We start from the raw sequence: 274,421 nt of genomic DNA on the forward strand, positions 1-274,421 counted from the left end.
CCAAGATGTATAAGGGGAACCCAAAAAAAAAAATAATAATAATAAATCTAATATATATATTTTAGCCTCACAGGTAAAGCCCAAATGAGTAAATAAATAAATAAATAAACACATTTTTGAATCTAACTGTAGAAGCAGGTAACAGTAAAAACTGTGCTACATATATGTATCCCAATGAAAAGTCATATCCGCCTTACTACACTGAACATTTCCTGCAAAAATGTTTTATTGGAGAATGTTTTATTGCAAAATTAAGATATTGGAGGTTTTGTCATCACTGACAGTGGATTATATAATGAAAACCCTATTTGCCAAGTTTAGACCTCAAGTCTAGCCCCAGTGTAGGTTTATTACAAGTATAATTAATCTTTCCAACACTCAGTATACACTCACAGGGGCTCAATAAGTTTGAAGATTAATGGAACTCTCTTCTCTTTAAAAAGTAATGGAATGGATTGCACTCAAATTTATTAGGACAGGGTCAGGAGAGGATGCTAATAAACCAGTTTTATGTTCAAGCAAAAAACAATATAGGATTTTTGTAACTAGCTAGCTTGCCTTTAATACTGCAATAACAGGTACGTTTAAATGTAGACCAGCAGCATGTGTACTAGTGTTTCTTCATATAGTTCAGCTCAGAATGTATGTGAACTGATCTAGTGTTTGGGAGTTTAATGACTAAACACATGCGACATTAATAACTAACATCAGGCCAACCAATGTAATTTCAGGAGAGCATATTTATTTATTACACTGTGACCTTATGAAGATAGTGTGTCCTTAGCTGAAAAGACAATGCAATTACATGATTTTTGGATACAGCCCCACTGAGGGAACTTGATCAGCACTGAGTAATTTGAATGCTTGAAGAGAGTTTCTACTACAACTTTCACATTTCACACAGATAAAAAAGACTGGAAGTGTGAAGGTCAACAAAGTAAGACTTTGTTCTGACATTCAATGAAAACAGGCTATGTGTCATCTCAAGATTCACTCCTGGCTTCCTAGTGGTCTTTCTGGATGTATCTCCATATCCCTTTATACGACTTAGATTTGTGATACGAATTTTCAAAAAAGTTCAAACCCTTCACATTCTTCCAAAGTGTTGGCAGGTGAAGGGCTCTAGAAAAGAAAAATGAACAGTGTTTGCACATTTTGCCATCATCTAATACAGTGCCCTTCAACTTTAACTTGGCCTGACCTGTTACTCTCAAGATGCAGGGATGACCGGCATCAGCACTCTTCTTGGAAGCCCACATGGGGGAAATAGCTCACATTTATTCTACCCTGATACGTTTTCTTGCTCCAACACACCTACTTCAGTTCAAAAGAGGTAATTTGTGAGCTGAGCAGGAAGAACACCACAGTATGTAGGATAGGGTAATGTTATTTACATTCTAGTCTATTTGCACTACCAAGAAAGTCTCTTATTCTGCGTTCAATTTTTCCCTGAATTCCATTCATAACAGAAAAATGTGCAATTATTTGTCATTGTACAACATACAATGAAATGTGTCCTCTGCATTTAACCCGTCTGTGGCAGTGAACACACACATACACTAGTGCATTTTCCTTGCTCAAAGGTACTTCAGCTGTGGATGTTCCTGCCAGTCTTGGGGATCAACCTGGCAACCTTCTGTTACCAAGCCTGGTCTCTAACCATTAGGCCAAGCCTGACCCACAAGCTACAATTAAGTCTTATTTGGTCCATTTTCTAAAGAAGAGTTTAAATATTAACCACTGAAAATTTTAAGCTACACTTTTTTCGGCTGAAAGAAAAATATTTGCCCAGAAATTTGACAGATATAAATTAATATTATAGTCAATGCATTAATTAAATAGTCATAAAATAAAAAATAAATGTTGCAATTAATTGGCTTGGATGAATTAATTGGATGAATTCTTCATTCTTCTGTAAAACCCTCTGCATTTATGAGCTCTACATGTGCTGCATTTATGCATGAATATTTGCTATACAAATAAAGTTTATATATATATATATATATATATATATATATATATATATATATATATATATATATATATATATATATATATATAATCCTACATGCTACTTCTTTTTATTTAAGTTCTTTTTATTTTAACACTTTTCTCTTATATGTTGGTTGTTAATTCCGTTTCCCAGCCTCATCCATCACTTATCTTTTAAGCTGACTCTTTTTGTTACTTTGCCCTTGACATTTTTATATATGGGCATTATCTGTGTTCTATTCTCAGCCACAAACGCTCCACCCACAAGTTAATGGAGACTCGATCAAGAACTGGCCTCATTGTGGTGACATCATGGTTGTGTTATGGCACTTTTTTCCCTGGTCACTTTTCCACTAATCCAACTCACCAGGCTTTGAAAACCACAACAGCAATGGCTAAATGTTAGCCACTGTTTACTCATCATGTATTCACATGCTGTTTTTGTTTTTTCTTGGACTGAACACAGTTCCCTGACCCAGTTGTCACAGATCAGCAGAGTTGTTGCACAACTGACTCTCTGAGTTTTTCATTGGCCAAAACTCAAGGCATTTGAACCTTTTTAAAAAAAACAAGAGCAAGGAGAAAGTAGGCAATTCTAGTTCAACTGGACTGCCATTAGCCATATAGCCATTGAAAAACAGAGGTGTTTCTGGCATTTAAAAAACAGGAAAGCCCAAAATACATACCCTTGTCATTGGAAGGTTTAAAAAAAGTTGGTGATTCATATCAATGTCTTTGCTTACATGTGGTTTTTATTCTGTGATTGTGTTGTACAGAAAATATGGAGGGCAGGTAATAAATGCAGAAATGGAAAAGGAGCACAAAGTTTTGTTCATAATATATAACACCGGCATCAGTGTTTTTCTTGTTTATTTTATGTAAAAATAAATACTAGATTATCTACCCCCAAAGAACAAAGAAGACCAAGAACATTTTGTTGATTTTAAGAATTACAGTTACTTATTTATTCAATGCAACTGGTTAGAGTAAAGCATGTGAAGCTTAATGAGGCTGTGCGCAGCTATATGGAGTATTATAAATGCCACAAAATGCCTCCCCACCACTTCCCTATACAATGTTTCATGCAAATACACACACACATGAAATAAGACAAATTCAGCAGTCCTCCTCTCTCTGTGAGATATAATACGTGTGTAAATGCAGAGTTCTGAGCCACCCTGCCTAACCAAACAGAGCAAACAGAGTGTGTTCCTATCTTATTTCCTAGTATTCAGCCACGGTTCATGCTGAAGACTCTACTGTTCTTTGGTTCTAGCTGGGAACTAATTTTTCTGGTTCACAAACCAGATTATCTAGGTGAAAACCAAATTTAGTTCACAAACTGGAATGTGAAATATGGCTGAACTAACAACAGACGTGTAGAACTCTGCATTCTCTCTCATTCTCTCGCCACCTTAAGTTCTCTCTCTGAAGTAAAATTTCCTACTCGTGCATGTGCCTTTCAACATTAGGTGTAAGTCAGTCACTCAGTCAGTCAGTAAGCTAAAATGTCTCTCCTAGGCCAGCCTGGTAGGTGGTCCAGTAAAAACATGGTGTAAATTTACGAGCAGCCTTTGTCAGATATAAACAAATGTAATTTCTACAGAGATTACATGCTACCTTTAGTACCTACTTCGGCTAGCCAGCGGGGCTAAAAAAGTACCTGTTTCCTGGGATCAGTTACCAGATTTGCTTAATGGAAATACAAAATAGTGAGTCTAATCGAAAATGGTCCATGCAGTGGAAAAAAGCTATTAGTGTGTGTTGCACTGGTATGAGTGGATCAGACACAGTAGTGGTGATAGAGTTTTTAAAGCCGTCGGTCACTGCTGGACTGAATTCTCCACCAAAAAAAGAAAATACCCATTTGCCATTACTACCAACTCTGTGGTGGTCCTGTGGGGGTCCTGAACATTGAAGAACAGTTGGTGCAGCAACAGATGGACTACAGTCTGTGCACGTATATGGTTAGCAGAGAGTGAGTGTAGAAACAAGGAGACAGTAATTTTAGTGTTGATTGGTGTATAAATGCCTCAGTTCTTGTGTCATCACTAAAGCAGTGAATTAATAAAAGTCTGTGATTGTAACTTAACTAATATCTGATCATTTTGGATGGAGAAGTGAGCAGATTTGGAAGCAATGTTTTTGCAGTACACCAAAATGGGCAGTATGTTTTCTGTGATATGAGTCCTGCAAGTGGACAACATTGCCATTGCCAACATTGCCAAATGCAATAAATGTAAATGACTGTTTATACAGACCCTTTACTGACCGAGAGTATACAGGGAATGAGTCCTTCTCTTCAGGGCGGTCACAGTCGACTGCATCCTCAGTACTTGGCACCAACCAGACCTGAATCTTAACTGTAGGGTGTGCCTGAGCACTGCAAAGTGATACTTTCACCAGGTGCTTCCTCAGGAGGAGATGAAAACAGATCTGATTAGAGAATTACAGCCCGCTGCCTAAAAATAGCTTTAATCAAGCTTGAGTCCAAGTCACTCACTGCTTTTTGCATTCTCAACTGGATTTATCTTGCTGCTCTCGGAATGAATCATAATGAAGCCTTTTTCAGCCGCAGAAAAGAGGGTTAATCATAACTAACGCAGCACGTAGGACTGCTCAAATAATCAAATAATCAAATGTTCCGGGTGTAAAATAATTGCTTCATTAATTACAAGCAATCTACAAAGAACTATTCAAAAGCTTTGTTTGCCAGAGGGCATCTATGCAAAAGACAGGACTGGTCTTTGATATGACAATCAGCAAACAAATCATAATAAGAGTGCAGAGGGTCACAGATAAGTACAGCCTAGGAACTACAGCGGAGACTGATAATATCTGATGATAAATCAGGTAGTAACTGGCCAGCAGTAAGTGCATTGACCTATATACCACATATTGTAAAGCTATAAGGCAGAGGCAGCAATTATAGGCCATGAACATCAGGGTCCCTGGAGCCCCATAAGATTGAATTTCCAGCTCAATATGTCAGTCCATAAACTGTAACACATACACAAAATGTACCCCTCACCTCACAGAGGTGGTACTCTTAAGATCTTCAGTTTATCTTCAGTGCATTTAGCTCCAGAACATAAGTGTATCATATGTCTATTAAGATGCACTGACTCTAGTCCATTTACTTGAAGCTTTTTTTTAATGTTTTGAATAGTTACAAATTTGGAATAACAGTACAAATATGCCCTGGAAGAATCTTACTTAAGGTACACGAGTTACTTTTAAGACCATTCATTGTTGTACTTTTGAGGATGCATAGACATTGTGCCTTTATTGACAAATGTACCTGTACAGTATTTATTTTTCAGAGAGTCTCCCAGCTGCAGACTCAACTTACAACGCACAGTGTGGCCTGTATTTACCACAACACATGGCTTTCAATATGGCGGCCAGAATATGCCAATACTCGCTAAGCAATCACTGGTGAGTGCTGCAAAAATCATTAAGGAACAAGTTCTCCCTAATGGAGCCTCAGGAGGGGGCGTCAAACAGGCTGAAATGTTGCAGCAGCAGCATCGAGCGAGGCAGCTGGCCGAAACAGTTGGACGTAGGCTGAGGGGAATTCAGGCTGCCGCTGTGGAGACCAGAACTCATAAGTGAGGTCAAAAACACCTCCAGGACATCCACCAGGCTGGACTCCCTCCGGTTACATACATGTGAAAAAAATAGCTGGAGATGATCTCAGTAATCTACAGTGAGAGGCAAGAAAATCTGGATTTAGAAGGTGCACGGGGAGCAGGACCCTCCAAAGGCAGCCAACTGATCAGCTGGCCAGTTGGGGGCAAAGCCTGATGCTTAATTAGAACAGCCCCCTTACTGTGTGGCTAGAATGTATTAATAGGTGCTGACAGATGTAATTGGACCATTTGAATGCCACTCTCGAGACTTTGCCACGAGATTGGAAATAGCAGGCTGTTTTGCAGCCTGGAGTAATGGCTGGTTACACCCAATTAGGGGTTTGCCTTGGGGAGGAGGTGTAGGAGAATTGGACGATCAGGCACAAAGCCCATTCCAACCAGTAAATATGTACTTTTCCTTAACAAATGTCCGTGGGTGGTGTGAGAAAATTTCCCAGCTGATTAGAAGTGGTGCTAATGGCTCAAGTTAAAATATGCGTCCCTTAAATCTAGAAGAGAAAATAGAATGATAATGAGAAGCTTGTGTAAGTCCAGCATCTGCTTGGTACGTTTGCCCACATAGTGCCCTGTCTGATAGTGTGGACCTGTCAAAATCCTACTATCAACATAATCAAATGGAGTGTAAGAGGCCTTGCTCCCCTAGCAACACTGTCACTCTGGAAACTCCAGACGGCGCGCTGATTGGACCTCAGTGGCTGGCTTTCCCAAGGTAACTGTACAGTTGCAGATTTGCACATTCGGTCCTGCCCCCGTGGGACTCGTTTAAAAGCCTTCCCCTGGTACCCTCCTCATTATTGCAACAATGCAGCCAAACTCCCCAGTGTCAACTTTTGTGCATTTTCTCTCCTCCTTTTTCATTCTTTCCCTTTTTTCTTCTCATTTTTCTTTTGTTTTTTTTTTTCTCCCCTAGAGTGCTGCTTTGCAGCCTGGCCCAAAGGGCTTTCAGCTGCCAAGCTATTATTAAACATGTTTGTGCCATTCTTGTTTTTCCCCCCTTAATCCTTTCCCAGCAATGCTGACGTTCAATTCCCAGTAGTCTCAGCTTTCCGTGGACCAGAGTAATCAATGATGTATCTAAATGCAGATGGTGATTGCAGGCCGTGTAAGGCATTTTACTGTGTGTGTGTGTGTTTTGTGTATTTGTGCATGTGTGTGTGTGTGTAATAGAGGATCAGGCTGCCGTCCTCAGGCAGTAAAGGGATGCTCGTTGACTTTCATCCTCACTGTTTGTTATGCAGAAACAGGGTGATCATGGCTGCGAGAAACCTGGCGAGACAGAAGTGCTCGCAATCTGGCCCGCCGTTCACTTCAAGCACGCCACAGATACCTCTCCTTTGATGAGTCTGCTGTTGTTTGGGAAGCGAACACCTATTCAGGCCTCTGTAACGTGTTGTAAAATGACAAGACTGATTGCTTAAAATCTGTTGCTCTGCTTTTGGGCTCATGTTGAACTTCGTGGGTGGGCCAAAAGATAGAAAGGTGTACATCAGCATATATCGCAATCACTGTTACTTAGCCATTGGCTTTGCTCATTTGAATAACCTGACTTGATTTGAATATATTTGAATAATTCTTGCCATGTACGCATCTGATTTACAATTGTTAGAAGGATGTGGAAAAAAAATTAATGAACAAAGTTGGGGATAAAATTGCTTGTTTCAGGCTAATTATAGTCTGTCAGTCATACCACTGTGGTTTAGTTAGGCCCATAAAGCATTTTCTCTCTTCTAGCTGACAGTGTTATGAAAGGGAAGTCTGATACTTTGTGTAGGTTTATTAAAGAGAAGTGTTTATATATTATTCTTTAAATACAATGAAAAATCAAATTAAAAGTTTTTCTCTGAAGGTTTAGTAATCTTTAAAACAACACAATGTAATGAGACTTTTCGAAAGCTTTGTTCTTTCAGTACCCATAATTCTGAGTAAAGGATTTGTTGTGACGCAAATTAAATGTGGACACCACTGACTTCCTCGTCTCTCAATTTATTATCTGTCATACCAAGCTAATTTAGCTTAGCCTACAGAATCTATTGGCATGTTCTTATCTGTGGCTCACATGCAAAGAATATGCACACATAATTATTTACATACATACTGCTGTAGGACTCATGCTGACCAGGGTCCAACTGCTTTTGAGAATTACTGATTGCAAGGCAGGATCACACCCTGGACAGGGCGTAGCAGATTGGCCAACTTCAGTATCAAAAGATAACTTTGCAGTTATTTGTGTAAATTCAAAACTAAGAGGCAATTTTGTATGTAAATCTAATTTGTGTGTGAACAAGCAAGTCAACTTGTTTTAATGAGGCAGATGACAATTTGGCATTGAGAAAGCTGTGGTTGTGCTCTCTGTTTCATCTCAGCACAGCTGTCTTTGGAGTGGTGGGATTTGTTTTCACGGCAGGGAGATCTCACGCCTCCCTTTACCAATCATTGCTCACTAGCAGCTCCATGCAAAGGTATGAATTGAAAGTTTTATTCCAGATTATAAAAAGACCATAAAAATATTTAGAAATAAATTTTGATGGTCTTGTTTCCTAAGTGAATTTGTTTAATCATTACCAGTGAAAAACACTACTTTCCTGTGCGGCACCTTTAGTCTTACATCAGACCAAGCTGGTTCTCCTCCAAGCCTATAGCTCATCTGTTTTGTTCATTGATTTGTGCAGTAACGTTTGACCTATTTCAGCAATTCTAAATATTTTATATTCCTTCCATTGACTTCTTTTTTTTGGACACTGTTTGGTCTTTGAATAATCCTATTGGCTCTTGTTTGTTTCATTGAAGCAACATCCTGGTGTTTTGATTCACTGTGCTGTTTGATTTGTTATTTTCTGTTTAATTAGACTTGCAACTGACTCTTACCCACATTGTTGGAGTGATATTTATGACATTTAGAGTTAATTAGAAAACCATCAAATGTGTCAGGAATCAATCCCTGCTCACCTTTTATACCTTAAGTATCCATTACACTAGAAAACACAAAATACCATGTCTGACTATTGGATGCAGTCAAGAAACAGTAGAAAACTGTAATGATTTCTGTACTTTTTCAGCAAGGAATAATTAGAGTTTAGTTCAATTTATTTGTGTGGCAGTTTTAACATCAATTCTGTGGAGAAATCTTTGTCCAGACCCTAAATGAGTTTGTCAAAGATGAGGATGGTGGGAAATAACTGCTAAAAAAAACACAAAAAAAAAACATCCAAATATACAATCAGAGATTGATTTATAAGCAGAGGGTTGATTTGAATGTATCAAAAAATTATAGATGAAGGCAGGCTGGTAGATATGAAAACATAGTAGCTAATATATAAAGTGTGAGCCCACAGGAGGTTTAAGATTTGAAGGAGCAATTACATACAATTACAATTACATAGCACCTAGATTTGTTTACGACCCATTGCACAGCGATTACTGCTGTATCCTATTGGGTTGACGTAACAGTTAATTTGCAGGCGACTCAATGCAAATGATGCAGGACCATGAATAACTCAAGAAGTGGTAGCACCATCTGAGTCAGTGAGGATTCCTAAGGGACCTTACACCTCTTACAGGCTGTTAAATAAAAACCAAAGGCTCTTTATCAGTCTGCACTTAATTAGCCACCTTCACATTAAATCTGGTCTGACAGATTGTGACGGATAATAATGCTCACCGATTAACAAATACAGCCATGCCAGGAAGGAGACAACAGGGGAGTATATCTGTGCAAAACCATATTTTAATGAAGTGTTATATTATTATTATTATTATAATATAAATAAAACAATCTGTATCATAAACTCCCATGACCTCACAATCCATTGGCACCTATTAATGTAGTGTTACATTACACAGTACTTGTTGCTTTAGCAGTATTTTAACAGGATACTTATGTTAGGACTGAGCGTGGATGAACAAAGCAGATGAAGAACAACAAAAAAATCTAGAGCAGGATTGTTCTTTTGATGCGTATCTGGATGTGTGTGTTTCAGACCCAGTTGTTTGTTAAATGTCATTTCAAATTAGCCCAGGAGCTAAAACAGATCAGAGGAATTGTGCTTATCTTGGCTGTGATAAAATGTATATGCACAGCTCTACAATGTGATATTTTACACTGCTTCACACAAAGCCTTGGCCTTACATCCATTATTTAGTAGAACATTCAGCTGAGGGTTTAGTGCTCATATTGTAAAAGCAGCATGAGTGCTCAGAAGGCTACACTTTTCCCTTTGGTTGAGCACAATTAGTAGGAAAAGATAAAAGCCCTAGATAATAGGTCTCATTAAACAATTTGAGATGTTTACAGATCCCTGTGTCCTACCTGTATGCACATTTGTGAGAAAACACATTAGTTTATGTAACCTCCAGTTAAAATGGCCTTTAAATACAAAATATTCATTTTTATTCTTATACCTCACCATATAGCACAGTACTAACCAGGGAATAGGGAGCCATTTGAGTCACAGCCAATGAGTCCACAACCCACTCAGAATCATTGGGCACAGTAAATGTTGTCCAACTTTTTTGCTGGAGATAGTTATTCAAACAAGTCTGGATGTGTATGGCCAAGCCTATAATTCAAAGGTGGCAAATTCAGGTCCAGAAAGTAAAAATGCTTCTGAGAAATTGTTTCCATTACCCATTGAATTCTGTGCAAAATATGTATTGTCTAGTAATATAATAAAGTTTGAATATACTCATGATTAAGTATGTGAGAGTTTGGTAGGGTACTGTTTATATCTAAGAAAACCATGCATAGATTCCACATTTATATATATATATATATATATATATATATATGTGTGTGTGTGTGTGTGTGTGTGTGTGTGTGTGTGTGTGTGTGTGATGTGAACTGCTGCTTTTCTTCAGCCATTCCTGCTGACTGCCCAGGTCTGTCACATCACCTGGTATACGTCTCTGTTTCTTGGAACTAGGGCATGGAAGAGGGGAGGTAGGGAGCAATCTGCCCAGAGAACAAAGCTAAACGTGATCTCTTATGATTCCCAGTCTTGGATGGCTAAGACTTCACTGGGGATCAAACAGGCAATTGCCTGATGACAGGGTCAGTATTAAATGCATATCATTAAAAATGTAATACTCCACAAGAAGACCAGCCTTTATTAACTCCTAGCATATGTTACTGTTTAAAGATTTTATTCCAAGTCATTCTGGAGAATTTTCACAAAATTTAAAGGACACATATATTATGTTAAAAAGTATAAAAGTTTATAAAAATTTTATTAATGGAACAATATCCCCATTCTTTGTTTTTTTTTACTTGTCTGTTTATTATGAAAATTTAGAACTGTGTAAAAAGCAACAGGGGTTTTAGAATTCTAAATAAAAAACAACCCAAAAAAGAAACCAGACAAAAACTCTATGAATATTCAATTTATTTATTTTTAATTTATTTATTTTTATTTTTTTTTTCCAACAGTGACAATTTACTCTCAACTTGTAACTGTCTGCGAAAGACATTTACCCTTTGGTTTTTCGGAATATGACACCTTTAATACAAGCTGTTAACAAGCTCTTTAAGATTTGATAAGAAAGTGACAGTTGTCTCGTCAGGAATAATTGATATTTTGATGAAAAAAAAATGGTAATGTGCTGAATTAACTCAAGTCAAATTTGTCCATCATTTTCCCACATGAAAACAACACATTGCAACAGCTCCATCGTCGCCTAAACCAAGAAAAATGTTTGTGTAATTGTGTATTTTTACTTTCTGTGTAAAGATGTAGTCAAAAGGATTCCCAACTGAGCTTGTTTCTGCAACCACCGCAGCAAAAAATTGAAGGCCTAAGCAAACCATGCTGCCATGGATCACTCAGCCATCCTGAAAATTGTTGTTTTTTACACATATAGGCTTTTCTGAAGCAGACTTTGTCCGAAGCCCATCCAACTGCTGGAGATAAATAACAGAACATGTCTAGAGCAAAGTTTTAGGGTCACGCTGAAGTTTCTCTGTGGTTTTCACCTCTGGTCTCTATCGTGGGCTTGCTGGGGCAACACAAACGGAACTCATTAAACCAGGAGCAAAAGGTCATCTCGCAGCAGGCTGACGGGCAGCGCTCATCTGTTGTGTACAGTAATGTAAATGCGTACAGTAATCCAGGAGAGCGGAGAAAAGGTCAGCCTGCAATCGGGAGCCACTGACTCTCTTCTGTAAAGCCTGAAGCTCCAGACAGAGGGATTAGTCATCTCCTATGCGAGAGAGAGAGAGAGAGGGAGATAGAGAGAGTGAGAGAGAGAAAGAGAGAGAGTGAGATTGAGAGAGAGAGTGAGATTGAGAGAGAGAGTGAGAGGGAGTTAGAGAGTGAGAGGGAGTGAGAAAGTGAGAGAGGCGGCTCTAGGGGTGTAGGAGACGAGAATACAGAGGAAAAAAAAAGAGCCTCCAGCATGAAATTCACATCTCACACACTTGGCTGAGCATAGCCTGCTGTATTATGTGGGCCATTTGCTTTCCCTGATTGCTGTGGTGAGGGACAAAATACAGTAAGTGGTAAATATGGTGCCCTAAAGGTTCAGGCATGTGTGGTAACTATGTCACATCCAACAGAACTTGTTTAAGCAGTGCTGATATGCTGATATCTAATGAATGTGCTGTACAAGGGAGTCCAGGGCGTGAGTGGCGAGATTGGAAGCTCATTTATACAATCTTCAAAAAAAAATGAGATAACCAGCATTCAGGCACCCTCAAAAACGCCTACAATACCCACCGTTCTTTGGACATTCAAAAGTGAGCATACATGCAGGCTATGTTTATTGCTGTAAAAGAGCAATATGCGGAAGGTAGGGGTTGGCTAGGATCTCAGGCATTTTTTTCATGTTACATCATACCATCAGCAACAGTACACTTGCTTTCGCTGTTGAAAATGGGAACCACCTCCAGGTTAAGATCATGAACATTTTTATTAAAATCATTGCCATTTGCAAATCTATTTAATATATAAGTATTTTAATTATATTTAAGCATTTTAAGTATTTTATTATTGTTTAAGTATTTTATTTTATAAATTGGTGTAAATCATGAGTTAAAATGATAATGATATGGGGTAGATTATGTCATTCCCCTTTGTCCCCATCCATCACTTACTGATTGTCAGGGATCACGGAGCGGACTGACGGAAGCGGACGCACTTGCTAAAACACAGTAACTTTTATTTACAAGACAAGACAAGACAACCATACAAAGACAGACTAAGATAACTAGCAAGAAAACTTAAAGAAAGACTGAGACAGAGAAACTTGGAAACAATGACTTGGACAGAGAAAGGGAACTGGACATAGAAACCTAAGAAGAGAGAGCTAAACATACAAAGAGAGAAACAGACTAATCTTAGACAGAACTAAATAGACACTTGAACAGCTAGAACTAAACAGACACAGAAAGCTAAACAGACTAAACTTGAACATAGACATAAACCGAGTAAACACACAAACAGACAAAGAGACAAAAGAGATACAAAGACTGACTTGGAGGGTATAAGAAATAAGCAAGACAGACAGACCAGAGAGTACAAAACAAAGGTGAAATGTCCGACCAACAGGAGAGACACAAGGGAACTTAAATACAAGACACAGACAAGATACACCTGGACAGATAATGAGGGGGCAGGGTAACAAATGAAACAAACGAAGAGGCGGAACAAAGGCGGGACCAGAGCAACAACAAAACAGAGCCATGCGCTGAGAGAGCACATGGCCAAGAAAACAGACATGACAAGACGAGGGCGTGACACTGATAAGTAGATACTGAGGGTAAAGTATTCTCTTGTAGGATTATCTTCCATAAATGAGCAAACATACATTGTCTCTGTGACAGCAAAATTTGTGTATATCATTCAGCATTAACGGTGCCTTTAAATATTTGCAAGTCACCCATGCCATGTGCACTAGTGCACCCCAGTAAAACTATGGATGCAGGCTTTTGAACTGTGCACTTAAAAAAATAGATAATCCCTCTCTAGTCCATCAATGATTCCCAAGAAAAAATATTGATTTGACCATGTTAAATGAGCTTGGGCCAAAAGAAGGCATTGAAGTTTCTGAATCCAATTTAAATGTTTTACGTTGTATTTGTGTATGCAGCAATGTCCACAGATAATGGTTTTGTGAAGTGTTTCTGACATGGTGTGATTTCCACTACAGAATCTTGTCTGTTTTTACTTCAGCATTGCCTGAGGGCCCAAAGATCTCTGCCAAAACTTGCATATAGATTTCTCTGAATTCTCTGTAACTTTTAATGATATTATGAACTGTAGATGAAGAAACCCCAAGTTATTTGTAATTTTATATTGAGAAACTTGATTGTTCAATTGTTTGACTATTTTCCTGCTCAATCTTCACAGGGTGGTGAACCCCTCCACATCTTTCCTTCTGAAAAAACATTTAAAAAAATGTTTAAAACAAAACCTGATCATCTTACTGTGTTATTGACTTGTTGTTAAGTAACCTATTTCCTAGCATTACACAATTTTCATTTTTTACTCAACTCTCTTTTTCATATATAAAATATAAAGCTTAAATTATGTTCATGTGATAGCATACTGATTTTACTCGCAGTTTTCGGTGTCAGTGAATATGGGGTTTGTCAAACATATGAAAACTAAAAGGATTTACACAGAAATGTGCTAAAGCCAGAGATCCCACCCTATTGCCCATTATATTTGTCAAGGCCGAACTCAACCACACATTCTTATTTCAGGCCCCATCAAACCATTGTTTTTGGAACAACCATGTATCTGCATTTTTGTTTGTTTTGCAGTTATTTTGTTTACACAATTTGAAAGAGTGAGCTGGCATTCATATTGTGCCAAAGCATTATTATGTATGAACCAATAGAAATGGGCCAAAAGGACGCTGCATACAATATTGTCCCATTCTTTTTTGATTTTCTCATGGCATATAAAAAACAAATTCCTTTTCCAGAACAAAAACAAGTTTGGAGCTTATTCAGTAATATGTTTTTCTGCTTGCTTCCCTCCAACACATTACATTCACCTGACAAATTACACACATATAAAACTCAAGGTTCTTGAATGGTTATTGTCTGAGGTGTATGGTTCTAGGAGAGGTGATAAGGAAACTGTGTGTTAAACTATTACTTAAAGATTACTTAAATTTCAAAAAGGCAAAAATATTTATAAAAACAGAATATAAACAATAGTAAAACAAAACATGTTCTTTTATGGCATTGCCCCATAGATTCCCCTTTGACACCCATATTTCTAGGAGTGCACCTGTCACATAGCTTTAGAATTTGTATCAGTGTGGTTAAAGTGAGCAGTGATGAATAAACCCTTGGTTAGAATTTCAAAAGCATACATCTATAATTACAACACTTGACTATCCTTGGGTAAATGTCTGCAGCTGCATATGTAGGCATATTTCATGTAACTGTACAGAGTCAGTGGGAATTTCCAGGTGGCAGTACTCCTACGTTGCGCTCCAGCCTAAAGGTCAGTTTAATTCTCCTTGAGAAAACTCTGATTAATGTTTCCATCCCTGTATTAGTTTTCTCCTGACCTTTATATCTTCCAGAATGGGAAACACACAAAACGGAACAATCCTGTACTTGTGCTTTTATTAATACGCAGCAATATCTCCTCCCTGTGTCACTGAAGTTGTTTAGTAAATATATATTTGTTCTCAGTCTAAGTTTGTCATGCTGTGACAGAAGCATTTGCATTTGCAAGGGAAGCAGCTGGCTTTATACAGCACAAGCATGGCAGAAAATAAGATAAATGGCAGTTTAACTGCGCTGATATTTGTTTTCCCCTAGCTTTTTGGTTAAATCACATGTCAAGTAGTCACTATTTTGTTCAATGTCCTTAAAATTCTCTCAGGGTTTAGGGAGAGCCTGAAGCATGCGTTAATATCCAAGTCTGAAATTAACATTTACTCATTCGCTCAGTCTGAGGAGTGTGTTCTTTAATATCTGAAGCTGTGACAGCTTAAGGAATGTAACTTATAGAATTCATTGTGACCTCATCTTTTTCTCAGGTATAAACCAAATTTTACAGGAAAGAACATTGTGTATTAAGAGATATTCAGGCTTCAGATGCTTTGACATTTTTGTTCAGAAAACTCAAAGCTCACAAACACAAAAGGCCCTGATGGAAATATTTCATGTCTTGAATTTATGGCTTGTCACACCTTTTCAAAGTAATATTTTTACAGCACAGAGCTTGTGAATAAGGCATTCTTTTTTGTGTACATGTCTACTGTGGACCACATCTCAGAAAGAAAGAAGACATCTCTCCATGGCCATTGCTAGTTTCTCGTGTGGCATTACATCAAATTCCTCTAAAAACTACAAAAAAAGAGATGTTTTGACGTTTCATCTGGAGTGCAACACCAGGGCTCCATGCTCCAGGCCAAGGGGAATCGAGATCAAATACAGAGAAATATTTAAGCATGATGTTCTGAGTGGAAATCACACTTTTAGACTGTTGCTTTTAACTGTTTGAAAGATATATATCTATTTGCATGTGAAATGAATCTCTTAGAAGATGGGCTTTGAAAAGAGAATTAATCATGCTTTCAGTGATGTATCATCAGCCCGTGGACCCAAATCGAGCTAAATTACTGACCAATGAACTGGTCAGTTACACTCTGCAAATAGGACATTACACTAACTTGGTGTGCTCTATATTCATACACATCATTCAGAAGCACCATTTGTTTGCTCTGTATATTCAGCACTGTGAAAACGTCAAAAGCCACCCTATGTTTAATCTCATTTTCAGTCCAAAAAGTAATGAAATACTAGTTACTTGTTTTCATCATCGGGAAAAACAGCTGAACTCTCATCACTTAAAATTAATTAATGAATTAATTAATTCATTCTCCTGTTCAGTGTTGGACTCAACCAACCCCATTACTGAAAAAACCAAAGGTGGCGCTCAAACCAACAACGCCAGAACAGTGGCGTTGTGTAACAGTGACCCTCCATGCAGCTCCAACGTGCCTCCACAAAACTAAATATACCATCCATATTTTCAACATTTAGTGTGTCCAAGCATTTCCTTTATTACAGCTGACACTCCTTACAGGAGACTTGCTTTCAATTTTCAAAGAAATCTTCAGGATTATTTCTAAACACATCCACACTTTGTTCCCCAGCTCATAACCTCAATATATATGTGATAGTCAAGTTTCGCCTTTTAGGTCTGTTTTTCTTTCTCTGTAATGGTGTTTGACCTCAGCCCTTTATTTTGTATGTAGGCTTTACTGTAGAACTAGATACAATAATTTGTGCTTTATATAGTTATTAGAAGTCCTGATTCCTTTATACAGAGGAACCATTTTTTATAAAATGTAAAGGGCGGTGGGTGTTATAAGGGACCTGGTTGTCTCTGGGTCCAGCCATGATTGGAACAATGGCCATAAGCTTAAAAATGATCACATTTATTACATGATTAAACTGTCAGAACAAGGGTACAAAACAAGGAAACAAACACATTCACTAGAGTGGAACCCTTAAAGGTACATTTGCAGGATCTTTGTGAAAGAACAGAATTGTTCCTCCATTGTAATATATCTTTTAAATTGCACTGCCTCCAAGCATTTTATTTGATTTTTATTTGTTTGAAAAATTATATGATGAAAAAGTACAAATTTTCAAATTTTCTCTGGAGAAGTAAATGTAGTGCACCTTTAAAACTCATAAGGTACAAAACTGTACCTTAAATACACTGAGATATAAAAGAACATTGCTGTACCTTTGAGAGTATATTTACATTTTATTATTAATTTTTTAACTTTTAATTTAACCAGGCAAGTCATTAAGAACATATTCTCATTTACAACAGCAGCCTGGCAAGCAGCAAGGGCTGCTTGAGGAAAAAAGGTTTAAAAGAGGATATATATAAAGAGAAAGTAAAACAATTTATAAAACATTTGCTTAAATAATTAGATGCACAGGGGGTATTAAAAAATATACATATTCAAATAGTTCAAATAGCAGAAAAGCATGTACACGTATCAGTAATAAAATTTCTGATGTAATTTTTGAAAGCTGAGATTGACATAAAGATCTTTAAATTTAACATTTGCTGAAGTATATTCCAGTCTTTTGGGGCAGATGACTTAAACAATGAAAGGCTAAAGATGGAACTTGTCTTAGAGACTTTCAGTTGGATGTAACTGGAGGACCTGGTGTTATATGTAGCAGACAGTGGGTGTATCAAATTTTGTAGATAAGGTGGTGACTGACCAATGAGGGTTTTGTAAATAAGTGTGAACCAGTGTATACTGCGACAAGTGTGTAAGGAGGACCATGGAGTAAAGTGAGCAGGGATGAGTTCTAAAGGGGGCATTTGTAACAAATCTGAGAGCTGAATGGTACAGAGCATCAAGCTTCTGAAGAGTACTTTTGCATGCAGTTCTATAATTAGTGTCACCGTAATCAAACAGCGGGAATATTGTCATCTACACCAGAGTGAGTTTTGCAGCATGAGTGAAGGAGGAACAAGTTCTGTACGGGAATCCAAGTTTAGCCCTGACCTTTGACTTTTGAGTAACTTTGTAATATGATGAGAATATAATAATTAACTGTATAACCAAATGCCTAAGTATTTGTAAGTTGTAACCTGTTCCAAGGCTCCCTCACTGGTAGTGAATTTGAAAGTAGGTTCATTTATACTGCCCTTCTGTCCAAACCACATAATCTTTGTTTTAGAGATGTTTAGTGATAAGCTCAGAACAGCAAAGAAGTTTTGGACCTGAAGAAACCTATCTTGGAGTGTAGACAGTACATGGTCAGGGGAAGAGGCAGAGGTGTACAGAACTGTATCATCTGCATTAAAAATGAATAGAAAAATTACCAGCAGCCAGAGGAATATTGCTGATATATACAGAAAATAATGTAGGACCCAATATTGATCCTTGTTGGACACACTCAAGGTGTGTGAAAGAACATTTTCTAACTTCACACACTGTGACCTTGAGGAGAGATAATCTGTGAACCAAGCTATGGTGTGATCTGTGAACCCAATGCTGCCCAACCTCTTTATTAGAATGGCGTGGTCAACTGAATCAAAGGCTTTTGCTAAATCAATAAAAAGTGCCACACAGTGCTGCTTGGCATCTATTGCTAATGTAATATCATTTAGAACCTTTAAAACTGCAGTGACACAACCATATCCTGGCCTAAAGCCAGACTGTACAGATAATATATTATTGTCAGCAAAATAATCACACAGTTGCTTGTTTATAATCTTTTCCATAACTTTTGAAATGCAGGGCAAGATGGAAATTGGCCTGTAACAGTTTGGATCAGCTTGGTCACCATTTTTAAAAAGAGGTCGAACCATGGCTAATTTCCAATCAGTTGGTATTTCAGCTGTGTGTATTGTTAATTTAGACAAATCTTATAGGGGGTGCCGTAATGGGAGCAGCTACTTTGAAATAGAAAGGGTCTAGTTCAGCCAAACTAGGCGGATGTTTGGCATCTAGCTTGAGTAGTTCAAACAAAGCCTCAGTTTCAACAACAGACCTGAGAGAAAATCTATGAGAGACAGCATTGTTTACAGGAGAATCAGAAGGTGTACTGGATAATAACTTTGAGCTGGTGGGTGAGCTGCAAATGTTCCTAGGACAGACAACTGAGGAATTACAAGCCGAAGTCAAAGAAGTGTATCCAGATTCTATGAAGTGTTGATTAAAAATATCAGCCATATTTTTGTTTGTGCCTTGGGGATCAAAATATACCTGTACTTTTTTTTTCTGACAGTGTACAAGAGCATTGCAATCGATGAGAGTCTGGGTTCAGAATGTCTCCTGGCCTTGCTGTGTTAGGCCTGCAGTGCAGGTGTTGTCCTGTTCATCACAGCTTAGTTGTTCTGAGACAAAAGAAATATATTAAAATGAAAAAAGCTTGTAACACATGGTTGTAAAAAAGTATACACTTTGTATTGTCTAAACCCTCTAAAGATGTAATTTAAAGTGATCTATTTATTTCAGTTTATTATCTGTTTGATAGCCACTTCATTACATACACCTACACCACAGCATTAATTACTATGTTCATATGTTGCCATTCACCATACACTCAGCTGCAAATGTCTACAGGTTTAGAGTTTAGAGTGAGGAAGTAAGGTGACTGTGTCAGTCTTCTATTTAGTATGACCTGTTTTTACCAAATGACAGATGTTAACTGGTTGTTTTTTTTTTTTTATTTAAGGCTACGGCTTTGAAAAAAATAAAAAATAAAATATTCTGAGAATAAAGTCAGATTAGAATCAGAGAAAAAAGTCAGATTAATTCAGAGATTAAAATCAGATTAATTCTGAGAATAATTTCAAAATATTTTGTATAATGATACAGACATAGTCCCTTAAAGTGTAACTGAGGAATGCAGTGTATTCTTGAAGTCATACTATCATATAGATTTCAAGAAAAAATATTCAGTCTTCAGGCACATCAGGGTCCAATTGTTATTAGTAATTGAACACTGAATCGGTTGTGCAAAACCCCGTTTATTCAGAAGATGGCATGTAATTTCACAGGATACACTAAGAATGATCACGAAAATGAAGGATCCAGAGGGAGTAGAACTCCAGCGTGCCCATAGGGTTCCATCGTGTTAGGGCTTAAGGATTCGTACAATAAACTAAAGCCATATGCCTCACAATCAATGGCTACACTGATTGGTTGTCAGATCATGTGGATGGAAGCGTATAATAAACAATTCTGTTTATTTCTCTTGACTGCTTCTTTCACAACTCACTCTATGGCACACAGACTGGGAGTCTGTCTGTCTAAATGTAATAATAGATCAGAATCAGAATCAGAATCAGAATCTCTTTATTTCGCCAGGTATGTTAAACATACTAGGAATTTGTCTTGGTGACAGCAACACATGTATGACATGTAACACGTACACAGACTGTTAACAAACATAACTCTAAAAGAGGTACAATAAACAATAAATAGACTAAATAATACAGTTAAGTACTAGAAAAAAAGAGCGTTAAGACATAAATTAGACAACATAAAATATAAAATCTATACTGTACAGATATGAGTATGAATATAAATGTTTCCAAATATTCCTAAAGTAGGTTATATTATATATAATCCAAACAGTGTTTCTCTAACTATTCTGACATTTTTCTCTGAATTATTCAGAATATTCTCAGAATTGTTTTTCTTTTTTTTTATGCCATTGCCATTCTATGTCTAAAACTCTGTCGTAGGATCAGACACAGCAGTGCTACTGGAGTTCTTATACAATGCCCATTCAATGTCCGCTGTATTACATGAACATTCCTGGTTGGTTCATCTTGTAGATGTAAAGTCAGAGACCGTACCTCATCTGTTGCTGCACAATTTGTGTTGGTCGTCCTCTAGTCCTTTATCAGTGGACAAAAGTCGCTTTTGGGCTTTTGGTTGGTAGACTACTCTTAGTCCAGCTGTGACACTGAGGGATTTAAAAACTCTAGCAGCACTGCTGGTGTCTAAATGGAATATTTATGGGACAGCATGGGATACATGGCTCAAATGTACACAGTTTTAATAAAGTGACAATTAGTCAACAGTGATTAAACAATGCTGCCAACATAAGCACACCTGATTATGTATATCCATTTTATGCTTCAGTGACTTCTCTATATATTCAAAAAGTGTTCTGATCACCAATGTCTCACTGGTATACTCACAATCTGAATGTTGTACAAATCCTCCTGAAGTGATGGGCTGAATTGTTATATGTGACTAACTCTAGGATGAGGTTGGATGCCTGTGGAAGTTAATAGCTCTAGCATAGCATGTCAGATGAGAGTTAAATAGAGAAAGAACATTCATTTAAAGGTTTCATCCTGCTTTATTTAAGTGAAAATTATTCTTTGAGCATTAGTCTGTGAGGGTGTTCACCTTGAATGTCAATGTGAATTTGCAATCCATGCAGTTTGAAAGAGAGTTTATGTCATTTGTTGATGTCCAAAATTCACCTCATGCCCTCGATATAATTTTCCATTGTGTATTTGTATTTAAACATTGCACATTGATTCCAGGTTTATTTTTGTAATGTGTATTCTGAGTATGGGAAATTCAAAAAATGCTGGGCGGCACGGTAGAGCAGCAGGACGTGTCACAGTCACATAGCTCCAGGGACTTGGAGGTTGTCGGTTCAAGTCCCACTCCAGGTGACTGTCTGTGAGGAGTTTGGGGTGATCTCCCTGTGTCCATGCAGGTTTCTTCTGAGTGGTCTGGTTAATGCTTTAATGAAGCACTAGGATAAAATAAATTGTATGTGTATGGTCATATGTATGTATACCCCTATGAAACCTGAATTATGGCCATATACATTTTCTATGACAATTCTACCTTCTTGTTTTTCCATTCACTGTTTTTTCTCTCAGCTCTATTGACCATACAGGAGCATTCTGTAGATCAAATATTATACACATACTGTACACATGTATCAAAATTTGGTCACCTGCATAATAATATGGATCATAGTATTGATAGGTTGGTAATTTAAATATATATAATTTATAGTACATAGATTCCCTTCCATAATTATTGGCAACCCAGGTAAATCTGAGTAAAAAAGGGTTTCCACTTTTGGCGAATTAGCTTAAACTTACAGTGGATAGAAAAAGAACAATCCAGCAATTAATTTAAATTTATTCTGAGAAAAAAATTGCTCACCAAGAAGGCTCATTAAAAGAAAAAAAAAATACATGCCACAATTATTGGCACCTCTGATTTAATACCTCCCTTTGCAAATGAAACAGCACTTATTCTTCTTTTATAACACCTTATTAGTTTGGAGAATACAGAACAGAGAACTTGAGATCTATGTTCTTTACAGCATCTACATGTTCTAGGTCCTCTCTTGTGCACTCTGCTCTTTAGCTCACCCACAGGGTTTCCACAGGGTTTGATAAGTGGACTATGATGGCCATGTCACCACATCACAGACCCTCCACTTTATCCAACAGTGGGCATCAGAGTTTTAGTGTCATCATGCAAATTAACAAAATGTTGATTTCTTTTTTTACCATAAATCATGGTTCCATTGACTATCCCAGCAGTATTTAGCAAACTCCAGGTGCTTAGATTTGCAGTTAGACAAAAGGAAAGGCTTTTTTCCTGGTATACCATCTGAAAAATTTGTTGTGGATATAATGATTGAGTTGTTCTGTATAATACCTTGTGAGTTTTATTTTGCCTCTTTTACCATACTCTTCACTGTGTGTTGGAGCAAAAATAAACATGACATTAGCAAATAATTGTGGCAAATGATTTCTTGTTCATTTTGTTGTCATTTCACAGAGTAAATTTAATTCAAATAAAGGGGGATTTGTGTTATTCTTTCAGTTTTATGTTAAGCTAATTTAGTAAAAGGTGAAATCTTTCTGAAGGACTGGCACCCCCTCCAGGGTTGATTGATTGTTGAATGATTCCAGGTAGGCAGTTACAGATAATGAATGAATGAATTAATTATTTAAATCTTTATAAACCTATTTATATTCATCTTTACAAGTGTTACCAATATTTGTGTAGGCATGTGTCTAGGAGTAGCTTGGTGTCTTCTGAGAAATGCTAGGTCAGCTGGCAACATTGGCCACCAGTTTGATTTTATAAATACCGGTAGCATAATCATTTACAGTTAACCTTAATTGAATTTGGCGACTAGCAAAAAATACAATCTAGTTCTGTCATATAATGTATGAATATGATAAACCAATGTTTTACACATGTCTGATTGTGTGTTAATATATAACTTAACCATATATCCTTTATTTAAAAATGGGCAGTTTTATATAAGTTCACATATATAAAATATATCCTTATGTGACAAAACAGAAAATTCACCGGTTTTAAATGAACACTGTTATTGTTAAATCAACACTGTTAGTGTTAACTTAACACTAAGAGTGTTAAATTATTACACCAACAGTGTTAATTTAACACTAACAGTGTTCATTTAAGACCGGTGAATTTGCTGTGAATGCATTTAAGGGAAATCCATGTATTCAGCATTTAAGGGTAATCCATGTAATATATGTCATAGCCTTTTTGAAATCTCTATATATTTCCATATCAGTTTTCTCTATTTGTGCTAATAGTACTTTAAACTGATTTTTAACACACTTCAGTCTTGCTTTAAAAGCCCAAAGTATCCATTACAGATTCAGAGCTCTTGAAGAAATGATAAAACACATCCATGAGCAAAAACAGCAGCAGAGAATAATCTTTTCTAAAAATCAAACAGAGAACATTAAAGTTCAGTTTATGATTGTTTTTTTTGGACATGTTTTGCTTTGTGTTCATATATCAAACGAACCTCAACGGAATTCATATGAAAGCAGACACATCTTCTAAGCATGAACTCACCCATAATATCGACCTAATCAAACTTTCACACCGAGATAAATGTATATGACATACACTGAACAACCATCATATTTAAACAACCACTTGTTTCTATACTCTCTGTTCATTCTGTGAGCTCCACTGACCATACAGAAACACTTTCACCTTTCATTTCTGTTCTTTAATGGTCAAGACCCCCAAAGGACCTCCACAGAGCAGCAGTGACACTGATGTGTTGGTGGTTCTTTAGTGTGTGTTGCTCATAGAATACCAACCAAAAATATCTAGCCCACAGTGTCCAGTAACCATTGATTAATGCAGGACGACCAACACATTCTGTGCTAAGCTACCATCTCTAACTTTACATCTATAAGGTGGACCAACAAGATGAATGTGACTCATGAACTAGACAGTGAGTGGACACAGTGCTTTAAGACTCATTGATGTGCCTGATCCACTCATACCAGCACAACACATACTAACAGGTCTTGTGGGGGTCCTGAACACTGAAGGACAGGGCGAAAGAGGGGAAACAGTGTATGCAGAGCAACAGATGGACTACAATCTGTAATTGTAGAAATGCCAAGTGCTCCTTTACAGTCACTGGAGCTGAGAGAATTGACAGTGAGTGTATAACAAGGAGGTGGCATTAATGTAATGGCTGATTGGTGTCTGTTACAACTGTGTTAGGCTTTTAGCCTTGTATGTCAAAGTGAGATGGCCAGGGAGTATTACTCTAACAGGGTGAATAATGACATTTAAAGAGTACCGGAAATCAACTTAAAGAGTCGGTCTCTTTTCTAAGTGAAGGTCTGCCCACACCGTACGTACAATTTACTACAGCGTAACAATGTCTCTATTCTATGATCTGTTGTCACGCTTGCCACTGTAGCTGTTATCTCTGCTTTCATCTGAGTGATGAAGCAAGAGAAATCAATGTATTAAAGAATCACATGAAATGATGAAGTGAAGTATATTGTTGTTCTTTCATCTGTAATATCTTTAGACAGATCTGGGTCATTGATGGTGAAAGAGGGACAATGTATGCCCCTTTTACGCTCGAAGAGGCAGACACGATTTGATGTGGAGGAGCATCTCATTAATACCAGTTATCACTATTTGAGTCTAAAGTACTGACTTGCTTTTATCACAGCTTCAGATTGAACTACTGTCAAATCTCCCACAGCGTTGACCCACACTGTTGTCTATCCTGTCGAGTTTGGAGCTATTTTTAAAAAATCTTTTGGCTGAATACATTGTAATGGGCTGACTTTCCAAATAACAGGGGAAAAAATAACAGCAGAGCTACTTATAGATACAGAGTGGCTAGGGATATAATGCTTTTAACTGTGTGCTCTGAATAATTGGGTGGCCTTTAATATCCTGTGTGAATACACATTATTAATAAAACATTGCATGCTGGTGCTACTTGGTTGGATTTTAAGCAAGACTTTAGCAAGACCCCTTTGTCTTGCTTTGCATATTATGCTAACAAAGTGGAAATCATTTGCTGTTTTAAGCATTGTTCAGTAGTCTACACAGGGCTGGGTGGTAAAAGAAACTTTCCCAAAATGTTAAGGTTTCTTTCTAAGATCTAAAATGGTTTACATTATATTTTTGTTTTAAAAACAAACAAATAAAAAAACACGGCAAATATTTGTGATTTGTTCATTTATTTGAAGCTAAATTTAACTGTGAGGAAACAGTGCTGTCTCCTCCCTCAGTCCACAGCTAATGTGCTCTTAAGCAAGGCACATAAACCCCAACTGCTTCCTGGGCACTGGGGATAGGTTCTCGCCAAGGACCCATTTCATGCATTTAGTGACAATAAACTGGACATTTTCATCCTTTTTATATTCCAAAAACGCCAGTATATGCCTCAGCATCAGTGGTACCTTAAAGAAACACTACGTAATAATTTTACCTTAAAATTACAGCTTTAAAATCATTATGATGCTTCAGTGAACCGTAATAGGGAAAATAGAACAACTGTCATTGCTACTCTGGGCTCAGCACTGCAGAAACTGCACTATGTAACTTCTGGAGGAACCTCCCGCATCCCCATTGCTATCAGTACAGTGCTGTAAAAGTAATTTATACTACAGGGAGCTCCAGGTGCAAAAACCCCAAATCTTACCATGTTTTCCCTTAACACATATGCAAGTCACCCATTCAGGAGTCACGGATGCACCTCCATGACATCAGAAATGCTGACGTTCTGCTGAAAAAAGATCTTGATGGTCCTTTTCTCTCCTAGCAAAGACAATTTAAAAGTTTATTTTTACCAAAGTCAAGTGTGGAATCATCTGACCACCACACATGTTTCTATAGACTCTTGGACCATCTGAGATGAAAACTGGGCCCAGAGAACTCAGCAGACTTTATGCATATAATTGATGTATAGCTTTTCCTTGTATAATAAACTTTCAGGTTGTAATTCTTTATGCAGCCATAAACTGAAGTCAGCAACATTAGTTAATTCTGAAGTACTCCATAGCACATGTGGCTATTTATCACTGGCTATAACTGTCATACACCTTGTATACTCTTTACACCTTCCAGTTTATAGTGGAATGTTTATAATGGTGTAATATGAACGCTTCACTATTATTTGCCTGTCAAAACATTTTGAAGTGTGTCATAGGTTTCAGATTCTACGTTTGTTTATATTTACATTTAAGTTGGGGAGTAAAACGTATTGAAATATTAATTTGTGCTTTTGTGAGCAAAATAAATCTTCAAGAGAATTAACAACATAGGCACCTTTTTATTTTTAAAAAAGAAGTTGAGTTTTTACATACGATCTCCATTCTCTAATCAGATTACAGATTTTATACACTGATTATTCCTTCAAATTATATAAATATTTGTAGGATGTATATGCAAAAAAGCGGTAATATCTATCTTTTATGTGCATTTTTGTCTGAACCTTTTGTTCATGAGAAAATAACTGTCATGAACTGATGTCTGTAACAAGCTTTGAAAGAATTAATGGAAGGTGAGAAGGCCATTCACACTCTTGTCACGATAGGAAGTGATTAATTTCTCTGAGGGATATGTCTCCGTTCTGGACCACTCGCCTTTCTGTTTAAAAAATGTTGTCTGCTTTTTTTTTGTCAGTGAATAATTTGCACTTTATTAACAGTTAGTACATATCCAGCATGGTGCTGAGAAAAACAGCTTTCACTCTGTCTGGCATCATTGGGGAACAAACATGCCGGAATAATTTAGCAATTTCCAAAGAGTCTTTATTTACTAGTGCTTTCATTAACAAATCTGCATGTTCAATAACATGTAATAGCAACTGTACGTGTTTCCTTATGATAGCAATCCAGAGGCAGCTATTGCATGCTTCCCTAGAAGCTTTTGTACAGTGTTCCTGATCAAAGCTGCAGCTTTTGAGGTACTGCAGTATTCATGCTATCAAGACATTTATAAAGAGGACTTATTTTCACACGTCTTATTCTGGTGCACAGAGAGAACTGTAATATGACGCTGAAAATCTATAGCTAAAACATTATCATTTAGGTCATGTACTATAGTTTCAAAAACTTAGATCCATTATTATTCCACAATTAGTGAATTTCACATGGTGCATCTATTGTGGACACAAATATTGGGGGGGCTGGAGGGGCTTTGGAGCTGCATTCTCATTCAAAATCCCTTGTGATGTGTTGAATGACATTTGTGACCCAAACAAATCATTTAACATCTGTAACTTACTAATGTTTTTGTGGTTCAATGTAGTAACACTCAATATTCACTCAATAGCAATAAATAACAATTGATTTCAGAAAAATTTTTTTTTGGAAAAGCAGATATCCACAAACTTTTGGCCATACAGTGTACTGTTTAGCTCGCAGATAATTTGATTCCTTTTTAATTAACCATCCATCAGCCTGGTTTGCAGAGTCTGGCTTTTTTAAACACAAACAATGATGAGTCACTGGATTAGGAACACCTACTTTGTATCTACACTCTGCTGACCATACAGGAGCATTTTATAGTTCTGCAGTCACAGACTGTAGTCCACTTGTTTCTCTGCATACTTTTTTTTTATCCCCATTGCACCCTGCTCTTCAATGGTTAAGACTCACAGAGCAGGTATGATTTTTGTGCTGGGTTTCTCAGCACTGCAGTTACACTGACATGGTGGTGGTGTGTTAGTGTGTTGCACTGGTTATTGACCACTGTTTAGCAGAGTGAAAAGGGGATAAGAAACTACAGTGAGTGATTGTAGAATCATAATGAACAAATACACAACTGTAAATGTGTAATGTAAGTACCCCTGTATGGTCAGTGGAGCTGATAACATGGACAATGAGTGTAGATATAAGATAATCCAGTTATTGTTCTGTGTATAATTTATCTATTTACAGTACTGTTCAAAAGTCTGTCTGTGCAAAAGGCACCCTGTTTTTTTTAGTACAAATTCTGTTAAAGATATTTATTTTCTGAATTCTGCATTATTGAGTCAGTACAAAAACATTTTAGATTTACTTTACCAATAATAATAATCATGTTACAAAAAAACATAAAAATTGTATGTCTGTAAAGAAAGCAATTTATAAAAAGAGTTCAACAATAATAATAAAAAAAAAAACATTCATTATCTGTAACCGCTTATCCAGATCAGGGTCCAGGGCCTACCTGGAATCTTTGGGCGCAAGGCAGGAATACACCCTGGAGGGAGCGCCAGTCTTTCACAGGGCAACACACACACACACACACACACACATTCACTCATACCTACGGACACTTTTGAGTCGCCAATCCACCTACCAACATGTGTTTTTGGACTGTGGGAGGAAACCGGAGCACCCGGAGGAAACCCACGCGGACATGGGGAGAACACACCAACTCCTCACAGACACCCGGAGCGGGAATTGAACCCACAACCTCCAGGTCCCTGGAGCTGTGTGACTGTGACACTACCTGCTGCACCACCATGCCACCAAAAAAAAAAAAAAAAAAAAAAAAAAAAAAAAAAAAAAAAAACATAATAAATGCTCCTGACGTTTTGCATAAATAAAGAAGTGTGACAATCAAATTTCTTAAAAGAAATATGGCAGATTCTCCAAGATGCTCAGCAAAACTACTAATTTCTGTACCTAGGACTAATATTTAAGAATAAAAAAAAAAGAAAAAAAAAAGAAAATGGTCATCACATATAATACTGACTTTCTTTAGTTTATTACTGTTTATTGTTTAATGAATACATTTTTTTTAAGTCATCTTTACTTTCCAACATTTTTTGCATGTGCCTAATACATTTGCACAGTACTGCATTTCTTAACATTGTACAGTGATATAGTATGTGAGGCTTCTAAACTTGTAAATAAAAGAGGAATCAATCTAAACCAATCCTTATCTATTCCCTGCCAACAGATTTAAACATGTGATGTAAAACAGTGAAGGTGGAAAATCATCTTAATACATTCAGGGGACCGTTACTATTACAGTAATTGGGTGAAATTCAAAGACTTTTTGAGGAAATGTGTTTATGTGTTTGGCTAATTGGAATGCTTTAACGACGTGTCGGCTGCCTAACAAAGCAGACGTTAAAAGGCTGTCTTTCATCTTTGCCTTATGAAATCCCAAGGTGTAAAATGACAAATTATGAAAAATACTCTTCATTTTCTTCATTTTCATCATAGAAAGCATTTGGTCTATAGAGACTCATAGAAACTAACACATCAAAGCAATAAAATCAACTTCTCACAAATCAGGGAAAATTTCCAACCTTTCTGCATCTCTTCAGTGGTTATAGATTTTTTTTATTATTATTATTTAAGTGCCATAGTCAGGAATCATAGCTTTGAGCTGTGTTTATATTAGTAGTTAGTTAGCAAAAGTAGGTAGTTAGGTAGTTCATTACTTAAATAGAGTGTTTGTTTGCTTGCTGTTGTCATGTAAATTAATGCAGAAGACACAGAGAATGATTCAGATTGCACAACAAAAACAGATCAAAATAGAATTTACTTCAATAAACATTACTTTTACTATAAATTCCAATAAAATTAATAAACAACATATTGTGACTTTATATGCTATTTATTTGAAAGTACCTTTCCTGACTGCCTAAAATACTTATGTTGTATGATATAAAAATACATAATAAACTGCATGCTTAAAAAAAAACCCAAAAAAAACCAACCATATCACTCTATTGCTCACGTGAGTAAAATAATGAATGCACGGTGAGATTTCCCATTGAAGAAATAAAAGTACACTGCTGTTTAAACTAAGCCTCCATCAGATTACATATTTGACCTTCGGTGACAGCAAACTTCATTTACATTGCTTAGTAATAGACTTATTAAAAAGCTTCCAAAATCCAATTTGGAAAATAGTTTGCAGTTGCAGCATCATTAGTATTGAAATGCATAAAAAGACCCACCATCTGCTCAAAGTACCTACTGAACCTTTGTCTCATGCAAATTCAGGACACGCTTTGCTTTTCAAATTATCACAGATACAAACTGATAATATTTCTTTATTTTTTTTTGCACACTGCTCATCGAATGCTAATTGGAACAAGTCCTTCAAAATGAGTTCTTAAAAGTAGTCTAATTCATAAATTATTTAAACAACCTTGTTTTATTTATTTGTTAATTTATTTTGAATTTAAGCTACTTCTGGAAGAAGACGATTGGTAAACAATTATTCATTTCAGAGAATGAACAATATTGACTATTGAACAAATTTCTTACCTACATTCAAAAACATTACATGAGCAGCTAAAGGTATTAAACAGCTTTAAAGAGGAAGATGCATTACAATTTGTTTGGCAATGATTCTTTAATGATTACCCAGAACTGCCTAAGGCTTATGGCTTAACTGAGAGAAAATAAACTTACATCCAAATAATAATTACTGATTTCTTTCAGCTGATGTTAAAAAAAAAAAAATTATAGCAAATCATGTTTTGTCTACATCATGGACAAGGTCCTCCTGCACTCTTCAAAATAAAGGCCTATAAATGGCTCATGGTATGCATATAAATTCTTATAGCACAGGTTCAAAAGTGCTCTTAAGAGCAATGGCGTTGGACAAGAACTTCTACCTCCCCGAAGAATCTTTCTATGAATGGTTTCTTTGAGAATCATCTGTGTAAATGTGATGTGTAAGTTTGAGGACCCTCCAAATAATATAAAGTTTCTAGGGAAAGCTACACTCACATGTGTCTTCTTTTCAAGTTCGGTTCATTTGAATAACAAAAAAAATGTAGTCCTTTTGCGGTATTGCTTTAAGAACAATTTGTGGCACTTTTATTTCGGAATGCATATTATGTGAAGGTTGATGTAATGGTGGTGTAGTGCGATGGGTTTTGTCCCTGCCACAAATCTTAGGGGCCTAATGGGCATGTGTTGGTGCCTTGTCTCAGGTGTCTGCCTGTGTGGAATTCGGTTTGTTCTCCCACATCAAACCCAGTCACTAGGCTGGAGCTTCTGCACTCCTGGAGCCAGCCCAAGACCTGATGTGATGGGAGGGTTGATTTAGAAAGGCCTATGTGTGTGGATCATCGCAGGTGATCAACTTTGACAACATTATATGGACAATGTGAAGAACATGTAAAACACACACACACACACACATATATATATATATGAAATTAAGGACTGGTGCCCCCTCCAGGGTGTATTCCCCGCATTGCGCCCAGTGATTCCGGGTAGGCTCTGGACCCCCCGCGACCCTAAATTGGATAAGCGGTTACAGATAATGGATGGATGGATGTTAATTAATAATCTGGTTTCCATTTCCATTGAGTTATACATCAAATAATATCTTCCTCAGTTTCATGCCTCACAGTCTTCTTTTCAGCACAGAAAGTTTCTCACTTCAGTTTTGGTCCTGACTTGACAAGAGGGCTATGCCAGCAGCTACTGTCAGTTTTGCTTCTCCTTGGCAGTTAGCAGATTCACTCTATGCCTAACTGTTAATACAGTTATTATGAGCTACGTCCCAAAATTAGGAACAGACTTATTACCTACATGTGATGATTGTTTGCCATTTTCTGTTGAAAGGCAGACATTTTTGGCTGGAGTTGACATAGCAGGACAGGTGGATATTATTCTGGGGTGGGGTGTTTGTTATAGTGTTGATCAGTAGACAATGATTGACCTTATCCTACTCAATGTTAAACTGAGGTCAAAATTTTAAGAGGGATTTTGGTTCATTTGTTTACTTATCTGAATATTGAAAAAGGAATTAAATGCTTTCTCCTCCACTGCTCCAGAGAAAATCTGTTTTTTTTTTTACCTTTTTGTCTGTTTGTTTCCTATATGATATATGAATGATATAAGCTCTCAAAGCCAATGCTGCACATTACTGTTTTGAAATCTGCAGTGTTCTAAAGACTCAAATACAGAGAATCATATCAATGAAGTTTTTATGTCATAAATTCTTGGAACTAAGCACATCAACTTGTGAGGTGGGGCTTTCAAGCTACAAATATGTGGCTGGTATGTAGGTGAAGACAGAGGTGGAGATTAATTGCATATTTGTAGAACATAGATCAAAGTGAATGAGGGCATGGATGTGCAGAGTTACATCTAAGAAATGTTTTGCTGTTAAATCTATGACAGAGCAGCAGAGTGGCACAATAACACACGCAGGACAGGGCCTCTTCCCATCGCAGATGCCACATACTCGCACATATACTTATACACTCACATCTAGGGACCAGTTTGAGTAGCTAGTCCACCTACCAACGTGTTTTTGGACAATGGGAAGAAACCGGAGCACCCAGAGGAGACCCATGCAGACACAGAAAAAACACAAAAAAAACCCTCCTCACCTGAGGACCTCAAGCTTGAACCCACTACCCCAGGTTCTTGGAGGTACAATTAATAAAGTTAACAAAATACAAAACCCCAAAGCATTCTTCTCATTCCAAAGTCAAGGCACTCCAAACAGCACAAGAGGCAATTATTAAGACTTCATGTTTTGATTTAAATGGTTTTACAACAGGAAGATCTCCTGAAAATAACAAAAACATTCAAAAACTGCACTGTATGACTGATTGGGAAAAGCGGCAAAAAGCAATGATTGAAGTTAAAGCTTATCTAAAATTTCTTTCATGGGCTTTATGATGAATATTCATTACTATTAATTCTGCAGTAATCAATAGTTTTTCAGTAAACAGCACAATGATTAAATTTAGGCATGTTGCCGGCAAACACATACATCATGTCCAAAGCAAAAACAAAAATAAATTCAGCTAATATAGGATTCACCTATTATGGACACAAGCATCTACAATCTTCAGAGAAAGCATGAAATTAAATATTATGGATCTAATGAGTTTAACGTCACTATGTCTGATGGGTAGTGTTGGCTAAAAGTGTATAAAACCTGTGTTTCACTGGAGTGAGGGCGCTAGATTCAGTACATTTAAAATAAGTTAAAGTGGCTTGTCGGTATCAAGTCTAATTTTCCAATGTCATTACCTGACCTCACTATGATTCTCGAGGCTGATTGTCAACAAAGTCTCACAGAAATGTCCCCAAAATAAAAACTGTTACTGCAGCAGGTGGAACCTGCTCTCTATTAATGCATTTCATTTCAGAAGAAATTCTGGATGAGCAGGTGTCAACAATAGTTTATTAATTAACTTATGATGTTCAAACCAGCTTGTACTAAAGAGAGAGTTGAAAGAGAACACTTTCGACTTGCTCAGTAAAAAAACAACCAAGAGGTTTATCACAGCATGACCTGCTGTCAGAATGATTCTAAATGCTAACTGTTAATGAATTTACTTCATAGTTTTGCATCTTACCAAGTAGAGTTCCTCTGCAGAATGCTACTACACATTCTTAGTATGTCCATTATTACTGGAACTAAAGCTTTTTAGTGCCATTCTTCTCTTTTGGAAAGCTTTTTGACTAAAATATAATGAGGCTTGGAATCAAGAGGTGTAATCCACAGCAGAACAGGTGCTGTCACCAAAGGAATAGAATATAATTAGCCTAAAAACAAAAAGAGCCAGAAACTCACTTTGTAAATGGAGGTTAAGATTAGAATGGAATGGAACATTTTTTTAAAAAGTTGCCACTGTAGATCACAAATGTACTAGGGGCTATGTTGTCATGAATCTTGCACTTCATATTTTGGCATCTGCCACAGGCTGCAAATGCAGTGGAGAGCTTTGGGGCAGGGGCTATGCAGAGAAGCTTCCAGCATGCCCCATATGACCCCATTAAAATCCCCCTCCGGTTAATGATTAAACCCCTGAAAACTCTTTTCTGTTAATCAACATTACTTATTTGAGGATATTTCCAAGAAAAAAAATCCACTTATGCCTTAAAAGTAGTTTAGAAGTAATTCTATATTTTACACTTTAGTTACCTGAAGTCAGTTACCTGCCAGTTTAAGTTCCAAAGGAGAAATGTTCAGCGATAATATTGGCTTCTTATTTCGAGCAGGATACATCTTCATAAACAAACCCACACGAACATGATAACAATCATCATCATCTTCATCATTATTATCTTTTTTCCACTTTTCAGGGTCGCGGTGGCATGGTAACAAGTTAAATATTATTTTTCTCTGGAAGAAGACTGAAGTTTTAGGGCTGAAGTTTCAAGTTAAAAACAGGTGGTTTGTCAAACACTTTTTTTTTTGCTATTTTTCTTGAAATATTTTAAAGAAGTATCTCTATTCCCTATATCATACATTATATAAGCTGTGGAGTTATTGTTAAAAAAACACACACACATTGCATTTTCATTAAAGTACTACGGTGACTTTCTGCGTTTCATATGAAGTGTGTACACACACCTACCACTTTGTCAGCTAAGATTGGAGATTCGGCCTATGAGAATCTTACTGAATCGTCTCATGAAATGAATTCCGTGCTTTCAGTGCTTTCAGATTTCAGAATTCCGTGCTCTCTGATTCTGATTACTGAATCAGAATCAGAGTCGACTCTTCTCGGGTCGTTGTCCGTTGCTGTTGACGCGACTCCGTCGCCAAGGACGCGCTGGGCGCTTTCAGTACTGCGACAACTTCTTGTTGCTACCATTTATCTCTATATAAATATTTTGACAGTATTTATTTCCTTGTGACCTCGGTGTTAAACAACGTAGTTTCCCAGTGCACAGGTCAAACATGTTCTTGTTGTGGTGGGTAGATTCATTAGTGTGTTTTTTTTTTTTTTACCAGCGGTTAGTGAATGTTAGGCTTCTATTAGGTCCACAGTAATGTTAGCAGCCGTTAGCTCAGTATTATCTGAACGTTTGAGAAACACGAACAGGGAATCACTTACGTATAATACCGATGGATTTTTGTCATGTTAATAAGGCCTTTGTCTCATTTTAGAAAACTAGTCCAGGCCTTTGGAAACATGTTCAGGAACGAATATCAGGTATGAAGAAAATTCTTTTGAACTGATTTCATTTAATTTTATTGAAAACTGATGTTTCTTAATGCCAGGGTTTGTTGAACCGTACACAGTAATATGTGAAACTCTTGAGCAGCATGTTTAATATGTTTATTATAAAAAAATAATAACATAACATTAAAATAAATTCATAATCACAAATGTGCAGGTGTATTAAGAATTAATAACATTTTAATAATACGAATTAATAAGACCACAGGCTTGGTCCAGGATATATCTTTTATACACATTAAATAGCTTTTTTAAAAATGAATTTTCAGCCCTCACTATTTGACTTAATGAAGGACTGATTATACAAACCAGGTATGAATTTTACTGGATAATGACTGCAAAACAATGCAAAGCTGTCATAAGCAGAAGTTTGTAAAGGATTAACCAGAAACATTGACATGCATTAAATAATGTATTTATGCATAATACAGTTTATTAATTCTAATAATACTGATATGCTAACAAAATGAATAAAAACAGCTTGTCAAATATAATATTCCCTGGTGCTTAAAACATTTGCACAACACATTGTTTGTGAAGTTGCAAAATACCAACATTTGTGTATAAAAAGCCATTTTAACAATATCCTTGAAAAATAGAATATATATTAAAAATGGTCTTCTTGTTTATTTAAGGGTGGTCCTGTTGTTGAGATTTTCAGTGCGCAAGGAAAAGATCCCGTGGCAAAATGGAAACTTTGTGGCGGCCAGACATCAATAAGTAAGGTATGTTTTAATTACGCTGTTTGTTATTATATTTTATATTTTCAGGTCAGTGTGAGGCTGCATTATTTACTCCTATGTTCCTTTTACTCTTTGTGGGTCAAATCATGAAGCAGTCTAACTTTGTGATGAAGTGAATAAAAGAGAGACATGCTGTGTCTTTGTGATTTGTGTTGCTGCTACTGATATTTTTTCTTTCTAAAAACAGGTATTTGATAAAGAAGTGAAAGGTTTTGTATACACCCTTGAAGGCAGCAGTCAAACACATAAGATGCAATTACCTAAGGATGGCAGGATGCCTCGTAAGTGTACTTAGAAAGGAATGATTACAATTCTTTTTTCTCTCATATGTGAGCCACAAACTCAGGCCAAATTGCTGGCCTCAAATTAAAGCCACTCTGCTCTAATAAGTATTTTTATTGAGCAATCCTTTCTTCAGATTTATCTTTAATGATGTTGAAGGAGATGTGTTTAATGTTACAAAGGCTAGCTACAGTTGTACTTATCATTGCCATAGATCCTACAGTTAAGATGTGTCATTCGCCTGACCTAGTTTGTGATTGAGTATCTCATTTCTCTAGTTGTCCTGATTCAGAGGTTCCTGGTCCTACAAATCAACGTTCCTCTTGGTAAAGACTTCTCCACTGAGCTTGTGTAGGTGTCACCATAAAAGCATGGTATAGTGCACAACCATTTTATTTGTATAGATGAAATCTACACGTTTACATGAATGTAGTTTCATGTAACTTTGCCCCATTTTCAGTGGTTCATGTTTTCTCATGTTTTGTGATGTGTCCCTTTCTGTAAAATCTGTCTCATGGGCTCTGAGATAAATGAGATTCACTAAAGGTGCGGAAGGTGAATTAGCATGAATGCTGAATCTTTTCACAAGCTCACACATGCACACACTGAGAGAGGAAACGGATTTAACTTGCTTCACATTTGCTTCCCAAATCAGGTGCTATAGTTAACATTCTTGTGCTTCTCCTAGCATAACAGATAAAGGGCACCTGAAGCGGAGACTGTACTTGTCCACTGTACATAAGGAATTCTCAGCTACACCTCTGCATGCCCGAATACCTCTCAGCAGCCTCAGACGCAACGTTGTGAGTATTCCTGAACCGTGTTCACTGCAGGTCATTTCATATGGCTTTAATGAACTATTTTCATTATATTTATTACATTCGTCTTACTTTATTTAAACTGTTGTCACTTAAATTTGTATTTTTTGTGGTTTTGTTGGCTTTCCTCACATCTGCAATGTCTGTTTATATTTGATTTCTGTGTCCAAAAATGTCTGTTCACGTTTTTTAATTAGTGAATTCTGGATAGTGAATGGGGACATGGTGACCTAGCAGGAAGTTTCACTATCACTCAGCTCCAGGGTCCGGGGTTTGGGGTTCAAACCCTGCCCTGGGACAGTCTGTGAGAGGTTTGGTGTGTTCTTCAAGTGTCTGCTTGGGTTTCATCCTGGTGTTCAGGTTTCCTCCCAAACACTCTTGAAAACAAATGATAAATGAATTGGCTGTCCAAATGTGTCCAGAATGCTCAGTCATGGAATGACGCCCTGTCCAGGGTGCATTTCTGCCTTGGGCCCAATTATTCTTAGTAGGCTTCGGACCAACCTAAACCCTGAACAGGATGAAGCAGTTACAGAAAATGAGTGAATGAATGGTTATTGATGCTCTTGAGCAGCTACACAGTTGCTTGAAGTCACTTAATATGCCAGATTTTCAAGGAAATATTAAATAAGTGTGTATGTACTTATTTAGGACATGTGAAATAATTACAACAGATATAGCTCTACCTACATGTAGAATTTCTGAAAAAGTTGGTATTATTTGTTAAATGCAGTGAAAACAAGAATCTTTTAAGTACTAATTCTCTTGAACCCCACGGGGAGAACATACCAAACTTCTCACAGACCGTCACCCAGAGCGGGACTTGAACCCACAACCTTCAGGTCCCTAGAGCTGTGTGATTGTGACACTACCTGCTGCACCCACTGTGCCGCCCCACCTTTAAATATGCTACATTATAAAGAGATTGATATTTTTAAACCTTTTGAATGATTGTTCTCAGTGGTGTAACCTGTGTATCGACCTGGCTTCGTTCACTGCTGAGCTGTTCCGAGGGGCAGCATTCTTGTCCTTGGATGGCATCGTAATTTCAGCCTGCTGTAAGGTCAGACGCATCTTCACCATGAGAGCTGAACCTGCCGACCGTGTAGACAGAGGCTAGTATCACACACCAAAAACACTGAAATCTAGCATGTGGTGGCCCCTGTTGACAGCTACTTCATGTGTGTATATTTAAAGTATCAAAGGAGCTATTTTACATTTCTGAAATTTGATCTGTTCTTTGATAAATGTTGTTCTGAGCAGGTCTAAATTTGTTCTGCAGTTATCACCATCCTTTTGCAGTTGTTATGACACCTCAGTTAGAATAGCTGTCAGCTCTGTATGTTAATGAATAACTAAAAACTGTTTGCCTGTGATTTTCCCTCCAGATCTTTATGACATAAGGAATGGGCCAAAAGAAGATATCCCTAAAAGCTGCCAGTATCCCCCAGATGTTCACCATATTACACAGCTAGTGAATATGGAGACACTCAGACAGATTGAAGTGAGGAGTTCATCTATCAACTCAGAATCTGGTTAGTGTCCGCTGTGAAAGTAAATGCATGTACATATTAAAAATATGTTCTTATTTTAAAAAAATGTATCCTTATTCATTTATTTTCAAATAAGGATATAATTTTTTAATTAAAACACTCTTATTAAAAATGAACCAGAAAACCTGGGACCAAATAAACCTTGTCACCACATTAATAAGATTCCATAGTTGTTTACCCTTAAACAGTCTGGGGAAAGTCTGATCCTCTCAGTGAACCGTCCCGCTGTTTAAAGTCTGTCTACTTGTTGACGACACGCCTCCTCTCACTTGGGGGGCTCTAATCCTGTCTGTTTAGTCATGTACCTGTCTCCTCTATTGGACCAGAGAGAGTCTTTGCTTTACATGTCTCTTTACGCAGGCATCTGTTACCCTCATGTTGCAGCAGCACTTTCATCTTGCATTACTGAAAAGATTGGCTCTAGAAAATTGTTCTCAGAATGGCTAACTTCTGTTCTTTTTGTAAGGGGCTCCTGATTTTAAAAACAAACTTTAAACCATGCTATTACTCTCCGTGCTGTAGATAATGACTGGATGCACTTCAATTGTTCTTTTTTCTCTTTAATACCGAGTGCATTTGGACTACTGAAGTTTGGGAAATGAATAGCAGTTTCTTAGCAACTGTATCATAACATTTTGGACCATATTCATGTTGTCCTCACAGCTTGTAACCTTGGAAATAGATCTGCCTACAAAATTGCAGTCACACATGGCATTATTTTGAGTTCAGCTGCCAGGTTACCTTGACCTTATTCCTTTGCCTTATTTAGGCAGTATTGCAGTCTGAGCTAAAGGAAAATATTGTGCTGCTACATATCCAACAAATGGTCACTGATACAAAAAAATCACTGTTACAGTAAATGTTGTTCTGTTGTCTTAAAATATGTTGTTTTCCATGGATTTATACACTGTCATATTCAGTCTAAATCAGTGGTTTATTCAAAACGTTAAGCATTATAAAGCAATTTGGCATTTTACAAGGGACTGAAAGCTACTGCATTTGTGCTCTTAAGCAAACACTCAAAAACACTGAATTCACCTAAACTTATGTCCTGCTCGTTTGTCTTTTTTTGTTGGGAATGTTTCTCCAGATTTCAAGTAAAAATTGTATCCCGGTTGAATATGGGGAAAATATCATATTTGATGCACTACTTAAGCTAAGCTTCAGACCTTTTAAACTAAGATTTATTTTACATTTACGATACCTGCATAACAATTGTTTGTATGTCTGTTTGTCTAACTGCTAGAGCAAGAAGGCACCAGCAGAGCAACCACTGCTCGGGCTCCTAAAACTCAGGACAGCCCCTGTATTGGCTTATGGTCAAAGGCCGCAGGTCGGCCTCCACTCACCGCAAGAAAGAGCAGTTCATCAACTACGGGAGCAGAATCCAGAGCCAGGACTGACACAAGCATCTCTACACTGTCAGGTAAATGAAAAGTCACTGCACATTACAAAAATACACTTACCACCTAGAGCATTGATATCCCTTAATCTATCTTCTAGTCCTCCCAAATCCATTAAAGACTTACCTGGTAATTGAGCTCATTCATTCATTATCTGTAACCGCTTATCCAATTCAGGGTCGCGGTGGGTCCAGAGCCTACCTGGAATCATTGGGAATACAGTCCTTCACAGGGCAACACACACACACACACTTTTGAGTCGCCAATCCACCTACCAACGTGTTTTGTTTTTTTTTGGGACTGTGGGAGGAAACCGGAGCACCCGGAGGAAACCCACACGGACACGGGGAGAACACACCAACTCCTCACAGACAGTCACCCGGAGCGGGAATCAAACCCACAACCTCCAGGCCCCTGGAGCTGTGTGATTGCGACACTACCTGCTGCGCCACCGTGCCACCCTAATTGAGCTCATGAGCTTTGTAATTTTCAATGCAGGTCTGAGCTGCATCTGAAAAGAGGTGTGCGTTGTGTGTTGTAGAGGTGTGCAGGTGTGTGTTGTAATGTGCTGTATTTTTACATACTTAACAAACTGCTTTCATTAGGAGAAAAATATATTTTTTAAAGCACTACTGTAATTGTGCTAAACAGTGGATATAAAAAGTGTACACACCCCTGTTAAAATGCCAGACCAAGACAAATCATTTCAGACCTTTTTCCACCTTTAATGAGACCTATAACCTGTACATCTCAATTAAAAAAGAAACTGAAATATTTAGGGAGAAGAAGTAAAAAATAAAAAACTAAAATAATGTGGTTGCATAAGTGTGCACACCCTTAAACTAATACTTTGTTGAAGCACCATTTGATGTTATTACTGCTCTCAGTCTTTTTGGATAGGAGCCTATCAGCATGACACCTCTTGACTTAGCAATATTTGCCCACTCTTTTTTGCAAAAACGCTCCAAATCTGTCAGATTGCGGGGGCAACTCCTGTGTACAGCCCTCTTCAGATCACCCCACAGATTTTCAATTGGATTCAGATCTGGGTTCTAGCTGGGCCGTTCCAATACTTTAATCTTCTTCTGGTGAAGCCATTCTTTGGTTGATTTGGATGTATGCTTTGGGTCGTTGTCGTGTTGAAAGATGAAGGCCCCAGTACGAGCTGAAGAAAAACAGGCCCACAGCATGATGCTACCACCACCATGCTTCACTGTGGGAATGGGGTTCTTTTGGTGATGTGCAGTGTTTTTTTTTTTTGTTTTTTTTTTGCACCAAACATATCTTTTGGAATTATGGCTGAAAAGTTCAACCTTGGTTTCATCAGACCATAACACATTTTCCTACATATTTTTGCTAAATTTAGCCGGGCTTGGATGTTTTTCTTCGTATGAAGAGGCTTCCGTCTTGCCACCCTACCCCATAGCCCAGACATATGAAGAATACGAGATATTGTTTTCACATGTAGTACACAGCCAGTATATGCCAGAAATTCCTGCAACTCCTTTAATGTTGCTGTAGGCCTCTTGGTAGCTTCCCTGACCAATTTTCTTCTTGTCTTTTCATCAATTTTGGAGGAACGTCCTGTTTTTTGCAATGTCACTGTTGTCCTATATTTTCTCCACTTGATGATGACTGTCTTCACTGTGTTCCATGGTATATCTAATGCCTTGGAAATTCTTTTGTACCCTTCTCCAGACTGATGCCTTTTGACAACAAGATCCTTCTGATGCTTTGGGAGGTCTCTGCGGACCATGGCTTTTTCTGTAAGATGCAACTAAGAAAATGTTAGGAAAAGCCTACTAGAACACCCGAACTTATTTGGGGTTAATCAGAGGCTCTTTAAATGATGGCAGGTGTCTATTGATTCCTATTTAACATGAGTTTAAATGTGATTGGTTCATTCTGAACACAGCCACACCCCCAGGTATAAGAGGGTGTGCACACTTATGCAACCACAATATTTTATTTTTTTAATTTTTTTACTTCATCCACCTAAAGATTTCAGTTTTTTTTAATTGAAATGTACAGCTTATAGGTCTCATTAAAGGTGGAAAAAGAAATTCAGAAATTGGACTTTTTTTATATCACTAAACCTGGCATTTTAACAGGGGTTTGTACACTTTTAATATCCACTGTAGACAATAAAGGCAGTCTGAATGCAACACAGCTTTCATTAATTTATTCATAATTATGATCATAGGCAGAAGTGGGAATTTACAGCCAAGACCACCGACTGACAGGGCATCATCTGACAGAGCGAAGTCTAGAAGACAACAGCAGCTTCAAAGTGCCCGGAGAGAGATTTTAATGACAAGTAAGAATCTGACTTCTCAGTTTATATTAATGGGACATAATTGTGAAATTATTATTCCATTCTAAAACCACCTTCTTCAGCTGAGATTGCTATGAGGATATGGTCTAAATCACTTTTTCATTCCATATTTAATACATTTTGTCTTATCTCATTGGAATAATTAAGAAGAGCAGAGTTATCTTACTGAACACCTTGCTTAAAATAGACATGTTTTGTTTGTGATTGATTTTGAATATGTTCATTTAACTATATCTTAAAAAATGTCTTTGATTCTTCTGGCATTTTAAGGGAATAATAGAGACATAGCTCATGTGGGTCTAGAAGGAGAAGATGCTGCTGAAAGGATTTCCCTTGGTGGCTCCAACATGGAGCATGGCGATCCATTAGCAAATAACTGGGTGCCAGGTGAGTAGGCAAGATCCGTTCTGCATAGGCCATGTCTGCATGCATGAAATAGATGGAGATGGAGAATCTACATAATTCTAGCACTGGTTTAATTTGCACAACGTTAATGATTATTCATGGCCAGTACGATACACTAAAATTAGACAGAAACTAATCTAATAGATCATTAAATAAAAGTGAGTTCAATACATTCTAATTATAATATGTCTTTTCATGGATGACTAGGTCTTACAACTAAAGCTTGATTGAAAAAAGCTCCAATGAGTAAAAGATTAAATGTTTTTCTCTTAAGTGTTTTCCCTAAAACTTTTGCTCTGCCTTTCTCCCTTGAAGGGTCACAGTGTTATTTTAAATCAAGTGTTCTCTGGTTTAACACAATAAATGAAAGACCCCAGTAGACTTTCTTTGTTGGCTGCACCATCCCTGAGAGAGTGAATGTCAAAGTGTAGTAAGTTAACAATCCTCTCCAGCAGTGAGGGACTAGCTCTAGCTCCCCTCAGCCGGGAAGAGAAAGTTCATTAGCGATAATAGGACATTAAGTATACTGTGTGGGTCAGAGAGAAGTCTCAGGGGTTCAGGCCAGCATGCACTGTTGGCAATTAGAAAAGGTGATTACAATGTAAGTCTTTTCAAAAACGTGCCATGAATCTAAATCTGCAAACCCTTTTGAGGAGCTAGAGTTAATGCTACACTTGAGAAGCACTTTGCGATCCAGTGTGGTTTAATTAGGTGGCCGCTACTAAAAAAGGTGAGGATGGGTAGTGCCTAGATAGATCATTTTTAGTATTCTCATTATGACATGGGCCTTGATATTGCATGTGTGAAGCATTATGTCTTTACACAATGTGGTTTTATGAACAGCAACATCATAACGGCGAAACCATGACCTTCATTTGTCTGTCACTGTGTAAGTGTCTGATAATTATAGTTCCACTCTCTCAATGGCTGTCCTGTGAACAATGTTGGAATCCTGCAGCTTGTTCATAGACCGTATTATTATTGTGTTTTTTAAAAAATAATTTTAAATTGTATTTGGATACACATACCTCTGGGAGGACTGAATTTAATTCCTTAGCGAGTTCTTTTTGTTTATCAGCTGATTTATTTATTTTTGAGGTTCTGGTGAGATAAGGCCAGATGCCTGGAAAGATTATTTTTTATTTGGACTTCTGAACATATTCTACTTGAAAAATGGCAAAAACGTGTAATTTTTAGATACTGCAACAATAGAGCATCCTAACTCTTGGATTTGGAGAGATTGACAGTATATATGAACTGGACCCAGTAATCCTGCTGTTTTCAGTGTGGAAACCTGTGGTCAATCGTGTCAGTGCCTGATAGGCATCTTGTGCATTAAATACCGGGAAAGTGGGATTTGTGCAAGAGACCACATGATGGTGAACTCTTATCTTTATTTCTGAAAACCTCATATGGCATCAAAATTGACCCATATATTTTGAAAACCAAAAAGCAAGATCCATATACGATAAATTAATATTTAAAAGGAGAGGACTGTTATTAATATTGAACATTTTAAAAAAAACAGGTCTGTAAGCAGAATTTTTACACGTTTATTCGCTCATTTTGTGTTGTGCATTTATTTTTGTTCTTCTCAGTTTCGCTGTTCTGAGTCTCGCTTTTAGTTTCAAATGTAGTTGCTTTTGATTAGTTATGCCATAAAGATTTTCGCATCTAACCCTGTTTTCATGGATGGGTGTGATCTAGTAAGCCATTGGCTGGTGGATATAAGCCCAACCCACTGAGTATCTACAAACCCCGCTTTAGCTTAAAGCTAGAGCTTCAAAGTGATTGTGATGCTCCTCCGACCTGTAATAGGGAGAATAGAACCTCTCTCACTGCTCTATACTCACTTCTCTAAATACTAGACTCAGAACATTAAATTGTGTTTTTATTTACATTTTCTGTAGCATCTCAATGTTTTTAGAAATGTGGTTTGTAAATGTCTGTTTTATTTAATCACATGCCCATTCCTTATTTAAAATGTAGAAAAATATTTCCATAATTATAGATTATAGTTACTTTTAAATCTTTTCCCCCGAAAGTGACATTAAAAGTAGTGTTTTTTTCTTTCCTCTGTCACCTTTTGCCATACTGCTGTGTGGGTGTACAGTCCAGTGGTTTGATTGACAGCCTCTGTCAAACGTAATTGCTGAATAGTTGCAGTATGCTGCAACTTCTCAGTGGTTTCTGTTGAAGGCAATACTCTACTCTTGTGTTAGCCTGATCCTATGTTTCATCAGCCTACACCATTTAATGGATATAGATCTTATTTCAAACCAGGGATTATTGCCTTATTTGTGATATGACTCAGAGAAATGTTTATATTTCCTGAGAGAATGTATGTGGCATTAACACAGCTAAATGAGCCCACAGTTTGAAAGCTAAACCATCACCTAATATTAGTTTCTCAGGCTCAGGCTTCATCCCAAATCTCTTCCTACCCCCTACATAGTGCACTTGCTTAGTCTTAACATACTGGCTCCTGCACTTAGAAAATATATGATGTGTTGAACAAAGAGACATTCAGAAATCATTCATATGTACACAGCTGCACACTGGACAAATGGTGTTACATTTTAGGTGAATAAACCAAAACCTTATCAGAATCACTTTAATTGTCATTTCAACTATATAAAAGTACACAGTGAAACGAAATTCCATTCCCCCAGTAACAAGCAGCTGTATAAGAGTAGTTACAGCAGTAAAAGAACAGGAACAAATACATTATGGCTAAGCTTAAATATCCTGAGTTCTAGAAACTGAGAAGGCGATTGCAGTAGCATTTACTAAACAATGCACAGTTCAGACTCTTGGCCTCCAGGGTCTCTCTTTTATCAGCAAAGATTAGCAGGATGGCATGCCTGTCCTTCATGGCAAACAGGATGAGGGAAACACTCTGAATGTCCTGCAGTCCCAGTAGCCCGTACAGTGGCTCTTGTGCTGGGTGAAACCGTTCCACCAATGCCAAACACCAGTATCTGGCCCTCCCTCCTCTGAGGTGATAAAGTGCAGTTCCAGAAAACGAAAGAACAAATGTTGAGAAGGGCAGCCAGTGAACTCCTCATGCTCCGAATTCCCCCCACTCCTGCAGAACTGCACACATCCAGCTCTCAGAGCTGGGTATTAGCCATTCCTTGTCCACAGCAAGATCCGATCCATGTTCATGAGGAAATAGTAGGTAGCAGAGAAGAGTTCTCACATATTGGCCCTGGAGTGGCCATTGCATGTTAACGTGCTGTCATTCAGGATTCTTATAACACATGTATTGCACCAATTATGGAACAGGGGGTTAGATTTCAAGTTAACCTCTCCAGGGTCTCTAAATGGATCAAGAATAAGAATGACTAATGTCTGTTTCTCCACTGGGGATGAGAAAGATGCAACCTTAAAAATAGTGCTTTATGCACACGGTGTTCTGATACAAATGTTGGATGATTAGTTCTGAATCACAAATGCCAGCCCAGCTCATCACAAATGTATTAGATAGCATTACATCACCTTCATTCTAGAGAATGTAGACTCTCTACACTTGACATTGGGTATGCTGACCTGCACCAGAACATCCAATTTATAGACAATTTGAAGATTGTATAATCTGTTGTTAACAGCTGAACACCATTGTCAGCAATGTGGGCACCTTGACCTAACTGAAGTCATTAATTAGCAGGGGTATCTGGATAGTTTTGGACTTATAATGTATCTATAATAACATACATTTAGCTCTGTGAAAAGGACAGTACTATGTAGATCTAAGGACTCTGTAAGTCTCAAGACAATGTTGAAATTCCTTCAAGGTGAAATAAGCACAGTTCACTTTATATATATATATATATATATATAGGCATGGCACATTTGTTTGAAATAGATCAACCTGCTGCAACTCCTCACGCTTTCTGGGAACCAGCTGTATTCATCACCTTGGTCTCGGTGGTGTCTTTGTCTCCCTGCTCTCTGGGTGTCTTTTCTTTTTAATACGAGGGCACACAGACCCCACAGGCTGCCATATAGCTGGATTTGAATTATGATCTTGCTGCAGCATTGCTCCCCATCTACTAATGATGTTGTTGTGTGCCAGCGGGAAAGCCACAATGCCCCCCCCACACCCAAACGCACTAATAGCTAATGCTGTTTTTCCTTTTCCTCTTTCCACTGATTTCTCAGAGAATTTGGAGAAAAAATACACTAAATTAGTATTGTTTCAGTGCTTCACTTTCATTTAGGCATATTTTAAGGATTCATTAAAGCATAATGTTGCAATTACCAAATGTTGCACGGAAAGAGGCTCGTATGCGTTCATCTGCAGCTTTTGGCAAGCATCAACGCATCCATCGCAGTCTGCAGTATCGTGATTATGCACTTATTTGCATATGCTCATTAAAATGAACACAAGGAGAGAATATGAGCTTCGGTATGAAAAATGAACGATGAAACATTATGTGTGGTAATTAGATCTCCATTATTGATCTGCTTTGTGCCATTAAGTCAATGGGAGTTTCCTGAAGGAGAAAAAAGCAGTTAATGTTCTCAAGCTGAGCAATGATTTAGGTCAAATTTTTAATGGAAGAAGAAAGAAAGGTCTTTGACCTTATGCTTTAGGTAAATCAAGAGTGCACAAAAGTCAGTTGGTACTGTTCTTCGTGTGTCTGCATAACTCACAAAGAGTTTTTTCTTTAAACTAAGTTGGAGAATGTGAATATAAGCACATCTTTAAACACATAGTAAGAAACATGATGCTCTGTAGGACTTACGTACATCTGTAGGACTTACGTACGTCTTCTTTTCAGAGATAATTTATGCTACTGTGTTTTAGGTGAACAATGTGCATGCAGGGAAGATATGCATAACACACTAAAGATATGTATTTGCTATTATCATAAAAAGATGATGGTTTAAACTATTTTGGAAATCGTTTAATTTTTATTTGCAAGAATCAGTTTACATCTGTTTTTATTTTTGGCTAAAAGCATGTACATATTTTTTTCTTTTCTTTTTTATGATGCTTCTGATATACTGTGCAAAATAATCAGTGTATTGTAACTTCATCAGTTGCAAAGAAATATTTTATAATTCATTCATTCATTATCTGTAACCGCTTATCCAATTCAGGGTCGCGGTGGGTCCAGAGCCTACCTGGAATCATTGGGCGCAAGGCGGGATTACACCCTGGAGGGGGCAATATGTTTTATTAATATGAATTAAACTCACCCTTTTGCTTGTGCTACCCATAACAAACCTTTAAATAGGGATACATGTTGTATATGTTGGCAAATTGCCTACACTTAACAAGCTTTTTCAATTCATTACTAGGACATCTCAACTATAGTTTTAATCTTTATGTTTATCTATTTCACTGGCTTCTTTAATAATGTATATTTTAAAAATAAATGAACAAACTTAGTACCAAAATAAAACACATGCCTGTTCTGCAGGTCAGTCCAGTTTCTCCGAGATTCCGACACCCAGGCATCTTCAGTGCCGGCCTCTATCTGCTTCACCACCTGATCTGTGTGTGCTGGAGACTGATGACAACAGTGACACTGAACCTCAGCTTATTGTAGGTGAAGCCCAAGAAGAGGATGAAGAGCAGTTCTTCACTTTTTCTTCATGCCCTCATTCAGCTAAAAGGAATCAGACTTGCAGTGACCGTTCTGTAGCTTTGACCTCTGACCTTAAAGGTAGACTGCAGATTGAAGTAGAACGGAAGGAGGCACGACTGGAGGATGACTTCATTGGGAGCGAGGGTGAAGAGGTATACACAAATGCACACAAATACATTTTTCATGAGATAAATATTTAACATATTTAACAAAATGACACGTTTTCATCTGTAGTCCCTCAGAAAGTAAAACACAGTTTCAAACCCTATTTTAGTATTAAAAAGTGACTTTAGCAATTAGTTCCAACATTCCTTTAGCACCCAAAACAACTTTCACCAAATTAAACCGCCTTGTTTTTTGCTGGACTAACACAGGCTACAAAACATTTGTCACACAAGCATCACAGAAATTTAAGTAATGTGTAGACAGTTATTATTGTGGTCCTATAATATCATTGTTAAGAAGTCTCACTTATATTTGTTAAAGTGCCTTAACAGTAAATGCTGTATAATTATTAACTCATCTTGAAACATTCTACAGTTTATAATGCTAGTCCAGTGTTTAATACCCACCACCCACCAGAGTTTTTTTTCATGCAAGAATACTTCGCCACCAGTCATTGTCTTACTTGGGAGCTGTGATTAAAACTCACTATACACCCTCCATGAGCTACACCAGTGCAATTAAGAGTCACTGTGCCATACTCAGTACACAAACCTGTAACTCTTTAGTGGCTAGGTGGTCTGGCAAAAAATTGCTCCTGTTGCTCAGCCCTGCATGAACATCACATTGTACATACGGCACTTACAAACACTGAGGACCCAGTCCGGGGCTTTGACAGCAATTAACACATTTACTCCTGCTTCTTGGGTCTAATTATCCTATTTCAGAACTCACAATGTGTTGTTAAAGTAATTTGTGTGTTTGCTCTACTGGGATATCACTGTTAAAGTCTAAAAATCTCAGAACAAACCGTATTAATAAAGAGTGTTAATGAATTTGTAAAACTGAATAAAATCATTGTCCCACCCTACTTACAGATACCCTAAAAGTGTAGAATTTCATATGCTTAGGGAAAAGACGGAACTGAATCATGATGGAAATGAAATTTCCTTTAAGGGTATAGGAAGTTCAAAATTTGTTAAATGATATGCTTATTGAATATGAGTGTGCTTCAAGCATTATTCAGCATGTTCAAAGTTAATAATTGCATTACTGTCACGCCTTGGTCCTGTCATGTCTGTTATTCCCACCATGTGCTTACTTAGCACATGGTTCTGTTTATTTTGGTTCCTGTCTCTGCCCTAGTGCCACCTCCTTGTCTGTGTCTCATTTGTAATCCTGCCATCTTGTTATCTGTCCCAGGTGTTCCTTGTCTGGTGTGTTTATAAGTCCCTTTGTCTCTGTGTTTGTTTGTTGGACATTCCACGTTTGCTTGTAGTCTCAGCTGTTCCTCACTTGGTTTTTGCCCAAGTCGTTTTGTCTCGTCTGTTCCTTGCTCCATATTCGTTTGCTCCCTAGTCTTTTTGTCTCGTCTGTTCCTTGCCTCGTTATGCTCTGGCTGCTTCAGTTCGTGTTCCTAGATCAGCCTTAAGGACTTACTGGCCGATTCCTAAAGCTGTGCCCAGGCTGGCTTCTCGGACTTCACCACAGACTTTTGCCAGTCTTGGGCACTCCCCAGTTGTTGTTTTTTTGTCCCTCTGACTGTCCCTGTCTTGGTCCCTTCATCTGTCCATGTCCCTGTAATTGTCTCTGCTCTTGTCTCTGTCCCAATCACTGTCACCGTGTTTGTGTCAGTCCCTGTAAACATCCTAGTCCCAGTTCCCCTGTCAAGTCCTGTCCAGTCCTCATTTCAGTCCAGTGTCTTGTCTCCATTCCAGTCCCCTGTTTCTAACCATTTGCAGTCTCTGTTCCAGTCCAGTGTACAGTCACATGCTCCTGTTTTGTCTTATGCCCAGTCTCCTTTGTCTGGTTCTGTCCTGTCCCATGTCCAGTCACATGCTCTTGTCCAGTCTTCTGTTTCTGGTCCTGTTCTGTCCCTAGTCTTGTCTCAGTTTCCTACACCTGTTCTGTCTCAGGTCCCATCCAGTGTTCAAATCCAGTCTCCTGTCAAGTCTTGTGTCTCCACTCCCATCCTGTCTAGTCCTCTCCTGTCCCTGTTCCAGTCCTGAGTCCCGTCTCCTGTTTCCTTTCATCAGTCGCCTGTCCAGTCTCTTGTTCAGTCCTCTGTCTGGTCTCCAGTTTCGTCTCCCGTTGCTCACCTTTGTCAGTCTCTTGTCTCCAGTCTTGTCAAATCCCCAAGTCCATTTCTTGTGTCTGTTTCTGTCTTGTCGCGAGTCCTGTCACCTGTTGGTTTGGCGTTCTGTCAGTCTTGTCTTGTTCTGTTTTGTTTTCCTGGCTCCTCTCCTGCGCCAGCTCCTGGGGGGTATAGGTTTACGCTCCCTGGGAGTGGCGCGTTTAGGAGGGGGCATCTGTCACACCTTGGTCATGCCTGTTGTTCCCACCATGTGCTTACTTAGCACATGGTTCTGTTTATTTGGGTTCCTGTCTCCGCCCTAGTTCCACCTCCTTGTATGTGTCTCATTTGTAATCCTGCCCTCTTGTTATCTGTCCCAGGCGTTCCTTGTCTGTTGTATGTGTATATAAGTTCCTTTGTCTCTGGGATGTTTGGTCATTCCACGTTTGCTTGTAGTCTCATCTGTTCCTCGCTTCGTTTTTGCCCAAGTCGTTTTGTCTCGTCTGTTCCTCACTCCACATTCGTTTGCTCCCTAGTCTGTTTATCTCGTCTGTTCCTCACTCCACATTCGTTTGCTCCCTAGTCTGTTTGTCTCGTCTGTTCTTCGCTTCGTTATGCTCACAAGTCAGTCTGTCTCTGTTTTGTTTTTTATTGTTTAATAAAAGCTGTGTTTTAGTGTGTGTGTCTGCCTCGGTCCTGACAATTACTGAGATCACTCGAGTGAAGATAATTTAATTCTGAGTACAGTATTGAACACAATTCTTAGTACAGTAACTGATGAAATGAATGTTTTGTGACATTATCAAGAGATAAACAGACGTTTTTAATGATTTTTATCTAAGAACTTATAGAAATCTTTCAGCCTAAGTGACCAGACCTTTGAAAAGCACTTTTGACCATAGTCCAGTTTGAGCATTCAGCCAGATCATTTCTTTCCGAACATAGCCTTGCATGGACAGCAAAGTTGTATCCTTTATTTCCTTCCATTTCCTGACAAGGACACACAGTTAAGCTCCCCAGGGACTCGTGATTCAATTAAGTCCATGAAGAAAAACATCACTTCATTTCTTATGAGACTGTATTCAGCTCTATCACTATCTCCTCAATTCAGTACTCTTAGAGGAACACATCATTCACTTCTTTTTGCAGTCCATTTTTCCTCCCCTTGGGAAATCAGTCTCATCTCCAGCATACATATGTTCTGCTGCACATAATTAGTGCTTTTTGATTGATGCCACTGACAGTTTGATTGGTTCGTTTTATTCCCTTTCAGGCCTGCCTTCTCTTCTTCATGTTGCTTAACTCCCAGTTTGGCATATTTGTTATACTTCTTTGCAGACTTTAGTCACAAATGTGATTTTTTTCTTTGTTCATCACTACAGGGAGGTGGAAGAAAATTTAATGATCTCCTTGGGATCTTTTAGAAGTTGATGTTTATTTTTCATTTCTCAAAGATGACTCTTGCTAATAATCTTGGCTAAAGTTGTTTCTGCTGGCAGCAAGAATGATAATATTTGCTTAATAGGATGTCTGATAGTCTTGTCCACAAGAGAAAGAGTCGAAGTCAAGCATTGATGAGTACACTAGAATGTAAAATATATTAAAGTACGTTCCAGGCTTTTAACCAATGCAGGAGTCCAGCGAAAAGAAAATTCACTTTGTGCAGTGGATTAGTCTGCCTTAAAGGGCACATCAGAGACATAATATGCATGTTTGTAGCCATTTCAGAAACATAATATTATGCATTTTTGTTTACTGAATGTCACCAGCTGTGCTTTCAAATAGTTAAAATAGTAATTATGGGCAGTGTATGGAATGGGCAGGAGACGGACGCTTTGGCGCAGATTGCCAGGCTGAAATGGCCATGGCCTTTAAGTGCGGATGTCATCATTAGTGTGAAGCAACGTTTGCTGTTTAAGGCCATTAGTTTAGATCAAAGCCCCACTAGTTTAAAGCCCTTGTCTCTTCCAAAGCGGGAGTCAGACGGACAGCTTTCTGGGCATTGTGGCAGCACGATTAATTGCAGGTAACTGTGATTTAGCTCCACCCACGCCAGGCTGTGTCACATCATGGTTATTAGCGTGTTTCATCTGTCACAGCTTTGCCATTTTCCGCATCCAATCTCTTTCAAGGAGTTACATCATACCCTTTGTAATTCCATTAGAGGTTCTTTCTTTAAAGTCCATCACTTGTGTTTTTGAGGGCAAAGCTGTATTTGTGGAAAGGAATGAAAAGTTTCAGTATACTGTAATCTATGTTTTATAAGTTAAAGTTTTAAAGTATTTTCCAGTAGATGCACTGAAGCTAAATGCCTAGAGTAGTAATAGCCATCATTTAATATGTTCTAACAACAGTAAAGACAAGTGGCCATAGCTAGAGCTGTGCATCAATAACAGATATTTTTACATATATTCAGTAGCTTTTTGATTATGCTCAACAGAAATGCACACTGCTAAAATGTGGTTTAGAAGATTACTCAACTGAATGTTAATGTCTTTCAACACACACAGTGACTATTTGTTCTCTTCATTGACCTCTCATTGTATGTTGGAAAAATACATATATTTGATTGCAGTACAGTGGGATAAGGGAAATTGAAGTACATCAACTGAAGCTTTTTTGTGATTAAATTTGTATGCAGGCCATAAATGTGATGTTGATTGAAACAGTTCATTCGTCTAGAGTATAGTTAGCTGCAGTTTGGTCTAATTTTCCTTTTCTCATTTAGAGTCCCTTGGTGTGTTTATATCATATGTCACTGAAATTTGGATGCCCAAAATTTTAATAATAACAAATATATATATATATATATATATATATATATATATATATATATATATATATATATATATATATATATATATATATTGTGCATAGGAACATCAAAGGCTATTAAATGCAGTTCAGTTAAGAAAAAAGAGAATACAATGAAGAAATAACACACTTAGTACTCAATGAATTCTAAAACTTTTTTTTTCAGAAATAAATATGATTTAACCCAATGCCTTGGAAAAAAGTAACTTTTTCTTATAAATGAAGGCTGTTTATGAGGCTGTTTCTTGTTTAAATGTTTAAATCAGATTTTATTTTTGTCATTTTATTAATGTTGTCTTTTTAGTAATAATATAAGAAAGCATATCACATCACCGTTTCGATGCCTTGTACATTTTTTTTATTTTTTATTTTTTTTACTTTTATGCTTTTTGTTTGTTTTTTTTACATTTGATGCTTATTAATTTATGTTTTTATTTACTGTTCTTGGCAGCCCTATTTCTTGTTATCTCTTGGCCTTTGGTTACAGGTAATCCTGCATGCCTGTGCTATTCAGATATATAACTACTAAGTCTGTGTTATTAAGATAACTACTTAACTCTGAAATTGTATAAAGAGTCTAACTTAAGTTCAAATTCTAAATTCTGTTCTCATTGTTCATGATTTACTGTCATATCTCTTTGTCTCTCTCTCTCTCTCTCTCTTACTCTCTCTCTCAGGATGAAAGACACTCTCCACTGCAGAGATTTGCAGCACACTCCAGTCTTGTTGTACCCATTCCACCTTCTGTTCCTGTACCCAAATCCAGCTCTTCACCCAGACTCTGCACTGAGCCGGCACAAGACCGGGCCTCCACTGGCACACCTGCCTCTTCACACAGTGCCTCAGTTTGCTCCTGGAGGACTGAACCTGCATGCATGGCGCCAACCCGCTGTCTCTCACCCAGCACTGCCAGACAGAGGAGCAGACTGGAGTGCTCTGGAGAAGCAGAGAGAAGCAGGCCTGATGGAGAAATGGGGACATCCATTAGTAGAACATCTGTTCGAGAGATTCCCTCTGGGGACCTAAGGCTCCACAAGGTGAGCCCATATTCTAAAAGAAAGTATCTTTGTTCCAGATTTAGCCTCACAATGGTCTCAGTTCCAGTTGACTTGTATTTTGTAATGTTGGAAGAAATTTAGAACTGAATTCTAGTTTTCAGACTGAGTGGAATGGAGCTAGAACCAGTCATATAGAAAATTGCTGGTCAACAGCAATCATGTCTCCTTTTAGTAAGCCCGCATAAGCGGCTCTCAGATGCACCTTCTTATTAGCAGAGCTTCAGCTACACTGTTTGACCCTGAGTGAGAAAAAGACAGAAAGAGTGGTGCAAAGAAGTATTAGTCATTTCAGAGGTGTGTTATTTGTATTCAAGTGGAAGATGAAAGCAGCTTGACTTCAGCACTCTCCAGTACGAAGATAAGACTGTTGATACTGGCTCAATGGTAGAGTGGTGATGAATTCAGCTAGAAATTGAGGCTAGCATAATTCATCTGTAAACATGACTTTCCAGAATCATCATTCATGTCACATTTTATTTTGAGACTACTAAAGTACATTAAGCAGCTCTGAACCTCCAAGAACACTGTTCTGAAAAACATTTTGGAAAAATACTTGTTGAACATGATTGTATGTGTGGACAGGCCTTAACTAGAACACATTTTATTAGGGATTGGAGAGATTATTAGAAATAGATTAGCTGAAGCACGTACTTCACATGAATGGGCCTACTTGAGCGAAGTGGTTTGTTTATAAGTGCTTCTGTCATCATTGTAATTCCAGCTCTGCTCTGGCTCTCGTTCCTCCCTCAGAGACTGTGCTGGGTTTTTAATATGAATCCATTCAGGCCCAGAGTGCTGTGCTGAACCTGTTGACAGTTGTTTTTGTTGCATTTGAAAAAGGCTTCTTGCATTGACTGCTGCTTCAAGCTCCAATTTTTCTCAGCACAATGTTTTTTCGATCATTTTGCTCCATTCTCTTTCTGCACTCTGGGTGGTTTGCATCCTCGAACTCAGTTTTGTTACACCTAAAATGACAAGTAAAGCAGTGGTCCTGTTTGTCAAAAGCCTGAAGTGCTGAATAAACTAATATCAATACAGTCATCCTAGGTGTGTAATTTCTCTTTGACCAGTTTTTTTTTACCTAAGCGGATCTCTAGGCAGTGGGCAAACACTCCTGCTGCTGTCTTTGCTCTAATGAAGTGCCAATTAGCCTTCAGTGTCTGATGGATTGGTTTCTAATTAGCTATAGCCTGTAACACTGCCTGACTGCCTGCTCACTTTGTGGAGTGGCATTGGGAGAGTAATGAAGCTCCTTGGCCTCTACAGGTGAGAGAGGGCTTGAGGAGTAAGCCTGTGGGTTCCAGCAGATGTGATTTGCACAGGAGGCCAGAGCAAGGAGAGGAGGAGGAAGAGCTGCGAATGTTGGCCAGTCTGAGAAGAGAGCAGGAAGAAGAGGAGGGAAGTTTGAGTAGCCCTGGCCTTAGCGCCTCCCAGGTTGGAAAAAATATGCTTCATTGTGTAGGAATCTGAAAATGGTCTGTTGTGCTGCATCTAAAAAAAATGTTAATATCTTTAATATTTAAAAAGAATTTTACAATGTTAATTTTTGTTTATAATATAAATAAAGGGTCAACTCCCACATTATTACACATTACACATTTATTACACATTTATCACACATTAAGTGACATATTTCAAGCATGTTTGGTTTTACTTTTGAAAATCAGAAATCCAGCATCTTAAATTATTAGAATAATTAATTTTGAGTTTAAGTAAATTACTATTCAAACTGTATAAATACTATGTATCTATTGGTCTAGTCCGGTATATGTAAACACTGGGGAAGACTAACTTGACAGTTGTCCAGAAGATGATCATCGACACCCTCCATAAGGAGGGTAAGCCACAGAGTGTTACTGCTGAAAAGCCTGCTTCTTTGCAGAGCACAGCATCAAAGTGTATTAATGGAAATTTGAGTGGAAATGGAAAATGTGGTAGGAAAATATGATTGATTCAAGAACTTGGGAGAGCTTCACAAAGAGTGGACTGAAGCTGGTGTAGTGTATCAACAGCTACCACACATAAAATAGCTGCGTTCCTTATATTAAACCACTCCTGAACCAGAGGGCCATCAGAACCACAGGGGTGAGTTGGTTTTTGACCCACCCATTTCTATGCCCCACCAATTTTTGGTTACATTTAAGTGGGTCTTTAGGAAAAGAAATACTCCCTGGAATACTTGGACTGCCGCTGCTGACACTAATCTTGATAGTGGTTATTATATAAATGTGAAGCACTAACTAATGGTCATGATTAATGTTAGGACACATTATGTTTTCTAAATGTCTGCTCTCAAGCACTTTTTACTTCTGTTAAGAGACAGTTTAAAGGTTGAAATCTGAATGGCTTATATCATTTTAAGGGAAATGCTACTGATTTTTCAACATTTCTGCAAAATTATGTCACTGAGTACACAAAAATGTCATTCAGAGTTGTTTGGTGTAAAATTGTTCATTGTAGAGACTCAGAAGCTTTTACAGTGGTGGTGATAGGAACCAGGGGTTGTCATGTGTACAACATAAATACAGCCACCAGAGTCTTTTAAGTTTTTTTTCCTGTGTTTTGGGTATGGCGAAAACTAGAAATTAAATTTCGACATCAATTCATTTTTAAATGCATCTAAATAACGTGTTAAACCATTCATGCCACAGGGACATGATTCCAAATTTCAGTCACATAAATTTTGCCCCACCACTTGGAGGTGTGGTGACACCCCTGCTGTCCGTGTGGACCCACTGTGTTTTATCAAGTCCAAAGTCAATGCAGACATCTACCAGGAGATTTTAGAGCACTCCATACTTCCATCTGCTGACTTTATGGAGATTACCTTTCCCAGTAGGACTTAGCACCTGCCTACAGTGGCAAAACTACAACTGAATGGTTTGCTGATCATGATATTACTGTACTTGACAGCTTAGTCAACTCTGGATTACTGCTAAAAGGAAGAAACACCCGACCCAGCAATCAACAAGCTGACAGCCACTTTCAAAGCAACCTGGGCTTTAATAACATCTCCGCAGTGCCACAAGCTGATTCGTGATAAAGGATCCCAAGCCTAGTACTGAGAGTTTGAATTAACACCTGTATCGTGCATCCTTTTCTGTTTGATTTTATAAAATATTCTAATAATTTGAGATACTGGATTTTCATAAACTATAAGCCATACTGATAAAAGAGGGGGAGGGGGGAACTTGAAAAATGTCAAATTAATTTATGAATAAAAACCCTTTTCATCTAATTGCTGGAGATACTGATTGATGGGCTAAAACACAATGTATATTTATGTGGTGAACTGTAAATATCCGAAGAACAGAACATAGAGCATATTCAATGTGAATGTATAAATGGCTCAGCTTCTGTAAGCTGCTTTAATTCTCTGTGGAATCTCTCATCAGGTCGACCAGTGCAATGTCAGTCTCAGTATGAGCAGTGACGACACCTCTACATGGACCCAGTGTGTTCGTCTAGTGAGTGTCTTTTTCGTATACACACGTCCTCTAGAGGAAGGTATGTCTCAGTGGTCAGCCTCATTAGACCGAGCTGAATACAGGACTTGCACTTGTCTTTGAAGTCTGTGGTTGTTAGTCAGGGAGAGAACATTCTGAACTCCAGAGTGCTAGATAACACAGCTTGTTGGTATGTATGCCTTAAAGCAGGAAGACAAATAAAAGTGTGACTGTTGACTGTGAGTGTGAATTTCAAAAGGTTTTCCAAGTGCAGCCAATTCGGCACAATATTTTATGGTTTGTTACCTCAATATCCTGAATTGCGCTAGACTTTAACTCAAACTCTAACAGTGAAGTAGAATAACATGAGTACACTGAAACAATAACCCTCAGAGCCAGGTGTATAAGCCATCAGGAGACTTACCACATTTCAACTGTTTTAAAGGACTGTCAGTAGAATTGTTTTGTCATGGCACGGCAGAATAACAATACTGCCATCATCAGGCAACAAGCATGACATACCTAATCTAAACTATAGTTTTATGTCAGGTATTGCAGTGATGTTTCATTATTCAGTGAATTTTACATCTCTCTCTCTCTGTCTCTCTATCTCTCACTCTCTCTCTCACACACACACAAACACACACACACAAACACACACACACACGTTTGCCAGAATAACAGATAAAAAAGAATACTATCATTCTTTTATTGCAGATATAGGCTTCTTATCAAACTGGATGTGAAACACATCAGAGTTGGCCCTTTGGGCTTCAAACCAGACATTTACACCCAATTACATGATAAATGTCACTGTGGTTGACAGGCAGCTGAACAGGGCCAGTACTACCAGAACGAGATGAACCCTCTTCTCCACTCTAATCCAAGGTGAGAAGAAAGCCCTTTGTATTGACTTATTCAAGCAAGACATTTCAGACATCAGTGCTTCAACAACTATTCTGAGAAGCTCCATCCCCAGTGCTATAAGCCATTTATGACTTTGTGACTTTGTGGTACTTATTGATGTTTACAAATTTAATTATTAGAAACTGATAATAATGTTCATATTCTTTGACTAACGAGCATATCACCCCACACCTTTAATGTGATGTTTACATTACATTTTTTTAACTATGGGAGTCTGTTTCATTGTTGCTCTTACAAATAAGGGGTATGAATATAATAAATTAACATAATTACAAATTGGTCTAGGTCAGAAACAATTTTACTAATAGAAATTGTTGGTCCTTTTTCATGTAATTCTTTACTAAAATTCAACTTCAGAAAACAGAACTTTTGAATATTTGAATATTGACAGGCAGCAGTGTAGGAGACTTCAAAAGACCTATGACATAGTGTATGATGCGGCTTATTATATTGCCAGACTCCCAGCAGGACAAAATATTAGATTTTTTTTTTGACAGATGTGTGCTCAATATGGAAAAGCTCACTATAACTTAAAAGCCCTGACCGGAGAAAAAACAAAGACTTAAATATGTCGTCCTTTTATGGAACCCTTAGAGAATGTCATTAACGCTAAACAAACGTTGTGACATATCTGATGATCCAAACAAAGTTTATGTTGTGCAGTTACTGTAGCTTACAGCTATATTTCAGCACAAAACTTCATAGAATAAAAGGAAGGTGCTCCGCCTAGGTGATTAATTAGGCATGGTTGTCAGGGCCGATGATTATCCACTTGTTTCTGGTACCGCCACACATGCTCAAAGCCTTGCACATGTCACCTAGCTGTCACTACTTCAGGGTGCTCCCTGGGAGGTCATCCTTCTCTCTTTCCCTCTCGCCGGGGATCCTGTCAGTCAGCACCACATGGTGCCAGAAAAACTTCAGATGTAAATGAGAGAGAGAGAGAGAGAGAGAGAGAGAGAGAGAGAATCTTTCACATTATTGTGAAAGATTCAGTTTGTGTCCATATTTTACATATTGTTTATCTGAACTACTTTGATTTTACGCTTAAATGTCATTTAACTTTTCCCAGTGTTGTCAAAGTTATCATGCTAATGATGCATTAAAGCAACAAAGTTTTACCCACACTAATTTTTAAGGCCATTTACAATTTGTAGTAGTGTGGCCCTGTGAACCCTCCATTGTACCAGGCTATGGTCATGTTTCCTTTCTCTTTTTAAACAGAGACCCCTCCACAGGGATTATATTATGTTGATATAAGAGACTCTCTGCTTTTTCTAGCCATATTTCTCCGCATCGCAGGGCTCAGTGGCTGTTTATCTGTTGTTATATAAAGGAACTAAACAATCAGCTGAACACAAACCAAAACCAGATGAAGTGTGGTCAAGGCAGGAACACACCCTGGACAGGGCACAAGTTGAATGATGTTACTCAAATTGTCGCTGTCCAGTAAAAAAAAAAACATGTATCTCCATTTTTGTGGATTTTAAAAGAGCAGATGTCCTTCAAACTGTGTGAAAAAATCATGATGAATGTACCAATAGAAATGCCCCAGTATTAATTGGAAGGAAACCTATGTACATTGACTTCAATTGAATGTTAAGAAGTATTTTTTGTGGGAGATACATATTTTTCATTGGAACGCGTGAGTGTGTGACTCCCTATGAAGGACTGGCGCCCCCTCCAGGGTGTGTTCCCACCTTGCGCAGCAAGACCCTAAACTTGATAAGCGGTTACAGACAATGAATGAATTAATGATTTTCATTGGGCAGCGACAAAATGCTGAAAGTAATAAATCATTGCTCATGAAACTCATTTCGTTGACTCATACGTCTATATTAAAACTATTCTTTTAAACAGGAAAATCTATATTTTAGGGTTATATATTAGAAAAAAAAATTAAATCAGATGAGATAACTACACTACACTTAGCTACTCATTTAGAATTCCTAATATTTATACAACCATTTCCCAACACTAGTGTATAGAATTCAACTGGTGGTTCTTGTCACTGTGCCTTTAGAGTTTAATTAATCTGTATCAGGTTAAATAGCTTGAAGTACACAGCCCTGATAACTTAGCAACTATGAGTGCACACTAGACAGAGTCAGTAGCTGCCAATTGAAAACTGGCCTTAAAGCGCTAAAAGCTTACAACGTACTTTTATTATTAATAATTAATTTGAAAGTGTGGCTTGTGTTGGCAGCATATAATTTTTTTTTATTCATTCATTCATTATCTGTAACCGCTTATCCAGTTCAGGGGCGTGGTGGCATATAATTTTGGCGTAAATCATTTTGTTTTTTGTGAATAGGGGCCCTTCTAATTAGCGTGTTTAATTGGGATCGTGTATGCCTTTCGTTTTGATTTAAAGCCGTGTACAACATTGCCCACAGTATTATGAAATTACTTTTATAGAAATTGAACCCATTCCAGTACTGTTTCTAGAACTGCCATGTCTTTTCCCATAGGGAATGGATGGATGTCCTCAGCCCTCCAATAGTTCATCCCAGACAACAGCTGACACAGAGCAAAGGAAATTACAGCAAGATGCTCACCAAAGGTGCCACATAAATACTCGTACACAAACATCTATATTTTATATTTATAGGTTTCATGTATATCAGTTCTTGAAGGATTCCACCACATTTCTCTAGGATGGACAGGGACTACAGTTTGTCTAAGGCCAAACAAGATATTTGTTTTATAAATTCTTGTACAGGGCCTACATTTTCTGACCAGTGAAACCTGATCTCAGGTTTTTAAGGATTTTTGGGGATTTTATAAGTTTTCTATGGGGAGGACAAGATATTACAGTTTGTCTCAAGCCTAGTAAGACATAAGCTCAAGAAGGGTTTTACCTAGAAAAAGGGAGAAATCTGAAGGATACCAGTGAAGCAGGACTGAGTGAGGGTTAAGATCAAGTTTTATAAATAGCTTCTGAGATGTGCTTTGGCTTTTTGCATTTCACAGGGTCTGAGGTGCAGGAGAACAGCAGGGAGGATGAGTTTCTCAGCCTGCTCTATGATCCCTGCCTCAACTGCTACTTTGATCCTCAGACTGGGAAGTACTATGAGCTGATTTAAGATCAGTAAAATAAAGGGGGCTGCTTCACAGAGCCTGACACACACATAGAAAGTAACTTGTTTCAGGTGTACTGTGACAGTGGATATAAAATAAATCTTATTTCAAATTATTCTGTTTCAGTTTTCATCAAGCCTTCTGCTGTTACTGTTAAAATAAGATTACTAGATTTTGCTGGGAATGTGTAATATATGGATTTTCATCCTGAATATGTTTAATATATTTACATATAAAAATAATAAATGTGTAGTACATTCATTAATTATGTTTAAAAAAATCCCCATGTACATATGTACGTACACTTATGCATATATCTTACATATACATATGGTACTTATATTTCTTGTGATTATTTATCAGAAACTGACTGAAAATGACTAGAGCAGGATTTACCAAAGAGATGGGTTGTAAATTTAAAGCAGAAGCAGAAGCACACTACTTATATAATCAGATGATCTTGGATTTCAAACTGTTGATATATCATTACTACTTCAAAATCTGTGCCCATATCAGCCCATTGTGAGTAGGATTGGTGACCCTTATCTGAGAAGTTAGAGGCAACAGTATGTATAAAGACTCAGAAGTGGAACCCATCCTCCTCCGTTTAACACTGGACAAAAACAATAAAGGGCAGTATATAAACAAAGAGCTGTATTACTGAAGAATTATGGAGTAACAGTGAGAGATATATTAGTAAAGTTTATTGTGAGGAGGGTGAAAAATCTGCAGTTCTAAATAAAGCCGGGCAGAAGATGGAAGTTGAGCAGGAATCACCCATCCTTGAGGCTCGTTTTGGAGGTGGGTGAGCTGTGTAGGTGCTGGTCTTGGTCAAAGTTGGCTGGACATAAGGCAGGCAGAGACCCATTTTTTTGTTCCTTTTCTACAAGTACCAAAGACATGCATGACAGGATTTTTTTTTCTTATTTTTGTTTTGCAGATTTTAGTGTATAACATATATTTATTTGTCATTGCACCAATCATGGAGATCGAACTGGTGACTGTTCCGGCTGGGTCTCGATTCTCTAACCATTAGGTCGTGGCTACCCAAATGTAAAGCATGTATTCCTTTGCTGAGAAAAAAGTATGTAAATAAACAGACAATAAACAGTATCTGAGCCTTCAATTATGCCTAGATATATTAATTCAGCATTTATTGGGGGAAGCATGGCACTACAGGTAGTGTCACAGCCACAGAAATCCTGGTTCTGGGGTTGTGTGTTCAAACCCTACCTTGGGTCTCTGTCTTTGAGGAGTTCTGCCCATTCTGAGTGTGTTTCCTCCTACAGTTCAAGGGCATATGCTGGTAGGTGGATTGGCTGTGCAGAAAGTGTCCATTGGTGTGAGTGTGTTTGTGAATGTGAGTGTGTGCCCGGAGATGAACTTGCAAACAATGGACGAATGAGCATTTTGAAAATAAAGATTGATAATAGGGAGTGTGTACTTGGACAATGTCTTTTCTTCTAGCACATTTTTATATATGCTGAAATATCAAATATCAATTTGACTGCAATTAAATTAAGCTTTAGGAGGGATAAGAGTAAACAAGGGAGGAATCCCTTGTTATACTCTACATATTTGTAGTCCATCTGTTTCTCTGCATACTTTCTTACCCCCGCGGTCCAACACCGCGGTAAAGTTGGCTCAGCGTTCGATATTCGCCAGACATTCACCCACGAATATCCTGGTTATTTAAAAAAACAAAATGTACACGCCAAATGACTATTTTAGTGCAATTATTACATATTGTGAACTTATTCACACACACTGGCGTTCAATGTTTTTACTGCTGTAAGATGTGAAAATATCATTATGTGATTTACAGATAAGTTCTTTCTGACGGAGAAGCGCTTTAGCGACGCAACTTCTTTTCAAAATAAAAGTCTTGGGTATGAGGCATTTAAATATCAGCATTTAAATACGTAAACCCTGTAACACACTTTTGAAGGCTGATTGAACATCAGCTTCCCTATGTGTTGCATGTAAACCTTGTAACAAATTTGTGAAAACAGATTCTATGTCAGATTTTTTGTTTCTATGTATTTTCTGTTTCTGGACTAGGAAAAATGGGTTTCACAATTAAACGACATGACCCACAGACCCAATTTCGGGCCTATGATGTAGTACACCCAAGGACCCATTTCATGCTCATTTGGACATGTGAACCTTGTAACAAATTTGTGAAATCAAATTCTATGTCAGATTTCCTATATTTTCAATGGATTGATGTGTTCTTCCCTACACCCCTAGAGATAAATTAGCCGAGCCTGACTACAAGCAGATGTCGATATTCTTGGCATACATATAATAAATAAGTTTAATCTTGCCCACAGTGATGCCACATATAGATACTCTGTGCTGAGGCAGATGGAAGAACACAGTGGCGCTTCCAGAGAAGACGACTCTGACGAGGTGAGAAATGTATGCTTATACACAGTGGGTCAGTATTCCAGTTTGTTGTAATAGATCAACGTTTGTCAGTCTCTAAATAACAATCAATTACATGTTTCTTTTTCTCTCTTTTTTTCTTTTTTTTTAATTTTTACTCTGCAGATACAATGTAATGTGTGCAATTTCTGGTTCCACCACAAATGTCTGGCAATGACACCAGAAGAATGGGAGACATTCTTTCAAACTGGACAGGACCTGCACTGTCCACACTGCACTGATGTGTAATATGTCCCTGTGTGTGTTGATGTAAATAGTTAAGTAACAGTTCCTGTAGTTCAGCAGGATAGTGCATAATTTTATGTTCAAAAATATATATTTTAGAGCATCTACACCCAACCTAAAAAAAAATGTGCAGTTCTAAGACTTAATTATGATCCCCATCTTTCCTAGTCCAGAAACAGAAAATATAGGAAATCTGACAAAGAATCTATTTTCACAAATTTGTTACAAGGTTCACATGTCCAAACGAGCATGAAGGGTATTGGTCCTTGGGTGTACTACATCATAGGTCTGAAATTGGGTCTGTGGGTCATGTCGTTTAATTGTGAAACCCATTTTTCCTAGTCCAGAAACAGAAAATATAGAAAATCTGACATAGAAACTGTTTTCACAAATTTGTTACAAGGTTTATATGCAACACATAGGGAAGCTGATGTTCAATCAGCTTTCAAAAGTGTGTTACAGGGTTTACGTATTTAAATGCTGATATTTAAATGCCTCATACCCAAGACCTTTATTTTGAAAAGAAGTTGCGTCGCTAAAGCGCTTCTCCGTCAGAAAGAACTTATCTGTAAATCACATAATGATATTTTCACATCTTACAGCAGTAAAAACATTGAACGCCAGTGTGTGTGAATAAGTTCACAATATGTAATAATTGCACTGAAATAGTCATTTGGCGTGTACATTTTGTTTTTTTAAATAACCAGGATATTCGTGGGTGAATGTCGACTTTACCGCGGTCACACACCGCCCCACAGAACCAGGCATTTTTGTGTAATGGTGTGAAAGTGTGTCTTGCTCTGGTACAAGTGCATCAGTCACAGCTGTACAGTGAGCCTCTGTAACATGGAGGTAAACAGGGTAAGTACACTTACTTCGCCTGTTTTAGTTGGTGTTAGTTAACGTTAGCTTGACTTGCTAAACTCGGTGGCTCAGATTATACTCGGCTACGTAGTGATAGTTGCATTACGGAGGTTTATAGTGTTGGATGAATTCGAGTTCGACTTCAATCACATTTACAAGAATAACGGTACCTCTAAATTTGAGTTCAGCTTATTGCTGGGCTATTGTCATGAATAATGTTGGTTATTTAGCTATCGCTAGATACTGTCATAATTGTCGGTCATAACGGTGTTTTACCGCGGCGTTCACCTGTTGTCCACCAGTGACGTCATAGTGGCGTTCAAGAATTTCCGTAGCGAGCTCGGGTTTTTCCGTCAAGTTAATAAAATTATCAGTTTTAAAGCACATTAAGCATGCTATTTTCATTTTAATTCATACTTATATATGTCAGCAACTAAAATAATGTGAAATATTCATGGCGGTCCATTAAGTGGTGCTTAGCCTTTAAGAGATGTTCACTGTTCTGTGTATGTGCTCCAAAGAGGGAAATGTTTAGGATGATGGGAGACTATAAATCTTTTCTCTCTTTCTGTCCCTTGAATATGCAAATGTTAAACAAACTCCATATTCCTATATTTGGAAAGGTAAAGAATCATATATATTGGAGTGCTAGCCAAGAGCCGGGGAGAGAGAACAGCGCGCTGAATCGGACACCGCACTCACGGGATCCTTAAGAACCCGTAAAACACTGTTTCTGTAAATAAAGATGTATTTACACCTTTAACCGTGTCTGCGGAGATTCTTTTCCATCACCTGTCACAATACAGCAAATAAATAACAGGGGATAAGAAAGTATACAGAGAAACAAGTGGACTACAGTCTGTAATTTCAGAACTACAAAGTGCTCCACTGTGGTCAGTAGAGATGATATAATGGACCATGAATGTAGATACAAGGTAAGTGTTCCTAATCCAGTGATCGGTGAAGTGTATTTTAAGCCCTATCATGTCCTTCAAGTTCGCGGTTTAGAATCGACCAATCAGAAGAAAGACGGAGTTTGACGCAACTTTAGCAGGAAGTCAACAAAGATGGCCACATATAGGAATACGTTTTGCTCCAAAATTAAACTCTTGTGTGCGGCTGTTTCTGTCATGCTGGGACAGTCAATCGCCGCTTTGACTTCAGCTGAGTTTGGAGCTGGAGAAGGGAAAACTGTGAGGAGTCTTCGGAGTGTTTCAGAGTCCACAGCGGTCCCTCCACAGGTGAGAGAGGTGAGTTGTTTTGGAGAGGCAGTGTTCAGTGTCACTTTACTTTTAAATATCCTTCTAATCAATAGTAAACTGTGTCCTGTAGGTGAGACTTCACCCCGGGGTTGTGGCGTCTGTAGTTATCGTTACATTAGCTGCTCTAGTGGCTGCTGTCTTTATTATTCGCAAATACTGTTTTCCTCAGAGGTGAGTAGTGCTCCGGCTCCGCCTACAAGGCAACGCTTAGTGTAGAAAAAATGTATGTAGTTTTTCTTCCCTACACCCCTAGAGATAAATTAGCCGAGCCTGACTACAAGCAGATGTCGATATTCTTGGCATACATATAATAAATAAGTTTAATCTTGCCCACAGTGATGCCACATATAGATACTCTGTGTTGAGGCAGATGGAAGAACACAGTGGCGCTCCCAGAGAAGACGACTCTGACGAGGTGAGAAATGTATGCTTTTTGTGTTTCTTTTGTTCATGACCCGAAGTGTTAAAACTTAATTGTGAGTATCCATTGCACAGTCCTTGTTCTATAATGCGGGTGAAATGTGTGTTTTTTATTAATTTATTTACGTTGTTTCTCCCTCAGGACCTGTTGGAGTGAATCCAAGCGAAACAGGATTTTCATGGCTCGCGAGGTTACCCTTCATAACAGTTTATCCTTTTCAGCTCTAACTTCTGCACCTAGTTTTAATGTCATTTTAAGTTAGGGTGGATATCATAACTATTTATGGGCAGTTCCTCTAGCTTTTCTAAATGTCTGCGTAATGAAATCCTTAAGAAGTTAACCGTAGTTCAGAATGGTTTGAATGTAAAGAGCTACATTCTTGAAAGACATGCAGAGATTTTTATATTTGTATTCTTTTTGCACTGGTGGTGATAGGAAGATATGAATATAGAATAAACTTTCTATTGTCTGTTTAAATCATTTTTAAATGAAGTTTTAGCTTTAACTGTATATTTATTATCTGTGTGGAGACGAGATGCTGATGATCTTAACTTCAGATTAATCACTGTTTTGCCTTTTTCAGAATTATCACCACCACTGTTGGTGGGTTTCTCCACAATGCACTGTTTTACCCCAGAATAACTCCAAATTAGTTTGTTCACATCTCAACGATTGAATTATACAGAATGTTGGAAACATTTGTGAATATGATGATTTATTAGGAGCTGATGAGCAAAATGCCTTTCAAACTAGGCCTAACTTATTTTATCTCCTTTTTTTGTACACCGTAAGTTATTTGCAAAGCCTACAGTCTTCAAAACATAAACCAAAGATTTTTAAAAATATTCCTCTTTTTTATTGTGTGAAGTGTGGCTTTGACTGCTGCTGCTGTATCTCAGGGTTTTTCTTCCCTTTATTTGCTTTTCCTCTTGACACTAAGCCTTGTGGGGAGTGTAATCGGGTGACTTCCCCAAAAGTCAGGCCCACCAGATGCCTGCAGCTATACTGTTAGCATTTCTGTTAGCATTTTTAAACCTGAGCAGGTGTTACATACAGTACAGTGCAAAAGTCAGAAACTACCATTCATTTGTTTGTTCCCTGTAAAAATGGTCATGAATTCATTCAGGAATGGAAGCAGGAAGGATATGTCCAACATTCAACACTAAATATAACGTCTTCATCACAGTATCTAGTGTGGTCTTTCTTTGCCTTTATTACAGGAATGTATCTTTTCAGCAGACCTGCTCTCAGGTTTTCAAAGAAATAACCAGGAATATTTTTCCACTTCTTAGAAGTTGGGTTCACTTTTTCTGAGAACTGCTTTTGTAGTTTTATGTTTGTTTTCTTTTTTCTTAGTAATAGCTTGTTGATAGCTTTGGTGTTAATGTGGTTGTGACACTTTTGTGGACTACCAGTTCTTGCACATTTTTAGTTTTCCCAAGCTCTCTATAACAGTTTAATACATTTTCAAATGCTTTTAGAAAGTTCTGCTTTTTAAGAAGAGGAAAGAATAATTACTTTATTAGTCCACAATTTGTAGCCACACACTAGTGGCAGTGAACATATACACACACACACACACACACACACACACACACACAAAACTACAACGGGAGCTTTGGACTGCCAACCATTTTGAATTTATGTTCAAATTCAACCTGAAATATCATGTTATTAACTTGGACCTTGTGGTCATTTTTACTGGAATGAATGAATTTGTGGTTGTCTCTGACTTTGGTGTAGTACTGTATCTACTCACATATGAGTTTTTGTCATACCAGTATTCCTCTCCTCTTTTTTCTATGAAAGGCAGTTGCATAGTTGATATTAATAACATTAAATCCAGTCTGGATGTGGGTTTGAATATTTTAGTTTGATTTCTTACTGATCACTTGAAACTAACAGGTTTTGTATATATTTTGTTATGATGCTGGTAAATGTGAACAAACTATACACTCTGGAATCTTGATATTGTCGACGAATTTGTAATAGCGGTGTGATACTGTGTGGCTGCATTTGTCTTGCACATTGAAGAGAATATGGAATTTGAAATGGTGACCTCATAAAATGCACTGTATAAGATTAAAAACATTTGAAACAATGAATATGCTTTAAATCTCATTCTTTTTACATCTCCAGCTGTATTCACAAGTGTAGCCTCCACTGGTTAAATTACTTTTTGTTGATTTACAACAAGAAAATCAGTAGGATTCCTGTACGTTTCAGACATTCAGACAATACACATGTTAATGTGTATTCAAATACACTGAATTTACTGTAAAGTGTAAAATGTGATGTTTTATATTCCAGTATTTTATGTTGAATTGTTATATTTGCTGTTTTTAAAAAGTTTGAGTTTACGTTTGCGCCTTTTAGTGCATGGGTCACCAATCTCATCCACTCAGGTCTGGTGTGGCTGCAGGTTTTCATTCCAGTTAAGCAGAGCACACCTGATTCTACTTGTTTCATTAACTAGTCTCCTTCTCTAAACAGTTAAAAAGTGTCTGCTTCTGTTTGGTTGGAATGAAAACCTGCAGCCACACCAGCCCTTTGTGGATAAGATTAGTGACCGCTGCTTGTGTTTGAGCCATGTTATAAAATACCTGTAAGTATGACTGACTGTAAAGTTTTCTGTAAAAAAATAAAAATGACCATAAATCTAGTGTGAGACATCCACAGGACTCTTTTGTTCCAGTTTATTATTTGAAACGGTGAAAAACCCTGTTTAAGAGTCTTGAGGGGGATTTGTTTTAGTTGAAGGTGTGTGTGTAGATTCTGGGTGGGGCTTTGCTTCACAGCTTTACAGTACAGAACATTAGGACCGTTGAATTCAGAGACATTTAAAGATTTCACTCATCCAGTTTTAAAATATGACAATTTAAACATTGCCCTGTTTAGAAAATTACAGAATGAAACTGAAAGGTAAGGAATCTTATCTCTTCGTTAATCAAGCTTGATTAATGAATGATTTTCCTTTTATGTTTGGATTGTCGTTGACATCGTCAGAATAAATTTACTGTGCGCATACAAGATTAAATTACTCTCAAACAGAGCAATGGTCTTCAGTTAAAGCTGCTGTAGAATCATTTAAAAGTAAGTGTGAAACCATGTAATGCTTGTACTTTTTGGTTTCCAATATTTGAAAATAGAAAAGTAATATAAAAAGCCTAGCGTCAGAACAAGTGTATGGAGTCAAGTCTTTACTAATCTGAAGTTAATATAATAGCAGCACAGCATGGTACCTTTATATTCATAACTCTACAGACGTCCTCCTGAAAGTGCCAACTCTATATACCTTATTTTTTTATGTATAATTTTTACTTTAAAAGTCTTTGCGAGAATGCAGTTATGCCCATTTCCCTTCGTTTTGAACTCATTTAGGGTCTCTTAAAACTAAATCTAAATGTGACTAAAATGTGCCTGGATAATATCCTTTTTTTTCTGATTATATACTCATCCTGGGATAGCAGCGGATCATTTGAATTAATGTGCATTGTTTCCAAATAAAGGAAAACCAAATGTGCTTGTGTTTCTAGGGATTTTCTTTGCACTCATTGTTGCCTTCACTCTTCTGTTAATATGGGGCGTCTTTATCAACAAGGCATTTCTGCAGAAAGAAGGTTCGTACGTCACACCTAGTGTTCATTTACATTGGTGAACTTTGCTTAGATAAGCATTTTACTAAACCTTTTTTTTAATTCAGGTGAGATGCAAGGTACAGAATCTCCAATATCAGACTGCAATTCTCTAGGTGAGTTCGACCTTCTCCAGGAAACCATTAGACGGTTGTTTCTTGGAGAGAAATAAAGTCTAGTTGTGCAGAAAATTGCACTGTTCCTTGTGATTCTCTGTTTAGGTTTCATTAGTCTGAGTCAAGGGGGAAAGTGCATTCTGGGAAGCGGCCTCAGGTGTTTACTTTGTGTATGTGTCAGTTTGCTAAAGAACTGGTTCTCAGGTCTGGTCCAGGAGTGCACTTGTCTTGTTAAATGGGAGACAAGTAGGTTTGCTCTCAGAAGGGAAGTGACACCAAGGACACATTTGTATCCCTTAGCAGGACACATGCAGCAGTTCTCAAACAGGGGTCTGTGGCAAGGTTCCCCTTAAAAGCATTAGCTGCAGAGGATTTCATGTAGACGCAGCTGTAAATCTGATCTTCGTGCATTATGTTGAATTAGTCACAAACTTTGCTCCAAGAGGAACAACTTTATTATTTAACAATCAAAGTCTACATCCTGAGAAATTAAGCATTTATTTGAGTCCTAACTTCTTTTCATATAAAAAGCAATGTGAAATTATTTTGCAGTCCTGTTGCTTGCATGGAAAGCTTTAGGTGGAGGCTACCTCCACAGCCACAAAAAGTGTCAGTGGAGCATGAGTGCTTAGAGCATCTTTTAGTAAATTAATAGTAAAAAGTATAGTAAAAACATAACAGAAGGTTAATGTACAGAAAGTTGATTCCAAGTAAATGTGCATGTGCCTTAAAAGTGCTGCATATGTGTGCAATGTTCAGGACCGCATCTATGTTCAGAAGATGATGATGTGTTTTTTGTTTGTTTCTTTGTTTTTAAAAACAACAATATGATCCAGAGCTTTGATTACCACTGGATAATCCATACCATAATGTCATAACGTTAGACGTTTGACAAATGTTTGATGTAGTGCAGGTCTGTTTGAGTCTCACACAGGTTGCTATCATCCTAAAGATTGTCCTGAAGATCACTTCCCCTTCTTTATTCGCAGTGGCCTTGCCAATGTGATTGGGCCAAAGATCTGCTTTAACAACAAGATGTATGTACAACAGCAGAGTGCATTGTTTCTTTATAACACAACAACATGTTCTGTTCTTTGCTATTAATCTGTGGCCTTATCTGTACTTTTTTCCCAGTGTGATGGGGGGGATAATGGACAATGTTGGATGGGGTCTGAACATAGTAGTGGTGAAGGGTGAGTGTGTGTGTGTGTGTATATATATATACATTTATAAACAGTGTTTTATGCTTTAATTATGTTGTAATTATCTGTCTACTATAGACTGTTAATAAGGTTTTGAAGTGGAAGTTTTATGCCTGACTCTCAAACACAAGGCAGTAATGATGGTAATTTTATTTTAAATTCAATACCTGTGCAGTATGACTTTCTCTGTCATTGCGGAACTATCTGTATATTTGCTCAACATTCTGGGTTCCGTGAAAATTCCCCAGTCTCCAATGTAATTTTCTGAGCCTTTCTATTGGTTCTGTTGGGATTTGCACACGATGTAAAGGATAGCTTTTGTGTCCAAATGATGCAGTAAACTAAAAGTTCCACAAAAATGGAGATACATGGTTTTTTTTTGGACAGTGATGGTGTACAGTTGTAGAGTAATTGCAAAAATTTCACAGAATCAATTTCTACATGTGTCCTGTTGAGGGTCATGGTGGATCTTGTACCTACCTGGAATCAATGGGCGCAAGTTAAGGAACACACCCTGCACGGGATATCAGTCCGTCACAGGGCACCACACACTCACAGTCACTCACACCTGTGAACAATATCACACAGCCAATGCACTTTAACAGCTTTGGGAGGAAACCCCACACCAAACCTCAGAGCCTCATGGACAGTGATGGAACCCAGGACCCTGAGTCTCTGGAGCTGTGTGGCACTGAAGCTGCCTGTTGAGCCACCCCTGGTTTAACCCCTTTGTGTATAGCTATTACCATTAAATGTTCTGCAGGTTAACTGTAATGATTTCTGTCCACATTTTTTGTTCAGGTGAAACTGGTGAGATTTTGAAGAATGAATACTTTAATGTCTACTCTCGGGGTAAGTTTATTTTTCTGCCGGTGACGTTTAATTGACAAAACATTTTTACCTCTGAAGCAGTTAATGTGTAATGGTGCCACATGAACACAATGATGTCTGCATTTGAACTGTTTCTCTAACATTGCAGAGTTATCAGAGTTCCTAAAGTTGATAGAAAGGGGAAGCATAATTTTACTGGCCTCATTTGAAAACCCAGAAGTAGTGTGAGTAAACTGATGCATCTCATTCTCACATTTTATGTTTTAACAGCAGTATATTTGAATATATATATATATGTGTGTGTGTGTTCTGCAGGTTGACAGAGGAGATCAGAGAGCTTTTTGCTGGGTTAGGGAGCAAAATGAGCCACGCAATCAAGAAAAGGGACACGTGGGTTTTCGCTGGAGCAGCAGGAGTAGTTAAGGAGAGGGTGTTTGAAAAGGTTTGAACTTCTACTGATCAGCTATTTACCTTGAAAAGTATTACACTGGAACACCAAGTGATCAGTCAAGTCCAAGTGCTGGTGCTGGTGCTACAAGGCAGAAGACAACAAATTTAGGGCTAACAAAGTATGTACAACTACAAAGTGCATACGGTACGCTGAAATTATTAAATGCACAATGACAATAGAAACAAGGAGATGGCTATAATGTTATGGCTAATCAGTATCTAATGAACATGGCTTAATCTCTAACAGACATTTTAGAGCCTGAATGGGACTGACTGTCTCTTTTGTAATTGAAACAGACCTAAATTGAGTACCTGTACATGCTCTGTTTAAGAATATCTCTCTTATGTCCAGAGTTCACAGCAATTTTTTATATTTATATTTGTTTAAATTTTATTTAAGCAGGCAGTTCACTGGGCATGGGATTGTGTGAAGCCATTACGCTCTCCTGAGATAAACTCTGGATTACAATTTTTTACCACAGTAGGCCTTTGTTATGCCTTTGCTACTAATGAAAGATCCATCTAGACAGTATTAAACGACTATATTAAATGACTTATTTTATAAATATAATGTTTTAATCTCTTTAAATGTCTGTTTTGTAAAAAGACTAAACAGATTAAAAAAGTGACTATAACTTGTGTTTGCAATTTTCTGTGGCAAGTCTAAACTCTTTCTTTAAATGTGCAGCTTGTTGCTAATGATGAGAAGAGCAATGCATATGGAGACTGGCCAGCGATGGAGGAGGTGGGTGGCTGCTTTCCCAGAAAGATCTGACCAACACTAAATGAGTGTGTGCTGCAGCAGCCAACCGGGGATCGTTAAAAACACAGAGTATTTAAAACGTGGGACTTTAAAGCTTTGAAGTTTGGAAATCCAGCAAAGTGTTCATATACGGATGGACGCCTGTGTGTATTGACCCTGCACTGCCCACAATTTGTGTCCCTTTCTGAATTTGTCAGAGCAGAACTCTGGCCAGGTTTCACCAATAAATTGATTTTAAAAACACAAATGCTCTCATTTTGTTTTAATATTAGGTCCTTTCAGGACCCTTACCCATGGAAGCTTGGAGCCCCTCACTCTCTAGCTCACTCGCACTCATTCTAGCTCATTATCTCTCTCTCACCCTACTTTCTCCTCCCCTTTTCTCTCCCATTGGTTTGAAAACACAGTCTCTGATTCAGGCCACACTCCAGGCCTGTGTTTTTCAAGGGGTGCACTGAGTTTAGTGCCTTCTCTTCTCATCACTGTGCCAGAAGAAGAGGATCTCTAAACTAAACAGCCCACAACTGACCCAGAGGAGTGACTAGCAAGAGAAGAATGCCATGGGCAACATGGGAGTGACCCATGGAAAGAAGGTGAGGAATTTACTCCTTTGTTTTGATTTTTTTTTTCTTTAGACGTGTAACTGTTTTCTACCAAAATGTTGGCAAAGATCTATCAGTGACAATCGACTCACTGTTATAAATATACATAGTGTAGTGTTACTATAGCAACCAGGTCACTCTGTGCATGAGTTGAAACAAAGAATGAAAAATCACTGACATTGTTCAAGACTTGTAACATTTCTGCACTTAGCTTTGACAGGATTCAAACACAACATGTTTTACTCTTCCCCCACTGCATTCTGCAGCAGAAAAATCACTGCTATGGAATACAGCTGTGGAATTCAGCCATCAACTCTAGCTCATTTTACTTTCAGACAGCTTAAGTCTGAAGACTGTGACTCGCAACTGTTGTCATTTTAGAAAGCAAACAATTTTTCAAAGCAAAGTGGGTGAGATTGTTTGGCTGGGTCATTAATGAGGTGGCTGGACGCCAGCTGGTTCCACAAGCATTTTAGGCCAATATGATTAACCCAGCGTGGTGTACACACACACACACACCCACACACACAATAACTCTCTTGTGCCACTGCAGACCACTGGGCTGTTGTCCTCTTCATCAACAGCTTTGAAAATTATTTATGAAAGTCTGGAGGAGCTGAAGATGAAAATTCAAAATAAGCACTGCATTAATGAAAAGCACTTTAATGTACCGTAAGACATTTATTTAATGGGAAGAAAAAAATCTGGTAGAAATAACGCTGGCATAAAAATTCTTAGTGTTTATGTGTTTACAGTTATATCTCAGCATTTTTGTCAAGTTCAATGGAATAATTTACATGAGAGACAATCAATTAAGACCTACATTATTAATTAGATTACAGTGATTCCAAACAGTGTATTATTTTGTGTCTACAGGCAGACCTTAGTGATCAGCATCTGCATTCAGGATGTGCACAACCTCTTATTGGACCAGGTACTTCTTTGCATTTGCTAAGGTATCGATTATATCATTGTTCTGGATTAGCTGGGTTTGAGAATATAACCCTGAGAAATCCGTGACTAAGAGACTGGTCCCCTGCTTTACGGCTTTAGTGTTCACGGTAATGAGCGGTCTCACCAGAACCTCTTTCCGTGTTTTTCCCTTCAGACTCATGCAGTGATCTGGGCTCTGTGCTGGGCTCTGATCAGAGATGGGACAGGGACGAAGACCTGGACCAGAACCAGCTGCTGGTAGAGCACATAGATGAGGGCTATTATGAGGAACTCATTAGGCCCAAAAAATTACCCAATCCTGTGAAGGCCTCCAGAAGCCACAGAGAGCTCCACCGAGAACTGCTCATCACACACAAAAGGTGCACAACAAGAAGTCCTTTTTGGAGTATTTCTGTTGACCCATTAGGTTGGACCTTTTCAAATTAAAGGCTTAAAGCTGTGTTCATATCATGCGGACAAAACCAAATGAAGGTGATAGTAAGGTAAAGGTGTAGAAGGTGATATATCATTTTCTCTGAGCGGCTGTAATACACCAACCTGCCGTAAATAGGAATGTCCTCTAACATTTAATTAAACTGTGCCCACACACTGACCGCTCTGTTAGACACATCCACCTCCATGATCCACCTTGTAGATGTAAAACCACCTGGTGCAGGTGATCTGTTGCTGCACAGCTTGTGTTGATCGTCCTCTAGTCCTTCATCAGGACGCTGTGGGCTGGATATTTTAGGATGGTGGACTATTCTCAGTGCAGCAGTGACACTGAGATATTTAAAAAATCCAGCAGCACTGTTATGTCTGATCCTGATACTAGCACAAATCACACTACTACAAAAAAATAATAATATATATGTTCACCCTGGTACATGTTGGTCAACATGCTACATATTAATCAGTGTATATTTGACCTGACAGTAAGTTTTGCCGCAAAGTCTCTGCAACAAGCATTTGCTACTTTTTCTGTTTGAACTATTAATTTATTCATCTTTGGGGAGCTGCAGTGGGCTTATTGTCTAGAGTGTGACCCACAATGTGTTATGACCCAGTTACAGTCAAACATTTGTAAATCTTTCATCGCCACTGGTCTTCAGCTGGTCCTCAATAAGACACACAGACGCCCTTTAACCGACAGATGGCGCTATAGCACCGCACCTGTTTGAAAACGGAAATGCTCCCCTATATAATTACGAAGTTCTTCCACTAGAGGTCACCGTTGGAACTTTTGCAATTAGGCGCTAGTCAATCACTTTTAAGATATTTGGCAGATATTTCTGATAATCCATTTAAAGCAGCGGAACCCCAGACAAATTAGTACATAAACACGTTTTAAAAATCACATTTCAATAATCCTTAAGCACTGAAGCAAGGAATGAAACTGAAAACCGTGTTGTTGTTGTGGTCGTCAGAGGAGCAGTGGTGGAGGAGAAGCCGGAGCTGCAGAGGGTCCTGGAGCAGAGGAACAGAGCTCAGGCTCTGAGGCAGGAACGTGAAGAAGAAGAGGAGGAAAGAAAGAAGAAGAGGTCTCCTCTGGAGCAGGAGCTGCTGAGGAGACAGCAGAGACTAGAGAGGGTAATAGTGCTCTGTCTGGTCATTCTGAAAACCAGAAAGCAGATCCCACTCAGCATTTTTGATGATGAGATAAGCTTTTGGTCTGAAATATGTTTGGATAAATCTCTCTGTAGTTGAGAGGAACATGTAAAATATTTTCAGACAAAATTGTCCCCAAAGAAAACTCCACTGCTGCCTTAATCTCAATGCTGTTTTTTTTCTTCACCAGCTGGAGAGAGAGATGCAGGAGGAGAGGGAGAGGCTGAAGAGAGCGCCTGAGTTCATCAGAGTGAAGGAGAGTTTGAAGAGGACAGCAGTGGCCAGCGCTTTGGAGAAAGAGCTGTAGGCAGTTTCTTACTGGATCACTGTAAACATGTCACTGCTCAGAATGAATGATGATGAAGAAGCTGATGCCTTGGGTTTTCTGTATCTGCTGATATGTAGACCGCCTGGATTTGAATCCTATAAAATGAATGTGATTGGAGACGTATGGTGGTTAGACTTCCTCCTGTGTTGCACATTAAAATTAGACAGAAAAGGTTTTAAATGTGAACCAGCACAGAATAGAAAAATATATTGTTGCTGTCAGAACAAAACCTTGTATTTACATTTTGTTGTTTTAAATTTATTGGCCTTTGACCTGAAAACACCAGCTGGCCATGACTTGGCTGGTACAAATTCCCCAGAACTGCGTCAAGAAATGGCTATTTTTTTCTACTGATAAGTTGCCATTTTGGAGATATGAGGTTTATGTCTGACATCAATGATGTAGTAGCACTTTATCTGATTCATGAGCCTAGATTACTGAATGTACAGATGGAATTATCTGCTTAAGTTTTTGCACTTTTCTTCAATGTGTTTTTACAGTATTGACACTGATAGGCACTGGGACCTGTGGAATGAGAATGGACAAAAGTAATGTCGCTGTCCAAAGAAAATCATGTAACTCCAAAATAGAAACTTCACAGAAGGAAAGTTTCAGATGGTTTCAGATTGTGCTGTTTCAGATGGTCCATTCGTCACAAAACTTTCCCACATCTTGAAAGACCTGTGTCCAAGTGATTTAGGAAACTAAAAGTCCACAAAAATGGAGATATTTTTATTTGGACAGCGACAATAGGAACATTCTCAGTGAACTGGATGTTGTAATTGTGTAACCTACACTTCTAGTTCCACTGAGGCAACTTAAACAAGTTGTTCTGTAACGACACATATATGTTCAAGCAGGAAATGCATGGTACAGACTAACCATACATAACAATACTTAACTGTAAAATGCAATAATAATATATAACTCTGTATGTACGGTTTTGCATTTCTTATAAATAAAGGGTTTTTAACATCACTTACACAATTCATGTGTGTGTACACACTCTTTTAATACTTAATCTGAAATTACCAACCATAGCCTGGCTTTGCATAGCACTTTGATGTGAACTTTATTTGCACTGTACACATAAATCTTACTGAACACACAATGCATAGACAAGAGTGTTTATTTCAGAACCTGCTACAATATCCTCAAGGGTACAAATCATTGGCTCTTTTGCAACTCCATCAATAACCCATGATGCATTGCATCCATACATTTGTAGCTCAAAACAGCTTTTACAAAAAAAAAAAAAGATATACAATCTTCCTATACATCATGTTTTATGAATATAATGCACATAGTTGTGTTTTTTTCTGTTTGAAACTGAGAGGTGCATCTGTTCTCACTTAAAACAATGAAACTGAATCCACTCAAAAGGGTGGGGGGGTTAATCAGATTTACAGCATTGTAGCCATTTAAATATTCGGTAGCTTACATTTTCCTGGTCATAACACTGTGCTTGTCAAAGCTATTTGCTTGTTCAATATTAATAAAGAATGCCACTCATTTTTCCAATAATTATATTTGGAGCCATTTGTTGCTCATTAAATCATGTGGTAGCAGTTTAATAACAATGAATACTATTTTGAAGGACTGTCTAATGGCTTTGTTCTGTTTTTAGATGTTTAAATTGGCTTTGAAATAAAAAAGTAAAAAATAAAAAAAACAAGCTTAAACAGACAGCATCAAGTAAAATCTATTAACATCACAAAATTTCTCTTAATTGGATCAGCTGATAGAGGAAATCTTTTAAGAGCTTCAGACAATGTGTACAAATGATAGTCCATGTGCCTTGATGAAAAAAATGACACTGTTAACACTATCAAGTGCATTTCAAGCAGTATTCAAGTGTTCCCCCCCCAGAGAGTGTCAAAATAGCTTGTGTCTCCAACATCATATACAGGAAAAAGTTTCAGTCAGTCGTATCATATTAGCATAGTGGTAATAATTATATCTATATCTCTTGTTTATCATCGCTTATGTAAACATTTACGAGGTCATGCAAACATTAGACATCTTCTCAGAGGAGCACAATACAGATTACAGGCCAAGGCTCAAAGCTCAGATCCCTGCCCCAACAACTCACACACTGTTAACAGCTAACACTCATTTCTCAATCACATACACAGAGAGGGTCCTGAAGTGTTTAGTGTTTGTCACAATAGTTATTTATCCATGTTTGCAGCCTGGCCTACGCTCTTAAAAATTTAATTTCGGTTAGGTGCATAGTAATAGAAACAAGAAAATAGGACACTGAAATACTTAAAATGACTTAAGTGTATTAAGTTTATAATATTTATGGTCTAATATGGGACAGTGGGCCAATAACTGAAATAGATGTTTTGTTTGGACAGTGATATGCAGCCAATTCTGGTCATTTTTTTAAAGGAATTATCCATAAATACTGATATGACTCCAAAATCATCATACTCTTACTTTTATAGGATAAAAACCTTTCTGTAAGGAGCATAACCATTACAACATTTTTATTCATTCATAATCAATGTGCCCCTTAGGAAATGCTTAAGGACTACTGCTCTAAAGAACCATCCATTGAAAACATAGAAACCAACATGCATTTCTTCTATGGCACCATTCCAAATAACCTTTTTTGACTTCTTTGTTTTTAAAAAATATAAATAAAGAGAAACAGCAGCAGTGACCAATATTTAAGCTCTCTATGATCATATGCATATTTGCATAAGGTTAAAAACAGTAGTTTCACATTTCACACTTTGTCTCGTGGTCACATCCCTGACAGCCATTACTTTAAACATGCTTAAGCTGTCTGAAGGAATGGTGCAGGGATCTCAGTTTGAGCCTTTATCGAAACAGTTCTTCTCCATTTACTTCCACAGACCAGAAACACACAGTCTCAGTCACACATGAGGCTTCAGCTCAGAGCTGTGCATTGCCCACCGCTGTTCTGAACCAGTCTAACACAGAACACAGGCGAGGGACACACACACACACTGCATAGACATTACAGCAAGTAAATACACCATGCATTAAGGCAAGGGGATGTTAAAATTGTGATGACGAAATATAGGGCAGAATACTTGTATTTTTTAAATTTTGCTGAAAAAGAAAAAAAGAAGCTAGAAGAATGACAAATTGCTCATATTCAGTGCCTAAGCTTGCAAACACTGACCTGAATGAATCAAAAGCACCCAAATTCTCCTCAGAGATCATACGCTAAGTGTTCTACCAACTCCTAGAAGTGTCTCACAGTTGAACACAAATTTGGTTTTCTTTGGTTGGGAAACAAAGCATTAAAACAGACTAAACAGAAGGTGGGTGTAATATCAGAGTGAAGGGTAAATGTCAGGTCAGTATTCCACAATCTGCTCTCCATAGATCTGGATTTTTTGCGCTTGCTCTAGCTCCCTCTTTTGGACACTGATGGGACAGCTCTGTTTTCAGGGCCAGACTGGTGGTGGTACGAGTGTAGTATATGTGTGTGTTTGTGTGTGTGATGAGATCTGCTGGTTTTTTTCTGGATTCTCTCAGACTCTGCTGGTGGGTCTACAGCAGTACGCACAGCTTCTGAGACTGTCGCGATCAGCACTCCCACGCCTGCCCTCTCCACCTGGAGAACCTGGACACAGACAAGTTGAAGTGTGGTGAGTGTGTAGGCTACTGAAGTGTGAAACATGCATTTATTTGTTCTTATAAAACATACAACGAAATGGGTATTCCACATTGCTAAGGACAGTGAACACAACCACGCACACACACACACCCAGAGTGTCAGGCAGCCATCCCCAGCACCCAGGGAGCAGTTGAGGGTGCCTTGCTCAAGTGCACCTCAGCCATGGACTGAGTGAGAAGGACAGCGTTATAACACAGTTCTGTTTGACTGATGCAAAATTCACATAGTTTTATAAAAAAGGTGTTGAGGTGATATTTTCTTTTCATTTCAGATTCTCAATTCATAATCCTCTCCAGATTTAGCCCCTGTCCAGGGAACATCTACAATAGTTGGGAACGACAGTTCTCTCTGGATTATTTAATAATCAGAAACAGAAAAAAGTCAATATTACCTTACAATGAACCAGGAATAAAGCAATGTCCTCATCTATTTTTGTGATTTTCAATGTTTGGAGAGGTCTTTGCCGTTTTTCTGCTGTGAGCAGAGAGAGAGGAAGCCTAGCACATTTGACAGAGACACTTTGTTATTTACTTGTTTACTGAAACCGGGGCTTTGTAAACACATTAGACCAGTTTCCGGTGCACAGACTGGAGAGCTAGCAAATCGTGAGGAAACATCTCCTGAATTTTATAAAAAGTGGTTTTTGATTAAATCGTGAACTTCACCTTTAAAACTGTTTTGAAAGTTGTTTTCAATCCAACCCTACATTCAAAGATCTGCAGCGGAGCTATGAAGATTTGGTCACAAGTATCATGCCCAGTCAAAAAACACACGTTGGTAGGTGGATTGGCAACTCAAAAATCTCTATAGGTGTGAGTGAATGTGTGAGTGTGTGTCATCCTGTGAAGGACTGGTGCCCCCTCCAGGGTGTGTTCCCGCCTTGCGCTCAGTGATTCCAGGTGGACTCCAGACCCACCGCGACCCTGAACTGGATAAGGGGTTACAGGCAACGAATGAATGAACATGCTTGTGCCTTAGTTAGCTCCAGCCACAGACATTCTGCCTGTTGGCCTCAGTGTCAGGATTTTGCCAGTTGCGTTCTGATTGGCTCTCCTTCCACATGTCATGCCAACAATAGCACCCTTGTGATTGGTCTTCTTGCATGTTAGTCAAATTTCTTTTCCTGATGTAGTAGGCAGTTCTTGGCCACATTAAGTGGTGACATGCAAGATTATGCCTTAATTTATTGCAATAGAATCTATTGAGGCAAGCGGGTCAAATCTTTAAGACGGTGTCTTACCGTTCTCCTCTTCTTGCTCCTCGTCCTCTTCTTGCTGCTGCTCCTTAGCAGGGAGTAGCAGGTGTCTGTGGCAGGGGCTGGTTGAGCTGATCTGGCTGCAGCCCTCCAGACTGGTGCCTAGCTGCAGTCTCCTCATGTGTCTGACCACTGCTGTGGCATTGAAGGCTTGCTGAATGCAGACAGATATAAGAAGATGAGCATCAAATATACATTGATCTACACATGCAGAACAAGACACTGTCCTAGGATCTAATCAAAGTCATGTCTAGACCAAATAACAGGGTTGAGGCCCGTTAATCCAGGACTGAACTTACGACTGGCAAATGACCTTTAACTCTTAAGGGAGTTATTACTGTCAGGTGTATTATTCAAATGTAATTATGTGCATATGATCAACTACATTACAGTATATTGTTTTATGTGGCAACATGTTTGCATCTGCACGACAATATAAAATATGGCCTTTTTCGATGCACAGACCCTAATAAAAGGTCTGCAATTCTAGAATTACAAAAACAAATTGGTATGACATGAACATTCAGATTTCAAAGCTTGCACCTGTACTTCTCCAAATATTTCAGTGAGTTATGATGGAATTGTCATCAGCAATAACTAGATATGCCATTCTTTTAAGACACATTTCATAAAACAATGATGTCTGTAGTTACTGCCAGCTTTGCCATGCAGAGGTGATTATCAAGGACCAAAGAATTAAATCTAACAACTTTATTTTATGTAATCCTCTAAGGGCTGAGACACTCATGTAACACATACATCCCAAAACTCACCTTCCATTTACTTTTGGCAAAGTTCTTCTTAATCTGAGCACTGACAGACTCATGGATGTTCTTGTCAAGAGCAGTATCTCCAGAAATCCTTCAGAACCACAGCAGACAGAAACAGCGGGAGAGAGTGGTACAGAGGGGTCACTTCAAAGAGCTGAGAACAGACAGAATCAATGTGAAACAGAAACAAAGAGAGAAATGCGATCTCTTACCAGGGGTGCTGTAAGGCCTGTTCACATGTGTATCTCAGTGTAGGATCTTTCTCCATAAGGTGACATATGAAGTCTTTAGCTAGGAGTAAAGATAATATGTGATTAACAGTATTTTACCTGAAACAGACTCCATTAGACTACCATTCAATTCAAATATATTCCACTCCCACAACTGGGCTTCAGTCAAACACTACTCATGGCTTGAAGGTTTGAACTAGAAAAGTGCATTAACAAATGTATTCTCTCTATCTTTCTCTCTGTTCCACAGTCATTTTCACTTGTGAAAAAAAAATGAGGACAGCATCAAAGAGCTCAGGGCACCCTGAACACTTCTGAAGCTGTAACAGCTGACAGCATTTTTAAATGAATGATTTATGGTGTTAAGGCTTCATCTTTGACAGTGCTGTTTTATGTTAACAGATTGGCTTTTTATCTGTTAACAAAAACAGTATGAAAGATGCTGTAGCACAGTGGTAAACATGCTTTGGTCCCAACACTTTTGGAATGTGTTGCAGGTATTGTATTTTGAGCGTAAATTTATAAAAAAAAATAAGGAAAGTTGAAGAAAACGTCAACTATCTTGTTTCTGTAACAACTGCAACTGATTTTGGGTTTATTCTTCATACCATGGCGTACATGCTACAGGATTCATATGAGTTTGCGTATTGTTTGAATTGAGTGAAGAATTGAGTGAAATATTCCTTTGAAAGTTACCTGAGTCTGAAATGTCGTCCCAGTACGGAGAGTCAAACTCATACTCCGCTTTCAGAATTTGTTCAAAGAGCTTGGCATCATTTTCATCATAAAATGGAGGATAGCCACAGAGTCTGGTGAAGATACAGCATGGTGAGAGAATTTTTCTGTCTTACGCAGTCCCTAGATAGCAGCTCTATTTTGAGGAACCCTTTTTCTAAGCCTCTCTTTGCTTGAGTGCCCATTCCCATGAATACGTAATGGTAGAATGTAAGTTAGTACAGTAGACTTGCATGAATCATCACTGGGGATACGACACTGAAAATACTGAATGTTAATAATTACTTAACTTCTAAATGGAGCTAATAAATGTATATTTAGTGTGCCTGATCATACATATTTCAACATTGTACACATCCTCATTCAGAGTTTATTCTTAAGTAAAGGTTATTGACAGGTAGTTTGGCCCTGTTTGCAGTAGTAATGGCTTTGATTTTTCAGGGAAGAGTTTAAAATAGATGCTGGAAGCTTGCTTTGAAGATCAGATTGCATATAGCTTCAGGAGCATTAAGAGGGTCAGGCTTGGGATTAGTTATGGACTCCCATTCATCTCAAAGATACTGGATAGCAATTTATCACTCCAAATAATCTAGATTCACTGTTCCACAGCCCAATGTTAGAGATCATTATATCCCTGCAGCCAATGCTGAGTAATTAAGCCATCCTGCCCACAAAGACAGCAAGGCATCACCAGGAATCAAACTAGTTTTCTAGACTACAGGATGACTACTAATACTATGCTGCATTAGTTACAGTGAGTGGGTTCAGTGTTTAAAAACTCCAGCACTACAGCACTGCTGTATCTGATCCAATCGTACCAAGCACAACACACTGACAAGCCACCACCATGTCATTATCACTACTGTACTGATTGTCATTGGGCATGGTGATTTTAATCACATGAACAATTGCTCTAGAATTACTTTCTATGCTTTTTTATGGAAATTATACAAGCCACATTTGCAAATTTGAACATATGTCTCAACAAAGGGTAGGTGAAATAGGAGTCTGGATATATTTGAGCATAAAAGCAAGATGCTACTTACAAAATGTAAGAAATGACTCCTATGGACCAGCAGTCCACTGCTTTGCTATAGGGTTTCTGTGCAAGGACTTCTGGGGCTGAAAGAAGGAGAGAGAGAGAGAGAAAGAGAGCAAGAGAGAGAGAGAGAGAATTGAGTGCTCAGATGCTCTTTTGCTGTCTCCCTTCCCCAGTCATTTTCACTTGTGAAGAGAACGAGAACAGCATCAAAGAGCTCAGGGCACAGAGAGCACTTCTGAAGCTCTAACAGCTGACACTACCAAGCACTTGATTAAATGGATGAGTTTATAAAATCTTGGATAGAAAGAGAGAGAGAGAGGCAGAAGTATACAGAAACAGAGAGATTATATTCATACCCACATATCCAGGAGTTCCACAGGCTGTTGACATCACGGTTCCTGAGTCCTCGATTTTGGACAGTCCAAAATCACTGATCATGATGTTAGAGTCCTCGTCCATGCTGTAGTACAGCAGGTTCTCTGGCTAAAAACAAACAGAATCTGATTTAAATCCTTTCGAAATGGTTTCAGTGCCATTTCAATGCTTAAATAATGTTACTGCAGTGACAGCTAGAGGAGGACATCTGTACAGATATACCACAGGACTCAAGAGACGCTCTGGAATCCCACAGGAGCAGGAGAAGAAAAATCAAAATAGTCCTGTGGGACAGTACAGAATGGCACAGTGTGCAAATGGAAATGAGCAGGAAAGTGACTAGTTTAATTCTGAGAAGGTAGCAATTAGCAAGATTATAGTTCATTTTAAGTCATGACTGTATTTAAATTTGTAAATGGCCAGGAGCTATTGTCTGGTCTGCTTCTCTTTCTACTTCTAAAGTTTGTGGACACCTGCTCATTCAGCGTTTTGTCTTAAATCAAGTGCATTAATGCTAGGGTGGACCCATGTTTGCTTTTGTATGTGTGTAAGCATGTAAATGAGTGAGCTACAAGTAAGTTCCATGAGAGTCTCTACATCTACAAAGACTGAATACCACAAGACAGCATAAGAAAGGACAAGACAGTCCAAATAACAGACAATAAAAAGAGTACAGTCATAGGCAAATTTTAGTTTATTTTGAAAATAATCACATATTCTTTATAGAGAATTCACACTGCATATTTTTTTAAAAATCAGCTAGTGCTCTTTAGATTTGAACTTATCCTATAAAACAGTGGTTCTCAAAGTGTGGTACTAGTACAGGTGACATCGCAACATTTACTACATTCACTGATTAAGAAATAACTGCAAAAATCATTCATTCATTATCTGTAAGCGCTAATCCAGTTCAGGGTCGCGGTGGGTCCAGAGCCTACCCAGAATCATTGGGCGCAAGGCGCAAATACACCCTGGAGGGGGCACCAATCCTTCACAGGGCAACACACACACTCACATCTACGGACACTCTTGAGTCACCAATAAACCTACCAACGTGTGTTTTTGGACTGTGGGGGGAAACCAGAGCACCCGGAGGAAACCCATGCGGACACGGGAAGAACACACCAAACTCCTCACAGACAGTCACCCGGAGCGAGACTCAAACCCACAACCTCCAGGTCCCTGGAGCTGTGTGACTGCAACACTACCTGCTGCGCCACCGTGCTATCCTAATTACAAAAATGAAAAATCGAAAAATTTCCAGTTACACAATCTGTTTCAGAGTTTTCATAAATATATTTAAATAAAAATAATTTGTGTTTGGGTCGGCAAGGTGGCGCAGCAGGTAGTGTCGCACTCTAGCTCCAGAGATCCGGGGTTGGGTGTTCGAATCCCGAGTCTGTGAGGAGTTTGGTGGGTTCTCCCGGTGTCTGGTGCTCCAGTTTCCTCCCACAGTCCAAATACACATGTTGGTAGGAGGATTCTGAGCATATCTGCCTTGTGCCATGTGATTCCGGGTAGGCTCTGGACACACCACAACCCTGAACTGAATAAGTCAGGGTCAATGAATGAATAATTTGTTTTTTTGCATTTTTTTAAAAATGCCATGAGGGCAAATATCAGCTTAAAGATCTGAAGCAGGGCACATCCACTATAAAGAATATTGCCAACCCGTTATCCAAATCCTAAGAAAATATCTAGCCATGTTAACTTGTGGATTGCAAATGCAGGTCAGCCATACAAAAATGGTGAAGGACTTTATTTACCACTTTCCAAAAAGATGACAAAAGCTCACTGATCTAGTCCCTTCTACTGCATGGCTAAACTCAGCCCTTTTACTAAAATGGTAAGCAGTAAATGCATTTGTGTGCCTACTCTGTACAAGTTTTATTTGTGTTTCTGTGTTTCTGTGATGAGATATAGCTGGTACTTGGAGCTTCTGGTCTGACAACGCGTGGTACTTGGTCTAAATGAGAACCACACCTTTAAATTAAACAATTCTTAATATCAATATTTAACTAAAATATTCATTAAAAAAAGTTTGTTTTTTCACTTTTTTCACTTACACTGTAAAAAAGGAGATAAGTTTTCATTTTAAATTTTGAGTTAATTGTGTTCTGCTCTATAAGCTGAATATAATTTTCATTAAATTAATATTTAAGGCAGCATTGTAACTTCATACATCAAAGTATTTAAGCTAAAACATCACCTTCTTCATTGTAGAAAACCACCAGGAATTATTTGACTAGAACTGCTCAAACATTGGCATATTACTGTACAGTACAGGAGTTAATTTATATCTTCATGTGATACTCAAGAGGATGCCTTACCTTCAGATCTCTGTGAACGATGCCCATGTCATGCAGATACTTTACTGCATCTAAAATCTGACGAATGAGTTTACTGGCATCTCTTTCTGTGTAGAAACCCTTCTCCACTATTCTGTCAAACAGCTCCCCACCGGATACTCTACACACACACACACACACACACACACACACACAGAGACAATTTGTCATGATTGATAATAAATACAGAGCTATTTTATATGCAGAAAAAAATATTGTGACTCACAGCTGCATGACCAGGTACAGATGTGACTCACTCTCGAAAATGTCCTCCAGTGAGACAATATTCTCATGCTTTATTCTGTAAGAGATAACCGCAACAGAGATAGGATTACACTTCAAAATTCAGAGTTGTTACTGAGGTTTTGCTGTCCTTTTAAATGTGTTTCTCCCCAGTTTGTGCCAAATTTTCTTCCCAATTTTTTGTTGTCTCCAATTTCATTATGACAGCGAATCTCTCCCCAACAGCAAACTTTGACACCAGTCTCGGGAGTGTGGAGGTGAACATGTACTACCTCAGAGACACGAGGAAAGCCAACTGCTTTTTCTCAAACTTCCACTTAGTGTGTGAGAGGAGAACGCAAACTGCCCAGATCTGTCACATCAGCTGAAAGACACCCATGCTAACTAACACCTTGTGTAGTAATGAGGAAGAGGTGGGCCAACTGGGCTTGGTAGGTCTCCTGGCCTTTGATGGCTGAGGCATCACCTGGATTCAAATCTATGCTCTGCTTAGATCACTGTGACATCAGGGATCCCATTTGCATTGAATATATTTACTGCTTTTGTAACTTTACAGGCATTATTCTATATTTCTGATGCCAATCCATTTACATTTAGCCCCAATTTCAACATGTCACTTATTAGAATTTGCAGATTTGTATGTAGACATTGTATATCAATATCAGACTATATACCCAAACACAAGGCTCTTACATTTAGTATTATCTCACAAGAAAATGAGATCTCATACACAAATGTCAGGAAAAAACCCCTCATATTCTATTTTTCACTTTTTGACATAATTTGGAAACACCAGCTGCTCTGTCCAGGGTGTGTTCCTGCTTTGCACCATGTGCTTTCAGGTAGGCTTGGGACCCACTGCAAGCCCGTACTAGAATAAGAAAATACAGAAAATGAATAAATGATTAAACAGATGAAAAGACCTGCTGCCTTTTACATTGTTACATTATAAAATTTCATCATTAAGGGACCAATAGAAATGACTTGAAATAAAACCTTTTAACATTAATTTTCACTGGGAGTTAAGAATGTACTTTTATTTAATGTAGGTTTTTGCTTGACAGTGACACAGTTAAATGCATTAGAAATGGTGAATGTGAAGAGAAGGCACTGTAGTAGGTGTCTCACACTCTTCTAGGCTCTGCTGATGTGTGTGCAGTAAGCTCTTTATTTCCTTTTGTTCCTCATTGTCCCTGTCTCTTCCTCTCCTCCTCTAAATACCGCAGTCTCTTTCAGTCCTCTTTATTGGCATGTGGCACAGCCCCTTAATCTGTCACTTTCCTTTTCCACTTCCTTCCCCAATCTCTCTCTCCCATTTCTGTCTCCCTCTTTCCTTAATTACAGTATTTCTCACAGTAACAGTGGAATACACTCTAGCAATTATACTCTACTTCATTATTTCCCTTGAGTCTCTCTCTCTCTCTCTCTCTCTCTCTCTCTCTCTCTCTCTCTCTCTCTCTCTCTCTCTCTCTCTCTCTCTCTCTCTCTCTCTCTCTCTCTCTCTCTCTCTCTCTCTCTCTCTCTCTCTCTCTCTCTCTCTCTCTCTCTCTCTCTCTCTCTCTCTCTCTCTTTACTGTACTGCTGAGGGGGGAACCTCAATACCATCTCAAGCCCAGTGTGTGCTGTGTTACCATAGCAACAGAGATACTAAAAATAGGCCTATCTCCAATACTCCTGACATTTCCGGTGCACGCTTCCACCATTTCTACAAGACGATACCACTTTGTTTACCTCCGAGAGCTTTTACAGCCGCTCCTTTCCTCAAAATGCAAGTGTAATTTGAATTGCAAAAGGTTGAACCTTCTGTGGCCTCACTTGAAACCAGCAGTGAGAAAGGGTGCATGAAATGTAACAAAATACTTTTTACTCTTCCACACAAAAATAAAAAATAAAAAAACATCATCTGCAGCCTCTGAATAAGCCACACACTCTGTGCACGATTCCTATCTATGGCTGGTCAACAAAACCAAGACAGCTGGCTTTTATAGAGCAAATCAATGGAATTCCTGTGAAATTAATGCAATCAGTCATTTTTACCACTAAAAATATCAAACACTATTCATGATTGGGATTACTTCTTAGGTTTAATTATTCTTATAAAGTGCAACTGGCATAAGATGAAGTGAATTGTTTTTTTCAGTCCCTAAATAAACCAGCTTTTTCTCCTCAGTCAGTACCAGTCAGGTGGGTGAGATTTTTTGAGATTTTAAACTTTAAACACTCAACAGATAAATAAAATACTGCGGAGTGCCTGTCCTGATGGTGGTTAGCAATTCATTTTTTCAGATTTTTTTCCCATTTAAATATAAAAATGTGCACAGCCCTGTCTGGTTATCTAGTGTTTCACCCAGCACACCATCGAAGACAATATAATATACTGCAAATGACCCCGTCTTGCTCCACTGAGCAATAACACTGTATCTGAGACTTTGTGTTCTTTCTGGAGCTTTTTAAGCTCAACTCACTCATAGGCATCAACATGGTTAACGCTGAAAGACCTGCTATTCTTTAGTTCCAGCTGGGAATTAATTTTTCTTGTTCTGGAACCAATTTATGTTGGTGGAAATGCTCAGAAAGGTCCCAAATTAGGTCTGCGAATGGGAAGCAAACGGAATCTTTGAAAAAATGTGTTTCACGTGTAGAGGAATATTGCTGATTATTTTTATCGCTCTAAAATTTATGTTTATTTTAATGTCACGTGATTTTGGACTGAACCCTAGTCCAATGTGTGTATGATAATAGAATTACCCAGCGTGCTACAAAACCAATGCAACCACAACAAAACTGACACCACAGATTTCTTAAAAACCTTCTTTGTCTCTTCCTTTTCATTCCTTTTTCCACTTACATAATTAAGATGTGGACTCACTGACACGCCATTTCACAGAACTGTCGACCATCACTGGACTTTCACAAACAGTACATCACACCTCAGTTCTGTCCCATAGCGGACATTTCAGCACAGTACTATTTATACTGATGTGCCACAGAGTGATACATTATTAAAAACACACACTGGCAGACTGTTCTGGAGGAGTCAAAATGAATTCTGTCTGCCAATGAAACACAGACCATCCACCCCATCTCTATTTGCTTTCGCATGTATTGATTGAATGGAGTTATTGCTGACCTGTGTAACACAGCAATTTCATTTTCAATGCTGTTCTCCTTTCCCTCCAGGGCCTTTTTAGGGATGCATTTGACAGCCACCAGCCGCTGGGTGCTCTTCTCCTCAGCCAGCACCACCTCTGAGAATGCCCCCCTGCAAAACAGGTGAAAAGGATGAGAGGGAAAGAGTTGGTTGAGGATTCTCTGGAAGGTATCATATATTAGAGAAACCTCAAATGGTTGGTCGAAGAAATACATGGCAGGGGGGCCTCTTTATATTCATAGATCATTTCAACCTCTGTAGCCATGCAATCTCCATAGACAAGCACTAGCTGTAATATGGTCATAGTAAAAAGTTCAATCACTATCAACAGATTGGTAGATGGAATAATGGGAAAAAAAACTCCTTTATTAGTATCTTATCAGCACTGGTTTACAGTTCCAGCATTAAGCAGATATTTCAAAACAATATCTGACAACAAAAAGGTACTGCACAAAAAAATGCAAGCCCTAAAATATCTGTATATTATTACTTTTACTATATTTGCACCCATCTACAAATATACATAACAGTTGTCTCTAGATCTAATACAGTTAAATGTCTCAATATCTCAGTATCTGCACCAAATTTCCTATATGACTACATCTCAGGAGTCAAATGCAGAATCGGGCATTTTTAAAACTGCTCATCCACTGTTCTGTTGTTGAACTCCATCATGATCAGAAATTCAGAGCTGCTCCTGGAGCTGCATTAAAGGGCACACCAGACAGGCCACGCAAACAGAGACAGGCCACACTGGTTGATGTCGATGTTCCTTGGTGCCAGCCCTGCAGTATCAGTTCCGCTGACTGGAGAAGAAACTGACACTGTCAATTCACAGCTTGATGCCATTAAGTTCCAACTGAAAATCCTTTTGTCATATTAGCCTCAGTTGCACTAATGTGACATTACAAAGCAAAACAACACCTCCATCCAGTACAGTCAGTGTGAAATTCACACCCAGAGTGCTAAACTGCTCTCAGATATACACTGCATGTTATCACGGTCTCGCTTCAAAGCCGTAGAAGATGACGTCATTCTAGTGATTTAACAGTGTCTGTAATGAGTATCAACGGCAAGTAGGATTTTTTGGATCATATTTTTAACATGGTATAGAAGAGACTTTTAGTCTTTATCTGCAGAGAACCCAACAAGTACAAATAGTTTTGACATTCATTGTTTCAGAACCGAGGACTGGCAAGAAACAATGGGAAACACAGGTTTGTAGGTGTAATTACTCCTAGTGTGTCCAAATTCAGCGGTACATTATATTCAATATATGTGCTGTTTAAAAAACATTACATGTATAATATTAATATCGCCAAAATTTGTTAGACACCTGCTCACCAAAAATTTCTTCTGAATTGAAGTGCATCAGTAGGAAGATTATTAGTCATCTGCACCAGTAACAACTTCTGCTCTTCTAAAGCTTCATAAATATATACTGTAATATTTATGTGAGGATTTGATGGCATTGAGTCTGGTTCTTATGCTTAATGATTAATTCTAGATAACAAAGACCGCTCTAATTCATCCCTAAAGTTACTAGATTGTGCTCAATTACTCGAGAGAATACAGCTGCTCCACAACCCAATGCTGCAGGCTTCGTACCACTCTAGCTGATATTCAGCATTGAGCACGATGACCTTAAGATCATGAGCCGCTACAGAGAACCCCTTTTCATTTTCTGCTTTTCTTTAGAGATTTGACATGCTGTGCATGCACAACTGAATGTCTGTGTGGATAATAGGAGAAAATGAAAAAAGATGAATTAACAATAACATCTGCACAAACATGTAAGCCACTGTGTTTAAACAAGTTTGAAATACAGAGCTGTAATGGATTTGTCAGGTGCTGCAGAAGAAAAGACCAAAGCTCACCAGAGGGACATACACAGGTGCACATGATATCAGGAAATATCTGCAACAATATGACAGATGGAGAAACACAACCTTTACCCGATTCCTCTGAGTGTGTGTGTGTGTGTGTGTGTGTGTGTGTGTACTATTTTGAGCATTCTTTCAGCTTTTTACTATCAAAGTCTGACAAAACAGTCAAGAAATAATATCCCATTAAGTGAACATTGAGTGTGACCTAGTTGCTTTTCATGTCTCTACACCAAAAGTATCTCCACTATTAAAGTGGTGGCCTTAAACTAGATATTTATATTTAAAGAATATAGCATTTAAAGGAAGTTTGAACGTTTATATTAAGAATACAACTGCAGTGTAGATAGTATGGTGTGTGCTTCATAACGGAGACCCTGATCTGTGAATCTGGCTTTAACAGGAAAATACTACTAAGTGAAATGCATAGTGCCAACAATAAATATATCGGTGGAGGAGGGATGATGGTCTGGTGCTGTTTTAATGGTTTGGCTGGGTCTCTACAGCTCCTGTGACAGGTAATGTTTACAACATGCAATATGGACATGTATGCTTCTGATTTTTGGCAAAAGTTTGGAGAAAGTCCAGCTTGAATGTGCCCTTTTGCACAAATCACAATAAATAAAGACACGGTTTGACAAGTTTGTTTTGCTAACATAGGCTTTTGGGGTGTACTGTGTGTACTCACAATAATTATGATCATCATCATCATCATTAAAATGTAGCTTTCAGGCCTTACAGGCCTGCAATGAAAGTAAACAAATAAAAAGTTTTATAAGACAAACCTTTTTATAACAAAAACAAGGAATATATTATGCCACTAATGGAATGGAAAATAAAATATTACAAAATTGTTAGCCTTCCACTTACACCATAATGATAAGGTAATGTCATCTTTAATGCATTATTTTTCAGTCCACAAATAATTTTCTGTTGTGTTTATTTTTCATATTCAAAAAGCAGCAGGTGGTAAATGGTGAAATGGATCTTGAGTTGTTTCACTGCAGTGCAGTTCATTAAATCTCCAGCTCCTCCAAAAGAGACAATAGTCTCTGATAATGAGAAGTCTATAAAAGAAAGAGTAAAATAATACTATAGACCAAATAGAATAAAATGAGCTTAAACTCTAAAATAATAAAATACCAAGTAATGTAATCCCAAAATAGGAACCATTCATTCATTCATTCATTGTCTGTAAACGCTTATCCAGTTCAGGGTCACGGTGGGTCCGGAGTCTACCTGGAATCATTGGGCGCAAGGTGGGATCACACCCTGGAGGAGGCGCCAGTCCTTCACAGACACACACACACATTCACTCACACACTCTCACCTATGGACAGTTTTGAGACGCCAATCCACCGACCAGCACCCAGAGGAAACTAAATAATAAAATAAAATAAAATATGAATTTGGTGGGAAGTTTTTTGGACCACATCATAACTTCATATGTTGTAAGGTGACACTCACAAGCTTAAACAATAAGATCTGGCTGAATGTTTTTACACAATCCTGCTTTTAATGCTCTAATGTTATACAATAATGTACTAATTGCATACAATTTTGTGATGGATATGATTATAATAAAAGAATTTTAGTTAACTTACTATTTTTTAGGGTTGTCCCAATTCAATCTAAAAGATGGGCATTAGGGCCGATCACGGCATTATTTTACTGATCTGTATCAGCTTTACTGTGCTCGATCTTAAGTCCTTCCTCTAGGTGGCAAGCTCACACTTTGTGATGTGTATGTACAGCTTGCAGATTAATGCAGCTTTGCATTATGAAATGCAGTGTTTACAGATAAGATGACCATCGGGGTACACACCAAGTGCCTTATTTAATGAAATCAGCATAAACTTTCTGGTGACAACATTCACTGAAATATTGCCCTGTCTGCCTTGTTGCATTATTGTTGTTGTAAACTTTGACAGAAGGTAAATTAAATTTATGTTATATGACATTTATAATCAAATGTTCAAGTCTGGGGTCTGGGCAAATGTCATTTCTGAGCTCTCAGCTCTGACCATACCATGGATGTTTAGCATAAGGCCAAAATCACATGATTTTCAGCTAAATTTGCACTGTATTGAAGAGAGTAAACAGAGAGAGAGAGAGAGAGAGAGAGAGAGAGAGAGAGAGAGAGAGAGAGAGAGAGAGAGAGCTGTTGCTGCTGCTATTGCTCTGAGACAAAGTTTAATTAAGTCTGGCTGTGGCTTTGCTTCAATAAAACTTAAAAGGCAGGAAAAAGAGAAACACTTTGCAGACTACAGAACAGAGAATTTATTCTAAAAGTGAAAAAAGTATGAACTAAATGCAATGTTTTATTCAAAAATATGTCCGCAACCACATAATCAAAACTATGTCCCATGGTGGATGTGGCTTCTAGATGTGCCTTTAGATGAAAGCAGTAAGCACTGTTTATATGTGGGGACAGGTCTATGCACAACCAGGTCTTGCATGCTTGGTTAAGAGTTCAAATTTCACTAAATTGTTCAATCATTTTTCAAACTCCAGATCAGGAAAGTACTGATCCTACTACAGCAATATGTTTTGAAAAGAAATTCAAAACGATATTTCTACAAATTAAATCAATGTAAATGGTATAGCTCATTTTAAACAGCACCAGAAACCATATAAACAAATCTGTTCTATAATGATTTAAAATGATTTAACTTCAGAGCAAATTTTATATTTGAGACACCAAATGTGTTGTGGCTGATTGACTATATTTGTGATCAGGGGAAAATTTTTGTAGATTTATTTCTGTGCCAGTCCACATCAGAATTGTTCACAGAGGTGGTGATATGAACCAGATGGTCAATGGCTTCAAAATCTCAAATTCACTAACAATTGTAAAGTTTGGGTTGCATTTAACAGATCAGTAGTATGTTATATAATAACACTGTGGTAACAGGTTGTACCTATTCATAAATGACAAGGTAAGCTAGTTGTTATTGTATAATAATTTGGTAATTGCACCTGTCAAAAGTTTTGTAATATTGAGCTCATACCTCAAAAGAAAAAAAAAAAAAAGAGTGCAATAGTTTCAGTGCAGCTTGTTTCTGCTTAGATTCAGACCTGTTATATCTGTTAAAGATCAGGTATAGCATGATATACAGACATTTACAGAATTAAATTATAGTGAAACTATGTGGTATTGCAGCTATAAAATACAAATGCTTCTTCTCAATCTATTTCACAATAACTGAATTTCACATGAGGTAATAACATCAATCCTCAATATAAAGTTTCAGTCTTCTACAAGACTGGTGTTCAAATCAAAGAACTAATGAGCGTTTTGTTCCCTGCTCAGGTACAGCCCAGATCAGTAAAAACTGATATTATCAGTTGATGTGAGACGTAGTAAAAATGTCCATACATCATAGTGTACCTGACCTTTAGCAACATTTCAGGTCAACAAGAAGTGAAAGGGTATTTTACACTAATGGTAATGGTACACTAAAGGATAGTGGTAATATCCTTAATATTACACAAGTAGTTACAAATGCAATTATTAAATAATGATTTAGTAACAACTAGAAATATTCACATTTCATAAATGGGTACATACAACTTGTTACCATAATGTTATGGTTCTATTTCAAACTTTCTTACCGGGATGAGTGCTACCAATGAAAATGCTAAATACACTCTCTGATACTTGAGTAACTGCTTTAGAGATATAGATTTTGCCTATAACTTATATGGTAAAATTCACTGTGATGTACATTGTAGTGGATGTTGGTCATACACCCCGATACATATATATATAATTTTATAATTTGTTTTATAGCCTTGACCTTATTCAAACTCCTCCAACCTCTGATATTTGACTTAATGATATTAATTAAGATTTATAATTGGTTTAAGCAATTAGAACATTAATAATTAGTTTGAGAATGAATAATAATCATGCTAAATGAGTTCTTCAGGATTTTCAGAAATTCTAATGAATAAATTGCAAACACTGTGACTTCAAATAATGAGAGTTTTATTAATAAAAAGAAGATATTTAGTTAACATAGCACAACCTTGTAATCTCACGGTGTCCGGCAGGGGGAACTGATTTTGACCTTAAGGTGAGCTAGGCACTTCTAACTTGTGACTAAGGTTACTAACTCAGGTTTAATTAAATGGTAAATTATAAAGAGGGTTTGTTTAGACATCAGCTACTGAAAAGGTGTTAAATACGCTAGCTTACTCGTTCGCCGTTTCACCGAGCCGTCGCGTCCTGTTGTTTAATCTCCGTGTCCCGGGGTGTTCTCGTCGTTCCCACGTGGTGAGAAGCAGGCCCGCTTATGGAGGATCTCTTTACAGTCGATTTGAAGACCCTCGATTCCGAGCTGAGCTGCGTCGATCGAGATTTCCCTTCTTCGGTTTTTCACAGGCGTAGCTGGTTTTCCACCGTAGTGGAAAGGCTTTTTCAGAGTATTAGCTAGTCTCGTTGTTCAGTTTTCCAGGATTGATGTCTTCAGGAATCAGCTTATAACGTTAATATATCTGTTATCGATTACTCAAACGGTTGATACCTTACTTTGGCCACAAATAAGTTTCACCCGCCTTGATCATTCGTGAGATCACACTTCGATAGGTAATAAACATAAACAAGATTAAAGGAAAAGAAAGATATTCAAATTATTCGACTTATTAGTTAAACTTCATACTCTTAGCTAATTTCGAGACGTCTCTCGTAAGCTTTTCTGAAGTCTCTGAGAGGGTTCCTTTGTTTGTTGTCGGCGTCCTCTCTTTTCCAGTTCCTTTCGTGGTCCGTTACTTCTGCAGAGTCCTCGCGACTCTTCAAACTTCGAACTCCTTGTCTGTCTTGCTGTTTGGCCTTTTCAAGGCTGGCGCGGTCACGCCCTAATGGGAGGCGTCCTCTTTCTGATTGGACGCGAGTCCAGACTCACGTGACTCTCGTGAGGGAGAGAGAGAGAGAGAGTAGGAGGAGGGGGTTTGAATCTGTGATTCATACATAAGGAATATGAGTTTCTCGTATCAAAATTCTTATACCTGTTATCAACCTATAACAATGAGTACATTGGACTATTAATATCAGACATTTACATAAGGTCCCATCTTGAGTACATTGTTCACGTCCAATTCGTGATGATACGCTGAAAAATAAAACATTAATCCATTTTCTCTCATTCAGAGATAAAACTGATCTTTGTAATAGAAACAATCGGCATTATACATCATTTCATTAGAAGGTAGGCATTCATCTGAGGGTACAGAAAGTGACATTCATACGTTCGTTTATACACAAATAACTCAGAGATCGACTATTTTCGCTATTGTCTTGCGGCGACTCCGAGCGAGGTGTAGTTCCGCCAGTGTCCATTTGGTGTCGTTGTTAATCCGTGTTTCAGCTGTTGGTTCACGGGAGTTCACTCGAGGTCACTTTGGTTTGAACATCTGTTGATCTCCGTGAAAGATAAGGATTAGACATTTAGGTGCCATTGTCATAAAAACGGGCCGTAAAAGCTCTCTTCTTTGTTTGAGGTTCCTGTCTCTTTAAGTTAGTTATCTCGACAGTTCCTGTTAGTTAAAAGAGAGAAGGGGGGTGTTGGGGCCATGTGTTACTTAAAAGGGTTCTTTTGATGTCTTTAGATTGGTTGTGTGTGTGTGGGGGCTGCTATGTTGCAGACGAAAAGTCTTCTGCAGACTGGAAAAGTTTTAATTCAAAACTTTTCATTTCTTGATTGTCCGATATTCATATTTGGCTCATACTCCACTACATTCCCCCCTTTCTTTTCAGTTTTATGGTTCGTCAGGGATCATGGAGCTGAAAAGAACTTTTGCTGTGGAGGAAGGTGAGGTCAGCAAGCATATTCAAACACATTTCCAGAGCTGATGTATTCCTATTAGTGTATGGGTGTATATGGAATGTGTATGTTTGCATGCTGAAGGGATCCTAATTATTTAGGGGCAGGTCTTGTTCAAACGCAACCTCGAGAGCTGATTCTTCGACATGGCCTTCGGCTTCATATCTAAAACTTGGGGGTTCACCTCTCTGGGCTCTCTTATGTCTAACGAATTTGACCATTTTATTAGACCAAGTTTCTAACCTGCTCTGGAGGGCTCGAGTGCGTTTGAAATAGAACCAAGCTATACCAGAGGTCAAAAGACATCCTAATCCTACCAGGGTAACTAGTAAGGTGTCCGGGGTGGACCATGCATAGGTGACAGGCTGAACTGGCCATAGGGGTTGAGACGATAGTTCTCTAAGAGTGTTATCTATGGGGGTTAGGTCAATGACTTGGGTTCCCTCATATTCTAGGCGAGTTAGTGTTTTAGTATCTAGCTCGATGGTGTGTTTGGAGAAGAACTCTGAGATTTCTACGTCGCTCTCATATCGGTCAGGGTTTAGGTGATACAGGGCCAGGTCTCCTACATGTAAGATTGCGTTTACGGGGACGTCTACCCAGAAGGTTTGGCTAGGAAGGAGTACCCTTTCTGAGGTGTCATGTTGATCATAGGTTAGTAGGGCCTCTCTAAAGGGGGTGTTAACCAACCAACGATTTCCAACAATTTCAGCTTGAGTACTGGTTACCAAACGTCGGGGCGTGACGACTACCGGGCATTGAGTATTACTCATCATAGGCTTAAGGCCACAGATCCCATTTGCGCTGTCACGAATGAAAGGTTTGCTAGGGCACAAGTAGTGAATGTCTTTAGTGAGTGTGCACATAAGCAAATTGGGTACCAGATATAGGTCAGGGTTATCGTCTTGGTATGCTACAAGAGATGTTGTTTTCACACGAACGTAGGCAGAATCTTGCCAGAAACCAACGTTGACAACATCTTTCAAACGGTATATGTTCTCAGGCGCCATTATGGGAAGGTTAATAATGAATGCTAATTCTCGGTCTTGAGGATTAACATAAATTGGGATGGCGCTACCTAAGGTATAGGCTAGGTGGGCCTGGAGATCAGTAACTACTTCTCGAGTTGCTGTGGATAAAATCTCCTGTACTAAGGATAGGGGCACCAAGTAGGGAGGGATTCTCCCCATGGCTAGGCTATCTACAGAGGAGCTGATTTCTTGTAGCATATCAGACAATAACATATTCACAAGCTGGATGTGGGCAAGGTCAAGTTGTACTACTGAAAGCATGGAGTTAACCGTCTGGAGCGTTTTGTTCAAAGCGACACTGTGAGCGTTGAGCACTACGACGGTGCCACGTAGGGTTTGCCCAATGGTTTGCAGGTGCTGCTGCTGTTTGTCTAATTGGGTTTTAATGTTCGGAATTTCCGCTTGCAATTCCCCTACTTGACGTTTAACAGTGGCTACATTGACGGCATTGACGGCGGACGTTCCGAGACTCAGTAGTGATCCCACAGTTGCAGCTGCCATTAACAATCCGCCTATGAAGCGTTTAGGTCGTTTATTAAAACCATTTAGTTCTGATTGCGTTACGGTAAACTTTTGTAACTGGCGGAGCATGTGAGTTACGTCGGCTTCAGCATGGCTGATAGCTTCCTCAGTCCATCTAACTCCATTCCGGCCAGTCTGCAGCGTGGTTATCGGTAGGTTTTTGCTACACGCTTCGGCGGGATTCAACCGTACAAATACTCTCTGGGTATGGAGGCGGCAATTAGTGATTAGCAGTCCCGGCTGGTCTTTCAGTATTATTCCTGAGTCAGGACCTGGTTCAATCACTTCAGGGAGCACAGCGGTTCCTAGGGAGCCGACGATCAGGAGAATGAGCAGCGGGGCCATCCTACCGGAAGAGATGCTCATGGTTAGATTTAGGGTATTTACGGCGAGTCGTTTAGATAAATTATAAGAAATTTTCACGATACCCCCCTTTTTGATAAAAATTTCCTAGGGTAAGCACTCTACAATAATTGACGATGAGGGACTAGGGTCTTGCACCCTGAGTGTCCTCAGTCTGGTTAGAAGCTCGTTGCCTGCTAAAGAGTGAGAGAAAAAGGGAGACGGGATAGGAGAACTAAGGTGTGAGTAGAAGGTTATAGTTGTTTGTTAACTAACACTCTCCCTGCCTTTGGTTCTGCCGTTTATGATCTAACACAAGCGTTAGTATCCCCTACAAGTCCCATGGGGGTTGTGTGTGGTCGGATTTGGTTGCGGTGGACCCATTTGAATTCAGTACTGCCCCGAGCTTTGTTTATTTTGATCCTGTAAACAACGGGGGACAGTTTGTCTGTTATCTTGTAGGGACCGGACCATCGGGGTAGGAATTTGCGGGCCAAATTCCCCCCTGTTTTTCGCGACCTTCCAACAGGTTGGACAAAGATGTAGTACCATACCTTGTCCCCTATTTGGAGTTCATCGTGGGATGCTTTGTGATCGTAGTACGCTTTGCGACCTTCTGCACTTCTTTCCAGTTTCTGCTGGGCAAAGGCGAAAGTAGCTTTGAGGTGTTTCTGCAGGTCCTCCATATACTGATGAGTGGTGTAGGCTACGGCTATGCTAGCTTCACCTGGCTGATATAACAGATGTAGAGGCAGAGTCATTTGTCTCCCTGTCATCAACTCAAAGGGTGAGACCCCGACCGCGTCGTGTGGGGTCGCCCGTATGGCCATCAGTACGAGGGGGAGTTTGACATCCCAGTCTCGTTGGTTTGCTGCTACGTACTTTTTCAGTATGCTAACAACAGTTCGGTTGGCTCGCTCTACCTGACCTGAGCTTTGAGGATGGTAGCTAATGTGAAGGCTGGCTTTTACTCCTAAGAGTTGCCAGAGCTGCTGCATGACCTCAGCTGTGAAATGTGTCCCTCTGTCAGAGTCGACACGGCTGGGTAGGCCAAACCGTGAGAAGACATGGTTCATCAGTAAGTATGCAGTGGTTAGTGCTGTGTCATTCGGTGCGGGGAGGCATTCTACCCATTTAGTGAATGCACACGTGACTGTGAGGAAGTACTTGTTACCTCTTACTGTTCGAGTGAGTGGTCCAACCCAGTCTATCTGGAGGTTTGACCAAGGGAAGGATACTCCTTTCTTTTGCAAGGGGGCTCTATGAAGAGGATTCGAGGGTTGAAATTGGCAACATACCAGACAGCCTTTAATGTAGTCAGCCACATCTTTTACCATGTGGGGCCAATATGCCACCTGCTTGAGCGCATGGTGTGTTGCTTTGACCCCTTTGTGTCCCGCAGATGGGGAGTCATGGGCGTGCATCAGCATCACCCCCCTGTGGCACTGAGGAACCACGAACGTAGGTGAAGTGTGCGAGTCAGTGGCATGAACTAGCAAGCCTTTGACGACTTGGAGGGACGCTTTGGCGCCGTATAGGTCTTTAAGGCCTGGTATGGTGTCAAGGTCTTGTGCTGCGATGGGATTAGTAGATGGGTCAGAGACATGGCTAAGCATTTTAGAAATGGATGGGTCTCGAGCTTGGAGAGTAACTAAGTCAGCGTCCGAAAAAGCAGGGTTAATAGAGACAATGGTAGTTTTGGCATTGTCGGGCGACGCCTTTGTTACAGTTCGAGACCGTGTGACAGCTAGGACTTCGATGTCGGGTGGGTTTGGAAAAAGGGAGGGATCGAATGTCCACGATGTGCCTTCGCGGGCCCCTTGCTTGGCTAAGCTATCTGCTTGATCATTGAATTCTTTGTCATCTCCCGGGACTCGGGAGTGACCCTTCACTTTCTTCCAGTAGATCTGCAGGTCATGTGTGTCTACCAAGTGTTCGCATGCCGCGAAAAGCTCTTTGTGTTTAACTGGCTTTTTGTTTGACGTGGTGTAGTTGTTGGTTTTCCACAGTCTCAAGTGGCATGTGAAGCTTAGGCGCGCGTAGTTGGAGTCTGTGCAGATCACCAACCTTTTTATGCTTTTCTGGACTGCAGACTGGATTGTGATAAGGATTCCTGCTATTTCAGCATATTGGGAGGACTGAGCACCCAATTTGAAACTTAGGGGTTCGTGAGGCCCTCCGTTTATTCCGATAATACCCACCCCTGCCATCAGGGTGTGTTCTCGGCGGAACGAACAACCATCTACATACGCAGTGACAAGGTCTTTGCATGTGTTAGGATCGAAATAGTGGTGGTTAGCCACGGTGGGTAAGAGGGTTTCTGGAGTTTGTGGCACTTGGGAAGGAATGTTTCCTTCGCATCGCCTGCAGGAAGCAAGGCCTGTGCCTAGGGGGCTCTTGTAGTTTTGCGCGTAACGCACCTCTAAGTCAAAGCTTTGGAGAGCCATTAGCCATGACGCTACTCGAGCGTTAGTTACTACACCCTCTCGAATTCGTTGGCTGTTTAGGAAAGTGACTGGTTGATGATGAGTTTCAACAATCACCTTCTGACCACCTAGGTAGTTGGAGAAATGTTTGACTGCCCACACTGTTGCTAGTAGTGCTTTTTCGCAGTCACTGTATTTGTTTTCGGCAGCCAGCATAGTTTTACTAGCATAGGCTATGACACGTTTGTCTCTATCGTGTAATTGATACAGACCGGAGCTGAGACAGTGGTTCGAGAACCCTACTTCTAGGTAGAATTCTTTGCTACTGTCAGGATAGGCAAGGCATGGGGCCGTGCACAGTTTCGATTTTAGTGCCTGCATGGCGTGTTCCTGGGCTTCGCCCCAGGTGAAAAGAGTGTCCTTTTTCAGGAGGTCATAAAGTGGACGAGCTAGGTCCGCATAGTTCTCTATGAATTGTCGTGAGTAGTTGCATACTCCTAAGAAACTGCGGAGTTCCTTAAGGTTGGTGGGTGCTGCGAGGTTTGTTACCCCTTGCACTCGACTCACTTGTGGTTCAACACCATCAGTGCTTACGAGCAGACCGACGTAATTCACTTTTGTTCTGCACCACTGACATTTGGAGAGTGATATTTTCGCACCTGCTGTTGTAAGCTGGTCAAGAACATGATCAATCTCGTCAATGTGTGCCTGTAGGGAGTGGTTACGCATGAGTATGTCGTCCACATATATGAGGGTGCCTCGCTCGCGGGCATCAGGGCATGCTTTGTTTAAGAAAATATTAAACTCCGCGGGTGAGTTGGCATATCCAAAAGGGCACCTAGTGAATGTGTACTGTCGGTTTGCGAAAGTGAAAGCGAGCTTGTGTTGGTCTTCTGCTTGCACCGGGATGGTCCAGAAGCCAGAGGCTACATCGATGGTGGAAAAGTATTTAGCGTTTCGGACCGAGGGAAGCTCTTGCTCCAATTGTGTCATCGGCCATCGAGACAAGGGAACCTGTTGATTTAGTTTCCGATAGTCGATGGTTAAGCGCCATTTACCATTTGGTTTTATGACGGGCCATAATGGTGCCGAATACGTGCTGTTACAGGGTCGAATTATGCCCTTTTCCAGCAAGTCATCAATGATTTCTTGTACCGGTTCATAGGATGCCAACGGAATTTTGTATTGGCGGACAAACGTGGGTGGTGCTCCTGGACGAGTGGGAATGCGTACTGAATGAATGTCAGTGAGACCACAGTCCGTTGAATCTTTGGAAAAAGATTTTTGATATTTAAGGAGCACTTCGCAGAGTTTCTCACGTTCTTCTTTGCTTTGGAGGGCGTCGGCCTCCTTTAGAACTTGTTCGACTTGGATACGAAATTCGGAGTCAGATAGTTCTTTCGAAGTACGCGGATTTGAAGTGTTTTCTCCCGCTTCGGGAAGAAGAGATGGTTCCCGGGAGGATTCCGGGGATGAATCTATGGAAAGGACCGTGATCGTCATTTGACTGTCGTCAGCGAGATCTATCCTGCAAATGGCGTCGTTACTCATGTCCAGAGCTGAGAAGAGGGCAACAGCTCGTGTCGGATGAGTGTAGAACACCTTTGATTCTGCCTGGTCAAGAAGCAGGGATTCAGGCATTGGCCCTATGATCGGAATTCGCAACTCGAAGTCATGGAATTTCGTACTGACTAACCAACCCAGAGGGGATGAGTGAGGGATCGTCAAGGGTTGAGTGGTTTCGTTCCGTACGAATAGATAGGTGGATCTTGCTCGCGTCTCCACCAAAGGTGTGGCTTCGAGGGTGAGGCCTAGTTCGAAGAACTGAGGTGACGGTTGGAAAAGTGCATGCGCGTGGCTTAAGTGTTGGCCAGGTCGCATGACTAAGCGGATGGGTACATTTGCTGCGTTCGCAGGTACCACAAGTGAACCTTGGTTAGCGACCTGACATACCTCGGGAATAGTTTGTCCTGAGCCTAGGTTGCTGAGATCGGAGGACCAGGTTTCCGTTGAAACATCAGTCAAAGACCACAGTACACTATTGAGGGTGTCTATGTGGACGTCGAGGCGCACCAAGAAGTCACTACCAATGTAAACGTCGTGCGGCAAGTTAGGGACGACTAAGAAATAATGGGTGATTACCCTTTTGTTCCACTGGACGGTTAAAGCGCAAATTCCATCAGTGGGTGACATTGCTTTTGATGCCAGGTTAAGAGGAAAGCGACAAGGACTGCTCACCAAAGGAATATTTGGTTGAGTGAGGCGCAGAGTGTTAAAGAGGGTTTGGCTTATGGCGGACTGGTCGGCCCATAGAGCCAGAACTGCATTGTCTACACGATAGTCCTGCATTGTGAGACCATTCACGATGGGAAGGCCTGGAGCGTCTGTTGTGGACGGCTGTGTGAAAGTGCACAGGAATGTGTTCCGTTGTTCTAACATGGCACTAGGGGGCCAGGGAGAGACTGCTGTCTCTGGTGTGGCTGCCATGGGCTCAGTTTCCTCTTCCTCGAAGTGAGGGATCTGACTTGGTGGATCTCCTATTGATTCAGGCCGGATTTCGAGACGGCAACACTGAGCTTCCCGGTGGTGTGGGGTGCAGATGGGTAAAGGCTCACGCACTTGTGCCCAGATCTTTGACCTTTTGAAGTCAATCAGTGGTTCGAAGCGATTAAGGAGATCTTTGCCGATGAGGAAGGGAATTGTTTCGAGAGGAGACACATGGACTGGATGCACTAAGGTCATTGGTCCAATGGCTAAGTGTATTAGTGCCATAGACTGGATAGTGAGGCCTGCATGTGAATACGGCTGAATTTTAAGAGAACAGTTTTGGAGCTGTATCTCGCGATTTTCACGCCGCGCAATGGCTCGAACCTGGTGGAATAAGGCGGAAGACATGAGCGTGACATCTGATGCAGTGTCCAATAGGGCCTCATGTACTAGCCTTCTTTCCACAATGGTGGACAAGTAGAGTTTGCGTGCAACCCCTTTCTCAGTTAAGTGTCCCATGAATTGTCGGACGGGTGTGTCGCCTTCAATGACTGAAGGGTCATTTGGCGTTAAACCTTCTTTACCGTCTAACTGAACAACTAAAACAGCACTGGAGGGTGGTTGCGAGTCACCCCCCTGTATCATCGGGTTTTCAGTGTTTGTTTGGGTCACGAGGAGATTGCACGGTGCGCTAGAAGACGGAGCTTCGCTTGTCACTTCTCCTACATAACTTTCTAACATTTCTGGGGTGTTAGAGGATGGCTTTGGGTTAGACCGCGAAGAGGTGATAGAAAGAACGTCAGGTTTTTTCTTTTTCTCTTTGCAAATCATTACAAGCATTCGGCGGATGTCCTCTAACTCCTTAGAGCTGAGTTCCTTGTCTTTAAGCTTGTCTTTAGTGTGATTTTCTTTATTTTGATACCAGTATTTCTCTTTCTTTTCTCTATAGGAATCAGAAAGCTGGTTCGGAGCTGTTCGCTCATATCCCTTATGGGGATGTGATGGTTTTCCACGGCCCGCACCGCGGTTTTCTACAGGGTAATAGTCACGACCATACCCAGCCCTGTCCCGAGGGTTCCAGAAATCTTTGTCGTGATTTCTGTCTGGCCTGCGAGGAGGGTAGCGCTTGTATTGGTGTGAGGGCGGATGAGGTTTCGGGCCCTCACTGGTCCACGGAGTGGAGGAAGGGTCCAGGGCGGATCTTTGTGGATCGGCCTGGGTGGCACCTTCTAACTCTAAATGTGGGGAGCTGGAGTCGACATTGAAGACTTGGGGTGTTTCGGACCGCCTGTTGGGAATTTGTTGGGTTTTGAGGAAACCTCTGAGTGCTAAATCACGCAGCTGCCTGCTAGACAGGGTGCGAGGGCAAGCTGAGACTCCCAACTGATGACTGGTGTGGGGATGGAGGTTTTGGATAAATAGTGATTTGAAATTTAACTCTTCCTCCATTCCGGAGTCATTTCTAGGTCCGAAGTACGCCTGTCTGAGTCGATTATAATATTGCTGAGGGGATTCCTGGCGTTGCTGTTTTATGTTCAAAGCAGCGGCCAGTCCGGTCTGTGACAGGTGATTGGAGAATTCTTCCTCCAATGCTTGGCACAGCACATCATATCGCGCTTTTACATAGTCGGGCTGACGTTCAATGAAGTTACTGACGTCTCGGTTGGAGGTCAGTTTAATCACATATAGTCTGTCATCTATGGTGATCCCGGGGAACCTTTGGAGGTAGAAGTCAATATCTTTTAGGTAGGAAAAGATATCATTAGAACCGTCAGGTTTGGGATCAAAGCGGGTTATATTACGCGCGATTTTATCTAGGTCCTTGTATGAGGGACCATGAGAGGGTAAAGGTTGAGGGGACCAGACACTGGGTTGCAGTGCTCTGGGTCTAGCAGGGCGTTGTAAGGGACGACTGACAGGAGACACAAGGGAAGGGGAAATACCCGTTGATACCAGAGGAGGTGCTGCAGCAGCTCTAAAGGTTACGGTCCCTGAGTCTGGTTCCTGATCCTCACTATCTTCCTGCTGGCCTTGTCTTTCTGTAGCGGCACTAGGTGGCACATTGGGTGTGACCTGGGGCAGCGTGTTCCCTTCAGCTATTTCGCTTTGAAGTCGACTTAGCTCTGCCTCTACCTTTGCCTGCTGTCGCCGTGACACGTCAAGCTCACGTTCGCTGGCTCTGAGCTGTACTACAGCGAGGAGGGCTATTTGACCTAAGGCCTCAGTTAGGGGCTTGCCCTTGAGGATGTCGGTTAAGTGGTTCTCTACCCACTTAGCCACCATGTGGTCACGATGGGCCTGTGAGGTTTTCTGCACAGTTTCTGCGAGTCCAGGCATCACATCACTGGTGATGCTGGTCAGAACAGAGAATGCCTCATCCCACAAACCTTCTACATATACTTCCGAAGAAAAAGTCCCTTCTGCCATGTTAGCTGTGTTTTTAACTGCGAGGTGTAACTTACTTCTATTTAGTTAGGATTAATTCCGTTAATCCCTTTTCTAACTAAATCTGAACTAAATTCACCTGTACCGAGTGCTCTAAGAGTAACTGCTAGTATGTATGGTGTTAGAGTTCACTTGTGAATCTCTAAGGGAAGTCTGTTAGTAGGAGAGGGTGGAGTGAAAGTTGCTATGTGCGAGTGAATAAAAGAAGAGAGAAAGAGAAAAAAAAAATTTTTCTTTTCAATAATTAAAATTATTAAAAATTTTGAATTAAAGAATTGTCGAAAAATTTGGATGAAGGAATTTTAATATTAAGTGAGTTTTATTATTAGATATAATTTCCAATTAAGGAATTATGAAAGTAAAAGAATTTTCCGAATTACAGAATTATTAAGAATAGCGAGATTAAAAGACTCTCTCTTTTAACTGCGTTTGTGATCTGGTATCAAGTTAAAGTGTCAATCTCTAATTGCTGCACACTGTCTGCTGTAGTTGTATCAACTTATTATGCTTCCAAGCCTTTACTTGTAATTATTCAGATGTGCAGAGTTTAGAGACAGCCACTAGAGCTGTGATACCAGGTCTTATCAGTGTGAACTGGTCGACAATTTCAATTGCGATAGCAAGTTTTCTCCACCAGAGGGTACTGAAGGTAAGTCTGAATGGCAACAGCGAGCTTCAGTATTTAAGTTGGACTTAAATTGTAATACCAGACTAGGACACCAGAGGGCGACAAGCAAGTTACAATGCAATAGCAGCAATGGACACCAGTCGGCGCTGGTGAGAGTCCCAATAGACACGGTACCAGCAGATACACTAACACAAATGGGAATTTCCACTGTAGCGGGAAGTTTCAACACTAGAGGGTGTTATCAGATTAAAATCTAAAATGGAATAAAGATTTTAAACGCTCAGATACTCTATCAAAAAAATAAAAATTAAAATTTTAAAAGGGGAACAGAGATTTTACACTAAGGTATTTTAAAAGAATTTCATCTGTAATGACAACTTTTAAACACCAGAGGGCTGCTAAACACTTATGTTGTCTCGGCGGACAACCTCCCAACCACTAGAGGGTGTACGGGAATCAACCGTCAAGGGTAGCACCACTTGACCACAAGGAGGAGCAAGGGAGGACACGCTTCAATAGACGCTAGTTATGAAGTATTTTTCCCTGCAATTACGCACTTATACCACAAGAGGGAATTTGTCTTCCTCTGTTTTGGGGGCGTTTTGAATTTCCCTCCTTAGTTTCAGCTCCGCCCCTTCAAAGGGGTTCGTTCCTTTCTGAGTATGATTTCAGTTTAACAGGAACAGCTGACTAGAGCAGACTGCTCTTCATACAAGCCGTATTTTCGGCTGTTTAATAACCTCCCAATCGCCTAGCGCGCGATCTCGTTATTAACGCTGGTAGCGACCCAGTTTAAAACGAACGGGGGTATTCGGTTCGGTGGTCTCTCTTCGCCGGGATTTCGCGGCGGGAGGTCGAATCCGACGGCAAAGTCTCACAGCGGAATTTCGCGCAGTTCAGACGTGCCCAGGCCTCAATTTAATGCATGCAAAATGGCGCAGAGCCGCGCTCTTTTAAAAACAACCAAGCTTATTTTCTAACCGGTATATATCACAGAACAGTTTTTCAGCAGTAACAAACACAACACGAAATTACCCACATCAAGCTTTGAATCTCAATCGTTATTCAGCAACACAAACAGCGGAAAGTATTTCATAAACCCAAGCTGATATTCAGTGTTTTGCAGTTTGCTCATTAAAAAGCCTTTTTCCTGGCCTCGCGTGGGCGCCAATAAAATATATATATTTTATATGTAGTGGATGTTGGTCATACACCCCGATACATATATATATAATTTTATAATTTGTTTTATAGCCTTGACCTTATTCAAACTCCTCCAACCTCTGATATTTGACTTAATGATATTAATTAAGATTTATAATTGGTTTAAGCAATTAGAACATTAATAATTAGTTTGAGAATGAATAATAATCATGCTAAATGAGTTCTTCAGGATTTTCAGAAATTCTAATGAATAAATTGCAAACACTGTGACTTCAAATAATGAGAGTTTTATTAATAAAAAGAAGATATTTAGTTAACATAGCACAACCTTGTAATCTCACGGTGTCCGGCAGGGGGAACTGATTTTGACCTTAAGGTGAGCTAGGCACTTCTAACTTGTGACTAAGGTTACTAACTCAGGTTTAATTAAATGGTAAATTATAAAGAGGGTTTGTTTAGACATCAGCTACTGAAAAGGTGTTAAATACGCTAGCTTACTCGTTCGCCGTTTCACCGAGCCGTCGCGTCCTGTTGTTTAATCTCCGTGTCCCGGGGTGTTCTCGTCGTTCCCACGTGGTGAGAAGCAGGCCCGCTTATGGAGGATCTCTTTACAGTCGATTTGAAGACCCTCGATTCCGAGCTGAGCTGCGTCGATCGAGATTTCCCTTCTTCGGTTTTTCACAGGCGTAGCTGGTTTTCCACCGTAGTGGAAAGGCTTTTTCAGAGTATTAGCTAGTCTCGTTGTTCAGTTTTCCAGGATTGATGTCTTCAGGAATCAGCTTATAACGTTAATATATCTGTTATCGATTACTCAAACGGTTGATACCTTACTTTGGCCACAAATAAGTTTCACCCGCCTTGATCATTCGTGAGATCACACTTCGATAGGTAATAAACATAAACAAGATTAAAGGAAAAGAAAGATATTCAAATTATTCGACTTATTAGTTAAACTTCATACTCTTAGCTAATTTCGAGACGTCTCTCGTAAGCTTTTCTGAAGTCTCTGAGAGGGTTCCTTTGTTTGTTGTCGGCGTCCTCTCTTTTCCAGTTCCTTTCGTGGTCCGTTACTTCTGCAGAGTCCTCGCGACTCTTCAAACTTCGAACTCCTTGTCTGTCTTGCTGTTTGTCCTTTTCAAGGCTGGCGCGGTCACGCCCTAATGGGAGGCGTCCTCTTTCTGATTGGACGCGAGTCCAGACTCACGTGACTCTCGTGAGGGAGAGAGAGAGAGAGTGTAGGAGGAGGGGGTTTGAATCTGTGATTCATACATAAGGAATATGAGTTTCTCGTATCAAAATTCTTATACCTGTTATCAACCTATAACAATGAGTACATTGGACTATTAATATCAGACATTTACATAAGGTCCCATCTTGAGTACATTGTTCACGTCCAATTCGTGATGATACGCTGAAAAATAAAACATTAATCCATTTTCTCTCATTCAGAGATAAAACTGATCTTTGTAATAGAAACAATCGGCATTATACATCATTTCATTAGAAGGTAGGCATTCATCTGAGGGTACAGAAAGTGACATTCATACGTTCGTTTATACACAAATAACTCAGAGATCGACTATTTTCGCTATTGTCTTGCGGCGACTCCGAGCGAGGTGTAGTTCCGCCAGTGTCCATTTGGTGTCGTTGTTAATCCGTGTTTCAGCTGTTGGTTCACGGGAGTTCACTCGAGGTCACTTTGGTTTGAACATCTGTTGATCTCCGTGAAAGATAAGGATTAGACATTTAGGTGCCATTGTCATAAAAACGGGCCGTAAAAGCTCTCTTCTTTGTTTGAGGTTCCTGTCTCTTTAAGTTAGTTATCTCGACAGTTCCTGTTAGTTAAAAGAGAGAAGGGGGGTGTTGGGGCCATGTGTTACTTAAAAGGGTTCTTTTGATGTCTTTAGATTGGTTGTGTGTGTGTGGGGGCTGCTATGTTGCAGACGAAAAGTCTTCTGCAGACTGGAAAAGTTTTAATTCAAAACTTTTCATTTCTTGATTGTCCGATATTCATATTTGGCTCATACTCCACTACAACATGTAGGGTGTTAGACAGAAAATCAAAGAAACCAAATTATTTTTGTCAAACCTTATTTTACCAGTATTAATATTGGATTAAAAAATGTTCAATAGAAATGTGTTAATTTACTGGATGCTCAGAAGAATACAAACCGGATTCCAAAAAAGTTGGGACACTAAACAAATTGTGAATAAAAACTGAATGCAATGATGTGGAGATGGCAAATGTCAATATTTTATTCGTAATAGAACATAGATGACAGATCAAAAGTTTAATCTGAGTAAATGTAACATTTTAAAGGAAAAATATGTTGATTCAAAATTTCACATTGTCAGCAAATCCCAAAAAAAGTTGGGACAAGTAGCAATACGTGGCTGGAAAAAGGAAATTGAACATATAACGAACAGCTGGAAGACCAATTAACACTAATTAGGTCAATTGACAACATGATTGGGTATAAAAAGAGCTTCTCAGCGTGTCAGTGTCTCTCTGAAGCCAAGATGGTAAGAGGATCATGAATTCCACCATTGTTGCGCAGAAAGATAGTGCAGCAATACCAGAATGGTGTTACCCAGCGTAAAATAGCAAAGACTTTTAAGTTATCATCATCAACCGTGCATAACATCATCAAAAGATTCAGAGAATCTGGAACAATTGCTGTGTGTAAGGGTCAATGCAGTAAAACTCTACTGGATGCTTGTGATCTCCGGGCCCTTAAACATCACTGCACCTCAAACAGGAATGCCACTGTCAAGGAAATAACAGAATGGGCTCAGGAATACTTCCAGAAAGCATTGTCAGTGAACACAATCCACTGTGCCATCCGCCGTAGCCAGCTGAAACTCTACAGTGCAAAGAGGAAGCCATTTCTAAGCAAGCGCCACATGCTCAGACGTTTGCACTGAGCCAGGGGTCTTTTAAAATGGAGTGTGGCAAAATGGAAGACTGTTCTGTGGTCAGATGAGTCACGATTTGAAGTTCTTTATGGAACACTGGGATGCCATGTCATTCGGACCAGAGAGGACAAGGATAACCCAAGTTGTTATCAACGCTCCGTTCAGAAGCCTGCATCACTGATGGTATGGGGTTGCATGAGTGCTTGTGGCATGGGCAGCTTGCATGTCTGGAAAGGCACCATTAATGCAGAGAACTATGTTCAGGTTCTAGAACAACATATGCTCCCATCTAGACGTCATCTCTTTCAGGGAAGACCCTGCATTTTTCAACAAGACCACATTCTGCAGCAATCACAACATCATGGATACGTAGGAGAAGGATCCGGGTACTGAAATGGCCAGCCTGCAGTCCAGATCTTTCACCTATAGAGAACATTTGGCGCTTCATAAAGAGGAAGGTGCGACAAAGAAGGCCCAAGACGATTGAACAGTTAGAGGCCTGTATTACACATTAATGGGAGAGCATTCCTATTTCTAAACTTGAGAAACTGGTCTCCTCTGTCCCCAGATGTCTGTTCAGTATTGTAAGAAGAAGGGGGGATGCCACACAGTGGTAAAAAATGGCCTTGTCCCAACTTTTTTGGGATTTGTTGACGCCATGAAATTTTGAAACAACATATTTTTCCCTTAAAATGATACATTCTCTCAGTTTAAACTTTTGATCTGTGATTTGTGTTCTATTCTGAATAAAATATTAGATGTTGGCACCTCCACATCATTGCATTCAGTTTTTATTCACAATTTGTTTAGTGTCCCAACTTTTTTGGAATCCGGTTTGTAAATGAAATTGCTATTTCTCTTTAATGACACCACAGCCTCTGGTTCCTATCACCAAATCCAAGCTGGTCAGTTTTTTGGTCACACAATATCACATCAAACACATCACATCTTTGTGTGTGTCATTCCACTGTGATGGCATTTAATGGTTAAATTATATTGCACATTTTTAAAAAAATGGTGTAACCACAGACCACTACAGAGTACAACTCCATCCCAGCCCCCTCTTAGACACATACAGTCAGTCAAACCCCCTGGTTTGCTTTTTAAATGTCACTAGGCCAATATTTTGCCAATGGCAAACTTCCAAACCATCCTATGCCGATATTGGAAATATGCCACATGACTTGATTTGCAGATTTGTTTGTGTATTTTACTGTGCACATGTGAATACAATTTTGTTTTTGAATTTTGAAGTGTGAATTTTAAAGTCACACTTATTCCTTCTCATTCCCAAATACATTTCCTTCCTCCAACAGCAGCAGCAGGACATTTGCAGATCGACCTTTCTGCTTGTGATGGATTTTGCTGAGGCAGCAGAAATGACTCATAAAGGGCCATTTCATTTAAGTCTGTGGCCAGCTGGGATCAATCTGTTTGTAAATTCATCAGTGTACCGCTGTTTAACATTAGGCAGGACTGGTGCTATCTATCGTGGTATGGATTTCCTGTGACTCAAGCAGTGCTGTTACTCCTACACTCCTCCATCCATGCTTTTATATTATTCATGTTTTTATCCTGCAGACATATTATGAACTATTCTCACAAATTCACTTTCCTAATGACATGATTGCAAGACCCTTATTATGCAGATGGACCCTGTGGAGGCCAGGTCACAGTGTTGTTTTGGCCAAAATGAGGACAGAGATAAAAAAAAAAAAACAGCTACAAAAAAGGCCAGACAGTATTCAAACTGCAAAGAGTGAACCTCCCCCAACCCAAATATCACCTCCCCAAAACAACAAAAACTGAACAAAAAGTCATATTCATTTTCAAAAAACTGCATACACATATGCATATGCGTGTACATAAATTCATAATAATTTATGTGCCTAGCTCTCAAAACTATAAAAGCACCTGGTAGAGTGATGGGGGAACTGAATTCAACAAAGGGGCCTTGCGGACCATATTAGCAAATACACCACATTCATCACCACCATGTCCCTAAAAAACAAACTTAGGTCTCTACAGCTACCATTCCAGCCCTATGAGAAATCTCTCATTCTGTCTCCAGGGCAACCAATCCTCTATGACCTAATAATGATCCTTCCATAAACAAAGCCTGAACCATGATTGGTTCGGCAGAAAAACAAAACAATGATGTCAGAGACGGGTCCGAAATCTGAGAGCTTCTGAAGATCCCCTAGATAAACAGTCCACCCATTTGGTTTCCTAAAATGTCCTGAGCAGTCATTGTGCTGTTAACCAAACGCTTTACAGAGAAGCCATTTTTGTGATAGTTTCAGACATATTAATGGAGCAATAAACAAATAATATTTATAGTAATTATTATTTTAACATATGAGAAAAAGAGATAACAAAGTAAACAGGTCTGAAATCCCTGCAGAAAGCAGTTAATGATCTACAGAGTGAGTCCACCCACAGGGGATGGCCATTTTAAAATATGTTTAGTAAAAGAACTTGGATACATCCCGGCCACTAGGTGTCAGTATTACAACAGTTTCAATACATGAAGAAAAATCATTGGAAAAGCTGCCAAACACTCCAAAGCATGTGTAGATTGTGATCCCAATTTTTCTTCTGCTTTTGAAAAAAGTAAACTCTTAACATAAAATCAATGCAGCTTCATTTAACATTAAGGTCTCCTTGTCGGGAGATGCAGAAACACTGCTAGGACAAAGACCTGACCCAAAGCAATGACACTTTCCACAGTATCTGCTGTCCTTTGTTATAATCTACACAAAAACAAACACTGGGATTAGCCAGAGGAGAATACATTTCAGGCAGTGGAGAATCTTTCTAGAATAAATCAATTGACTCCACTTGCAGAATTCCTGCCTAAACCAATTCGGTAATCTTCTTTAGAAAAGTAAGAGGCTTTCTGTCAACACATACATTTGGGCAAAATCCTCTGAATAGGGCCGAGGAGGGATTCAGGGTAAAGCCTCGACAGGGGTGCAATATTGCAGCATGATCCTCAGAGGGAGAGGACACGGAAAGGTGCTGTTTCAGAGATTATGCACAGAAATGCTTCATTTCTTGCCTAGAGCTGCACTAATGTGAGACTAAATGTGCAGAACAAAAAGACCTTTCAGAATGATCAAAAAGACATGAACAAATCGCTGATCTGCGGCAAAAGTAAACAACCGCTTAGCTGCTGGATAATATTTGAATTGATATTTGATCATATACATGGGCATATCTAAATAGAGGTATCAAGATCCATATATTAACCTGGACAACAATAAATATATTTTTCATAAATTAGGAATTATCCGTTTTTACATGTGCATAACGAGGTGTCAGAGTATATTCAGAGTAAAAAAACAGGGTCTAATGGACACACCCACTTATGTACTCTTGTGACACGGCATCTTTTTATTAGCCCTGTCCACTGTTAATATTAAATATTAAAATTAATAATTGATTAGTATGACAAATTATTGACATCTAAAAATCAAATTTTTTAAAACTGTAAACACATTTCCCTAATTAAACTTAACACTAATTTCAGCCATAGTACTGCAGAGTATAAGCCCAACTACTCACATGACCACTCATGCTGACTGTAGCACTCACATTCAAATACAGCTTTAAACTCTCTTTCAAAGCAGTATTTTTTATCGCTTTTGGCAGACTAAAACAACAAGCATGAAATATATAAAAGCAACAATGTTACCAAATAACTGGGTTCACCTTATAAGCTTTCACTGGTATCAGTAGGTTAGGGAGGCTTGGCACTTGTAGTGTTAAACAGTGTTTCAGGACTCTATTAATATTAGAATGGCAATGTTTTTTTCCTTCAGCTGAACATTTTCATGTACAGAATTCTCACTTTTTTCTCTCTTTTTTGCCTCTGGATTTTGTCCTTCTCAGTTCAAGTGTATTTCTCTGTGTATTCTCGTGCTTTGTTTCAGATTTTTTTCTTGTTTCCATTTTGCCCTTGTTGTAATAATATGCAGATTACTCACATTTGTCCATAGCCTTTGCTTATGTCCAGAAAGTAAGCAGCAGAAACTGTTGAAGTTCTTTACATGGATTTTACAAAATACTGGGGGATCACATTCTCCCCCTGGAAAAAAGAGGGTTAACACCTTCCCTTACGGATGTAATAAATTATGGTGTATGCGGAGCATATGTTGTATTGTTTTAACACAAACAAATTTTATTAAAGCATAACTGTCAGAACTGTGAAACAGTCTTTCATTTACACGTGAATGTTTTAGATATTCGGTTATTAATTCATTCCTTAATTATTAAGTAAGACATCAATTATTGTTTAATTAAATTCATAAGGATTAATCAGTCCTATTTTTAAAACTTTTTTCATTCATTCACATTATTTCAATTGATGTACTGTTAAAAATTAACAAATTAACAGCATTTAACCTTTATCTTAATAAATAGCCATTAATTGCTCTTAATTGTAGCAATCTCTCTCTCTCTCTCTCTCTCTCTCTCTCTCTCTCTGTATGCTTATAGAAAATATTGACTCAGCCTCAGCTGCAGTATCTATGGAGCAACAAAACTCACACTTTGCATCAATTTGTTCAGGTCTCTGTAGGATTCATTGTTGGCCAATAACAGAAATGAAGAATTACACACTGACCTGCTGAGCACTATGGTAGCATTACAGGGTAAAGTCAGAATACAGGAGCAATGAATGGTCGCAGTGGACAGCCGCATGTTTATGTGAGCAGATCTCAGGCCAAGACGTATGCCAAAGTGAAGCAGAGTTCCAAACAGAGGGAGTTTGCAGAAGGCTAGCCATGTGAACTCAGGCTGAAGTAAACATGCCTAAATGATGAAGCTTTGCAATCTGAAAGAGCAGTCTTCCCAGACCCTGAAGGTGAAAGCTAGCCATCATGCCATCCTAATAAATGCTGCAAAAAGTGTGTGTGTGTGTGTGTGTTTGTGTTTGTGTGTTTGTGTGTTAGGACATATGAAAATATATAACATTATATCATATCATGAACAAGGTACGATTTTTTAGCATATTATCACTTTAGAGACAAAACCTTGTATCTCCAATGTTGACTGCATTTTTTAATTTTGAAAACATTATATTTGCCTTGCATCAAATTATTCATGGTTGGCTCCAGACCCACTAAGACTGATCAAGCTGCTAATGAAGATGAATGAATGAATGAGAAATTCAGCAAATATCAGCCATATCATTTTTTTTTAGATGTTACGTATTTAAAATATCAGCATTGTTTCATACAGCTATACTGTAAACCCTAATGTTTATAGTAATTAACTGGGTTGAGTGATTCTAAATTAAAATATATTGAAAACTTGCACTCAATTTAACAAGTCAAGTATCTTCAATAATTTCTTCTTTTCGCATTTGTGAAACTGTACATTTTTTTGATTTAGCTGAGTCCTGTTTGTGCTTTTAAGTCAAAATACCTGTTTAAGATTGATTCATAATGTTATGATTTTATGTGGCTGATGTCATAGACGTAGAACCGGTGTGCATTAATTTTCAGCCAAGATGGCAGATGGTCTCGGGTTCACTGATTTTAGTGAATTTTATGTGGACAGGTTGATGTGTTTATTTCAGTGGGAGGGTCAGTGGTGCAACAGGGGCATTGATGTAACACAGGTCCAGAGTCCTGGGGTTGTGGGTTCGAGCCCCACATTTGGTTGGTTGCTCTCCCACAGTCCAAAACCACACACGTGTAGATGGACTGGCCATGCAAATTTGTCCATAGGTGTGAATGTGTGGTGCCCTTAGATGGACAGGTGCCCTGCCCCACTGTGACTCTGAACTGGATAAGTTATTACAGACAATGAATCAATTAATGAATTTATGGTTAATTTAGAAAAATTCTGCTAAGGTATAGATATGTTTTCCCCACTCCTATTATTACTGTTTGGGTTGAGAGCCATTTTCAGAAATGTACACTATGCCTTCTGCTCTCAGTAATGTCCATCAGATTGAGAGCTGAAAAACTTGCTCACACACACAAACACACACACACACATATTTGACACCTCTCCTTGTCTCATATGTCCGTTTCCACACACACAGACAAACACATACACATCACCTCTCCCTGTCTTAAATGTCCTCTTGAAAACACAAACACACTCACTCACGCTGTGCAGATGCAGAGCCTAAGTGACAGAAAATGAGTACACGCCCACGCACTCTGCAGTATAAATATAGCTGCAGCAATTGAGGGCCAGTACAGCACTCAGCAGCATGCACACGAGCCACAGAGAGCTGTCTTTAGCTCACAGCAAGCTTTGGCTTCATTGATCAAAAGCAGCAAACAGGCAACTTTCCTCACTCTGCAGTATCAGACAAGAAAATCCTCCAGCATCCCAATATATCAACACTAAACTGCTCTTACCACACTAAAAAACAAACCATAAATTTACCATGGTTATGAAATAGCAACCATGAACACATTTACAATTAACAGCCCATTGGACACAGACAATCTCTGCTTTTCAACAAAGTCAAGACAACCAAAGTTTATCCATTTTTAAGGATTTCAGTCTGAACCTAAGACTTTGTTCTGTACATTTCTTCCTGGACTACACATAAAAGCAGCCGACCAGAAGAGAGGCGCTGCGACTAAAACTGCCCGTTTACTTATGTTACTAGGTAGTGAAAGATCTGAGAATAGTCAAATAAAAATAAATGCTGACACAGAACCACAAGTTAAGGAAGAATGTCAAATATAAAGAATCAAAATGAGAACTAGCCCTTTAAGTGTGATCCACAGTGATGATAGTGCACTGCTGCGTTACCCTGTTCTGTGTGCCCTGCCTCGGAGCATGGTTCACTGGGTAGGTTTAGAGGCAATAACAAAGTTCTGTTTCATCACGTCACTTTCACAGCCCTAACATGCCACAGTGTGAATCTGTCTCCTTCTCTCTCTCTCTCAAACACACACACACACACACACTCTTACACACACACACACACACACAGTCACTCACTCAGGCATACTGGAGGACTGGACAGGACACACAAGCTCTAGGACGTGCTCAGTTCACAATGCTGAAGGCACTGGAGAGGAACAATATCACTTCAGTTCACTTGCTAAAGGCAAGGTAAAGGAAGGACATGAAGGAGGTACAAGTGAGTGATGACTGGACACTATGGTCACTGGCCTCTGACAGACACACAGAATGACTAATTTCATTAAACACTTACGTCCCCAAGATCTCCTTGAAATCATACTTCTCTTTGATATCAGTTGTCTTCTTTTTCCATCCATTTCCATCCTCTAAGGGCATTGTAGACTTGGGCTGATGCACCACTGGGGAGCTGTTTAGAGAAGAAGGAGACCCCAGAGGGTTTTACAAACAGAGAGAGAGAGAGAGAGAGAGAGAGAAGCACAGAGCTGAAAAATGAAGATTACAAATATTACATTCACATGCAGCCATAAACGTTTAAGATATTACTTTAAATACACTCTATGCCCAAACATTTGTAGACATGCAACTTAACATTCAACTAATTTAAATAATTAATTCAACTAAGTAATTAATCTGGAACAGCTGCATATGAGTCTAAGGTCACTTTGCTCAATGCCTAGCATCAGCATGGGAAGGTGTAAAGCCCCAAGTGTTATGCTGTGTAACAGTGCAAAACTATTCTCTAGAGTAATGGAGCACCATTCAGTACCTCTTGGATGAACTGGGGCTGTTACAGGTCTAGACATTAAAACCTCAGCACTTGACCTCAGAGATGATCTTATGATCATCATGTATGATATAAATTCCACATGTGTATAATGTTTAGGTATATATTCCTATGGCCCAATATACACAGCAAATTCACCAGTGTTAAATCAACACTATTAGTGTTAAATTAACACTGTTAGTGTAATAATTTAACACTCTCAGTTTGCTGTGTACAAACAGGAGTCATAACTGAATTCTTCTATTGGTGTGCCAGGACACTAGTAGTAAATTCTGCACTATACTGCTTGGGTGTCTAAAGTCTAGACATGATTTCTTTGTGTAAGTGCTGGAACTGCTAACGACATCTAGATAATCAATTTCAAGCAAGTTTAACACAGTATTAATATTCTACTCCTGCCATAAACTCCCACATTTAAACATGTTTTTATATAAGTCAGAAATAATTTTTCCCCTGAATTTAATTTGTTTTTTAGTTCCTTGTGTTTTTGACACAGGAATCTTTCTACACTGACTTCCATATAGTGCAGAAGGTTTTAGTCCTACTTCTGTTAAGTTACTATTTTCGAGAAACACGTTCCAAAATTCACCATATTAATGTTTGCCAATATTAAGGCCTATATGAAATGCTGATCCATGGAACCACAGCACAGAGAAGGGAAGGCAAATTGCTGGCGTGGCAATTTCTGTGACTGAATCATGTTTCAGTGTGATATGTGATGATTGTGCTGTTAGGGTTAGAGTGTGACTGACCAATTCCATGGTATGGAATGGATGCCTATTTCAGCCACTTGAAGAAAAAAAGCCATACAGTATCTCATAATTATGACTTAGCGTCTCTTATTCATGACTCAATATCTGAACATTCATGGTTGCATACTATTAATTAACATTGTAATTTCATTATAAATAAATAAATAAATAAATAAATAAATAAATAAAACCTCTACATACCATGTTCACAATCACTAACAAAAAAATCACAATCTTTAAATCATCTAAACCAAAACTGACATGTAGATTTACACACAATATTATCCACAAACACAGAACTAATGAATGCACATGCATTTGCAGCTTTTTCCTTGATGAGACCCATAACTAATGCAGTGATGAATAAATACTTCACATTTTATTTTCAAACTACTTTATGTTTGTTTTTATTGCTATAATCAATATATATACAGATACATTTTTAATGCTAATCAACAGTTATCATAAAATGACAAAAGAAAATGCTTGAATTGTGAATTATAATTATGTTGCTACCCAAAAAACCTATAAAACTTATTTGCACACATATTGTTCTTTCAGATTCATATTCAAATTTTTGCAGAACCATTTAACAAAAAGTCTCAGGAGGATATTTAGGTACAAAGTCAATGTCTCCAAGCATTATTTCATTCATTCAAGTAGTTTTAAAGAAATCATGAAATCCACAGTATTACTAATGTGTTTAAGGGGCCCTCAAGTTGCTCAGCTGTCATCACTCACCACACAGTTTTCCAATGTGAACTGATGTAATGTCACTGGACAGCTCGGTGCACTTAGAGGAGAACACTGATTGCCGCGTTCTGTCATTTTAGCTGCAGTTTAAAAGAAGCAAGGACTGAATAGGTGGAAGTGTGTGCCAGCTTTTGTCATCTCTGCTTGTTAGAATTGCGTGATTGGCAAGAACTGGAAAGGGCTAAACATTATTCCAAATAATTATAGCATGATTAAAAGTGAACTTCAGAAACCACCACCAGCCACAGTAGAGCACAGGTTAGTTATCTTTAGCTGGCTCAGTTGTATTTGTTGTGGAATATTAATTGCCATGGTTTCCAGTTACCACTTCCACAATTAAACAGCTCACTGATTCAGAGCTGTCTGTTCCAGAGGTTAAAACTTGTGCTCATGGCTCCATTCAGATTAGTGGGATTCAGTCCCTGGATTCTGCCACTAAGCCAAATATTCTTCATTTACACTCATACAGCAGCCACCTATTACGGCATGGAACAAAGCAATGCCGCAAGCCAGTGATGCTCATAAAGGGTCAGTGATTTGACCACAGCTCTAAATCCTGCTTGACATCCCATCTCTTATTTCGTGTCATAAATACAACGGCACAATGCGTCAAACCGCGGCTCCCGCAGAAGCGTGCTGAACTGTAACGATGCAGATCATTACCGTTGGTGTTACTAGAGGTGCCCGCTTCGCGTTAAGCAGAACAATAACCGCAGCTCTTCCTTTAGAAAACCCACCCACATTAACCCTGCGTTCTCTCTGAGTGTTCAGATCATTCATGTCTTACCTGTTCTCCTGCTGCTCTTTGAGCTGAACGGTCGCAGTGCAGTGTTCCCCTCCGCCGCTGATCCGCTGTAGTCTCTCTCTCTCTCTGTAGGACCTTCCCGTGACGTCAGAGAACCTCCGCGTCCTACAGCAGAGAGAGAGAGAGAGAGAGAGAGAGAGAGAGAGAGAGAGAGATTGCTACAAAGGGGAAGAAATTTATTATCCGTGAGTCTATGCCGGAATTTCCCAATTATACACTTGAAATTAACTTGGTTTTACCGCGAAAACTTCTCCTTACAAATAAGTTCCGGGACGTTTTCATATAAAGTCTGCATATATGCTACCCAACCAATTTATATGTCAATAAATATAACATTAAATTCTCTTTTTGCAGCCATCTTGAATAATATATTGCCCTCTTGTTTTGGGATTGTAGATACTCTTGAATATTCTGGGTTTATTTATTTACGTAAAAAAAAAAATAATTGATAAAGACTTCTTGAAAAGTTGAACATGTCCTCTGTGGAGCATCCAGGAATGCTTAACAAAACGTATATTGTTGACCTACTTTGATTATTATCAAAATTCCATATACTCACCTTTGCCCTGTGAAGGACTGGCGTCCCCTCCAGGGTGTATTCCCGCCTTGCGCCTAATGATTCCAGGTAGGCTCTGGACCCCCCGCAACCCTAAATTGGATAAGCGGTTACAGATAATGGATGGATGGATGGATATACTCACCTGTAAATTTACCAACCAGAAACCAAACTTTACAATTTTCATGTAATTTTTGTTTTTTCTTTCTTTTTGTTTTCTTTTTTATTTGGAATATTTGTAACTTCAAATAGCCCTGTGAAGGACTGGCGTCCCCTCCAGGGTGTATTCCCGCCTTGCGCCTGATGATTCCAGGTGGGCTCTGGACCCCCCGCGACCCTAAATTGGATAAGCGGTTACAGATAATGGATGGATGGATGGATGTAACTTCAAATAATGTGTTCATGTCTATTAACTACATTGGGAGAGAGAGAGAGAGAGAGAGAGAGAGAGAGAGAGAGAGAGAGAGACTGCACATTTATTTCTCTTATAAATTTATTCAGTCCATTTGCTAGAAAATATTAAAAGTTTAACATATTTTTTTTATTTAGTAAGGCCACATCACCATAGAGAAGGCAAATGATGACTAGATTTATTCACGATCAAGGAAGAGGAGGCACAGTACGCAACAGCAGCATCACAGGCAAACCGAGGCCGACGGCTTCACTGGGAGAATCTAGATAAGCGGAAGATAACTTGGCAAGAATTGTGGGTGATGGAGGCAAGTCGTATTCAGTTTTTGTTTGGAGCAACTTCCAACTCCACAAAACTTTGGACAGTGGGTAGGTGAAGACCTTAGTTGTAGAATATGTACAGGGGCTGGCATTCTGAAGCATATTCTATCAGCTTGTAAGGTAAGTTTGATGCAGGGGAGGAATACATTGACTATTGGGAACGTATTTGAGAGCGTGCACAGGCTTCAAATATTGGTAGATGGGGTGAAGCTTCAGACTGGAAATTGCTGGTGGACGTAGGTAAAAAAACTGCAGGTCCCAGAATGCATTGTGTTAACTACACTGAGGCCAGATATGTTGCTGTACTTGGAAAGTAGTGAAATTTATTTGTATTTATTTATGCATATGAAACTGATAATTTATTTCATAGAGTTAACCGTTCCATTTGAGGATGCAGTAGGTGAAGCATTTGAAAGGTAAAAGTTGAAGTATGTGGACTTGGCAGCTGAGATGAGGGAACAGGGGCTGGAAACTAAGAGCAGCTGTGAAGGAGTTATCAAAAACAACTGAAAGGTCTAGTCAGTGGTTGTGGATAAGGAGAACACAGACTATTTGGGGAAATGCACTGTAGAGGTGCTGTTGTGGTGGTTGGTGATGTAGCAGGTAAAGATCACATGGAACTGGTGCCACTGAGAATCAACGGTAGCAGTGGGGCTAGGTACAGCCTTAGTCACCAGGGAGGCCAGTGTGGATTTACAGTTGTTGATGCTTAAGGATAAGGTAGGATTGGAAAGCTAGCTTGGAGGGGGGTGGGTCTGGGACACCAGACTTCACTGTTAAGCCTTCTGGAGGTCTTGTGGGCTTAAGTCAGTGAAACAAGGGGATGTGCCTACATGATCACCCTTGTGAAGAGCTAGTGATGCAGTGGGTGGTTTGGGTACTCATGTGATGGGCTCAATGAGTAACCGTAGATGTTAAGGGTAACTGGTTCCTGATCAGATCATAAACGGCCACAGCAACCTTAGGGTGTAGCTGTAAGTTTGGAACAATAGAAATTATGTGGCCGCTAGTAGGAAGAGAGTGGGGTGGGCCTTATGTGAAGCTCTAATGGATTGGTATAGGATATATTACATCTTATCTTGTGTCTGTTTATAATATATTTATTAAGCAAGTTTTATTATTTATTTATTTAAAGGTGAAACAGAAACAAGATGGACTTGGCTTTCTGTATTTCCTTTTTTTAAATTAGAATATTTGTTATTTTCTAACTTGTTATTTTTGGTCCTCACAAAGCTTATGAACAAAAGAATATTTTCAAAATCCACTATAAACATTTATATTACATGTTTAAAATGTTTAACATTTTATCAATTTTGCGTAGGCCTTGTTTCCTCTGTCAGCTATACATCAAATGAATATTTTTCAGTCTATCATCTGTATTTAGGTGTTCATATATCCACTTGCTCCTTCTACAAAGCTGTAATATTTTCATAAATACAGGTCGGATCATATAGATTGTAAGTGTCCTGTAAGTTCATTCATTCATTCATTATCTGTAACCGCTTATCCAGTTCAGGGTTGCGGTGGGTCCAGAACCTACCTGGAATCATGGAATCACTGGGGGGGATGCCAGTCCTTCACAGGGCAACACTGACACACACACAAACAAACACATTAATTCACACACTCACATGTACTTTTGAGTCGCCAATCCAACTACCAACATGTGTTTTTGGACCGTGAGAGGAAACCGGAGCACCCGGAGGAAACCCACACAGACACGGGGAGAACACACCAACTCCTCACAGACAGGTCCCTGGAGCTGTGTGACTGCGACACTACCTGCTGCGCTACCGTGCCGCCCGTCCTGTAAGTTATTAGTGTTAAATAAGAAGAGCAGACACCTGTTTATATAATGCGAGGGACAATAGCACCCCCTTGAGTGAGTATATGGGAATCACAGAAATAGGGCTACTTGTGGTGCAATTCCTAACCCAGAGTGGAAGTTACAAGCCAGTTTCATATAAATAATAATAATAATAATAATAATAATAATAATAATAATAATAATAATAATAATAATAATAAAAGACAGCCTGGCCGGCTGGAACATCCATGGCTGAAGTGCCCTTGAGCAAGGCACTGAACCCCCAAAACGCTCCACGGGCGCTGGGGATGGTTTCCCACCCCTCTGGGTGTGTGTTCACAGCCCCTAGTGCACTAGTATGTGTGTGTGTGTGTGTGATTATCCCAGATGGGTTAAATGTGGAAAACACACGTTTTACGCAATGACAAATAAGTGCACATTATAGCTCTTCTATGTGGGGACACACATAGAAGTTTGTAAAGATGAATTTTAAGAAAGTGGAATGTAAATTGTGACGCTTTAAACAAATGTGTATGAGACATCATAATAATGTAATAATGAACTGTATGCAGCCATAATGTTTTTTTTTTTTTTTTTGGATCTTGTATTTAATTTCAGTTCAGTTCAGACTTCTGGCCCTGATCTGGCATGGAATGTGAGACATCAGCTGAGAGGGATGTGGCATAATGACTGACAGCATAACACAGAACGTGGAGCCACTCTACCAGGGTTGACTTATCACTGAACACTCACTCTATACAGAATATTCAGTGTAAAACATTGAACAAGTTCTGTATAGTGAGGCCTTTTAGACAATATCTGGCACCAATCACAACATAAAGGTGATCAACTTAGATTGTGTAGTTCCACAACCACACTTTAATTTCCCAGAACTTTGCTGAGTAGAAGGGTATCACAGTTTAAACATCTTTTGTGTGAAAGACCAACTTGGCTGATCACAGACTGAAACTCTTACCATTTAAAAACTGAAACAAATTCAGCAGGAATGTGCTTTGCAAAAACAAACATGCCATGTAATGCCAAGTTATCACCAGTGACCTGAATAACATATTTTTTAAAGTTGCAGCTGAAAAGGCACCTAAAATTCCTAAATCATCATCAAGCATCAAACCTATATTCCTTAAGCTCTTCTGAAAGAAAGAGGGTAGCAAACTTCATCTGAACAGAATTGAGCATACGTGGCCAATTTCTCAATCTAAATATAATTGCAGTTTAGGAATCAGTAGCCTATAATCAAGATCAAGTATATTTGCTAATAGACCAGATATTGTATCAATACATGAGGAGCATAGAACAGTGTTTGTGGTAGAACTCATTGGAGGAATCATATTTTACTTAGACCTTTAGGTATCAACCCCATGTGCAGTCAATTAATAATCTTTGCTATAGGTGCACTCTGATTTTTGGAAGCCTTGGTTTTGTACATAGACTGGTTACTAGATTGCTCAACACAGAATTAAGTGTAAGTGGCAAATATCTTAAAATTGAAATATGTGTAAGTTTGTGTATCCCTTTCTCTGGCACAAAGGACTGGCTCCGAAGACCATTTTCTTGCTGTTAAAATAAAGTGGTTAAAATGCTCTATAATTATTTTTGAAGACACTTCTTGTAGTTTCACTTACTGGAAAAATGTAAGTCACAGCCCTCACTGTCTATATACTATTTATTAAATAAATATATAAATAAAATGTTACCATAAATAATTACTCAGAAGAAACTACGTGTGCTCCCTTACACACATGCACGCTAAAGGAAGCGCAGGGCATGGTCGAACATTTGTGGAAATATTTCGCAAGGATGCTGTTGATGATGTGTGTGGTAGCAAAACTTGAAGGTCAACCACATCAAAGAATTCGATACTATAGGGCTATAAGAGGTCGAGGAGCATAGCAATTTTAGCTTTGAGTATGAAATGTGCAGTTTGATGTAGTATATAAAACTACCTTCCAGCTTTGGCCCCGTCCACTTTCCTACTCCCTACGTAGTGCACTTGGTCCCAGTAGTGATATGGTTTTACAATTAAATAGCACAGGAAATATCCAATATAGTAGCTTATTGCCGCATTATATATATATATATATATATATATATATATATATATATATATATATATATATATATATATATATATATATATATATATATATATATATATATATATATATATATATATATATATATATATAAAAACGACTGACTATTTGGATGCTGAAACCATAATATTATGAAAAACGAAGTCCACTAGCTATATAGTGAGCAGAGGGCTATTCAACTGTCGCTAAAAGACTTTTACACTGGAGCTGTTCCGGCGGCCGTTACTAAAGGGGCGGGACTTAAAACCAACGCTCAGCGGTAGCTCACTGGCTAATATTTGTAGCTCTGTCTAAGTTGGATACTTCTTAAACATTTAAAGAAAGCCGCACGTTTTATACGGGTAAGTGGCAGCAATTATGGACATTTTCCTGCAGTATTATCTCTAGGGTTGAGCAACGGAATGGACTGTTACCAGTGGCCGGTTAGCGGGAAGCTAACGATACTGGAGTTACATCACCGAGCGCTCTTTTGTTTCAGCCGCGGCTGTTACAAATTCAAATCGACTGCTTATTCTGCATCTATCCGCTTCACCTTAAACGTAATGCCAGTTACCTTTTGGGGCTTAAGATGCAACGGAAACTCGACAATGTATCTGAAGCTGTCGAATTAATGTAAAAAAATATATATATTGTTGTCTCAGCATACGAGGACAGAGTCTGAGAAAGTTGATGTACAGACCTGAATAGCAAAACTCACTTTGTTTGTCTTATTCGGTATCTAACATTCTCATGTTCCTGTCTATTTTAAAAGTGTGACTCAAAGAGTTTTTCAGACAATTATCTATGTTGTAAACAGTCGTTCAGAGAGGAATTTTTCATAGTGGATGTTATTCATAGTGTCGAAATTTCACAGCGATGGTGGTAATAGGAATCAGAGGTCTGAAGAGTTTAATGGTCCCTGGATCTCATTAAAGATGTTTCGTTAATTATTATGCTTTAGTATTATTTCCACTGCCTGACATCATTACCATATTACCGTAGTTTTGACATCTGCTTCTGTTTGCATACTAATTGAAGGCAAAGATGTAGAGCTATTTTGACATATCTTCTAAATGTGTAATTTTGAGAAACATGATGAGGATGAGTTTTTAGGAAGTTAAATGCTGACCAGCACTGGGCTTTAATGGTTTCCCATCAAAACATATAGGCCTAATGACTTTATCTTGTCCTGGATTATGTAGGTATTTAGATAAGACAGAGATATACCTATTGAGTTTGATAGCCTTATATATTATACCTTATACATTAAATAACTTGTCACATAATATTCAGATGTACTTAACTGTATTATGAAACATGCCATGTGATGGTATCTGGCTAATGTTATTGCTTTGTGTTGTACAGGTATAACCACACTGTCGATTTAAAAGCAACATTCAGGATTTTAAACAAATAAACACTTTTTTATAAAATTCTGCAGCTGTTTCCTCAACATTTGCTAGCTCTATAGTCTGTTTACAAAGCCCCACTGTCTGAAAATGGTTAAAAAACAAAGTGCCTCTGTCCTGTATGCTAGGTTTTCTTTCTCTTCTCATGGCAGAAAAGTGGAGCTTTGAAGATATTTAGAAAATTAAGAGATTGGCAAATTTTGAAAACATGAACTAAGTTGAGGATAATACTCTATTCCTCACCCATAGGTGGGTAATACTAAATTGTTTTTGCTGTAGATGGAACAGACTCTAAATTTGGGAGAGCGCTAACTGCCTGAATGTAATTACAGACCTAAGGTACTACAGGACTCGAGTTACAAATGCGTTTCTGTGGTAAATCAAACAGTGAATAGAATCTTACTGACAAGTTCAGCTTCAGCCACATACAAACATTTTTTTGTTTTTTTTCCCCCTCAAACCTAGTTCCACTTTAAAAGACGTTGAGCTTCTGAACATAAACAAACCAGAGAACAGCATTTCCCTACAGTTGTGTACATCCCATTTAAGCCAGCTATGTTACACCAGCATCTGTGAAGTTTTTTTATTGCTGTTTGCCCTTGATAAATGTACTCTACACAAAATAATGTTATATATTTAATGTTGCTTATCTCTGATTCTGAACATTATTCATTAAATTGCCATGTAACGGACTACCAAAAATACCTGCCCCTTTTTTAAGTAAACTAATCAGATATTGTGAGAAAATGTTTGATGTCAGAATGTACTCCGTATGTGCAAACTAAATTGTCAAAATATGTTTTGTAGATTTAATTCATAAATATTCAAATATTTTCAGGTAACTGTTCTTCTTATGGGCTCCAAGAGACGACGCACCACTTCTCCCTCCAGCAGCGCGAGTGGAGATTTCGATGAAGCTACTTCATCTACTCCAGCTAGTGGCTGGAAAAGGAGGAAGAGGACTTCTAATGCCCCTGCCATAGATCAAGTAAGTTTGCTTAATTGATATTCCTGGATGCTTCATTAAATTAATTAATTGGTTCCTTTAATTCATGTTTATTCTTTGTGTATTTAATATGAAGCAATGAAAATGATTTTTGTTTACTATTTTGTTTAGATCACTGTTTGTCATGAACTGTACAACACTGTCAGGGACTACAAGGATGGGCAGGGGAGGCAGATTTGTGAGCTGTTTGTTCGCGCTCCAAAAAGAAGGTATGAGGCAGTTTTGTCAATGGATATTCACTGCATCTCTATAGACAAGTTAACTAATGTATTTCCATTTCTACAAATGAGTAAATTTACCAGTCTGATTGTGCTGGTTTTGGAATTGTCGTTTGCATCTCCTGTATCTTCCTATAATTCCTTTCAATGCAATTTAGGAACCTTCCAGATTACTATGAGTTGGTGAGTCAGCCCATCGACATGCTGAAGATTCAGCAGAAGCTTAAGGCAGAAGAGTATCAAGATGTGGAGCAATTCTCTGCCGACTTTCAGCTACTTATTAGCAATGCCAAAACGTACTATGCGGTAACCACAACTTTAAGGCATCATATCTTTTTTTAAATTAGTTTTGATTCCCAATAGTAGTTATTTGTTATGACTTTAACAATGATACATGTTTTATTTTAGTTTTGCCTTATATCTATACATACTGAAACATTCTTCTTGTTGGTTGTAGACATAGTAATGACAAGGTTTCCTGTTGGTTGTAGACATAGAAATATAGAAATGACAAGGCTTCACTGACGTATTGTCTATGTGTGACAATTTCTCCTAGGCTGACAGCCAAGAGCACAGAGCTGCCTGTAAGCTGTGGGATGTGTTTTTAGTCACAAAGAGAAATCTCCTGCATGGAAGAGACAGAGAGGAGGCAGATGAAGAGGAGGAAGAGGAAGGAGAAGACCCTGATAACCCTGGAGTCTCCACAGAGGAGGAGGTAAAATTTCTGCTTATTTTGTGTCAAAAAGGAGGTGATGTCAGGCAACATTCAACAATAGACAAAGGGTGTCTCATTATTAAATTATGTACTCCATACATCAACTTTATTATGTTGATTCTACTCTCAACCGTGAAATCACAAATATTTGCTTTGCTGTTTTGCTTTATATATATTCATGTTAAAATACACTTATGATTTCACTCTTAATATTTAAGACACTCAAAGTAAATAAATTAATAAATAAAGTTACATTTTCGCTAGATCTAGTGCACATACACAAGATTTATAAATTTGGACTTCGGTTTGCATTCACTCTTGAATGCTTATGCTATCAGTAAATTCCTTAATTAAAATGTGTGTGTATGTGTGTGTTCGGGTACCCTTATGATTCACACATTGGTACTACATATATATATATATATATATATGAGTTTATAAATGGTTTACAGTCTGTTTATTAATGGTATTTATTGAGCTGTAAACGCATTAAAATAATTTATAATAAAATATAACACACAGACAAAAGAAAACGGTTAACTGTTGTTTGCCAAATAGTGAACACACATCATTCTACAGTAAAACCTCAGATCTTGCCAAATACTAAACTTGCTACTTGTAGTTTGTATTAATTATGTTTTAATTAATGTACTGCACTTTTTTTTGAGAAAATAAAAAAATAATAATTTTGAGCATATATTCTGAAGTTAGACTCTGTGCATGTGAGTGTGCATGGGATGTATGGCTGTGACATTTATCACAGTATGTCCTCTGAATTTCAGACATCACCCAAATACCTGAAGGGAATTTTAGAACAACTTTTAGAGGCACTTGTTTCTTACACTGACTCAGGGAGGCTGATCAGTGAACTCTTCCAGAAGCTACCATCTAAACTGGTAAGATGATTGCGTTGTATAATTTTATTATGCAAGGCATGCCTAAATTGGATAATTCAGGGGTTCCCAAAGTGGGAGTGCACCTCCCAAGGAGACCATGTTGCAAGGTAAATAAATGTATACATAATGCATGTCACTTTTAATAATTACACTGTAGTGGTAATTTTGTTTTTTGTTTTCATCTAAAAAAGAAGCCACTGCAGAAGATATTTGGGGATCACTTGGTAGTTAATTAAAAATGAACCTGTATATGTTTGTCTTTCATATGCAGCAATACCCAGACTACTATGCAGTGATTAAAGATCCAATAGATTTACGAACCATAGCTCAGAGGATACAGGTATTTATATCCCTTTCTTAACTGTATCTACCAATGGCTCCCCCCCCCCCAACAATAATGCATGTTATTGCTTTGCATTTCAGTTAGGGCACTACAAATCCATCAGTGCCATGGCCAAGGACATTGATCTTCTTACTAAAAATGCTAAAACCTACAATGAACCTGGATCACAGGTTTTTAAGGTAATTTATATTTTTATTTTATTTTAATACAAATACTATAGCTGGTCTTAATGGGTGAATTCCATTTCAGCCCTTGCCCTACCCCTCTGTTTTACCTAGACATAGGGTGTCTCAGTTTTTGTTGTTAAATAAGGGTAGGGTAGGTAGAAGGGTTAAGGCATGGCCCTTCAAACTGGGCCAACATTTTTCAGACATACTTTAAATGGAGTGTTACGAATGCCTTGTGAATTACCAGCAAGATGGCTCCACTAGCGATGTAAAAATTCACAAATGTGTTTTCCCCTTTAAAAGCTATAATAACTATGGTAATGTTTTAGTTTAATATATTTTGAATTCATTATTACGTTTTACTTCATAACAAGCAGAAAACATTGCTAGTATTATGCTGATGTTTGAGTAGTCAGCTAGTAAATTTCCAGTTCAAACTTAATTGGTAAAGCAGTTATATTCTAAAGCCTGACGCTTTATAAAAATCTGTCGAAATAAGACATTGAATTCAGCTTTATATCACAGAAGAGGAATGTGTGATTAATATATGTTTGTCAAACGCTTCTAAGAAATATGATAAAGGCCAGAAGTGAAGTGGCAGCACAAACCTCTCATATCACTGTAGGCTACATGAGGTGCTGTTGATGTGTCAGGGTTTTAAAGGGTTGTCCTATTTCTTAGGGGAACATTTGAAGCACTAAGATTTGTAACTCTGTTCCAAAGGGGCATCATGACACTTTAAAATTAGGTGTAGGGGTGAAACATAAGAAAGGGGACAGGGCCTAAATTCATCATTTTAATTCTTAATTTACTTTTCCTGTTTAAAGGATGCAAACACAATCAAAAAAGTCTTCAATCAGAGGAGAACTGAAATCGAGCAAGCAGAACCCACAAAATCTAGCCTCCGCATCAGGTAGAACAACTGAAATTATTTACAATTTTTATTAGTTTTGCTACATTGGAGATGTAGTTTAGGTTGTCTCTGAATTTTCTTGCTTTGGTAGGAACCGGAGGTCTGCTCAGGGTGATCGTTTGTCTGCTATTACCTCAGTCCTACAAACTGGCTCAGAGAGTGATGAAGATTCAATTCTCTCAGGTACATTTGGATCTTAAGTATATAAGCAACTTTCATTTGTTTGTAAGGAGATGGACTCTTTCTCTATTAATGGCTTTGATTATAACCAACCTCTTGCTTTAGGTTCAGTGAGGTGCGATGCTGGAGATGAGTCTGAAAGTAGTCAGTCCCGGCTGGGTGCTTCTGATCCTCTCAATCAGTTGTATCAGGCCATCCGTGGGAGTCGTAATGCTCAGGGGCAACTCCTTACTGAGCCTTTCCTTCAGCTCCCCTCACGCAGAGAGTACCCTGATTATTATCAGCAGATCAAACAGCCTATCTCTCTCCAGCAGATCAGGTATCTCTGTAATAAATCCAGGCACATGTATGTGACAATTGGGGTGTCAGAGATCGACCTGCATGTGTGGGTTTTTTCTTGTTTGTTTGCTTAGTTGTTTTTTTTTTTATGTGCAAATATTTTTGGAATGTTGTTTTCATATTAAATATCAGATTTTTATTGCCCAAATATATCTGCAAATAAATTGTTAAATTGTGCACCTTGGCATACTTGTTCCTTCTCTGTAAATGTAGTTTTAGTAAATTGTCTATTATAAAATAAACAAACATGTAGTCAGACTATAAATATTTATGCTATTGCATGCAACAGAATGTGAATTTGTCTTGTTAAGCTGTGCTTTTTATTAAGGTTATACTTTAACTCTTCAATGTGGTGTTTAATGGGCTTTTCTTCACTCTTTACAGAGAGAAAATAAGGAGTAATGAGTATGAGGGGGTAGACCAGCTGGAAGCAGATCTCACAACAATGTTTGAGAATGCAAAGCGCTACAATGTTCCTAATTCTGCCATATACAAACGTGCCCAAAAATTACAGCAAATAATGCAGGTAAATCTTTTTTTTTTTGTCAGCAAAATTATTGTATGCTACTAAATACTAGACCTATTTTTCTAAACTACATCAGTGTTATTGACGAAGAACAGATAAAATTTGTGATTGAAAAATTTTTCATTAAATCTTTATTTTATATTTCTAAGGTAAATTTTTATGCTATGTCTTCCTGTGATAATATTTTCCAGTTAAAACGGAAAGAAATCAAAGATGATAATGAAGGAGACAGTTTGCTCTCCCCAACGACTGCTGATGCAGGAGCCACTAAGAGGAGAAGGTAGATTTGTTTCTGAATCCTGTGAATTATTTTATTTTACTGTAAATAGTTTTGTCTATGACAATAACGTTGCTCATTTCAGCTTTCTCATAATTTATTTCTCTGTTTCAGCTATAAGAAAAACACCAAGAAGAATAGAATGAAAGCATTGTATGCAGCAGTTTCAGAGGCACGAGAGGCTGGCACAGATCGCTGCCTTTGTGACCTCTTTCAGGTTAAACCCTCAAAAAAGGACTACCCTGATTACTACCAGGTCATCCTAGAGCCCATGGACCTGCGCACCGTTGAGCAGAACATCCGTGCGGAACGTTACAGTAATGAGGAAGCTTTCATAAATGATATGAAACTCATCTTCCGCAACGCTCGGCACTACAATGAGGAGAATTCTCAGGTATGCGCAAATGCACAATTATTTTTCGTCTGTAGCTATCTATTAGATTGCATCTTAATTAAATCACAATGCCTATTTTGATATTCTGGTGGTAAAATCTGAATTTTGTACACTTTCCTCGTGTTTGCTCAGTTGATTGTGAGTGCCACTGACACTACAGTCAACACAGATGAGTAGATATGGCAGTGAAACATTGACTAAAGATTAAACATAAATAAAGAAATAAACTTTACATTTTCATTGAAAACTAACTAAATTATGTATTTCTGCTTATGTTCAGGTATACAATGATGCTGTTGTCCTTGAAAAAATTTTGAAAGATAAGTTAAAGGAACTTGGACCTCCTGAAGATGATGATGTGGGTTCACCCAAACCCAAATTACGTACGTTATATAGTTTACTGTATCACATAAATGGAGAGTAGAAATTCTTTTGTGGCTCAGTTCATTACTTTCTAACATGCACTTCTACTTGCCTAGGGAGGAGTGGGGGTGCTGCTTCTCCTAAGAAATCTCGTCCACAGACTACTCCCTTGCAGCAGAAGCTTACTGAACTCTATGAAGCTGTTCGCAATTTCACAGACAACCGTGGACGCCGCATTAGTACTGTTTTTCTTCGTCTCCCTTCCCGCTCTGAGCTGCCGGACTATTACGCTGCCATCAAACGACCAATTGACTTGGAGCGAGTGCGCAGCCACATGGTCCAGGGCCGATATCAGGATGTAGACTCTATGGCTGAAGACATCATACTCATGTTCAACAACGCTTGCACCTACAATGAGCCAGAGTCCCTTATTTATCGCGATGCTCTGCTGTTGCACAAAGCTTTTCTGGACACCCGCCGGCGGCTGGAAGAGGAGGAGGAGGAGGGAGAAGATGGTGCATCAGCCAGAGTGTCTGTTGCTCCACTCATCCGGGAGCTCATTCGAAGTCTTTTTGTGTCTGTGATGGGTCATCAGGATGATGAGGGGCGTTGCTATAGCGACTCGCTTGCCGAGGTGCCTTCTGTTGATCCTGCAAACCCAGAAGACCCACCACTGAATTTGGAGGTGATCCGTAATAATGTGGAGCGGGGGCACTATCGAAGGCTGGACGTGTTCCAGGAGCACTTCTTTGAGGTGCTGGAGAAAGCGAGACGCCTCAGCAGGTTAGATGTGTTCTTTCACAATATTTATTTACATGAATGGAAACTTCACACATTTCAGTGAACCTGCCATTTTGAGTGAATTATGAAAATTTGATCATTTGAGGCTGGAGATACTGTATTGTATTCCCAGAATTCACTGAATAATGATAATGGTCATAATGCAGTGAAAACACGATAAATAATTGGAAGAGTGACTAATGGCTACTCTGTCACTTAGAACTGACTCGGAGATCTTCGAGGACTCAGTGGAGCTGCAGCAGTTCTTTATAAAAATCCGAGATGAGTTGTGTAAAAATGGTGAGATCCTGCTGTCCCCGGCACTGAGCTATACCCCCAAACATCTGCACGCAGATGTGGAGCGAGAGAAGCGGGAGAAACTGCCTCAAGAAATCGAGGAAGATCGACTAAAAGGAGAGGAAGAGGCGAAAGGCAAGTGCACCTTTAACTTTCCTTGCATTTATTTATTTTTTAAGCTTTCTTGATATTTGGAAAAGATCTTTCTAAAGAAGACGTTTAATACCTATAAATAAAATCACTTAAATTCATTGTTTTGTTTTTTTTGCACTTGTAAATATGTTATTTCAGAAGAGGAGAAGGCAGGTGTGACAGGGGAGCAGTGGTCATCAGATCCTCAGAGTTCGTACAGTGACAACTGCAGCTTTGAAAATAGTACCTACACTATAGGGGACTGTGTGTATGTGCAGCCAGCTGAAGCCAACCTGCAGGCACATATTGTCTGCATTGAGAAATTGTGGAAGGATGAGGATGGTGAGCTTATGTTTAAAGAAACAGTATTTTACTGAATGTGTGATCAAATATATAAAACAGCAGACACCATAATGCAAAAATATGCATTAAATAACTAGTTAGTTGACAAATTTAAAAAAAGGTTCATTATACTGTACTGGATATTATACATTTTCTATCATAAGAAGTTTTAGAAATTCAAATAGCCTAAATGCTCTTTCAACAGGTGAGCAGTGGATGTATGGGTGTTGGTTTTACAGACCAGGTGAGACCTTCCACCTGGCTACACGCAAGTTCCTGGAGAAGGAAGTATTCAAGAGTGACTACTATGGCAAAGTTCCACTCAGGAAAATACTAGGGAAATGTGTGGTCCTGTTTGTGAAGGTAATCAATGTAAATCATTCCTGTACTATAAAACGTTCAGTAAAAAAATAATTACATAGTTATCAATCTGGTTGTGCTATAAATATTGTTTTTAGGTATAATCTTCCCATACAAACCATATTATACAGAATAAAAAGCCTGAATGTATGTAGGTTATGCAGGTAACACTTATGAATAAGTAAAATTTTTTTTAAGGACTTTTTCAAGCTTCAGCCTGAAGGTTACAAGCCTGAGGATGTCTTTGTTTGTGAGTCTCGTTATAACACACGGAGTAAGACCTTCAAGAAGATCAAGATGTGGGCCATGCCATCAAGTTCGATAAAGTTGGTGCCTCGTGATGTGCCGCTGCCAGTGGTCCGAGTTGCTTCCATGTTTGTCAGTGCTGCAAACCGAGACCAGGGAAAGATGGCAGATATTGCTGACGGCGTTGGTGGTTTCATTGAGAAAGTATGTATGGTTTAATATGAGCTTAGAACATCATTGCGTATTGCCAAAGGAACAGTGTATTTCTTTGCATTCCTGATACTTATTATTTCCACACTTGCTACACACAGGAGAGAGAGGATGTTTCTGTAGAAATGGCGAATGGTGAGCCTGGGTGTCAGTACTATGAACAGTTATCTTATAATAACATGTGGCTGAAAGTGGGTGACTGTGTATACATTCGATCACATGGGCTGGTACGACCACGTATTGGCAGGTTTGTTAATCATTCAGACTTTGATTGTAATTTTGATTATTTTTCACTGTTATTTGTTATTGTTATTATAAAATTTAAGCTTGCTACCGAATAGTTTTCTTGGATATATAGGAGTAACCTATCTCATGGTTTGTTGTGGCAAGGATTGAAAAGATGTGGATGCGTGATGGAGCTGCATTTTTCTTTGGGCCCATTTTTATCCATCCTGAAGAGACAGAACATGAACCCACCAAAATGTTCTACAAGCGTGAAGTGTTCCTAAGCAATCTGGAAGAAACCTGTCCCATGAACTGCATCATAGGTAGAGTCCTGGTGCGATTGAACATCCAGTGTCAAAGCAAGACCAACTTGCATTTTAGGATCAACTTTATGCTCAAATGTTTTTTTTTAAATTAACATTTTTTTTATTTTTTATTTTTAAATGTCTTCTAAAATTAATCTACAAATTTTAAGTAATAACTTGAAGTTTGACTACAATATTTTTTTCCTTTTTCTTTTAACAGTTTTAATTCGTTATCTTTTTCTCCTCTCTCTGTAGGGAAGTGTGTAGTCTCCTGCTTTAAGGACTTTATTTCCTGCAGGCCTACAGAGTTTTCAGAGGAGGATATCCACCTCTTCGAGAGCCGCTACTTTGAGAATGAGAAACAGATGAAGAAATGTAAAGGCCTTAAACGATTTTCCCTCTCAGCCAAAGTGGTGGATGATGAGATCTACTATTTCAGGTGTTTTCATGTTACCTTTTGCTAGATTTTCATGCCACTACATGAGGTTGTTTACTGTTGGATGTGATTGAATCTGTTGGTAATTAGAAGAAAATGATAATACATTTCTTCTTTTCATGACATGACTTTGGTTCTGTTTAACTGGATCGACCAAACTTTGATAAGCTTGTTCTGTTTATAGAAAACCTATTGTACCCCAGAAGGAGCCATCTCCCTTGCTGGAAAAGAAGATTGAAGAGCTGGAGGCCAAATTTGCAGACATGGAGGATCTGGATGAGGATTTAGATGAGCTGGAGGAAGAGGATGATGAAGCCCCAGCGACACCCTCTATGTCTCAGAATCAGACTTCACTAATTAGTGAGATGGACATGCCTTACACCCCTCCACAGGTCTTAAAAATACTCATTCTTCAAAATAGGCATTAACATAGATATGACTTCTTCTGAATAATATGAGTTAACACCAGATAAAACCAGATAACACATTTCAAAATTGACTTACAGTATATTGTTGTTGTTGTTGTTTTTTTTTGTTTTGTTTTTTTGGACACAGTCCACACCTAAGTCAATAAAAGGTCTGTCCAAGAAGGAAGGAGCCAAGCGCAAGATCAACATGAGTGGCTATATCCTGTTTAGCAGCGAGATGCGAGCTGTAATCAAGGCTAGACACCCCGATTACTCCTTTGGAGAGCTCAGCCGTCTCGTGGGTACGGAGTGGAGGAACCTGGAATCAACTAAGAAGGCAGAGTATGAGGGTAGGTTCAGTCTCTGTAGAACAGACAGACAACTACAAACATTGATGTGTTTTGCCCTAACAAGTGTAGGAAACAAATTTAGTCATTAAATGACCTCTAGCAGGGTCTCTACTCAAACATTTTTTTATGCACAAATCTTTAATATCATTTGTGTATGTGTATTCAGAACGTGCAGCTAAACTCGTAGAACAACAGGAGCGAGAAAGAGCTCTCCAACAGCAGCAGCAGCAACAACAGCAGGCTTCCCCAAGAGCAGGTACCCCAGTTGGGTCTGTGATGGGGGTGGTGCCTCCCCCAACTGCTATGGGGATGCTTAACCAAGCCATGCCACCTATGCCAGGTAACACCAAATCCCCTTTACCCCTTTTGTCCAAGACAACTGAGATGCAGCATCTGGGCACCCTCCAAAAACTCCCATCACCTACTGATCTCATCCACACCCTAACTCATGTTCATCATTCATCAGTTACAGACGTCTTTTGTTCACACTGAATGCACCTCCCTATGATTTGGTTCCTGATGATTTTTAGTTTAATGGTTTTGTGTATATTTAATGTGTGTATACTGCTTGGCATTGCATTACTGGTAATGCTGCTTTTTATTTGCATGATTTCCATCTTTATTAACCTCACATGTATGAAAACTTGTTTTCTGCCACCTTTTTATGTCTATGTTGACACCCACGCCTATATTTTGATTTCACATTCACTCTTTAGTGATAGCTTTTATTTTGTAGTGCATGACCCCAGACACATTTGCATGTCATCAATGCATGGATTCTTTTGTGTTGTCTCTCCTTTCTCACCCAAGGCATGATGGGAAATTATGGCCCACCCTTCATGCCTATGCAGGGCCCTCCTGAAGGCATGATGGGTATGGGTGGCACACCTCCTCACCACATGGGGGTGCCCCCGATGCCCCCTCAACACTACCTTCCACCGGGCATGGCTGGGTACCCTGGTATGCCCCCTCCTGGTAAGGAGCAATTCCACAAGCAATCAACTCCACCAGTCATCTAAAGCCAAAGCACTGCCAAAAAATCACTTCAGAATCAGCTTCAGTTTAAAATGACTGTAATTTCATGCTGTTGTTGCAGTGGTGACATTTAAGGTACATTTTTCTATTTTGGGGGTTTCTAAACTATTGGATTTTTTTATTCCTACATAGTCAGACAAGTACAGGATACTGGAATACACGACTCCTTATTATTTCACATTTCATCTGTAATTGGTCAGAAACAATTAAATCCTGTCTGTGAATATAAGAAAATTATGCACACTTGCATGGGTGGCTGGTATTCTGTATGGAAGCAAGCTAACACAGTTCACCAAAAAAACTGTAAATTGGGTCTGATCCCTTATCTTTTGCCCTTGTTTGTATAATTTGAGTAATGAAAAGTTATGGTTAGTTCCATTAGATATGGTTAATTGTTGCAGTGCTAAATTATGATTTAGTTAGGGTTTTGTATTGTGGAAAATACAGGGTGAGTCAAAAGTCGCAGGACACCCTTTTATTTCAGAAACGAAAGGGGAAATGACGCATCTAAATGCCCTAGCAAGTAATGGCTGAGGGAGCCCATCTTATAGGCTATGCCCAGAACATGGGCGCCATCTTGAAAGCAGTGATATCGGATAATGGGTGAATTTTTCCAATGAGAAGGTGGTCATGTAGCATGTCAGAGAAGACCAGAATTGTCTCAGACACTGATTGTCATAATCACTTTTGCAGTATCTCTTGCAGTTCAATAGTTACCAATCCAGAAATTTCAGAACTTTTGTTTTTCTTTACAGGCTCATTACAGATTTGACCAGACCATGAATGCTCAGCACTAACTGACAGTGCTACAGGAAACAGTGCTCCCATCCATTCTGACTGAAGATGGCACTGAGTATTTAGTTTCTGGTCGAGCCTGTAACAAGCAGCAAAAGTTTTAAAATTTCTGTGTTGATAACTTATGCATTGCGAGATATTGCAAATCTAATTACAGCAATCGATTTCTGAGACAATTCTGGTCTTCTTTGATATGCTACATGACCACCTTGCCATTGGGAATACTAAAATGTAGGTCCGCTCACTCATTACTTACGGGGGTATTCAGATATGTAATTTTTCCTTTCATTTCTGAAATAAAAGGTTGTCCTTTGTACTCACCTTTTATATTTAAAAATGTATATGTAAAACTTAAATGTATGAAATATCTTTCCATTTCTCAGTTCACAAATCATTTTCACAGTTCACAGCATTTTTCTGTACATATAAGCACTTTGTACTAACAAAAATTAATTCTCTGCACTAACACTGGATTCGTCACACTTCCTGGTTCATCCCTTTTGAATAATTGATCATTTAGATTTACAATCTTAATTTAACAGACAATTTTAATTTAACTGAACTATTCCACTGGTGAGCCAGGTATCTCTTTTTTTTATGTCTTTCTACAGGTATGATGGGACCCGGTATGAATGGTATGGCAGGAAGTCCTAGTCAAGGGAACCATTATGGGTTTCAGGTGAAGATATCTCATTTTCTTTTTTCTTTTACTTCTAGTCCATGTTACGTTGTTGGCGAACTTCACTAATAATCTTTTTCTTTTTAGATGGGTGCATATGGCCCAGCTCAGCCTGCTCCACCACCATATCCAGGCCAGGGTCAGTTGGTTCAGTCTGCCTTTCAGCAGCCAGCTACGCCCCTGTTTGTTGCTCCACCTCCTAAGCCACAGCGCCTCCTGCATTCAGAAGCTTATCTGAAGTACATTGAAGGGCTTAGTGCAGATAGCCCCACTATCAGCAAATGGGACCAGAGCCTTAATGGTAAGAGGGGGGTAAAACCCTTTGGAGCAAACTGTTGTTCTTATATGTATTGACATTTCATTTTGTTCTTTTTAGCTCAAAGGAATGACTCTCGTCTCACCAGGGAACAGGAGAGTCGTCTTCCCTCTCACTGGTTAAAGAGCAAAGGTGCTCACACCACAATGGCTGATGCATTGTGGAGACTCAGAGATATGATGATGAGAGACACTCTCAACATCCGACAGACTTACAACCTCTAACCCTTAAAATTTGTTCCTTGATTCTCAGGACCCTTATTTATGCAAGACTATGTCAAACCAAATCTAATATCATATCTGAAGTAGCTGATTATATAGCAATAACAACATCAGTTGGTTCAAGAGAAGCAAAGGTTTTTAGTCATTTTCATGGGTACATTATTGATGCACTGAAATTGTTTCACAAACGCATTAGCTAATTTATAACTACTGATGTGGAGTTGTTGCTGGTGAATGTTTGAAGTTTTAGAAGTATTTAGATGAATTATGGTTACAGAACTGAACTGTGTTAATCCACATACATTTTATGGGCTACACGTTTCAAAATGGAATAAATGTATAGAGATATTTAATGACCTTGGACACTGATGTCTAATGATACAATTCTCTGGCTTTAACCACTTCCATGTCTTATTTATGATGCTGTAACACATCAGTTGGATAAACAATAAACACAGTAGTATTTTACCAATATTTTTTATAAATGTGCAGAATAAGCTCAGTTAATCGTTATTTTATTGATGTGATATTTTTTTGATATTTTGTATGTTCAAAAATATTACAGATGTGTAAGTTTGTACTTCAGACCTCACCTGAATATTACTATATAAATTTTTGACAATGGGAAAATGTTGTGCGTTCATTCCTTTATCCAGGCAAACCTATCTTCCCAAAGATGAATAAAAGAAAATTGAAATTACTGTTATAATGGGGAATGGAAAAATATAAATTTTAACTGTAGTGCATTTTAGAATACTTTGGAGGGAAAAGAGAAACAAATGGATTGTAGACCAAATCAGGCCTCACCTGTCTCTTAAAGCCCAGACAACCAGATCAAGCTTGACTAGACCTTTCAGTTGTTTCTGATAATTCCTTCACAACTGCTCTTAGTTTCTGGCCCCTGATGCCAAACTGCACAAGCAGGGATATGACCGATTTGGCTACAAATCTTCTAACACCTATCTCCACCAGTCTTACATGTGCCTGCCACCCGCGTTCCTTCACCTCAGCTGCCAAGTCTGCATACTTCAGCTTCTTCCTTTCGAATGCTTCATCTCCTGCATCCTTGAATGGAACCGTTAAGTTTATGAAATAAACTGCATTCCAAGTAGAGCACCATGTCTGGCCTCAGTGTTGTTAACACAATGCACTCTGGGACCTGCAGCTTTTTTCCTCTGTCCACCAGCTATTTCCAATCTCGTGCTTCACCCCATCTACCAATATTTGTAGCCTGCGCACGTTCTCAAAAACATTCCCCCCCTCACGCACAAAGCTATTTTATTGCTACAACTCGTAACTCGTAAATGCATTAACCTCTAGCCATTTGCTATCCAACAAACAAAAACCCTTAGCACCTGAATAAAACAAGTCATCATTTGCTTTCTCACTGGTGATGTGGCCTTACTAAAAGCTTTCCATGAATCATTTGACCCAAGGCCTGCTCTTCCGAATTGTACTTGGTCAATCACATCCCTTAGTTCTAAAGAGCTCCTGGCTACCTGCACGGCCACTTTCAGATTCCACTTCCTTCCTGTTTTAGTGATTGTCACTGCTGCTTTTACCACTGCATCTTTCGATCCTGTCAAAATCATCTCACGACTCAATCAATCAATCACACAGTCACACAGCTCCAGGGACCTGGAGGTTGTGGTCCGCTTCCTGCTCCAGGTGACTGTCTGTGAGGAGTTTGGTGTGTTCTCCCCTTGTCCGCGTGGGTTTCCTCCCACTGTCCAAAAACACTGTGGGAGGTGGATTGGCGACTCCAGTGTGTGTGTGTTGCCCTGTGAAGGATTGGCGCCCCCTCCAGGGCGTGTTCCTTGTGGCCAATGATTCCAGGTAGGCTTTGGACCCATCATGACCCTGAGCTGGATAAGTGGTTACAGAGAATGAATGAATGTGTATACGAGCCCCCTGAGCGTTAACAGTAATGTGAGCTTGCTATTTGGCAAGCAACAGGTCACATTTAACTTGTGTGTTTTCATGTCCTGCTGGTGTTTGAGACAACAGAATTCATAAATCCAATATATACTAATTTTGTATTAATATAAAGCATTTCTTAAGCCACTTAGTAGTGTGTGTTTGATAAACTGTGTAATGTCATCCTTGTTTGTGTGTGTGTGTGTGTGTGTGTGCGTGCGTGCGTGCGCGCGTGCGCGGGGTGGGGGGGCTGGGGCCTGATGTCACATCCTGGAAGTGGGCGGAAAATTAGGCAATTCTCTTTAGTGTTTGCCCTGTCCACCTTCTCCGCTCTACCTCACCTTTATTTAACTCAAAAACCCGCACTAAAATAAGCCCTGCCCTATAGCTGGACCACTATCAAGCAGATACTAAGCTCTAACGCCGTTATTCATGGAGTAATGTACAGCCGGATCTAAATAACCCGAGGTGAGGAGCGTTAAAGCGAAGGAGGTTCAGAGCTGCAGCCCGTTAGCGCGGTTAGCTCTGGGCTCTGTTTATTTCTGCTCCCAACAACGACTTAACATCACACTATCCACACTTATCGCAACGCGGTAAAGTTTGTTGTTAATGGCAGATTTGACCACATACATAAACGCGGTTGACAATGGATTCTATTCACCTTTTTGTTCGCTAATGTTAACTTCGGTAGCTCTAACAATAGCTAACGTTCAGCAATATTACCCTCATTAACGTTGCCTCGGTTTGCACTCTAACGATGCACTCCACATTTCCTTTTATTTATTTGTTACCTGACATCTTTTACGTTATCTGACCGGCATTTTAAAACATAATTTTCGATTGTTATAGAGATATAGCTTGTACAATGGGTGGCAAACGTCGTTAGCTTACAATTTTCTCTGCCAGGCAGTTCATGTCTGTCTTCTCCAGTCTGTATTTACTGTAACAAACACTGCAGAGAACATAGACATATCTCTAACGTTGCTTATGACCACAGCTTAATGGATTTACTACCAGGGTCTTACTTTCTCTACTGTTCAAACAACACGCCCTCCATCTATTTTATTAGAGCTAGTCATTACTAAAGATTTGTACGCAAAAAAGTGAATGCATAAGAAATGCATATACATATTGTATGGTGTTAAATAAATCGAACCACTCTCGATGAACGCCATATAAAAATAACTGATCTACGTTATTTTTATCTGAATATAGATAGGGTTATTAAAAGACTGAATGGACCGCATTCTTGTTCCAAAATATATGTTAATATTCATTGACCAAGAGAGATTTTTTTAAATTACAAATCAATGTCAGGCTAATAATAACTAACACTCACCAATGTGTTTTATGTGCTAAATCATGTTCTATGATTTAAAATGACCATATAATTAAATATAGTTCAAACAAAATATGTAATTGCCCCCACGAACTAGATTGCATGTCAGTTTGACCCATAAACTGTAAATTCATTGTTAGGTTTCAAACAGAACAAGAGTTAAGTAATTATTCAGAGTGTGCTATTGGTATTCCTATGATTTAGTCCTTCTTTATACTTATTTTGATTCTTGTTAGTATTTTATGTTGACTATTGCAACAGGGCACCTATTAAAATTTTCCTATTCTTACTCTTTGCAGGTAGAGCTTTGCAGTCTACTCCCATTTTAACCCCCACCCCCCCTCCTATCACTTGTGCACGTTCTTGCCCTCCCGTGCTGTGAGATTGCTGTGAGAATCCGTGCTGGACCACAAAGCATTCTGTGACACCCAATCAACAGCAATCAAAGCAGAATGTCCCAGGTTCAGTTCCAGACCCCTGTCAACTCCCTGTCCAGTTCTGCCCCTTTACAGATGCCTCCACCTCAGCCTGGGTTTAGCATTCCTTGTGCTACAGGCTCTTTACCTTCAGAGAGTGCTAGTCACCCGCTGCGAAGCTCTGCCCTGCCCTCAGCCTCTGCCACACCTTTCTGTAACCCCTCAGGTGAGTGGAACCTCTACAGTCTTTACAGTCCTTATTTGCACATTGAAAAAACAGGGCACCCAAACATTTATGTGATTTTAATTTTGGATAAAGAAGTGAGGCTGTAGCAGTTTAGCTCAGAGCACATTTGCTTAGAAGGACATAGAAACGCCACCAATATTTAACACTTTAAACATATTTTAAAAATGTACTCTTAAATCTCCTTATCAGTAACTAACATGGCAAACCCTAAAGAGAAGACCCCCATGTGTTTGGTGAATGAGTTAGCCCGTTACAACAAAATCCAACCTGAGTACAAGCTTCTCAGTGAGCAAGGACCAGCCCACTCCAAGGTAACTCACAAACACACATTCAGTTTTTAATACATTGATTTTATTTCTGCCTTTCACTCCACCTTTTCAGACTTTTGGATTTCAGTTTGCATCTCCCTTTCTCTCTTTACCGTTCTGTAGATATTCTCAGTGCGGTTAACTCTGGGGGATCAGCACTGGGATGCAGAGGGGACCAGCATAAAAAAAGCTCAACACTCTGCAGCAGCTTGTGCTCTTGCCCAGACGACGCTGCCTAAACCCAGCAACAGAGGGCCTCGCCACCAGACCAGGAACCCAGGTGGGTTCAACAAGGGCGAGTGTACGTTCAATAACTCACATTCATATCCTTTAGTCTTGTGGAATTGTAACCATCTTAATATTACTTGACTTGAATTTTGACATATTCACGCTGAAATGGTCCTGACTTTTTTCATAAATTTGAGATTGAACTTGTAATTGTGTTGAAGGTGATTCTGTTTTCATTTATGTTACATGCTGCTTTTGTTACAGGAAAGCCAGATAATGTCTTCACATCTTTGAATTCTTTTTCATCTCAGCAGACAGCATGACACACACTGTGGAGCTGAACGCACTTTGTATGAAGCTGGGAAAGAAACCTATCTACAAACCTATAGACCCATACCAAGGGATGAGACCTGCATTTAACTACAATATCAGAACACCGGGGCCCTATGCTCGTTCCATGCAACAGTATGTACTCTCCAAGTTAACAAGATGCTACTGCTTTTTAAGCACACACATTAAGAATTATTAAAGTTAAATTCATACAAAGTAAGAAATAATTTTGTTTGGGAATCTGTTGCTAAAGCCTTCATTATACCGTGATTCCTGAGGTGCTAAATGCCAAAAAGGAATCAATTATGACTACCAAAATTCATAATAAAAATCATAATCTTTTACATGTTCAGGTATTACTACCCGTTTCCTCCAGTGGGCCCGATGCTATATCATATGGAACTGTCCATTGGAGGACAGCAGTTCCATGGGAAGGGCCGTACACGCCAGGCTGCCAAACATGATGCTGCTGCTAAAGCTGTCAAAACTTTGCAGAAGGAGCCAATCCTTCAGCAGTTTGAAGAAGTAGGCATTTTTACACTTTTACCAGTTGTGCAGCTCAATGAATTAGAATATCAAAAAGTAAATTATATATTATATACAAAATGGATTTTAAAAAAGTTGGGACACTAAACAAATTATGAATAAAAACTGAATGCAATGATGTGGAGGTGCCAACATCTAATATTTTATTCAGAATAGAACACAAATCACAGATCATCTTCTTACAACACTCAGACGTCTGGGGACAGAGGAGACCAGTTTCTCAAGTTTAGAAATAGGAATGCTCTCCCATTCATGTCTAATACAGGCCTCTAACTGTTCAATCGTCTTGGGCCTTCTTTGTCGCACCTTCCTCTTTATGAAGCGCCAAATGTTCTCTTTAGGTGAAAGATCTGGACTGCAGGCTGCCATTTCAATACCCGGATCCTTCTCCTACGTAGCCATGATGTTGTGATTGCTGCAGAATGTGGTCTGGCATTATCTTGTTGAAAAATGCAGGGTCTTCCCTGAAAGAGATGACGTCTAGATGGGAGCATATGTTGTTCTAGAACCTGAACATAGTTCTCTGCATTAATGGTGCCTTTCCAGACATGCAAGCTGCCCATGCCACAAACACTCATGCAACCCCATACTATCAGTGATGTAGGCTTCTGTACGGAGCGTTGATAACAACCTTGGGTTATCCTTGTCCTCTCTGGTCCGAATGACATGGCATCCCAGTGTTCCATGAAGAACTTCAAATCGTGACTCATCTGACCACAGAACAGTCTTCCATTTTGCCACACTCCATTTTAAAAGACCCCTGGCCCAGTGCAAACGCCCGAGCTTGTGGAGCTTGCTTAGAAATGGCTTCCTCTTTGCACTGTAGAGTTTCAGCTGGCAACGGCGGATGGCACGGTGGATTGTGTTCACTGACAATGCTTTCTGGAAGTATTCCTGAGCCCATTCTGTTATTTCCTTGACAGTGGCATTCCTGTTTGAGGTGCAGTGACGTTTAAGGGCCCGGAGATCATGAGCATCCAGTAGAGTTTTACGGCCTTGACCCTTACGCAGAGCGTGTTCCAGATTCTCTGAATCTTTTGATGATGTTATGCACGGTTGATGATGATAACTTAAAAGTCTTTGCTATTTTACGCTGGGTAACACCATTCTGGTATCTTTCTACGCAACAATGGTGGAATTGGTGATCCTCTTACCATCTTGGCTTCAGAGAGACACTGACACTCTGAGAAGCTCTTTTTATACCCAATCATGTTGTCAATGGACCTAATCAGTGTTAATTGGTCTTCCAGCTCTTCGTTATATGCTCAATTTCCTTTTTCCAGACACTTATTGCTCCTTGTCCCAACTTTTTTTGGGATTTGTTGACACTGTGAAATTTTGAATCAACATATTTTTCCTTTAAAATGTTACATTTACTCAGATTAAACTTTTGATCTGTCATCTATGTTCTATTACGAATAAAATATTGACATTTGCCATCTCCACATCATTGCATTCAGTTTTTATTCACAATTTGTTTAGTGTCCCAACTTTTTTGGAATCCGGTTTGTAAATGGATTACAAACAGAATAATTTATGTTAAGCGTTTGTTTTTAATGTTGATGATTATGGCTTACAGCCAATGAAAACGCAAAAGTCATTATCTCAGAAAATTAAAATATTATAAGACCAATTTAAAAAAATATTTTAAATACACAAATGTTGGCCTACTGAAAAGTATGTACAGTATATGCACTCAATACATGGTTGGGGCTCCTTTTGTATGAATTACTGCATTAATGCAGTGTGGCATGGGGGAGATCAGTCTGTGGCACTGCTGAGGTGTTATGGAAGCCCAGGTTGCTTTGATAGCAGCCTTCAGCTCATCTGCATTGTTGGGTCTGGTGTCTCTCATCTTCTTGACAATACCCCATAGATTCTCTATGGGTTTTAGGTCAGGTGAGTTTGCTAGCTAATCAAGCACAGTGATAATGTGGTTATTAAACCAAGTATTGGTACTTTTGGCAGTGTGGACAGGTGCCAAGTCCTGTTGGAATGAAATGAAATCTGCATCTTCATCAGTATGTCAGCAGAGGCAAGTTTCCTGGTAAAATTTCCTGTTAGATGGCTGCACTGACTTTGGACTTGATATAATACAGTGGACCAACACCAGCAGATGACATGGCTCCACAAACCATCACTGATTGTGGAAACTTCTCACTAAACCCCAAGCAGCTTGAATTGTGTGCCTCTCCACTCTTCCTCCAGACTCTGGGACCTTGATTTCCAAATGAAATTCAAATTTTACTTTCATCTGAAAACAAGAATTTAGACACTGAGCAAGAGTCCAGTCCTCCCCCTCCTTGGCCCAGGTAAGACTCTTCTGGCGTTGTCTATGGATCATGAGTGGCCTGACACAAGGAATGTGACAGTTGTGGCCCATGTCCTGGACACATCTGTGTGTGGTGGCTCTTGAAGCACTGACTCCAGCAGCAGTCCACTCCTTGTGAATCTCCCTCAAATTTTTGAATGGCCCTTTCTCGACAATCCTTTTGAGGCTGTGGTTATCCCTGATGCTTGTGCACATTTTTCTACCACACTTTTTACTTCATGTCATCTTTCTATTAATATGCTCGGATACAGCAGGAGGGTGTCAATGACTGCCTTCTGGGCATCTGTCATGTCAGCAGTCTTCCCCATGATTGTGTAGCCTACTGAACCAGACTAAGGGACCATTTTAAAGACTTAGGAAACCTTTGCAGGTGTTTTGTGTTGATTATTCAAATTTTCTGAGATAATGACTTTTAGATTATCATTGGCTATAAGCCATAATCATCAACATTTAAAATAAATAAATGCTTGAAATTGATCATCCTGTTTGTAACACATCTATATAATGAGTTTCAATTTTTTAAATTGAATTACTGAAATAACTTTTAATGATATTCTAATTTATTGAGATGCACCTGTAAAATCTGTCTGAAAAAAATGTATTCATTAACTGGTGAATTGTTCAGATAACAGTATGTTTACCTCAAATGCTCATCATTAATTTGCAGTGATTGCACAAAAAGTTATTTTCGTATTTTGTGTGCTCTTTTTCTATAGATGAAAGAAGAATCACCAGAAGAAAACCTCAACAAGTCAGAGATTAGCCAAGTGTTTGAGATTGCACTGAAACGGAATATGCCTGTGAACTTTGAGGTACACATGATCAACCAATTTGCTCCGAAATGATACAGCGATCGAAATGAATGAAACACAAAAATGTAGCAAATTGCAAAAATCCAATTTGTGCTGTAGTATTGAGTGTCTATATCTTATTTATATTCTCATAAATTTCTGTTCAGGTGCTAAAAGAGGCAGGACCCCCTCATATGAAGAGCTTTGTGGTGAAAGTGAAAGTAGGAGAGTTCACAGGAGAAGGGGAAGGCAAAAGCAAGAAGATCGCCAAGAAGCTGGCTGCCATTGCTGTTCTGGAGGAGCTGCGGAGCCTGCCACAGCTGCCTGTCACAGATAAGATGCCCCAGCGCATTAAAAAGAAAACCAAATCCATTATAAAGGTGAGCCCTTGTATACATGGTTTTGCAGAAAAATAATTAGAAATTTAAAATGTAAAAATATTTCTTTCATGTATTAAATGCATGATGTGTTAGAAAGCTTTTGTCTGTTTTATGCTGTTAAACATAGTAAAATAAATTGGTTTCAGCTGCAGACCAGTCCGGAATATGGGCAAGGCATAAACCCAATCAGCAGACTGGCTCAGATCCAGCAGGCAAAGAAAGAGAAGGAGCCAGAGTATAGCTTGGTAACTGAAAGAGGACTGCCCAGACGTAGGGAGTTTGTTATGCAGGTAACAGCGGAATGCTCTCCTGTATCACCACTTTGGAGAATGCATTGTCAAATTCAAAAATGTTTTTGAAAAACAAGTTGAAGCAACAAGAGTTTATTTGTTTCCTCTGTATCTCCCAGGTGTCAGTCTCTGGTCAGACTGCAGAAGGCATGGGTCCCAGTAAAAAGGTGGCCAAGAGGAATGCTGCAGAGAAGATGCTGGAACTCCTGGGCTTCAAAGTGCCTCAACCTCAGCCTCCCAAACCGGCACTGAAAACTGACGAGAAGGTTCAGTGATGTTTATCTGTTTGATATTCATTTTGAGGGTTTTTTGTGGGTTTGGGACTGAAATGGATCACTATTCACTCTTACATATTGTCCCTTATAAAAAGTGTAGAAACGGTGTAGTTTACTAAGTAATGGTGAAACACAGATGTGTTCTGAGACTATTATAAGCCTATATCAATGTTTATCTAGATCATGGTCGTTCACAAAATTCACAAAAGTGATTTGAAAAATGGAGTAATTAAAATGTACTGCATTTCATTCATTCATTGTTTTGAAGGGTGTAAATTTACTTGTAAATTGCTGTTTGTACAGAGTTTGAGATCAAGAGAAACTTAGTAAGTTATAAAAGTGGAGATAAAAAGGCAACCACCATTAAAAATGTCTCCTTGCTTAGTAAAAATAGTATCTGATTTCAATCACATCCTACGTTTCTCACAGGTTCAGTGTTGGATCTTGTAGAGAGCAGCATGTTATACAGATAATACAACTTGTTTTCAGTTAATTTAATGCTGTTAATTTGGATTTGTGTAGCCACCTCTGAAGAAACCAGGAGATGGACGTAAAGTGACCTTTTTTGAGCCAGGCTCTGGGGAGGAAGGGGGTTTTGGTAGGTATTAAACATTTGAAAATGAAGAATTTACTGCACAATAATCTCATATTTACACTTAACTATAGCTTATGAACTTATGAAGTATCTTCATGCATATAATCTCTTGGATGCTTTTGTGCAGTCCCAAAGGAGGAGGACTTCCGTCTGCCCTTCCTCAACCACCAGCAGCTCCCTGCTGGCATTCTACCCATGGTGCCTGAGGTAGCACAAGCAGTCGGTGCCAGCCAGGGACCCCATGCCAAGGACTATGGCCGCCCTAACCAGGCCAAGACCTCCCTGACGGCCATGATTGCCAACGAGCTGCTGTACGCTGGCACATCCCCCACTGCTGAAGGCATACTGAAGGGAAGCAAAAATGTGGCTCCACGATCCCACGGTCCCCTCAATAGACCATCTGAACAGCTTGGCTTCCTGGCCACTGTACAAGGTCTACAGGTACTCAGTAAACTCATACACATTTTCACTCCATTGTGAAACAAGAATTTATTACACATATTCACCCTTATATTATTTACTCTTCACAGGTAGAGTATAAAGATTTTCCCAAAAACAACAAGAACGAGTTTGTGTCGCTGATCAACTGCTCCTCCCAGCCACCTCTTATTAGCCATGGCATTGGAAAGGACGTGGAGTCCTGTCATGACATGGTGAGTACTGCAAAAAACAACCCTGTATTTCTGTAAGACATCACATATAATGGGTCTTGTGCAGGTGATTACATGCTTCACTTTGTCCCTCTCTGCAGGAACTGCACATTACACTATCTCTTTCTGTTCACAGGCTGCATTCAACATACTGAAGCTACTCTCAGAGCTGGACCAGCAGTCCAACGATCGGCCAGCAAATGGACCAATCGCTGGGTTAGTGTAGTGCCAGCTTTTAATAATAAAGGCAAGCCTAGATACTTTTAGCTTATGAAAACTTTGTTTAGTAATGATAACTTTGTGGTTCTTTGCAATTGTAGGTGCGGCAAACAAGACTTGGAGGGCGAGTCACTGCTTAAACCGGCTAACTCAAGCACCATGGGAAAAAGTCTGGACGGCACAGTCTAGGATATCATTGGTCGTGCCATTTAGGAAACACTAGAGAAAAGACAGCCACAGAGTTCTGAAAGGCTGCTGTTAAAGCCTTGTTCACACGGAATATTTACCTTTCTAAAGTGTTACAGTTTCAGTTAAACAAGATTAATTGAGAGACTTCTCCATCTCCTTGATGTTGTTTAATTGTACACATAGTTGTTTTGCTTCATCATATCCAGTGGTGGTTTTGTTTGTTCTATTTTTTTTTTATTTTTATTGAATAGTAACATGATAAATGTGAACTATAACTTGAATAGACTGCTTGTTTTCTCTGTTTAAAATGAAGGCATTCAAATTTTATGCTTTACTTTTTTAAATGTTGTCATTATGAGCACGCACAGAGGATGCGACTGGACTCTTATGATAGAGCTGTTGAGATATGTGCAGTGTAAAACCGCTTTGGAGGATATGATGAAGCTAAGGCAAGAAGTCTCTGTTATAATGGTTTTTCTCCAGTGCTTTTGAGGCGACGACCATAAAGAGAGTTAACTGCATTTCCATGTAGGACTGGGAGAGTTTGTTGATCTCAGTGTGACGTGTGGTGGTGTTCTGTGATGTCCTTTTAGTCTGCGAATGTGTGTGTGTGTGTGTTTGAGAATGAGAATGGGACTGAACTGTTTTGAGTGTATGTCTGAATATAAGGTACAAGCACGATTCATTGCCCTCAATTACAGTCAAACTCTTGCATCCCCTCCTCCAGTGTGAACCCATCCCATTTTCTACGAGTTGGTTCTACTTTTCCTCATGGAATGTAAGTAAATATGTGCCACTGTGCTCTAAAACCGGCCACTGAAGTCTCTTCTTAGTGTGTGAATGTGGACAGAAACAGATGAGAGATGGGAATGAGTGAGTAAAGAGAATTGCTGTTTTTAAGTGTGAATGAGTGACACTTAAAAATACAGTTGATCTCAGTACAATTCTTTGTGTTTTTTTTCTCCCAATCAGATTTCATCTAGTTTGGGTTTGAACCCTGCAACAACAAATGAAACAGCTTAAATAATAGCTTTAATTAAATTAGGAAACCAGAACATTTTAATAAACCAGCCCACAGTGATAACAGACAACATGACCAACTCATTAATTCCCTTCATTTAAGCCAGCAGTCACCAGTCCTCTTGATTATCTACTTCTCTCTTAGAACACAGTTCCAGCCTACACACACACACACACACGTAACATTGAGGGTTTTTTTAAATGTTTAACAGTTGGAACAGGTGTAAAAGATACAAACTAGACTCAATTAGGACTAGTGTTAAGTGCATGTAATGCTTTAATGACACCAGTGTGTCCATTTAATTTTTTGTTGCTCTCAACCTGCCAATAGCGCACTCTTGAACTATCCTGAAGATCAATCATTATGTACGAAAATATTTTTAGATATAAAAAAAACTATAACATTTACGCTACAATGTTAGTCTATTAGAACTCAGTTGCCTTAACTTCACTTTAAAAATACTAGCACATACTGAAAATTTAATCTTCAATTATTATTATTATTATTTTTTAAATAATTTGCTTCTTGTGACTTTTTAGAATGAATTCCCCAGCACTAGCAGTTCAGACTTCTTACTGTAGGGGGTAATGTAGGACAATGTTCGCCTTATATTTTCCACTTTATTCAGAGCACTAGCATCGATGCTCTTTTTTAAACCCAGAATAGTGCATGACCACTGACCTTCAGCGTCCTCTCCCCTGATCCATGGGTTGTCTGCGACCCATGCCGTTTTGGTTTTCCTTTTTGAAGAATTAATCAGACCACAGGTCTTTAAATGTTAAGAATTTTCCTTTCTTTAGTGCTAAAGAGCTGTTGTACGTTTTTACAAGTTTAGGTACAATGTTAAAGCTGCTTCATTGCACACTGGGCATCATAAGAGATAGGTCATAAGAGATAGGTGGTAGGTCATTTATGCCCTTTATCCAGGATTCAGTGAAAATTAATTATAGATATTGAATGTTTCTCAGCACAGGGTTGGACTATTAATAGATACCACCCACACATCTATAAATATACTTCACACTGTGATGCCGTGACTAAAATGAATGATTGGGATTGAATTTGTTTGGTGGGTTAAATCTGCATAATTGATTAATCAATTAGCACAATTCCATTTGCATAATTAACTTTGTGCCCTTATTCTTGCAAGTGCAAATATATAATCTACTGGGAACGGACAACTTCTTTAAAATTGATATCAGCCTGTAATAAAGTGATTGGCTCTTAATCCATGAAATTCCAGTTTATTACAGGATATATAGTGTGAACTACAATCTTTTTTCAGGTTGTTTGCTGTAGACATGGGCAGCACGTTGACGAAACAAGTGGTGTTGCAGTCATACAGCTCCAGGGTTGTGGGTTTGAGTCCTGCTCCGGGTGACTGTCTATGAGGAGTGTGATGAGTCACCCCATCTGTGTGGGTTTCCTCCTGGTCCTCCAGTTTCCTCCCACAGTCCAAAAAACACATTGGGTAGGTGGATTGGCTACTCAAAAGTGTGTTTGTGTGTATCACTCTACGATGGAGTAGCACCCTCTCCAGGGTGTGTTCCCACCTTACGCCCAGTGATTCCGGGTAGGCTCTGGACCCACCATGACCCTGAACTGGATAAGCGGTTACAGATAATGAATGTTGTAGACATGATTTTTAAGGTTCCATCGGTCTTTTCAGCTGCGTTTAAGTGATATCTTAATTTATCCAACAATCTTTTTGTTTTATCTTGTGTGGATTAAATTAATTCTGATGTAACTCCAAGGTTTCCTAGACTGACATGTCCCATTTTGTGTTTTTATTTGAATCACTTACTCCACTTTTACTTTTTGATTTTTACTTTACACTTTTAGACCTCAAGAGTCTGTATATGGATTAACATCCATTTCCCATAACATAGAATTGCACTGTAATATCAGTATATCACTATTCATAGTAATTATAGAATAACAGGTCTAAATTTAGAACACGTTACGTTTGTTCACTCTTTTTCCCCCCTTTTGCTTTCTCCTTTACATGTGCGTCTTTGTTTCTTTTTCTTTTTTGTGTGTGTTGTGTGGAAAACATATTTACAAAAAAAAAATCATAGTAATGTGTTGTCCATTTAAACAGTGACACATTTACCATTTCTGCGCTACCTGAGAATATTTGCTCAAAAAAGAGTGCGAGTGGAAGATAATTTCATTAGTTCACAGGAGAACACCCAACCAAATATTCATGATATAATCAAAATGGGGCAAAAGGTGTATGTATACATTTTCTGTAACTGCTTTATCCTATCCAGGGTTGCAGTGATACACTCCCTGGTTTGGCACTGTCACTTGACCAGAGCAAAATGAGAATTCTGTGTTTTAAATGATAAGCTGTTGTAGGCGAAGCTGTTTAGAGGAAGAACATGAACCAGATTTTAACAAAGAGTACAGAACTTGTGAACAGCACAGTGAACATGGAAAGGATTAACTTGCTCTGAGTACTGTATGTGCATCATGTTCATGTATATCCTCCCTCTCTCTCTCTCTCTCTGTCTGAGAATGTGTACATAAATGAGGCCCAACCTCACTGCAGCACCTACAGTATTGTTTTTTCTGCATGACTGCACCCTGCTCATGGAGGTTCAATTAATCCATCCCTTTCAGATATTTCAGCATCAGTGCACAGTACATGTCAGCAAAGAAAACACTGCAGAAACTGGGCCCTCGAGAACACAGGCTCATTCTCCTGAAACCAGAGGGTTTGAGTCACATGTGGCCTCTCCTGTTTTCAGACTTGCTGGAAAATTGGTCTTGTGCCAGATCTTTCTTTGTGGACTGTTGACTGCTGTGTTATCACTGTTTTCATCATTAGTTGGGCCAACAGCTGAGATGAAATTTGTTCTGTGCTCATTTTACAAATGAGTCAAGAAGACCTGAGGGAAGCAGCAAGATCTTTCAGGAGTGTGCTCTATTTTTATTTATTTATTTCAGGTTTTGTTTATGCTTGTTTAAACATCCTTACACTACCTTATATATGCCTATTATACACTATTGCTCCATTTGTCTAGTTTAGGTGGTTTTTCGACTTCTTTTGAAGCCTGTGTGTAGTTTGTGTCCTTCTGAGGCTTGTGCTCATTGAGAACGGGAGTGAATGAGAGTGAAATGGAAGTAAAGAACAAGGTTATTGCTCTGGGGTAGATTTCTCTCAGTGACGCTTGGTTGTCAGTGAGTGATGATGTCAGCACGTGAGAGGGATCGTGTGGGGCCGATGCTAAAGCTAATATTATCACTGGGGCTAGCTCTGTTACCTGCTACAGGGGCAGGTCCGGAGGCGGAGGGCTGCGGGTCTGCTGGGATCTGCTGCCCGCGGAGAGACAGCACCTGTGTCCGTCACGGTTGGAGAACGGACCGCTCCCATGGACAGTGTTACTGCGACCAGGCCTGCACCAGCATTCGGGACTGCTGCCATGATTACCACCTCATATGTCCAGGTACATGAATGTACTCATCTAAAACCACCAGAAGATAAAAAATGTAGCCATATGTTACTTTAAAAGAAATTAAGGCCTGTGAAGGACTTAATAATGCATGGAAATCTGAATCTGCCAAATCTGTCTAGGCATTTTATATATATATATATATATATGTGTGTGTGTGTGTGTGTACAGTAAGTATAATAAATGTCATTGTTTAATATATATGTGTGTTAATATTTAGTTAGCCATGTTGTTAAATGCACACATGTAGTGAAAATTTTCACCCCTTAGACTTGTTTTGTATTTCTTGATCTTAAAATACACTTGCTCTAAATGTTATGAATACTGTATTTAATCTAGTGTTATGATTATATGTGATTTCTTCTGGACGTCTTGCTTATATATGTCCTATAGTATTTGCCGTGCCAGAACAAAGCAGTGCGTTATTGCTCAGTCACTCATGTAATAATGGATTGTTCCATGAATCAAATGTGCAGAGTGTGCATTTACCAAGCAGTTCTTCACAGACCATTCCTGGTGCTCTGTCTGTATTCCTGACTGAGTAACCATTTTGCTTCCATCCTGTTTTTAACATGTGACTTGTGCTAGGTTTTTTTTTTCTTTGGTGGAATCCCCTGTGCAGTATTAAGGCCAGATACAGTTAACTGACTATATAAGTTTAAGTCTGTTGTATGATGGGCAGCACAATGGCTTTGCAGGTATAGTGTTGCTGCCACACAGTTCCAGATTGCTGGGCTCATCCCCACCCCTGGTCACTGTGTGAGGAGTTTAGTGTGTTCTCCCTGTTTCTGCATGGGTTTTCTCTGGGTGTTCTGATCTCCTCCCATAGTCCTAAAACACATCTGGTAGGTGTATTGGCTGTGCAAAGTTGCTCACAGGTGTGAGGGTATGAGCGGCTGCGTGATGCCTTGTGATGGACTGGGTCCCCGTCCATGGTGCGTCCCTGCCTTGTGCCCAGTGGTCTTAGGTAAGCTCTGGACCCTGAACAGGATGATGAATGAATGAGTGCTAGATGATCTAGTCTTAAAATGTTGAAAACTAAAGGCTCAAGACATGACTGTGACTGGCACCTTAGAGATGCAAAACATCGGTTTAGTTTCTAAATGATATGGTAAAATTTAAAATGGCATGGTGATTATATTTTAAAACAGAGGCCTGATCACTCACTGTATTCACCTGTCACCTGTTTTGTATGTGTGCATCAGCTGTGGATTGTGTAGTGAGCGAGTGGAGCACTTGGTCAGGATGTTCAGAGCCATGTAAGGCCACAGTGCGAGTGAGGCAGAGGTGGGTTCTGCAAGAGCCACAAAACGGAGGTGAGCCCTGTCCCCCTCTGCAGCAGACTGCTGGCTGTGCAGAGTACCACGATCACCATGGACACTGCCTCCAGTCTCTAGGTGAGCCACAGCTGCATATTTTCAGTGAACAGTGAATTTATTTCTGACAGAAGCCATGACCTCTGTTTCTGTCTTCCTGCACGGTGGTAGTTCCTGCGCTCATCACCACCGGTGGCTATGGCAATGCTCGCAAGAAGAGGGAGGTCTCAGACAGCAACGATGTCATAGGGTATGTTTCGAGGAGTCGGTTTCTTAGGCTTTGCTTCTGACGCACAGAATTCTCCAGAAGGGGGCGCTATGAACATTGTGTAGTAAAAATATTTTGTTTATTATTTGTTTATGTTTTTATTTGGTGGATGGAATTGGCGATAGAGACAGCAGTTTACTAATAATTCCTATATTATTTCACAGTATTTTACAAACTTATCGTCCACAAACGTGTCTCAATGTTATGTGACTTTTAGTTTACTTTTCACGGTGAATGGACCAATAGAAATGCTCCAAAGTTACTGAGAATAAAATCTTTTTGCATTGACTTCCATTAAAATGTATTTCTATTATTGCTCTTAGAACAGCAACGATATCTGATGTAAGAACATAAATATATATTCATTTTCTCCTGGTAATTCAAGAATGTGTTATGTGCAGCTACTGTGTGGAGTTTGAGCTCACCTCACTGACCACAGCTTGTCAGCAGACCAGCAGTCCTCATACTCAGTGGATGAAATATCTGCGGGAGGGACACCAGGTGTGTGTGGAGTGCCAGCCACCAGCCCTCGCAGCTGGACAGAAACACTGCTCTGGAGATGGAGAAGACGTGGACCTGGACAGGTCAGAACACTCTTCTGAATCGTTTACACTAAAACTACCACAAAAAAACAACAGTCAAACAGTATCAAATAATTATCACAATGTGGAACAACAGGGAGTGTCACTGCCACACAGCTCCAGGGTCCTGAGGTCGTGGGTTTGACCACTGACTCATCTGACAATCTCTGAGGAGTTTGTGTGTGGGTTTCCTCTGGGTGCTACAGTTTCCTCCCGCACTTCAGAAACATTTGCTGGTAGGTGGATTGGCTGTGCAGAAGTGTCCATGAATGTGAGTGTGTGAGTCAATGTGTCAGGCCCTGTTATGAACTGGGGCCCCATCATGTTATTGCCTTGCTTCCAGTGATTCTGGGTAGGCTAATATAGGTGGGTAGACCAACAGTGATCCTTAACTGGATGAAGTGGTTTAAGAAATTGAATTAATGAATGAACTACAGACTAACTAGAAAATGCCATTATAAATAAGCTATTGGCCAAAAAGAAAAAAAAAAGCCTTCAGGTTCCTAATGCTATGTTCAAACACAATCATTTGTTATCATTCATTCAGTCATTGTCTGTAACCGCATATCCAGTTCAGGGTCGTGGTGGGTCCGGAGCCAACCCGGAATCACTGAGCGCAAGGTAGGAATACACTAGAGGGGGCACCGGAGGAAACCCAACGCAGAGACGGGGAGAACACACCAAACTCCTGACAGACTGTCACCTGGAGTGGGACTTGAACCCACAACCTCCAGGTCCCTGAAGCTGTGTGACTGCGACACGACCTGCTACACCACTGTGCTGCCCATTTGTTGCATAATTATTTTAAATGTTCATATCTTCATATCAAGATTTTAATTCATTTATTTATTCATCTTCTGTAACTACTTCATCCTGTTCAGGGTCATGGTGTATCTGCAGCCTGCCCAGAATTATTGATACCAAAGCAAGAACACACATTATACGGGTGCCAGTTCATTACAGAGTTTAAATATTTTACTAGATTCAAATGATTATAGAATCAAATCCACTTCTAATAATTGTTATGGATGAATAGTTTTCCCTTTATGAAAGCTATACAGTTAGAATCAAATCACATGCACTTCCATGGAAATTCATTTTATATTATGAAAACCAAAATGTAATCATAGTATGATGACCCAAATTAGCATTGTGACAGCAGTTCATACCACAGCTCATCTATCACAAAGCCTGTGTTGAATGTTCCACTAGAGGGCAGAGAGAGATCATGCTCTCAGACTGCAGGCACTTATTATTATACTATGCAAATTATGCTTACGATCCTCACTTGTATTTCAGAAGATCAGTAAGAATTTAAAGGAATCCAATTTTCTGGCAGCCGAACTGTACTGCTGCTACTTGTTTTGCCTTTGGGCTTACTGAAGAGTTGTGCAGTAATTTAGAACACTCTAGTGCTTCGCGGGACTCATTAATGAAAAAGGGAGATTGCCCGTTTAATCAAAACCATATTAAAATTCCAGTGAAGCATTAAAGATTGGACTCGCTTATTTCTTCCCAGCACAAGGATATTTTCCATCTGTTGACGAAGCTAACGATAGTCATAGGGAGTGATGGAAAAACCCTTCTGTGTGTACTGAAGAGGGTGATTTTTTTTGTTTTGTTTTGCTTTGCTTTTTTTTTATTTAATGAACATGTTTTTGCCCCCAGGGCACTTGTAATGGTTCTTTGAACATTGAACATTCTGAACCAAAAGAAAAATCAAGAAAAATGGCTCCTCTGGATAATGAAGGGAAGAACTTTTGCAGAAGTGCTTTAAGAATATAGCTTTTACATTTTCTTACATGTGCCCATGAGAAAAGGGAAGCCATGGGATAAGCTCTGCGTTTTTCTTGCAGGAAAGTGTCTCTGCAGTGGCAGGCCGTGGGGAACCCCCGATGTAGAGGAGTATGGAGACGTGTTCGCAGACGAGAGTCCTGCTCTTGTCCCACTGTACACAGCTTTCTCTTTATCTGACACTCACATGCACACATCAGACACTCCCTACCACTGTAAGATGGCGTTTTTGATCACCAAGGTACTGTTTATGAATATTGTGCCCCAGGAATTAGAAGTGTGTTTTGTTTTGTTTTTTCTTTTTGTTTTGTTTTGTTTTTAGAATAGCCAAGTGTAGTAATTCATTAATTCATTATCTGTAACTGCTTATCCAGTTCTGGGTCATGGTGGCTCCGGAGCCTACACAGAATCACTGGTCGCAAGGCAGGAACACACCCTGGATGGTGCGCCAGGCCTTCACAGGGCGACACATTCACACACATTCACTCACACCTATGGACACCAACACACCAACGTGTGTTTTTGGACCGTGGGAAAAAACCCGAGCACCCGGAGGAAACCCACGCAGACACAGGGAGAACTGTCTCACAGACAGTAACCAGGAGCGGGACTTGAACCCACAACCTGTGTGACTGCAACACTACCTGCTGCGCCACCATGCCGCCCATAAGTGTAGTAATTCTAAAGGCATTTCTATTACATAACTCTAAAGCCCTTAAAGTAAACTTTGATTATTATTTTAGTCTGCATTATGGTTCTGCAGATCTGACATATACCTCCAAAACAGCACAAAATATTTCTATACATTATCATAGACTTTATATAGAACATTATATAAATCTTATAGTTTCCAATTGTATTAATTCATCTATTTATAATGGTAGGAATAAACAGTCAACAAGGCATTAGTTCATGTGTATCATTTATTTGATGTCCAGCCAGCCAAAGGGGGATTTTTTTTTACCGAAAAGTAATAGAAAGATCAGAGGACATTTTAACACATTTTTAGTTTCCTTTTTTTCCTTTACAAGACAACGTATTGTCACATACAGAACAAGATACTGCTCCAGAGGTACGACATGCTTCGAACAATGTAACGCACATACAGAAACGACGTCATAGAAAGTCAACAGGTAGAAAGTTTACAAAACACACAGCCTTTAGACCTACAAACAACATCGTAGAAGAGTTTCAGAGGAGGAGAGGGGGTGTAAACAATTCTCTCTTTTTGTATTTGTTCAGATCCCTGGAAAATAAACAGATGCACATTTTTTATTTCTCTTTCACAATTATCAAATGCTTGTTCAAATCTTAAACTACTTTTATAAGAAAGACGGAGTGGTAACTTGATTGTGCTTTCTGGTTGAAACGTAATACATACAAATGCACTGACTCCACCTTCATGAGCCATCTTATCAAAATGATAGAATTTAAAAACTCTTGAATTCTAAAGCTTTCCATTTTCTCATTGTGGTTGCAAAAACATTCTTAGAATAAAACCAGACATTCTGCATGTTTGACAGTTTGTGAAACTTTGAGTTGATCACAGTTTGACACATTTTCTCTTGAGGGGATGTATTTGTGAACATAGTTTAAGAGCTAGGCCTCTGAATGTTTCATTATAAATGTTAAGGTTACCTGCACGGTGTGTGTTTACGTCAGAAACAAACGCCTCATCATTTTCCAATAACACTGAGACATTAGTCATATTCAAATGATTGATTGTCATCACTGTTTTGTTGACTGTTCTCTCAAATGTTTTGTCATTGTAAAATGTCCTATGAAAAATATCAGCTGAAAAATTAGAGTTGAAATCAACCTTCCTCTGATAAGAGCACACTATATGTCCAAATGTATCCAGACACCATTCTAATTAAGAAATACAGCTCCTTCAAATTGTTCACATTCTCCCATATTTAGTTTTTTCCACTGACATTCAATTAAAACCATTATATTTGTTTATGAAGTAAATACCATTGTAATTCAATCCAATTACCATTTTCCAGACTCTCTTTTTTCCTTTATAATCACAGAACATTTTTCTGGAGACTGAATGTATCTGATTATATAATTGGGTGGCTCTAAACTGCAGTAGGATTAAAAGGCAAGTGTAAACTGATTTTGTATCATCATAAAAACAAATTCAAAACATGTTATTTCTGCAGGTCCTTTACTGAATTGTACGTTTGTACAAGATATTTGCCCTTTCCTTACCCATTTCTGTAAGGCATTGCCAATGGAATGGGAATAGTTTCAAATGCTCAGTACTCATTGTCAGAGTATAAAGCCCTCCAGCACTAGGCTGGAGCAGTAGTACTTCATTCTCTACCTTTGGGATGGTTTAGAGTGCGGTTAGTGACCTAGAGCTAATCATCCAACTTTATTATGAGACTTCAGTAATGTCAATGTTGTTCAATGCCATTGTATCCTCACAGAAATGTTTAAAGATCTAGTGTAAAGCCAAATGCTGTATTGATATGATTAATGTCAGAGTAAATGGAAGGTGTCTTAAAATGATTGGACATACAGTGTATACCAGATGTCTGATTGAGAATTATGGCATAATATTAGCAATTAGTATGAGCTGATTTGAGGCTGAACACTATTATAACTTTTATTTTGAATAGCTTAAATGAATTTACTTATTTTGAATGGACATGAGTGTGATTTGTAATTGAAATTCAGTATAACGCCCCCCTCCCCTGCCATAAAACTAAACAAAGTCTAGAGAGCATGTCTTTACCTACCAGTCAGCTGTCGTTTCACATTTCTATGATAAATTGGGTGCATGTATATGAATAGTTTGATTCACTAAGCACTGTAGAATCCCCCCCCCCCCATGTATATCTCTCCATCTTTTTTTTTTCATCCACACTCCCCACATCTGGCCAACACTGCTATTCAATTCACACTGTGGAGGCCAAGATGGGAGCATGCATACAAACAACTTCCCAGAGAGAGAAATCTACTGTCTCTCTTCATCCTCCTCCTCCACTAAAGTTTGAATTTTATATCTTAGTTCTAGGTTATCAGACACCCTTATATTTAAAGTTTGGATATGCGCACTGACAAGGGTTTGTGCTCACCATGGAAACGGTTTAGAGCCATCGCCATAACATCTTTTACATACCTGAGAATCCATGCTGCATGGGTATGTGCACTTGCAGGTGCGATGGAAATGAGGGCACGGGCTCGGGATTTTTAAAAAATGGTCTACCTCATTTTATATGGTTATGCTTTATGTGCATCAGGAAGTCACTGTATCTGTCATAATTAAAGGGAATTTATTTTAAGATTGTGTTCCAGATACGTTGAGGTAAGTATTTGTATCTACTACACACTGTTTTATACACCTCTGTCATAATTTCTGACAAACTCATTCAGATAACAGATGAAAAAGACTCTCTCTCTCTCTCTCTCTCTCTCTCTCTCTCTCTCTCTCTCTCTCATATACTTCATACACCAATCATGTAAAATATTAAAGCAACATCCTTGTTTCTACACTCATTGTCCATTAGATCACTTCTACTATTTATGTCCACGGTTCTACAAATACAGACTGTAGTAGTCCATGAGAATGGACAGTTATATATATATATATATATACAGCTCTGTAAAAAAATGAGACCACTCCAGTTTTTTCACATGTACAGCAGCCTTTCCATTCAAGTGTCTGTTAAATACCTTCACAGACACACTCCAATGTACTTGAGATGCTGATTAGGTGATCACCTGAAAAAACCCTATTTATCCTAATGAGCAACAGCATAAAAACCACTGCTGCTGTCATCACTATTCATGTGTTATAGAACTAGCCTGATGGGAAAAGCAGTGCTAGGACTACCCAAAAATGAAGTGTAGTCAAAATACTACAGACAATGCCAAAAGCATTGAAAAGAAAGGTTCAGTTGTAGCTTTACTTGCAGAGGGATACAGTGAGCATCAGGTTCCTTCCATCTTGAACATTTCAAAAATTAAAATTTATAAGAATGAGGTCAAGCAGCAAACACATGAGACAACAAAGCTACAGACAGGGGATCTGTCTGGAGGTCGAAAACGACTCTCCACTGACCCTGATGACGGCCACCTCATTCAAATGTCACTTAACAATCATAAGATGACGTCAAGTGACACACAAAATGAATGGCAAACAGCAGCTGGGGTGAACTTCGCAGAGAGGACGGTTTGAAACAGGCTTCTGGAAGCAGGGCTGAAGTTGTGTAAAGCTAGAAAAAAGCCCTTTATCAATGAGAAGCAAAGAAGAGCCAGACTGAAGTTTGCGAAAGACTATAAGGATTGGACTGTAGAGGACTGGAGTAAGGTCATCTTCTCTGATGAGTGCAATTTTCAGCTTTGTCCAACACCTGGTCATGTAATGGTTAGACAGAGACCACTGTGAAATTTGGTGCAGGAGCGGTGATGATCTGGGGGTGTTTCAGCAAGGCTGGAATCAGGCAGATTTGTCTTTGTGATGGACACATGAATCAAGCCACTTACAAAACTGTGCTGGAAGAAAACTTGCTTCCTTCTGCTAAGACAACATCCCCCAATTCTGATGATTGGCTTTTTCAACAGGACAGTGCTCTATGTCACACAGCCAGGTCTGTCAAAGTGTGGATGAGGGACCACCAGATCAAGACCCTATCATGGCCAGCCCAATCTCCAGACCTGATTATATAATATTAATACTGTGTTGTTTATAAAGGAATATGAGGTTGTTAGGTTGTTTTCTTTGCATTATTTGTGGTCTGAAATTTCTGTATCTGTTTTGTAATTTGGAGCATTAGTAATTTTCTAAAAAAACAGATCCCCTAAAATACAATAATTTTATGTGGAATTTGGAGTAAATGTTGCTAGTAGTTCATAGAATAAAACAAAACTGCTCAGCCTGGTCAAACACATACCCATCAATTGTTAAACAAGAGAAACTGATAATTTTGTAGTGATCTCTTATTTTTTTTTCCAGAGCTCTATATATAATGAGAGTGAGAGAGAGTTGTAAGTGCAAGTTTCTAGTCACAGATAAATGCATTATATTATAAACAAGAATTACACAGAAGTCTCCAAAACTAGTATCAAATTTGGCAGTATGATATTTAACTCTTTTCACTGTATTATCAGTTTAAAACTTACAAACTTAACGCCAACCAGTTACAACTGTGTCCTACTTACAAAAGCTGTTCCTAAACGTGTCAGTGACATATTGTTTAGCTGTCACTGAAATGTGAAATGCAGCAGAACACCAGAACTGGTGTCCAAGCTGTGGAATATGGTATGGACTTATAGATCTGAATTTGTCATTTTAATTACTCAGATTGTAGGAACTTTTTTAGTCATTCATTCATTGTCTGGAACTGCTTATGCAGTTCAGGGTCGCGGTGGGTCCGGAGCCTACCTGGAATCACTGGCGCAAGGCAGGAACACACCCTGGAGGGGGCGCCAGTCCTTCGCAGGTTGAAGACAATGCAACTTCTGAGACTGAACTGATAGGTGTGTATGGAAACATTTTCTCAAGATGTTTTTTTTTTTAAGCTGAAAAAATTTTTATAAAGTCTCTTAATACTTCCTGTGTGTATTGTTATGTAAAACCTTTGTTTTCTGTTTTATTTTCTATGACACTAAAAAATAACGGATTTTTTAATGGATGTTTTTTTCCAAATTAAATAGTTCATGTATATACAGAGAGAGAGAGAGAGAGAGAGAGCGATGTATGTGTGTCTCAAAGTCATACATATTCCTTTCTGGGACATAACAGAAGCACATTGTAGTGTATATTTTCACAGAAATACATCATTTCGTAAGGGAAAATAAATGAAACTTAATTTAATGTGCAAGTTTTGGCCAGAAATCTTTCAGGATTCCCTCTGTGTGATTTAATATGGCATTGCTATCGCATACAAAGAAATACTGTGTTATGAACTATATTTACTACAATTTGCAGTAACACTGATTGGGATTGTATACGATTGTTTTGGCTATTAATCACTGCCCTCAGCTGGTCTTGGTTCGTGGTAAACAAAATGATATAAGACATGAAGTAAACTATGAAAAATATTATTTAAATCTGTTTGCATCTCTGTGTCTTGATATTAATACACCTAAGTGATAACAACACAATAGAGTGGTGCAACAGAATCATAGAGCTTATGCTCATGTCTATATAAAAATAAATTAGTCACTCATACTGTATGTGTACATATTTAAGTATGTGTTGTGTGCAGGAATGTCATATGATCATATACACACATTTTGTTGAAGCCACCTCTCTTAATAGTAAACATACTTTCATACTCACATTCATACTTTTTAGACATCCATACTTAATTAAGTAAGGCCAGTTTCTTAAGGGAGAGGGGGAGGGGTGCACTAGTAAACAGGCTATAACATTTACTTGGTCTCTAAAGCCTAATATTGAAAGTGGGCTCTGGACAATGGCTAGCTGAGATGGGCAGTGAACAACTGTCCCTTTTGTTTAGTTTACAGACCTCTTTCTGTGTGGAGTTTTCAGTTCCAACCTGATTAATCATTGGATACCTCTGGCTCTGTCAGATTACGGCAAGAGTCAGGTCCACATTACCTGTGACATACCACTGTTGGACAGCTAACGCCAACACAGACTTGCTTGCAAATGAGGAGAGACAGGAAGAGAGATGAACAGTGATACAGCTTCGGAGACTTGTGTCCTCAGCATTGTAACATGACCACTGTTTTCCAGAGAGGAAGAGACCCTACAGGATTTTGCAGGATGTCTCCTGAGTTGGCTGCCTGGGCTGAGTCAAAGGTCTCTAAAGTGACACTGCTCTGGGCCTTCAACTATGCCATCTCCTGCGCCTTTGTCTCTCTCGTTCCGCTGACGCCCACTGTAGTGACCGAACAGTCTCCAAAACTTCAGAGGCTTTTGTCAAAAGTATTAGAACGAACTTTGTCCCTTTTAGACCTACGTGAGGCATCGAGAACTACGTGGTTCACATGGCTTCCACTTGGAGTGGTCCCCAGTGGGAATAGGCAGTTCTGACCCAGTAGCCTCTGTGCAGCCTCCAGGTGATTGGTGCCTCCTTGGTGCCCACTGTTGAGCCGAGGTTTGCTACCAAGGCCTCCCAGTAAGTGGTCTGTTGGACAGCTTTCACGCAGATGTTCTTCATCATCTGTGTCAGCATCAATGTACCTGCTTATAGAGGCATCGTGGAACGTGAAGACTGTTGGTGTGAGTGCTATTCCTTCGGGTGTCTTGGGTGGAGTCCTGCTGCTGGCTGTAGTATAGATAGATACCTCAGGACTGAGAAGCGAGCGATCTGATGGAGCAGAGCTGTCTGATAGAGCTCCACCAGCAGGACTGATTTCTCCACAACCACGATGATTCACCTTAAGGGAATGTGTTTTCAGAGGGTTCACACCATGTTGGTGGGATCCCACTGTGTCACAAGGCTTTGCAGCAGAGCATGGTGGGGTAAGCATGGCCTCATGCTCCATGGTGGTCTGAAGGCTTGGGTTGGCACTGACCCGTCCTGAGAAACCAGAGCCAGGACTGTGGGAGAAACGAGAGCTGTCCAGAAGGGACAATCCTCCTGCTGAACTGTAGGGGAAACGTGGGTTTTCTTGAAAGTCTGTGGCACAGCTGATGTAACTGTCAATGCTAGACAGACTCTTCATGTCAACCACTCCTTCACGAACCCCTAGTGGGTCGACTCCTTGACTTGACAATGTGCCCAACTCAATCTCGTCCCTTCTGCACCCTGCTCGTGATGCACTCCTCTCTTTGGTGTTGAGATTAGGCTGAGACTGGGTCTTGGTCATCTGGTTGTACATTTCCTCCAGTTTCTGTGCATTGAGCCTCTGAGGGCTGGAGGCTCTGGCCTTGCTTGGGGAGCCCTGTTCTGGGTTGAATGAACGATTGGAGCTGGTATCAGAAGCAGCTCTCTTGGATGACCATTTCCAGCGGCTAGGTGAGAGATGGTTGTCTTGAGACTTCTCGCCCTTCTCCATCACCACCACATCAAGAAGCTCTGCACCACGGGAGAATGCATCCCTCACATTCATAGAAACTATGCTGCCATTGCGCTTGGCTCGTTCCAGAGCCTCACGTCTCTTGATGGCTTTTTCTTGTCTCTTCTGCTCTTTGTAGAACTCAGAGAAGTTGTTTACAATGATAGGAATGGGTAGGGCAATTACCAGCACTCCTGCAATGCAGCAGAGACCACCAACAATCTTGCCTAACAATGTCTTTGGGTAAATATCTCCATATCCCACAGTGGTCATAGTAATAGTAGCCCACCAAAAGGAGGCAGGGATGCTCTTGAACTTGGTGTCATCTTCATCCTTCTCTGCGAAAAAGACCAAACTAGAGAAGATCATGATACCCATGGCTAAAAAGAGGATTAGCAGGCCAAGTTCATTATAACTGCGCCGCAGTGTAAAGCCCAGTGACTGTAGCCCTGTTGAATGGCGAGCTAATTTAAGGATACGCAAAATTCGCATAATCCGAAAGATCTGCACCACTCGCCGCACATTCTGAAACTGTAGCACACTTTTGTTGGACTCAGTTAGGAAAATTGTGACATAGTATGGAAGGATGGCCAACAGATCGATGACGTTGAGTGGACCTTTGAAGAATTTCCATTTATTGGGTGCAGATAGGAAGCGAAGGAGGTACTCCATGGTGAACCAGGCAATACATACTGCTTCAACATGGGCCAGTTGAGGGTTGTCTGTGCTCTGGCCAAACTCATCAATTTCTTGCAGTTCTGGGAGGGTGTTGAGAGACAAGGCGATAGTAGACAGCACAATGAACAATATAGAGATGATGGCCAATATCTGTAGATTAAAGACATCAGAAAAAATAGAATTAGTTGACAATAAATTACATGTTAATGCCTTATTTGCAAAAAAAAAAAAAAGCAATAAAAACAAGAATCTGTGAGTCATTACTTCTCTTGAAGCTTTATTTAACAGACAAAAACACAAAGAAAAATTTATGTTTCAACTGTATAACTTAATTGTAGTTTGTAAATGTAAAAACATTTAGAAATTGATGCTTGCCACACTGCAACACACTGTTACATCACCCTTCCTTTCAGTTTTACTGTTTAGTGTTGACATGTTTTTAAAGCACATACAGAATGAGGCTTGGCACTGTCTTGCTGAAATAACCATAGACTTTCCGGTAAAAGTAAGTTGTCTTAAAGGCAGCATATGTGTTTCTAAAACCATATCAATTTTACTTTACGACTTTAGCATAGCTAGCATAATGTCTGATTCAATCGATTGGCTAGGACAGACACCCATGATGTACGTTTCTGTCTACGTGGCCATCAATTAAACAGCAAATACTTACCTCAGAGTCAAAAGAATGATAACATATATTACTAAAAATAGTTCCCCAGATAAACACATTTGTATTCTTTAAATTTATATTAAAAATTATAGTTATTTTATATTCACTAAGTGTACTTATGTCCACACTGGGTGCTAGCAACAGGTGTTAGCAACAGCTTTAAACAAGCACAAAATATGCTATTCTAACTTTGTATTATGATTTTTTATTTAGCATTAGGTTTGGTTTAGGGATAGCACTGAGCCCAGGTCACACTAGATTTTTGCATTTTGCTTCACCTGGGTGTGACTGAGAGTGGTGCCAAAAATGTATGCTATAAACAGTCCTCACTCAGAGAATAGTTTAGTTACTGTTATTCTCACTTGTGTTGTTGAATCCGCAGGGACAGTATGGAGTGCGTCAGGGCTTACACTGCCAGAGCAGGGACATTATTGTTTTGGGACCTGAATATGTGTGTCAAAGTTTACCAAGTTTAGTTTAACTTAATGTGAAATTTATTTACTCAGAAGTCATGTGTTGGAAATTTGCCATACACTGCAAATCTCATTGAAATGAATGGAATTTTGAAAAATGTGTGGACACAAACGCAGTGTGACTGCAGCTTTCAACAAGCCCCAAGCACTGCTTAGCTTTATGAGTTAGGGGACTGATTTCAGACAGATTTTTCCTGCTGGGTTGCCAGAAATTCAGGTGAACTCCCTCAAGCATATTTAGTACCCATTTTACAAGTGCCAGTTATATGTAGTACACAGTGTATGGATCCTGGGAATGGTGTTTCAGTAATATATTATCCTTATATCCTTATACAATATATTTGTAATTGTATAATTGTATATATTATCCTTATATCCTTATACAAGCCTACAGTGTCCCATGGGGTATATGCTGCCTGAAGAAACCCTGGCCTGGTCAGGTCAGTGCAAGGTTGGAGGAAAACCTATCTCTATTTTTAAATGCAGCTTGTACACCAATCACTCATAGTGTAGAGCCTGTCTTTATTAGCCTGACTAATCCAACCTGACAACTACCAGGAGGGGAAAGAGACTGTGTGGGGTGGGTACAGGATGGACATGTTTGTGTGTAAGTGAGGATAAATAGTAGTGACTGAAAGAGTAAATACATCTGTGTTTTATCATTTATCTGAATGGCTGGGTGAACTGCAAGGAAAGAATACAATTATATAAGTGAAGAGTTATTTTTAGCAATTCCAATGAAGAACAGTTTTAGTTCCCTAAACAACTTTTCAGTGGATAACTTAAAAGAAAATATTAAATACAAAAGTGTGAAGAATGTTTTTAACTTTCTTCTGTAAGAAGCCCTAGTAGTTATTCCACTGGCAAAATAGAAACGGACATGGATCTCAATACAATATTCAATATATTCATATTTCTGTCATAAAATTAATTATAAATTATAAAGCTCAAGTTTCTTAGAAAAAGAAAAATAAACTTGGCTGTCTGCATGTGGAATGTTGTATCTCTGTGTTGAGCTGCTAATGAGCAATGAAGGGTGATCTGGGAGGGACAAGAACCTCTTGCTGTGAAAACATTTCACACTTCTTCACAAAGATGGCTTTGCAGAGACAAAACTGAATGAAATAATTATTACAGTATCTTGATTAAAACACCTGAAAAAGAGTTGACGTTCTTGCAAAAATACAGTTAAATAAATTTGTGTTTGGTTTTGTTAACAGCATATTCACTGAGATATATTCCACCCAGATGTAATAGAAAAATACTACGTTGTTCAAAAAAGGGACTTCCACAATATTGGTATTTGTTTTTTGGTACAATTGTGAAATGGGTTATAAGAACCTTCACACAATGTCAAGGTTTGGAACACCTTCAAGTTTTTTTCATGAAATGTACATCCAAGCCATTAAGAACACACGGCTGAAGGACGGCGTATAAAATGAGAAAAGGAGACTTGCTCATTCCTTTGAGGGATACTGTGCAAATGAATAGCAGTAGAGAGTGGCTTAAAGAGGCCATGTGTAATTAGAGCAACAGAACCCTCAAGTTACAGCACCTAAGGTCATTACCAGGCAAGTAGACTAGTAGCACACCACTTCCTGTAGTATCCATCCACACACACACACACATGGGTTGTGTGACCAGGGCCAAATGTTCTCCATAACACTCTGAAAAGGGGAGGACTCAGCCTAGATGCCATTCACCCGTCAGCCTTTAGCCACATCCAATCAGAGAAAGAGTGCACTGTTGCCATGACACCTTGGCAGATGTGAATTACAACCCTATCTGCTTATCTCTTTTCTTTTACTCCCTGTTTCCCTCTTTGTTTCAGTTCTTCCTGCTCAGGCTTTTTTTAGTGTCACTTCTCTTCTCATGTTTCATGTAAATCTTCTTTGACTCTTTTTCCTTGCCTACTAAAAACAATCAGTACAAATTGTCCTTGCAATGCATCTTTAAGCCTTGACAAAGCATCAACTAGTAGGTAGCTGGCTGAGTATTACTGTGTTATTACATGAGTTATTTGGATGAATTTTGCAGACATTGCAAACATTTTCCAGAAAATATTTATTTATGTTTTATATAAGATAATATAAGATAAGATAATCCTTTATTAGTCCCACAGTAGAGACAGTGTTACAGAAGAAAAGGGACAGTAAATTACTCAGTAATAATAAAAAAAGAGGTAACAAAGAACATCTTAGTAATTAATATAAACATAAAAATAGAATTATCAAAGCTCTGAAGAATAGTTACAAATAATGAACATAAATATTGTACATGGAAATATTGCACAAGATATTTTAGAATATCACAGTATTTTATTAAGTATTAAGTATTGCACATTGTATATATCATCCAAATAATTGTACATTCTTATGCTAACCATAAACTAGAAGACTTTGAAAAGGCTTTTAAAAAACTAAGGTGTGACACCCTCTCACATCTAAAGATAATGTCACAGAGTTTTTAGTCACAGATTTTGCAAGGACTGAAAATCTTGCAGTGTCATTGTCCGTTACAAGACTGCAACGTCAGTCTCAGAAAAATGCAGCTACCTATAAAAGAAAATTTACACTGTGTGTATCTTCATTCATTCATTATCTGTAACCGCTTATTCATTTCAGGGTTGTGGTGGGTCCAGAGCCTACCTGGAACCATTGGGCGAAAGGCAGGAATACACCCTGGAGGGGGTGCCAATCCTTCACAGGGCAACACACACACTCACAGACACTTTTGAGTCACCAATCCACCTACCAACGTGTGTTTTTGGACTGTGGGAGGAAACCGGAGCACCTGGAGGAAACCCACATGGAGAACACACCACACTTCTCACAGACAGTCACCCGGAGTGGGAATCGAACCCACAACCTCCAGGTCCCTGGAGCTGTGTGACTGCAACACTACCTGCTGCGCCACGGTGCCACCCCTGTCTGTAACTTTAGTGACAATAATTTACCTCCCCAGTACCTTGTTTTTCTAACACGGGGCCACTAAATAATATTTTGAGGCCACAATATAACATACCGAGGCCACAAAATAATATATTGAGGCCACAAAATAATAGAATAATAATAAAAATATACTTTGTGGCCTCAGTATATTATTTCATGGCCTCAAAATACTACTTTGTAGCTTCAATATATTATTTTGTGTCCTCAAATTACAAAACATTATATACAAAGCACATATTAATATTAGTGCGGTAACGTGCGGTTCAATTTTGACATTACATAGCTTTCTCTCTGAAATAACAGCAGAGTAGGAAAATTTAAAGGAAAATTCAAACTTGAATGGACACGAGTACTAGATCTCTATATATTACACTAAATAACTGCACTCTAATGAGTGCTAAATAATACAGTACTAAACAGTGAATTAAATGGGGCTTTTGGCTTGCTAAATTATTAACCACCATTGGCTTGATTAAGCTTCATTATAATGGATATCTACCACGTTGTACAAAAATTATGATGCATAATTAACCCAGCCATTTTAAACACTGTACAGAAAATTATGTTTAATAAATACATACGTTTAATGACATTTGTACTTCACTATATAGGGAGTGAGGAAGTATTTGAATTTCAGCCAGAGACAGCCACACTGTCTGACATCAGTGTTCCCAAAAATATCTGTTTATTTTCATCCACACAAAGGTCAAAATGCTGATTTAAAAAGTTTTTAAAAATTTATGGATTCATGTGGACGAGGCCTTAGAACCAACTACTGGTTTGTTAAGTCTTAATAATATCCCCTGCAATAATCATAGGACTTGTTGTAGGCTGTGTGGTAGAGACAATCATCTCTCATCTATGTCTTTCTAGCAAAGTTAGAGATGAGATTAAGAGCAAAGCATCTTATGATGCTTTAATATATTCACTTACAGCAGAGTAAGTTGAACCACAGACTCTTAAACTCAGTTATGAACCCTTTCAGCCACCAAAGGTATAATGCGACTGTGGATAACAGTGTTATAATAAATTCTGTTGGGGAGAGAATACTGTCACTAATCCCAGACATTGCTTAACATCAATGAGATGTTCTGGTCACTATGAGATTAATAAAGAAAGGCAAGACCAGAGGGAAAGAGGACCCCTGCGTCTGTGGACAGCAAGATAAGTCTGTCCAAATATAGCACAGCTTGAACTGAGATGTCATATTGTATCCAGTGAAGTGTCCTAAATAAAGCCTAAGAAAAGTATCCACATTTTAGTGGTTACATGTTAAATCCAGGGCGGCACGGTAGTGTCGCAGTCACGCAGCTCCAGGGACCTGGAGGTTGTGGGTTCGATTCCCGCTCTGGGTGACTGTCTGTGAGGAGTCACGCAGCTCCAGGGACCTGGAGGTTGTGGGTTCGATTCCTGCTCTGGGTGACTGTCTGTGAGGAGTTAGTGTGTTCTCTCCGTGTCCGCGTGGGTTTCCTCCGGGTGCTCCGGTTTCCTCCCACAGTCCAAAAACACACGTTGGTAGGTGGATTGACGACTCAAAAATGTCAGTGTGAATGTGTGTGTGTGTGTGTTGCCCTGTGAAGCACTGGAGCCCCCTCTCCAGGGTGTATTCCCGCCTTGCGCCCAATGGTTCCAGGTAGGCTCTGGACCCACCGTGACCCTGAACTGGATAAGCGGTTACAGATAATGAATGAATGAATGTTAAATCCATAATCAGAGTTGATACATAGACACTGATCAGCCGAAAAATTAAAACTGCCTCCTTGTTTCTGTTTATCAGCTCCACGTGCGATATTTGTGAAGAATGTATCTCTAAAATTACAGACTGTGGGCCATCTGTTGCTCTGCATAGTGTGTGCTGGTGTGACTGGATCAGACACAACATTTCAATTTACATTTCCAACATTTAGTAGATACTCTTATCCAAAGCAACTTACAAAAGTGTTTTGAATGTCACAACCATGCTACTTTTTTATAAAACCTTAGTGTTACTGCTGGACTAAGAAATGTCCACGATCAAGCCCACAGTGTCCTGTGACACCTGATTTAAGGCTAGAGGATGACTAAAACAAACTGTGCAGTGCAGACAGCTGGAGATTTTGTGTCAGACATGTTCTGAACATGCTCTGCTTACTTTAAGTATTGGCTGGTGCCTGTGAAACACATACAGAATGCACAGCTTTAATTCATTGTGAATTCTCTAGAACAATACCTACTCTATACAAACATGGGGTCATTCTGACATTACCTAGACTAGTCATGTAAAATTCAGGGTACATACACAACACTGATTTTCAAAATATTTCTAAATAATATTAAATGCAAGACTAGTGAATATACAGTCACTTTCAGGTGGTTCCATTCAAACATTTGGAGATCGGTTAAGCTAACCTTGTGAAGCACTAAATGCCCATTAACCTAGGTATGACCATATCAGTCAAAGTTGATCATTAATATTGGTATGGGTACAATTATCGACTTATTCAATTTTAAATTTCTTAATACATTAGAAAATTTATTAATTATCTACTTTGACTGACATGCTCACACCTATAGGTGTAATTTATGTATTAAACATATATTCCAATGTATTATATATACACAAATATATATATATATATATATATATATATATATATATATATATATATATATATATATATATATATATATATATATATATATATATATATATCTCACACACACACAAACACACAGAGAAAAGGCTGCTGCCCTTTGGCCACTCTCCGGTGGGATCTCTTCCCCTGACTTTGACCACTAACATTCAACCAAACCAGACTTGTTTCCATGGCAACTGTTTCTATGCTCAACTTGAAGTGGCCACACAGAGATGCATGTTTGGAGAGAAACTGGAAGTTTCTTCCCTCTTTCATTCCTTTTTACTGTTCTCTTTTCTTTATCTGTTTCTCCTCTTTTCTGTAGAGGAAATATCTGTAGGGCTGGCAAATGCACTATACATTGGTCAATATGCATAGGCAAAGTACAAAATGAAAGTAAGTCATATTCTGCCAACGGATTCGTTCTTCTGTTGCAACCCCTACTCATCAAAAAATTCTAAGTTTTGCAAATAACTTTTGTTTCTTGATTTTCCCACAGTTTTCTCTAATTTAGTACAGACCTATTTTACACAGTCACAGGGGACTGCCCATATCTCACACAATGTCTCCTACCCGGGAGAGTAGACTACAGCACTGTGCCACTGGACTGCTCAAGTTTGACCAGAACGCTAACTGGAACAGTGTTCTAGAGTAATTGGGACATTGGGATGAGGTGTGGTGGCTTGTAACTATAGCAAACAGGGACAAATTAACTGCTTTTATTTCAAAAGAAATATTGTATAATAGGCACACATATTTATTCATATTGTCTGTAAGAGATTGTACTGAATATATCTCATTATAAATAAAACTGAGTTTGAGGTCAGTCGGGACATTGTGGAGCTGGTGTACAAGTCCCTGGTTGAGTGCATGACAACCTGGAAATATATGAGAATAGTGAAAATGTGCTGTATATTAATGAGACAAACAGGGAGGGTATGTTGAAAATAGCAGGCATACAAAAATTATTCATTCATCCATATATACACCCATCCATCCAACCACACAACCACAAACATAGGTTTGTCGAGCACTGAGTAATCTGTGGTGTCAAATTCTTTCTGTTTATAACTTTATAGTTTAGATTATCTGTAACACAGCCCAAATATGGTTGGGAGGTGCATAAAATAAACGACAGCTGCCTGTCCCTACAATCTTCTCCACATTCTTAGCTTCCATTCACAACTCCCAGACCACCAGGGGATGGAGCTCAGCCATATGACTTTACACTTGGATCACATTTGGGAGCAGTCAGATGCTAACAACCCTATTTACACCTCTCTATTTACAGATTTAGCGCTGAAGCTATTATGAAGCAATGGTGCTTCATAGTCCAGTTCAAAATGGTGGCAAAGTTGAAAGTATTTCTAATTAATACTGCTAACAGGCTGAGCCTATGTATTAATTTGCATACTGTCATTTATTGACATACACAGAATCTCAAGGTATCTTGAATTCAAGCATATTGTATTGAATCAGAACTAGACCACCTTGCCCCAATTAGTACTCAGTGAGGCTGAGCAGCAGGTAGTGTCTCTGTCACACAGCTCCAGAGACCTGGAGGTTGTGGGTTCAAGTCTCGTTCCAGGTGACTGTGAGGAGTTTGGTGTGTTCTCCCCGTTCCCACGTGGGTTTCCTCCGGGTCCAAAAACACGTTTGTAGGTGGATTGGTGTGTGAGTGAATGTGTGTATATGTGTATTGCCCTGTGAAGGATGGGTGCTCCCTCCAGGGTGTGTTCCTGCCTCGCGCCCCATTATTCCAGGTGAGCTCCAGACCCACCACAACCCTGAACTGGATAAGTGGTTACAGACAATAAATGAATAATATTATGAGCATTTCAGTTTAAGTAAATTATCAAAACAAGTTTGACACAGTGATACAGATTGGCTGTGTGAATCTACAGCTTGGCCTTGATATAAATAAGCACCATATTTGTCAGATTGTATTTTCCTTACAACCTTCTAGTCATTTGTTAGCAGCAAGGTAACACGGCTTTGTGTCAGAAATGGAACCGTTTATTTTTTTAATGCCTTTTTTTGTTGTTGAAAGAGGAGGAGAGGGAGGGCTAAGGCCCACTAGCCCATTTATAACAGCCGCCCCCACTTTAGACAGTTAGTGCATGTTTGTGCTATGATTCTCAAAGTGTCTTTCTGAACCTGCCTCCAAGCTCTCCTTCTGAAAGTGACACTGTCTCCATGGTTACCAGCAAAGACCATGTTTTTCCACATTTCCCACAGAATGACAGCATGACAAAGCGCACACGTACACAAATGCACATGCACAAACATGAAGTCTCATGAATATCAATATGATTGGGCCTTCAAAACCTTTCTGTGGGTGTTTCTATTAACATGGAATTGGGTTATTGTCCTGCCTTTGTCTCTTTGTTTTTCAGTCTCCTTCAGCAGAGGAGCTCTGACCTCTTCTGGAAGCAGTGGTTCAGCTGGGTCTTGACAGCCCCTGAGAAAAGAACCAAAAATACAGCTGCGCCTGCGTACACACACTGGAGTGGCCTGACCTACACTGCTGGTCCCTGGCATCGGCACATTTTCTCATGCATAATTCATGTGTCTGAGTGTAGGGGGAGAATCCTGCCTCTGTGTCTATATATAAACCTGCCCAGACAGTGACAGCACTATTTATAGCATCACCAAGGGGACTAGAGTAGCCTAGAGGAGTGCCTTTCCACCATCCACAAAGAAAATCAACAATATCCGTATGTAGGTTACTTCTTTATAGTTCAGGTCATTATCAAATATTGCCAGTTATGCCGTAGGTTATATAAAACATACTAATATATCATTTTACCTATCTCTGTGTATATGTATATAGAAGTTGCAGTGCAGAGAAAGACCTTTCATTTAATCTAAGAAACTCTAAGCAGACACACTGAGACATGTTCCCAGAGCAGTGAAATCAATACAGTGAGTCAATACAATCATTGTGTTATTCCTATGAAAACACTTAAATGTGTTTCCTATACCAGGGGTGGATCTTAATAAAAGGACAACCTATATTTATACCAGCAAGTAAACTGTTAAATAAAAATCAAACAAATCAGTGACCATTTAATGTCCATTCAAAACAAGATTCGATTAATTTTTCAGTGTCAAAAAAATGATCAAAAAGTAATTGGTCAGAAGACAGAAATATACACTGATCAGCTTCAACATTATAACCACCATCCAGCAACTTGAATAACATCAGTGATCTAGTTACAATGGGACCCATCAATTATATCCTAGGAAGCAAGCGAACAATCAGTTCTTGTTGAAACCAGGAAAAATGTGAAACATCTGAACCACTTTATCAAGGTTAAAAAGCGTGATGGCTAATAAACTGGGTCAGAACATCTCTAAAACGGCAAGTCTTGGCATGTTCCCAGTATACAGTTGGTAGTATCTACCAAAAGTGGTCCAAGGAAGGACAACCAGTGAACAAGCATCAAAAACATGAGCACCCAGGGCCTTTTGATCCCACAGAAGAAGAAACTGAAAAAGCGGTGTCAGTGCATCGCAGTGTGATGCACATGGGGCTGTGTATCCACAGAATGGTCAAAATGACTATACTGACCCAGTTCACTTTCAAAAGCACCTACACCGGGCACCCGAGCATCAAACCCGGACCACGGAGCAGTGACAGAAGGTGGCATGGTCTGACGAATCACATTTTCTTTTACATTATATGGATGGCTGGGTGCATGTTCATTACTGCATCAGGATGCACTCTGAGAAGCAGGCAAGTTTTGCTGTAAATCCTAGAGTCCTAGCATTCATATGGATGCTAATTTGACATGTACCAGCAATCTAAACATGGTTGCAGAAGTAACCTTCCTCATGGAAACACTATTCCCTAATAGTACGGGCTGCTTTCAGCAGATTAAGTGCCCAGCTAAACTCATTCAGGAATGGTTTGAGGAACATGACAAGAGTTGAGTGTGATGAGTGGTCCTCCAGTTTCCCCACAACTCAGTCAAGCATATGTGGGATGGGGTAGAAAATACTGTAAGTCTAATCCATATAGGCCCCACCTCACAACTTACAAGATCTAAAGTATGTGCTACATCCGAGTTCAGATAAACAATAATTAAATCTTTGAGAGAAACTCAAACTCCACTCATTCTTCATAAAAATCCACAAGAGTTTTGCCCCACCCTTTTATGATGAGAAAACAACTCAGTATTAAGCAGATGTTGCTGAGGACCATAAATAGTCAAAAACACACTACAACATCAAAACTGCACTGATAAATATCAATCTGTAATTAAAGGGAAACTCTAAGGCTGAACTTTGTAGGTGTGGAAAAGTTTGTGCTTCATAATGAAATAATTTTCTGGCAGGAACTTAATACTAATACTGGTCTGAGACATTTGCACAGTACATCCAGTATAATCTGCATATAATATGTATAATACTATATGATAACAAATATAATATATAAAAGTTTGTTGCTGTGATATGAAAGGTTATATTTGGTAACTTTAGTGGAAAAGGGGGCAAAAACTGTACTGAGCTTTACATTTTCATATTAGAAGACTTTAACACAGAGAACAATGGACCATTTCTATTGATTTCCTCATGAAATGTTCATGTGATGTAAAGTAGAGATAAAATAAAGGACTGTTTTTTTTAAAAAAAGAGAAAACGTGGATGGCATTTTGGTATGTATTTGTTAAGAAACAGACATGTTAACTACACACATACACACACTAATCCTGGCAAAGACAGCTGTGCGTCCAAGCATCGCACAAGACACAGTTGCTATGGTGACACTGACGACAGGCTTTTTAGCATTGCTGAGATGGTAGAGCGAAGAATGTGTATGTATGTGTGTGTGTGTGTGTGTGAGAGAGAGAGAGAGAGAGAGAGAGAGAGAGAGAGAGACTGAGTGAGAGTGTGATGAGGAGGGCATTGATGAAGGCATTCACAAGAACAAAACCACAACAAACAAAAGGTGCAAAAAAACACTGCAAACAAGTGTGGGTATATAGGCTGCTCAAAGCTAGCTACATTAAACTCTGCTGTAACAGCCCATAGTAACATGTTGCTCTTATGCGTGTTGCTCTTATGCAAGCTACAAATGGACACTACTGAGGCCTCAATTGAGGAGTCAACACTTCATATAGAAATTGTTACTTGTGCTGCTGTTTTTGTGAGATTTTTGAGGTACTGAACAAGTCAGTAGGTTCATTTGGGATTTGACCTCCTTGTAAAGGAAGTGTAAAGGTCAGACACAGGGCTAGGCTATCTTTGGCCAGAGGGGGAGATGCAACACTTTTCCCAGGAGCTATCAATACCAACGTTCTTCACCTGAGTGTGGGACTACATAAGGTCGAGAATTAGACACACGTGCTGTGACATTCAGAGGTTTGGTAAGCTTGTCACCCAATGATTTTGGGTAGAGGCACTAAAGTTTACTGTCAGGCCTCCTTCTGTACCTAAGAGCAGAAAGGAAATCATATTAAAAGCCTAATAAATAATGTGTCTGCTGACGTTGCACACTCTATCTAATAAGAAAATATTTTAGTCTGAAGATACTGTTATCGTCTTCCTTTAGATTGGTTTTCTGCCCTTTTATAAATCATCTGCTTCCTTCTCCTCTTTTTGAGTGATGCCCCTGTTGCATTACTGCAGCAGCATCACATTCACCAGGAATTTCAAGCTAGTGGGTTTGTTCTCCACTTCAGGCATGTCTTTGTTTTTCATTAACTTGAGTGACAATTGGATCCAACTAAATGTAATGTAGACATTATTCTACTTAAACCTAGAAAATTAAGACCAAGTTAATAATTTCAGATTTATTTCCACCTTTTAAAATCACATTCTGTGCAATTCATCTGAAAAATACAAACCAATTTGAATGAAAATATAAAAGTATATGGTTGTACAACTGTACAGGCCCTCTTATAATTGTGAATCAATCACATTCAAACACATGTTAAACGAGTCAGTACACATCATCAGTTAAACTGACTGTTTTAAACTCATTTAGTTCAGCTGTTCTAGTAGGATTTTCCTGACATTTCGTTAATTGAGTCTCATTGCAGGGCATAGCGTTTGCAAAGTGCTTACAAAGCATCAAAGAGCTCTTGTTGAAAGGTATCAGTCAGGAGAAGGGTATGAAATTTCAGAAGCATTAGATATACCATAAAACAAAGTGAATATGGTCATCAAGTGTATAAAATGTGACTTTATCCAGAACTGAACACTGATGAAATCACAAGAGGAAAACTAGTTCGGGAGGCTGCTAAGAGGCCTATAGCAATATTAAACAGTTGCAGGAATTTCTGGCAAGTACTGGTTGTGTACTACATTTGACACAATCTCCTGTGTTCTTCAAAAACCCAAGGTTAAGACCAAGGTTGAACTTTTTGACTGTAATTTCAAAAGGTATGATGTTTGGGGCACAAACAACAATCCACATCAACAGAAGAATGCCATAACCACAGTGAAACATGGTGGTGGGGCCAGCTTTGTTTTGGCATGTTTTTTAACTGGGACTAGGGCTAAAAAGATGAAGACTGAGAGGAGTTTCATCATTCAACATGACAATAACCCAAAGCATACCTCCCCTAATCAACCAAAAGATCAATGTTTTGTAATGGCCCAGTTTGAGCCCAGACCTGAATCTAACTAGAAACACTGTGGGGTGACCTGAAGAGTGCTATGCACAGGAGAATTCCTCACAATCTGACAAATCTGGAGCACTTTTTCAAGGAATGAAGTGGATAAATACTGCCACACCAAGATGGGCCATACAGATAGACTCCTATCCAAAATGACTGAATGCTGTCATAAAATCAAAATGCCTCAGGTTTATTAGTTTAAGGCTGTGTATATATATATATATATATATATATATATATATATATATATATATATATATATATGCAAACACTGGCATTTTAAAAGGTGTGTGGGTGTTTTTAATACATAGTGTATCCTTGTTGGTAGCTGAGTGAGCACCCTCAAACCAAGGGACAGGATTCAAACCCACATCAGGGTGTGTCTGTGTTACAGTAACAGCACTGGAAGCAGTTTCCAGATACGTGTTAGAATTACACAGCTACAGGACATTTGTAAAATATTTGTTTTTCCCTGTTTGTGAACGACAGTAAACAGTATTTCTAACATTTATTCAGTGAAATATGAGAAGTACCTTTATCTTTTTACTGTAGTTGGTATGCCAAGGTCTGATGTTTGTTGCTCTAATTTTTACACTAGAATTACAAGGCTAATATACACTGTGTGGGTGTGAACCACTTCATGCAACTTATTTTATTTCTGTAATCAAGAGCCTTAATACTGGGAAATTAGATGTTTTAAATTAAATGTAAAAAACATTTCTGTGAGGATTTGATGGGAATGATTGTGATCAGGTACTGACTTCATCACTAGATTTCAGCCCAGACTACAGTGCAGCCAATCAGAGAACTTTTGTTACTCTTAAAGTCACAGTAACTAATTTTCACCCTTAAATTTCATAGATGGGGTGGGGGTGAAGTAATATAATTTTGGTATATAAAACCATAAGAACCTGAAGATTACTCTTCATTATCTTAGGCAGACTAAGTAAAGCAGATCAGTGGGGCATAAGCTTCAATAACTGGTTAGCTGCTTTAGCCTTGCGGCTCAAGTTCAGAAGCCCAGAGACCAGTTTACTGGCTAAAGTCCATAACCTGATCCAATCAAGAGTTTCCATTTTTAGTCAAGGTCTAATTCAAATTGATGTGACTTTGAGGGTCACACACTCTCTATTTGATTATTTTGAGTCCACTTTCCATTTGATACACCTTACCCGCCTTCATTGTGTGATATTTATTTTGGTCCCCTGGCCTTCGCTTTTCTGTCACTGACACTGGAGAACTGATCCAATACCCCCTCACCACACACCCAGCTAATGATGGCCTCCATGCTTCAGCAGGCCTTGTGTACAGTAGTTTATAGACATTTGCAGTGATTGAGGAGACTGTGGTGATTGCATGCCAAGAGCTAGCTGTCACTATAAAACTGACAGGCCAGGTTGAAGTAACAGAATGAGAGAACGATTGGGGAAATATATTCTTCCAGGCTGCCATTTGAGCCCTTCTCTTTCACTGCCATTCCTCTGCTTTATTGCTTATAGACACTGTGGATTATGTTGAAAGGATCTATGAAAACATAAGTGTGGGTGGGGGGGACTTCATTATCTGAAATACAGTAGAGGGCACTTTATATTCATGGGTTGCAGTGACATGAATATTTAATTATTTTATTTTATTTTATATTATTTTATTTTATTTTATTTTATTGTGTGGGAGCCACATTGGGGACAAATTGTTTGGTTTCAGATATAAACTAATATAAACAAATGGTTAATGGTTAATAAATGTATCTCATCCACTACCTGCACTGGAGAGAGGCCATACAGTACTCAGAAGCACAGAAGCCCACCACCTATTTGCGTTTTTGAGTCGTGCAAAGGTCCCCAACAGGGCAGCTATTTTACACTGTGATGTCAGCTGCAAACTAATGGACAGGCAATCACAGTAAGATATTCAACTATCTTGATTTGCCAACAGACATCTGAAGCAATGTTTTCTGCTCATACCAGTAACTTGGAATCTGAAGCTATATTTCCTTTGGGAAACAGGTGGTGTTCTCCAAGATAACATTTGCTACCCTCTGATAAATGCCCAAAGCCAAACACATTTTGTCCTACTGTCTTTATTTAAAGATAACCTTGCCAAAGCAACACAAACTAGCTACTTGCTATTTGCTTTTGCAATAGTAGTATACAGTCATAGAACTTTGCATTCTTTTAGAAAAGGGTCGAATAACAGCATTAGATGTACAGTTATTTTATGTAATGTAATGTCTCTATGATACCTGTAATTTTTCTGATTATTTTAAAACAAGGAAAAAAAGGATTCAATTCAGTCTGGAGGATTTACTCAGGAAGCAACCAATCCCTGAAGGAATATGCCTGTTTTAAGGCCCACACCTAATGTTTTGTGTTTTAGCTAATAGTGACACTTTAAATGGCTGCTTCTGAGGTCTGCCATTTGATGATGCCCATTTTATGGCACTGATAACAATGAGTAATATTCAGAGGTATAAGGAAACAAACCCTCCTTTAAGGAACTTAAACCCACATTTGAATTGTAAAGCGTAACCCATATCCCTTCTGTTATATACAGTGTGTAGCTTTAATTAAAATGTGTTATTTGGGGTTTTGTTTGTTGGTTTTGCCTCCTGAAAATGTATAAACATACGCATGCATTCACAGATCCCAAAATATTCACAGTGTGTTGTTTTATCATTTTTTGGACAGAAACGCAAGGCTTTCTGAAGTGTTAATGGGCACAGGAGAGACTTCAATCACACAAACAACTTCATGTTGTTCTGAGATATGCTGACTGAACCTCACTTTGATCATTACTCTTTAGTTTAGCCTCCCCTGGAACATTCTCGTGGTTCCATAATTGAGCTCATACAAGCCGGGTATGCTAACTTGGCCACACTCCTTACAGACTGGGTCCAATTTTGCCTCCAGGCATCAAAGAGCTGATACAAACCAAGTCATTCCTTGAATTTCTTTAAATCTGTATGCTGAATATGTTTATAACCTATCCAGAGAGTATCTAGTCAATCTGAGCACAGGATGAATGTAGCTGGTATATTCTGTGATTTATCACTTGTGATTCAAATCTCTTTACAGGAGAAGGGGAAACGTTCTTTAATATAAGTTTGTGTTGTCTTGTATTTTCTCTGATATTCTCATCTGTTTATACAAAATATATGTATTTCAGTATTGTATTACAGTTGAAAACTTTACTGAAATTTTTCTGTGTGCCTCCAATGACAATTGGAGATTGTATAACACCTAACATCATATTACAGGAAACAATGTGGGCTATTGGGAGAGTCAAGAGACTTTCTCGTGGGCTGGAAATATATTACTGGGCTGTTTACTGACCAAATACCATCAGCAAACCAGGGTACTACTTGCTTAGTCTATATAATGGTTACATCAGCACTACTTCAAGTATTACTCTGGTTTGCTGATTGTATTTGGTCAGTAAATAAGTCTCGTAGATGGGGTAGTGTTTATTCAGTAAGGGCATGATATTATGAATCTTGGGCTTGTTTCACAACAGAGTGCATTACTTTTTGCTTTGCTTAATAATGTAATGATTTCAAGGCAGAAAATAAGGTGGCAGTTATTTGGCATGCACTTTTATAAACGCATTTTATGACAGTGAAATTCATTCAAATCTGGGATATATAAAAAACAGCACTATATTCAGTAGTGAGAAACACTGAAAGGGTGGTAATTTTCTGGCATTATCCCTTAGAGCATATAGCATATAGACTATATATGATAATAAAGTTATTAATAAAAGCTAACTTAAATTTTAACTTAAAGTACCTGGCCAGCTAGTGCTAATCTTTTTGTAGCACTTTTGTAGCACTAGCCTTTCACTGCTAACCAATTTGTCACTCTACAAGCCACAGCATTTGATAGATAAAACATATCCTAAAATGACAGTGTAAATGCAACTCTAAGGAAAATAACCAAACGAAAAGAAATGGACACAATTTATTTCTTCTCTTCACTAGAAACTGAAAGAAGAGTAATGGGCAGAAAGAGTGGAGTACTTAATGTTATGCAACACATTGACAGCACTAGGGAAAAGCCTATTATATGAAAAATGCTTTTCAGTGTAAATAAACCCTGGCCACTGCAGTCCTTCTGGATTGAAGTACAGCTCACTAACAATCTGTCAGTTAACAAACTCCTTCTGTATTGGATCCTTTATTGTGTAAAGATGATTCACTGAACAGAACACTTGGATGCTTTTGCAGGGTTGTTTTTATCCAGCAGTCTCTCTATTTATCTGTAGCCGTTTTGCCCAAAACAATATTTATATTTTATTTTTAAATGATACATATCTTAAACTTTTTAATTTACTTTTTAATTATTATTATTTTTTTTTTATGTGGAAAATTTTATTTAATTTGTTTTCCATTAGGCGTATTTGGTACCTAGGGCAGCACGGTGGCGGAGCACGCAGTGTCGTAGTTACACAGCGCCAGGAACCTGGCGGTTGTGGGATCAAGTCCCGCTCTGGGTGACTGTCTGTGAGGAGTTTGTTGTGTTCTCCCTGTGTCCGCGTGGGTTTCTTCCTGGTGCTTTGGTTTCCTCCCAGAGTTCGAAAACACACTTTGGTAGATGGATTGGCGACTCAAAAAAGTGTTCATAGGTGTGAGTGTGTGAGTGAATGTGTCACCCTGCCTTGCACCCAGTGTTTATGGGTAGGCTCCAAACCCAACGCAACCCTGAACTGGATAAGCAGTTACAGACAGTGAATGAATGAATTTTTGGTACCTGGAACTGGCCACTGCTCACTCGTGGTGCCAAATTTGCCATTTGTAAAATTTCCGGCAGCAGCCACCTTTGTGTTTTGTGTGTGTATATATTAATAACAAAAAACCGAAAGAATAATTGTATATACAATCATCTGAAAAAGTTAGGAAACCCCATGAAAACCTTTGTCTTTCTGAACATTTATGGACTTATGAGCTTATGTTTATAAATAATTTCTTCAATTTTATTTGTTTAGTTTTATAAGCTCCATCTCTCAGTAGTGTTCAAATGAAGCTCAAATGTTTATATATATGTTTATATATTTGGGTTTTTCATTATTAATATAATGAGTGTTTAAAGCAATGGACAATGCAATGCTCTGAAAAAATGTCTTGAGTACAGCGTCTGAAATGGATACACTTTGGTCATTCATGCTAAGTCCCATTCACATCTCTATGGCATCACTGGCTGGTGAGTTTGATTATGTACTCAGTGCACGGTGCACAGTTTTACTTCAGCAGCAAAACACAAGCCATCACCCTGGAAACCAATGTAGTTCACCATGGCAACAGAGGCTTGGCTGCCGACGGCAGAGGTGAATGGGTATGCTGTGATTAAGGGTGCGAGCATTCACAGGTTACTGCACTCACACACCTATACACTCTCACTATGACAGCATCAACATCAGTCCATTACTGTTACTCGAACAGCATCAAAAGGGCCGTAAAATATATATGGGAGCTGTAATTCTCTACGCCAGAGACAGACCGCTGAGCTCTACATGCCTACAGTAGCTTTTTATTGCAAGTGATGGAGCAGTGCCAAAAGCCCACATGCAGATGGCGCAGCTCAGGAACAGACGTGTACATAATTTAAGTCCATTTCCAGTTGCCTGTTCACATTAGACACCGTATCACTGATTACCACTGACACACTGCTCCAGAAGAGTCACTTCTGCTGCTGTCATCAGCTTCATAGGGTTCTTCCTGATGGTGAATGCTTGCAGATCACATAGCAAGCAACAAGCAAAGTGGGACAGAAAGACAGACAGATGGAGATGAGTTAATTTTCAAGGGTGACTAATGTTCACTACACTAAACTGATCCCACTTTATGTACATACAGAATATGGACAAAAGTGGGCTTACACCTGCTCAGCAAACATTTCTTTGACAATTTGTGCTTTAACAAACTGCTACCAAATTTAGCTTCTACTTTTCTGTAAAATCTTCAGAAAAGATGTTGGAATTACACATATTTAATAATAAATAAAGCACCATGAATTATACTTCATTTATACATTTATAGTAAACAAGGAAGCTTAAATTCCAGTTGTATTATGAAACTGTGTGTATGATGTATGCTTGCATACTTGTTATTTTCATTCATTCATTCATTCGTTGTCTAAAACCACTTATCCAGTTCAGGGTCACGGTGGGTCTGGAGCCTACCTGGAATCACTGGGCGTAAGGTGGGAACACACCCTGAAGGGGGCGCCAGTCCTATGCAGGGTAACACACACTCACACATTCACTCACACCTATGGACACTTTTTTGAGCAGCCAATCCGTCTACTAGTGTGTTTTTTTTTTTTTTTTTTTTTTTTTTTTTTTTTGGACAGTGGGAGCACCCAGAGTAAATCCACGCAGACACAGGGAGAACACACCAAACTCCTCACAGACAGTCACCCGGAGTGGGACTTGAACCCACAACCTCCAGGTCCCTGGAGCCGTGTGACTGAGACGCTACCTGCTGCACCTCCATGCTGCTCCTTGTTATTTTCATTTTACTGAAAAGAAGTGTTTCACCCCAGATTGCATTCAATTTCAAGGAACAGTTCCTTTTGAATTGTGTAGGTCATTTTTATTACATGGAGTGTGTTTTTTTAAACAGCTGTTTACACTAATTCTTCACTTTACAAACACGTTCTTTTAAAAAAGTTTCCAACTTAAAATATTTCTAGGTAAGCAAAAATGTTACTCATCTACATCAGTGCATTTGCATTTTTGCCTATTTAGTGCTGTCAGTTTTAAGAAATATATTAAAGAAAATCTACATGTAGATTTCTCTTGAGATTTCCAGTCACATCTTATTACTGCAAGCTACACAGAGGCACCTGATAAATAATTGGCTCCTTCTCTATTCATCAGTGTTCATGACTGGGCTTCCGTAGCCTACAAATCCATAACAATCATATCATAATGAGTTTTGATTAAGCTCTGGGTAATTACGCTCACAGATATATTGGTAGTGAAAAGTAAAAGATGGAAACACAACCGCCGCGGTGCCATTAAGTAAAACACAAGACATCTGCACTTTATTCAGCAATCTTTTCAGTCACTGCTCCAGTGCACTTAAGATGCATTAATTTGTCACCTTCTTAAATATAGCAAGCTTTTTTCCCAGATTGCAGAAACAGCAAGTTCATGCTCCATCAATTATATTTAGAAGCCAAAATCTAAAAGAGGATGGGGCCTATTCAATAAAGTCCCACTGAAAAGCAAATGAAAGACACTTTACTGACCCACTGACACAAATGAGGCGCTGCAGAGGGATGATTAGACCTGATTGCACAATAACAAGCCTCATGGCTTCCGGAAGCTTCTGGGATTCGAGCTGACTCAGAGTGTTAGATGATTCATGAAACACTATTTAATATCTCATCATGGGGCCAAGCTTTGGATCGCAGAGGTCACCAAAACAATAGCACTCACAAAGCTCAGAGGTTATGTTCAGGGACATGCTCCATGGTGCTTTTAAATGCAACAGTCATGAGGTACTATTTAAAATGCTTACAGAAATGTAACAGAGTATGTAATAATTATATCACAAGCTGTCTGACTTTTCCACTTTCCCAGTTCAGTGTAGCTGATAAAAGTTTTAAAGGATCCACAGTAAAATGAATTCTCCTAAATTATAAAATTATAAAATATGACTTATTACATGCCCAATAACTGTCATTCCTTCCCAGGCAATTTATGAAAACTACACTGACAATTTTTTTTTAAATTTTTATATTTTCTGTGATATAAGCGAAAATGTACATCCCATAACGTCTTGTGGAGTCTTTCTCAAACTCAGCCAAACGTGCATTACTTCAGAGAACATGGTTCCACTGCTACATAGCCCAGTGCCTACAAATCTTAGACCCCTTTAGCTGATGCTTGCCATTGGGCTCATATGCATCTGCTTCAGTACATCCTATTTAATTTTATAATCTTCTATGGAGATTATACAAACTGTGTGAATAATTGAACAGCTGTGTCCACAATCAATGCAACTCAAATGAGCTGAACTCTGATTCATGAGGGGAGGTTACAAACCTTTAGACAAATAGTGTATTTACATATTCAGCCCAGGTATTGTGTATTGTAAAAGGAATTATGAAAATTAAACTATATAAAGGTCTTAAGTGGATCTGAGTGGAAAAGGAAACATATGAAATATGGCCCATTTTTCTAATAACAGCAATTTATATAACAACAAAGAATTTCAGTCATAATTCAGTCCAAACTGCCTGAATATTCAGGTGCCATTTACAGTGAAACAGGACCATTCTAAAATTCTACTGAGTACAATCTTACATTAAGACGTGCTGAAATAATGGTGTATTTTCCTTTCTTCTTGAAACTTACTGTTATCTGAGATGAACTTGGTTGATATGCAGATGAGTATGAGAAGAGGAGACTAGAGTTTTGGGAGAGTCAGGTTTTAAGATCTTAAAGAAGGTAATAATTTAATCTAATTAGACTACCAAGCCCTTTTATTGTGTATTATAGAAAGCATCACCTCAAAATCTAATCATATCGGAGATTTCTCAGAACTGTTCTGTTCAAACTTCAAATAATATAATTTTCACCTTCATGGGTGTGACATTAGCTAGAGATCACACATTCCTGACATTCATGTGATCTCTGCCACTATCTCTGAGCAAAAAAGACATCTGGGAGCAGTTAGAGTGTAAATAACCTCAAATATAATTATTTCTCTCTTCCTCTTTAGTAAGAAATTCAAGCTGTTCATAACATCCCTTAGAGCAGTGGTTCTCAAAGTGTGGTACGTGTACACTGTGGGGTGGGGGTTGGGTACCCTCCAGGGAGGGTACAATTTTTTGGGGAAATCAGTGTAAAGAAAGCCCAGTTTCAGTTGCTTACTGAATGTAAGCAAAAGCTAGAGACAGACGTGAGCAATTTGGATTTTATTATAAAAAGGGCAAAACAAAAACGAGAAAAACTAGCCGAGACCAAGTCCAAGAAATACTCCAAAGCCCAGAAGGACTGCATCCAGAGGCAAATATAGAAAAAAACTAAGCGAGAATTCTGTGCATGTGAAGACGAAATAGAAGAAAACACTCAGCTGAAGGAAAACTTGGCCTTTCTTTGAATCATTACAGCCCTAAAACAAGCCCCTCCTTCACCTACTGCTATAGAACTGCTGTGAGCACCTGCCCCAAGCACCTGCAATCTATTAAAGCACATAACTGATATTAAATTGACCTCTTCTCATTTTTATTTAATTCAAAACACTTATTGCCCATAAATGTTATATGTTTTCAAAGCATTGATGAGATTCCATTGTGTGGGCTTTGTTTGGGATGACTTAAAATGGTGGTTCTACAGAAAATCAAACTTACATAATTATTCTTTGAGCAGTTTTTATTTGTTTGGTGTGTTTTGGTTAGTTTGTTTATTTAGTTTTGCACTGGAGCTAATAGGCGACTAATAATAGTAGCAATAATAATGAAAGTAGAAGCAACTGTAGCCTTGTCATAAAACAGCAACTGCGAGTGCCATAATATGAAATTTGTGAAAAACTTTAAAATCTAGACATATAGTTTGGGTACTAAATATCAAAACTTGGTTATGAAATAGGAAAAAAACTCTTAATTACCTTACATTAAGGATAAATTATAATCCTATTTGGATTGGATTATACTTATGAGGTTACATAATGAGTTTTCAGTAGTTTTAGGCCTGTCCAAATGCAGCAAATCAGCTATTTTTATGGGCGGCACAGTCACACAGCTCCAGGGACCTGGAGGTTGTGGGTTCCAGTTCCGCTCCAGGTGACTATATGTGTGTTCTCCACGTGTCTGCGTGGGTTTCCTCCGGGTGCTCCGATTTCCTCCCACAGTCCAAAAACACGTTGGTAGGTGGACTGGCAACTCAAAAGTGGCCATAGGTGCAAGTGTGTGAGTGTGTGCCAAGCAGCAAACAACTGGCTCCTCCACCAGGGTGTGTTCCTGCCTTGCACCCAATGATTCCAGGTAGGTTCTGGACCAGCCAAGACCCTGAATTGGATAAGTGGTTACAGACAATGAATGAATGAATGAATGAATGGATATCCCTCTTGTGAGCGCAAATGTGAAATCTGTAATCACAGAGACAGGAACTGCATGTGCACTGATCATAATGCTGTCCTCAAACTGTCTTTTTGTTTTACCCTACCTTATTTTACCCTCTTGATTTTAAAGTTTCCCTTGTGAGTGAAGCTCTTTTCCCACTGGCTCTGTCTGCAATTGAGAGGATATTCCATGCTTGCGTTTTAAAATGGCTGGGTTTTGGACAGTTTGGGGGTAGGGTCAGGGCCGTTTTTACTCAGTGAATTCTATTGGCTGATGTCCCCTGGTTCTGTGACTGCCGACCTCATGCACCATACGGTTCACAGAGCTGCTATTTTGAACAAGACAGCATCAGAACCACAGATAAACATTTTTACAGAGGGTTCAGATTATAGTAATATGTGGTATACATGTGGTAATGATGTTTGCGGCAAAAAGGCGTTAGGAAACCAAGTCAAATCTGAGCTTTGACTCTGAATCATTTGCCAAATGTTGATCCCTACTTTCAGATGCTCAAAGAATTCGTTCACAAGTTGACTCCTGTTCACTAGCACCGCTTACGTTGAGACTGCACCCTCCACATTTAGAGATTTTGTCTTTTCACATAAATCATCAAGCTTTTCGCAAAGAGCACAAGAGCCTAAATTCTGTACTGACAGGTTTCAGTGTGCATTGCATTTCCATTTATTTCACAAGCAGTGACAAATGTTGCAAAGGTTTTCTGCATATAATTTTTAATTAAACTTTTCTTAACGTATTTTAAATTATCTCCACTTAATACCAAGGTTCGATTTAATGAGATACAAGTCAGGAATAATTCATATCAAACTAATTCATGCTGTAAATATCACCATTTCTAAGAAAACACCTGATTTGCAGCACTGGTAAGAGTAGGGTGTGAATTACGCTGGAATACACAGCTTGTTGTGAATGACTGAAAGGACAGCTGCACTGGATCATGACTCACTGCTGAATGACACAATCCTTAGGTGGGCTGGGCAAAACATAACAGCAGTGAAGAAGTGTGTGTGTGTGTGTGTGTGTGTGTGTAACAGAGAGAGAAGAGAGAGAGAGAGAGAGAGAGAGAGAGAGAGAGAGAGAGAGAGAGAGGGAGAGAGAAATGAAGAAGAACCACACATCTGCACTTTAATTCCTCTCTGAAAAATCAAATACTGCAGTCAGTTTTATTAATAAGCTAACACACCATAATTTATCATCTGTCTCTGCCAATTTGTTTCCTTGTCCAGGTCCCCGAAGGCAAGCAAATCAGAGATAGTAAATAAAGACTGTTTTAATTTGTCTGGCTGTAACAGGGGTGGGGGAGTGTAATTGGTATTTGTCACAGCAGCTGTAGCCAGCAGCAGGTGACAACATGGAGAAATACCATCCCTAATACTTACATTCTACACAATTATAAAAGGACCAGCACTCCTTTCAGTACGACTTTAGTGTAGGTTTTATTTGTAGGTGTAAGGCTACATGACACCTATATAAATCTTTAAAAACAGACAACAACAGCAAAGGTTGGACATAATTCATCAATCACAGCATTCACATGTAATCTTTCACTTTATTGTAATGGCATTTTGGAACTGGTGTTAAAGGAACAGTCTTCTGTCTCAATCATCTGTAGCACATTTTCTGTGCACTGTATTCACAGAAGGACACTAACCTTAAACACAAAGCTTATAACAGAAGCCAATGGGCACCTGCTTCATGAAATCAATGCAATCAGCCATTTAATACAGATGTAGCAGATTTGACTGCGAACCCCTGGAGTATACCTCTTTAGAATGTGCACAAACAGACATGACATCTCTATAGACATTTTTTACCGGCACTCAAAAACCCAGTAAAGATACTTAATCCCAAAGACCCAGAAGAAAACTGTAAAGGATTATAAATATGTTCTTCAGAACAATCACCAGAGCCAACCTCTTTGAGCCAGACCTTAGTTTGCCAAACATTAGTTTCTAACCCCGCTAATGATCCTGTCTCTGAATGGAAGCAAATCTGGAAAAAGCAGAGCAGGGTTTTACTGGCTAACAGATCCAAGCTGCTTCTAATGGCTAAACGGCATTAATTTTGTCTCGTGCCAAAAAAAAGCTCCACCATAGACTTCCATTCATGATGACCTTGTCTGACAAAACAACTGCTCTGAAAAAAATTGCATAAGTCAGGAACGGATTTTTGTTGTGCTAATTTATTTGGGGCAATCAAAACATAAGCTGTTTACTTTTTTCATTGTTTCCTGAAGATGAAGACAATTCATCAGCAATGGTAATGTGAATCTCTGTATTTCTAGCAATTTTCCTATGACTGATACCACTGGCTCACATGGTGCCATAAAACCCACACAAACCGAGAGGACAGGTGTCAAGAGACATACTTCCATGTGCACAATTGAGCAAAATCACACTCCAGTGGGCCTTTGCATACTCTATACTACCTATACTTCCAACATCTAGTGGAAACAGAGATTAGAGCACAGATTGCCATTTAATTCTCACCTCATGAGTGATCTGAATTTGTACAACTGCTCTGAAATCATAATGAATACAGTAAAGTCAAACCTGTGCATACAGCTTAGTGCACACAGCTTCAATTTCACATGATGATTCATTGTCCTATGGCCACCAAATACATGTGTTGTATGGAATTTTATAGTTGATGACAAATTTTTTTGAACTGTAGGCTTCATATTCTGTGTTTCTGAAGAATTGTTTCACACTCTGGATAATGTAAATGTTTCTGGATAATGTAAATCTGAACAAAAGTATTGAACTGCACTGCTGACACAAAATGTCTATTGTGCTTGCCTTTGTGTGATGCATGAGTAAGAGTCAAATGGACTCAGATTTAATCTACTGTATTTTCCCGAATAAAAGCCACAAAACAAGCTGCCTTTTTGTACCACAGAAGCACCTTTGACCAGTGTCCAGTAACCGCTGAGGGCCCTCTGTGCAGGTAAATGTAAAGAAAGGCAGACAGAGTTGGTGGTGGAACATGAACAGACACTAATTTGCAGCGATATGCCAGTGGTCAGCCGTAATCTCATTGTGTGGTAGAGCCATGCAGTGAAATGTGATTTGAGACAGATGTAGACAGAGCAGGGTCTGAGAACAAGCGAGAGGAAGGTGGGGGGTGGGGGGGGGGGGACAGAGCGGGACGTGGAGACTCATGGAGGATAATTAATGTGACATTTCCCTGACATTTAGCTGGAGGTGCAGCAAAGGAGCCTGGAAGGAGGGAGAAAAGAAAGAGGAAGACAAGGAGCAAGAAGGAAACACGGAGAAGCCAAACCAGCCAGAACCAAAAAAAAAAAGAGGAAAATTAACAGAGGCTTAGTCAGTCTCAGCCAGTGCACAGCAGTGACGTGATCATATCACCAGTTTAGTGTGTGTACATGTACCAGGTCCAAAAGATCCTTTTTATACTGAAATCACAATTTTATAGAGTGTAATTTCCACAGTGAAAGAAGTGCAATTTTTAATATAGCCTGTAACTTAAAAGTGTTATAGCCCTGATAACTGTAAACTAATGGTAAATAGGTTTGATCAGTTAAAAGCAACTGATTACACACAATTTAAATGAATTAACCACAAATGCTTTACCATCTGGTGTACTGAAGTTAAATTTCAATCCTTAAGCCGGAATAATGTGGGTAGCTGTGCTAGTCTTTAGGACCAGTAAAATCAGGTCAGCAAGTTATTTAAAAAATAAACAGTGACTTTCGGTACAAACCTTAGCTACTTTTTATAGAAGGGAATCACTGGTAGCACAACTCATTAGAACACCAGGACTGAGCGTGAGCAAGAGAGACAGCTCTCACTCTGCAGCAGCTTCTCTGCTTCCGGAGACAGACATGGAGAAGCACAGATCAGAATGAGCTGTAAATGTGCAAAAAGTGCTGCCAAAGACACATTTGCTTCCTTTTATGTTGAATGTATTCCCATTTCTGAACTCCTGAACTGAGATCACATAATTGATTGAGGCATTCTGCTTTATTCAAACAGTGAACAAGTCTTGGCGCGATTGGACCCAGAAATGGCAAAGCATCACGTGAGGCGTCACACTTAACAAACAGATACCAGCGATTCTGCAGACTGCCCTCAGTAGTAGAGAAATTTAATTACTTTTCCTGATGTTTTAGGTTTTTGCAATGGTATAGTTTTAGTATCGGTATCAAGATATTTAGGCAGGTATCGTATCGAAAGTCATAATTTTGGTATCGTGACAACACTAACACAGTATCACAAACTCAGATTAGTAGCTTTTATGCCATACTATTAAAATAATTAAAACCTCAAACAAATAAACTAAGAATTCCTTCAAAATTGGAGAGAGGGTTAGGAAAGTTTGTGGAGCTTAGCAGGCTAAAATCACCAAACCTAGTGTAGACTTTTTAGCTCAAATTACATGTTTAGAAAAGTTTATATCTGTCTTTTTTGTGTTAAAATGAGGTTAATGCTACAGCTGCTGTAATGTGTTCCTTTAATTAAAAACCTGTCTGCAGTAGTTAGTTTGACAAGATGAGTTTCACAGTTTCACCCAAGTAAAACTGGGCCTTTTGAGGGCAGGTTGTTTATAGAGCTGTTATTTCTCTCTCACACACATATACAAGTTCTCTCTCTCTTTCTCTCTCTCTCTCCCTCTCATCACTGCTTGTCTGAGCTAGCAGACAATATATTAAGTACTTTTTTAGTAGTGTAACTTAAAAGAACACTATGTAACATTTGGGTTTTTTGTTCATGGGGCTCCCCCTAGTATAAATAATGTTTACATCACTGTACTAACATTAATGTTGAGATATAAGGAGGGGTTTGGTTTCCTACCCTCTTCCCAATGTTACATAGTTCAGTTTCGGCAGTGCTGAGCCCAGAGTAGTAACAACAGAGGCTTTGCTCTCCCTATTAGAGGTCAGCAAAACATGACAGTGCTGTTGAAGCTGTAATTTTAATGTAAAGATATTACGTAGCATTTCGTTAACTAGCAAATACTCCTTTTGCTTGAATGACTTGTTGACTTTCATAGTCACCAAGACACTCTATACTCTAGCAAATGCTAACAGTGTTTGGATAAATGGTGTATTTGTCTAATTGTGTATTAACTTTTTGGTATTGAGTGGGATTTTTAGAAGTATTCTGTAAAAATGTATGTAACTTGCTGAAGATAAAAAAACTGTAGGCGGAGCATGGATTGTTCCATTATGCCATTGTGGCAGAAATCTACTGTTGGTTTTAAATGTGCTAAAATATAATACAGTGCAATGAAGAAGTGTCATTGCCAGGTCACTCTTTTGCTTCAGGATTGTCAGCTCTGATCCCATGAGGCCTGTGTGCTCGAGTGCACAGGTGTGAAGCTCAAATGTGTGAATGAATACTCCCAGCCAGAGGAGTCTGTTCACTTAAATCACTTCAAACTCTTTACACTTCAATGGGATACTTTCTGCAGAATGCTAATTCATAAATGACCTTCAATGACCCATTTAGTACACAACACACCAGCAAATCCAGACTAACATCGCTCATTCCTACGACTTCAGAATAACTGGCCACTTTACATTGTTTTCTAGGTAATTATTGAATAATAAGCCTTGGGATGTAATAAGCCTAGGGGTTAAAATGTCCAACAGAAGCACTGTGTGAAATTAAATGCAAAAGAGCTCAACCCTGCTGTGATTTACCCTGCAGCAGCAATAATGCAGATGGATGCTGCTATTGCAATTTTTCCATTGCCCTTTTAAGTTAATTGCTAGCTGATATATATACGCCAACAGTTGTGTAGACGTTGCCGTTTTGCTCTTCTTGGCAGAGAGGTTGTTAGATGAGGAATTGGACCTAACAGAACTGAGAAATGGAATTATTGGTGGTAAGTGACTGGGAAAATTATAATCTTATACTTCATTGCCATAAAGTCTTAAACAACAACAATCAGGCACTGCTGTTTTGCAGTTAGAGTGCAGCCATCCTGAACTAGTCATGCAGGATTAGATAAAACAGCCCTTGAAAAAGTTTTGAAAGTTTGTGCTTCCTGGTGTGTGTGTGTGTGTATGCAATTGATGTTTTTTTTTATACATTTTTGACAAACAGTCTTAATATCGTTGATAAAAGAGCAGAAAAACAAGGCTGATCTGCAATGTCAGGAGCAAAACTGACATATCATTTTTTTCAATAACTTGTGAAAATTCAAATGTGTCACTAATTTTAAAGTTAGACTAAGCATGGCCTTACAAGGCCAGCACTTGACCAGCATGAACCAGATGAAGCCTGGAAAAAAAATCAGCGTTGAATTTCACACAATTCAAGTATTTTTCTTTTCAGCAAGACAGCTAAACTACATGTTAAGGAAGCCTGTTTCCGCCACATAAAATAATAAAAAAGGCACCATCTCATACTATCTCATTATTTTGAGATACTAAGTCAATATATTGAGATACTATCTAATTATTTTGAGACAGTATCTCAGATAATAAGTCAATATATTGAGATAGTATACAATCTCAATATATTGATTTGGTAATAATGAAATGAATATAATGAAAAATAACAACTGGTGCCTTTTTTGTATTTTTTTATGTTGCGAAACAGGCTTCCATAACATGCCCATATGTACCAATTGTACCAATTTCTTCACTCCAGCCATTAAAAACAACTCTTTAATATATGTTTGCATCATGTTTCTGCTGTTCGCAGCTACCAACTCTATCCCAAGGACAATCTGATGTTGGTATTTTGCCAGACAGCCCCCAGACTAGCAACACTGGATGAGCAAGTATCTACAGTCTCTTTTGGACATACAGTATAGATCCTCCTGTTCCTCCTGTGCATGATTTGAACGTCTGTCAACAGTGGGACCTGCTTAAAATAGCTGTTACAGTTGACCGATAGATCTTAGAATGTCAAAAAAAAACACTTAATATCCACAGCCCTTTTTGAAGCAGGCTACAGTAGTAAGTATAGACTGATAAGCCATAACATTAAAACTTAACCTTACTGTCCATTCTTTCAGCTCCACTGACCATACAGGAACACTTTGTAGAATTATGATTAAAAACTGTAGTCCAGATGTTGCTCTACATATTTTGTCTGTCCCCTTTCACCCTGTTCTTGATCAGTCCACCCACAGGAACACCACAGAGCAGGTATTATTTGGGTGGTGGATCATTCTCAGCACCTCAGTAATAATCATTTTCAGCACATTATTCTGACATGGTGATGTTAGTGTGTGTTACGCTGGTATGTGTGGATCAGACACAGCAGTGCTGTTGGAGTTTTTAAACACTGTGTCCAATCACTATCCTCTCTTACACATCTACTTTGCTGGCCCATCTTAGTCGTCCTTTCGTCCTTTATCTGTGTTCAAAGGAAACCGAATGTTCTCAGTCCAGCGGAGACACTGAGGTGTTTAAAAACTCCAGGAGAACTGCTGAGTCTGATCCATTCATACCAGTTCTATACCAGTGCAACATGCACACTAACACACCACACACACACACACATATATATGTTATATATATCAGTGGTAGTGCTGCAGTGTCTTGACCATTGAAGAAAATGATGAAAGGGAGCTAGCAATGTAGGCAGTGTAACAGAAGGGCTACAGCATGTAGTTGTGCTCCGGTATTATTAGTAGGGTTAGGGTTAAGAGAACGGATAATACGTTTAGAAATCAGGAAGTGGTTATAATGTTATGGCTGACTGTACTCAATAATAAAAAACGAACCTTGGCTGCTACAGATGAGCCGGGTTTCTCCAGCAGGTCCCACAGCTTCTTTCGCTTCTCCGAGCAGCACGTGTTTTCGAACTCCTCGCCCTCGCGGTCCTTGAGCGTATCGGCCTCGCGCTTCAGCTCCTCGTTCATCTGCTCCTTCTTCTGGTGGTAGCGCGCCTGGCAGCAGGATTCCAGGTAGATCTCGTCCACGCCCCAATAGTCCAGCTCCTGGCTGAAGGAGAGCGCGCACATCTCCTCCATCATGTGCAGCTTGCCCGTGCGGTAGAAGTTCAGGATGGACGTGAAGGCCCCCGGGTGGCGGTCGAAAAAGTACTCGTTGTCATCCAGATTGTAGTCGTCGCACACGTCCATGAGCGCCTCGTGCGTCCTGCAGTCGCGCAGCTTGCCCAGGCGCGTGCGCGGCAGGCGGTCCAGCGTCCTCCATAGCACCTCGTGCGGCAGGCCGCCGACGTTAAGGCGCACGCGCCGGTAGCACGACATGCTCCGGGCGATATCCGCGGGCTCCGGCGGCAGCGAGGCCGTGGAGCGCGAGGCCGCCTTGCTCATCCCGGCCGACGGCTTGTCCATTGTCCGCGGCGCGCGTTAGTCCACACGGCGATGGGTTACCGCGCGCTCTGCGACCTTCTTTCATCCATCTCTGCTGCTGAGCCAAAGAAGAAGATATTAGAGCCACACCCAGGAATGAACTCTATCTTTAATGAGTAGATTTGAAAACATCAAGCATCACTTTAAAGCAACACTGCTGCAAAACTACAGCTTAAAAATCATTGTGATGCTTCACTGGCCTTTAATAGAGCCTCTGTCATTCTGTCACTCTGTGCTCATCGCTGCAGAAACGACACTATGAAACTTTTGGAGGCTGGTTGGAACTCTCCGCGTTAAGGCCAATGCTGTAAAAGCGAATTACACTCTGCAACTGCAGGGGGAGCCCAGGAGCACAAATACCAAATCTTACCTAGTGTTATATGATATAGGCTAAAAGTCTCTAAATAAGACAGTATATTGCTAGCTAAAATCATCTATCAACCATCTATCAACTATCAACCAGCCACAACATTAAAGTGACTATCTTGTTACTCCTTGTCTGCTCCACTTTCCATAAAGGAGTACTGTGTAGCTCTACAGTTACAGAATGTAGTCCATCTGCTAAGCTGCAATTATTTAGGACTTCAGAATCACAGGTATTGCTTACGTGGGGTGGATCAGACACAGCAGTGCTGCTGGAGTTTCTTAAATACCTTATTGTCATGGCTGGACTGAAAATAAGTCACCAACCAAAAATACAGCCAACAACGTCTTGTGGGCAGTGTCCTTTGTCCACCGAAGGACTAGGGAATGACCAACACAAACTGTTCAGTACAGATGAGCTACGGACTCTGACTATACATCTACAAGGTGGAGAAATGAGGTAGCTGTGTCTAATGTGACCAGTGAATGGGTAGTGTTTAAAATTCCAGCAGCACTGCTGTGTCTGATCCTCTTGTACCAACACACATTCACACACCACCACCACCACCATATCAGTGTTTTTGCAGCAGTCAGAATCATCCACCACCCAGATAATATCTGCTCTGAGATCCTGTGGTGGTCCTGGCCACCAGCCAAACAGAGTGAAAATGGGCAATCCAAGTATGCAGAGCAACGGATGACCAACAATCTTTAATATTAGAACTATCAGGTAAGAGCAGCTGATAAAATAGTGAGTTTAGAAGGGATTATTTAATGTAGTGGCTGATCTGAGTAGATGAATATAGAACATTGTCAGAGCACAGAGAACCAAGGCAGTGAATGGCAGTCTACTAGAAAACACAGGTAAGAAGTGCACATTTACACCAGAGTACAGATTTGATGTACAAAAATAAATAAATAAAAATAAAATCCAGTTAACTGTTGTACTCAGTCAAACAAGGAATGGTGTCCATTTTTGGCTTATTTAGCTCTGGGACTAGTCTTTAGAGTAGAGATTGTGACAGTAGCAAAGAAGGACAAACTGCCTATTAATATGCTTCATTTCAAAAGACATGTGGGATGAATGGTGTCCACATAATATATTTGGCCATATAGAAGATGTTTATACATTTGTGCCTTTATTTCCTGCACCACGTAGAACATTAAGTGAGCAGAAGTAAGCCATTAGGATTCAGCCATATCGGTCATCTGCATAAAGCAAATAAACACCGCTTTCGGCGCCACTTTTCCCGCCTTTGTGCGGTCAGAGCGTGGCCTGCCGGGAAGTGAATGTGAATGAAAACTCAGCGCCTGAATGACCGTTAGGCGCTGTCCACTGTTCTGAAACTGGACACGCAAGTGTAAATATGAATGAGTCTCTTTAAACATGACAGCCCAATAACCATATAATGACAGCAGTCCGTGCGGAAAACGCGATAAACTGACGCTGTGTTGTCTTCAAGACATGAGGGACATTACAGGTCCACGGCAAACATATTTTCAATGATATATCTGTGTCTAAATTAGATCATAAATATGGCCAGTTATGCTTTTTCTGTATTTACCGAGTTTGAAGTAAACCCCAACACGAGTTAATGAGCCAAAAAGACTATCGCTGAATAGTTTAAGCTCACTGCAGCAAAGCACAGCAGGGGAAACTGAGAGGAAAACAAGGATGGACACAAGGCATATGGGTTCACAGGCCAGCTGTTGTGCTTGTGACGGAGTTTAATCCACAGCTCCGAGCTTTCATTGAGAGAAATCTCGAAGAATGCACCAAAACACGACGACCACCTTCACGCCCAAACCAGGGCTTTTAACCGCAACGATGACATCCCCTCAGTCTCTCCAGAACATATTGAGCTGTCAGTGGTGCAGTAAACTCAGCCTGCAGGAGGGGCATGAGGATGTGAATGCAACATTTCAGCCAATGAAGTCACAGAAAACACGTTGTGTGAGAGATATATGATCATACAACACTATACCGTTTGAATCTTCTTAGTGACTGACCGTATAGCAACCGTCACTAATGTCATACAAACTCACTAAAATAAAGCATTAGGTTTTAGTTGTCTGTATGACTGGGTTGTGTTAGTAATTTGTCATATGAAGTAACCAATACTCCACGGCGTTAATAAATAAATAGAAAATACAGGAGAAAAAATATAATTACCAAAATAAGGGAATTTTAAATGGCTATATTTTCTATATATATGTTTTCTGGAGTAACAAAACGAAGGAAGAGTATCTAAAACCATTAGCTTAGTGATCTGTAATAAGGAACAAACATTACAACACAGTGAAAGACAATATGAAAGGCCAGCCAATGAGACCATTAGTTTGACTGGGGTCTGTCATATGGGGTAACCGTTAGTACACAGTGAAAGAGACAATATACAATATCACTATATATGACCATAAGGTTTTAGTTGACCACACACCTGTTTGGTTTTATTGTAAATTGTTATATGGGGTACCTGTTACTATATAAAGTGAAAAAGGCAATATAACCTATACACAATAAAACAAGACTGATATATATATATATATACAATATGTACATATACAAGATACATAACACCGTCAGTCTGTATTAGTGATTTGTCATTTTGGGTAACAATCATCTAGACAACAACACCACCAACAACAACAACAACAGTAATGATAATGATAAAGATAATAATTATTATATTCATCCCCAACATTATCACTATCCTTAACTGGTAGAAGTTGCCATACCTCGGTTCTTGGAACCTCTTTATACGAAAGCGATGTAAAGGCATAAGAACGAGAAGAAGGTGGTTAAATGAGAAGGAACGTCACTGCTGTAGCCCACCGGTGTGTGTGAAACAGAGCCTGAAGGGAGGACCTCTCCCCTCCGCCCAGATCATATTTAATCGCGGATCCTAGCGGCTCTTATATCCCTTCTTCTCGAATGCAAAGAGTGAAAGAATGGAAAGGATTAAAAAAAAAAAGATCAACAAGTCTTGGTGTGGACGCGCTGGGCTGTGCTGCTCGGTGTGTGTATCTACGTGTGTATGTGTGTGTGTAGGATGCTGAGAGGAGGCAAAAGCAGAGGCGACAGCTGCGTGGCTTCAGGAGCTCGAGGACGAGGAGGAGGATGGAGGAGGAGGGAGAGAAAGGAGTCTTTAACCCTTTGCCTGCCACAGGCAGCGCTCCTTCTGCGTCTGTAATGGCGACTGAACAGAAGGCAATACACTCACTCACTTCAGCTCTGTCTGCTGCAGGGTGTGCTTCCAGCACTCAGAGCGTCTTGTCAGTAGTGGGCAAAACTTCGTGCAGAACCTGGTCACATGACATATGTAGATTTTTCCAAGCGTTCACACTTCTGTATTTGTTCATTCTGAATATCACTGCTTATTTAAAAAAAATTGGCACGAAACTTGTGACCTTGCAAAAGTCCCCTTTCACCTTCTTCAATGCACAGAGCAAGTATTTTGGTGGTGTATCATTCTCAGAACTGTGGAGATACTGACGTGGTGGTGTGGTGCCCTGGTACAAGTGGATCAGAGACAGCAGTGTGGAGGTTTTTTTTAGACAGCACACTCATTGTTTGCTGTGTTAGACACTTATTGTTTTAGCTCAACTTGTAATTATAATCAGACACAAGATGTAATATATATCCTATGCTAATCCATTAGAGCCCACCCCACTCTCTTCCTACCCGCAGCCACACAATTTCTATTGCTCCAGTCCTACAGCTACACCCTAAAGTTACTGTGGCCGTTTATGATCTGATCAGCAAACAGCTACCCTTAATCTCTTAGATTTATTCATTATGAAGCCAATTAAAAATTGCCCACTCTATTTGTTTTTCCCCCTTTTTAGTTTGGTATTTCAAGTTTTATTTTTTGTACTGTAACTGATTGTTTTATTTTATAGAGGAATGTAATTTTAAGCACTGGCACGCACACACACACACACACACACACACATAAATATATATATATATATATATATATATATATATATATATATATATATATATATATATATATATATATAAAATTTCAGAGGTTAATAATATATTTTAAAAAGGGAAAAAGGGAATTAAATGTGATTTTGGAAATATAACAAAAGTAAAACTTCGGCAGCATTATGAAACAAGTTATATTTTATTACTCCAATAAATAAATTATATAAATTGATATAAAAAGAGTGAAAAAAGAAAGAACATCATATGAAAGCATTTCTTTAAATAAACAGGGATATTTTAAAAAAATTAATCTTTACAGCACATGATTGGATTTGAGATTCTGAATCATTTCTTGGGTTTGTAGCAGATTTCTAAATCTCCATCTGGCTGAAGCATCCCAAACCCGTAGCGGCTAGGGTCCACTGGCGGCACTTGAGCATTTAAGTCACACAGCTCCAGGTCAAACTGTGTTAATATGATGAAGACAAATCTAGAGTGGTGACATAAGTTCAGAAATGAATGGTAGTCAGTATAAATGTAGAACACATTCTCTGCAGGAGGATTAATACTCACTGTTTTAGAGCACTAACAGCAAAAAGCCGCCCTGGACACAAGTTGCTCCCTACTCCCCAGGGCATGGTACCATACTTCATCCTCATCCCATCCTTAAAGAAATCATTCTTCTCTGTCCTATCAGCGTTAAGGAAGCGGTCAAACTTGAATTTCTGATGGAATCAATAGAACATATATGGTCAAAAAAACAGGTCGTATGAGAGCTTGTAAAATTAAGCTTACAGAGTGTTTAAGAGAAATGTTTGCATACCATGACAGTGTTTATAAAAAAACATTCATTTGGCAAAGGCACATCTTTAATAAATCTTAAGGTATGGCTCTGATTCAGTACTGGTTATTGTTATTTGGTGGATATCAGCAGAAAAATGCTGATGCAGAAAATATGCACATTTTCAGTTCATTAATAAAATACAGTACTGTGTTCTCTCTAGTCATTTTAATATGATACCACCACATGTTAAGTGTGGAGATGATAACATTTGAAATTAACCAAATATATTACACTACAACCTCGCCTCTAGTTCACTTACTCAGGAGAATAAATATGTTAATTAAATATATTTTAATAATGGGGAGCCACTGAACACAAGTTATTTTTTTTCTCAGTGCATTCCTCTTCTTGATATATTAGCATTTGCTCACTTTACAACAATGCAGTAATTTACAAGCACTTATCAATCAGTCCATATTAAAGAAGGCCCAACCGTGCATGCAGCATGTGCAGTCAGCAGCTGTAGCAACCTCTGGACATGATGTGACCTCTGTCTTGGCACTGGCCCTTAGGATTAGCTCCAATTCTCCTGCTAGTCAATGACATTACTAACTCACTAATCCCAGAAACCACATCTTGATACGTCCTTTGGCCTTTCCAGGGTGTAATCCAGTCCCTATGATAATGGCCCACAATACTGTTTACAATAGGATTAAATTCCAGTGTTTTTTCAATATGGAAACTCAGTGAATGTTATGAGTTGTATTTGTCTGAACTGTGTTTTCACTGAATATTTTCCCCAATCATAGTAAGTGTGACTGTAATAAGTGTTAAATTTATCTAAAAGCTATCATACATAAACATAAACAGTTGCAAATAATAATGATGATAATTTAACTCACAGCATTTATTTTTTTAAACTACCTGCATAAAAAAACTCACTGATGCACTAATGCCTTGCAGTAAGCAGAAGCACGTCAGGGGCCAACCCTACTTCACTTTGGACCAGAAGGTCCATTTGGGTTTATATATTTTCAACAACTTGCATGTTCATTGGGAGTAATACACTTATTTGGCTACATGTGTACATGTGACAAGTTAGTGAGTATAGGCTACCTCTGGTTCATGGTGGATCAGAGGATCCATCTGTGGGCTGAGGAAGGGGAAGATACACAGACGATCTCCACGCCGCAGAGCGTATTGCCTCCCACTGCTCAAGCGAACTGTTTTATCTTGCATCACATCTCTGATCATGAGGGCAGCTGCAGTGAGGCGGAGAGTTTCCTTCAGGGCACTGTCTGCAAACAGCACAGAAATCAGCCTATTACTGTTGCATATGATTTGTTGCATTTCGCTAATTATACCGTATCCATATAACAAGGCTGAATTACTCAGTTTTCCTAATGTATATAAATGCATTAACATCATTTCAGAACGTTCGGTTTCATTGAAGTACATTAAGACATAGCACAACCTGGAGGTGGTTTTTTGCTTAAATAAATCACCACTGAGACTCACTAAAGACTGGAGTGTTCACACTCTCGTCCAGGGGGAGGCGCTGTAGGCCCTGCAGTTCCTCTCTCACTGCTCTCATAGCCTCCGGGTGAGTGAGCAAGTAGCCCAGAAGCCAGAATGCGGCAGGACCTGCATTACCCTATAAACACGCACAGATACACAGACAGGAGCTTCAGTTAAACAGTACTCATTTCACATTAGAACCTTTGAGTATTTTATACCACAAAAAGTCATTTTGAAAACGTGATGCTGTTGGCTTCTACTGTGTATGAGAACCACGTGATTGGGTTATAATAGAAATGCCAAATGGAACAGGCAATCTTACTAATATCACAATAATTTAACTAAGTGCTGATATTGCAAATAAAAAATCTTTTTCCCTAATATTTTACAACCAATGGATATGTGAGGCCCACTCTCTGGTGAAATGGATATCCTTGTAAAAACGAAAGGGTCTACACCCTGATAAGTGTGCAAGAAAACAATAATGTTGGTGAAGATGTCTGGTGTTCAGTAAGCATAAGAAAATTATCATTAGCAAAAAAAAAAAAAAAAAACCACACAACAACTTCCTCTTCAATAACTGTCAAAACACTGCAGGCTACTTATGACAACCTTCTGTATGAATACATTCACCAGAATCTCTGAGGAAAGTGAATCACCATCGGACACAGACAAACAAATAATGAAAAAGAATAACGTTCAGGTGCAGATCTACGGTATTTCAACAGAACTACATTCCTTGTCAGACAGTCATAAATCATTTGAATAAGTACAGTATGAATGTTCAGACCCAACTGTCAGTCCTTACTGCACACTTGAACCTGTTCTGCGGTGATTATGGCAGGGCTCAGAGGTGCTTCTTAGCTGACAGACAAGAGTCAGTGAAGGACAAAGCCCTTCTGATAGTGGCTACAGAGAGTGTACTGTTCCCTCCACCTCTTCCAATAATATGGCTGTGACTCAGCGTCTGTGTTGATATTTTATTTGTGGAATTCCCACGCACTGATTCATGCTTTGGCAGCTGTCACACAGCTCCAGGATTCTGGGGTTGTGGGGGGTTTAAACTCCACCTCGGTTCAATGTCTGTGATGAGTTTGGTGTGTGCCCCCCCCAGCAAAAGGTACCACCACGGAGATATATTTTCTGACAGTGGGTGTGTGTGAGGGACTGTATATGTGATGCTTTGCAATGGTCTGACGCCCTATAAATGGTGTGTTCCTGCCTAGTGCCCAATAACTCCAGGTTGGTTCCGGACCCACCCTAACCCCGGGCAGTATGAAATGGCTACAAAAAAATGAATGAATGAATGTTTTGGTTTGTTCTTTTGATGACAGTCATCCAGATCAATTTTTAAAGAGCCATGTCAGTGACACAGAGTTTCACATTTCGAAAGAGTATAAGTCACAGAGCAGAAAGCATTTACAACTGTGAAAGTTGACACCATATTCTGCTTTACACTGCTTTAACTTATGTTGCCCTCATGTGGTGGAGATGTGCATTTACATGTTAGTCTAAAGGAAATGTTGCAGTTGGTCTTGTTCCAAATGCTGTAACTTTGTTCGCTAAGATTTCGGTTCAGTTGTATTCATGCACTGGAATGTTAGTGAATAACCCTAGGTACATAATTAAAATATAATTACCCATATGAAATTACTACTAAAGGACATTTATCTTTTATTTAATATGAGTTGTTTTTCAGATGATTAGTAAATTAATTAGTAAAATTGTTACAACCATAAAACATTTCCTTCCAGACAATATGCTACTGATTTAAAATTAAGTATTGTACATACAGAATTTCTCTGATGTTTTAATAATATACACTCAAACTTAAAAAGCTCTTAGAATAGACCTTAAAAGGAATGCTGTCGCTGTCCAAAAAGAAAAACTTAATGATGGTCCAACAGAAATGCTCCAAAATAACAAGAAATAAATAGGAACAAATTATTTTTACATTGACGTCCATTGAAAGTCCTTCCCTTCTCCTGTAAAGTTACTATTTTGGAGATACATGATTTTTTGGGACAGTGACTATATAAACCACAACAAATAGAAGGCAAGTATTCACAGGGGACACATACCTGAGGTAATAAATACTTCTTTCACCGTTGTTTTACTTTCAATGAATGAAGTCACCAGGAGGGACACACACATACACACACTCCCGCACTCTTTCCAGGTTAGGTCAATAAAAAACACTGACATCAGAGGCCAGGAATTTCCACACCGTTTGCATAGAGTTTATTCTGAATATGTTCAAGATAACAGCTAGAGACTGGCAGGAGAAATTCCTGTAGAAATATGACTTGGTGGTATGTTGCAGAGTGTGTGTGTGTGTGTATAAACTCACCTGTGTAACCCATAGCTGGAGCAGCATGGCTCGCTTCTGTGTGTGTGAGTCCAGGCCCTGATCCTCTAGGTGTTGTAAGTAGGTTTGCAACCATGACTGGGGCTCTGCCCCCTGAGCAGTCCAGCCTGGATGAAGCAGCTTCCATAATCGCTTTCGCGCTGAACTTGCAACAGTCTTCTCATCTAACACACAGAGGACATGGAGTCATGTATGTGTCCCATATGTATCCCTTATGTTCCATATGAATTTATGTAAACCTGCGATATGTAAAAGTTAAAGACCACTTATATGTAATCTCTAATAAAATTGCCTTTATGTTATTTAGATATTTCTGAGGAAATTTAGATCCAAGAAAAGTCCAAGGATAATGTCTATAGGCATTTCTGATATTCCATTGGTACCTTTTACAATGCTGTCCTAAAAGTAATGCAACGACTGTTCAGATAACAATTTGTTCTAATAATAAAATTTAATTCAGTGTGCTCTATGTATCATGTAATCCTCAAAAGCAAAACAGAAAAACTCTGCCCTTTTACATTAAAAAACTTTATTTTGTGAAAAATAAAGAAAAGCTTGATTTTCTTTGTGTTTCTATGGTTCTATATTTTTGTCTTGAAAATGTGCAAAAACATACATAAACACAGAGCTTAGATATGTGCAATTTGATGACACATTAAGTTAGGTACAGCATGTTCCGGAGGACAACCCCACCTTTCTAGATGCAGTGTTGATTAAGAAAGTGTGAAATTACCTCTTTTCGCAGTACACCGTGCCAGTTTAGAGAGAAGCTTGTCAAACTGCCGAAATTCCTCATAAACCTCAATTAACTCTGCATGATTGTTGTTCTTTGTGCCAAATAGGGTAAGATAGCCAGCCCTACAGAGAGGGGGAGGGGGAGAAAGAAAGAGAGAGAGAGAGAGAGAGAGAGAGAGAATGCAGGGAAAAAGGAGAAGTTATAATAAACAAATAATATCCAACGATGCATAACAGATATTCTGAAGTACTTTGGTAGATTTGGACATGTTTCTGAAAGGAGACTTTGTATGCATTATCTTCATGCACATTGTCTGCCAATTATTGCAGATTCATGATGAAGGAAAATTATTATTAAATTAGTTTACTGAACAGAGAAAACTGTCTGCACTCTTGAATGCAACCTCCCTTGACTTTAAAATTAATAATCACACCATCTATAATTTTAACACCATTTCTTACCAATATAGAAACCACCACAATATTCAAAGTGTTCAGTAAGTTTAACCCAAGCTGGTTTAAAAGAAACAGTCATAAGTGCACAAACAGAACTGCAGTGAACTTTAATAACACCATGTGTAAGGCACAGAGCCACACCCTGCAGAAACATGAGTGAACACTCAGGGTTTCATCATTATGTAACTCCGTATGAGTATGATTGGCCCAATTTTTTCTACCTGTGGGTGGGAAGATTCTTTGCCTTAGTGACAGCAGATGTGTCTATGTGCAAGTAAAAACTGGATACTGTATTTGCTTTAATACATACATATATCACAATTTAAGGAGAGTAAGAGTTGTAATACTTGAATAGCAAGCTGTAGCAGAAGCTGAAGAGTCTGTCCTTTCTCCACTTGGCTGGGTTTCTACAGGTTTTTGACTCCAGAAGGAAGTGTAGGTTGCTCTGCATTGAGCTACAAAGTTGGGTTAGACTGGGTCCTTTAATAAAATGTCTGTAAGCACACACACACACACACACACTGAGAACATCATATTGAAATAATGTCTCAACCATCACCATCACCTTTCACTGAAATCTTGCAAACCTGTGACGTCTAACATTCAGGTGTACTAACTGATACTCATGTATTGCATTACCACCAGGGGTCGTATATGCAAATCTATTCACTGTCATCATTTTGATTAAAACATCTGAGTTACACCTACTGCTCCAACATCTTCTTTTCAAATACTGGGTCGGGGTGAGGCAAACGAAGGCTGAATATCCTTTCCATCAGAACCTGAACATAGCGAGTCAGATCCAGAGAGTGGGTGTCCTTGAGGACATCATCATAGCAATTGGAGTCCATCAGTACTGTAATGTATTGACCAGCCACACGAATCTACAGATGACATCAGAACAGCACACTGTAAAAAGTGTCCATTTAAATGTATCAAAAAAAAACAAATGTGTAAAAACCTTACATTTAATATAATTAAAATATATTATAATTATAATAACATATTATATATAACATTATAATATTATAATAACATTTAATTACATTAACCTGCTTGTCCTAAAATTCATTTGAGCTACAGATAATAAACGAACAGAATACAGCGCACAAAATATGTTCTGTTAAATAAGTTTTAGATTAAAGAAGTCAAGATTTAAAGTCAACCAGGTTATTTACTTTTTAAAGTTAAAACATTATATTATAGGGGCTCCTGAGTTGCAGCATTGTCTTGCAATTTCTAACCCTGGTGATGCAACCCAACTGGTCTTGCTCTCTTCAGGTGGCTAAGACAGCTCTCTCCCCGTTCACTCAGCTCATGCCTGCTTGTGTGGGAATCGGGACAGTGACTATTATCCTCGAAGCATGTTGAGCTCACTAGTAACCTGGAATTCATTCATTCATTCTCTGTAACCGCTTCATCCGGTTTAGAACATCCGGTTTGGTACAGAACCCCCCCACCCCAGATACACTAGGAACAGTCCGTCACAGCCAAGTCACTCATAACTATGAACACTTTTAAATAGCCAATCTACCTACAAACATGCATTTGGACTGTGGGAGGAAACTCTGGAGGGTTTGGGAGGTTTGTGAACCCTGGAACTGTATGACAGCAAAACTACCTGCCATGTTATACTATGTGTGGAACTGTGTGGAACTGGTAATGATTTGTTTAAAAATGAGGAAAATGTGGGTAGGAATAATGGATAAATAATACATATTTTCAAACATTGTGATCAACTGGGTTTTGTTTCACCTTGTCTTGCTGAATCACTTCTAATAAACATGCTTTGCATTTTCAGCATGCTTTCTGTATTAGATTCTACATATCATGCCCATGACAGTGTTCATGACGTAATGAGAACCGACTTACAGGAATGGTCTGTGGGGTTAAGTAATCATGACACACAAGGTGGGAGGTATGATTTTTGTAACTGACAAAATCACGCAATATTAAAATTGATAAAAATATACAGCAAACCTGCTACGTGAGTTCAGTATGAGGGAGGACAGTATGTAATAAGATCAAGGCAGACGTCATTTTACAAGAGTTAACTTTCTTGGGCAGACAATTCAATATCTAAGTATCTGTGGAACCATAACGGTGGGGAGGTTTGATAATGAAACTGATTATGAACATAATGTGTAACGCCAGAGATTGTTTGCAAAAAAAAGGGCCTGTATTTATGCAGACCTTGCATGCCCTGATTTGACTGCAATTATTTAATGAAGGAAACTTGCTTCAAAAAGATTATTATACCCAAGTATTCATTTCTCTCTCTTACCCTTTTCTATAAATTAATAAATTATAAATAAATAAAAAATAAATAAATAAATATAAATAAATAAATAAAAGGATACATGTGTGGATTTAGTGGTGGTTTTAGATAAATACAATAAAATCTATCCAAATTAAGTAAATTAAATACATATACTCAGATGCAGACATTTTTAAGGAACATAGTCTGTACTGATTCTAGACTAGTTCCTCTACTACTAAAAATAGCATTAAAAACTCCCTGAATGTCACTGTTTACAACTACAGCTGGGTAGAAAAAGCTGGTTGCCCTTTAACAGTACAGGTGCTCAGGAGACAATACAAGACGTGTAGGAAACCAAAAATCTCAACCAAAAAGTAAGAAATTCCAGGGGCTACGAAAAAAACTGCTCACCGTAAATATGTCCCCATGCTTTTCTTTCATCTTCGTTAGAAACTGAGCAGCATCTTTTCCAAACTCCAGGGCATGGCCAAGCCAAGGGACTCGCCCTTTATCCAGAGGAGGATCGTTTCTGCGCCTTAACGAAAGAGAAAAACAAACCCGTTTTCCACAAAGACGTTTTGAAAAGTTAACTGCAACTGAATGGCATAAAGGCGAGCTCCAGTCCAAGCAGCTCTCTGGTGCTCTCCAGAGTTATTTACCTGGTGCGTCTGAAAAAGAGCGCGAAAAGCAGAAGAGCCGGGAGCAGCAGGATTAAAATATTCACGAGCATTTTGAACACGACTCAAACTCTACAGTTAAACTGGTTCACTAGTCAAACACTGCAACCACATTTAACAGAGAAGGAAGAGAAGGAAGAAATACTCGACCTACGCCACACCACAAGTTTACGAAAGTTCGTTCTCTCTCTCTCTCTCTCTCTCTCTCTCTCTGTGTGTGTGTGTGTGTGTGTGTGGGAGGGTGCTAGTGACCACTCCGCTTTAGCTTCTAGATGACTCAACTATGATAATCATGTCCTCAAGGTAACTGCATTTTAAAACACAAGCAATGAATGAAACAATCGATACCAGAAACTAAACAAAAAACCGCTCCTTTGTTATGACGACAATACCTGAGTCATATGAAAATACTGTACATTTAGAACACATTTTAGTCCACAAGGTGCTCACTCGTTGATATACCCTCAAACATCACATGACCCTTAACTTCTAATTTAAATGAATAATAAAACTACAAAACATTTACCTCGCTTGAGTGAAAACAATATTGGTTGATATAGCGGTTACACAGTGGGTAACTACTGTTTTCCATATGGCAGAAAATTCAGTTCCCACTTCAGAACAGTTGGCAACTGAGTCCTTGAGCTAGATTACTAACACTATATTAGCGTACAAATAAACAGAGTTAAACATTTTTGTCAGTTGAAAGAAACATCTGCCTAATGTAAATGTTATGTAAAAGGAAATGTAACACTTAACACTTACAAATGTTCCCTAACTGAAGGTGATGAGGACAGTTTAGTACTTCAATTTCTCAATTGTTTTCTTCTCTAGTGATAAATTTCCTTTGGAATCTATCTAACATTTGCATGCATTTGGAGTTGAGTGACTTCCCTTTCTTAATCCATAGGGTTTAATGATGTCGGCCCAACCTTTGTAGCGATAACAGCTTCGACTCTTCTGTAAAGGATTTCCACAAGGTTTAGAAGTGTGTTTATGGGAATTTTTGACCATTTTTCCAGAATTGCATTTGTGAGGTCAGACAATGTTGGACAAGAAGACCTGGCTCACAGTCTCTGCTCTAAATCATCCCATAGGTGTTGTATCGGGTTAAGGTCAGGCGTCTGTGCAGGAAAGTTGAGTTCTTCCTCACCAAACTCACTCATCCATGTCTTTATGGGCCTTGCCAGTCTCACCAGACTCAACCATTCAATTACCAGACGGAGAAGCATAATTAATCAGGGAATATGTCTCCACTGCTCTAGAGTCCAGTGGTTGTGTGCTTTACACTTGATATTGTAAGGCTTGGATGCAGCTACTCATTCCATGAAACTCTCTATGCACTGTTCTTGAGCTAATCTGAAAGCAACATGAAGTGTGGAGGTCTGTAGCGACTGCAGAAAGTTGGCAAACTCTGCACACGATGCACCTCATTAGCCACAGTCCCTGCTCTGTCATTTTACGTGGCCTACAACTTCATGGCTGAGCTGCTGTCGTTCCCAATTGCTTTAACTTTGTAATGTATGCCTACATGCTTGGTTTTATACACCTGTGGTCATGGAAGTTATCAGAACACCTGAATTTAATGATGGTGAGTTAATACTTTTGGCAATATAGTCTGTCTATCTATCTATCTATCTATCTATCTATCTATCTATCTATCTATCTATCTATCTATCTATCTATCTATCTATCTATCTATCTATCTAATTTCCAAACAATTTGCTTGATGAATATGGATTCACTTATCCTTTTATGAAGTATTTGAAGTAGTAAAACAGACATTAACATTCAACCTCATAAATCTGTTGATTTATAAAGTATTTCTAGTTTCTTTCATTTGTAGTTGAATGAAAAGTAAAATTATTTATGACACTAGTGTTAGCTTTAATCACCACCGGATATGTTAGTAAGCAGTCAGGACTTCAGTTTAAGTGAGTACATTAAATGTCACTATATTGTAGGATGTGATACCTTAAAAGGTGTGTCACAAGAGGAATTGCATCATCAGAATACCTCTCTTTTCTGTTGTACATTCTTGAGGAAACACACACAAACACAGAATACTAAATTTCATTTTAAAGAAGATTGTTGTTGTTTTTTTTGTTAATATTTGGACATGTATTGGACATTTTATGTATGTAGTGAGAGAATTGATTTTAAATTTAGTTATATTTGTAGTTTTTTTTAAAGTAATTACAAGTGAATTTAGCTACTTTTTGAGAAAATAAAAGACTTTCATTTAAAAACACCCAGTAAAAACCCAACTTTTTACCTTGTTAACATAAACTTGTGGTTTTAAAAACAGAAGATATGTCAGAGTCACTGTCCAAAAAAAACCAAACATTTATCTTCATATTGTAGTCTGTGTGTGAAATGGATAAGCGATTACAGACAATGAATGAATGATTGATTTTGGAGCATATTTGTTGGTCCGTACATCATGAAATGTTCACATAATGTGAAAGACAGCTTCTGAGTTTGATGCAGCGAACTAAAACCCAAAAATGGAGATGCATGTTTTTCCTTGGGCAGGGATGGTATAATTCAGATTAACAGAGATGAGTTTTCAGGGGATTATTTAATGACCTGAATTTAATTTAAACTATTATTATGTATATGTGTTTAAAAATTCTGGTGTGTGTGTGAGTGGAGGGGGTGGGTAAATGTCTCAAAAAGTAATTTAATCATTTTGTCTTCAGTGCCACCTCATGACTCAGATTCTTTACAAGAACCTAGACCACACACAGACACACACATCCACACCCACACATGCATAAATGCTACTGAAAGCAGTATCATTCTCAGACCTGGTACTACTGTATAATGATCATTCAGTTTACCAGTCCATCATGGAATTTATTTCAGTTTAAACCACTGTGAATGTAGCACGCTTGCTAACAATTCACAGGGCATGTATTTAAGTATTTTTTGGAGAATTAAAAAAGATAATAACAGCTCTCCAGAGGTAATCGGTTAGACTTTCCTTCACTGTTTGTAGTTATGTGGAACTTGCCAGGTGCTGTTGGCGAGTGCTTATGCTCTTCCAGCTTCATGTACAGACAAGCCCGGTAAACAGAGCGGTCTGGGAGAGTGAACGGAGCTAGTATCCGGTGCCGTGTAACAGAGCATGCAGTGTTTCCCCTGCTTAGGAATGGTTTTCAAAAAAGAATCGCTATGCACTGATAAATCTGAGATTCAAGTCTGCAAAATAGTATTTGTCCCACAAGGTGGCGACTTTGTTGCATTCAGTGTACTAAGCGGGTAGTCCATCTGCAGCTTTGGGTTTCCGTGCACACGAATCACAGCTGAATTTCAAGTGCTTTTTTTAATGATATAAGTCAAATGACACTGCTATTTTATAAGCCTCTCCATATGTTGTTTATAATAACATTCATTCATTATCTGTAACCGCTTATCCAGTTCAGGGTCGCGGTGGGTCCGGAGCCGACCTGGAATCATTGGGCGCAAGGAATACACCCTGGAGGGGGCGCCAGTCCTTCACAGGGCAACACGCACACACGGACACTTTTGAGTCGCCAATCCACCTACCAACGTGTGTGGACTGTGGGAGGAAACCGGAGCACCCGGAGGAAACCCACGCAGACACAGAGAGAACACTCCTCACAGACAGTCACCCGGAGCGGGAATCGAACCCACAACCTCCAGGTCCCGGGAGCTGTGTGACTGCGTCACTAGCCTTAACAAAAGGCTTAAGGTCAGTCCTAATTTCCACCGTAAGCTTTCACAGAAATATACATGTGTTCAGTGTGTCAGGTTACTTCCTTTGATTCGAAGCCCCTGGTTTCTTTTTGACCGGCCTGTGTGTGTGTGTGTGTGTAGAAAAGAAAAATAAAACAAATAAATGTTAACTGGAATTATTTTTATGGGAATTCACTGTCAGCTAAAATGATATTATTTTGAAAGGCCTTCCTTCCTATTCTTCTTTAATGAACCATTTTCAGTCGCTTCAAGGAAGATGTCATGAAAGAGTGTAGATAATCTGTACCTATGTTGTCAAAGCCTTGCTGGTGGGTTATTAAGTTCTCTGAAGTCGAAAAGCGTCAGTGTGCTTTACTGCTTCATTTTTCTTATTAGAGGAAAGAATAGTACTTTTTAAGAGGAAACCCCACAAATGGGGTTCAGTGATTCATGATCAACCGAGAGAGAGAGTGTGAATAATTTTATTAGAAAACCAATAGTTTTTGAGGAAACTGGATTCAGTAAGTGTGGATTCCTGTTATGAGGTTAATTCATATGTTTTCTAAGATTACACATGTGCTTTTAATGAGTGCTGTCTTCTTCCACAGTTAGCAGATTGGAAGGAAAACCTTTGACTACTTATTGTGCAAAAATCTAAATGGTGTCTTTATCCTTAACAGATAGTAATAGAGAACATAATGGAGTCACCCCCTCCCCTCTCTCTCTCTCTCTGCCTTTCGCTCAGACACACACACAAACATCAAATATGATGCTAGCCCATGTGGCCATCTGTTATATGACATAATGAATGGCCAGTTAATATTCTACTCCAAGCGTGTTTAAATATCCAGTGACTTTGTAATACACTCTTAAATATAAAGGTGCTACAAAGTGTTCCATAAAGAACCATTCTTTTAAAAAATATTAAAAGTGTGAAGAACATTTAAATTGTTAGTGAACATTGATTTCATTAAAATTTATTATAATAATAATAATAATAATAATAATAATAATAATGTTATATTTATATAGTGCCTTTCTTGCACCTGCCTCTTCAAGGTTGCTTTAAAATGCAGAATGAACAAAAATCATAAAAAACAAAAAGACAAACAACATCACAACCACCCAAATACTGCTGAGCTGCACAGTCATACGGATAATGGAAGACAGCCAAACCAGGAGAGGCACAATACACAGGACCAAAATGGGCTCCACTATTGATCATTATACGATCAATGCCAACAATATTAGATATCAGTAAATAAAAACACACACACAGAGATATGTCTTTAACAATAAAGGATTATTATGGAACCCTCATTTTTCTTCGGTGGCATTGCTCAAATAACACACCGTTACACTTTAATTTTAAAGAGTGTACTTGTAGTTTGACCTTCCATGTGTATCAGAAGATATTTGTGTCAGTATTTGTGGGAGTCTTAGGTTGCAGGTTTGTAATTTAAAGGAACACTGCAATATTACCTTATAATTACAGCTTCAAAATCATTGTGGTGTTCCACTGATTGTAATAGGAAAAAGAGAGCCTCTGCTGTTGCTACTCTGGGATCAGCACTGGAGAAACAGCACTATGTAATTTTCAGAGAAGGGCAGGAACCCCATCAATCTCCCCACAAGCTCTATAAATATGAATTACACTTACAGAGCCAAACACCCCAGGAGCCAAAAACACATATAATGTGAAATATTTGGCAAAAATAACTTTTAAAATGAGTAATTATAAGGCATAACTATAATGTTTAACTCACATGTCAAAAACAATGATACTGAATTATCCTGTAAGTATTCAGTCAACTGATGTGTGAACCAAGTCTTAGCCAGAAAAATCCATTAGTGAAGCTGTCAGTAATTAAAGCATTTGGAGAGTCTGATAACCGAATGTGACATTTCCCTCAGAATACTTTTGTTTTCACACACTAATCCGATAATACTAAGACCCTAATTTGTCTTCATTTAGTGCAAGAACGCCAATCCCACATCAATTATTGCAGTGCTGATTTTTTCCTCTCCTTTGTAGGAAAGTGACTTCTTTTGGAAGCCAGAGACAGAAAGTAGATTAAGCGCTCATTCCATTTGACTCGGCCACCCGCACCCTTAGTAGTGACCACTGCTGCTTGGGCGCAGAAGTTCAAAGGCCACTAAAGCTAATGAACTATGTAGGAGTGGCAGCACTGTAATCAGGGTGACAAATGCATGGCTAAAGGTTTCAGAGCCATGCTCTTTTAAAGGAGAGCTAATTATAATCAGTGACAAAGCAAAAGTGGCCTAGACCAGCACTGCCCAACACTACTCCTTTTTTAGCCTCTAAAAAGATCCATCACAGATTCTAAAATCCCAGGCACTCCGATAGTCAGCTTTTATGTGTTTTCTCTGAAAAAAAAACACAAAACCGGTCTTTTATGGTGATTGAGACATCGGTATGTACTAAAGAATTTAGTGTAAATACAGTGGACATGGAGCAATCATCCGACATTTTTCCTGAAATTAACATTAATAAGGTGTCTTTTACGTTGGAGGCTGGAGCAATGTTTCAAACAATTAATTGCATTCAGCCAGAAAAGTATTTGTAAGATACAGAGAAAACTATTCCACTCATTTACAGCCTGACACCAGGCTTAATATTATGCCCCTCTAGCAAACTTTAGGCACTGGCATGGTGACCATAGACTCATGTGTGCCATTCCAGAGTCCCATCCTGTGGGCATTGCTGACTCCTACATCTCTCGCTTAAACCATTTAAGGTGGAATGGTTACTGCAAATTAGGACCCATGTATAACCCTGAGTCTCTAATGTAAGTGACACACTAGTGCACAAGCTCCATTCTATTGGGCTGTGTCTCAGCCTTTGTGTCATTATATACAGCACAGTCCCCAACTCCAGAAGTCTGCTGCCAACACTTAGCCAGTGATGCTAAAGTAAAACAAAAATAAGTGAGTTACTGAATTTGCCACCACCTTTGCGTCTAATATATTTGCGAAAATAATTATTTAAATGTTTAATGTCAGACTTTTACTTTGTTAATGTGCAACAAAAGTTGCAAATCTAAAGTAGCTAACAGAACATTCCCCCAAAGACTCACCATCAACATCAACATCAAAATCACCATAAATGTTTCACAGCTGAAAACATCATGGTTTTAAGGACACCTTATGACTCACTGTGAACTGTAAGGATGAAATAAGCATGTTAAGGGCTGGAATCTGAGACGCCAGCAGTGCTCGTATTCACAAAGCTGCCATAAATTAGAAGACTCTGATCTGAATCCTCTGTACTTATGACGATCACTGTCAATAAAACTTGTTTTAGACCAGACTCCTACTACCACATTTTTACATTGAATATGTTGTGTAAGCGATTGCCTGCAGCAGTCAGGACCCAATGTGGTTGTGAATACACTGTCGAAAAGAATTTGCATACCATTAGGCTACACAGGAAGTTTTCTTCACTTTTATAGTTCACAGTAAGTCACAATGTGACCTAAAATACATTGACTATACTGTGCAGTGTGAGTGAAATTAGGTGATGTATTTTCTATACAACGATCAAAAGATGGACAAGACTGGAGTCCAACTGTTGCACTGCACACTTTGTTTTCTCCCTTTCACCCTGTCCTTCAATGTTCAGACCCATAACAGAGCAGGTATGACACATCACCCTATTGTCAGTGAGCACTGAGAATCCACCAAAATCAAAACTGCTCTTGGTCCTGAACAATGAAGAACAGAGTGAATCTGGGCAAACAACTTACGTAGAGCAACAAGTCTGTAATTACCAGTCTGTAATTGTACAAATTGTTCCTCTAAGGTCAGTGGAGCTTAAATGAATGGACAGTGAATGTAAAAACAAGGAGGTGGTCGTACCATCATGGTTGATCAGAGTATGTATTCCAATCATTTCAGTGTTCCTTTGAAAGGTCTTGTATGTGTGCTTTTATGTCTCCACACACATCAGTACACAGTTGTTTTCTGTTTGTTTCTGTCCAGTTTTGTAAGGTTTAATCTAGTTTGTGTCTATTTTCTTATTATACATTCTGTTTGATGTTGTTTTAATAAAAGGGTCACTTCACCTTACGTCCTCCTCCTCACCCCTGGCAGTGAATGTTGAAATAAAGTGTCTGTTAGCACACAGTCAAACTCTAAACTTTTTAAAGCGACATTAGCTAAGATCTGGTTGTTTTGTTCCTGGGCTTCCCCTGCAGTTGCTGAGTGTAATTTGTATTTACAGCACAGTCCTAAAATCAAGGAGAGTGCAGAATGGAAGGATGAGGGTGGTTTTCCTGCCGGGCTCCATATCTACATAATTCAGTTTCTACAGTGTTGAGCACAGAGTAGCAACAAAAGTGGTTTATTTTTCGCATTACAGTGAAACGTCACAATGATTTTAAAGCTGTAATTTTAAGGTAAAAATGCCACCAAGTGTTGCTTTAAGAGGAATTCAGACAATAAACCGATCTTGCTCAATCAAGTACATCTGGGGTAAATCAAAAATCATGCAATTAAGAGTTTTCACAGAACAAATACTTTACGTTTCAGAGGAAATGAATTCACAGTTTAACTTGCACCTCTGTCTTGGATCAAATTAAAGACCTGGTAATTGTTTCAGTGTTTTGCATCTTGGTGACTACTGTCTGCAAAGAGCACAACCTAAGGGAATCTGTGTGCACATTGGTTTCTGCCAGCTCCTCTTTGTCTGTCCTTTTAGATCGATAAGATAGGCTCATTAAGTGGCTGAATTAATTAGACAGAGATCAGGGACATCCAATCAAAACCTGACAGAAATCCTTTTGATTATGCCCAATTACCCCTGTGTTTTCTACACTAATTTACATTGAGTTCGTGGTGACGCTGATTCAAGCACCACAGTATAGTAGTGATTGTGAACTGTAATTCAGGGGTCATTAATTGCCGTCCCAGTGGGCCAGTGTCCAGCAGGGTTTGGACATTTCTTTGCACTACTAAACCTGGTAATGAAGCAGTGAGTGGAATCAGGTGTATCTTAGGCAGGAAACCACAAAAATGGTCTAAACATTGGTCTTAGAGTGGTATAAAGCTGCTCAACATTTCAACTGTGGAAGAGTTCACCTCTCTCTCTCTTTTTTTTTTTTTTTGGCTGAGATTTCTTGGAGTGGAGTTTGTGATCCAATACAAATTATTCATCTTCAGTGCCTGACCTTTCTAATGGTCTTGTGGTTGAATGCAATCAATGCATCACAGAAATGTTCCAGGATCTAATGACAGATGTCAGAGCAGTACAGGCTATTGAATAAATTAAAGAATAAAGAAAAATGTAGAATGTGAGTATTTTAATCATCTTAATGAATGCTGATCTGGGACAGTTTGTACCTATAGTGTCTAACGTCAGGCCTAAATCAGTTGAATTAGGCCAGAGCCTGAATTAAAGGGAAGTGATGATTACCTCTGCCACTAACAAGCCATGACACTAAAAAAATAAAGAAAGTAGTAAAATATATTGTAATATGCAGAAGTCTTGTTGAAATTCCCACAAAGCCTTACATTAGAGCAGCCATCATCAGTTAGTATCTTGGAGGGTCTGTAGAAAATCAAGGTGTTACAAAAGCAGAGTCTTAAAACACTCAAAAGAGTCTTGCCTCTGCAAAATGTACAAGTAATGAACTATGGTGTAATTCTGACCTTGCTGCTCTTCTGAATGTTCATGTGTAATCTGAAAGGCGGCAGGCATAAGTCACATTTGATGAATAGAAATGTCAACCATATTCAGTCACTTTATGAAATGAACAAATTTCTTTAGAGTTCAAGTCTCTTTCACTTACTTTCTGAAAGTGGGGAGGTCCGGTGAAGGAACATTTCTGTGTCAGGCGGGACAGAAGAAAGTATACCCTGAGGTGAATATAAAGGGAAAGTCATGTCTTTTAATCCTGCAAAATAAATCAATAGACAGAGTCAGTGTTAGACGAGTGTGACATTGTGTTAGATGTAGTAAGTGTGTGTGTGTGTGTGACTCTGGGGAAGGCTCAAGGTCACTGACCCTCAAACTCAACCAACTTCATCTCCATTAACCAGAGGAGAGTAATAACTAAGAAAACGATTTACTGAGGAGAAATCAAGAAGCAAAAAATGTGCATGATATCAAGACATTCATATTAGTTAATGAACAAATTTAGATTTTTATAACCTGTAGCATATTTTTTTAGTTCCACTTGTGGTGTTTTCGTGCATTATTTAAAAAACAAAGTTGCTATAAAAGGTTCTTTTATGCCGTAGAAGAACCACTTTTGGTTCCATAAAGATTTTTTGATCTTAAGATTCTTTACCAATTTAAACATTATTATTAAAATAGTTCTTTATGGAAGCAAAAGTGGTTCTTCTATGATACCTCTCAAAGAGCACCTTTGTTTTTAACCGTGTAGCAAAGACAGTAACTGCTCTGACTTTAAGAATGATATATCAAAACGAGTTCTGTTCTGACTGACGCTCTTGTATTATTTCTTTTTTCAAAGCAAGGTCTGGACTGAAACACTGTCTACAACACAGTTTCAGTGGGCGGGGCTAAACCTATGGTGTACGAAGAGGCGGGCACATTTAATTGTGTTCAGTTTTGTGACATCACTAAAACAGTTTGTGACATCACTAAAAGCAGCTTATATTTCACTATAAGGACTGTTCAAACTGGTGAGTGTATGGTAGATTTTGAAACAGTGTTTACAAACTACATGAAACACTTATATTTCAAACAATGTGAGGAAAACAGTTTTAGATTAAATATAATTCTTAACAGATGTCAGTTTGCGTTTTGTAATACATCATTTCAGAGAGAAAATATTTTCTTAAGACTCTGATAAAAGCCACACTATGCAAGATTGTTCTGAATATGTTCTCACAAATTAAATGTTGCTCAATTCCTTTCAGTTAAATAGAGCAGGGTCAAATTTTAACCTAAAATGCCATAAGTCTTTGTACTGATATGTCCACTTTCTTTTTCTTGTTTTTGTCCATTCTTTATAAATTGTTTACAAAAATTAAAGACCAGGTGGTATATTCGCATGATGTAAATCAGAAAAATAAAAACAACATTTTTATATGAGAATGATATATATCACACTTTTTTAGCACTGTCCCTGAATCTTACTGAATCCCCAGAGTTGTAGATTGGAGACAACATTATTTCAGAAAGAGTTCAGTTGAGGACTTCAGTGTCAGGGATGATGAGCGGAAGCTGAAACTGAAATGTCAGGTACATCAGAGCTTTTCTCGGCTCTCTCCTGACTCACCCTTACCTCAGGATTTTTTCAACCACAGATAAGGGAACGACATCTGGCACAGAGGCACTAAAGAGTTACTGTTGATAACTAATGTAGTGATCTACAGACGTTTATACTTTGGAAATGTATTCTTCATTATGTATTAATTAAAGGCTGAGGCTGGGAGCCTTAATGTGAGTTTTATATTGAAATAGAGGCTCTGTTGTGTCTGATCTACTTATGCAGGTGCAACCCACTTTAACATGCAACCACCACCATGCCAGTGTCACAACAGAGCTGAGAGATATACAAATAATATCTGCCCTTTGGTGGTCCTGACCACTGAAGAACAGCGTGAAAGGGGCTATTTATATATGCAGGGCAATCCAAATATCCAGTTTCAGTTCTCCACAGTAAATACTTTTTTTATTTCCTTTTCTCAGTCAGAGCTTCCTCTGAGCTGCGCAATTTTTTAGACCCATAATGTTCAATGGTCTCTTCACAGTAGAAGAAGGCACAAGAGAATACATGAGACTTTTTCTAGATCTAAAGCAAGTGATGAGCTTGACTTCCTCTTACCTTTTAGAGATGAAAGCTTTTTATGAGATGATTATCTGAGCAAACTGTGCTCTGCCTGATCAATTAGAAGTCCAATTTTTTCAACTTTTAATTTTTGGGGTGTTGATATTATATATTTTTTCATTTTCCTTTACCCTTCCTCATGAACATGTTTCGTCTTTTAGCTCATCTACCTCAGTGCTTTCAGATGCAAATAATGGAGAATCATATGCATGGCAGCCAAGGTGTGTTTGAGTAGTTGTTTAATTAAGATGGAGTGTTTCTTTGAAAGGAATATAATATCAGTGACTCTTTTAGTCACTTTATTAAATAAACAAATTTATTTATTTATTTATTTATTCATTCATTCATTATCTGTAAGCGCTTATCCAGTTCAGTGTCGCGGTGGGTCCAGAGCCTACCTGGAATCATTGGGCGCAAGGCCGGAATACACCCTAGAGGGGGCGCCAGTCCTTCACAGGACAACACACACACTCACACATTCACACACACATTCACACCTATGGACACTTTTGAGTCGCCAATCCACCTATCAACATGTGTTTTTGGACTGTGGGAGGAAACCCAAACAGACACGGGGAGAACACACCAACTCCTCACAGACAGTCACCCGGGGCGGGAATCGAACCCACAACCTCCAGGCCCCTGGAGCTGTGTGACTGCGACACTACCTGCTGTGCCGCCCATATTTATTTATTTATTATCATGTTTTTATTGGAAAGATGTAAGAGTTAAAGAGGGTATCCAATTATACAAATATACATTGTGCTTAGAGATATTTGCATAATTTTGTGTGTTTTATGCTGTATAGGGTGCTGTACTGTAATTATTAACAACTATGTACATTACCACATACAACCTTGATCACAACACTTATCACAGATACACAAGAGACTTGAAGTTGTTTTTCTAAGGTTCACTGTTGTCATGGTTACTTTTCTGGGCATCATTTAAAATGCAGTGTAAATGGGCAGGTGATGTTCATGGGTGATCAAATGCTCAAATCCAATGTTCTTAAATGTTTAATTCTGCTTTCTTAAGATCTTGAAACACACACACTGTGTGTGTGTGTGTGTGTGTGTGTGTGTGTGTGTGTGTGTGTGTGTGTGTGATTTAATTGCTTTTTGTTTTAATTGCCTTTTTGTATATATGTTATTGACTTACTTGCTACAGTAAAGTAATAACTGTCTTGTTTAATATAAAACTAAATATTGTTTGCAGTTGTTGTAGCCACGATTCTATGACACATCAGTATGAGCCTGTAATGAAGCAATATTGCTGTACATTTACCTTCAGATCTTAATTTTTAAACATAGTAGAGATTAAAACATCATCTTGACAGTGAGGAATGCATTGTTAAATGCTCCTGGTGTCTCAACAAAATTACATCTGGCTTGAGTTTTGCATAGCGTGTGTTGAATGTGTTAACTGGGTTTGTTGTGCCACTGGGTAAGAACCTTTCCCTCAAAACGGGTATCTTCTGACTCCACGTTTAATATCAACTGCAGATGGGTGCACATCCTTTCCCATACTTGATTATAATTCTGCTCCGTGAATTTGTTTATTTATTTAACCTCTTGTCCATGAGGACACTGTGCTTGTGTAGCTGTGCAGACAGAAGCTGCTGATTTGCTGGTCCCACGGTTTGAGAATAAACATGGGATTTTGTGAGTTTGTTTACCAACGCTTTCATACATTAATGTATCATCAAACCATAGCCTCATAACTCCAGTTTTATAGATGCGAAGCACCTCATGGAACTGTCTTGTAACTCACTCACTGATACATATACACTCTCCTCTTTTGGAACTGCTACACAGGGGGCACTATTTAGTGCTTTGCATTTTTGACACATTGTCTTTTTCACCTGTAACTTATAAAAAATATCCCTCCAATGTGTGTAGGTATTATGACTTATTCTGTTTTCAGAAATATGGTTCTATTTACATTCTTAAAAGATAAAGAAAATTTTCCCTTTAAGAAAGTTTGCCGTTTTTGAGATCCAAAACTTTATATACCTGCACAGACAGTACTTTGTACAATTAATTTGTTTTCCCACACTTCCTGAACAAGCAGCATGTAAAAATGTAAAGAATGTAAAATCCCCCAGGAGAGCAAGCCAGGGGCGATAGTGGCAAGGACAAACTCCATCCAAGCTGAGGAAGAAAGGGGGGACCTGTCCTCCTCTGGTCAATCTACTGGCAGGGTGGGCAGCTTCAATGCATTTGGTAGGGGCTGGAGTGTGGGTTGGTGGGCGGTCATTTACTCAGAAAAAGGTAGAGGGATGGAGTTAGTTTTGATCTGTTTGTATATATGTAAAGCAGAAAATGTGAACATTTCCAGAGTGTGGCTAATGACTCCAGGCAGATCTGACTATGACAGCTTTAACTAAAAGGAGAGAACCAGAAGGACACATAGAGACGGGAGCATCCTGAAACACAGGCATCCCTCCTCCAATGTAAACAAACCTGAGTGATCGCGTGAAGCGGTGGGACGACACCAGTGCCTCAGTTTACTGTAATTCCCTGTATCCATGGACCTACTCCACATTCTTTCAGACCCATATATAGTATAATCCTCTCAGAAATATCTCTTAAAAACTGTAGGTCATTCTACTGAGATATTTGCATAAACTAGATACATATACACAATGTTTTAACACACTTCTTTAAGCAGGAAAACAAGCCATGTACACACATATGCATATGCGCGAGCACACACACACACACACACACACATACCCATACACATTCTCAGAGAGTCACTCCGACCTATTACAGCATGGCCAGCATGGTCTCTGATCTCTATCCATGTCCCCAGCTTTTTAGGAATTGCAATAACAATCACAGTCTCTTTTGTTTTCTTTATAAACCATCCAAAAATAAAGAAACAATTTCTCTAGAAATCTGGGATTAATTTAATATTTTTTCCTATGTAACCATATGTCCTAAAATGGAGATTTTATATACTTGCACAGATATAATGTGACAGAGGCAGTCAGGTTTATTTGTATTATCATAGTGTTGAGTCCATAAACTTTTTAAAAGCATCCGATGGAATTCCACTTTAAACTGTCTCATGAACTGATGTGACTCCTGAACTGATCTACTGCACAAATCTTTTGAACAGAACAGTTATGGTGGATTGTGGATTTCTCATATATATTGTAAGCATTCCAACAGCATCTACAATATTTCATAGTTAAATTGTATAGTTTCAAAATTCTAAAGTAACAATAAATATACAGTATATATTTTTATGCACTTTACTTCATACAGTTTAAGGCATTTTGTAACAGCTGCTTCTAGATCTGTCATCAGAGGGTTTGGTTGCCTCCAAGGACGTAGGCTAGCTTTCTCAGCATTTGTGTATTGTTGGAAGATATAATTAGAATCTGGGTAATATTCCCTATGCATTTTTATGTGTGTCCAGATGGTTCAACAATGAACTTTCCTGAGGTCGAATGATGGATGTTTTTTCTTTCTTCGTCACTATTCTAAAAAGTACATGAACTGTTGTATGTCCACATTGTCTTCAATAATAAGTTCTCTGTTTGCAGTTATCTTCCTTTGTTTTTATCACTTAAACTATCGGGTTTCTGGCAACATGTTAATGTGATCTTTTTTCTTGCGGATATCAAGGTTTGTTTGTTTCGTTTTTGCAGTAACAGCCTTCACTGCTCTGAGAAGACGTTATGCTAGATGATTGGATATTTTGGTGAGTTTTTTTTTTTTTTTTAATTTGATCATAAGAACATTAGTGAGTTTGGAATCACAAACTCCGCTCCAACCCCCAAAGGTATAGTATGGAGAACACAGCTCAGATTTTCCACAGCCTAATACTTTGTACCCTTCTAGCCCACACTTAATTGGTCTGGACATTGGCCTTGGGCTCGTGCAGTTGCTCCAGTGTCCCATTCCTGCATTTGGTGTGCTCCTGGGTCCTATGTTAACAATATATGTTTTCTTTTTTATTCAGCTTATTTTACTAAAAAAGGAAAAAAAGTGTTGGGTATGGGTTGTTATGTTTGTTATGCTGTGTATGTTCTGAGCAGGCCAGGAGAAAGCAGAGCCTATATTAACACTTTTTCTTAGCCTTCTTTTTAAACAATGCCCAGATCCATTTACATTTCATCCCACATCCCCAGACATACTTGTCCTGGTTATTTCATATTATAAACACACAGTTATGTGACAGAATAGTTTAGTTTAATAGATTTATTATTAAGCTATAAAAATGCCATCCTTCACTGGGCTCTGCGTTTTCTTTAAACTCTCCCTACCTCTGTTACTCCAGACCCACACAATGCTTCTTTAAAAGCATGCTTCCCCTGCATTCAGAATTCAGACAAATGCAAAGGTCGGAGCACAGTGATCAGCCATATTACTGAGCTCTTGGGGCAGGCTGTAGTTTATTGCCCTTTTTAAGGATTTGCACATTGTTCATGTTAGTCACTGGAATGGAAACTAAATTGTTTTCTGAAGCCTTTCAGTGCTTTTACTACCTCCTTTATACAGGAACTTTGAGAAAGTCAGAGAATATTATTTCTAGTCAAAACAGCCATAATGTGTAAAACAAAGTCTCAGCATCAGAAAACAACAGACACACACATTTAACAAGCAATTATACAGAAGCCACAACAGTGAAATATACTGTCGTGTTTTTATTTGGTGTGTGCCCACTCAGTAGCATTTTTATGGGTAATATTTCCAAATAAAATTTCAATGATTTTTTAAGGTCAGTCTTAGAAATACAAAATGCTATAACGTGTTTGTGTGTTTATGTGTGTGTGTGTATTTCCAATGAAACACATGCATTTTCAACATCGTAATTTTATAGGAGAAGGAAAAACCCTCAGTGAACTCATAGATGGTTATGGGCATGGCAATACCCTCTTTTCTGAGGTTATGAATGTGGCCACCCTGCAGCGACACCAAAACCAGAAGGAAATTAGATTTTTTTGTCCTTTTTCAGTTTGTACGTGCTTTTGGAAGTAACAGCTGTCATTTGGACTTTCATAAAATTGTGAAAGGGCTTTCCTTCTCCTGTACAATAACATATTCGGAGATACATGGTTTTCTTCCTACAGATGCTCACCAGCTGTGACTCACATTTCCTCCATGCTTCCTCTCCTTGTGCTGGCTGTCCAGTACCTCTCCAGGGTTCTGTTCTCACTGAGCATGTATGAATAGCCCCTGATTTTATGACCAGTGATTGAACATGCAGATCACAGCATGCTGTCCATTGTAGGGACTCTGGGTTGAGGAGTGATTGCTTTGTCAGCTCAAACAGAGGCTCACCCTGTGGGTAACTGCATTGGTCTTGACAGTATTTATCTGAAGGTCACAGAGACCCAGGAATCTTTAGAGTGCAACATGTACGAGTCGTGTGCATTACAAATAATACTATTTGTGACTGCTTGTAAGAAAAAGCTGAATTAGTGGACTGCTCTGACCATATATCATATGCAAGCTATACAGAAGATATTGCATTGAATGGCCAGAATTTACACAAAAAAATGAAGTATTTTAATGGTAAAAAATAATTGATTTATCACTCAAGTAAATTTGCATAAACAACAAGTATCGAAATATCTACGGTTATTAAAATAATTGGCCATAGCATTTCCCCATTCACACAAACATTAGATATTCACACATATGAATAAAAGAATGGGCACAATATCTGTAATATTATGTGCAAGCACTTTAACTTCTATGTGGCACTCTATTATGTTACAGATCACTTACTGGTAAGTATTGAGTTGTACTGTGTCAGAATTTGAATTTATTCTGTTTTGGTCTCATTTTTTCCTTGTGTTCTGTTTACCCTCATGTCTCCCTTAGAGACACACCCTGCACCTGTGAGCTGTGAGGCAGTAATATGTCTGTGCTCATCGGCTCATCCTATCGGATCTGGTTATTTACACTGCATGCTCTTACTCTTTGTGAGATTAGCAATGTCAAACTCTTTGCTCTTATTGTGTTTTCCTTGTATTTTATAGTAATTGATTACTATATATGTTAATACAATACATTTTACAGTCCTTAAATATACTTAAATGTACCAGTTATTATGAATATTAATCGGTACTAACAGATTCTTCAGAATAAATATTAGCATACATATAATGTTATATTAGCAGATCTGTGCAGAACATATTTAAGATCAGTTTCTCAACCCCATAGTAAGCATCAGCTTATAAATAGGAATTCATCCGATTTTTAGTGGTAAAACCCCTCCTTTTTGGTCCTTTTACTAAGCTCAGTCCATTCATAACTCTAAATGGAAACTACAATGTAGGTAATATAGTAAAATATTCCAGGTACAGCACACCCGGTGTTGTAAAGTTCTGTAAATTGTGAATAGATTTGTTGTTTCACATGCATAGTATAATCACAATGAACATCAACACAGTTAAGTTGGCAACCTATTATATATTTCAGTTGTGATTTCCACTATGCACCACTGGAGGAGACTTTCTACTGTGGTTTTTCCAGTCCTGAAGACCCCATGCATTACACATTTCTGTGTTTTCCAATCTTAACACTACTGCCTGAGCAACTACCTGATAAGATGAGTCTGTGTGGTGCCTGGTCTGGAATTAAGACCCACAGCTTTATGTAAATTCAGAGGATATGCGATGGAACCGCAATTTAATACTGACCAGATTTATTATTTTATTATGCTGAAAGATTCCTCTCCTTTCCTCTTTCCATTTGTCTCTCTCTCTCTCTCTCTCTCTCTCTCTCTCTCTCATTTTTTTCTCTCTCTTCTCCCTCTCTCTACTCTCTCTCTCTCTTCTCTCTCTAATTTCTCTCTCTCTCTCTCTCTCTCTCTCTCTCTCTCTCTCTCTCTCTCTCTCTCACTGTGATGGAGTCCAGAAGCCTTTTCACGTGTGCTTTTTGATGAACAGACTTTATTACCCTCACCCAGACTTCCAGTGCAATGAGCCAGAACCAGACCTGCTCTGTCTGTTCTGGACATGTAGCAGGCATGAAAACCACAAACTCAGTCCATACAAATTACTTGAATCAGCCGCAAAACCAGCCATGTAGAAATCACTTAGTGCTCTGTTTCTTACAGTTTTTCTCAATTGCTAAAACACAAAACTCTGTTGTCTGAATCCAATTCTCAGTGTCCTAAACCCATTTATTGAAATTGTCACCCATTTGGCAGAACCAAAAGCACATTTCACCTAGTTATTCACAACAGGTTCACACTTTTGTCAGAACCTTAAGCACTTTTCACCTATTAAGACACAATTTGCAAACATATTTTCAACCACTAAAACACATTTGCACTGTGATGCACGTGGGTTGCATAATGGTAAGCACAGGTAGCAAAAGTGAAACTCAAATAAAGCAGTAGTGTCACAACTTAAACACAGCCACTCTAAACTGATCACACATGACAAATGATGTGAAGAAACCAATATAAGCCAGTACAAGGGTCCTGGTTGTAGAAGTTTCACTATGTATAGAAACAGAGAGGCCGAGTAAGGGGAAGAGGTGGAAGAAGAGGAGGGACGAGACGAAGAATGATAATTTCAGATGAAATATGGACAACCATCATTGACCATGTTCTTGTCCATGGATTGACTATGAGGGAAGCAGGACTACAAATTCAGCCCAACCTGAGTAGATTCACAGTGTTCACCATAGTCCGAACATTCAGAGAGGAGAAAAGGTAATTGCTTTATATGTTTACAGTATGACGCAATACAGATCTGTAAAATGGTTTTTCATTACATGATTTTCCTAAAACATTTGTAGGCTTAGTGCTGCATGTAATATTTTGTAACGGCATGTTCTTTTGTAGAATCGCAAGACTGCCACATTGCAGGGGAGGACGTCTATGTTGAATCCACACCAAGAGACCCTCATTGTTGACATGGTCCCTCAAACAGAAGTGTAATCATACTGCGTGAAATACAGTAGAGAATGTTTCAACTGGATTCCTCAGACTGTCCACATGAATATATTTATATGGATAAAGCTGGGTTCAATCGCGCCAAAAGGAGGTGGACAGGCAGGAATGTGATTGGCTAATGAGCCATTGTTGCAGTCCCTGGCCAGCGTGGTGGCAATATGATGTTATGTGCTTCCATCAGCAATCATGGGGTTCTCCACCATCATCCCACATTGGGGGCATACAACACTAAACATTTCTTGGCATTTATGAGTGATCTTCGAGATATTGTGATAGGGCGTGAGCAGCAGGAACATGAACAGTCAGGATTTTCTGTCTATGTCGTTGTGTGGGACAATGTGAGTTCCCGTCCAGGTCAGACAGTGGTTCAATATCAACCAAGATTTCCTAAATGTTTATCTTCCACCATACTCCATTTTCCTCAACTCAACAGAGGAGTTCTTCTCTTCATGGTGTTGGAAAGTTTTTGACCAGCAACCCTCTTGCAGCAAAATCTCTTGCAGGCCATGAAACTGGCCTGTAATGACATAGGGGTGGATGCATGCTAAACATGGACCCAGCATACTAGGAGCATTTTGTTTTGAAACTGCATTTTCTTTTGTGGACAATAAAGATTTTTTTCTACAGCTTCATGATCTGATCTCTGTGTTTTCCTTTTTTCTGTGTTGTGTGTAATGACTGTTCAGTGCTGTTTATCATTGTGATTGACTCGAGGCCTGATTTGACAACGTTGTTTGGTTTTGAGCACTGCTTGGACTGTTTTGAGGCAATAGTTTGGTTTTGCAGGAAGAGTCAGAGGTTTTGTGAATTTAGTGAGTGAATTGGGTTTTGTGTTTACAGTTTGGAGAAATGGATGCAGGGTTTTAGGAAACGTGTCTTGGCAATTGAGAAAAACTGTAAACTGGACCCCCAGACACCCTATTAGTATTCACTGTATGTGAAGTTGGAGCAAAAATGTGGACTGTCTGTGGGGTCTGTGGATTTCTCTGAAAACCATATACAGTTGGTTGTCAGCATTTGGCTTGATGTCACATCTCTTACAATATATCTGCGAACAATTTGATGGCATTCAGCTGCAAGTATGTAACTCAGGTACTGAATGATAATTTTTCAATCACAAACACCAATCTAGCTCATCCTAAATGTAGTGAATGATGCTCCTTTAATCCAGATACTCGACAGCCCAGTGCTAGGGATCTTTTACCCCTTAAGAAAATTCTTGGCATGGGGCAATCTGTCCTTAGGCATTAGGGATTAAAACTAGTCCTGGACTATAACATTTTGAATTGTGATCTTCCATTGAAAGCAGGATAGTCCAGGACTAGGCTTAATCCCTGTCTGGGAAACTGCCTCTAAATGTTTAATTGCTTGCTAATCTACAAAATGAAAATTCAGTGTGCTTCCTGTTTTGAAAACTACACATTTCTATTACAATATATTCCATTGATGCAACTGAGAGCCAAAAATAAATATATATAATGCTTAGTTTGATTGACCAAATACAAATCAGGAAGAAATGGCACATAATGTATTCAGTTAAAAGGATTTAATGTAGCTGGGTTCAGTCATTAGGGGGAGTTTGTTTACTATTTGACATATCACATCCATTTAAAAGCATGGGTGGTCTGACCTCTTTTATTATGAAATATGCCTTTTTATCCTTCCCTTAAAAGTTGCAATCTGTGTAGACGTGACCCTTTGATTAAAATCAATAAGGTATTACAAGAAAAAAAAATCCCAAAAACACGGTGTGCTGTAGAAAAACAATGTCTTCCCCAAATAAGCTCAAAAGATAAAAAGATAAAACAGCATTCAGTGCAACAGCTCCATTTCCTCAAACCAGATTAACAGAGAAAAACAATGCATCATTCACTCAGCATTGATAATGCTTAAGGGCTGACATTCTTATTGCTTTTCTGCTGAATTTATGTATCCTTTCTATCTCTCTATTAATGATTAACATTTGTAATATTATACAAAGTTGTTAAAAATAAATTTTTGTTTTGTTTTGTTTTTGTTTACACAGATTTTAGTACTTGACAAATACGCTTGTAAAACACTGCTGTCAATTATTGTATTGAAGTATTGTGCCTCTTTGACAAACCAAAACGTTCTATTCTGAAAAAAAAAAAAAAAAAACGCAAAAACAAGAGACTGATTTAGACTGAAAGTAGTTTGGCCTTGCGTCGCAGTTACACAGCTCCAGGGACCTGGAGGTTGTGGGTTCGATTCCCGCTCCGGGTGACTGTGAGGAGTTGGTGTGTTCTCCCCGTGTTCGTGTGGGTTTGCTCCGGTTTCCTCCCACGGTCCGAAAACACATGTTGGTAGGTGGATTGGCAACTCGAATGTGTGTGTCTGTCTGTGTTTCCCTGTGAGGGACTGGCGCCCCCTCCAGGGTGTATTCCTGCCTTCTGCCCAATGATTCCCGGTAGGCTCTGGACCCACCATGACCCAGAACTGGATAAGGGTAACAGATAATGAATGAATAAATGTAGCTGCTGAAAGAATGCTCAGTACAACTATCACCCCAATGTAATGTCTTTTTAAACTTACAATTTAATTAATCAGAGAATAATATAAAATTTGGCAACACATTGGTGGGTGGAATGACAGCTCAAAATAAATAATAAATATTTGGTTGTTTGCTCTATATTTGGCACTCATTTTCTCCTGAAAGTAGTTCCATGAATAGTGGTATCATACATTTCTCATCACATATTTTCACTAGCTGCACCCCTTCTCAAGCCCCTCTGTGGTTTTCAGATGCTCTACTCACAATTTATTCTGTTGCAGGGCCTGCCATGAACTCTCAAAGGAGGGAAGAAACACTTCTCGTAGAAGGTTTGCAAAAAAAAAAAAATGCAGAAGACAGAATTTCAAACTGAATTTTAAATGGCAAAACCAAAGCCCACCGGCAAAGGTAAATAATGGTATGATGTTTTTCTAAAGATTTGTCTCTAACTGTACAGGGTAGAACTGCGGTAAAGACATGAAGTCTGAAAGGCTGTGTTATGCAAAATATGATGACTTTGGTAAGAGAATATTTTCCAGGGTGATGTATGATGTAGCGTGCACAGAATAAACACATACATTTGTGAAGGAGATTTGACCTGATATTGACTGCAATAAGAAAAACATGTAACTATAAAAACCAAAAGGCTTACACTGAGCTGAGCCCCATCTCATCTTTTCCGCTCACTTTTTTTTGTAGGAAATTATGAACAGTAAATGAAAATGAAGCGAAAGATAGAAGGGCCACATTGTCTCACACTCTATCACTCTGCTCTCATTTCCTGTGAGTGAAGATCTGTTGGTGTGTGGTGGCAGCAGAGCAGAGAAGGAGGGGAGGGGGGGCTTCCTCTGTGCACTGGACAGATGGGGGCAGAGATAAGGCCTCACATGCATCATATCTGCTTTCTGAGACTCGTCCGAGCTGAAATTCCTGCATTCTGAACAGACGGGACTAATTCTGGTGTGCAGGGGAGAGGCAGCACCGCTTACACTGAGTATCACCACACACTATTCATTCCCATGCAACCAAGAATCCCTCCTCCAAGCTGAATTACCAGAGAATAAAAAACCCTTTATGTTTGTGACAAATGAGGTGCTACAGGGCTTAAATTAATCAAGGAGTCCTCCGGTGCCAGTCTCTGAAACAGCTACTGGGATTGTGAGTACTCTAAAACATACACCCATCATTTTCCCTACCTAAAATGTCATGCACACAGATTTAAATTTTTTTTTAATCAAAAATTATAGATGCTTTGTAGCAGCCTAAGGGCACAATTCTCCATGTCGAAGTTAGAAGGCTGTGGACCAGTGGAATTGTGAAGGAACTCCATTCAGTATCTTCATAATGGTTGGTGTAATGGTGTTTGTGATCTAGAAAAAAATCATTAGTACCCGACCTCTCTATTGTTTAATTAAACACTCACAGATTTTATTCCAGCAGTTAGTGTAAAGCATTCTGCAATAACTAGAAGCTGCTAAAGCAGAATAGGAGGAATGCTTACATGTATCATATAGTGATGCCATGTAGGCTCTTAATTCAGGGTGAAAGAGTGGGAAATCCCCCACATTACAATGTATTTTGATTGGGTGGAACTTTAAGACATGGATATCTGCTTTGGACTAGATTTTGCAGCAGCTGTTATTTGTTTTGTTTGTTCTTTAACATTAGCAGGTCAGTGCAGATTTAGCCATGTAGCTACTCAAGTAGCTACCTCAGTTTGGTCCCATGACTCTGACTGAAATTGTACCATATTCATCCCTAGCATCCATTTTAATGCAGATCTGGGTGATCTGGGATCACTGTTTTCTTTTTTAGTTGTGTTTGATGATCTGAGTTATATTAATGCTAGCTTGCTTGTGTTTGTTAGCCTGTATATCGGATTCTAGTGTGGAAAAGAGGATTGAGTGACCCCACAGACATTTATATATATTTTTATACATTATAGTTTAGAGTAATAAGAATAAAAAATAAACAGATCTCAGGGCAGTAATGTCCCCTTAAAAAAGATGTCACTGTCCAATTGCTAACACCTAAATAATGGACATGTTGAAGTATTTTGATGTTTTTATATATTTCAGTCCCAGCTTCCAATCTGAATGTAGAGAGATGGTGTGTTGCTCGCTGCAGGCAGAGATGAATCATCCAGGCCTGTATTGATTTATGAGGTAAACACAGCAAAACAAAAACGCCCCACTGAGTATGAAGGCAAAGAGTCTCAGACTCATTCAAGAGATCTTGGATTAAATGAAAAAGGCAGACAATGACCACACTGGTACTGTGATAATCATCATGCCATTCTTCTTTTATCTTCATTTTCCCCTCTTCTTTTCCTTTTGATGCGCTCTTCATGGTGGGTGTAGTGATTAAATCTGGTTTCGTCTTTGCGGATCTATTCAGGGCCTATTATTGACAGCCTATTAGGAGGAGGAGCTGAGGATAACCAACAACCCCTGCGCTGACCATTAATCCCCACTGAAGCCCAGCTCGATTGTGACCACCAGCTTGATAATACACTACCACTATCTCATCTTTTACAACTTTCATCACTGTAGCTGAAGAATTGTTCCCTGCTTGGTGGTCCACATTCACCCTGATTTACCCAGTGATAAAAAGATTCAATAAAGGATCTCATATCTCGATCCCAGTTCTATCAGAAATTGTCCGCATTTAATCAATGCAGTAGGAGAACACTGTGTATTATAGGATATTATACATTAAGGCTTTTGCCTGTGGTGTGTCAGCACCACACCAACCATTCTGCATCTAATTATGTGGTGATGTTTTATTTTCCCTGCTTTGAAACAGAATATGTTTATGTTTCAGACTGTCCGATTTCATATCTAAGTAGTATTGGCTCACTCCCCTCTTCAACAATTAAGTCGACTGGCACTCATCATCTTTCCATGAGAAAGCAGGTTCCAGCCAATTTCCCATTATGCTGTTATAATTACGCTGTCACCCTTACACAGTGTTAGCCCCAAGGAGGTAGAAACCTCATCTTTTGGAATGTGGCTGGGTTTGATTAGTCACACTTATATAAAGCAAGAATCCAGCAACCTGTGTTAACCTTGTTAACTGTTTTCACTGTTGTACAACTGTTGTGAGAATGAAACTCATAATGGCTGCAAAGCCAACTTTATTAAAGGAAAAACTATGATTGTGGGGAAATGCTGTTCTCTCTGGTTTGATTACGTTCAGAAGCTCTGTGTCTTAAGGTATAACAGTATGTTTGAGGGTAAAAAGACATTTCTGCCTTACTTAATTTGAAACAGCAAAGATAAGTCAATATTACTCACCTATAGAGCAGAAATAGAGCAATATCCTCATCTCAGTTCATGCTTTTCAAAGTTTGGAATTCTCTCAGCATCAAAAAAATTAATTAATGCCATTTCTCTGCCATCAGCAGACAGAGAGAGCCAGCTTTATCTACTGGATGAAGACACATTTTTTTAAACATTTACAAACACTAGGGCTTCTTAAACACATTAGACCAGTTTCCAGCATGCAAACAGACTGGAGAGCTAGCAAAGGTTGAGGAAACATCCTGAGAATTTTATAGAAATTTTAATAAAATTGTTTTTTATTAAAATTGTGAACATCGTCTTTAAGAAAATGTGTGATATTTTGTATGCATTGTCCGTTTTATGGTTAAAGCTTCTATGCACTTACCCTGTTGTTTCCTGGGTTTATAATTAAGCCCAACAGTGCAGGCCTGGGATTAATTAGAGGGGTAAATAAAATACTTAGGATGAACAATTTTCTTCATAAAAGGAATGGCTGTTAATATATGTGATATTACAGTAACAGACTGTTAGTACTACATACGGTTTTCCTCAGTACTCTAATAGATCCTCTGAATTACACACTTGTGTACACACTTGCTAAACAAGTCAGATTATGATATTCCACCCCATGAAACATGTAACCATTCCTGTTGCAGCCATGAAGTTGTAAAAGGACTTTAATAGTATCAATAATGGTTTAGGGGAAAATAGGCTTTTAAAAAGTGAAGCCTGAGTGTTTGCTAAACTTGATACCCATTTCAGGGTTGTTTCTACAGGTGTTATTGCTATGACGTCACAAGAAGAGGATGAGGAGCAAGAGGTTATGATGACTCCCTAGAAGCTCTGAGCACCAGTCATTTGACTGCAGTGAAGAAAAACTTTGTAATGGATCGTGTTCTAGGAAAAACACCCTTCATGACTTTCCCAGAATTTTCCTTTGTATGATTTTGGATCCCTAAAATCTTGAAATCATTCATGTGAAGGCTAGTTTAAATCAATCATATTGGTCCCATGCAGAGAACAGCCAATTTAAAAGGAAGCATATGTCTGTGACTTAACTGTATGACAATGCTGATGCCTTTTTTTTAGAGACTAGGAAAATCAAATTATAAATATTTCAGTGGAAGCATCCCAACAAAACATTGTGCATGAGGTTTAAGTTTTTATTTTGACCTCTTCATTCCACCTTAAAGAATGCAGCAATTTCATTCTGGCTGTTTAGAGTGCAAGAGGGAAGTGTAATTATTGCTAAATTATATGAACACATTGCATATGTGAACATGTCAAACTACTTCAGGCCCCTTCAAACAGCCCCAAAACTAACCAAACTGGAATCATCTCCAGAGGATGTTTCAGTTCAGTTTGTTTGTGATTCATTTCATAGTCCGTTTGATTAGTGCATTGTGAAAACAAAACGGCTGAGGTCCACAATGGATTTAGTTTCACACATGACGTCAAAGCTTACCTTTACCAGCTACAATTCTGAAAGTAATTAAAAACCACATGTGTAAAATAATTTCAGTGCAGTAAATAATAATATAATAATAAAATGTGATTAATTGTATTATTGTTGTTATTGTGTTATTATGATTATTGTTATTAGTTATTATAATTTTGACTATTATTATTGTTGTTGTTGTTGTTGCTGTTTTTAGTAATAGTAGTAGTATGTGACAAGAACCATAGCATTTGTTTTTTTATAATGTATGTAATGAATGCATGTATTTTGTGTACACTAACCATTCTAGTGGGAGATGAAAAGTCAGAAATAGATTTATGGCAAGAAGTATCAGTTGGTTTTGATGACTCTGCAGCAAAATTGGTCTCCTCCATGCATATCTCCTCTTTAGTTGTTTGACACAGTTTTGATGTTTCATATCCATGTTTTTCTCTCTCTCCCTCTTCTCCTGTTTCATAGAAATATAGCAAATTCAGCCATTTTTTCTTTCAGGTTTATTTTAACAGAACTGAGTTTGGTTCATTCAAAGAGAACTACAAGGCTACTAAAGTTCTTCATTTACATTCTCTTTATTTCCTCACTCTTCCATATAGCACTAATAAAGTGTCAGAAACTGCATTAACAACTTTAAAGCTTTTGCTGGAGCTCCATAATAAACAAACTTTATAGCTTTTGCTGGAGCTCCATAATAAATACACACATTTGTAAGTATCACATATATGTTTATTATGTTTTTAGTGATTAATAACAGGTCAGTGTAGCTTGATGAGAATCTTATGTAATTTTTTTTTTCATTGACAAGCTGCATGTTGCCAGTGTGGATTTAATAGTACCCCAGCAGGCTTCATATGCCAGAAGCCCCTGGGTGTTACCATATTGAGAGTTTGAAGGTTAGGTTAGCCCTTGAGGAAGCCATACAATCAGTTCAAATGGATGTTCAAACGGATGTTCTGGAATTTGCCTTCATCACATCCATTTCATAGTATGACATTTAAAAAGAAATGGATGGTCATGCAATGTACGAAAGCATTAAAATGAAAAGGATGTCAGCTTTAGACTCATCTGGTGACATTTTAGTGGGACATGGCATTCTCATGAATTAGGTTTTTTCGAAGATGTCAAATGGCCTTTTTCATAATCACAGTTCCTCCTAAATTCAATGCTGTAGTTTAGTCATCACTGTATGAAATATGACACACATTTGAGGCACACTCTAACAATGGTCATACATAAACAGAATAAAGTGATTTAAAGCCTTTCACAAGCTGTCAGCCTTAGTTAATAGAGTCATTCCCTATCAGAGAGATAATGCTGTTTATGAGGGTGATTGCTGCGTTACCTGGGCCAAGCCTAATCATAGATCTTCTGAGTGTCCAACACTCACTGCTGTGAAAAGATAAATGTGTGGTGTTAATGGTGGCAATGAAGATATATGGAAGCATTCACAGTTTGAAATATATCATGTGATTACATTTTTTACACAATCAAAGAAGAATGATGACTTGCTGTTAAGCGATTTTTGAACAAAAAGGTGACTGAAGACTGGTCCTCAGACACAACGCAAGGGCTTAAGAAGATAAAAACTGAACTGAATGCTTCTGGAACCTTATTAAAATACACAAGATGAATTGGAAAATTATCTTCAGCTAAGAGTCAGATATTTTTCAAGACAGGAACAGTACATTTGGTCAACATACAGGGCTCTACTTGTTAATCCAGAGTAAGCTTATCAAGCTGGAAAAATATTTGCAAGGAGATTCCAAAAAAGACATTTATTTAATGTTCCTCTTGTTTCAGAGTTAGTTTTAATCTGTGAGTGTGGAACTAATCCGTTGGAAAAACAGTTGTGGATATTTAAAAGTCTGAAGAGACTGGAATGTCAACACATTGACGATGGTCTCTTGGATATTTAACTGACAGACAGAATGTGTGGCCAGGTCTAGCTTTATATACTCAGCTTACTCTCAGATATGACATATACCAGACTCTAGCATTAGACGAGAGGCTTACAGCACTAAAAGCCTTGCTTTACATTTTATTCTGCTCTATGTGTTTGAATGTGCTACAACAATGGTGATTACCATACCATTACTGTTGGAAGACAACTCCAAAGCACCAGAAAAGAGAACTTCACAGTGGAGAGAAAGACATTAACTTTGGTTATGCTATACTGTGGCAAGATAGGTGTCTTTTTAAATGCTTCCTTTTTGCTTGTTTTTCATGAACATAATATCAACAGTATATAAAGAACAACTGGCATATGTTGTCATAAGTGGATAAATCACAGTAGTGTCACTAAACCTAAGATGAATAATGGTCATCAAATGTAGGCTCACCTGCTAAGCATCTCTCCTCCTATACACCTCCTATAATTGGGCTGGGTGAAGCCAGCTGAGAGGAACTCCTCTTTGATTTTTCACTTCTTTAATCCCAGTATCCCTGTCTAGCCTCTGCAATTAACCATACCCCTTCTACCTCCATGTAGCTTTGCCTCTTTCTCTAAAAAGAATATATGTTCTTATATATTTATTCTCATATTCTATATTACTTCTTCCCATGGAACATTATAATTTACAAAGACTGTATTGTTCAGTAAGAGCTAGAAATGAAAAAGATTTTAAAAGAAAAAAAAAAGAAAAAAATAAAAAAATAAAAAACGGATGCTTATGAGACCATGTTAAAATAGTTCATCTATGCAATCTAGTTTTCTTAATCCAAAACTGCAGCCACAACAAGCACTGTAAAAAATCCAATATTCCTGTGAAAATATTTCTTTTGCTGAAGATTTCTGATGAAACTGCAGGCTGTGAGCAGTTTCACATGTTTGTTTGATATTTGTCATGTTCTGTGTAATTAGTGTTTTAAAAAGTAAATCAAATCTTACACTTTGAAGAAGAGTGTGATGGATGAAAGCTCTGAACACCCCCAAACAAGTTCAGCCAAGTGGCATGAACTCTGTGAACTATGGCACATTCACTATGGCCTATGGCACTCTGTGAACTATGGCACTTGGCATAATTGTCCAGACTGTCCAGTAGAGTGGCTAGAATGAGTGGGCAAGTCCCAGCATTCCTTCAGCTGTGCATGGACTGGGCACTGCGGGACAAAATCAAGCAGTGCTGCTCTTTTGCACTTACACTGACCCAGAGTTTCATTTCCACATTGTGTCTGCACTTTCCTGTGCCTTATGCTCAACTGAAAGGCAAAAACAGGATTTAGAAGCACAACTGCTGTTAAAGAAAATGATGTGCACTGTCAGGTTCACATACAATCACTGCATGGAAGCTTTTGATTTAACTCAGAGGGATTACAGATATTGCAAGTGATAAATGTTGAATCATTGCCATGGAAACTACATTCTTTGCCCTTTGTAAAAAGTTTATGATGAATGGACCAATAGAATTGTCCTAGAATATTTGGGGGTGGGGGAGTAAATAAAAAAAAAAATCACTTTTTACATTTTTAAATGAGAATAATATTCATTCTCAATATGTCATTATTATTTTATCTCTTTCAGATACATTTTTGTTGTTGTTGTTAGATATATTGGAAAATGTAATTATAAATGTGGCAGTATAGAAGATTTACTAATTTTAAAAAGATGAATTGATTAAAGCACTTATATGCTTCAAAGTTCTGAAGCATTTAATCTTCAGTTAAAGGGGACATGTCCTAACCCTTTCCCATATGTTAATACAGTTCCATGGAATTTTAAAAAATGATCTGTGACGTGCTTTGGTCAAGGGGCAGCACGGTGGCGCAGCAGGTAGGTGTTGCAGTCACACAGCTCCAGGATCCTGGGGTCCTTCTCCAGGTGACTGATTGTGAGGAGTTTGGTGTTTTCTCCCTGTGTCCGCATGGGTTTCCTCCGGTTGCTCTGGTTTCCTCCTGTTTCATCCAACGGTTTCTTAGGTGGATTGGCGACTCAAAAGTGTCCATAGATGTGAGTGTGTGAGTGTGTGTCACCCTATGAAGGACTGGTGACCCCTTCCAGGGTGTGTTCCTGCCTTGTGCCCAGTGATTTCAGGTAGGTTCCAGACCCACCACAACCCTGAACTGAATAAGCGGTTACAGACAATGAATGAATGTATGAATGCATTGTTCAAAATACAACATGAATCAAACAACACAGCAGCTTTTTACCCTGACTAAACAGCCCTGTTCAGAGTGAATTGTTGGAGCTCTTGTTCCTTTTAATAAGATCTTACTTCAGCGTAAAAGCCAAGGAGTGAAGGGCAAAGAACAGAAACTGTGGTTTTTGGATTTTGATTTAGCCCACAAAAAAAAAAAAAATAATAATAATAAAAAATCTGCTTGGTTCTAGATCCCCAATATACTGCACAATTGAAGTAAAACTGATTAGTTTTTCACTATACATATTATTGCCATTTAAATAAGTGGTATGCAGTATTATTGCTAGTATGCCTATACATACAGCCACTCATTGAAAGGCAAATGGACATGATGGACTCCCTATGTGAAGCTTTAGAGAATCCAATGATTCATATTAAAATGAGGTTACAAAATGCTCGACTGACTCAAATGATAGCATCATTAATGAGAGAAAAGTACAAATGGGCTTTTGACATTTGGAGTTGGTGATTGCTCAAAATCATTGCGGGTAAATGTGTGATAATGGACTTGAGGGAGAAGCTGGGTGTAAATATTAACCTGACGTAATGGATTTTAACACTGCATCTTTCACACAAAGTTGTTTTCTTCCTAAATAATGGCAATCATTTCTGCTTTGCCTTTAAGGCACCAATTACATCTCCTGCACGTAGATTACCAGTGCTAGTGTGGAATTATTACATTGCACACTGGAGTTTATAATGATAGAAATGTCACCTTAGGATATACACATTATATATAAGGTGTTATAGTTTATATAACATGCATAGTTTGTTTACACCCTTTTACACTGTTCTTCTGTGGTCAGGACCCCAAAAGAACCACCACAGAGCAGGTTTGATTTGTATGATTTGGGTGGTGGATCATACTCAGCACTGCAGTGAAATGGACATGGTGGTTACATGTTAGTGTGTGTTGCCTTTGTACTTTTGGATCAGAAACAGCAGTGCTCTAAGTTTTTAACACTGTGTCCGCTCACTGTCCACTCTAATAGAAACATCTACGTTGTGGTTCCACATTGTAGATGTAAAGACGAGACACTTGCTGCACTCTTTGTGTTGGTCGTCCTCTTGTCCTTCATCAGTGGTCATTGGACTCTGCCTACAAGAAGCTCCAGCAGCACCACTGTGTCTGATCCGCTCTTAGCACTTAGCACACTGACTTTGCACTACTACCTCAGTGCTAAATGCAGATATGAGTAAGGCTGGCAAAAACCAAGGATGACATAAAAAAGACCTGTGACATTCTTTGTTTGTGCAGGCCTTGCATGTGTCTGAAATAAAATATGCCATTATTTGTTACTATACAATGTACAACTAAATGTGTCTTCCACATTTAACCGATCTGTGGCAGTGAACACACACACTAGTGCACTAGGGCTGTGAACACACACCTGGAGCTACGGGCAGCCATCACCAGCACCCAGGAAGCAGTTGTAGGTTTGGTGCCTTGCTTAGGGGCACCTCAGCTGTGGATTGAAGAAGAACGACATTGCGGTTCCTTCACTCCCACTGTCGTAGGACCGAACACTTTTCAGTCATTTTGTATACGTTTTAGCCTTTTTCTACGTTGTGTTTTTTAGCTTTAGTTTTGCATTAACATTTTATTTTTTTTATTTGACTTAAAACATAAGCTTTAATAAATTACAGATATATAATTTTTGTGAACTGCAACCAGCTTTACCTTATGTTTCTTCTTTACTATATTATGTTCACATTGGTTTAAGACCTTGGAATTTCCATCTCCTTTTATACTCATAAATGAATGTCTGGGCGCATGTCCAGTGTAAGCTAGTTACTGTTTAGTTAGCAAACCCGAAGATAAACCTGAGTGCTACAAAAGCTGTTAATGTGTCTGGCCTCTTGGGCAAGGAGCCTCCCTGGCCACAGGTTTACATCCGTCTGAGTGCACAAATTAAACCACACACAGTCTCAAGCACAAACACACTGGGAATGCTACTAAACATAAAGCTCAATTTATCTATGAGTGATGTAGCACATTAAAGAACCCAGTGTCTACAACATCATCATCTTCTTTTTCCACTCAATCCATTTCTTGGGTCGCGGTACAATGTCTATATTCACGCCATATTTTATATAGATTCCAGTGTGCTCTAATGACACTGAAAATGGGTTTATTTGGGGGCTATGTTAAAAAGTGCTATCTGTTTTATATGTTAAATGTAAACTGTGTAAAAATATCCTTTACTAAAGTGTGGAGTACAGTCATTCATTCATTTTCTTTATCCAGTTCAGGATTGAAGTATATATGAAAGATATAAATATACATTCATTCATTCATTATCTGTAACCACTTATTCAGTTCAGGGTCATGGTGGGTCCAGAGCCTACCTGGAATCATCGGGCACAAGGTAGGAATATGCCCTGGAGGGGGCACCAGTCCTTCACAGGGCAACACACACACACAACAACTCATACATATGGGCACTTTCGAAACGCCAGTCCACCTACCAACATGTGTTTTTGGATCGTGGGAGGAAACCGAAGCACCTGGAGTAAACCCACGCAGACACAGGGAGAACACACCTCACAGACAGTCACCCAGAGTGGGACTCAAACCCACAACCTCCAGGTCCCTGGAGCTGTGTGACTGCGACACTACCTGCTGCGCCACCGTGCCACGCTTTTAAATATACAATTTAAAATAATATATAAAGCACCCTCAATAATGTTTGGGACAAAGCTTTGTCTCAGACATTATTGAAGATGCTGTATGTATGGTTTTAAATTCCTATTTATTTATTCCTATTCACATGTGAATTTTTTTAATTAAACATTGCCTTAAAGACTAATATATGCAGCTTAACATGGTTTTTGTTTGCTGCCAGGTACTGTGCCTTATTCACAATATTTTGAATATAACAAAAAATACAAATTATCCATGTTGTGAGAAATGCTGAGATGCTTATCAACAACAGTTATTATACAGTAACAATGTTTTAAACAGAAAAAAATTGGTTGAATATATGAGAGAGTGAGCAATCTGACAAAAGCAAAAGTATTGGCTTGTCACTGCAGTAATTATAAAGTGTAAGCTTTTAATACTTTAAATAATAGCTTTTAAATACTTTTTACAGTTTAATACTTTATTAAACTGCCTCCAATGTACTTTAGGAAATAGCTGCTTTTAGCTCCGTGAACCAACATGAACTTCAAAATCACCTCAAGCTCACTGCTGTGGACTTCAATCCAAATCAGCTTTATGTGCTTATGAAATTAAGATGAAGCTTACATGGATGATGCCTTAATGCTTTAATCCATTATTACTAAACCATGGCAAGTATTTTAATAAAATGTGAACACTCAACACAGGATTGGAGATGTTTATGCAATACATTGATGCTTTCACTCTTCAGTTTGTACTGGTCCTGGAATGACATTCCAAATCACTAAATTCCAAGTGTCTGGAAACACACATTTTATAGCTCACAAATATAAACTAATAGCACACTTGTTATAAAATATCTCTTCACTGACATCGTATTTACTACATTCTGAATTGCAGGGCTAGGAAATTTTATCTTGCTCCAGATCCATCATTTGATGTTGTAATGAATCTTCACAATGAGGTTTGAACCACATGCAGGCTGCTTTAGCTGCTGTAATGAAGGTCTGGCAAAAAAAGGAAGCAGGATACATGTAGGAGTTCAATTTATTACAATCAATTTAAAAGACCAGAGGGAGAAAAATCCCAAACTGAGATTGGTGGAGGAATGCAAAAACCAAGGATAAACAGAATTTATACTCAGAAAAATAGCAGAAGAGTGGGTGCTGCAAAGGAACATACAATGCTGACAAAGGGTAAAAACACTGGACAGCACTCTTAAACCTCTGTCCTAAACAGCTTTTAAATCCAGATTTGTAGATCATAAAGGAACTTGTATATGTGCATATTTTAGACTGAATTCAGCTATAAACAAAACCATTCATTCTGATGGGTCGTCAGTGAATGTTGTGTAAGACCCCACTACAGAGTTGATGTCATTGTGGTCTTCATTGACAGACTAAGGACACCACTGAGGATACTAACATGTTCCACTTTGATTGACGTTATGGCATACACTCCAGCCTCATGGCCTTTGCAGGTGCATGAAATTGTGGACTCTAGGTGTGCCATTAGAAGCTGGGCACTAGAAACACCTGGGAATAATTACTGAATGGAACTACAGTCAAGACACATGTGAGGGGTGAGACATAAGGGCCAAGCAGTGAAGAGCAGGACAAAACAAAAGCACATGATCCATAAACCAAGTGATGAAAATAGACAAAACAAAGTTAAAGCAGGATAGGTCTCCATTTATATTATTGTGAGTCTCATTTTATGATGAAAGACTATGTCTGTCTATTAGAAATGCAAAGCTGAAAGGTCGGAAAGACACCCCGAACAGGGTGTAAGTCCCTCACAGGGTCTCAGGCATCACACTCTCACTTACATCTGTAGCAATTAGGCATGTGCCGGTGCTGCTATGTGCAGGTGCCAAGTCCTGTTGGAAAATTAAATCTGCATCTCCATAAAGTTGGTCAGAAGCAGGAAGCATGAAGTGCTCCAAAACTTCCTGGTAGACGGCTGCTTTGACCTTGGACCTCAGAAAACAAAGTGGACCAATACTAGCAGATGGGATGGCACCCCAAACCATGACTGACTGTGGAAACTTTACACTGGACCTCAAGCAACATGGATTCTGTGCCTCTCCTCTCTTCCTCCAGATGCTGGGACCTTGATTTCCAAAGGAAATGCAAAATTTACTTTCATCATGAACATAACTTTGGACCACTCAGCAGCAGTGCAGTCCTTTTTGTTTTTAGCCCAGGTGAGACACTTCTGACGCTGTCTCTTGATCAAGAGTGGCTTGACACAAGGAATGCGACGCTGAAACCCATGTCTTGCATACATCTGTGTGTGGTAGTTCTTGAAGCACTGACTCCAGCTGCAGTCCAGTCTTTGTGAATCTACCCCACATTTTTGAATGGGTTTTGTTTCATAATCCTCTCTAGGGTGTGGTTATCCCTATCCCTTCGCCTCTCTATTAATGTGCTTGGACACACAGCTCTGTGAACAGCCAGCCTCTTTAGCAATGACCTTTTGTGTCTTGCCCTGCTTGTGTAAGGTGTCAATGGTTGTCTTTTGAACAACTTTCAAGTCAGCAGTCTTCCCCATGATTGTGGAGCCTACAGAACTATACAGAGAGACCATTTAAAGGCTTTTGCAGGTTTTGAGTTAATTAGCTGATTAGAGTGTGGCACCAGGTGTCTTCAATATTGAACCTTTTCACAATATTCTAATTTTCTGAGATACTGAATTTGGGGTTTTCCTTAGTTTGTCAGTTATAATCATTACATTAAAAGAAATAAAGACTTGAAATATATCAGTCTGTGTGTGATGAATAAGTATAATATACAAGGTTTACTTTTTGAATGGAATTACTGAAATAAGTCAACTTTTTCATGATATTCTACTTTTATGACCAGCACCTGTATTTGATCACTTTCTGAATATAATTATTAAGCCAAAACACTCACTCCTTTAAGAATAATCAGGATTAAATTGTTAAAAGTGGAATAGCAGAATATATATTTAAATATGCTGTTATTTTGTGATACCCCAAATATAATTTAGCAAAAACAGTAAAAAAAAAATAATTTGACCGATCCCTGGCAGTGAAAACAACCCCCCCACCCCCACACACACAACCTTTTCTGTCTGTGAATTCTGGGGATATTACATAGACCTCCATTCATTTTGTCAAGACTTACCATTAACCTACCATAAGTACTACTAACATAATCTTACTACTAACCCTAATCTTAACCCAACTTTAAAACATGTTTTCACCTTTAAAATATCAATTTTACACTGTGAGGCCCAGCTGGTTGTCACGGCACCGCAGGGAGGACGAGGAGACGGACGTAAACGCAAGGAAATTTTATTAAACACTGACAGAACCAAAATAAACACGGATAGATACACAGAAACTAGACAAGACTAAGCTATGAATTAACCAAAGACAAAAAGGAGACAGCCATGAACTGGGGGTAGACATGTGAGACACACAAAAAAGGAGTAACACACATCTACGCACACAACACCAGACAAGGGAGCACTGAAACAAAGGGACTATATAGGAACAAGGCATACGAGGAACACCTGAAGACAATAACGAGACAGAGGCAGGACTAAGGTGGGGCTAGGGCGGAGACAGGAACAACAACAAAACAAAGCCATGTGCTGAGAAAACAGACCAGACGGGACGAGGGCGTGACACTGGTGGTCACCACAATGTGAGTGTAACAAATGTTTGTCCTCATAATGCAATATATTCCTTTCTCACATACATACACAGGGACAATGTAAATGTGGGCAGCCACTGGGAAGACTTTACGAGTTAGGTGCCTTGCTCAAGGTCACCTTAGCCATGGACTGAGAGTAATGTTCCTTCAAGCACCATGAGAATGCTCATGCTGGTAAACACAGCACATATTTACTGCATTCCCTTTAAACATGCCTAATTTAAGGATGCACTTGGAAAAGTCTTGCAAAGTCTCTCCTTCCAGTTCTGCTTACTTTGTGATGTAAAAGTAAAGAAAATGATGTATTTTAGTGTTCACTGAAAATGTCCCCAACTTCTGAGCCTGTATATGGGTGTCAAACACATGAGTGCACAATTCATTAAAAATATTACAGTTTTTTGTGGTGTTTAATAGTTTCATTCAAAAGTTTTAAAGGACTTTTTTTAAAGCAAAAAAAAATGTGAGTTATAATTTGTTCCCGAGTTCAGAAGTGCTGGAATTGTACTGATTATTCCAATGTTAAGATGTATTTAACTTCTGTGGTGTGAATAAGAGAGGCTTTTGTTCAGACATGATGGTCTTTGCACATATAGCGAGAGCCATAAATCTGTATGAACAGCTGTGTCTCAGGCCTCCTGTGTTGTGCTGTGAAAACATCCATTATTCTCAAGTTACAGTCCTGAGGTGAATAAATTATTAAAGTCTACTGTCATAACTTACAATTGCACAGCACATGGCAAATGTTCCTCCCACTTCACCCTAACACATACAGGTTTTTCATAAAACAGCACAATATTTCTGAGAGTATACACTGTCTAGCCAAAAAAGAAAAGAAAAAAAAACTGCACATCCTACTACTCTACACTCATTGTCTATTTTATCAGGTTCATTAACCATATAGGTGCTCTTAGTAGTTCTACTATTAGAAACTGTAGTCCATCTGTTGCTCTGCACCTGCTTTTCACCACGTTCTTCACAGGGCCACCACATAGCAGGTGCAATTATTTGAGTGGTGGATCATTCTGAGCAGCAGTAACTCTGACAGGTTGACTGTGCGACTTGTGTGTGTCTGGATCAGACCCAGTAGTGCTGCATGAGTTTTTAAACCCCTCAGTGTTACTGCTGATAAAAAAAAAATATATCCAGTTCAGTGGGCACTGATGAAGACTAGAGGACGACAAACACAAACTGCGCAGCAACAAATATTGTCTCTGATTTTACATCTACAAGGAGGACCAGCAAGGTAGATTTGTCTAATAGAGTGGCCAATATGTGAGCTCTGTTTTTAAAAACTCCAGCAGTAAAATCAAGCCCAGTTCTTCATATCTGATACCTCTCACTTCCACCTCCATTATTAGTTGCTTCATTTCTAAACAGAAACTTGGTTTAGATCTGACTGGATATAAAATATTGTGGCATCGGCCACTATGTGGATAAGGTGGGCTACATACAACGTCACTACCCATAAACACCTGGGTTGTAAATAGTCATGTTTTATTGTAATAATTCCTTAAGTGTTTCAATTTATGTAGTAGTTTGTGGGTCTTGTGCATCGTCTTTTTGGCTTTCATTCTGTGTTGTTGTATGTGGTTAGTTTGATTAATTATGTGACTTACCATTTTCGTGTTGTGGTAATGTTTTGGTGTGGTCAGCCACTCTGGCTCTGTAAGGAAAGTGTTTTATTCAGGTGCAATACGTGTTATGTTAATCACTGAGAGAAGGAATAAACGACAGTTCTGCGTTATGCTGAATCCTTCTAAGCCTCCTTCCTCATCCAGCATGCCACAATATTATATTGGATACAAAATGTAATACTGGTAATTTAATGATGAACAAGTTGGTTTGTTTTTAATATGTCACTAATATTTGTGGATTATTTTTTTTATTTCATGAAAAAATAGGCCAATTTATGCTAAACAGTACATCACTGTGAAAAAAAGCACAAGAATTAACTAGAAATGAAATATAAGGGAAAATACCTTGGGTTATTAAGATTCATTCTTGATTGCATCTAAAAGAATATCTTGGTCTAGGCAGCAGGTGTGAATTAGTGAAAAATGCAAGTGCTCAGTACTACTTCATGAAAGTCAATTTCATATGGACACCCTGACTGTAGCGGGACTCAATTACTGTGTCTGAAATGAGCTGGACGTGTTTGATATAGTGCAGAGGGTCATGGGCGGGGCTTTGGTACGCTCAGGAAGAGCTCCCAGTATGCACTGCGGGCCCACTTTTTTCACGTCTTTGAGGTTTAATTTTCATTATTGTGTGCTGTGAGGGTAGGAGTCATATATATTATGCTTTTAGGTTGTTTATTCGGGTTTGGACCTATTAGGTCTTTCTATATAGCGAGAACTGTGTTTTGTCAGAGCCTTCACCCTCACAGTGAAACACAGCAGCTTTGATGAGGTTCGGCTGAGTCTCTCCAATTGTGATGGGAATTCTTTTGGCTCGGCTCTTCCGGCTCCTAAATGGCTCTTTGTTTTACCACTTATTTCCACTGAATACAGAATAATATTACCTACATTTTACATGACTATATGGACAAAATATTATTGTTCAATATTAAAAATAATAAATAGTGTTGCAATGGCCAATTGTTTTTATCGCTGTCTTGTAATAACTCACTGATTGCACTCACACATTCAACAAACACCTTAATAAAAACCACTTGTAAATTCTGAAATATAGCCAATGAAACCCAAAAGGTAGGTATTACAAAATAGCTTATTAAATTAAATAATCATCCATTTCTGGGTAATAAAATAAACAAATACTCTGCAAAGTGCAAAACAGCAGAATTCAACGGTAGTGATTAAAACAACCACAACTGTCAACAAACATTTAACTGATTTAACATTTTCTTCAACTATTTTTTGGAAGGCAGATTGGCATTCAGGAAAACCAAGTGTCTCAGGTTGGAGGGTTGGAGAGTTGGAGCTTGCTTGTTGGTCTCTGATTGGTTGAATGACAAGCCTTAGAAAAAATGGCTCGGTCTTAGACGGGAACTGGCTCTCATCGTTCACTTACAAGAGCCGGCCCTTTGAACCGGTTCGTTTCGCAACCGACACATCACTACTTTCCAAGCCATGTCCAAGTACTGTTTGTCGCTTGTTCTCTGTTCTTCAGAGAGTTTTAATAAAAAGTGTAAAAGGCAGCTGCATGTTCTTCTTGTTACCATTTGCTACAAATAATTCAATTTAAAAACGTAATGTTGATACTTTTTAAAATTTAAATACCTATGTTGTACTTTTAACGTATGTAGTTCGGTTGAAACAACAAGCAGTTTAAAGTCAAATCAACTTGCAGTAAGTAATTCAAAGCCAAATTTGAGTTAAAGTCATGACAACTCAGAGACAACTTTTGAGCTCACGTTTACAGTGTACACCATTTAGCAAAAGCATTACTACCACCTCCTTGTTTCTAAAGTCACCGTCCCTTTTTTTTTTAGCTCCATTGATCATATCAGAGCACTTTGTAGTTCTACAACTACAGACAGTAGTCCATCTGTCACCATCTTGTTTTCCGATTTTCCATTTTAGGGTCGTGGTGAGTCCCTATGTTACTATCAAAATTTTCCCTATTTCACCCTGTTTTTCAATGGTCAGGACCCACACAGAGCTGGTATAAATAATGTGGTGGATCATTCTAATTGCTGCAGTGACCATAATGTGGTTGTGGTTGTGTGTTAGTGTGTGTTGTACTGGTACAAGTGGATCAGACATTTGGATCAGAGAGAGAGAGAGAAGACAGAGGGAGAGAGAATCTTGGCAGGGGTTGGATGTGGACTTGGGTTTACAGTTTTCTCATGGTCAGATTTTGGAGGGAGCTGTGTCTACCTTGGGGTGAATTTTCACATGATCCTGATGACTTATAAGGATCCTGATGACTTATATTATGTTGTGTTGCCTGTCTGCTGGCGCTGTTATTGTTTGGATTAATATTATTATTATTTTTTTGTTGTTCTTGATGTTTTTTCTTTCTGCAGCTTGCTTATGGGTATTATGATCTATTTATTTTTTATAGTTGTTCATGGAAAACAATTTCTTCACGGGCCATTAGATAATCACTGTAAGTAAACTAAGCTGCTATTTAATTTCCATTATTTATACATCTTCTTCCCATTCCCAAAGTACTGCAAAATCATTTACAGATAATTAAAATGATTTACTCTTTCAGCAAGAAAAGTTTGTTATGAAGTAGGAGAATGATGAACCGGTGATTATGTAAGGTATACTACCTCAATGCATCCTTAAAAACATAAACTCTGAGGCTCACCATTTCCATATTGTGGGTTGTAAATGCTTGTGGAAAGTGTGGAAAAGAAATTAAGCTGTAAAGGATTTTAACCTCATTATAGTGAGATGACTCCAGCTCTGATTTGAGGACTATTTACTAGACCTGCATTTTCCTTAAGGCGCTATATTTCACTTTACAAAATAAACTTTCTTCTACAAAAGGAGAATATCCTTTGGTCTCTCTCCAATCCGTATTACTGCTGAATGCTGATAAGTTATAATGAAAGACACTTTCAAGGAATAACATTTAATTTAAACATAATGAAATCTCTCTGCCTTATAAAGTGTGTATAATGATAAATAAGCTGTATACACTTTGACCCCTTAATTAAAAACACGCACAATGGCTCATAAAAGGTCGTGAACCCTTTAGAGTTTTCTATATTTCTGTAAAGACATTATTTAAAACTTGGGAATTGGGCAGAGAATCCAGTTTTAAAAAAAACAAACTTGAAAAACGGTCCAATATTACCAACTCAAGGCAGAACGTTTGTGCAACAGATAGTGTTGCAGGGGTTGTGGGTTTGAGTTCTGCTCCTGGTGACTGTCTGTGAGGAGTTTGGTGTGTTCTCCCCGTGTCTGCGTGGGTTTTCTCCCATGGTCCAAAAACACATGTTGGTAGGTGGATTGGTTACTCACTATTGTCCATAGGTGTGAGTGTGTTTCATCCAGTGAAGGACTAGCGGCCCTTTCAGGGTGTGTTCCCACATTGCACTCAGTGATTCCAGGTGGGCTCTGGACCCACTGCAACCCTTATCTGGTTAAGCAGTTACAGACAGTGAATGAAAGAATGAATTACCAATCCAAAATCCCATCAACCTGTGCATAGCAAAAGTATGTGATGATTTATTTTCCATGTCTGGTGCGACCGCCCTGGTGCTTCAATAGTTGTGTACGTAGTTTTCTGTCACATCTGAGTTTCCTCTTTTGTCACTTAAATTGTACTCAGGAAAGGACATGATTTCTCAGATTGGGCTAATAACATTAGAATGAAATGTCATACACAAGGTACAAAAGAACTCCAAATGAATCATGAATAAAATTAATACCAAATTTTAACCAAATGAATCTGGCCAAGACTACTGTGCTCCCACAGCATCACCCCAGAGAACGCCTTGCTTTTCTTGTTGTCGGACATTAAACCCAACTTCCAAATGTCATTGCAATGATGCCATTGTAGATTCTGAATTATGGCCCCTTACAGGCTACAGTCCTCTCAGGCAGCTGGCAAGACAGACCACATTAGAGAAAGGTCACATTACCTGAGCTCATGTCCCTAAGCTGAGGAACATAGCTTTATGACTCTTAAACAGATTACACTGCTGGAGGTGACCAGATGACAGTCCACTCTTGTGGACTCATTATAGTGTTACAAATACTAATGCCTGCTCAAAAGCCTCACTATTACCTTCCCTTTGCAAATTCATGGTGCTGTGGCCCAGGCAACAAACAGCATCATTAAACACTGGTCTGAGGTGTCACTTTTTTAAATTTGTGGCTAACTCAGCACATATTCAAGATCATCAAGATTCTTTAGGCAATATCCTGTAAATGCTTATGCTGTTTTATGCTCTTTCAAGTGGGAGGATGGTTATTTTTTTTTTTTGTATAAATACCTCAGATTAGGTGTGAGCATTTCAGCTTTGGCTCTTTAGTAACTCTTGTAAATACATTGATTTACATCATTAAACTCTTAAAGGGTATTTATGTAACTTACACATTAGTGTAACTGCCATGTAGAGCGTAGCATTAAATCCCAGGTGATAATAGTGTAAATTTGAGCGTTGTAGGTTGAGTGGAGTAGTGGTGGACCCAACTAATAACTAAAAGAAAAAAATAAATACAGAGCTTAAAAGGAACATCTACGATTGCGGTAAAACAGGGTTCTCAATTTTTTTTCCATTCAAACGTTTAGCAATTTTAAAGTGGAGCGGTATGTTTGAGAGGTAAAAAAATTGACTGTTGTTTGTACATGGCTGAAATTGAACCTGTCTGTAAGTTTTTATTCTTTATTTTATGTGGTTTGAATTACCACAGAAACTAATTACTTGAGTTGTTTAATTTTGTAGCACTTTAGGTCTGTGTTTACTTTCATGCTGTTAGCACACTCTCGGATGTCAATTCCATCTACAGCAAATATGTAAATATTACCCACCTATTTAACAGGAATAGAGCAATTTCCTCATCTCGGTTCCTCATTCTCAAAGTTTGAAGGGCTCATCTTTGTTTAAACTGCTCCAAAATTCAGTTTTACTGCTTTGAACAGAGATTGAGACTCTTAGCATAACAAACAGAAACACTTTGAGTTTTTTGGTGAGGAAACATCCTGAGAATTTTATAAAAAGTGCTTTTTTGATTAAAATTCAAATGTCGTCTTTAAGGGAGTAGCCCAAAACACATCTCTGTCACCATTTTACCTCTCCAAATTGAAAGTCCTTAATATACTAGATGTCTTACATTAGTATGGGTTCATAGAGAACACTGGTATGGAATAATCCCTCTGACATTTAAGCACACTGATGTGTTTAAAAATGTAGCAGGAATTCAGACAGTACCCTGAATGTTGTTCACTAAATGGTTTATAAGCACACTCTGCCCAGCCATAGGGCTGACAGATTTTGGGAAAATATCTAATTGCACCTTTCTGACCAATATTATGACTGCAAATTAAATTAGAGTTCTTTTCTATAAATTAATGTCCTGGTTTGTTTTTATAATCAAGAACGTCTGATATTTAATTTGAAAAGTGAATGTAGAGTGCCAGAAGGTCATTCAGATATGCTTGTTGTCATTTACACACACAATGTGTGGCTGCCTCTGATTGGCCAAACAAGATGATCTACAGGGGTTGGACAATAAAACTGAAACACCTGGATTTAGACCACAATAATTTATTAGTACGGTGTAGGGCCTCCTTTTGTGGCCAATACAGCATCAGTTCGTCTTGGGAATGACATATACAAGTCCTGCACAGTGGTCAGAGAGATTTTAAGCCATTCTTCTTGCAGGATAGTGAACAGGTCACTATGTGATGCTGGTGGAGGAAAACGTTTCCTGACTCGCTCCTCCAAAACGCCCCAAAGTGGCTCAATAATATTTAGATCTGGTGACTGTGCAGGCCATGGGAGATGTTCAACTTCACTTTCATGTTCATCAATCCAATCTTTCACCAGTCTTGCTGTGTGTATTGGTGCATTGTCATCCTGATACACAGCACCGCCTTCAGGATACAATGCTTGAACCATTGTATGCACATGGTCCTCCAGAATGGTTCGGAAGTCCTTGGCAGTGACGTGCCCATCTATCACAAGTATTGGGCCAAGGGAATGCCATGATATGGCAGCCCAAATCACCACTGATCCACCTCCATGCTTCACTCTGGGCATGTAACAGTCTGGGTGGTACGCTTCTTTGGGGCTTCTCCACACCGTAACTCTCCTGGATGTGGGGAAAACAGTAAAGGTGGTCTCATCAGAGAAAAATACATGTTTCACATTGTCCACAGCCCCAGATTTGCGCACGTTGCACCATTGAAACCGACGTTTGGCATTGGCATGGCTATAGCAGCCCAGCCGTGTATATTGACCCTGTGGTGCTCCCGACGGACAGTTCTGGTGGAAACAGGAGAGTTGAGGTGCACATTTAATTCTGCCGTGATTTGGGCAGCCATGGTTTTATGTTTTTTGGATACAATCCGGGTTAGCACCCGAACATCCCTTTCAGACAGCTTCCTCTTGCGTCCATAGTTAATCCTGTTGGATGTGTTTCGTGCTTCTTTGTGGTATGCTGACATTACCCTGGATAAAGTGGCTCTTGATATATCACAAAGACTTGCTGTCTTGGTCACAGATGCGCCAGCAAGACGTGCACCAAAAATTTGTCCTTATTTGAACTCTGGTATGTCACCCATAATGGTGTGTGCATTGCAATATTTTGAGCAAAACTGTGCTCTTACCCTCTGCTAATTGAACCTTCACACTCTGCTCTTACTGGTGCAATGTGCAATTAATGAAGATTGGCCACCAGGGTGGTCCAATTTAGCCATGAAACCTCCCACACTAAAATGACAGGTTTCAGTTTCATTGTCCAACCCCTGTAGATGATAAATGTCCTTATTTAAAATTTCCTGAGATTTCAATATAATGATGATCTTTCAGCCCTAATTTAGAGGTAAGGGCAATTTTAAATGAATTACCTTTTAATATGTGTTTTAATATGTTACAAATTTATGAATAAGCATCAAAATTTATATAAATATACATATGATACATATTACTACTAAAACTATTTAATTAAGTCAATAACGCTGTGATATCATTATTTACATGGAGGTATATTTAATTTCAACAGTTTACCTTCCTGTTTCAGCTTTGTTAATTTCCCTTCATTCTGTTTTATGAAAGACAGAGAGGGGAGACAAAGCGTGTGTATATTTTTATTTATCTTTGGGATATCTCTTTATTTATCTTTTGAATAAAATGTGGGGACATCAGTGCAGCAGGTCTGAGTGGTTAGCTGTAATGCTCAACAATATAAGGTGAATATTTTCCCTCTCTATAACATTCCCCATATAGCGAAGCAGTACACACACCAGAGCCAGAGATCTGCACAGTCCTACAGCTTCATCACACAAACAGAAATTGCTTATTTTAACATGTTTCCAGGATTGAGATTTACAAAACTTTAACACACTCTAAGGCCATTACCTTGCAACTCTCATATACTTCACGTCTTAGTCTTGTACTATATTTTTTCTACAGTGTTGGGTAAGTTCTCCACCTGCTGCTGCAGGGATTGATTATTGTGGAACTATGCTTAAAATATGTGTGTTTGGCTTCCATTTGTGGGGTCAAATTCTTCAAACCTGGGTGCTGACACTTCAGCTTTTTTCAAACAAATTTTTCTGACACTGTTTTGATGCTGTGTGTGAAGGACTGATACAGCTTTAAGGAGGAAATAAAAGAAAGAATGTGAATGAAACAGAAGCATTACATAGTTTAATGATGTTGATTGATCCAGTGACCTGTGTAGAACCTCAGGGTTCTCTGTGACTGTGTTCATCATATGATTAACTGTGTATCAACACTGACACCATAATCAACAAAGTTTTGATGTCTGTAGTGATGTCTCAGTTAAAGCTCACTAAATGAAGACTGAAGACGTTTGTGTGTTTGTGTTTGTGTAATGTCCACACAGGACTTTAGTCAGAATCTGTGGTTCTGAAATTTTGGGTTTAAGACTTTTATTATCAAGTCCAGATGGTATTTTGGTACTTAATTTGGTTAATCATAGACCTTGACCATGAAATCCACCTCCCACAGATGGGCAGCATCCCTGCAGTTACTTTCCCTGCTTCCCCAATCTAATCAGATTCGGATGTTTGTTATGAGTAAAGTTTAAATGAAACATTAACCTAAACAACGGATATGGAAATGTAAATGTGCAGCTTTGCTCACTGACAGACTGAAGATGTTCTGATATAGATAAGCTGAATATGATATATATTCAAAATACTACAGAATATCACCAATGTTGGATAAGCTCATTGGCATTTTTATGTTGCTTTGCTCAGCGATAAAATCTCTGACAGCAACATTGTGCACAGCCTTCAGCAAAGATTTCCAGACGACAAAATGGAATCCTAACAACCAAACATTCATATCAACAGTAATCCTATAACCAATAACTGCTAATGAGAATATCTGAACACTGACATAGCACACTCTAATGTAGCGCCACCAATATGGCTGCTTTAATGGAAAAAGCGTATGTCTTTAGGGCTCATGGAAATAACATGTGTGAACATGACTTATACAATCAAGCAATGGCTATTACAATCCACTCAGCAGAAGATTTTGCAGGTCTAGTAGAGTCAGTTTCAGGGTGGTATAATAAATGAGGTGGGTATGTTTGTCAGATGCCAAATTGTGAATGCTGAGCTGCAGAGATGAAAGTTAAGAACACAAATTTGGCCTGGCATTCAGTTTATTTCTTTCCCATTTCAATCAATTTCCATAAAGAAACGTTACTGGTAAAGGCAGAAAACCTTTCCTTACAGATCTGCGCTCCATGGCAAGGTAATTTTAAACCCAAACAGTGTTTATTATTTAAGGAGCTTGGGTTCTGGAAAACACTGCAAAATAATTAAAGTCCCTACACCATGGAAAACTGATATTCCTTCCATTTTGGGAATAAAAGAGCTTGATGAAGTACATAAACATTGTTTAAGAGTCATAAAATACTCTCCACTATTCTTTCCATGCAATCAATATAAGGGATATAAGTTGGAAATAGCTCAGTTCTTTGTTTGTGTGATGTCACACAAATATAATGTCACTGTTCAGCATTTACCTCTACCAACACATGCAGCAGTTGTTAAGAGTGGAATGCTCATTGAATCAGTTACAATCAAAGGCAACCAATCAGGATAAGATTTATTTACATTTGTCACTCTGTGACTGAAGGATATATAGAGGCAGGACCATGGTCATGGTATGGTAAATGTAAACATTTTTAAAAAGTAACTTAAAAAAGAAATTTAATGTTACATATTCTATTTGCTCAGGACATGAAATACAGAACACCCCTGAGACAGTGAGGTTACCCGTATGAAGAATTTCCCTTCCATACGGATTCCATACTATTTCTGAGTCGTCAGGAAGTACGAGGTCTCTGTGTGATCTCTGAGTCTCTGAGTGCAGATGTTGTGGTTGAATGTGAAATTAGGATATTATTGGTTAATATCATTTTTCCTGCCCACTGGTACACAGTGATGTAATGAAAACTTTGAAGATGTTCTAGATGTAGATATTTTAACCAAGCACCAGCCTGGTTTAAATACATTAATAAATAAAACCATTACTTGTTTCAAAAGCAACATAATGTTCTGTAAGATGGCAGCCATGGTCAGTTTCCCTGGACTGACAGGAAAAATGGGAGTGGGGAAGGTGAAGGAATTCTTCTGTCTGCTTCCAAAGTCGAAATGCCCTTGAGCAAGGATCTCACCCCCCCCCCAACTGCTCCCAGGGTGTTGTGACTGACCATCCAGTGCCCTAGGCATGTGTGTGTGTGTGTGTGTGTGTGTGTTTACAATAATGATCACTCTTGTTTGAGTGTTCAGTGCCATGAATGGTTTAAATACAGAATCTGTATTCATCATTTTTATATATTTTTTTCTTTTTCCTTCCATACCTTTATATGTAAAACAATTAGTAAATTACACCTACCAATCTCTTAATGTAATAACAGTCAGTACAAATGAGAATACAATGGCTTTGACCGCATTAACTGCCTCATATAAAACTGTCTGCACATCTGCTGACTTTTACACGTCATACAGTTTGGTCCTGCCATTATACACCATCTGTTTTCACCACAGCACACTTTAACCATTCTCGCTCACATACAGAATAAAATCCCTGAGAAAAAACAAAATAGCTTTGGTGAAAAAATGTGTGAAAAAACGTGAGCCCTACAAGAGTCTTCTCTGAATTCTTAATGATGTTCATATGTCAGAAATGCAAGGAAACTGAAAGACATTGCAATACTGCACCTCACTGTTAGTAACAGCAATTCTGTAACTGCCATCTTGTTCATTCTTGATCCAGCTCTAATACCTTTCACTGAAAATATATTTAGCTGTTAACTGGCTGTGACATCAAACAACACATATATTATTTCTTTCACAGGAAAGATCACTTGAGAGCGAATTTTAATAGCATATGTTTGGAAGCATTGGCACTGAACTATGTTAAAAAATAGTTCCTCAGTCCCAGAGTAGCTGCTCTCCAGTAAGACCCTCTTAATGCTCTGTAATTCTTTGATTTTGCTCTCAGTAGATTAAAGCATTTTAATAACATGTTATTCATATCCACAGCATATGCAAGAGAGAAAATGAAATAATAGCTCCTAAATATTTTTGAGCTTGGCAGGCATGAGTTAGCGGCAGTAATCACACACAGCCAGAATGGCCAGAAGCCATCCCAGCACCCAGACTGCACTTGGGTGTTGGGTGCCATGGTCAAGGGCACCTCAGCTGGAGCAAGTCCACTTAACTAATTACAAAAATGTATTTCTTTAGTTAGAAAAGAATGTGTGTGTTTTTTTAATAAACCAAACCTCCAAAGTTTAGTCTTTGAATTTGGTTGGATTCTTTTGCTTCTTGTGAATCAGTTAATGCCAAACACATGGCTTCTTGGGGCACGGTGGCGCAGCAGGTAGCGTCGCAGTCACACAGCTCCAGGGGCCTGGAGGTTGTGGGTTCGATTCCCGCTCCGGGTGACTGTCTGTGAGGAGTTGGTGTGTTCTCCCCGTGTCCGTGTGGGTTTCCTCCGGGTGCTCCGGTTTCCTCCCACAGTCCAAAAACACACGTTGCAGGTGGATTGGCGACTCGTAGGTGTGTGAGTGAATGTGTCTGTGTTGTCCAGGGTGTATTCCCACCTTGCGCCCGATGATTCCAGGTAGGCTCTGGACCCCCCGCGACCCTAAATTGGATAAGCGGTTACAGATAATGGATGGATGGATGGCTTCTTGGGAGTTACATATTGTTTCAAACACATTACACTCATGCCAGTTGTCATTTGGACAGAAATAGGTGTAAGTTTTCCACAAGAGTTGATTTTTCTCCAGTCTCTCAAAGATGAATGCTATGAATGTCTACAACTGTGGAGAACTGTAGTTCTCTCTGGTATGTTTAGGTTCAGAATTTCTATGACTTTAACAATATGCTTGAGGAGAATAATGTCTGTTGTTTGTATGTGTCTGTAGTTTAACTTCTCTGTAAAATTTACTTCACTGTTTGATTTACCCCAGAAACTCATTTGTAACTCGAGTTATTTCGTTTTGTAGTACTTTCAGTCTGTGTATACATTCATGCAGTTAGCAGTCTCCAAAATTTAGAGTGAATTCCTACCTTAGTTATCTGAAACAGCAAACATGTGTCAATATTATACACCTGTGAAGCAGGAATAAAGCAATATCCTCATCTCATTTCATGGTTTTCAACATTTGGTGGGCTTTTTGTCATTTTTCTGCCACGAGCACAAAGAGAGGAAGCCTAGCATGTCTGACTGAACCACATTGTCTTTTACTTGTTTGGCACTATGGCTTCATGAAAACATTACACAGGTTTCCAGAGCACAACCAAACTGGACAGCAGCAAATGGTAAACATCTTCTAAATTTTATAAAGTGTTTTTTCCATTATAATTGTGAATGTCACATTTAAGCACTGTTTATCTAACAGTGACAGTTTTGGCCATTTCTGCATCTACATACTTTTTTTTAAATCCATTTTGTGAATTCAGCGTTCCCCTTTCTTAAGCAAATGGTTTGTCTTATATCTAGCCTCAATAATGAAGTCTGCTACTTAATGGCTACATTGATAAGATGTTAAGGATATGAATGGTTGTCTTTTTTTACACATTATTATATAAGTCCCAAATGTGGTCTTATCATCAATGAATTTTGCCTATATTTGTGCCAATAACAGGGAACATAACACTAGCAAGCATCGTTAATGTAGCTCCTTAACAGAACATTCACTCTTGTATTTGAATAAAGTGCCTCTTGGATCCAGTTGAGTCATGGGGTGCTCACAGTAACTGTAATTTTGATTGTTTTTAAGGGAGCTCCCCTGGCTCTTATATATAAAAAGAGCAGATTTTAAAAAATGCCCTGTGAGCCCTTAGAGTGAATGGGAATAACGCATCTAGCTCATATACATTTTCTCAGTATTTAGTCTCCAGATGCAGGAAATCCTTACTTGGTTTTAAGATACATACTGGAAGAGAATAATTCACACACCAGTATAGTGTTGAGTCTCTCATTTACTCCTTTAGATTCTGGAATTGCAGCTAAGGCCTACTTTACTGTGCAAAGATTTTAGGCACCAGAGATAATGAGATTTAAAAAGCTATTTATCTGAGCAGTAAGTGTTCAAAATCAAACAAATATACAACAAATAATGCCCAACATTAGAATCAAACTAAATAACATTACTCCAGTAAGTGTGATATAGTGTGTGAATGTATTGGTTTCAATTTTTCCAAATCTCTCCTCGTGGCAGTCCGTGTTATTTGAGGTTATCATCCAAAGACAATCAAGTCTTTAGCTAATGTCTCCAGATATTCCACTTGAGGAAATTAATTAAGATCTCCTTAAAGTCTCATGGTATGCTCAAATTAAATAAAAGCATATCTGGTAACACTTTACAATAAGGGTCAGAAAATAATCAAGAGTCATTGGTTAAATTATAATTAATTATTCATTATTTATCTACAGTTAACTGTTCATTGACCATTAACCGTTACTTAGTTATTGATTAAGTGAGGATTAATTTGTAATAAAATATGATATTAATTAATTAAATCATTCGTTCATTGTCTGTAACCACTTATCCAGTTCAGGGTTGAGGTATCATTAAAACAATAAATTAGAAAACTCAAACTCACTAGTACTTATGTGTTAATTCCGATAATAATCTGTTAATTAACTTGCAATTACCTCCACGTATTAAACTGCCACACTTTGCTATATTTAACATAGTGGAAATTTCACACCAAGTCTAACATGTTTTTTTGTCTCAACACTCTGAAATCACAGGAAGATGCTGTACGAGGAAAAAGAAACTGATCCATTGTGTAGCTTACCAGTGCATTTACCTATAACCTGTTGTGGCAAATCCTTCCTTGACATCAGTTGAACCCTACCTCATCTTCTCTATCTTAATTCCGGGTGAATGCTACAAACCTCCAGTGGCCTAATACAGCAAACTCCTTTACACATCTGCTCATGATATCAGTGGAAATATGTGCTTTTTTGTTTATAATAAAATCAAAGCTTGCACTTGTAAACACAGGCATACAACCAGTTTCTTGCCACTGTCATTACAGCACCATAAATTTATATCTACAAAAAAAAGTAACTTTACAGGAGAAGGAAAACATGTTCAGGATTTCCAGGGTCAGTTAATGTTAAGAGCTGTTCTATGTCCTGCTGATGTATTTCTATTGGTCCATTTGTAATGAAAAACTAAATAAATATTGTCTGGACTTTTCAATTAATGTAGAAAACACTACAAAAACTACAAAATGGAAGCTGTTTCCTTAGTGAACCAACCTCTTTCACTGATTACACTTTGCATACTGTAGATTTCACCTTGATATTCCTGGCCATGTCTCACTGGGAGATTGTGTGATGAAGCAGTAAACCTCAGACTGAAGAGTTTTTTCTGAAAGGAAAGGAATATGGTTAATAGCAGGCCAGACAATGTTACCATTGTGTTCTTAGCTCAGAGTGTGAGTAGCAAGTTCAGAAAGGACCAAAACAGAGCATGTTCCCTGTAGAAATCCACAGTGAGATGTTCCTGATCATGTCTAGATGCTCTTTCTGTCAGAAATTGCATCTCCAACGAAGAGTTAAGAATGGTTTTTGAAGCCCAGATTTAATTCACATGCTTAAAATAAAGCCCCTCTAATCCACCCTGAGCAAAGCATGCTAGCTTCCAATCTAGTGCCAGTTCCATACCAGGCCATCTCTTCAGAATAAAATGAACAGACTGTATTTTTCCATGACATATCACACTTTTATGAGAGCCATGGACGTGTGGTAATTAATCTGAATTGTTGATTGATCAAACTGAGCTTGTCAGAAATGACAGATCACATAAGAAATGAACCAAAGCAACAGTGCAGGACACTGTTATGTGTTATGATTATGATTTGAGCTGGATACCCATTGCAGAATGCAGATTGTTTCATCTTAACAAAAAGAACATGAGTGTGATGATTTTAGTTTATAGGCTTTAGTTTATACCACTGATTTTTGGACTAGTTTTGTAGTTGTGTTCCGCCAAGACCACCTTTTTATTTATTGTATTTTCAGTGAAAATAGCCACAAGTTCAAGTGACTCAGGAGTCAAGCTATTCCAGGTAGGCTCTGGACACACTGCGACCCTGAACTGGATAAGCGGTTACAGATAATGAATAATTGCATGTTATTCTTTTTGTCAGCATGTGCTCTTTACCAGAGTGGCATGTCAGCGCCACAGTGATGTCACTGCCACAAAGTTCTGGGGCCTGGGATTAAAGGGTTTTTTCCTCAGCTCAGGTCATTATCTGTGTGCAGTTTGTTCACCCCATATCTGCTACCCAGCTGCTGGAGATGGTGCTGGTTAATGCGCTGGTGCCGGCCCCAAGCCCAGGTGGAAAGAAGGGTTGCGTTAGCAAGGACATCTGGTTTTAAACCTGTGCCAGGTTGCCTGAGCTGGTCGGTTGATTCAGTCTGGTGTTGTGAGCCCACACTGGAGCAGCCACACATGGAACAACAGTGTATGTTCCCTATGAGCTTTCAGGTTTTCTGAGAAGTTTGATCCGTTGCTCTGAGAACACCAGCAGTGTTTGATTCACAAAATGTCTTCTTTTCTTGTCTAGTTTCTTGTCTCAACAGCTACTTGACACACCTCCAAATCCCTTCAGACCCATAGTGTTTTTCAGACCCTTTTTTTTGTACAGACCTGAGTAGAAGAGTTTTTTCCTACTTTTAGATGAATGTTTAAATTACTGTGTATCTGATGAGGACAGTGTGATGGTTTACCAGGTCATGCACTTTCATAATCATGCCATCTTCTCTATATCTTTTAAGTATCTGTTTAACCCTAATATTGGGATCTCCTGTTGTTCCTTTGATTTCTCCCTCCTTTCTCCACAGTTCACTTTGACTCAGTGTGTTGTAAAACCTCATCTGATAAACAAAAGCAAAGGTTAACGAAATGGGACAATTCTGTTATCAGATTTGATGAAAGGGTGCAGCGTGATAGCTCTCCAACACAAAAATGGGATTAAGAATTATGACACATTTGGTTCACTGCAATGTTTTGTAAGTGTGCCAATTTCAGTCCATCTGAACACCTTTTGTGTCCAGTGCCCTAATGTACCTGAATCCACACCCTCCTGGCAATGGTGTCAATTCTATACTCTCCAGTATTGTTATTCTCTCTCCCTCTCTCTCTCTCTCTCTTGTTTTTGGCATATGGGGGCTGGGATCTCTCCATCTGTTTTCCATCAGTGTAAATGCGTTGGGGATATCTGAGGTTTCCAGCTGATTAATGCTTGCTCGAGTGCCATTGACGGGCCCTTAGCTTCATTTAAAACCCACACATGAGTGTAGAAAATAGCATCTCTTCTAAACCTAAGAACCTCCTGGGTGTGCTCTTATGTTCCACTGCTACTGTGACAGGAGCCGCAAAACCAAAATGACTTCACATTGCCATTTTCCATTTTGGTGAATGAGTTTCCATTTTTAAAAATAAAGCCCCACTCAGGAACCATGGGGGCACCAAGTGGAGTGAAGAAGGTGGAGAAAGTGGAGAAAGTAGAGAGAGAGAGAGAGAGAGAGAGAGAGAGAGAGAGAGAGAGAGAGCAGAAAATGGTCCCCAGTACCACTGTAGTTTGTTATTTGTGGCACAGGCAACCGTTGTATCTAAGCATGATTTCTGAATTTTCACTGGTGTCTGTACAAAAGTACTAGCTAAACACTGTATTGTAACAAGCAGTGCTGAACAACAACAAGTCTCCTGAATAATCCTGATTTGTTTTTAAAATATACTGCTGTACACAAGTAAGACAAGTGCACAAAGCCATCTTCTAAAACTGAAGTTTGAAAAGCTGGACAGTATCCTGCTGATTTCTTTGAAAACCAGAAACAAAGGCTCTCAAAATGTTTTGAAGCTGTGATAAAGACAAAGGGTGGATAAAGTAAATGAGGAAAATATGATTTCCTGATGCTGAAAATACGGAATTTAATGTATGTATTGAAACCTATTAAGTGAATAAAGGTTGATCTCTAAATTTTGCACAGTCCTTACACGTAAAAATATTCTTTCTATTTTGAAAAACACTAAAAATTAATTGTTTAACCTTGTTAACGTGTCTGTGTGGTGTGCTATCGTGAGTGAAATAAGCAGTCGGCTCCATGGCTGACAATATTAGCTTCAAAAATGCTGTGCTCCAAAAAATGTCAGTTTGTGTTGCAGGGCCCTCAAACAAGTGAGTGGTAGAAGAGTGTGTGGAGAGAGTAATTGCATTTTCATAGAGCTGTGCATACTGAATGAAGGTGAAGATGTAGAACTATCTAAACCACTTTAAAGGCATTAGGGTTTAGGTTTTTTTTTTTTCATGAATAACTTTTAAATACCTCATGAAGGGTTGTGAAGAGTTTTGTGGGTTTAATTGATGACTGGAGGGACTTTATATAATGATTTTAGTTTTTACCTCACTACTTTTCTTAGAGAAAAAGAAACAGTGTTTGATTTTTGTATCAAGCCTTCGAGCAGAGACTCATCCACTCCAGTATATTCTTCATACTGTCCTTATTCTGTGGTGCCAAGTCTTTTGGGGGTGAACACTTCAGTATTAATTCTGGTTTGAATTTTAAAATTCCTGAAAAAGTGTTTGTCCTCAGCTGGTCTTTGACAGGATGTAAAGTAGGTCAAAATAACCTGAGAAACTGAAGAAATGCAAAAATATGCTTATGATTATGATCACATATTTACCCAATCAGCACCCACAGTGCAGAACACAGTCATTTCAAGTGTTGCCAGTAATTTTCATCATTATAATTGTGATCTTCATTATGTCTCAGCGATCTCATTTGGGTATACCTCTGAAAAAACGTCTCTATTATTTTGAATGCGTCAATGCAGTGGTGTAATTAAGCTTTGCTTTAATCATCACTGATTTGAAAGCCGATCAGACAGTGAAGGTAATTGCTTCTCTCGCACTGCTCCTTACCAGACAGAATCAACCACTTATAAAGCTCAGCACATGTTCTTAAACACATACCGAGTTTCACATTTATTGAAGATAATAGTCTTTGGTGTCAGACAGAAACACAACCTCAACATTTTTAACAAATTAACAAAGCAAGAGAAAAAAAAAAAAGAGGAATAAAGAGCCTGAGCTCAGCTATTTTTTATAACCCAGAGCCTGTTTCAATTCTGAATTTTGGCTCATTATTTAAATAAAAAATTAAGTACACGAAGCTAAAGACTTCTGTGTCTGATCTAGTCATACCAGCACAACACACACTAACACACCACCATTATATCAGTGTCACTGCAGCACTGAGTATAATCCTCCACCCTAATAATACCTACTCTGTGGTGGTCCTGAACACAGAAGAACAGGGTGAAAGGGGGCAAACAACATATGCAAGTCTGTAATTGTATAATCACAAAGTGCTCCTGTATGGTCAATGGAGCTAAGAGACTGAGTGTAGAAACAAGGAGGTGGTCATAATATAATGGCTGACTGGCATAAGTCCCCACATTCTAGGGGGGTGGGCTAGGATGGCACCCCCCTCAACCCTCACTGAAATCCACATTCACAAAAGACATTTGCAGTGTGTCGTTCTGTGAGATAAAAAGGGCTGGAAGTTTTAATGATTCCATTCAAACAAGTTGACCAGTGCTGTGTTAGCCACCGTTTGAAAAATGGTGCTTTGTGTCACATTTTAAGGTGATTTAAAGGGCAAAGGTAAATAAAAATAACAATAAAAGTATGTCTTCAGATAAAACAATTAATTTTCACTTGGAAGATATATAATTGTCTAAAGTTTAAATTAAATATAAATAATAATTTAAGGTGGATTGGCGACTCGAAAGTGTCCGTAGGTGTGAGGTTGTGAGTGAATGTGTGTGTGTCTGTGTTGCCCTGTGAAGGACTGGCGTCCCCTCCAGGGTGTATTCCCGCCTTGCGCCCGATGATTCCAGGTAGGCTCTGGACCCCCCGCGACCTTAAATTGGATAAGCGGTTACAGATAATGGATGGATGGATAATAATTTAAATAGGGCGGCACAGTGGCACAGCAGGTAGTGTCACAGTCACACAGCTCCAGGGACATCAAAAGTGTCCATCCATACGTGTGAGTGTGTGAATGAATGTGTGAATGTGTGTCACCCTGTGAAGAACTGGCGCCCCCTCCAGGGTGAGTTCCTGCCTTGCGCCCAGTGATTCCAGGTAGTCTCCGGACCCACCACGACCCTGAGTTGGAAAAGCAGTTACAGACAATTAATTAAATAATTTAAATAATTAATTCCTAATGAAAAACACTATGTTTTGCTGTGAGTAAAGCCAGAGGGAAAACAATAGGTTAGTGATGTACACAGAAGCTGCAGTTGTAAGAATGGATGGTAATATTTTATGTCACATCAAATCTGGAAGTATGCACCTCTGACACACACACACACACACATCACAAGTGACCAGATGTCAATACACTGCTCCTGAAATGCTGGACACAGCAGTGTTAGTGGCAGTTATCCTTGTTGAATCTCAGGTGTGAAAATTTGCAGGAGCCGCAAAACCAAAATGACTCCACATTGCCAGTTTCCATTCTGGTCGATGAGATTCCATTTTTAAAATAAAGCACCACTCAGGAACAATGGGAGCAACAAGTGGAGTGAAGAAGGTGGAAAAAGTGGAGAGAGAGAGAGAGAGAGAGAGAGAGAGAGAGAGAGAGAGAGAGAGAGAGAGAGAGAGAGAGAGAGAGAAAGAGCACAGAAAATGGTCCCCAGTGCCACTGTAGCTTATTATTTGTGGCACAGGCAACCTTTGTTCTAAGCAAAAGTAACTTGCTTTGCACTGTACAACAGTTAAGTAAACGTGCTGCGCTTTCAGTTTATTTCTTTCAGGCAAAATCAACAGCCCTCAGTCATTTGATAAAATC

At 38.9% G+C, this 274,421-nt stretch overlaps 9 protein-coding genes across 17 annotated transcripts; 6 read left to right on the plus strand and 3 right to left on the minus strand.

Moving 5' to 3' along the window:
- The first annotated feature begins 34,949 nt into the window (after positions 1–34,949).
- cfap20dc (CFAP20 domain containing) lies at positions 34,950–62,205 on the plus strand. 3 transcript variants are annotated; one of them, XM_066665443.1, is made up of 18 exons: positions 34,950–35,089; positions 35,286–35,331; positions 35,994–36,083; positions 36,289–36,382; positions 36,662–36,734; positions 37,072–37,186; positions 38,163–38,316; positions 38,590–38,736; positions 40,001–40,180; positions 42,361–42,474; positions 42,763–42,879; positions 48,330–48,649; positions 54,225–54,584; positions 55,872–56,039; positions 58,001–58,072; positions 58,878–58,939; positions 61,450–61,541; positions 61,952–62,205. In XM_066665443.1, exons 2-18 carry the CDS (start codon positions 35,311–35,313, stop codon positions 62,062–62,064), a joined length of 2,292 nt encoding a protein of 763 aa, XP_066521540.1. In that variant the 5' UTR covers positions 34,950–35,089; positions 35,286–35,310; the 3' UTR covers positions 62,065–62,205. The 3 variants fall into 3 exon arrangements, with proteins under 3 accessions (XP_066521540.1, XP_066521539.1, XP_066521542.1); XM_066665442.1 differs by lacking the exon at positions 34,950–35,089 and having other exon boundaries at positions 35,139–35,331; XM_066665445.1 differs by lacking the exon at positions 34,950–35,089 and having other exon boundaries at positions 35,140–35,331; positions 35,994–36,078; positions 61,952–62,204.
- A 7,324-nt stretch (positions 62,206–69,529) lies between these two features.
- On the plus strand, positions 69,530–74,492 carry si:dkeyp-67f1.2 (uncharacterized protein LOC556106 homolog). Of its 3 annotated transcripts, none has more exons than XM_066666676.1 (9): positions 69,530–69,884; positions 70,816–70,899; positions 70,983–71,030; positions 71,944–72,067; positions 72,165–72,223; positions 73,034–73,084; positions 73,212–73,287; positions 73,379–73,505; positions 74,202–74,492. In XM_066666676.1, the coding sequence occupies exons 3-9, from the start codon at positions 70,988–70,990 to the stop codon at positions 74,286–74,288; spliced, it is 567 nt and encodes a 188-aa protein (XP_066522773.1). In that variant the 5' UTR covers positions 69,530–69,884; positions 70,816–70,899; positions 70,983–70,987; the 3' UTR covers positions 74,289–74,492. The 3 variants fall into 3 exon arrangements, with proteins under 3 accessions (XP_066522773.1, XP_066522771.1, XP_066522772.1); XM_066666674.1 differs by lacking the exon at positions 69,530–69,884 and adding an exon at positions 70,094–70,201; XM_066666675.1 differs by lacking the exon at positions 69,530–69,884 and adding an exon at positions 70,094–70,201 and having other exon boundaries at positions 71,983–72,067.
- Positions 74,493–74,758: 266 nt separating this feature from the next.
- Positions 74,759–78,706, plus strand: LOC136692641 (actin-associated protein FAM107A). The gene is made up of 5 exons (XM_066666205.1): positions 74,759–74,869; positions 75,755–75,812; positions 75,987–76,191; positions 77,239–77,401; positions 77,610–78,706. The coding sequence occupies exons 1-5, from the start codon at positions 74,837–74,839 to the stop codon at positions 77,724–77,726; spliced, it is 576 nt and encodes a 191-aa protein (XP_066522302.1). The 5' UTR covers positions 74,759–74,836; the 3' UTR covers positions 77,727–78,706.
- Positions 78,707–78,822: 116 nt separating this feature from the next.
- camk1a (calcium/calmodulin-dependent protein kinase Ia) lies at positions 78,823–128,323 on the minus strand. The gene is made up of 13 exons (XM_066664356.1): positions 128,277–128,323; positions 123,200–123,322; positions 120,416–120,529; positions 91,534–91,665; positions 88,387–88,461; positions 88,143–88,281; positions 85,794–85,920; positions 85,442–85,517; positions 84,357–84,469; positions 83,643–83,721; positions 83,434–83,521; positions 82,646–82,814; positions 78,823–81,351 (listed from the first exon to the last, which is right to left on the minus strand). Exons 3-13 carry the CDS (start codon positions 120,496–120,498, stop codon positions 81,260–81,262), a joined length of 1,173 nt encoding a protein of 390 aa, XP_066520453.1. The 5' UTR covers positions 120,499–120,529; positions 123,200–123,322; positions 128,277–128,323; the 3' UTR covers positions 78,823–81,259.
- Positions 128,324–128,642: 319 nt separating this feature from the next.
- pbrm1l (polybromo 1, like) lies at positions 128,643–144,294 on the plus strand. Its single transcript, XM_066664355.1, has 30 exons — positions 128,643–128,767; positions 130,653–130,802; positions 130,932–131,029; positions 131,197–131,344; positions 131,595–131,753; positions 132,536–132,649; positions 132,921–132,989; positions 133,073–133,171; positions 133,987–134,072; positions 134,164–134,255; positions 134,358–134,571; positions 134,976–135,117; positions 135,309–135,397; positions 135,509–135,788; positions 136,069–136,171; positions 136,268–136,934; positions 137,152–137,363; positions 137,520–137,702; positions 137,908–138,065; positions 138,261–138,512; positions 138,620–138,765; positions 138,909–139,066; positions 139,304–139,487; positions 139,669–139,876; positions 140,040–140,241; positions 140,408–140,581; positions 141,052–141,216; positions 142,683–142,750; positions 142,838–143,051; positions 143,127–144,294. The coding sequence occupies exons 2-30, from the start codon at positions 130,668–130,670 to the stop codon at positions 143,288–143,290; spliced, it is 4,983 nt and encodes a 1,660-aa protein (XP_066520452.1). The 5' UTR covers positions 128,643–128,767; positions 130,653–130,667; the 3' UTR covers positions 143,291–144,294.
- Positions 144,295–145,517: 1,223 nt separating this feature from the next.
- Positions 145,518–155,232, plus strand: stau1 (staufen double-stranded RNA binding protein 1). 4 transcript variants are annotated; one of them, XM_066665984.1, is made up of 15 exons: positions 145,518–145,672; positions 146,843–147,185; positions 147,396–147,517; positions 147,638–147,815; positions 148,054–148,207; positions 148,426–148,597; positions 151,667–151,762; positions 151,909–152,121; positions 152,268–152,411; positions 152,531–152,677; positions 153,209–153,284; positions 153,409–153,722; positions 153,812–153,934; positions 154,068–154,147; positions 154,252–155,232. In XM_066665984.1, exons 2-15 carry the CDS (start codon positions 146,996–146,998, stop codon positions 154,337–154,339), a joined length of 2,097 nt encoding a protein of 698 aa, XP_066522081.1. In that variant the 5' UTR covers positions 145,518–145,672; positions 146,843–146,995; the 3' UTR covers positions 154,340–155,232. The 4 variants fall into 4 exon arrangements, with proteins under 4 accessions (XP_066522081.1, XP_066522082.1, XP_066522083.1 ...); XM_066665985.1 differs by having other exon boundaries at positions 148,057–148,207; XM_066665986.1 differs by having other exon boundaries at positions 147,638–147,794.
- A 3,324-nt stretch (positions 155,233–158,556) lies between these two features.
- On the plus strand, positions 158,557–163,486 carry si:dkey-7k24.5 (somatomedin-B and thrombospondin type-1 domain-containing protein). Its single transcript, XM_066664030.1, has 5 exons — positions 158,557–158,812; positions 160,024–160,215; positions 160,306–160,384; positions 160,804–160,986; positions 162,840–163,486. The coding sequence occupies exons 1-5, from the start codon at positions 158,557–158,559 to the stop codon at positions 162,955–162,957; spliced, it is 828 nt and encodes a 275-aa protein (XP_066520127.1). The 3' UTR covers positions 162,958–163,486.
- A 5,830-nt stretch (positions 163,487–169,316) lies between these two features.
- kcnb1 (potassium voltage-gated channel, Shab-related subfamily, member 1) lies at positions 169,317–203,138 on the minus strand. Its single transcript, XM_066665424.1, has 2 exons — positions 202,563–203,138; positions 169,317–171,588 (listed from the first exon to the last, which is right to left on the minus strand). The coding sequence occupies exons 1-2, from the start codon at positions 203,136–203,138 to the stop codon at positions 169,666–169,668; spliced, it is 2,499 nt and encodes an 832-aa protein (XP_066521521.1). The 3' UTR covers positions 169,317–169,665.
- A 4,566-nt stretch (positions 203,139–207,704) lies between these two features.
- ptgis (prostaglandin I2 (prostacyclin) synthase) lies at positions 207,705–216,455 on the minus strand. 2 transcript variants are annotated; one of them, XM_066665460.1, is made up of 10 exons: positions 216,409–216,455; positions 215,989–216,112; positions 214,026–214,201; positions 213,665–213,811; positions 212,860–212,984; positions 212,109–212,290; positions 209,759–209,894; positions 209,357–209,538; positions 208,030–208,181; positions 207,705–207,946 (listed from the first exon to the last, which is right to left on the minus strand). In XM_066665460.1, the coding sequence occupies exons 2-10, from the start codon at positions 216,016–216,018 to the stop codon at positions 207,802–207,804; spliced, it is 1,275 nt and encodes a 424-aa protein (XP_066521557.1). In that variant the 5' UTR covers positions 216,019–216,112; positions 216,409–216,455; the 3' UTR covers positions 207,705–207,801. The 2 variants fall into 2 exon arrangements, with proteins under 2 accessions (XP_066521557.1, XP_066521556.1); XM_066665459.1 differs by having other exon boundaries at positions 216,237–216,449.
- Between the last annotated feature and the right edge of the window lie 57,966 nt (positions 216,456–274,421).

The sequence above is a fragment of the Hoplias malabaricus genome, chromosome 3 (genome assembly GCF_029633855.1).
Source record: "Hoplias malabaricus isolate fHopMal1 chromosome 3, fHopMal1.hap1, whole genome shotgun sequence".
NCBI lineage: Eukaryota > Metazoa > Chordata > Actinopteri > Characiformes > Erythrinidae > Hoplias > Hoplias malabaricus.

Bases quoted from the DNA above. Each gene is read 5' to 3' on its own strand.
- kcnb1 (XM_066665424.1), bottom strand. From the start codon at position 203,138: ATGGACAAGCCGTCGGCCGGGATGAGCAAGGCGGCCTCGCGCTCCACG. The intron at 171,589-202,562 runs GTTCGTTTTTTA...TTTAATCTACAG, and splicing joins GCTCATCTGTAGCAGCCAAG to ATATTGGCCATCATCTCTAT.
- ptgis (XM_066665459.1), bottom strand. From the start codon at position 216,307: ATGCTCGTGAATATTTTAATCCTGCTGCTCCCGGCTCTTCTGCTTTTC. The intron at 216,113-216,236 runs GTAAATAACTCT...TCTTTCGTTAAG, and splicing joins CTCTTTTTCAGACGCACCAG to GCGCAGAAACGATCCTCCTC. The intron at 212,985-213,664 runs GTATTACAACTC...CCCTCTCTGTAG, and splicing joins TGCTACAGCTTGCTATTCAA to GGCTGGCTATCTTACCCTAT.
- camk1a (XM_066664356.1), bottom strand. From the start codon at position 120,498: ATGCCCTTAGAGGATGGAAATGGATGGAAAAAGAAGACAACTGATATC. The intron at 88,282-88,386 runs GTGAGTCACAAT...GTGTGTGTGTAG, and splicing joins CTGTACCTGGTCATGCAGCT to AGTATCCGGTGGGGAGCTGT. The intron at 83,722-84,356 runs GTAACTTTCAAA...CTTTACTCCTAG, and splicing joins GGACGACATTTCAGACTCAG to CTAAAGACTTCATATGTCAC.
- cfap20dc (XM_066665442.1), top strand. From the start codon at position 35,257: ATGTTAATAAGGCCTTTGTCTCATTTTAGAAAACTAGTCCAGGCCTTT. The intron at 35,332-35,993 runs GTATGAAGAAAA...TGTTTATTTAAG, and splicing joins TGTTCAGGAACGAATATCAG to GGTGGTCCTGTTGTTGAGAT. The intron at 38,317-38,589 runs GCTAGTATCACA...TTTTCCCTCCAG, and splicing joins TGCCGACCGTGTAGACAGAG to ATCTTTATGACATAAGGAAT.
- pbrm1l (XM_066664355.1), top strand. From the start codon at position 130,668: ATGGGCTCCAAGAGACGACGCACCACTTCTCCCTCCAGCAGCGCGAGT. The intron at 134,073-134,163 runs GTAGAACAACTG...TTGCTTTGGTAG, and splicing joins AAATCTAGCCTCCGCATCAG to GAACCGGAGGTCTGCTCAGG. The intron at 135,118-135,308 runs GTAAATCTTTTT...AATATTTTCCAG, and splicing joins AATTACAGCAAATAATGCAG to TTAAAACGGAAAGAAATCAA.
- si:dkey-7k24.5 (XM_066664030.1), top strand. From the start codon at position 158,557: ATGTCAGCACGTGAGAGGGATCGTGTGGGGCCGATGCTAAAGCTAATA. The intron at 158,813-160,023 runs GTACATGAATGT...TGTGTGCATCAG, and splicing joins TTACCACCTCATATGTCCAG to CTGTGGATTGTGTAGTGAGC. The intron at 160,216-160,305 runs GTGAGCCACAGC...GCACGGTGGTAG, and splicing joins ACACTGCCTCCAGTCTCTAG to TTCCTGCGCTCATCACCACC.
- stau1 (XM_066665984.1), top strand. From the start codon at position 146,996: ATGTCCCAGGTTCAGTTCCAGACCCCTGTCAACTCCCTGTCCAGTTCT. The intron at 148,208-148,425 runs GTATGTACTCTC...TTACATGTTCAG, and splicing joins TATGCTCGTTCCATGCAACA to GTATTACTACCCGTTTCCTC. The intron at 152,678-153,208 runs GTTCAGTGATGT...GGATTTGTGTAG, and splicing joins CACTGAAAACTGACGAGAAG to CCACCTCTGAAGAAACCAGG.
- si:dkeyp-67f1.2 (XM_066666674.1), top strand. The intron at 70,900-70,982 runs GTTCGTACGTCA...TTTTTAATTCAG, and splicing joins GGCATTTCTGCAGAAAGAAG to GTGAGATGCAAGGTACAGAA. The intron at 73,288-73,378 runs GTGAGTAAACTG...TGTGTTCTGCAG, and splicing joins TTTGAAAACCCAGAAGTAGT to GTTGACAGAGGAGATCAGAG.
- LOC136692641 (XM_066666205.1), top strand. From the start codon at position 74,837: ATGGGCAACATGGGAGTGACCCATGGAAAGAAG. The intron at 75,813-75,986 runs GTACTTCTTTGC...TTTTCCCTTCAG, and splicing joins ACAACCTCTTATTGGACCAG to ACTCATGCAGTGATCTGGGC. The intron at 76,192-77,238 runs GTGCACAACAAG...TGTGGTCGTCAG, and splicing joins CTGCTCATCACACACAAAAG to AGGAGCAGTGGTGGAGGAGA.